The 288,115-nt window shown below is 44.3% G+C and overlaps 2 protein-coding genes across 6 annotated transcripts; both read left to right on the forward strand.

Annotated features, from left to right (window-relative positions):
- Positions 1 to 495: 495 nt before the first annotated feature.
- TAF3 (TATA-box binding protein associated factor 3) lies at positions 496 to 165,380 on the forward strand. 3 transcript variants are annotated; one of them, XM_060192132.1, is made up of 7 exons: positions 496 to 867; positions 7,644 to 7,886; positions 116,658 to 118,540; positions 126,386 to 126,468; positions 157,808 to 158,066; positions 160,997 to 161,103; positions 163,327 to 165,380. In XM_060192132.1, exons 1-7 carry the CDS (start codon positions 702 to 704, stop codon positions 163,439 to 163,441), a joined length of 2,856 nt encoding a protein of 951 aa, XP_060048115.1. In that variant the 5' UTR covers positions 496 to 701; the 3' UTR covers positions 163,442 to 165,380. The 3 variants fall into 3 exon arrangements, with proteins under 3 accessions (XP_060048115.1, XP_007534381.1, XP_060048116.1); XM_007534319.3 differs by having other exon boundaries at positions 510 to 867; positions 116,658 to 118,483; XM_060192133.1 differs by lacking the exons at positions 496 to 867; positions 7,644 to 7,886 and adding an exon at positions 61,317 to 61,336.
- Positions 165,381 to 197,249: 31,869 nt separating this feature from the next.
- GATA3 (GATA binding protein 3) lies at positions 197,250 to 225,397 on the forward strand. Of its 3 annotated transcripts, none has more exons than XM_060192136.1 (6): positions 197,250 to 197,385; positions 205,966 to 206,586; positions 208,683 to 209,222; positions 213,987 to 214,132; positions 219,225 to 219,350; positions 223,612 to 225,397. In XM_060192136.1, exons 2-6 carry the CDS (start codon positions 206,346 to 206,348, stop codon positions 223,894 to 223,896), a joined length of 1,338 nt encoding a protein of 445 aa, XP_060048119.1. In that variant the 5' UTR covers positions 197,250 to 197,385; positions 205,966 to 206,345; the 3' UTR covers positions 223,897 to 225,397. The 3 variants fall into 3 exon arrangements, with proteins under 3 accessions (XP_060048119.1, XP_007534362.1, XP_007534370.1); XM_007534300.3 differs by lacking the exon at positions 197,250 to 197,385 and adding an exon at positions 205,432 to 205,568; XM_007534308.3 differs by lacking the exon at positions 197,250 to 197,385 and adding an exon at positions 205,432 to 205,568 and having other exon boundaries at positions 213,990 to 214,132.
- Positions 225,398 to 288,115: the final 62,718 nt, after the last annotated feature.

The following is a 288,115-nucleotide window of genomic DNA, read 5'->3' on the forward strand; positions in this document are numbered from 1 at the left end:
ATCGCCTTGCTGTGAAGGGGATCTGATGATTTGCAGAACAACTTGGATTTACCTAATCCATACAATGTGGAATAGATTTGTTGCTCGGTTGGTGGATCGAGTCACTCAGCCCGGGAAGATCAGATTAGATCCGCAAATGGGGTAGCAAAGTAAATTCCCACGCTTCAAATCCCGCCCCTAAACTGACAGCCTCCCGGCTGGTCGGTTTCCTTCAGCAGCCCCATTCCAGAGTCCTCCAGTGGAGCCTGCTGTGACCCCAGGTCGCTGCAAAGCTTTGGCGTTCCAGCCCGACCACAAGCCAGCACGCGCGTACCCACACCTGCGCACCTACTAGCCCGCGCGCATCTGCCACCTGCGCTCCACGCGTAGCATCCGCTTCCCGCCTCCTTCCAGGCGTGGCAGTCGATCCCCACCTCCTCGTCCCGCTCCCACGGGGCGGAGCTTCTGCATCGACACTCGGCGCTCGGCTAAGGCTGCCTTGGCCCGGCGACAGTCCAGCCGGAGGCGGAGCGAGCCCAAAATGGCGGCTCTCAGGCTCGCGCGCTCCTTGCTGCTGAGGCTCTGAGGCGGTAGCGGGGTGTCGGGGGCGTCTTTTGCCGGCCCTGGGGACCCTGGACGATGAATCGGGGGCTCTGCTGAGGCCGGGCGGCGGGGGCCGAGCGACGTGGCGGCGAGGGCGGAGGCGGACCCCACGGAGCGGGATGTGTGAGAGTTACTCCAGGTCGTTGTTGAGGGTCTCGGTGGCGCAAATCTGCCAGGCGCTGGGCTGGGACTCGGTGCAACTCAGCGCCTGCCACCTCCTCACCGACGTGCTGCAGCGATACCTGCAGCAGCTGGGACGGGGCTGCCATCGCTACTCCGAGCTCTGTGAGTACCGGGCAGGGTGCGGGCAGGTGGGCATGGGGGCGCCCCCAGCCACCCGGAGAGCTCGCCCTCCACCCCCACCCGGAGATCGGGCTCCGCCTCAGCCCACCGCTGTCCCCAGGTCCTCAGCCCATCCCCTGACACTCTAGCCATCCTGCGGGGAGCCTCTTTCTCCTTCTGTGGATTCCCGCCTCCTGTGAGGAGCCGGGTTGGGGTGCCACCCCCGCGCCCCCTCCTTGATCAGCGGCAGCGTACGGGGTGCTTGGGGCAGCCGCCTCCTGGTCGCCCCCCAGCCTTCCCGACTCTGCTGCTGCACCTCCCCGGTGCAGGCAAACTCCTCCAACTAGTTATCTTAGGCGCTCCGTCTGTGCCGACTCCCAGCAGGCTGGCCGGCCATCACTCCTCCAGCTCCAAGCCGACCGACCACTCCTGGTTGACAGCTGTGCCCCGAAAAGGGCCTGGCCTCCGGGTTGGGATCTGACCCCAGAACACACTGCTGCATCTCCACTCACCTCTCTGCCGAGCCGAGCCGAGCCTTGTCCGTTTAACTCAGGTTCACTTTCCCAGACCCTAGTATTCTACTATCTGCCAGGGGTGATCAAAGCGTGGTAGAGGGGCCCCACGCAATGGGCAAGGCTCCCTCAGGCCATCTGGGCTGCAGAGCTGATGGCTTTTCAGAGAATGCCCACTAGTACCTAAAACTGGTTGACGTGGAGGAATTCAGAATACTGAATAGAAGCCACGCATCATCTAATTGAATGAACGAAGAAGACAGAGAGAAAAAGAGAGGAGGGGGCACTACCACTCATCTGAAACTTCAGGCCATGATTTCTAAGGTGGTAAGCTGGAGAATGGCACAAAGCGTGCCATGGGATATTCTGTTTTGTGAAACTGACTCCTTGGCTGAAAAGTGAAGACTCACAGGTTTGCTTTATTTCTGTAGATTCGTGCATCCACAGTACTGTCAAAATAATAAATTGCCCACAACACAGATGTGATTTTTGTCCTTCTTTCTTGTTGTCACCTCTCTAGGCCAACTTTTTCCACATAGACACACGCACACACACACGAAAGACACCAGAGCACTAATGCTTCCCTCAGTGGAGTGGGGTGGGCTCATGTCATTCTTAAAAATAATTCATTGTCCTTCATTGGTCACAGGCAGGGAAGCTCAACTCTTAAGTAGCACATAGTTCCCTTTCTGCGTTGGCATTTCACTTATCTTCTGCCATCCTAATCTGCAACCATGCTGAGCTACCTGCCTTCTCAGAAGCATTTCAGGTTAATCTGTTTCTACACGCATGCTGTCTCCTCAGAATGCCCTTGTCTCCTTGGTCCACCAGCAATTTGCATCTCATATCCATGTAACTTTTGCTTTAGGAAATTCATGTTAGCTATCTGGTGTTTTAATTCTGTGCATGTTTCTGCTGTGTTATTTAGTCATATGTGTATGTTTCTCATCTTCTCCTTTCTTCTCCCCAGGAAGCAGATGTTTTACTTGTTTATAATAGTGTATGCTTGTATTCTGTGTAGTGCTAGAAGATAATAGGCACCCCAAAATATTTGTTGAATAATAACTGGTAATACACTCCCATAACTTTAGTTGCTCCACTTTTTGAGTTCTAAGAATGTGTGCCTTCAGGGGCCAGGCAGTGGCACACCTGGCTAAGTGCACGCATTCCCATGTGTAAGGATACTGGTTCCAGCCCCTGCTCCCCACCTGCAGGAAGGAAGCTTAACAAGCAGTGGAACAAGTACTGCAGGTGTCTTTCTGTCTCTCTGCCTCTGTATCTCCCCCTATCAGCTTATCTCTATCTTATCAAAGAATAAGAAGAAAAGAAAAGGAAAAATTGACCGCTGGGAATGGTGGATTTATCATGCAGGCACTAAGCTCCAGTGATAACCCTGGTGGCAATTATAAAAAAAAAAAAAAAAAAAAGAAGTGCTTCCAAAGCTTTGAGTTCTTGATACTTCTCATCTAAATAACTCTCGTTTATTGTTGTTGTTTTTTATCTTTTTTAAATATTTATTTATTTATTCCCTTTTGTTGCCCTTGTTTTATTGTTGTAGTTATTGTTGTCATCATTGTTGGATAGGACAGAGAGAAATGGAAAGAGGAGGAGAAGAAAGAGAGGGGGAGAGAAAGATAGACACCTGCAGACCTGCTTTACCATTTGTGAAGCGACCCCTCCCCCTGCAACTGGCTCGAACTGGGATCCTTATGGTGGTCCTTGTGCTTTGCGCCACATGCGCTTAACCCACCACACTACTCGTTTATTGTTTTTAATAAAGATCTATTCATTATAGAGAGAGAGAACCAGAGCATCACTCTGACACTTGCATTGCTGGGGACTGAACTCAGGAACTCATATTTGAGAAACCAACGCCCAATCTATATTGCAGCACTGCCTGGACTGTATTTCATTATCTTGAGAATATACCACCAGCTTACTATATTCATTCTCTTGGCTTTTGCTTCTTTTCTTTCCCAGCTTCCTGGTCCTTGAATATATATTGTTAGGTTGTGCAAAGTCCAGATTACATTTTGCTACTAAATAAGTATTAGGTCACAGAAGTAGCTCCTGACTACATAGTTATCTTCCTTGCCTTATACTCAGACCCAGAATCTGTGCATCACTCCAAAGTCATCATCGGGTGATTATCACTGCATATCTATGTGAACCTCTTTCCTAATCACCCAACTTCTGTTTTCTTTCTTTTAGTGAGAATTCACTTATCATGTTCATTATTCTCCATCATGGTTTGGCAACATTACCAGAAGCTAATTCCTGGTATACTTACTAGTTACAGACTTTTTTTAGGTAATTTTTTCTTACAATATCCTTATTTTAGACTTGAATGAATAACCTCAGGCTCCCAAAATACAGTTTTATAGTCTCTTTCAAGTCCTTTTAGACTTTATGACAAATAGTGAGCACTGAACTAAGTTTTGGGGACATAAAACTACAAAGGCACAATCCCTGCCCATAGTATGTGCCAGCATGTCAGTCAGAACAATTTGATGGTTTTTGTTTTTAAAATTTTTCATATGTATTTTTTGATAAATCTTTTCTTAAAAATATTTTATTTATTTATTAATGAAAAAGATAGGAGGAGAGAGAGAAATAACCAGACATCATTCTGGTACATGTGCTACCAGGGATTGAACTCAGGAACTTGGTTTGAGAGTCCAGTGCTCTATCTGTTACTCCACCTCCCAGATCACAATAAATCTTTTTTTCTTTAAATGTTTTTAATAGTTCTTTCATTTACTTATTTGATAGAGACAAAGTGAAATTTGGTGGTGAGAATTAGATAGAGAACGAGAGAGACACCTGCAGCTCTGCTTTACCACTTGTGAAGCTCCCCTGAAGGTGGGGCCAGGGGGCTTGAACCTGGGTCTTTGTGCATAGTAACAGGTGCACCACCATCCAGCATATATATGGCCACCAGGCACAGAGTATCCCCCCCCCCCCTCTTTTTCACACTTTGCTTTGATAGGACAGAGAAATTGAGAGGGGAGTGGGAGTTAGGGAGAGAGACACCTGCAGCCCTGCTTCATTGTTTGTGAAGTGTCTGTCCACCCTACAGGTGAGGAGCTGGGGCTTGAACTCAGGTTCTTCCACATGGTGATGTGTGAGCCCAACCGGATATGCCAGTGCCATACCCCCAGAATGGCTTTCATAATTTTGTAAAAAAAAAAAAAAAAAAAAAAATTCTCTCAAGTTAAAGCCAGTATCATAAGTTTGTATCAATCTGGTGATTGGTCTAAGCATTTGGGGCAAAAGTTTGTGCATGCATTGCATTGCATGAGATGTTAATATGTGTGCATGCACAAAAAAGCAGGTGCTACATCTTCCAGAATGACCCCTCAAGATATACTTTAACTTAATAGTCAAGTAGTTTAGGCAATAAGTGCAGAAGTAATATGGTAGGAAGAGATGATTGAGACCCAAAACAAGGAAAAAAGAGAGAGACTTGAGCTATAAAAAGTGTGGTTGTATGAAGTTAGAGAACATTCCAAGCAAGAGAAAAGCATAACCTAAGGAAGCCACGTGGGATTAAGCTTGATGAAAGCGTTGAGAAGGTGACCAGCGTGGCAAAAGTAGCCAGTTCATTTGAAGAGTGTAAAGAGAATGTTAAACAGTGAAGTCAAGTGTGTGTGTAACTCATTTAATAGAGGAATTAAAATGCAGTAGAAGACACTGCTGATTCCTAAGAAGGGGATGAGTGCAATGACAATGACATTTAAAGAAAATCCTGCAGTTAGTGTAATGCCTGGGAGAGTCAGGAGAACTTGAAATGATATTGAACTAGTGATGGTAGGAACAAGGGGGGAGGGAACCTCCCCTAAGTCATGATCAGAAAAGGTGTGTGTGTGTGTGTGTGTGTGTGTGTGTGTGTGTGTGTGTGTGTGTGTGTGTGGAAAGTACCAGAAGGTTTTGGGTATAAGTTGCCAAACATGGAGGAACCCAAGATGATTACGTTTAGTGTCAAAGTGCACACCCAGGCCAATTAAGAGGGAAAATAAGCATTAGTTTTATTCATTCTTGAGTTTTTTGGTTTTTTTTTTTTTTCTTTTGCCTTTAAAGTAACGTATATTTGCAGAAAACTTCAGACAACAGAAGTGTTTGAATTTAGACACGGAGGTTTCCTGTTTCAGCTCTTTCCTTTCTGAACTGCACTGTAGCATGTGAGCCAGCACGCACCTAATGCTCACAAATTCTGGATTACTCCTGCTTTAGTGGGATTTAAATTTTAGACATAACTGAATTTGAAGTGACCACAGGAGATTTCAGTTAAAAATAAACAAATCCTCTAGGATATTTAGATGGAAATTGGGAACTGGAAAAAATTTTTTGTTCAAGATATGTTTATTTGTTTACGAGAGAAGGAAAGTGGGAGAGAGATCAAGAGAGTGCACCAGAGCGTCACTCTGACATAGGCTCTGATGAGGATCAAACTCAGGGCTTCACACATTCCCAACCCTGGACTCTACCCACTGTGCCACTTCCCAGGCCACAGGACCTAGAATTTTCATAGAAACCTTATGCAGAGACCTTAGGGTTCTGGTACAGGTAGGAAAAACTTCTGTTTGTAGAGAAAATCTCACTAGGGGCTGGGCAGTGGCGGGCCTGGTTAAGCACACATGTGACCATGCTCAAGGACCCAGATTCAAGCCCCTGGTTCCCTCGTGCTATGGGGAAGAAGGTTCATGAATGGTGAAGCAAGGCTGCAGGTGTCCCTCTCTACCTCTCTCCCTCTGCCTTTCCTCTTAATTTCTCTCTCTCTATCCAAAATAAAATAATTAAAAAAGAAAAAAAGGGAGTCTCACTGTTTTAACTTTTTTAAAAATTTGTTACTTGTGTGAGAGAATTTACATGAGATAAGCCTGAGTCACTCCAGCACATGCAGTGGCAGGAGTTGAATCTCAGTCATAGAAGCCAGTGCTCTACTAGGTGAGCTCTTTCTCTTGCTGCTACATTACTACTATATATAAAATAGTGGCCTCCAGGGTTATTTCTGGGGTTCGGTGTCCACACTACAAGTCCACTGCTCCTCATGGCTATTTTTTTTTTTTTTTCATTTTATTGGACAGGACAGAGAAAAAATGAAAGAGAAGGGAGATAGAGAGGGAGAGAGAAGGGTAAGACACCTGCAGGCCTGTTTCACTGCTCATGAGGCGGATCCTGTGCAGGTGGGGAGTCTGGGCTAGAACCCAAATCCTTATGTGGGTCCTTGAGCTTTGTACTATGTACCCTTAGCCAGGTGTGCCACTGCTTAGCTCCCACTTATTTTATATTTTACCAGAGCACTGCTCAGCTCTGGCTTATGGTGGTGTGGGGGGATTGAACCTGGGACCTGGGGAGCCTCAGGCATGAGAATCTGTTTGCATAACCATTAGGCTGTTTCCCCCACCAACCATTACTCATATGGTATCTTTTAGTTACATTTAAACATCTATGTGTAAATTACCTTTTTTGTATTTATTTACTTTTTATTTAGTACCACAGCACTGCTCAGCTCTGGCTTACAGTGGTGTAGGGATTGAATCTGGGACCTCGGAGTCTCAGGCATGAGGGCCTGTTTCCATGACCATTATGCTGTCTCCCTCGACAATACATTTATATTTTCATTAATGAGGGAGAGAGAGAATTGAACGGGACTCTAACAAGGCTGAACTCTGGACCTCATACTCACAGGCCATACCTTCTGTTGCTGCACGGCCTTCTGGGGTGTTGTAAATTACCTTTATGTTCCAACCTTTTTCTCTCAGTTGTCTGGAATTTAAAAAGTTGATTTGGTGGTATGATTAAGTCAACAAATATTTATCGTGTTCCAACTACGTACCAGCCATTGTTTTCAGTTCTAAAGACGTGTCATTGAGCAATAGAGACACTATAATAGACATTTACTCAGTAAAGCTTTCTAGTTCTAATAAAGATCTAATAAGAGTATTGTTTGCTGGGCATTTACTTTGTGTCAACTGCTTTTTCAGATGCTACTTTGATGTGTTTTCTGTTGGCTGATTGCTAGTATAACTTGTCTGTGTATCTTGCTTGATTGGCAGAAGTATTTAAAACTGACTTTAGGAATCAACTGTCTAATGTTTAGGTAATAGGATATTCTACTTAAAGCCTGAATTTTTTGTAATTCAGTCTTAAATATAGACTGGGTTTGATTCTGAGCTGTGTGTTTACTTAATATTTTTTTCTTTTTTTTAAATATTTGTGGTGTATTTTTCAAAATAATTTGCTGTGCTTTTGGCTTTGTTTCAGATGGCCGAACAGACCCAATTTTGGATGACGTTAGTGAAGCTTTCCAACTTATGGGAGTTAGCCTGCATGAACTAGAAGACTACATTCACAATATTGAACCTGTCACTTTCCCACATCAAATCCCTTCATTTCCTGTTAGCAAGAACAATGTACTTCAATTTCCTCAACCTGGAAGTAAAGATGCTGAGGAAAGAAAAGAATACATTCCTGATTACATGCCACCTATTGTGTCTTCTCAAGAAGGTTTGTGGTACTCCCATTTGCTTCTTACTTATCTGTTTGTAACTTTTTGAATGAGTTTTTAATATTCTTTTTTTTTATTTCTTTATTGGAGGATTAATGGTTTACACTTGATAGTAAAATACAATAGTTTGTACATGCATAACATTTTCACATAACAATATAACCCCTACTAGGTCCTCCTCTGCCATCATGTTCCAGGACTGCAGAGTCTTTTACTTTGGTGCAATATACCAACTCCAGTCCATGTTCTGCTCTGTGTTTTCCCTTCTGATTTTGTTTTCCAGCTTCTGCCTGTGAGTGAGATTATCCCATTGTCATCCTTCTGTTTCTGGCTGATCTCACTTCACATGATTCCTTCAAGCTCCACGCAAGTTAGAGTGAAGAAGGTGAAACCACCATTTTTAATAGCTGAGTAGTATTCCATTGTGTATATAGGCCACAACTTGCTCAGGCATTCTTCTGTTGTTGGACACCTGGGTTGCTTCCAGGTTTTGGATATTAAAGCCAGACTGAATTTTAGTTGAGATGTCTTTCAAATATATGTAGGTCTCTTCGACTTTTGCTGCAATGGCTCGGTGGTATGAATGTATAATTTATGGCCTTGTCCTGAGGTAATTAGCTTAATTAGGACTTTCATTCTTGGGAACAGGTTTAAATATGCCAGCTCTGGGCCAACAAGATAGCTCCCCTTGGTGAGTGTACTGTGTTTGCTCTGGAAGTTACCCAGGTTCAAGCCCTGCTTCCATACTGAGGGGAGCTTCGGTGCTGTGATGTCTTTCGATCCCTGCCTCCGTTTTTCTTTTATTTTTTTTTCAAAAAATTAATTAATTAATTTTAAATTTCTTTACTGGGGAATTAATGTTTTACATTCAACAGTAAATACACTAGTTTGTACATGCATAACATTTCCCAGTTTTCCATATAACAATACAACCCCCACTAGGTCCTCTGTCATCTTTCTTGGATCTGTATTCTCCCCATCCACCTACCCCAGAATCTTTTACTTTGGTGCAATACACCAATTCCAGTTCAGGTTCTACTTGTGTTTTCTTTTCTGATCTGTTTTTCAACTTCTGCCTGAGAGTGAGATCATCCCATATTCATCCTTCTGTTTCTGACTTATTTCACTTAACATGAATTTTTCAAGGTCCATCCAAGATCGGCTGAAAACGGTGAAGTCACCATTTTTTATAGCTGAGTAGTATTCCATTGTGTGTATATACCACAACTTGCTCAGCCACTCATCTGTTGTTGGACACCTGGGTTGCTTCCAGGTTTTGGCTATTACAAATTGTGCTGCCAAGAACATATGTGTACACAGATCTTTTTGGATGGGTGTGTTGGGTTCCTTAGGATATATCCCCAGGAGAGGAATTGCAGGGTCATAGGGTAGGTCCATTTCTAGCCTTCTGAGAGTTCTCCAGACTGTTCTCAACAGAGGTTGGACCAATTGACATTCCCACCAGCAGTGTAGGAGGGTTCCTTTGACCCCACACCCTCTCCAGCATTTGTTGCTGTTACCTTTTCTGATGTATGACATTCTCACAGGAGTGAAGTGGTATCTTGTTGTTGTCTTATTTGCATTTCTCTGACAATCAGAGACTTGGAGCATTTTTTCATGTGTTTCTTGGCCTTTTGGATCTCTTCTGTGGTGAATATTCTGTCCATGTCCTCCCCCCATTTTTGGATGGGGTTATTTGTTGTCTTGTTGTTGAGATTTGCAAGTTTTTTATATATTCTGGTTATTAGCCTCTTGTCTGATGTATGGCATGTAAAGATCTTCTCCCATTCTGTGAGGGGTCTCTTGGTTTGGGTAGTAGTTTCTTTAGCTGTGCAGAAGCTTTTTAATTTTATGTAGTCCCATAGGTTTATGCTTGTCTTAGTCTTCTTTGTAATTGGATTCGTTTCATTGAAGATGTCTTTAAAATTTATGCAGAAAAGAGTTCTGCCAATATTTTCCTCTAAGTATTTGATAGTTTGTGGTCTAACATCCAAGTCCTTGATCCACTTGGAATTTACTTTTGTATTTGGTGAAATATAGTGGTTCAGTTTCATTCTTCTGCATGTTTCAACCCATTGTTTCAACACCCTTTGTTGAAGAGACTCTGCTTTCCCCATTTAATAGTCTGAGCCCCTTTGTCAAAGATTAGGTGTCCATAGATGTGGGGGCTTACTTCTGGGCTCTCAATTCTATTCCACTGGTCAGTGTGTCTATTCATGTTCCAGTACCAAGCAGTTTTGATGACAATGGCCCTATAATACAATTTGAGATCTGGGAGTGTGATGCCTCCAGTTCTGTCCTTTTTTCTCAAGATTGTTTTGGCAATTCTAGGTCTTTTCTGGTTCCAGATAAACATTTGTAGCATTTGTTCTATTCTCCTAAAAAATGTGCTTGGGATCTTGATGGGGATAGCATTAAATTTGTAGATGGCTCTGGGTAGTCTATTCATTTTGATGATGTAAATTCTCCCAACCTATGAACATGGAATATCTTTCTACTTCTTTGTGTCTTTTTCAATTTCCTTGAGTAGTGACTCATAATTTTCAGTATAGAAGTCTTTCACTTCTTTGGTTAGGTTTATTCCTAGATATTTTATTGTTTTTGTTGCTATAGTAAAAGGAATTGATTTCTGGATTTCAATTTCTTCTAATTTAGTGTTTGCATAGAGGAATGCCACTGACTTTTGAATGTTAATTTTGTAGCCTGACACCTTACTGTATTGCCTGATGATATCCAAAAGCTTCTTGCTGGATTCCTTAGGTTTTTCTCTGTATACTATCATGTCATCTGCAAATAGGTAGAGTTTGACTTCTTCTCTTCCAATGTGTATCCCTTTCTTTCCTTGCTCCTGCCTGATTGCTATGGCAAGAACTTCCAACACTATGTTGAATAGTAATGGTGATAGTGGGCATCCCTGTCTAGTACCTGATCTGAGGGGAAATGCTTCCAGTTTTTTCACCATTGAGTATGATGTTGGCTGTAGGTTTGTTATATATAGACTCCACTATATTCAGGAATTTTCCATCTATTCCCATTTTTTGTAGTGTTTTGATCATAAAGGGCTGTTGTATTTTGCCAAAGGCTTTCTCTGTGGTTTTTGGTCTTGCTTTTGTTGATGTGGTGGATCACATTGATTGATTTACGTATATTAAACCAACCTTGCATGCCTGAGTAAACCACACTTGGTCATGATGAACAATCTTTTTAATATACTTCTGTATCAGGTTGGCTAGAATTTTGTTCAGTGTTTTAGCATCTATGTTCATCAGAGATATTGGTCTTTAGTTTTTTTTTTTTTTTTGGTTTTGTTCCCTGTCTGCTTTTGGTATCAGAGTGATGTTGGCTTCATAGAAGCTGGAAGGGAGTATTCCTGTGTTTTCAATCTTCTGGAAGACTTTTAAAAGTAGAGCTATTAGTTCTTCTTTGAAGGTTTTGTAAAATTCATTTGTAAAACCTTCTGGTCTGGGACTTTTATTTTTAGGAAGATTTTTGATAACTGTTTCAGTTTCATTAGCTGTGATGGGCCTGTTCATGTTATCTACTTCTTTTTAAATTAGTTTTGGAAGTTTGTAGGTATCTAGGAAATCGTCCATTTCTTCTAGGTTCTCTAGCTTGGTGGCATATAGTTGTTCATAGAAGCCTCGCATGATATGTTGAATTTCTGTGGTGTCTGTTGTGATATCTCCTCTTTCATGTAGTATCTGATTTATTTGGGTCTTCTCCCTTTTTTGTTTTGTCAGTCTGGCTAAAGGTTTGTCGATTTTGTTCACTGTTTTGAAGAACCAACATTTACTTGGCGTTGATCTTTTGTATGGTTTTCTTATTTTCAACGTTATTGATCTCTGCCCTAACTTTAATAATGATTTCTGTCCTTCTGGTTGCTTTAGGGTTCCTTTGTTCTTCTTCTAGGTCTTTAAGATGTGCAATCAGGCTGTTTATTTGTGCTTTTTCTTGTTTCCTAATGTGTGCTTGTATGGCTATGAACTTCCCTCTCAGTACTGCCTTAGTTGTGTCCCAAATATTTTGATAGCTTGTGTCTTCATTTTCATTGAACTCTTGAAACATTTTGATTTCTTCCTTTATTTCCTCTTTGACCCTGAAGTTGTTAAGGAATGTACTGTTTAGCTTCCACATTTTGGGACTATTACTAATCTTTATTTTTTTATTTTTTTTATTTTTATTTTTTTCCTCCAGGGTTATTGCTGGGCTTGGTGCCTGCACCATGAATCCACCGCTCCTGGAGGCCATTTTTCCCCCTTTTTGTTGCCCTAGTTGTTGCAGCCTCGTTGCGGTTATTATTGCCATTGTTGACGTTGCTTTGTTGTTGGATAGAACAGAGAGAAATGGAGAGAGGAGGGGAAGACAGAGAGAGAGGGGAGAGAAAGATAGACACCTGCAGACCTGCTTCACCGCCTGTGAAGCGACTCCCCTGCAGGTGGGGAGCCGGCGGCTCGAACCAGGATCCTTACGCAGGTCCCTGCGCTTTGCTCCACATGCGCTTAACCCACTGCGCCACCGCCCGACTCCCTATTACTAATCTTTTGTTGATTGTTAAGTGTTAGTTTAATTCCACTATTGTCTGAGAAGATGCTTGGGATGATTTCAATGCTCTTGAATTTGCTGATGCTGTCTTTTTGGCCTAACATATGGTCTATCCTTGAGAATGACCCATGTGGACTTGAGTAAAATGTGTATTCCAGCTTCTTGGGATGAATGACTCAAAATTTCCAATAGTTCTAGTTTATCTATCTCTTCATTTAGCTTCCTTATGTCTTTATTAATTTTCTGCCTGGATGATCTGTCAAGTTGAGAGATTGGGGTGTTGAAGCCCCCTACTATGACTGTGTTGTTGTTAATATATTGCTGTAGCTCTTTCAGTAGATGTTTGATGTGTTTAGATGGCTTCTCATAGATGTTAATAATTGTTTAGTCCTCTTGTTTGACTGATCCTCTGAGCATTAAGTAGTGTCCATTCTTATCTTTTTTAATTTTATCTATTTTAAAGTCTATTGTGTCTGATATGAGAATAGCTGTTCCTGCCCATTTTTGTGACTATTTCCGTAACAAGAATTTGGATGTTGACCTCACTATTTTGTTGTTCAACCTTTGGGGGGCTTTTAGCTGGACTCTTGTCCTGGTTCATTTCTCCAATACTTCTTGTTGGGTTAACCATTTTATATATTATGTTATGAGTTCCTTCTCTCAGTACTTTTCAAAATACTGATCACTGTTGCCTGGATTGACTTGTGTGTAAGTAAGGTAATTAAAGGGTTCACAGTGGTGGAAGTTAACAGTTGTTTCAATAGTATTTTAATCCCTGATTTGGAGCTCAGTGGTTTAAAAGCCTCTTTTGTGCTTTTTCTTCCCTGTAGGCTATGGAGCCTGAGGGCTTTTAAGCCTACTATAAGTAGGCTTCTTAGCTTAATCACTGACTCCTGACCAAGAGATAAAGCAGGGTGTGGCAGAGATAATCCAGTGGTTATGCAAAGACACTTTCACAGCCCCACCACTATGCCACCAGGTATAGGTCTTCTGAGTTTCCCGGTTAGATCTCTGTCCCCTGGTGTCCCTCCCTGCTGCTTCTCCAGATTCTGAGGGCAGTAGCCATGGAGACTCAGAGTTGCACTTAGTGAGTCTCCGGGGAGTCCTCTCCTCCCTTCAGCTGTCCCCTTGTTGGTAGAACAGACTGGAGGTGGTGTCTCAACTGATAAACTGCTGGACTGTTACCAGCTGCTTGATCTTTCCCTAGGCTCCTCTCTGTCCACCAACCACACGTGTTTGCACTTACCGGTGATTTACTGGGTTCCTGTGGTCATTCTAGTCCTGTCTTGTTTCGGTCCCAGGTGGTATCCTTTGGTATTCCTAGTTGATCTGGGAGAGGAGAGGAGAGGAAAGGAGTAGAAACAGATCTGCTGCTGCTCGTAGCCCCGCATCGGAAATTTCTTAATATTCTTTTTTAAATTAAAATTTATTGTTGGATAGAGACAGAGAAATTGAGAGGGGAGGAGGGAAATAGAGAGGGAGAGAGACAGAGAAACATCTCCAGCTCTACTTCACATCTCATGAAGCTTTTCCCCTGCAGATGGGGTCCAGGGGCTTGAACCCAGGTCCTTGTACACTGTTGTGTGTGCACTTAACCAGGTGCGCCATCATCTGGCTCTGAATTTTCAATAGTCTATGATTATCTTAAAATGCTCTGGCAACATATAGATTCAAAAAATAATGGAAAGAATATATATATATATATATATATATATATATATATATATATATATATATATCCAGTGCATTGCTCAGCTATGGCTTGTGGTGGTACAGAGGATTGAACCTGGGAGCCTCAGACATGAATCTGTTATGCTATCTTCCACGCCCCAAAAATATATTTTAAATATTTTATTTATTTGTTAATGAGAAGGATAGGAGGAGAGAGAGAGAAAGAACCAGATAACACTCTGGTATATGTTTTGCTGGGGATTGAACTCAGGACCTCATGCTTGAGAGTCCAATGCTTTTTTTAAAAAAATTTTTTTATTAGTGATTTACAGTTTTTTATTTATATTTATTTATTTGTTTTCCCTTTTGTTGCCCTTGTTGTTTGTCATTGTTATAGTTATTACTGTTGTTGTAACTGATGTTGTCATTGTTAGACTAGACAAAGAAATGGAGAGAGGAGGGGAAGACAGAGAATGGGAGAGAAAGATAGACACCTGCAGACCTGCTTCACTGTCTGTGAAGGGACCCCCCCTGCAGGTGGGGAGCTGGGGCTCGAACTGGGATCCTTATGCCAGTCCTTGCGCTTTGTGCCACGTGCACTGAACCCGCTGAGCTTTACCCATTGTGCTACCTCCTGGACCATGAAACATCTTAATGTTATTTATTTATTTATTTATTTTTGAAGTTTTTTAAAATCTTTTTTTTTTATTTAAGAAAGGATTAATTAACAAAACCATAGGGTAGGAGGGGGTACAACTCCACACAATTCCCACCACCCAGTCTCCATAACCCACCCCCTCCCCTGATAGCTTTCCCATTCTCTGTCTCTCTGGGAGCATGGACCCAGGGTCATTGAGGGTTGCAGAAGGTAGAAGGTCTGGCTTCTGTAATTGCTTCCCCACTGAACATGGGCGTTGACTGGTTGGTCCATACTCCCAGTCTGCCTCTCTCTTTCCCTAGTAGGGTGTGTCTCTGGGGAAGCTGAGCTCCAGGACACATTGGTGGGGTCTTCAATCCAGGGAAGCCTGGCCAGCATCCTGATGGCATCTGGAACCTGGTGATTGAAAAGAGAGTTAACATACGAAGCCAAACAAATTGTTGAGGAATCATGGACCCAAAGCTTGGAATAGTGGAGAGGAAGTGTTAGGGAGGTACTCACTGCAAACTCTAGTGGACTTCTGCTTTCAGGTATATATTTTGCAGTAGTTTATGGATACGTGTGAACATAAGCTCTCTCTCACAGAAACTGGTGTATATCTAGGTTATGGGACTTTGTTAGAAAGTGAACCACCTTAGATGAAATTAGAGTGTACTATAAAAGGAAAGGTCTTACCCGAGTAATGAAGCTGAAGGGTTGTCATTCCACACGTGAAGTCTCTGGACACAGTCTGAGGTGAAGCATGTTGAGGTGGCAATCGTTGCGTTGGTTAGGTTGTGATCAGCGGATGCAATATTATTTGGTATGGATTGGGAGAGGCATACGGGAAAGTGGGCCCTATCCAACAATGAACCCACCTTCTCTGACCCATCTTGGACAGAGCTAGAAGGAATTATGTTAAGTGAGCTAAGTCAGAAAGATAAAGATGAGTATGGGATGATCCCACTCATCAACAGAAGTTGAGAAAGAAGATCTGAAAGGGAAACTAAAAGCAGGACCTGACTAAATTGTAAGTAGGACACCAAAGTAAAAGCCCTGTGGTGAGGGGTAGATATGCAGCTTCCTGGGACAGTGGGGGGTGGGAGTGGGTGGGAGGGATGGGTCACAGTCTTTTGGTGGTGGGAATGGTGTTTATGTACACTCCTAGCAAAATGTAGACATATAAATCAGTAGTTAATTAATATGAGAGGGGGAAAATCAGTTGTATGTCTCAAAGTTTCTCAAAACACAAACTGAATCTTTTTAATATATAGGCTGTGTATTTGATATGCGGACTCTCTCAAAAGCCTAGACCAAGTAGATTAGAAGCATCCAATAGCACAGCTATATACAAGATACTGGATACTGTACAGCAAACCATAACAAAAAGACTTTTCAAAGTTAACCCAATTACCAAATAATGTAATGATAACATTAACTATCGATTGTCTTTTTGAACCCTAAGACAGCAGGAACCTCACATCTCCAGTATAGAGCCCCTACTTCCCCCAGTCCTGGAACCCTTAAAATCTTTTTTATTTATTGGATAGAGACAGCCAGAAATTGGGAGGGTAGGGGGTGACAGAGAGACACCTGCAATCCTGCTTCACCACTTGTGAAGCCACCCCCCTGCAGGTGGTGAGCTGGGGGCTCAAACTGGGATCTTTACAACAGTCTGTGTGCTTTGCGCCAAGTGCGCTTAACCTGCTGCGCTACCACCCGCCCCTTATTTATTTATTTTAAAGATTTTATTTATTCATGAAGAACATGGTTAGGGAGGGAGGGAGGGAGAGAGAGAGAGAGAGAGAGAGAGAGAACAGGATATTACTCTGGTGCATATGCTGCCAGGGATTGAATTTAGGACCTCATAATTGAGAGTCCATTGCTCTGTCCACTGCGCCACTTCTTGGACCACCATCTTAATGCTACTTGCAAGTTATTCTAACCTTTAAAGCACACAAACTTGCAGCTGGTATAACCAGGCAGAGCCGTTGCACAATCAGAGTTCTGTCTGGCGAGGCATTCATTGCCTTTGTAAATGTACATAGGGAGCACAGAGTATGATCACCTTTCATTGGACGTGATATATGCAAGTGGGATAAAGATTTAGAAAGCCTTTGAAACAAAGCAAACTGGAGTGACTCTTTTCCTCCCCTTTTATTGTTAGAGTGAATTGGATGAAAGTGGAAACAGTGAGTGAATATTTTTGAGCATGGATGCTATCCCATTGTGTGTAGCCCATTTTGTCTGTCCATTCATGTACTGATGAATATTTGGGGTGTCTCTGCCCTCTGACTCTTGTACTAATGTTGCTTTGAACACTGACAAACACATATCTGTTTGAGTAACTTTCTTAGTTTTTGGAGTATATATCCTGAAGTAAAATTGCTGCATCATGTGGAAATTCTGTTTGTTTATTTATTTATTTATTTAATATTCATTTATTTCCTTTTGTTGCCCTTGTTTTATTGTTGTAGTTATTATTGTTGTTATTGATGTTGCTGTTGTTGGATAGGACAGAGAGAAATGGAGGAGGGGAAGACAGAGAGGGGGAGAGAAAGATAGACATCTGCAGACCTGCTTCACCGCCTGTGAAGCGACTCCCCTACAGGTGGGGAGCCAGGGGCTCAAACTGGGACCCTCATGCTGGTCCTTGCGCTTAACTCACTGTGCTATCGCCTGACTCCCTATTTATTTTTTTAAGATTTACTTATTTCATGAAATGTAGATACCTTGTTTAGGGACATAGGCGGTACCAGGGATTGAACTCAGGACCTCGTGCTTGCAAGTCCAGCACCGCACCCATTGTACCACTTCCTGTGCCACTCTTTAAAGAACAGCCATACCATTTCCTGGAGTGGCTGCACCATTTTATCTTCTCATCAGCAATATCTCAGGGTTCTGATTTCTTTTATTTTCTTTTTTAATATTTATTTATTTCCTTTTGTTGCCCTTGTTTCTATTGTTGTAGTTATTATTGTTGTTGTTGATGTCATCATTGTTGGATAGAACAGAGAGAAATGGAGAGAGGAGTGGAAGACAGAGAAGGGGAGAGAAAGATAGACATCTGCAGACCCGCTTCACTGCTTGTGAAGTGACTCCTCTGCAGGTGGGAAGTTGGGGGCTCGAACAAGGATCCTTAAGCCAGTCCTTGCATTTTGTGCCACGTGCGCTTAACCTGCTATGCTACTGCCCTACTCCTGGGCTCTGATTTCTTAACAGTTCATTTTGTGGGAGTCGGGCTGTAGCACTACGGGTTAAGCGCAGGTGGCACAAAGCACAAAGACTGGCATAAGGATCCTGGTTCGAACCCCGGCTCCCCACCTGCAGGGGAGTCGCTTCACAGGCGGTGAAGCAGGTCTGCAGGTGTCTGTCTTTCTCTCCTCCTCTCTGTCTTCCCCTCCTCTCTCCATTTCTCTCTGTCCTATCCAACAACAACAACAATAATAACTACAACAATAAAACAACAAGGGCAACAAAAGGGAATAAATAAATAAAAAATAAATAAAAAAAAAAACAGTTCATTTCGTTTCCTTTCCTTTTCTTTCTTCATTTTTTTCCTCTAGGATTATCACTGGGGCTTGGTGCCTGCACTTCGAATCCATTGCTTCTGGCGGCCATTTTTCCCATTTTGTTGCCCTTGTTATTGTTGTTATTATTGTTGTTGTTGGATAGGACAGAGAAATGGAGAGAGGAGGGGAAGGCAGGCAGACGGGGGAGAGAAAGACAGACACCTGCAGACCTGCTTCACCACTTGTGAAGTGACCCCCCTGCAGGTGAGGAGCTGGGGGCTCTAACTGGGATCCTTATGCTTTGTGCCATGTGCACTTAACCTGCTGTGCTACTGCCTGGCTCCCTACAGTTCATTTCTTAGGATCTCCTGTGATAGTTTAATAACAATTTGGGTGTTAATCTGTTGTTTCAATGATAGGCTTTATTTAGAGTTGGGATAAGTTGTTTCACAGTCTGAGTTGTTTCACACCTTTAGGTCAGTGTTGCCTCAACTGAAAAACAGTGAAAAGTGGCCCTCTGTTATAGGGATTTCTTGTGTGTTGGTGCCTGACTGTCAGGTATCCTGAGTCTTTTAGGTGAGTGAGTTCCACTGGCTGGTTCCAGGGCTGTAATGAAACGTGCTCAGAGGGAACTACTGGACCCAGGCTTGCTCTTAGCCACCATTGGATGGAAGGAACTGACTGTAACCTTTTAGAAAGTCATCATCATGTTCTGGTTTGAGCTCCCCTGCACAACAGTTTATCATTTCTCTTCTTTAGGCTCTTCCAGGTGTAATACTTGAAGGCAGGAGGTAGTGTTACCAGTGTTTCATCATAGCATATGAACAGTAAATGGTCTTGAGTTCAGTTAAACATTACCTGTGGGGTCTCACCTATAGAAGCACCTTATTTTTCCTCCTTTCCTCAAAGGCCTTTATTGCCTTTCAGGAAACCATATCGCTTCTAATCCTGCCTGTAAAGTTGATCTCTTTAAGCCTTTCATCTCCTATCTCGAGTTTTTGATCTTAAACAGAGCATTGCTTAACCCTGATTTGTGGTGGTGGGGAGTAGGGATTGAACCTGGGACTTTGAAGCTTCAGGTATAAAAAATCTTTTTACATAGCCATTATGCTGTGCCTTGTTACAACTCATCTAAACATATATTTACTTACTTTAAAATATAATGCATTTCAGTGGTACATTATCAAAAGAATGTTTCTTGGTCAGAAATAGTAGCAGGATTGAAAATCTCCCTTTTCGGGAGTTGGGTGGTGGCACTGCGGGTTAAGTGCACCTGGCGCAAAGCGCAAGGACTGGCCTAAGGATCCCGGTTCAAGCCCCCGGCTCCCCACCTGCAGGGGAGTCCCTTCATAGGTGGTGAAGCAGGTCTGTAGGGTCTGCCTTTCTCTCCCCCTCTCTATCTTCCCCTCCTATCTCCATTTCTCTCTGTTCTATCCAACAATGACGACACCAGTAATCACAACAATTTTTTAAAATATTTATTTAATTTATTTATTCCCTTGTGTTGCCCTTGTTGTTTTATTGTTGTAGTTATTATTGTTGTTGTCGTTGTTGGATAGGACAGAGAGAAATGGAGAGAGGAGGGGAAGACAGAGAGGAGGAGAGAAAGATAGACACCTGCAGACCTGCTTCACCGCCTGTGAAGCGACTCCCCTGCAGGTGGGGAGCTGGGGTTCGAACCGGGATCCTTATGCCGGTCCTTGTGCTTTGCACCACCTGCGCTTAACCCGGTGTGCTGCAGCCCGACTCCCAATCACAACAATTTTAAACAACAAGGGCAACCAAAGGAAAAAATAAATATTTAAAAAAATAAATTAAAAAAAAAGAAAGAAAATCTCCCTTTTCCAGACAGACCATGAATGTCAAGTAGGTCTGGAATTTCCTTTACAAAGATTTATTTATTACCATGTGTGGGAGAGAGAACTAAAGCATCACTTTGGCATTGAACTCAGGACCTCATGCACACAAGTTTGGCACTCCACTTACTGTGCCATCTCCCAGGCTGTGATTTATATATTTATATACTTTATTGCCTCCAGGCATATCACTGGGGCTCGGTGCCTACTCTACAAATCCACAGCTCCTCTAGGCCATCTTTTCCCCATTGTTGTTGTTATTGCTGCTGCTGTTGTTGGATAGGACAGAGAGAAATTGAGAGAGGAGGGGAAAATAGAGAGTGGGAGAGAAAGATAGACACCTGCAGACCTGCTTTACCACTTGTGAAGTGACCCTCCTACAGGTGGGGAGCCAGGGGCTCAAAACTGCATGATAGTGGTCCAGGAGGTGGCACAGTGGATAAAGCATCGGACTCTCAAGCATGAGGTCCTGAGTTCAGTCCCCAGCAGCACATGTACCAGAGTGATGTCTGGTTCTTTCTCTCTCTCCTCTTATCTTTCTCATTAATAAATAAATAAAATCTTTTAAAAAATGCATGATAATATGTGCGTTTAACTGGGTGCACCACTACCTGGCCCCTAATTTATTTATTTTTAATGTGATACAAGGAGTGAGCCCAGGGCCTCAATGTGTGATACTGCTGAGTGACTTGCCTTGCTCAGTTTTTATTCTGTGCTTTAGAGAGATCGAAGTACTATGGTACTGTCCATAGAGTTCCTTTGGTGCTGTCCATGGTGCTTAGTATCAAACTAGGGGACTTATGGATGTAGGGCATAGATTTACCTGCTGAGCCACCATCTAGACTCCAAAAATCTTGGAATCTTCATGAAAGCAGTGCTAAATTATTAATCCAGGATATGTCCCCTTTAAGGGTTATCTTTGTATAGGTCTGAAATTTTTCTGAAAGACCACAAAATTTGGAATTGTGCTAAAGACACATCTATAGTAGTCAAGTACTGGAAGAAAACGTCAAGCATGATAAAGGAGACTAAAAGAAAGACACTGATAACTGTGATTCTCAGAATAGTAGCTGATTATGAACTTTTTTTTTTTGCCTCCAGGATTGTTGCTGGGGCTCGGTCCCTACACTATAAACCCACTGCTCCTGGAGGCTGTTTTTTCCCTTTTGTTGCCCTTGTTGTTTATCATTGTTGTGATTATTATTATTGCTTTTTATTGGATAGGACAGAGAGAAATGGAGAGAGGACAGGAAGACAGAGTGGGAGAGAAAGATAGACCCCTGCAGACCTGCTTCACCACTTGTGAATCGAGCCCCCTGCAGGTGGGGGGAGAGGGAGCCAGGGACTTGAACTGGGATCCTTACTCCAGTCCTTGCGCTTCACACAATGTGTGCTTAACCCACTGCGCTACCACCCAACCCCCTGATTATGAACATTTTAAAAAGATTTATTTGCTAACAAGAGAGAGAAAAACAAACAGCAAAGCATTACTCTGGCAAGAATCAAACATAGGATTCATGCTTGCTAGTCTGATACTGTAGCTACTTCACCATTTCCAGGGCTGCTGATAATGAGTTTTATATGTAAATTAGGTAGTGGTGACCTTTAGCAGCCAAGACTTAATGTGCATTCTGAAATGGCATGTGATTGAACCATGTCCTTTTTTTTTTTTTTTTACCGGAGTATTGTTCAGTTCTGCTTACATTGGTGCTGGGGATTGAACCTGCAACCATTGGTGCCTCAGTCTTTTTTTTTTAATTAAATAGATGATTTATTATTTATTTTATTTATTTATTTAGCCTCCAGAGTTATTGCTGGGGCTTGGTGCCTCCACTACGAATCTACTGCTCCTGGAGGCTGTTTTTTTTCCCATTTTGTTGCCCTTCTTGTTGTAATTATTGTTCTTGTTGTCATTGTTGTTGGATAGGACAGAGAGAAATCGAGAGAAGAGGGGAGGACAGAGAAGGGGAGGAAAAGACAGACACCTGCAGACCTGCTTCAACACTTGTGAAGGGACCCCCCTGTAGGTTAGGAGGAGCTGGGGGCTCAAACTGGGATCCTTGCGCCAGTCCTTGCGCTTCATGCCATGTGTACTTAACCTGCTGCACTTCTGCCTAGCCCCCCAATTTTTAATATTTTTATTTACTATTGGATAGAAATAGAAATTTAAAGGAGAGGGAGAGAGGGCGTAAAAGAGAGGGTGGGTGTAGAGAGCATAATGATTATGCAAAGGCACTCTCATGCCGGAGGCTCCAATGTCCCAGGTTCAATCCCCCCACACCACCATAAGCCAGAGCTGAGCAGTGCTCTGGTTAAAAAAAAAAAAGAGAGAGAGGGAAAGAGACAGACACCTGCAGTTATGCTTCACCACTTGTGAAGCTTTTCCCCTGCAGGTGGGGACCAGGGGCTTGAAGCAAGGTCCTTGTGTACTGTAGTGTAAAGCACTTAACTAGGTGTGCCAATGCCTGCCCCCTGTTCCTTAGTCTTTTTGCATAACCACTATGCTATCTCCCCAGCCCCTAATATCTTTTTTCAAATCTTTTTATTTATTTCTTATTGGATAGAGACAGAAATTGAGAGGGGAAAGGGAGATAGAGGAGAGAGACAGAGAGACACCTGCAGCATTGTTTTACCACTTGTGAAGCTTTTCCCCTGCAGGTGGGGATGCCCCTAAGATCTTTTCCATTTAAAAACTCTCGTCCGGGAGTCAGTGGTATTGCAACAGGTTAAGTGCAAGTGGTACAAAGCACAAGTACCAGCGTAAGGATCCTGGTTTGAGCCCCCAGCTCCCCACCTGTAGGGGTGTCGCTTTACAAGTGATGAAGCAGGTCTGCAGGTGTCTATCTTTCTCTCCCCCTCTCTGTCTGCTCCTCCTCTCTCCATTTCTCTCTGTCCTATCCAACAATAATGACATCAATGATAATAACAATAATAACTACAACAATAAAACAAGGCCAAAAAAAGGAAATAAATTTAAAAAAAAAAATTCTTGTCCAGGAACTGGGGAGAGTGAGTAGTGGTTATACAAAAGACTTTCATGCCTGGGTCTTTTATGCCAAGGTCCCAGGTTCAATGTTAGGCACCATCATAAATCAGAGCTGAGCAGTGCTTGGGTTAAATAAAAGGGGGGATGGACGGACAGGGGAATAAAAGAAACCCATTTTCAAAAAATGTAGTCCATTTCTCTGTGCTTGTTGGAGCTTTCTGAATTTATTTTTTGCCTTCGATATTTTTTTGTCTTCTATTGTGCCTCCCATTCCATAGTTAAATTGCTTTAATTTGGGGGCCAGCCATTGGCACACTTGGTTGAATGCACAGATTACCATGCACAAGGACACAGGTTCAAACCCCTGATCCAGACCTGCAGGGGGAAGACTTATTAGTGGTGAAGCAGGGCTGCAGGTGTCTCTCTCCCTCTCTATCTTCCCCATCCCTCTCAGTTTTTCTCTGTCTCTCTCCAGTAAATAAATAAATATTTAAAAATTGTTTTAATCTGTTGGGCTTTTTCAGTAAATAGAAATTATTTATTTTTATATGTGGTTAATAGTGCTTTGTAAGAGTACAGGATATAGTTCCATAACACCATAGCTCTGTGTCACCCGACCATCCCAGCATTTTTTTTTAAACTGAGATGAACAATATTTGATTACTATTAGCCCTTGATTCATGTGTAGACTTATCAGTCCATGTACAACGTGCATTTAGTTATTGAGAGAGCTATTTGGATATTTATTATTGTTATTTAAAAATATTTTATTTGCTTATTAATGAGAAAGATAAGATGATTGAGAGAAAGAACCAGACATTACTCTGATACATGTGCTGCTGGGGATTGAACTTAATATAGTGGTCCGGGCGATAGTGCACCGGGTTAAGTCTTCATAGTGCCAAGCACAAGGACCTGCTCAAGGATCCTGGATTGAGCCTCCGGTTCCCCACCTGCAGGGAGGTTACTTCACAAGTGGAGAAGCAGGTCTGCAGGTGTCTGTCTTTATTGTCCCCTCTCTATTTCTCCCTTCTCTCTCAGTTTATGTCCTATCCAATAAAATGGAAAAAATGGCCTTCAGGAGCAGTGAATTCGTAATGTAGGCATTGAGCCCTAGTGGTAACACTGGAGGGGGTGGAGAAAGGAAAGAAATATAAGTATGATAGCAGATTTGTATTGGTGAGTGAGGAAATGTATAGAAAACACTTTAGTGATTTTAGGTGCTGACTTCTGAATTGTTGTAATGCATTTTTGAGTACCTCTTCTAAATTATTCGAAGCCAAAGAAGGATGCTATTTCATTTGATATTTCATGCAATATAAGCAACAGACATTTCTAAAGGGAAATATGGTGAGCTCTGCACACTGCTTTTCTCAGCTCACGCTTACAGGTTTTCTAAGGCACAGAAATATTGCTGATCTGTGAGATATTCATATAGTCTAGAGAAATACAATAAGTGATAGTCAGTACAGTAAGATGCTTATCAAGACCTTTTTTCCCTGTTCAGGGGAAAGGATGTAAATGCAGTCCTGGGGTTGCCATTTTTACTGCAACCACCCAAGCCAGCTGAAGCAATCATCTACAATTTCAATCTCTTCACGGGCACCCCACAATTGTTAGGGCCTTGGATTGTGACTAGTGGTGTGGAGTGTGAACCACACACGGACAATGTTGATAATGACACTTGCTCACCACGTTCCTTGCCTTTTGTTTCCTTGAGAGCCAGGGACATCAAATATTGTTAGCAAAGTACTCTTGATGACATTGCCCTCTTATCAATCCTTCAAGTTGGTTCTTGTCAAAAAGCATTTGAATATCATCTCGACACACAAAGCTAAGAAAGGGAACCTGAAGGGACAGCTGGCTGACATCGAACTATTCATACAGACTAGTTTCTGAATTTATAGTCTGACTCAAGTGACTTCCTCTCCCTGAACCTTCTAGTCATCATCCATAAAACTGGCGTATAATACCTACCATACTGTTGAGGAGAAATTCTGAAAGACATTTCTGTGAAACAAGACAGTGCTTATACACAAACACAATACATGCTAGTTCTGATCCCATGTCTCCTTCTTCACCCTTATAAACTTAACTTCTGAGCTGAAAGGCAACGTACTCTACTTCATGAAGTAACAAGATAAGAGGAATAACTCTACAACTGATACTCATATGCTTAGAGGTTTAAGGGGGTGCAGACCGCATAGTGGGTGGGCTGAGGTGGACACTTGACTGAAGAGCTAGTTAATGTAAGAGATGACATGAGAATCTCTTTGCATAACTTTTATGTTAGCTCCTGGGCCCTAGACTAGTATTTCTCTACGATTTATAGTTGCACTAGGGATATTAACCTAGTATGCTCTTGAGACTGAAGGCACCAGTGAGTACTCTTCAAGTCATGGGAGTAAGATGATGAGATTAGTAAATTCTCGTGCTGGTGAAAAGGGTGGATTAGGAGAAAGAAGACCATTAGAAGAGTGTTTTGGAGCGGTGGATTGCAGCACATCCTGGGAAAGCTGTGGTTTGAATTCTTACTTTGGTCAGAGATGTGTGAAAAGACCAGATTCAAGGGATGTCGTTTGGTGATAGTGAAGTACAAATACATATATAAGAGAGGAGCTAATGTTTCAAGCTTGGAAGACTTTTTCTTTTCTTTAATTTATTTAATTTATTTATTCTGGATAGAGACACAGAGTATTTGAGAAGGGAGGGGGATAGAGAGGAAAGAGACAGACACCTGCAGACCTGCTTCACCACTTGTGAAGCAGCTCCCCTGCAGATGGGGTGCCGGGGGCTCGAACCGGGATCCGTACTCTGGTTCTTGCGATTTGCGCCATCTGTGCTTAATCCGCTGCGCTACCGCCCAAGACTTTATTTTTCATCCTATTGTACTTTCTTGTCGTCACTGAACCTTGACTGCTCTGGGCCAACTTTTTAGCTAGAAAGAGGGAGACACAGAACAAGGGAGAGAGAAACACAACAGCACCTAAGCTTCTCTCAAATGCAATGGGTGCCATATTGGCACCTGGGTCATGTTCATGACCAAGCAGGCACACTATTGAGGTGAGCTATGCTGCTGGCCTTGGGTGGGTAATCTGAAATATTTCAGTAGCCATGTTTGGCATGAGGAGATAGCTCATCCGGACGCGTGCACTCCTGCCATGCATGAGGGCCTAGGTTGGAGGCCTGACAGGACACGGCAGCACCTGGGGCAGCACCAGAAGGATATCCACAGATGGTGAAGACAATGCTGTGCTGTTTCTCCTCTGTCTCTCTCTCTAAGAGAATGAAAACGATGGCCCTGGGAGGGTACTCAGTAGTGTTGCTGCATATGCATGAGACCCTGCGTTTATCCCGGGCACGGCATATAGCTAGTTACTCCAAGTCCACATCCTAAAGAGGATCATCTGTGCTCATCCAGAGTTAAAAAATAGATGGTGGGGCCAGGTGGTGGCGCACCTGGTTGAGCTCACATGTCACAACGTGCAAAAAAAAAAAAAAAAAAGGGGGGACCCAGGTTCCAGCCCCTTGGCCCCCTGCATGAGGAAAGCTTCATAAATGGTGAAGCACTGCTGCAGGTATCTCCCTTTCTTCCTCTCTACGTCCCCCTTTCTCTCAATTCCTGGCTGTCTTTATCCAATAAGAAAATAAAGATAATTAAAAAAAAAAGAAGAAAGTAGATGACACCTTCTGTTTCTCAGCAGTGTTCCAGCATCACTTGGTTTTTCCAAAGTGGCATCAGATAGAGGTAGAAATGAGGTCACTGAGTCCGCCTGAAGACACACTCAGCTTCTCACAGCCTGAGCTGTAAGGCTTAGCTCAGGAAATGAGATGAAAATTTATGTGAATATGCAAGTTCTATTAGCCAGGTCTTCACAATTGTCATTTAAATTTCTATCTGTCCCATTGTTTTTTGCTGACACACTTTAGTTTCACTGCTTACTTTTAATAACTTTAATCAACGTCTTCTAATCCCTGCACACATATAAGAATTTTTATCTTAGGTGATGCTTAATTGTAGTTATTTGCCTGTAATTTTACAAGTAGGAAATAATACTCTCTCTTGTTCCTCTCGCTATGTGAGATTAATTGTTGATTTTTATGTTAATGCACTGCCACATTCCCAGGTAATACTCATTAATTATTTCCCCTGGTTTAAATGTATAATCCATTTATATTGAGTATCATATTGTAAACATGTATTTAAATATACTTTGATAAGTGTATTTAATTATCATCCATTTTATTCTTATTGGAGACTTCTAGTTCTGCGGTCTAAATTAAGAAAATTGATTTCTTTTTTAATGTGAAAGTGATTACAATTCAGTAGGTGGCACTCTTTCCTTTTCTGTGAGGGTTAATGACTATCTAATTAAATACCAAAAATGATTTCAAAGTCTTAAGGAAACCCATGTAACTGAAACCATTAATGATTTGTTTTATGAAGATAATTAACCTTATTTTATTTGTTAGGACAATTGCATATGGATATATTTACGATTTTCCTTAAGTAAACTTTTGTATCTAGAGAATTCGTACCATAAAGGCCTTATATTATTCTTTCTGAATCTGATTTTTTTCCCCAAAACATTTGAAATTATTATTCATCGTAGCTACTTTTTCGTCCATATTTTGATTTTTCAACATCTTTGAAATCTCATGAGAAGACATTTAAAGCACACATTTTCCTCATTCTAATGCAGCAGTTGATTTGCTTTCTTGATAAAGTTAATAACAGTTTTCCTCTTTTTAGTTTATACTACGTTCTTTTTAGCTTAACATTTTTGTGTGTGCTTTCTTTGTGTGTGTGTGTGTGTGTGTTTACTATGCATTTTACATTTTTCTTTTTTTAAAGAATGTACCATAACTTACTTAGCCATTCTTTTATTTTTAGACACATTTGCTGTATTTAAGTACTATAATGTTGCATCAAATACCTTTGAGCGTATTTTTCTTTTCAATTATTTCCTTATGATAAAGTCCCAGGGTAGAGTTTTTAAGTCAAAGGTATGAACACATTTATGGTTTTTGACATGTATTACACATTGCTTTCCCAAAGAATTGTATCATTTTACGATGTCAGAATGAAAGTATGATTATATAAATATCCTAGCAGTCTCACTGGAATTGAATTTCAAAGTATAGCCTTTTCTTTCACATTGACTGAACATATTTTGAGGGTGGCATTTTGTCTAACATTTTTTTTTTAGTTGAAATTTGGAAACAAAAATAAAAGCTCCCTCTGGAATATAACCATCACTAACATTGTGATACAGGCCTTTGAAGTCAGTGTTTGCCTATGTACATGTGATCATTTTAACATGGCTTAGTTTTAGTGTGTAACTACATGTAAAATACATATTGTATTTTCTACTTAATGCAATTACTATAACAGACACATAGTTGGAATCATAGAGTAGGAGCCAATAGGAATTGTATAAGAAGGACTTGAAGAATTGGTTCTGTTAGTCATGATAGGCTGTGCACATGCAAGAATGTGCTTGGAATAGGGTGGTTATATGAAAATAAATTTGTTAGATATTTTTTATTGAAATTTGAAGCAAGTATCTCTTAAAGTATAGGCTTTATAGCCCATAGCTATCCAGATGTAGAATGATGGTTGGAAAGTTCTTAACTGAAATAAAGATGAAATTAATTCCATGTTGCTGGATAGTCAGTCTTATAACCATCATTTTAGGTGATCATGTAGTAGGTCACATCAGCCCTTTGGCATTGAAGGTTTAGGCTGCTTCTGACTTTTAACTTGGACAAATAACTTAGCTATACACACACACATATATATTATTATATGTGTATACATATATACATAGCACACACTCTCATATGGTGTATGCGTTTTTTTTTTTTTTAAATGAAGATTTATTTATGAGAGAGAGGACACACACATCCTGAGGATCATACTTGGGACTTGATGCTTGAGAGTCCAATCCTTTATGTACTACGCCCCCTCCTGGGCTGCAGAATAAATACTTCAATATTTTATATCATTTGCTGTCATTTTATATCATTTTATAGTTTAGAGAGTTTGATCAGTGTATTGAAGAATATGAAGTTGAAACATGTTGTGTAAAATTCCTTTTAAAAGTATTAATATTCAGTACCATTAGTGAAAGCTTATTCCATATTTCATTTATAACAGTGTTTCTTTTTTTAAATAAATTTTAAGTATTTTATTTTAATGAGAGAGAGAGAAGGAACTCGTGCAAGCTCGAGTGAGAGAGTGTCCATTCAGAGCACTGCTCAGCTCTGGTTTACAGTGGTACTGGGCACTGAATTTGGGATCTCAGGACCTCAGGCATAGAAGTCTTCTGCAGAACCATTATACTGTCTCCCCAACCCTACAGCAATGTTTCTAACTGAATATTTCTTTTATTATTATTATTGTTTTATATTTTAACCAGAACACTGTTTAGTTCTGGTTTATGGTAGTTTGGGGGATTGAACCTGGGATATTGGAGCCTCAGACATGAGAGTCTGCTTGCATAACCATTTATGCTATCTACCCTCCACCTAAGTGAATATTTGTATTTTGAAATTTCTGGCACTGACATTTAATATGAATTGAGAAAGAAATGTTCTTACTCTTCTGTTTATTGTTAGAACCCATTTGCTCTAGTTTTAGTTTTGAGCTTTGTTTTTGAACTCTTATTATTTGAAAGGACTGGCTCTTTATGATTCTTAATTCTTGCTTAGACACCTTGAACAGAACAAGAATATTTACTTTAAAAAAACTGACTAAATCGCATTATCTTGCCATTACCCTCAGGCCATTATAAATCTCCTTTATAAATCTGCATTACATTGTAAGATCTAATGGGCCACATTTTCCCATATCTTGAAGCATTTGCTATTTCATCATGAACATAGAAATTAGGTTATGATTCATCATTACTCATCAAATATTCCCAACTATACTTGGGGGGGGGGAGAATAAAATGGAATAATGATGAATTTGACTGATAAGGATGATCCAACAGTGAAACAACTTGTCCTTTTTATTTTTTTTTTCTAATTATAGGATCAAAATGTTATATTCTATTTTAAGAATTATTGGGCGGTGGTGCACCTGGTTGACAGTATAGTTGCCATGCAGAAGGCTCTCAGTGTGAACCCTGGTCCCCACCTATAGGGAGGAAGCTTCTGAAATGGTGAAGTAGTGCTGCAGTTGTCCCTCTTTCTCTTTCCCTGTCTCCCCCTCTTCTCTCTAGATATCTCTTTGCTTCTAACCAGTAAGTTAATAAAAATTTAAAAAAGAATTATTGGACTAGCAAAATAGCTTATGTGGAAGGATGCCTGCTTTGCCCTGTGCATGACTCTGGGTTGAGTCTAGCCCCCACTACACTGCGAAAAGCCTTGGTACTTTGGTGTCTTCTTTCTCCCTCTAACTCTGTCTCTGTCTGTCTGAATAAGTCAGCCCAGAGTGGTGAAACTGTGGCAACAATAACAAAGAATATATTAGAGATCATTGGACAAAGCACTGTTTTAATCTGCTTCTAATTTCATCAAACACAGTTGAAATATGTAGAATTTTTATTTTCCACTGGTAATGGTCATCACATGACATCTTTTTTTTTTTTTTTTTAACCAGGGCACTGTTCAGCTCTGGCTTATGGTGGTGTGGGGGGATTGAACCTGGAACTTTGGAGCCTCAGGCATGAGAGTCTGTTTGCATAACCATTATGCTATCTATCCTCCGCCCCACATGACATCTTGGATGAATTTTTATTAATTAAAAATTGACTACTGATCAGTATCTCTTGGGACAGAAGAGATATTGTCTCATCAGGTTAGTCACTCACCATGCAGTTGTATTATTGTGACAAGAACCACCATCTTGCTTTGCTTTGTACAAGGATGTGTGACACTTTTATTCTCTATTTATGCTCTTATACAATAAAAGTGCGTAATACAAAGGGTATGACCATGACACATAACACATGCTATGTTCAAATTCTTACTACAATTTATTATTTGATATATGAAAGCATTTTCAGTATTCCTTTATTCCTACTTCTTTAAAATCTTTATGAAATGGCTAAAAATGCCAGCATTCCATTGGACCCAGATGTCAAATGTAATGGTTTGTTTTTCTTGATATACTGAGGGTTAAAGTAAAAAAAAAAAAAACAACAAAAACCCAGATATTTGTCAGATTGAATGGCATTATTACACTTTAACACTTCTCCATGGTGTGCAAACCTAATTGTGTCTGACAGACACAATTGGGAATAGTTAGAAGGAAACAGGAGTTGCAGACCAGTCAGCAGTGGAATGAAACCCTCAGGAAGTCTCAGTGCCTGGGTTGAGGAGAAAAACTCACTTCTCATTTCCTTTCATGTCCAGTGTGTTCAGATTAACTTTAAAGCAGGCTGAGATGTAGGTCAGTAGATTGTGTCTCCAATTGAGCATTACCTGTGTGTGGAGCCCATCTCAGCAGGCATCTCGTCATCGCGAGCAGCCCTTCCCAGGCCCCCTGAGGGCCGCTGGGTATCCTATTGCAAGTTAAATATGAAACAGGGATACACTTGGTTTTGCATTTAAAGGATTTCTGAAAGTTCGACTTCAAATGAAGTTGTTAGTGCATTCATTTCGATTAAAGCTGGCTTTGTTGGGAAGGAAAGAGTAGCTGAAACCATGTTCTGTGGTGTTAAGAGCTTTGGGAAAATAAAGTGAACAGTACAAAATCCAGTACCTTTACATACACCTAGATGGCATGTATCATTAATCTTCTAAGTGTTGTGTAAATGTTGGCCTGCCAAGGTGAGCTTTACCCTGCGGTGGCAGTAGAGCCCGCCAGCAGCTTAACCAATGTTCAGTGCTCCACGGATGTTCCTAGCAGGGCTTTCTGAAGGCTTTCCTCTTTCAGTTTTGCCTTTCTAAACTTTAGTAACAAAAAGAAATCATGCAGGATTGTGAAATGATAATGGGACTGGGTGGTGGGAGTAGTGTGCAAACACCATTATGAGGAGATAAGAAATTGCACCCATGTGCCAGTAAACTGCCAATATAATGATTTGGAAAAGTAAAGATAAGTAGCATAAGATAAGTTTATATCATGCCTTGAGGGACAGGAGGCTAAACTCTGGATTTGATGAAACTTAGTAACTAGCAACAGCTCTTGGGTTGCCTAAAGTAGCTGATCAGATTATGTCTTTTCATCCTCATAATGAACCTGCAAATTAGGGACTGTTATTTTATAGATGGATAAAGTGGACCATGGGGAGAGTAGATTACTTCTATGGTCATGCTAGTTCTGGGGAGTTCAAGATTGGAATCTAGGCAGTCTAGCTTCAGAGAACAAGTCTCTCCCCCCTCATTGCTTTTTGTACTTAAATTCTAAGTATAGTAAATTAAATTACTATAAATGACAATACTATTTATAAAGTCCAGAGAGCCTTACAGTCTTGGCTACACTGCCCCAGTGATTCCTTCCTGTAGGTCTTAGACATCTTAGGAGACTTGGGCATGTGTGAATTTATATCTCATAGTATACAGACTAGGTAAAAAAAACTTATGTCCTGGGCAGGGGAGATAGCATAAGGCTTATGCAAAAAGACTTTCACACTTGAGGCTCTGAAGTCCCAGGTTCAATTCTCTGCACCACCATAAGCCAGAGGCTTTTTTAGTGCTCTGGTTAAAAAAACAAAACAAAGGGAGTCAGGTGGTAGAGGGAGTCGGGTGGTAGCGCAGCGGGTTAAGTGCAAGGACCGGTGTAAGGATCCCGGTTTGAGCCCCTGGCACCCTCACCTGCAGGGGGGTCGCTTCACAAGCAGTGAAGCAGGTCTATAGGTATCCATCTTTCTCTCCCCCTCTCTGTTTTCCCCTCCTTTCTCCATTTCTCTCTGTCCTATCCAACAACAACGACATCAATAACAACAACAATAATAACTACAACAACAATAAAAAACAAGGACAACAAAAGGGAAAAAAAATATATATATAAAATAAATAAATAAGCTAAGAAAAAAAAACTTATGTCTCTGTACAATGTAACTCTCTAAGTGCATGCAGCAAATTCACTTAAATCACTTAGTTCATAGCGTCTTGTTACTACTTTCCTACTTAATGTATACTAAACTTAAGGTTATAATCATGAGGTTCATGAAATCCTTTGATGCTGAAAAGGGGGGCTATGTTAAATTGAGGGGTTCTGCTGAATGACAGATTACAGAATTTGCTTTCCAAATGGCCCTCCATCTCTCCTGCCAGTCCTCTCTGACAGGACCAGGACAAGTGGCTCCGCTGACACAACAGAGCTGTGTGCTTGTCTCCTCTCAGCCACGAGCCCGTAGGTTCCCTCTTCACTGTGTTTTAAGCTGTACCCCTGGTAGTTCCTCCTCCTTTCACCGGTGTTGATGTCATGGGTAAGAGCATTTCTTTTACTTGGTGGTTGACATAACAACTCACAATTTTAATTTGGGAAAGTCTTAAGTGGGAGTCAAAATCTGTACTTAGTGTAAATTTAAACTTGAAAAATTGACACCACTAGAGATACTAACCTTGCAGCACATATCCTAGTATTCAAAAGATGAAAGTTCACATTAGGGTAAGTCCATTGTGTTGTGTTGATTTACTGTAGGTGACACTTTTTCCACAGTTGTGTGATTCTATTAGGAGACATAACACTGTGTGTGTGTGTGATTTTTAGTAAACATTGAGGAAACATGGAAAGCCTATGTGAGAACTATCTAAACTAAACATATCAGAAGTTGCAAACTGGTGACAGCTTAATTCTTCTTTTTACTAACTGGATTACTTCTCTATGGAAGACTGGGTAGATATTTGATTTCCTCATCATGAGTTTTCTTTTTTTAAAAAAATATTTATTCCCTTTTGTTGCCCTTATTTTTTTATTGTTGTTGTAGTTATTATTGTTGTTGTTATTGATGTCATCATTGTTAGATAGGACAGAGAGAAATGGAGAGAGGAGGGGAAGACAGGGAGCGCGAAAGATAGACACCTGCAGACCTGCATCACTGCTTGTGAAGCGACTCCCCTTGCAGGTGGGGAGCCGGGGGCTCGAACCGGGATCCTTATGCCGGTACAAGTTTTCAAAGTAACAAGTTGGTGTCTTAGCTCCTTCCAGTAGTCCCCAATTACATGTGCATATATTCTTCCTAAGTATCATTTTGAACTCACAGATTTAGGTGTCAGTCACTGCAGTCCTTATTGTCCCAATGATCAGATTGTCCTGTCCTTGTCATGTGGAACAAGCTGTATCCCAGAACTGACCTATTTCCACTTGTGAGTCACTTGTTAAATATTCAGGTGGCTTGTGGGTTGGTAAACACTGCCTTTATTAAAAAGGAAATGATGTGAAGTTACAGTTATCTTAGCTGCACTAAAAGCAGAGCTGTTCAAACCTCACCACACTCTAGTTCTTTCATTCCTGAGATCAGGTTTATTAACTCTCCTTGGTGGGATCTGTGTACTGCTACCTGTTTCCTCCCACCCCACATTCAGAGACTCACATTGGTAGTTGGACAATGTTACAAAGAAATCAGAATTTGATGTTCTGTTACCTCAATATAAAGAGATAGTGAGATAGTGGAAACACAGATTCGGCTTCAAAATGCATAGTGCCAATAAGCAGTCCCATTGTGAATTCAGACCCCCAAATAAGGAACATTTTACTAGTCTTTGAAAATGGTTACATGTCATTGAAGTAACCAGCTGCTCACACAGTTAGCAAATGGGAAGTTCTCACAGAGGCTTTCCATGTTTCACCACAGTTTAAGCTAGTGGTTGGCAGACCCTGCCTGGCAGCAGCCCGATTTATAAGTGTCATTTCATTGGCTTGAAGGTGTGCCCATTGCTTCCCGTGCTGTGTCACTGCTCTGTGCCCCAAGGGTACACAAGGTGGGGCTGAGACTTTCTGCCCCACCGACTAGGTTTTTATTGCCTTGGCCTTTCTGTTAATGCTTGCAGTCCTCTGGTCCAAGTCAGTTTTCACGTCAGGACTACATTCACTGGTGGCAGTTGTGGGCTGACTGCTGACAAGCAGTCTCAGCAGAGGCAGCCTGGGAGAGCTACATGGACTTATAATAGTGTATGCTGTATATTTTATACTGGTTGTCAACTATGTGCTGTGCACTCTCTGAGTAATAAACATACCCCTGCACACATTCACAGAAGTCAACTTTCAGAAGTCAAGCAATTACCAGCACACCACCTAGTCCTCTTGAATTCCCATCTAGCAAATGGATCCAGGGAGTGATTCCATTACCAAAGTGGCTCTACCCTAAGAAGCAAGGACTGTCAGGCTTATAGGGGTGATATATTCAAGACTTCTCTAGAGTAGTTATTAGGCACAGACCTACTTGTTAATCAGTGCATATCTGGAGACTGCATAGGCTTTACCTGGAGTTTGCTGTTGATTTCTACTTTTTTTTTTTTTTTAACCAGAGGTGGTATGGGAAATTGAACTATGACTTTGGAGCCTCACGCATGAGGATCTCTTTGTATTGACAGTATTCTACCTCTCCTGCCCATGTTGTTGATTTCTAGAAATATGAGCCCCAGGGTACTTCCACAGATAGTTGGGAGGAAATTGTATTTGTCCCCAGACAATCACCGTGTGCCCCACCCTTCTGCTAGGCATCGTGAGGTGCACAGTTGAAGCTGTAGATTATTTGGCTCTATGGAGTGTGTGCTCTGAAGAGCTAACAGGTACTCACAGAAGTACCTCATATTCATACACACACACACACACACACACACACACACATTAGATAAATAGCACACACTCATATGGTGTATGTATACATGAGGTACTTCTGTGAGTGCAGGAAGTACAGTAGGAATTCAGAATGAAAAGGGCCAGCAGCTGCCCCCTCACTTTCTTAAGCCTCCCTCAGTTAAAAAAAAAGAGAGAGAGAGAGTCAGGTGGTAGTGCAGTGGGTTCAGCGCATGTGGCGCAAAGCGCAAGGACCATAAAGATCCCGGTTTGAGCCCTCGTCTCCCCACCTGTGGGAAGGGGGTCATTCATAGGCGGTGAAACAGGTCTGCAGGTGTCTATCTTTCTCCCCCCCCTCTGTCTTCCCCTCCTCTTTCCATTTCTCTCTGTCCTATCCAACAATGACGACATCAGTAACAACAATAAAATTACAACAATAAAAAACAAGGGCAACAAAAGGGAAAATAAATAAATAATATATGTATATATAGTCATGGGAACAACATATATATATAGTCTTCATATTATTATTATTTTTTTAATTTAGTTTATTTACTTATTATTGGATAGAGACAGAAATTGAGAGGGGGTATAGAGAGGAAGAGAGGTGAGAGAGACACCTGCAATTCTGCTTCACCACTTGTGAAGCTTTCCTCCTGCAGGTGGGAGCCAGGGACTCGAACCTGGGTCTTTGGGCATTATAATATGTGCACTTTGCCAGGTGCCCCACCACCCGACCCCAAGTCTATATATTATTAAAGGATGCTTTCCCTAAATCTTTGGGAAAGTGACAGATCTATGAAACCAGTAATGATTTCAATTTCTGATTAATTCTTTTTTTTTTTTTTTTTTTTACCTCCAGGGTTATCCTTGTGGCTTGGTGCCTACAGGACAATTCCACCCCTCCTGGCAGTTATTTATTTATTTGTTTGTTTATGACAGAAGCAGAAAGAAATAGAATTGGGAAGAGAGAAAGAGACAACTGCAGCCTCCTCCACCACTTGTGAAGCTTCTCCCCTGTAGGTGGGGGCCAGGGGCTTGAAGCAAGGATAAGGACCTCGCCCAGGGTGATGTCTGTACTTTACAGGGTGCGCCACAACCAGTCCCCGCATTTCGCTTCCTTAAAAAGCATCTCTGTATACACAGTTAAGACCATAAAGCCAAGAGAATTCCCTACAACTTTTTACTCAGTAGAAAGGATAGTGCTTTGCATGTTACAGTGTTCAAGGACCTGGGTTCGACCCCTTGGCCCCACCTGCAGGGGGAAAGCTTTGCAAGTGGTGAAGCAGGGCTACAGGTGTCTCTCTGTCTCCTTCTCTGTATTCCCTACCGTCTAAATTTCTGGCTACCTCTATCCAATAAATAAAGATAATTGGACCTAGTGGGGGTTATATTGTTATGTGGAAAACTGGGAAATGTTATTCATGTACAAACTATTGTATTTACTGTCGAATATAAAACATTAATTCCCCAATAAGGAAATTAAAAAAATAAAAATAGTTAAGTGCACACATTATAGCATGCAAGGACCCAGGTTCAAGCCCCTAGTCCTCACCTGCAGGGGGAAAGCTTCACGAGTGGTAAAGCAGGGCTGCACGTGTCTCTGTCTTTTTTCTCTCCCTGTCCCCTCCTCCCCTCTCAATTTCTCTCTGTCTCTATCCAATAATAAATAAATAAAGGCTTAAAAATTAAATAATAAATAAATCTTTAAAAAAAGGATAGTGCTTTGTATTTAGAATATTGTGATGTAGCATTATTAAAGTTTTTTTAAATACTTATTCCCTTTTGTTGCCCTTGTTTTATTGTTGTAGTTATTGTTATTGATGTTGTCATTGTTGGATAGGACAGAGAGAAATGGAGAGAGATGGGGAAGACAGAGGGGGAGAGAAAGCTAGACATCTTCACCACCTGTGAAGCAACTCCCCTGCAGGTAGGGAGCCGGGGGCTCGAACCAAGATCTTTACATTGGTCCTTGTGCTTTGCACCACTTGCACTTAACCCACTGCGCTACCGCCCGACTCCCAGTATTAAAGTTTTATCACTAAAGAGTATCTCCCCCCACACGCACACCAGAACACTGCTCAGTTCCGGCTTGTAGTGGTGGTGATGGGTGGCACTGAACCTGAAGACTTTTTTTTTCCTTTTTAAGCCTCCAGTGTTATCCCTGGGGTTCGGTGCCTGCACTGTGTCCACTACTCCTGGAGGCCATTTTCTCCATTTGTTGCCTTTTTTGTTGTTATTGTTGCCATTGCTGCTGTTGTTGGTTAGGACAGAGAGAAATCAAGAGAGGGGGAGAAAGATGGATACCCGCAGACCTGCTTCACTGCTTGTGAAGTGACCCCCCCTGCAGGTGGGGAACCAGGGACTCAAACTGGGATTCTTTCTCGTCCTTCCTCCCTCCCTCCCTTCCTTCCTTCCTTCCTTCCTTCCTCTTTTTCTTTCCTTCTCTCTTTATTTTTATTTTTGACACCAGAGCACTGCACAGCTCTGGCTTATTGTGTGGGGGATTGAACCTGGGACTTCGGAGCCTTAGGCATAAGAATCTCTTTGCATAACCATTATGCTATCTACCCCCACCCTCAAACTGGGATTCTTAAATCAGTCCTTGCACTTTGCACCATGTGCACTTAACCTCCTGTACTACTGCCCTGTCCCCTGAACCTGGGACTTCGGAGTCTTATGCAGCATAACCGTTGTGCTATCATCTCCCCCACCCACACAAGAGTGTCTCTGAAGGCTATGAATTCTCTACCTACCTAGGCTGGGTGGTGGCGCACCTGGTTGAGCTCATGTGTTACAAGGACCCAGGTTCGAGCCCCTGGTCCCCACCTGCAGGTGGAAGCTTTGCAAGTGGCGAAGCAGGGCTGCAGGTGTCTCTCTCCCTCTCTGTCCCCCCAAGCATCTCAATTTCTGGCTGTCTCTAGCCAATAAATAAATAAAGATAACAATTTAAAAAAAAATTCTCTACCTACCTAAAGTTCTCAAACTTCTTCTGAATTTACCTCGTAAATCCAAATCCACTCTTCTTTTTTATTCAGACAACAGTCAGTGCAAGTAGCACTTTATTCTGCAGGTCATGCTGATGCCTACAGTAAGTGAATGTGAAAGTAAGCAAGAGAAAAAGGCAAGAAAACAAAGATTCCATTGGATTAAAATGCAAGATTCTCAGCAAGTCATAGAAACTTTATTTTGAAACGTCTGTCACTAGCTCATCGTTTTATTCCATTAGTAACTTAGAATTCTGTCTCCCAACTGAGGAGAGAGTTGTTTGGAACTGGACGAATTGGCAGCATGCCTGTGGAATAGCAATAGGTACTCCCAGAGAGTCGGGCCTGGTGCCGGAAAGTCTTTGGAACATTTAAGTAGACACTGGATAGTGTATTATTTGGTGTACTGTCACAAGACTCTGCTCAGACTCATTCTAATGTTTTAAAAAGGCATTTCGATTTTATGTTGCTTGAATTCTTCATCCTATTTGTGAGTTATTTCATGAAAGGGTGATTGTATTTTGATTTGAGGGAAATAATGACTTTTTCTTTCACACGGGTATACGTTTCACCCAGGGAAGGCACTTGGCTTTCTCATGGCCTTCTTTTTTTTTTAAAAAAAATGATTATTTACCTCAGTATCTTAAGTGATGTTTTGTTAAGGATAAGAAAGAAGAAGGTAGGAGAAAGTGAGAGAAATTATGAAACTGTTACTAGCTTTCCCAGTTCACTGGTTGACAATTTTCAGCTGTATCACACCCTAGGGTTCTTCTCAACGTTTCTGAATTTTTTCTTTTCTGCTGACCTTAGTTAGGGATTCCTCAGAAACTTTATCTGTTTGTTAGTTGAATTATTGAGGGGAGGTAGAGGCAAGGAAGAGTGGAGTGTGAGGATTTCTCGGCTTGGCAGATTACAAATAGATTTGAATAGCATATTAGCACCTGAGCTCTGCTTTACTATAATAGAGACAAAAAATTCTGTTATCTCCCTTTATCCCACAGTGACAAAGCTGCTTTATCAAAATGGCCATTGGCTCAGCTATTTAAAAGGTTCTGTCCCCAGGAGTCGGTGGTACCGCAGCGGGTTAAGCGCACGTGGTGCAAAGCGCAAGGACCGGTTAGGATCCCAGTTCAAGCCAGCAGCTCCCCACCTGCAGGGGAGTCGCTTCACAGGGGTGAAGCAGGTCTGTGGGTGTTTCTGTCTCTCTTCCTCTCTATCTCCCCCATCTCTCTCAATTTCTGTCTCTATCCAATAACAAATAAATTAAAAAAAAAATTTTAAAGGGTCAATCCCAAGGAATTTTTAATTTTAAAGGAAAAAAAAAATTTGTTATGAAGCCACAGTGAACTAATCACCAGAGCAGTGATTGACCCTTCAGGCAGCTTTCGGTACTTTGTGTACTTTGGACTTAGTTCTGTTACTGGTCTTTCCTCTGGTACTGAGTGCTTTAGAGTCTCCTAGTGACAGCTGAGCCACTGGAGTTAGTTCACTGGCTGATTCCTTGCTGTTCCTGGCCAGTGAGGAGGACTCCCGGATTTCTTGTTTCCATGGGGGCATAAACCAGAACTGACCCAGGAAGCAGAAAACTGACCTTGGTTGCTAAATTCTCAGCAGTGATTTTTTTTTCTTCTTCTTCTTCTTTTAATCAGAGCACTGCTCGGCTCTGGCTTATGACTTATGGTACGGGGATTGAACTTGAGACCTCAGAGTCTTGGACATGAGTATCTGTTTGCATAATCATTATGCTATTTCCCTTGCCCCATCTTCCCTTTATTATTTTTATTATCATTAAAAAATTTTAAGGTTTTTTATCTTTATTTATTTATTTTCCCTTTTGTTGCCCGTCTTTTTATTGTTGTAGTTATTATTGTTGTTGTTGGCAAACGCTAGAAGAAGAATTGTTGTTATTGATGTCGTCGTTGTTGGATAGGACAGAGAAATGGAGAGAGGAGGGGAAGACAGGGGGAGAGAAAGATAGACACCTGCAGACCTGCTTTACCACTTGTGAAGCGACCCCTCCCCCTGCAGGTGGGGAGCCAGGGGCTCAAACCAGGATCCTTTACGCCAGACCTTGCGCTTCGCACCATGTGCACTTAACCCGCTGCACTACCGCCCGACTCTATCATTCTAACATTTTCCCGTCAGGCAGAGAGAGAAAGTGAAAGAGACCACAGCACTGGAGCTTTCTTTAACGCAGTGAGGGCCAGGCTTGAGTCTGGGTCATGCATATGGGAAAGCAGCACACTATCCAAGTGAGCTATTTTCCCGGCCCGCCTTACAGGTTTTTAGCTAATCCAAGACACAACCAGGACAGAAAAATGCCCAAGTGCTTCGGAAACAACCTGGCCTGTACTTTGAGTTAGAAATCCCTTCTCAAAAAAAAAAAAAAAAAAGAAATCCCTTCTCTTCCAAGCAGGCTGAGGCCACAAACTGGCTGCTCTGAAGTGAGAGAAGACTGAGAACTAAGCAGTCTCCCTCTACCGCCCTGAACAATGGGAAACCAACTGTCGATGGTGATTTTGTAGAGTTCTGCGTGTCCCCTTCCTGTGTCTTGTTTAAGGTGACCAAGCCCTTACTGCCCACTGGCTTCAACAAGCCTGATGTAGCTAGACGTCAAATCGAGCACACACTTAGATCAGCTCAGAAAGCTCAGACCTCAGGGGCCTTTCGTCGGTGCTGGGAAAAACCAAGTCCCTGAGAAGAGAAGTTACCCAGTTGCCCAAAGTCACACATTGCTCCTGAGGTGAAGCAGAGTTTGAGAGCCAGGTGTGTCGGCTTGGATCTGAAATAAATAGTAAATTCTCTCAGAATAAACCATTTATTCAACACACATTTAATGAGTGCTACTAAGGGCTACACATTATTGGATAGTAAAGAGTTACTATCTGCTTTATGAGAAAGAGAAAAGACAAAGCAGCCCCACCCCACCGTCCATGGCCCGTCCTTTGGTGCTGTCCATGGTGCTCTCAGGTGTTGTCCGGGCTAAAACCCTGGGCCTCGTGCAGGGTTTGGCTTGTTCTTACCCTTCTGAGCCACCTCCCCGGCCCAATAGCTCATTTCTTTTTTAGTATGAAACACTATTTCATGGTCTGGTGGAGCACAGATCACTTATCGTTTTGCCGCACTGCAGCATGCCTTGGTGGCTTCTGGGTTGTGGCAGTTGTAAAGGACGCTGCTGTTTATGTCTGAGTTCAGGGTTTTGTGTGGATGTCAGTTTCCAGCTCTGTTGGGTAACTGGTGTGCTGTTGTATCCTTGTCTGAGCTGCTCGTGCCATTTTTACTCCTGTATAGTGCAGAGGTCAGCAAGAGACGGGGGGGGGGGGGGGGGATACAGTGCTTATGTAGAAACTGGGACAGACACACACACCCATCTGAGACTCTCCTTTGCAGGATTCTGCCCTGATGTGATTCCAGACTCCCCTCTCTGAGTGCTCCTCATCTGGTGAGGCAGACCCACCTTCATGTGGAGACGGTTTGGGACTCCTCTCTCCCAGAGAGTGTGAGTCCCCTGTGGATGCCATAGGCTCTGTCTGAGGCCTGGAAACTGAATGCCAGTTTTCCTTCTGTGACACTGTCCTTCAAAACCACCATCTAGGTCTGGGGTGCATCCTGTGCTCTGTAGACCTTCTCACTTAGGATCTTTTCTTTCTTGTGTAAGCAGCTGTTCTCTCTGAGTGGCAGCACAGTGAGCTTCTTTCCTTTTTTTCTAAACATTCTGTCAACTTCACCCAAGTAGGCTTTGGAAGTTCTGAGTTTGATCTTCTCAGATACACTGTGTCTGCTTTCCACAGGAAAACTTTCCTGAAATACCTACCGCCTCAAGGTTTGTTCTCTTCCTTCCCAAAACTTTCCTTTTCCACGATTTCTTTCTGTTAACCATTTGCCGGAGGTTCATTTTCTCTTGTTTTTGTCTTTCAATTGTAATTTCTATTTAATTCCTTCAAGTCCTTTCATTTTGATTTTCAAATTTTTCCCCACCTGTTCATTCTCTTGAGATGTTGTGCGTTCATTTGCTTCTTTTCTATTGATCAGTCATTGTCACTAACAAATTTTTTTTTTCCTACAGAGTTATCACTGGGGCTGGGCGCCTACCTTATGAATCCCCTGCACCTGGCAACCATCCTTTTCCATTTTTCTTGTTGTTGGATAGGCTAGAGAGAAGTGGAGAGAGGAGGGGGGAAGATAGACACCTGCAGACGTGCTTCACTGCTGGCGAAGTGACCAACCCCTGTCCAGGTGGGGGGCTGGGGGGTCAGACTGGTATCCTTGTGCCTGTCCTTGAGCTTTGTACTATGTGTGCTTGGCTGTGTGCTACCAACTGGCCCCCCAGATCTTTTTTCTAGTTATTTGACTAATATTGCCTCATTTCTGAGTTTTTCTAACTTGCTGTATTTTAATAGCTTGCATAATTTTTAAGTGTCCCCTAGCTTGTCTTAAAATAGAATGCTTCAGTGTTGAGTATTTGCTTTTTTCAGTTTTGCTTTCCTTTTCCATGGTAGTCTCCTTTTGATTAGTCACTGTGTGGGTTCCTCCAACCTTTGGCAGAATCCTGCTGCTTCAGATCCCTCTTTGCACCCCACAGCGCCCTCTTTTGGTGTCTGCATGTAAGCACAGCAGGTGAGTTCCAGACCAGGAAGCAGTGCCCTGGCCCACTTTACTTGGCCTGTCCTTCCCTCTCTCTTGTTGTCCTTGTCTTGTCCCAAGACTCCCTTTCATGATGGGAGCCTGTTCTGGAAGGCTTCCCTCTTAGCTCTGACCTGAGACTTTATCCGCCCCATCTCTTTTCTCCAGGGCCCTGGAACTCAGGTGAGCAGGTGGCCAGGCCCCTGCATTGTAGCCCATCTCAGAGGGGTCCCTCCCCTCCACAGTAGGGGCCTGTGGGTAGGATGAATTCCAGTCCCAGGACAAGACAGAAGTTCTGCTGCTTTCTCCTACTTCTTCCCCAGCTGAAATGGTGACTCCAGCTTTACAGATAAATTGACTTCTAGATGAGGATACAGTGTAAATCCCAAACAAAGGGAAACAGTTTTTAATGACAATTTCATGTGTGTGCTGAAAAGCTATTTTTCCTTTTACAGTAAGGAGCTAGTACTTAGTGGCATCTGAAATTATTACACTGGTGAGGAGGCTTCAGGAAGTCCAGTGTTTAAATAGGAACTCAAAGACCAGTATTCCCTGACCTGTGTAAGAGTCACACCTGGGCTCAGAGTTAGCTGAGATGAGTGTGTTTCTCCACGTCCAGACCCATGGAGCATATCCAGTGTGTGCGGTCCAGGGAGGCGCAACCTCTAAGTGTGTTCACACGAGGTCAGCCAACAGATGTCTGAGGGCTTAGGAATCAGCCCTGCATAGCTCTGAAGGAGATGTACTTGCTACCCAAAATGAGTAGATTTCAGGGTGGAGGGTAGATAGCATAGTGGTTATACAAAGAGGCTGTCTTGCCTGAGGCTCCAAAGTCCCACATTCAATCCCCTGCACCACCATAAGCCAGAGTTGAGCAGTGTTATGGTTTTTTTTTTTTTTTTAAAAAAGTAGTTTTCAATCATCTTTTTTAAACTTTTATTTTTTTATAACTTTTAAAAATTGTTATTTATTCCCTTTTGTTGCTCTTGCTGTTTTATTGTTGTAGTTACTATTGTTGTTGTCGTTGGATAGGACAGAGAGAAATGGAGAGAGGAGGGGAAGACAGAGAGAAAGACAGACACCTGCAGACCTGCTTCACCGCTTGTGAAGCGACTCCCCTGCAGGTGGGGTGCCAGGGGCTGGAACCGGGATCCTTATGCCGGTCCTTGTGCTTTGCACCACCTGCGCTTAACCCACTGCACTACCGCCCAACTCCCTCAATCATCTTTCTTAACAGGTGGGTTGCTCTGAAGTAAGCTAGGAAATCACTAGGTGGCAGCAACTACAGGAACAGACGGCAGCAGCACTGCTCAGTGATGTCCAGGGGTCAGAGCCACACTCTGTGGGCATAGTTTGGGTGGCTGTCTTAATCAGGTTTTATTGGACGAGTGATTTCGTGTTCCAAGTCCTTGCTTCTTCCTGTGAAATCTTCGACAGAAAGGGCACCAGCCTCACAGTGTGGTGGTAGGGATGAACTGACAGCTGTAGTGAAGCTCTGCCCTCTCCTTCCGGCTCCCCAAAACACTGAACACTCAACAGTGATGCAATAACTACGATTATCTGTTTGACTCAGAGCCCACATGGCATGGCAAGTATTACTAGCCACATCCTTTCAGATGGAAAGCACACCAGGAGAACTTTTGAGAACTGCTCTAAGGCCACTCAGATGGGGAAAGAGCCAAGTAGCTTCAGATGATCTCACCTCAGAGTCTAAGGTCCTCATCATAATTCCATTTTGTCTTCTGGAAGGGCCTTCAGCCTTGGGACTGTTGGGCTGGGAGCTCAGTATGCAAAGCACACACCACCAAACACTTTCTCCTGTTTTGTACTGTGTTAATCTGAAGCTCTCACACTATCCTCATGCCCTGCTTTCCCCCCCCTTTTAAAAATATTTTATTTATTAATGAAGAAAGACAGGGAGAGAGAGAAAGAACCAGACATCACTCTGGTACATGTGCTGCCAGGGACTGAACTTGGGACCTCATGCCTGAGAGTCCAAGGTGTTAACCACTCAGCCATATCCCGGATCACTTTTTTTTATGTCACTTTATTCAGGAAATACTGATTTATGTGGTTCTGGTCATCACAGGGTACAACTTTACATCTCTCCAAGACATGTTGCTATTGTTTAAATAGAAACTCCACAGTATAAGAAAGATTTTGAAAAGATTTGAAAATACACGTGAGAGAACAGAAAGGTGGTGTCGCTGCCTCCTCTTTATGGTAGGTCTACCTTTCATGGTTTCCGCAGTGAGACGACAGACACTGCCCCTCCTCTGTTCTGTTGTGTTCCTCCTCCCCTTACTGTGAATTTCTGTCCCTGTCTGTTACCTCACCCAGTGACAGCGCAGTACTGCAGTACTGTACCCTGAGGGCCTCTCATAATTAATTCACCCACCTACTTCCTTCTAATCTTTTTGCTGTTTAGCATTTCTCTCTTTCTCTCTTTCCCTCCCTCTCCCTCTCCCACCCCCTTCTCGACTATACAATTCTACTACTCCCAGCCAGTTCTTTCATTGTCCACATACTTACACTTTTTTTTTCTTATTGTTGTCCCTGGGGCTTCACTGCTCCAGGCTGACTTTTACAAATACAGAGAAAGAGGGAGGGAAGATGAACCACTGCAGCCCTGAAGCTTCCTCCAGTGCATAGTACTCCCATGCGGGTGTACCAGGGACTGGGACCTGGGTGGTGCCTGAGTGCTTGTGACAAAACCGGCTTCTCCCAGGTGTGTGTGCTGTCTCTCAGACCCTACTTGTAGTTTCCAATACTTTTTTTTTTCTCGCCTTAGTTTTTTTTTTTTTATTAGTGATTTAATATTGATTTACAAGGTTGTAAGATAATAGGGGTATAATTCCATACAGTTCCTACCACTGGAGTTCTGTTTCCTACCCTTTCCACTGGAAACATCCCTATTGTTTATCCCCTCTGAAAGTCTGAATCAAAGTTCTTTTTTGGGGTGCGAAGGTGGGAGTTCTGGCTTCTGTAATTGCTTCTCTGCTGGACATGGGCATTGGCAGGCTGATCCATACCCCCAGCCTGCTCCTCCTGTTTTTTCCCTAGTAGGGTAGGGCTCAGGAGAAGTGAGACTTAAGGCCTCTACCCAGGGCAGTCAGGATGGAATCTTAGTAGGATCTGCGATGTGGAGTCTGAAATGCAGTAAGATGGAAAGCAGGACAAAATGTTTAATAAACAGGAACCATAAAGAAGGAATAGAGCAGGGTAAAGTAGGGACTTCAGGGTGGAAGGAAGCCAGGAAGTTCGTTTTAGGAATGTTCCTGTTTCTAGTAATTGTCTTAAAAGAAATTCCTGGTTGTAGAATTGCTAGACTGATGAAATGCTTGTAGCCATTTGTTTATTTATTTGTTTATTTGTTGCAGCACACTTGGCCCTCTTGTGAGGCTTCCCCTTGCAGGTGGGGCCTGGGGGTTTGAACCTGGGCCCTTGAGCATGGTAATGTGCACTTAACTAGGTATGCCACTGTCTGGCCCCTTTGCAGCCTTCTAAAAACTGTTGATACAGATTCCAGATTCCCTTGCAGAAAGACCAGACCAGGGTGTTCCTAAAACAGCCTGAGCCACCTCTCCCACTGCTGGGCTGGACGCATTTGGGTCTGCGTCATGCAGACTGCTGGGCATGTCTCTGTCTCGCATGCCTTAATTGCCAGTGACTGCTACTTAGGAACTATTTGTATTTTTCTAGTGTAAACTGCTTTAAAAAAAAATCCCATTTCCTATTTTATCATGCCTGACTCCTGAATACTGATGGGTCCAGAGAAGAGGCCATTTCTTGGGATTTAAAATCTTCACATACAGTGTTCGATCCCAGTTTCTTAAGATTTAAATTTAGAGATTTCAGGTGAGCACCTTTTATGTTTACATCACGAGGGAAAGTGAAAGATGTGGGTATCAGCAAGGTGGGGGCAACTCAGTCTAGGGAGGATTTGTTCCCTACTTCATATTGCTAAAACTAAGGGGCCAGGGAGCTAGCTTCATCTATTACTGCACCATTTTTACATACCTGAAGCCCCAGAGACCCCAGGTTCAATCCTTAGCTCTGTCTTACTCTAAAACTGTAGAGCTCTGGCATCTGAATCTCTTGCACACTCACTCTTTGGCACTCTCTTATTCTCTCTCTCCTTCTCCCTCTCATAATATTTTTTTAAAGGAAATAAGCTGATCACAAGAACCAGAGATTGAATGAATCCTTTTCTCTATGCAATCCATAACCCTTCCTTTTATTCTAAAAGTCTTATCAGCCATTATTGTACTTTGGAACTATGGTGTGTCAGAAACCAATTTTGTCTTTCAGAGTGAAGCCTTAGGGAGAAAAAAGTCCCTCCTCATAAGGTCATATTCTCTCCACTGTACCACTAATGGTGTTTCCATAATTATTTTTATTTCTTCTCCTTTCACTGGTCATTGTGAATCCTGTTTCTTCACTTTGGATATGGCTAATTGAGTTTCTAATAGTTCATTAACTATTTATTTATTTATTTATTTATTTATTTATTTATTTATTTATGCTCCCAGGGTTATTGCCGGGGCTCAGTGCCTGCACCACGAATCCACTGCTCCTGGAGGCCACTTTTTCCTTTTTTGTTACCCTGGTTGTTTTACCACTGTTGTGGTTATTATTATTGTTGTTATTGATGTTGTTGGATAGGATAGAGACAAATGGAGAGAGGAGGGGAAGGCAGAGAGGGGGAGAGAAAGACAGACACCTGCAGACCTGCTGCACCACCTGTGAAGCGACTCCCCTGCAGGTGGAGTTGGTAACTGGTTAAACCAGCCACAAGTCTCCTCTCCCTTCAGAGCTTTGGTTCGTCACTAACAGCAGGACCAGACAGACTTCTGTTTCCTTCTCTTTCTTCAGTTCTTTCCTTAAACCTCTCAATAGCACCTCACCACCACCGTTCACTCTTTCCCCTATAGTTTCCTGCTGGTGGCTGTATTGTTCATGGTCTCTTGGCTGCCCTACCCGCCCCATATTTAAGTTGCTAAAAGAATGTATTTAAAGAATCACCTCTCTAGAAGCTCAGAGTTGCATGTTTTGTAAAACAGAGTGGTTCTTTTTACAGCTGCAAGGCTCTTATACTGCTGCCTTTTTTTTTTTTTTTTGCCTCCAGGGTTACCGATGGGGCTGGGTGCCTACACTATGAATCCACTGCTCCTGGAAGCCATTTTCTCCATTTGTTGCCCTTGTTTTTATTGTTGCCATTGCAGTAACTGTTGTTGGATAGGACAGAGAGACATGGAAGACATGGAGAGACAGAGAGGAGGGGAAGACAGAGAGGGGGAGAGAGAGAGAGATAGACACCTGCAGACCTTCACTGCTTGTGAAGAGACCTCCACCCCCTGCAGGTGGGGAGCGGGGCTTGAACCGGGATCCTTGTGCCGGTCCTTGCGCTTTGCACCTTGTTTGCTTAACCCGTTGCACTATACCCTTTATACTGCTTTTTAAAGTATATCTATGGTGTAGATGTAGGTGTGTATTAGTGATAGAAATTGTGTATTTACATATAAGGAGAGATAGCAGGCACTTTTCTTCAGTTCTCGACATGAGGGAATTAAAAAAATTTTTTTTTGGCTAGAGAAATCACTAGAATGTGTCCTTCAATTTTATTCACTTTTTAAAATGTCTTCTATCTTGTAGTGTAGGATTTAAAATAGGGGTAGCTCTAAATCTCACATTGTGATTTATTTTTTGCCATTATTGAGATACACGTGCCGCGCATAGATTATTAATTGTTGCTGAAATATCCAGGGGTATTTTTTTTTTTGCCTCTAGGGTTATTGCTGGAGCTCAGTGCTTGCACCATGAATCCACTGCTCCTGGAGGCTATTTTTCCCTTTTGTTGCCCTTGTTGCAGCCTTGTGGTTATTTTTATTGTTGATGTTGTTCGTTGTTGGATAGGACAGAGAGAAATGGAGAGAGGAGGGGAAGACAGGGAGAGAGAAAGACAGACACCTGCAGACCTGCTTCACCACCTGTGAAGCGACTCTCCTGCAGGTGGGGAGCCGGAGGCTCAAACCGGGATCCTTAAGCGGGTCCTTGCGCTTGGTGCCAAGTGCGCTTAACCCGCTGTGCTACCACCCGACCCCCCAGGGGTATTCTTATAAGAATGACATTGACTAAATAAATACTTGCTACTTACAAAAAGTGGGAGAAATTTTCTCTGAACCTAAGTTGATTATAAGTAGCTGTTACAGCTTTTGACTTAAGATAAACATTGTATGTGTGTTGAGGCTGAAAATTTGGGATAACTATACATTGAATAAACTTAAATTTTATATATTTTTCTAAATATGCAAATTTTAAGTGAAGTCATGTTGATGGACTATCCAAATGTTTCTAATATTTATCACTTTAAAATATACAGTTCATTTTCTAGTCAGGAGATGCATAGTTAGGTGGCATAGATAAACCTTTCAGATGTCAAGTTAAATATTGATTTAGAATTAAGCTGACATAAATTGGATTCCATTATTAATATTAGAAGCAACATTCCCATAGTTACAAGTTCTTCCTGGCTTGCTTTTAAGTAAAATGCCTTTTCCCCGGCAATGCTTGGCCGTAACCAGTAGAGGGCACTGTTGTAACACACTAGAAGGATGTTATTGATTCACTAACTTCCCCCATCTGCTTTGGCAGTTTGGAAAGTGTTTTTAAAAGCAATGTTCTCTGTGTAATTAAAATCAGTTCCCTGTATAATTAGCAATGGAGCCTTATTCTTTGTGGCAGAGTTTGCATTTTTTTTAAGTTTGTCCTCTTTTCTGTAGCACCAGTGCCTACGAAAATGTAGAAAGTTGTACTGCAGTTTATCAGCACTGAGCAATATTGTAGATGGAAATATATAAAATTAGTGAGTTTCATTTAGGTGTTCGGTGCAAATTATTCGACAGGGAGCATTTAAAATGCCTGGTCCTATCTTAAGAAATAGCAGTCAGTGTGCCATGATCTTAATATCTCATGTTCAGGTGCTCTGAATAATAATGGGGCCAAGGAATTCTTGCAGGGTTAAAAAAAAAAAATCCTCAGCATTTGTTGAGACTTCTTAAAAAAACCACTGGTCTACCAGCAGATTCTCTGTTTAATTTCCACTATCTTTAATTTCCTCTTCATGGTTCCTTAAAATTAAGACAGTGATACAGATACCTGGCTACTTAATAGTGTGTACTAGAACACAATTAGAATTATACCTCTTTCTTCCAGAGATATAAATGTTACGTAAAGGGATAGTAAAAATGTAGACACTCCAGCCACTTCAGGAAATGTCTGGGGGCAGGGAAGTTCTCCAGGATCTCAGCCCACATTTAAGTTGTTAGAGGTGTAATTCTTTTTTTTTTTTTTTTATTTTTTATTTAAGAGGTGTAATTCTTAAAGTCATAATTTATCTGTAAATCTGCAAATCTCCGTAAGTAGCTTAAAAACAGAAATCAGATTTCAAACTACACTATAGATTATTAGATATATAATTTTCAGGACGTTACAATTTTTAAGTAATTTAATACATTTGAAATTCATGCTCTAGGATTTGGAAAAGAAAGTAGTCGAGAATTTGGAATCTTCATAATTTAGTTTTAATATTTGATTGGTGACCATCTAAAATTATAGAATTAACCAGCATTTCCTTGGAGGAGTTTTTTTGGTTTTGTTTTTTACTTTATGGAAAACCCCAGCAAAAGGACTGTTGAAATTATATTTGCTAACAAATCAGACCTTTACTTTTGGGGTGAATGCCACGAATTCTGAAAAGCAGGATAGATAACTTATTGTCACTTTAACAGTTTGCACTGATAATAAAAACAGAGGGAAAATCTATTCAAGGAAGCTACCATACGATTTTAAAGAACATTTAGAATTACCTTTTGTGTGTGAGTACAGTTTTAGAGGAATCAGAATAAAGCACAAGCTGAAAACTGAAATGTACCTTCAGAAAACTCTCATTTTTTGTTTCGTGAGTTCCTCTGATGTTACAGATGTCTCCAGCGCTAGCCGTCCTGGCACTCCCGTTTTCTCCCGTCCTCATATTATTAATAGTTTCACTCTCGGCGCTTTGGGGCAAGTCGTCTGGCAGATGGAACCAGGTGTTTTCAAGAACAGTCAAATGACAGAACCCCATAAAACAGTAGTGCTAGTTCTTTGGTGAAAGCACACTAGGTTTGTCTGCGAAAAATAACTTGGTGCGCTTTAGCCAATTGATAGAAGACTGTGGTTTTCTCATCGCTTTATGACCACGTGAGATCGAAGCAAGTTTCCCTGTAGTGGAAGCAGCTGTGCTGAGTGCTCTCAGTTCCCCGTGTCTTCTGGGTAATGATTGTCTGCTGTGTGTTCCCTGGGTTTCTGTCCAGGCGATTTGTACTCAGCAAGGTCAAGATAAGTTTTATCTCTGCAGATAAGTCAAGTGCATTAGGATCGATAGGTAATAGTAAAATGCACTGGAAATATTATTGCTCAGCTCCTAATGATTTTTCAAAGCTGTGAGCTTGTCACAGAAAACATACCTCTTACTGTTCTTATTTATTTGTGTGACACTCTGGAGAATAATTAATTTTGCAGATGCTTTGAAGGAACTTAGATTGAAGTCATGTTTTTTTTTTTTTTTTAAGAAATCCATAATTGCTCCAGATAAAAGCCTGTAATGCTAAAATTTAGAGACCGAATCTTTTAAAAGGAAAAGTGCAAAAGAACATTACCAGCCATTTGTAAATTACAAATAGAATCTGAACTTGTTATGAAAGTAATTTTTAGCATGAATCTTCCTGTGTAAGATTTCTGCTTCCTTAGTTGGGGAAAAGCATTGAAAATGAAGACCTCTTATACTTATGAAGATCTAATGGTGAGTAATTATTAGAATTTGTGTTCTGACAAAAAAAAGAAATAAACTATATGTTTAAAGACAAAAAAGGCTTGTCATTATTTTCTTCTTACTCAAAGAATTACTTTCCAGACTGTTAGAAAACAGAGGATATATTTTACTTTGCTATTTCTTGGTTGATTTTCTGTTTGAAGCCCCACTACCGGATTAGAATTTTTGATTATGCTAATTTTCCTTCACGTACAGGTCATACAGAGCTTTCCTACAAATATCACAACCTTTGCGAACACATGCACTAAAGGCCCTCCTGTATTGAATTCCAGTGCTTTTCCTCTAAAAAGAAAGCTTTCCTAAACTTTATGGACATATAGTTTAGATTTCTTTTGTGTCTGCTTATGTTCATGCTTTTGTTAATTGTCCAAAATTTGCCGGATTTTGTTCTTTGTTCAGTTAAAGATAAGTTTTAGTCTTTTCCTGAGGTTTCCTTGACTTGCATGTTAACCAAAGAAGACTTGGCACTGGTTTTCAGTCGTTATTTATAGGGTAGCGAATAATACACTCTATTGCTGTCATAAATTGCCCCTTATTTTTCCCCTCTCCCTCTTCCTCTCCTTTCCCTCTCCTTGTCTGTACGTTATGCACCAGTTATTTCTTTGACCATTTAAATTGAAGGTAATATAAACATCTGGCACTTTTCTAGACATTGTGACCGGTTCTTTTAAAGTCCCTCTAACTGATGGTCTTTGAGCCTGGCATTTATTCATCTTTCTAATATGGGACTGTGTTTCCACCCCCTTAGCCATTTCTCTTTCTGGCCGGAGAACAGTGACGCTTCCTGAGCATCAGCCCAATTAATTTTTCTTTCCCTTTTTATCCCCCCACCCCCATGACTTAAGCATGTGGCAGGAGAGAGAGAGAGAGAGAGAACCAGAAAGTATGGAGGCCAGTGTGGAGAACTCCTGAGAGGAGCCCGCAGACAGCAGTGAGCTGAGCTCAGTGGGCTCTCTCCTCCCAAGCTATTTCTGTCTTGTTGTCTTCTTGCAATTTTAAAAACATCAGAGCTTTAAAAATAGAACAATGGGCCTTTTAAAACCCAATCACTAGTGTCAGATTACTCAAAAAGAGAGAGAGAGAGAGAGATACTGATTCTCATCTGCTAAGGAATGGAATAGTACATTGCAGAAAGTGGCAGCTTTTTTCTTTTCGTGCTGAACATTTTAATTCTACTTTAATCAGGGTGATGATAAAAAACAAACTTGGTTTCAAAAGCCAACAAATTAAATGAAAAAAAAAAAAAACCCCTTGGGGGCTGTTTTTACTGACAGAAAATTATCAAACAACAACCAAGTGATAGAAATCTCATTACTACTAAACTTTAAGATTTCTATTTACAAAACGCGTTTTCCCTTCTTCAGCTTTCGTCTCTTCTGTGTAATAAAGGGGGATACATCAAAACCAAAAGAAAAATGACATGTGTACAAATTAGTTTGTCCAGTGCTTTCTATTTTCTTATCTCTCTTCCTGAATACTCACAGAATAATCAGAGAAAAATAAATGTTGTTAAAGTTAATCTGCTAAAGTAATATAAAGTGTTGTTGTTTCTATCCCTAATTTAAAACGATCTTTACATGAAAAGAATATTTTAACTTCAGGTGTAGGGCATCTCCGAATTTCCAACTATGGACTTTGTTGTCTCTGAACTTAAATAGAACTGTTGTACGGAGGCATTTAGGATGAAAAAGATCAAGAGCAGGAGTTTTAAAATACCTGTGACTCCCCAAGAGTCTTCCTGTTTTGCTTGGTCAGAGTTAAACTTGGACGGCCTCTGAAATTCTGTTCTTGGAAACAAGTCTACTGTCCACATAGGTAAGAGGAGAGAGTGACAGTCTTGACATGTTCCCGTCCTTAGGTGAGAATTCCCCAAACTATGGGAATTAATTACATTTTACTCTGTATTTTCCCTTAGCTTATTTGAAAGTATAAATGGACTGTCCTGAAAGCTCTCTGGCTGTTCTGTCTGTGAAGGAGTGCCAGATATCTCTTTATTTTCTTGAAACCTTCCCCTGGGCTTTACATATACTGCTTCCTCCCCGAATAGACCAGTGAGACTTTCTTTTACCGAAAATAGGACAGCACAATCTATTGCTTATACTTCCACTCACTTCCTTTATCTTTGACAAATCTAAATAAAACTGTCGCCTTGATTTTCAAATCTCTTGGAACTTCCTTTACCCAAGTCACTCACTTTCCTATCTGCTTGTCACTTTTTTTTTAATGGAGCTCTCACGTGCGATGCTATTTTTTTCCCCCTGTTACTGTCCTTTTTTTGAATTAAAATAAATGCCTTCCCACGACAATTTTTTTTAAAGATTTCAGTATGACAATGAGAGAGGGAGGGATAGAAGGAGAGAGAACGAGGAAACTAGTGCATCCTTTGGGTACATTTGATGTAGGGGAGCGATTTCAAGATGTCATGCTTGAGGATCCAATACTTCCCCCACTCACTGCTACCTCCTGGCCTCCTTCTCTGTGACCCCCAACTTCAGCTAAGAGTGTTAGAATAAGTGAGCTTGTTACCAGTCTTCAAGAGTCTTTAGAGAGTAACTAGCACAGCATCCTAATTTTTAAAGAGGGTACCTGAATTTGTGAATTTAGCTTTATTGCTAGCAACTGAGGTGCAGGGGCAGGGGGTCATGTGTACCCCAGGGGCTGGGTTTTTCTTTCACTTGTGAGTGGACTTAAGATACTTACCTTTGGGAGTCGGGTGTTAGCGCAGTGGGTTAAGTGCATGTGGCTCGAAGCCCAAGGACCGGCTAAGGATCCCGGTTTGAGCCTCCCCACCTGCAGGGGAGTCACTTCACAGGCAGTGAAGCAGGTCTGCAGGTGTCTTGTCTTTCTCCCCTCCTCTCTCCATTTCTCTCTGTCCTATCCAACAATGATGACATTAATAACAACAGCAATAATAACTACAAGAATAAAAAGGGAAAATAAATATTAAAGAAAAAGATACTTACCTTTACATTACTTCTGAAACTTTGAGTAGAAGAGCAGTCATATTTGTTGATCCAGAGTTTTCAGCAGAGGTTTATTTGGTTTTATTTTTTTTCCCCATAATCTTGGAATTTCTTTTTTTTTTTTTTTTGCCAGAGCACTAATCAGCTCTGGTTTATGGTGGTGTTGGGGGATTGAATCTGTGACTCCAGAGCCTCAGGCATGACAGTCTGTTTGCATAACCATTATGCTATCTACCCCCACCCAATCTTGGAATTTCCTGCTCAGTTCTTTAAGATGCATACCAAAAAGTAGTAGCCTGTTTATCCTTAAATACTTGAATATGAATGAGAACATGGCACAATCATAATGTAGTTAGAATTTCCATACTCTTTTTTTTAAAAATATTTTTGAGAGAAGGGAAAGTGAGAGAGAACCAGAGAAACACTGGCATGTGCAGTGCTGGGGCTTGAACTCAGGACCTCATGCTTGACCAATTCTTTCTCCATTGAACCACCTCCCAGACAACTCCACTTACTCTTAGTAAAGTACAAAGTAGAAATTGATATATATTTCCCCTTTTGTTGCCCTTGTTTTTTTTAATTGTTGTTGTAGTTATTGTTGTTTGGTGTTGTTGTTAGATAGGACATAGAGAAATGGAGAGAGGAGGGGAAGACAGAGAGGGGGAGAGAAAGACCTGCTTCACCTGCTTCACCGCCTGTGAAGCGACTCCTCTGCAGGTGGGGAGAATTGCTTTTTGTCATTCTTATTTAACAGTAAGGGACTCTAAGGATTGCAGGACAGAGGTGCCCTCTGATTTTGCAAGTATTCTACTTAAAAAGGTGTCTCAGGCTCATCCTGGAGGCACAGCACTGAGATCTGAAAGGCTACTTACCTACCGACAGGAGCACAGTGCGAGGCTTTTTAGTTCTTCCTAAACCGTGTGATGATTATCAGTGGCCCTGCCTCACCTCTGAGTGCCCCTAACACACAACGACAGTGTGTGTTCTTTTGAGAAGGGACTAGCCAGAGAAGTTCTTCCTACAGTGGAATGAGGATTCCAGGCCAGAGTCCATTTGAGCTACTGTTTCTGCCTCCTCACCTGCCCCAGTTTCTCTTTAGTGACTTTTACTCAGCTTTCCAGTTTGGCCTTTATTCAGTGGATACTCATGAGTGCATACTTTATGCCACCCCTCTGCAGAAGAAGCAGTCACAGAGAGTGTGCTTCTGATCTTCCTGTGTTCATTATTCTCCAGCATAACTTTTAAAAGAACACAGGGTACTTCATGCAAGGAGCAGATCCTGATTTTGTGAGGACTAAAGCTTAGGCAATTTGGTAAGCCTTCTTCAAGAAAATGAAAGAACAAGTACAAAAGAAGGTTCACAGGTCTGTGAGGGGCAGAGTGAGTAGACTTACTTGGGAATATTATATAGCAACGAAAAAGATCACAAATTGCTCACAATATTGAGGACTCTCTCAAATATGCAGTGCAATGAAAGAAGCCAGAGCTACAACTTTGATGCTCTTAGAGGGCCAAGTAGTGGAATCTGGAGGCGTGGGGTGGGTGGTAAGGACAAATGGCAGTGATGGGGGTCATGAGAGAATCATGGGGTGCTGGTAATGTTCTGTCCATCAGATTGTGTTCAGTTGTGGAAAATAATTAAACCACACATTTATATGTACTTTGTATGTGTTGTATTTTGATGAAACAAATAAACGTTTTAATGAAAAAGAATTCAAAGAACCAGATAGATAAACAGTCTTAGAAGAAACTTTTGTGTAAATGAAGAACCCAAAAAATTAGCTGCAAGGCAAACCCCCTCACGCCCACTAACTATAATGAATTCAGCTACTTTACTTTTACTAGACTTGTCCTGATCCTAGTGCAGATATCTCTGTGAAGCTGAAGGCTTAAGCAAATACGATTTTCTGAGATATTTGACATGTCTGTGCTAAGATTTTTTTTAAGTACTGTTTTCAAATAGAATACTGGTTTTTAATTTTTTTTCCTCAAAGAGATTTCGCCCTGAATATAAATTTGCCTTTCTTCATTTTGCATATTGAATTATATGGTCTGTAATGAATTGTAAACTTACTACGAAAGATTTTTTTAAATATTTTGAACACTATCAGTGAAATGCAGTTTTGCATTTCAGTTGTCACAAATACTTGTTACATATTTTATCTTACATGGTTTTGAATCAAACTTTTATATGCATAATGTATCTATTTTAAAATAACGATACCCTCTTCTCTGGCATGAGTTAAAATGGACAGCAGTAATAAGAAGTGATTTTATGTGGAAACAACAGTTATTTGAGGTGATAGTGAGGCCCAGAGGGTGATAATAAAATGGACTCTTGAAAGTCTTAGATGAGTCAGGCAGCATTTGAAATAACTGCATATATGGTGGGTTTACATTATTTTATTTCTCTAGTTATTGGACAGTTCACTTTGACCATCTAGTAGACTGTAGTTAATTATTTACCATTCTGACTTTGTGTTGGCTTTCAAAATATGTTTTGATTTTGGTTCTGCTTCTTGATTTGACTCTTACCAACCTGTATCACTAAGGACGGTCATATAAAGAAATCCACTTTTGAATTTCAGGAGTTTATTCTTCAGCGTTTGGGTGGGTGGGGAGGGGGATAAAACAGAAATGTACCTTCACTTGAAACTTTTTGCACATCCCAAAAGCACTTCTTTTCTTTTTTCTTTATGGGGGGGGGTTAATAGTTTACAGTCAGCAGTAAAATACAGTAGTTTATGTGTGCGTAACATTTCTGGTTTTCCACATAACTAGGTTCTCCCGTGTCATCATGTTTCCAGGACCTGCACCCTCATCCCCATCCCAGAGTCTTTTACTTTAGGGCAATACGTCAAACCCAGTCCAAGCTGCAAAAGCTTATTTTCTAATGCAACATCTGTCATGAAATTTAATATCAGGGTAGGTGATGCTTGGGAGGGGACTGGCGGTGAGAATGCAAGAAGGCAGGGTCATTCTTGTCCAGCCCCACAGCACTGAGCACTGTGTTTCAGAGCAGTTAAGTACACAGAATCCTTGTGAAAATTTCCTCAGATTGGATGATTGGCATCATCTTGCTGCACTGTCTCCTCTGACAATGCAGAGTTTCTTTTCTTCTTGGATTTTTTTTTTTTTAATTTTATTTATTTATTTATTTATTTTTTTATTTAAGAAAGGATTAATTAACAAAACCATAGGGTAGGAGGGGTACAACTCCACACAATTCCCACCGCCCAATCTCCATATCCCACCCCCTCCCCCGATAGCTTTCCCATTCTCTATCCCTCTGGGAGCATGGACCCAGGGTCATTGAGGGTTGCAGAAGGTAGAAGGTCTGGCTTCTGTAATTGCTTCCTCGCTGAACATGGGCGTTGACTGGTCGGTCCATACTCCCAGTCTGCCTCTCTCTTTCCCTAGTAGGATGGGTCTCTGGGGAAGCTGAGCTCCAGGACACATTGGTGTTGTCTTCAATCCAGGGAAGTCTGGCCGGCATCCTGATGACACCTGGAACCTGGTGACTGAAAAGAGAGTTAACATACAAAGCCAAACAAATTGTTGAGCAATCATGGACCCAAAGCTTGGAAAAGTGGAGAGGAAGTATTAGGGAGATACTCACTGCAAACTCTAGTATACTTCTGCTTTCTTACTTTGGTGCCATACTCCAAACTCAGTCAATTTCTGCTTTGCGTTTCTACTTCTTTTTTTTTTTTTTTTTTACATGCATAACATTCCCCAGATTCCCATTTAGCAATACAACCCCCACTATTTCATTCATCATTTTTCATGGACCTGTATTCTCCCCACCCACCCACCCACCCACCCCAGAGTCTTTTACTTTGGTGTAATACTCCAATTCCATTTCAGGTTCGACTTGTGTTTTCTTTTCTAATCTTGTTTTTCAACTTCGGCCTGAGAGTGAGATCATCCCATATTCATCCTTCTGTTTCTGACTTATTTCACTCAACATGATTTTTTCAAGGTCCATCCAAGATGGGCTGAAAACGGTGAAGTCACCATTTTTTACAGCTGAGTAGTATTCCATTGTGTATATATACCACAACTTGCTCAGCCACTCATCTGTTGTTGGGATTTTTTTTTTTGTCATTGTTAGTTTGTTGCTGTGAGACAAAGAGGCAGAGAGAGAATGTGTGAAAGAGTCTGTAGCACTGAATTACCTTCAGTGTGGTGGGGCCCGATTTGAACTTGGTCGTGCACATGGCGAAGCATCACACTATCTAAGTAAGCAATATTGCTGGCCTGGAGGACAGTTTCTTATAAACGCATCCATATTTTTTTTTCTTAATTTCTTTATTGGGGAATTAATGTCTTATATTCAACAGTAAATACAATAGTTTGTACATGCATAACATTTCTCAGTTTTCCATATAACAATACAACCCCCTCTAGGTCCTCCATCATCCTTTTAAAAAAATATTTTATTTATTTATTTATTTATTTATTTATTTATGTATTTATTTATTTGAAACATAGGAGGAGAGAGAAAGAACCAGGCATCACCCTGGTACATGTGCTGCCGGGAATTGAACTCAGGACCTCATGCTTGAGAGTCCGATGCTTTATCCACTGTGCCACCTCCCGGACCGCAATAGCCATATTTCTAAAATAAGGTCCTCTAAGTTGTACTTTGCCAGGCAGTGATCCCTCATCTGTGTGCATTTTCTGAATGGCGTCTGTCCTGACTCCTGAGATTATCAGAATCAATTTCTTATACTTCATGAAACGTCAGTGTAATCTGGCAAACATCATTTTTGATAGTGAGTGTTGTAGAACATATAACCTATTGACATATTAACTTACTTGATTTTTGCAAATCTAGCATATATGCAGAGAGACAAAGCAGATGAATTATATTATCGCCATCACAAAAGCTAGCTCTTTTGGGTAGAGATGGTGGGTTCAAGCCTTGGCACAAAAATACTCCAAAAGTTAGCTTTTTTCATAGACCATTTTCTACCTGGTGTCACAGTGTTTTGATATATCTGGAGAGTCTGTGGTTAGATTTTAATATTGTGTATTCCTAACTTTAAGGAGCTGTCTTTAACATTCCATGTCAGCAGTTTGTCATAATTTCAGAACTCTGTCTCTCTTAAGGACCATATATCATAAAGAGGGGGGAGCAAATTAGGAAGGAGATAAGAGACTTTTGTCTCTCAAACACAAAACAGACAGCAAGTATAGTACAAAGTTTAGCAGTAAAGCACGAGCTTTCCTTATAAGTAACGTGCTTTTATTATGTGTATGTTTTACAGATAAAGTAAGACACCCTAAGTTAGAGGGGAACTGTCAGACTATTGGGTGTTTAAGTGTATTGACAGACAATGTTATCCGGAGGAAGCATTTTAGTATCAAGTTGCAGAGTGATACAGTAGAAAGAGCTCAGACAAGGGAACCTTAAGCCTTGAGTTCTAGTTTCAACTGAAATCTAGTTCACTGTGAAACTCGGGACAAGTTCTTACCTTTTCTGCCCTCACTTAAAAAAAAAAAAAGAAAAATTACTGAACTTGGCATTTTGTGTTTGTAAGGTAGAAATACTATCACTAGAGATCATCTGTATTCAAAAGTTAATTGGCTTCTGCATGGACTGTTCTGTGAAGTCTCAACTGTTCCATAGAGTGAAAAATGAAAAGAAATAATAAGTTCAGTTAAACAGATACTGACTTAGTACCTGTAGTAGGTTCAAAATCAGGCAAGTTTAATGTACCCACCAACTGTTACCAAACACAGCTGCTTCCTAGAGTGACACACTGTGCGTTTCATTTGGAACATAGGGAAACACGGAGAAATTCAAAGGTGTTTTCTTACTCGAATTTTTGGAAGTTTTATATAACCCTTAGCACAGCACAGAGATTTGCTTACTGGATATATTCAAAGAAACATTAACTGTAGCATGTTAGCCTTGGAAGTTTGGCCACCCTCAGCACCCGTACCCCTCCATCCCAGCAAGCCAGCACTGCATATAAATATAGTCCTGGCCTCTAAGAAGCTCAGGCTTGTGGTAGGGTCTGAGAAGACACCCGGCCCAGCTACTTCTTTTCATGGAGAAGGATGATACTAAGAAAATGAGAACAGGAATCCTCAGGTGAAAGGCATGAAGGGTAGTTTATTTTGATTTGTTTGTTTTGTTTTTAAATAAAAGAACTTGTTACAGTTAAACGGAAAGATGACAGAGAGCTCTCTTGAATGGATTTCAGGGGGAAAACATTGTAACCACAGGAAAAGGCGCCTGAATGGATTAAAAGTCCTCGGGTACATTTTTCTCTCCATATAAGGAGTAGTTGCTGCAGTTACGGTTGTCTGAAGCTGCAGAGGCTCCTCTGAGAGGGTGTGAGAGTCACTGGTGCTGTAGGTCACTCGGGGGGCTTCTTGCAAAAACTGTTACTCAGCTGCTTTAAGAGACTGGATGTCTTCTCTCTACTTTGTGCTTTGAAATAATTTCAGATGTACAGAAAAGTTGCAAAAATAACACAAAGAATTCCCGCACATTCATCTAGATTTCCCAGATGCTTGCATCTTACCTTTTTTATCATTCTGATTCTCTCTATACACACCCTTTGGTTATTTGTAATGAATTGTTTAAATTAAGCTGTGTATGATAGATCCTCTTTACTTACAAAAGTAAATAAAGAAAGTGCATTTTTTTCTTTTTAGAATTTTTTTTATTTAATAGTGATTATAGATTATAGGATAAGAGGGGTACAATTCCACACAACTCCTACCACCAGAGTTCCATATCCCATCCCCTCCCTTGAAAGCTTTCCTATTCTTTATCCCTCTGGGATCATTATGGGGTGCAGGAGGTGGAAGCTCTGGCTTCTGTAATTGCTTCTCCACTGGATATGGATGTTGGTAGGTTGATCCACACCCCCAGCCTGTTTCTATCTTCCCCTAGTGGGGCAGGGCTCTGAAGAGGTGAGGTTCCAGGGTACATCGATGAGGTCATCTAATCCAGTGAAGACAGGTTGGCGTCATCTGCAGTTTGGTGGCTGAAATAGCAATAAGATATAAAGAAGAACAAATTGTTAAATAACCAGGAACCTAAAGATAAGAATATAGCAGATGAGATTTGGGGTCTCCATTTTGGAAAAGGAAGTCTATTTTGTATATTCCAAGGGGCCCATGACTTTACTAATTTTTGCCTGAGCCCAACAGCTAACATGCAGGTGGGCTAAAAGTATTGTCAGGGGAGATAATGTCAGAATAGGAAATAGGACTAGACAGTGGGATCAGGAAACAGAGTAGCTCCCAAATATGGGAAAAGGATATAAATACTGTTGACTGTAAACCCCGTCGGTTTGATCTGGGGCCCATAATTCAACACAGGAGCTTGTGTTGTAACCTCTGCATAGGTACATATTTTCTTTCTTTTTTAAAAAAAATTATTTATTTATTTATTCATTCATTCCCTTTTGTTGCCCTTGTTGTTTTATTGTCGTAGTTATTGATGTTGTCGTTGTTGGATAGGACAGAGAGAAATGAAGAGAGAAGGAGAGACACCTGCAGACCTGCTTCACCACCTGTGAAGGCGACTCCCTTGCAGGTGGGGAGCTGGGGGCTCAAACCGGGATCCTTACAGTGGTCCTTGCGCTTTGTGCCACTTTTGCTTAACGTACCGCCCAACTCCTACTTTCATATTTCTTTATACCAGATAACCACTCAGCTTTGGCTTATGGTGTTGCCAAGGATTGAACTTGGGGCTTCTGGTGCCTCAGGCATGAGAGTCAGTTGTATAAATTTTCTTTCTTCCCTAGAGCACTGATCAGCTCTGGTTATAGTAGTTTGGGGATTGAACCTTTTGGGATGTGGGATGTGGGACCTCAGGCATCCCATGGTGTGTTTTCCTTTTTAAAATTTTATTTTAAATATTTATTTATTTATTATTGAATAGAGACAGAGAGACACTGAGAAGGGAGGTGGAGACAGAAAGGGAGAGAGACAAAGAGACACCTGCAGCCCTGCTTTACCATTCATGAAGCTTTCCCCCTGCAGGTGGGGACCAGGGACTTGAACCTGAATCCTTGTGTAATAATGTAATAACGTGTGCGCTTAACCAGGTGTGCCACTGCTTGGCCCCCCGAATTGTGTTTTCTAAAGGCAAGTTTCTTATTCAGGAAAATAAACATCAATATGTTTCTTATTCAGGAAATAAGCATCAATATGGTTCTATCACCTAATCTACAGATTATACACACTATTCCATTTATTCCTCTCTAGTAAAAGGAAATGCCTTATGCACTAGGGAAACTTCAGTGCTATGGTTTCTTTCCCTCTCTGTCTTTCAGTGAAAGTCAGCCCAGAGCAGTGAAACCCCAGTGACAACCAAAGTTTGTTTTTTGGGGGGTGGTAGTGAGGGGGGGGACAACACAGAAATGTACCTGGCTTCCCACCCCATCAGAAGTCACCTGCTGCATGTAGTTGTCACTTCTCTTTATTTTCTTTAATCTGGAGCACTTTGCCTTTTAGGACCTAGCACTTTTGAAAACAAACAAAGAAAAGCTGGTTATTTTGTAGAACCTCTCCCAATTTTGGCTGTTCTGGGCATTGCCTCAGTAGATGCGGGTTGTGTGTTTGCATTCAAATTCTATAGAAACTGCGTTGTTTTCTTGCACCATGATGTTGATTTTTGTTGTATATTGATTTTACTTGCCATGGAGATCCTGCCAGCTTCCTCCACTATAAGATATTCTTTTCTTCTTTATCTGATGACTGCCTTCTGGAGAGATGCTTAGAATCCATGAAAAAAATTCTGCTTCCCATCAAATTTCACTTGCCAGCTTTGATCCATTGATGATTTGTAGGTGGGTCAGTTCTTGCTGTGATAGACACTTACTGGACAGGACACTCCTAATTCTCACCTGCCTTCTGCATTTATTTTTTATGTATTTATAGCAATTTATACATGCAGATGTTTGTTTTACTCAGCATGTTGTACTCCATTCCCGTCATTGATTTTTAAGTGTTTAAGTCAAACCTGATGTTGCCTCCAGGCCCCCTCTCCCAACGGCCCATCTCCACATGATTCCAGCTCTGTCTGGAATCAGCATTTCTCCAGAGTCTGCTCCTCCTCCTCTTCCTTCTCCTTCTTTATCTCTCTCTCTCTCTCTTTCTCTGCTTGTCTCTCTAGTAAAAGAAGCTTTTTGATTTTTAAGTTTACTCAAAAAAGCTTCAGCTGTTATTCCACTTTCTGGCTTTGTACTTTCACAACAATTTTCTGCTCTTCAAATACAGACAAACACACTTCACTTGCATGGAGCCACCACAGGTCCTGCTGATGTGTTCGCTGGGTGTGGGCAGCCTCTTAGAAACTTCTGGTTTTTAAGCCTCAGTCACAACATGAACTCAACCTTCTTGGCATAGTGGTAAACAGGTCTGTTGCCAGGCTTCAGGACTACCTCATCTTGGTGGAGGTGGGTTGAAGAAGAGTCTCTTATAATAAGTCAAGTACTGGGCCATCCTCAGCCTCTAGGCCATTCCTTGAAGACATCTCGCTCCTGGTTTTGGAAAATGGGATTTAGAATGCATTATTAGGTCACTTGAACTAGTCACTGGTGCTCTGCAGTTCTGGCTTTAGGACCCCTTAGCCAAAAGAGCCAGGAGACACATCAGGTAGCCAGCCACATGTCTGTTTCCATCATCATCTCCACAAATTGCAGAAGTTAGAAGCCTACAGTTTGTACTGAGTTTACACCAAAGACACCAACTCCCATTCAAAGCTGAGTCTGTGCTCTTATTTACTTAATTCTACGACATACAGAAAACAGCTTTGGGATTGCAAACTTGGAGTAATGTGAAAAATAAACCACTAAGGGAGGACTCAGGGTTGTCCTTTAATCTTCCATTTCAAGAATGCATTTAAAATTATGTATGCATGGAAGTTTATTTGGTTAGGCTGGAGGAGCAGGCCATTGCTGCCCAGTGACTATACACTTTTTGTTTGGGCTGGTAGAACAAATTTGGAAATAAGTGGCAGTGGTTGTTGGACATTTTGGAAGCATAGTTAACGTCACTGCTGCCACTGACCCCTGGGAACCGACTTCCTCACCAGTAAAATGAAGATGATGCTATCCGACAGGGGTGCTGTAAAAATTAGATGGGATGGCATAAGCACTGTAGGACATTGCAGACACCCAGTAAGTGTTTCTCCCTTTCTGATTTCCCCATCTTGCTACTACTGTTTATTTTACTTCCAACACTCTCTCTTTTTCTGGCTACTTCTTCCAATCTTACTTGGGAAGTGAAACTCATACTCATGACATTAATTGGGGGCGGGGGCATGGGCTGGAGTCATCTTAAGTTAGAACTATTCTAAATATTTTCTCTAAGACTTAAATTTTGTTCAGAAGGCTGTCTCTTGTATAATGAACACAAGCTGGCTAAGGAAATGATTAAGAGCACCAAGGATCTAGAGCAGTTTGTGAGCAGATAACCTCTGTTATGGCGATTGCTAAGCAAAATGAATTTTCACGCAGACACTCACCGTTTTACATCAAGTAGCCGAGATGTGTGTGAACCCGGCTCCGAACGTTATGAGAACTTTTTATGATGGCCAAGAGTCAAGAAAGGTTTTGTGCTTGCAATGAAAAGACTCCATATGTAGCTCTCCTCTCTTTCTCGCCTTCTTTCTCTCCTTGCGCTCTCCCCACTTCTGCAGCTCATGGGGGAAGGAGGCAGGGCATCAGAGAGCAGAGCAGTTGAAAATGCAACATAAGACTTTCCTGGTGATAACTATGAACTGTTTAGGCAAGATGAATTGACTGCCTGTGACTGAAACAGATAAGAACCCCAGGAGTGTTTTGATGCTGAATCATCTGAAGTCTGAGAACAAACCTCCAAAAAGGCTTTTCAGTCCAGGCTGAAACTGGGGGGTGATAAAAAGAAAAGTTAGGGACTAGAGAGGAAGATACCTGATTGTACCTTTCTGTTGTTAAACTGCTTTATAATTTTAATTGACCATTTAAGACAGAATGCCAAAGGAAATTAGAGAGTTGAAAGAGTGAAGCATTTAAAACCTGAGATAAAAGCCCTTTATTTGAGCTCTAGGTCAGTGGTTCCAGCTTGTTCCTAGAAGCAGCAAGAGCAGAATAACTTGGGGAGCTTTTTAAAAAATTTTTTTTTCATCTTTTAAAAAAACTATTTTATTTATTTTTCAGTGAGAAGGATAGGAAGAGAGACAGAAAGAACCAGACATCATTCTGGTACATGTGCTGGCCGGGGATTGAACTCAGGACCTCATGCTTGAGAGTCCAATGCTTTATCCATTGTGCCACCTCCCAGACCACTTTGGGGAGCTTTTTAAATAGGGAGTTTGCTTTGTGTGTATGTGGGGGAGGGAGGTCTCGAGGTCCTTGACATGGTGACCTCACCTACCTGTCCAGTTTAGGCCCCGGTGCTTGGCAGCCCCTCATCTCTCATTTCCAACTCTCCTCTCCACCTACACCTGCATACAGACAGGCTCACCTTCAGGAAAGAAAAAGAGAGAGAGAGAGAAAGAAAATGAGAAGGAGAAAGAGCACACTTAAGGCCTTTCTGTCTCTCCTCTTCTCTTCTCTTCTCTTCTCTTCTCTTCTCTTCTCTTCTCTTCTCTTCTCTTCTCTTCTCTTCTCTTCTCTTCTCTTCTCTTCTCTCCTCCAGGGTTATTGCTGGGGTTCAGTGCTTGCACTATGAATCCACTGCTTCTGGAGGCCATTTTCCCCATTTTGTTGCTCTTGTTGTTGCCCTAGTTGTTGTTGTTATTGTTGTCATTGCTGATGTTGTTATAGAATAGGACAGAGAGAAATGGAGAGAGGAGGGGAAGACATGGGGGGGAGAGAAAGATCAACACCTGCAGACCTATTTCACCACTTGTGAAGCGACCCCCCCTGCAGATGGGGAGCCAGGGGCTCAAACCAGGTTCCTCACGCCAGTCCCTGCACTTTGCACCATGTGCACTTAACCACTACACTACTGCTCGGCCCCCTTTCTTTAATTTATTTGTTTTTAAATATTTATTCCCTTTTGTTGCCCTTGTTGTATTGTTGCTGTTATTGATGTTGTTGTTGGATAGAACAGAGAGAAATTGAGAGAGGTGGGGAAGACAGAGGGGGAGAGAAAGGTAGACACCTGCAGACCTGCTTCACCGCCTATGAAGCAACTCCTCTGCAGGTGGGGAGCCAGAGGTTCAAACCGGGATCCTTACGCCGGTCCTTGCACTTTGTGCCACCTGCACTTAACCCACTGTGCTACCACCTGACTCCCCTTATTTATTTATTAATGAGAAAGATAGGAGGAGATAAAGGAAGAACCAGACATCTCTCTGGTACATGTGCTGCCAGGAACTGAATTCAGGACCTCACACTTGAGAGTCTAATGCTTTATCCCCAGCTTTCACAGCCAAGCTGTCCAGACTGTTCAGAAACCTCACCCCCCCCCCCAATCTTTTCTGTGGTGGTCTTTCCATGTGATTCCTAGGGCTTCAGGGAGAGCGTTTGAACTTCTTTTTTTTTTAATTTATTTCTTTATTGGGGAATTAATGTTTTACATTCAACAGTAAATACAATAGTTTGTTCATGCATAACATTCCCCAGTTTCCCATTTAACAGTACAACCCCCACTATGTCATCTATCATCCTTCATGGACCTGTATTCTCCCCACCCACCCACCCACCCCAGAGTCTTTTACTTTGGTGCGATATGCCAATTACATTTCAGGTTCTACTTGTGTTTTCGTTTCTGATCTTGTTTTTCAACTTCTGCCTGAGAGTGAGTATTTCATTTTCAGCTCCACTTACACAAGCTATGACTGCATCAGTATTTGAAACACTGAAGTACCTTCAATATGTTTGAATAAGGATATCCTTAACCCAGTTCTTCACGCCTGGGGCATGGTCTTTTGGGCCATTTCACTCCCAGGGCCAATTGCGGTGGTGTGTCCCGGCTCCCACATGCCCAGCAAGTCCACGTGGGGATTGTGTCAGCAGAACCAGAAGAAATGGCCCAACGGTGACCGTTTCTCACCTACAACCATGCAAATTTTGTGGCTCAGTGTAGAGCACATGCCTTGATGCAAAGGCCCTGGGTTTGATCCCTGACACTGCATAAAAACAGATGAAAACAAAACAAGTACAGCATCCAAAAGTACAGCAGAGTGGTGCTTTGGGTTCTCTCCCACAATGAGAGAAAGGTGTGTGTATGTGTAGATTTTATTTGATTCAGCCACTTACCTCTAATTTTAGCCAAGCCCGCTCTCAACAGGCAGAAAAGCTTCTCTAGAAGCCGTGAGCTGACAAGCCTGGGCTGCGTGCAGAGAGCCAGCCCATCAGCGTCTGCACAGATGCCCAGTCCACTCCTACTCCTGCCCTTGTTCAGTGGGCCATGCTGGGCTTTAAAAATAACCACCCATGTCATCAAGCAAGACATTGCCCCCCAAACTGGAACTCTCAGTCACACCATAGGTTTGAGCCTGTTATCATCTGTGCTGGTGGTGTGGAAAGTTTCCCCAGTGCCCGCTAAGTCGGGAGTCAGTGGTGGCTGGACACACAGAGTAAAGTAGGAAGGGTGTATAATCATCAGCCTTGGAGATCATCCTACTGAAACAGCTTTCATTTAAGCCTCCAGAAACTTCTTGGGAATCTAAATGGCCTATCTAGAACTTCCTTTACTTTTTGTTCTTTTCTAAAGGGGGGGGGGGATTCATGGTTTCCAGTAAATACAATTCTTAATACATGTAAAATTTCTAAATTTTCTGCAAGACACTTTCACTTCCAGCCTAGGTCCTTCTCCACCATCATGCACCAGGATCTGAAAGCTCCACACACACACCCCCACACCAGTCCTTTACTTTGGCACAATACACCAAACCCAGTGCAAGTGTTTCCCTTCCTTACGTTTTTGTCTGTGATCTCAGCCTTGCTAATGTCTCTGGAACTATAGGCTTCCTTGACTGCCCTCTTCTTCCTTCACCTCTGGAGTCTTAGTTTTTCTGCGATTTCCTCTTTGCTCTCTTGGGAGAGCTGGGGTAGCTTGGCTCATAAGGAGTGCACAGCAGCGGCGGGCTGGGCAGTAGCGCAGCGCCTGGTTAAGCACACATAGTAAAAAGTGCAAGGACCCACGCAAGCACCCCGGTTTGAGCTCCCAGCTCCTGACATGCAGGGAAGTAGCTTCACAAGTGGTGAAGCTGGTCTGCAGGTGTCTGTCTTTCTCTCCCCCTCTCTGTCTACCCCTCCTCTCTCAATTACTCTCTGTCCTGCCCAACAACAACAATGGGAAAAAATGGCCACCAGGAGCAGTGGATTTGTAGTGCAGGCACCCAGCCCCAGCAATAACTCTGGAGGCAAAATAAATAAATAAATATATTTTTTTTAAAAAAGGAGTGCACAGCAGCACTGCATGCCTCTGTGGGCCCAATGTGCACCTCACCTGATCTTCACACTGATCCCACAAAGCTCTGCTCTAGCCCCAGGGTGCACATGGTGCGCCGCAGCACAGAGAGGACAGGTCATTTTGCTCCGTCCCAGAACATGCACAGCAGATCCACACCTCCCTCCACCCCCACCCCCAGTGCCAGGCTTCCCAGCAGCCCAGGCACTGACTGCCGTGTCTTACAGCCCCCTCACTACTAGCACAGGATTGGTTGCTTCTGCCTCTGCCAAAGTCTTGCTATGTAACTATCTTGCTAGGTGGTCCTCAGTACCTACTTCACTCCCCAGGTAAAAGCCCCTTTAAGTGCTTCTCTAACTCTTCTCATCAATTCTGATTCTTATCAGTTCTCTCTCCCAAATATTAAACCCATGTTCTTTCCAATCTCCTGGACCTTGTTTACATTTGGTGCCATGCAGTCTTTCTGAAATAGAACCATGACTGCTTGTTCCTCTTGAAATTCCAGTTTCTAGGGGCCAAGTGGTGAGGCACCCAGCATTTTACTAAGTGCAAGCACCTGGGCTTCAAACAGCTGGTCCCCACCTGGAGGTGAGGAGCTTCACGAGAGGTGAAGCAGTGCTACAGGTATTTCTCTTCCATTGTGTCTCCCCTGCCCCTCTCAACTTCTTTCTGTTCTATCAAATGAGAGAGAGAGAGAGAGAGTCAGGCCACTGATAGTGGTGGATTCATTGTGCATGCACTGAGCTGTAACAGTAACCTTGGTGGCAGTTAAAATAGAAAGAAATTCCAGTTACTTTGCCTCCCTGATAGAAAGCAAGCTCTAAGCCATGGTAGGTAAGACATCATGAGCTAGTTTCTGCCTGCCTCTCCAGCACTGTTCTGCCACTGACTCCCCAGCTTGGAAAAGTTCAAGGAGGAAGCTTAAAAAAAAGACTCATATATGAAAACTTGGATCATTCTGTTTGCAGTTAAAATCATAAATGTACATTCACCAGTCTTTTAAGTGGAGTCAATGCTGTTTGACTGAATATTGCTTTTCTTATGCAAAATACATTCTATTATATAATCTGTGGTCCTCAGTTTTCATTTATTTAACTGGAACTTAAAAAGCTTGCAAAGTAGGAGCTAGGGAAATAGACAGTGGTTGTACAAAAAGTCTTTTATGGCTGAGGCACCAAATGTCCCAGATTGACACCCCCCCCCCCCCAGCATCAATATAAGCCAGAGCTGAGTAGTGCTCTGGTGAAAGGTAGGAAAAAAGGAAGAAGGAACAAAAAAAAAAAGGATGATTTTTCTCAGGTGCATTTGGTTAAGTGCATGTGTTACCAAGCGTAAGGACCTGGTCCACACTTGTAGGAAGCAATGCTGCAAGTGTTTCTTTCTCCCTCTCTCTCTCTTTCTCTCTCCTCTCTTCTATCCTCCTTCCCTCTCAATTTCTATCCTATCAAATAAAGTAAAAAAAAAAGACTTAAAAGAACTTTCAAAGTAATCAGTGCAGAATCCCTCTAGATTTTGATCTCTAACCGTTCTATTTTAGTCTATTGTTTAAATAAACGCTTGTCTGCACTTAACATCAACAGATGCTTTTCCCCCAGTTGTTAGCTTTGTTGAGTCTTTCCAAAGCTTCAACTTCATTTTCATTAGGAACTAATATTTTGTCCTCTTTAATTGATCATTCCTGTACTAACTGGCCTCATGGTACTCAACAATAAAAGGCTTGGTTGATTTCCATGGTATTTGACATCAATAGAAGAGTCATAAAATTTTTTCCCCAAAAACTTATCAATAAACTTCTTTTATGCCTTATTTCCCCTCTTGTTGCACTCATACTCCTTGGTTAATATTTCATTAGCTAACATAGCTAGCTAGAACTAGTACAACGGGCTGTGAGAGTTAGCACAGCTGACTTTGTGTGACAGACACCTCCAGTGGGCGAGCTGTCACTCTGGACCCAGCACAGGGGCACATTAGAGGAAAGGGGAGAGCCAGCAGGTGGACCAGCAAGCTGACTGGAGGAAGCTTGGGAGGATCTGATGCTGCCTACTTCCCTTTGATTGCTGTGTTTTGGTTTTTTTTTTTTTTTTTTTTTTGTCGTTGTTGTTAGTGTTTTTTTTTTTTTTTTTTTAAAGCCAATTTAATAGTTTCTCCTTTTGATACAAGGAATTAGTTTTTACCTTTCATCTTGCACTGATTTTCTTCCTTCCATCCTTCCATCCTTCCTCTCTCTTTCTGGGTCATTACTAAGGCTTCACTGCTTGGGACTAACTTTTTCAGCTAGAAAGAGAAAGGGAGATTGGAAGAGGGAGGATGGGGGAGAAAGAGAGACAGACAGACAGACAGACAGACACACTACAGCTCGAGTGCTGTTCTTGAACCCAGCTCACATACTCAGCAGAGCAGGTGCACACTACCCAAGTGAACTATTTTGACAGCCCTCATTTCTTGTTTGTACCACTGGTTACTTTCAATAAAATAATGAAAGACAGATAAATCGTGTACATGCAGCCATTTTCAAAAACTTCGCATATTATTTTAATTCTTAAAAAATAGTGTAGCTATTTTAAATAGATTGTGTGCTACCTGACCTCATGGTATAGCTAACCAGTAAAGGTATTATAAGGCACATTTGAGTCCTGTGGTTTATGGCTTAAAGAAAAGGAATCACAGAAAGTTTTTCTTTTCTATGAAACTACCAGTAAAATTTAAACATGCTTTCTAGCCCTCTCACCCTCCTTTTTCTCTCCACCTCTCTATTTTTGTTAGAAACTTTTTTTCTTAAGATATTTGATTATGGTATAAGGCAGTTAATTTAAGCATCTGTTTATCACTGCCTGGCTAGACTGAATGTAAAATTTCAATTGAATTACCTCCTGAGAGAGCTTTGAGCTCTTAGGGTAAAACACATCATTTTCTCTTCTCTCCCCTGGGATTGTCAGCAGAAAGAATTCATCTAAATAGTTTACATGCATTTTGAAAGTGTTGTATCTACTGGACTTAGCTTTGTTGTTCGTGGACCGTTGCCAGTATAAATGGGATATCTACTTTGCTTGTTAACTCGAGCACAATAGTGTATATTATGTCTATACGGCACTGCAGTAAGTGTATAAATTATAACAGTGAGCGACTTCTGCTGATAGTTAATTTATAATCAGTTTCCATACTAACAAATAAGGGATTTTACCCCTTTGAAAATTAAAAGCTATATATTTAATCATGTATTTCTTAAATATTTATTGTCAAGCAATTACCATGTAAACAACTTGTTATCTTATGAAATTCAGTTATGCTTTGTAAATGCTTATTTGACCACTCTTCTGGATGAGTTTTTGGGTCTCTGTATATTTTCATCTGTTCTGTAAGGGCTTGATTAAGAAATAATTGAGGATGGCGAGAGTTTACCTGGACATGTATGCTGTGTGTACAACCCAGGTTTGAGCCCTGGCCCCCACAGCACTGGGGTGGGGGTGGGGGCAGGAGTTTCCGTGCTGTGATGTCTTTTCCCCCCACCCCTTTTCTGTCTCTTTCTATCTGAAGATATTGACATAGAGCGGCGAACTCCTGTAATGATAACAAACCCAAGAAATAATGGGACTAAAATAAGTGTATCCAAAAGCAAACTCATTGTACCCCGTGTGTTAGGAACTGTAGCACAGACGTATGGTGTGTGAGTCCCCAAGGAGTTTTCAACATGGGGGACCAAAATTATTTTTTCTTCAAGAAAGAACCATGATTCTCCCCCCCCCCCTCCCCTCCCCTCCCTTCTCCCCTTCTTTCCTTTCCTTTCCTTTCCTTTCCTTCCCTTCCCTTCCCTTTCCCTTTCCCTTTCCCTTTCCCTTTCCCTTTCCCTTTCCCTTTCCCTTTCCCTTTCCCTTTCCCTTTCCCTTTCCCTTTCCCTTTCCCTTTCCCTTTCCCTTTCCCTTCCCCCCCAGGTTATTGCTGGGGCTCGGTGCCTGCACTATGAATCCGCTGCTCCTGGAGGCCATTTTCCTCATTTTGTTGCCCTTGTTGTTGTTATTGTTGCCATTGCTGTTGTTGTTGCTGGATAGGGGAGAGAGAAATTGAGAGAGGAGGGGAAGACAGAGAGGGAGAGAAAGACAGATACCTGCAGACCTGCTTCACCATCCATGATGCGAACCCCTGCAGGCAGGGAGCCAGGGTGGCTCAAACCAGGATCATGATGATAGTCCTTGTGCTTTACGCCATGTGCACTTAACCTGCTGCGCTACCACCGGCCCCCACATGATTTCCTTTTCTTTGTTTACTTGATTACAAACATTTTGCAAATATTAAAATAATACTACTAATAAAACAGAACATGAAGAAATGGGGCTGGGGAAATAACTCACCTGCCGGGGCTCACGTGTTGCCATGCTTACAGTGTAGATTTGAGTGCCAGAACCCTGTAGGAAAGTGCCACAGCATGGGAGGAAGCTCCAATACTGTGGCTTCTCTCCTTCTTTCTGAACAGCCCAGGAATAGCCTGAGGCCTTGACTCCTCAAAAATAATAATGACCATAATAAGAGTTTTAAAAGATGAAAAAATAAAGGAAAACTCCACTGATGTGGTTTTTTTTCTTTACAATAAATATTAGTTTAAAAAACAGCACACAGCATTTTGTACCTTTTTTCCACTGTGTTAAAATACCAGGTCATAACCTGGTAAGATAAAATATGTTATCTGGTTATTAAAATAAAAAGAGTTTGCAATCTTGATGAGTTTTGCTGTAAAATTCAGGTCAGTTTTTGAAACTTGATCAGTTTCCTGGTCATTTATCCCTATCTTTCAAATCTCAAAGAGTTTGAGATGAAAGCGATTTTTTTGTTTTGTTGTTATTCACCATGTTTTGTTGAAGTTGATTTCACAAATGGACTTAAATATATAGTCTTTGAGGTGTGTGTTGAGAAAATTGATGAATACTCTTGATTTAAAGGCGTAAGTTACTGGGAGAAAACATTAGAACTTAATGATGGCTTAGTGATAGGTGATGCTGGGGATCAAACTCCTGACTTCATGCTTGAGCATCCAGCATCCCGTCCACTACCCACTATGCAACCTCCTGGGCTGCAAACTTTCCTTTTCTTTTCTGTCTCTTCCTCCTGCCCCACCGCTCCTGTTCCACTTGCCACTCATGATCCACCCAAAGAAATTCTGGACTCCTTAACTAGTAGCATTCCTGGCCCAACTGAGGGGAAGCTTTGTGAGCAATGAAGCAGTTCTGCACTGTCTCCCCTCCTTCTCTGTTATCTCCACATCTATTCAATAAGCAAATAAATAAAATAAAAGAGACTTTAAAGAAATGTCTCCTATTACAAAACCGATTTCTTTTTTTTAAGTATTTATTTATTCCCGTTGTTTTATTATTGTAGTTATTATTGTTGTTTTTTTTGATGTCATCGTTGTTGGATAGGACAGAGAGAAATAGAGGAAGGGAATACAGAGAGAGGGAGAGAAAGACACCTGCAGACTTGTTTCACTGCCTGTGAAGTGACTCCCCTGCAGGTGGGGAGCCAGGGGTTTGAACTGGGATCTTTACGCTGGTCCTTGCGCTTCGCGCCACGTGTGCTTAACTCGCTGCGCTGCAGCCCGACTCCCTACAAAACCTATTTCTTAACCAGGCTTTACTTCACATACTATTAATGATTTTATTAAATCCATTTGTAATAAAGTTCGAACATTATCCTTTATTTATTTATTGAGAGAGATGCAGGAGAGAGATGCAGAAGGAGAGACAGAGAGATACACCAACATCTTTTTTTTTTTTTTTTTAAAGATTTTATTTATTTATTAATGAGAAACATAGGAGGAGAGAAAGAACCAGTCAACACTCTGGTACATGTGCTGCTAGGGATTGAACTCCGGACCTCATGTTTGGAGAGTCCAATGCTTTATTTACTGCGCCACCTCCCAGACCACCAACATTATCTTTTATATCCTTAAAATGAAGAAAAAGTACTAGAAGCGGGACTTGAAAACAAGTGCAGACATTCCAGAGTGTTTCCAAACATCAGCACAGTCCATGCACAAAGTAAGAAGTCTTTCTTGAATGTAGCCAATTACCCATGGGGTGCATGTTGGTCACTCTTTAAAATTCTTACAAAAACAAAGAAATTAATTATCCAGCATAAAAACGACTCATACTCTTTCTGGCAACCATTCAATTAACTTTTTAGTGCTTGCTTTTTAATGTTGTTTTTGACCAGCCAACCATTGAGAACTGCTTTCCTTTGAAATCGGGCTGGAGCACGAAGGAAGCTGTGCTGTGTAGCCCTGGGTATGGCCGCCTCCGTTTCACCTTCAGCTTTTCCTGTGGTCTTGGAGTTCAGAGGCTTCTCCAATCCGAGACTCACTGTGAGGGTTTATGTGTTCAGTATTTGACAGGTAGCTCTAAGATGGATTGGCACCACTCAGGAATATTCTCAAATTAGTATTCCGTATGAAGACCATTAAAAAATGTCAAGGTATTGAAAGTCTTTCCACCTGATCAACTGAAGGCAGTGATGGCTGCATTAAAATTTTCTCCCTAGAAGATAAATGCTTGCATTGCTTTTAGAGACTGATAAATACCCTTCACATTTTGGAAAGTATATTGGAAATTTGGTCATTTGAATGTTTTGACTTTATTTTTCCAAGTGCACATGCAAAACACACACACACACACACACACACACACTGAACCACTCAAAAGAAGTTACAGCTACTGTGGCACTTCGCCCAGCTGTTTGCACTTCCCAAGAATAAAGACTTTTCTCCCAAATCATCACAGGTGACACATGGAGGAAATCTAACATTGATAGAAGACCCTACTTTCTCCAATTTTCCCACTGCTGTTATTTGTGGCCTTTTTTTCTCCCAATAATCTTACTGACATGAGAATGTGCTTATATTAATTTTTAAAATCAAGCAATTTTTATTTGTGAAAAATAGTGGTTAACAAGATTGTACAACTGCAGGTATATTTCCAGCTTACACCTACTACCAAAGTTCGATGCTGTCACCCTCCCAGTGATAATCGTCAGTTACCATTTGTAGCCTTTTTTTCTTCCCTTAATTTTTTTATTAGTGGTTTACATAATTACAAAACAAAAGAGTACAATTCCACACTGTTCCCACCACCAGAATTCTGTATCCCCATTCCATCCATTGGAAACTGTAGTGATTCTCCGAAAGTCACAGATATGGGTAAACTATTATATCTATAACTATTTGTCTATCTTTTTTGCCTATTTTTTCTATGGCCCTGCCTTCTCTTCCTTTTTTTTTTTTTTAATGATTTTTTAAAAATTTTTTTATATTTATTTATTTATTTATTTTCCTTGTTGCCCTTGGTTTTTTATTATTACTGTTGTAGTTATTGTTGTTGTTGATGTAGTTGTAGGACAGCGAGATGGAGAGAGGAGGAGAAGACAGGGGGGAGAAAAAGACAGACACCTGCAGACCTGCTTCACCGTCTGTGAAGTAATGCCCCTGCAGGTGGGGAGCCAGGGGCTCGAACTGGGATCCTTAGTCATACCATGCGCTTAGCACCACTTGTGCTTAACCCACTGTGCTACCACCCGACTCCCTCTTCCTTTTTAAATCATACCTACACCTATTACTACTTCCAAATGTCTGTGCCCTCCCCTTCCCTGTCTCTATAACCACCATAAATTCTCACAAAGTTTTAGAGACAGGTTAGCAACTTGTTTTTCTTTTTCCTTTTTGGCCAAGTTTATGTTTCAGTTATCTGTATTCCACAAATGAAACACAAGTAAACACAAAGCATAGATATAGGAAGGGGGGCTGTCTGAGGAAGACTTTGTTGTCTCTGTTGCATTACTGTGAGTTACCTCTGAAGAACCAGTGTGGTGCCGATGGAACACTCTGGAGTGGAGCGTGGGCACTCTCTCAGCTCTAGCTGTTGCCCACAGCCTTACTGTGTTGGAAATAATCACCTTTATTCACTGACCAAGTTTCAGGAAAGAAGACCACAGGTCACTTAGTCTTGCCTATTCTGGTTTTCTGTTTGTTTGTTTGTTTTCCCCAGAGTGCTACTATTTTAGAGGGCCTGTGGGTTTCCCACTCCCTCCTTCCTAAGAGGAATGCAGATGTCTGCTCCCTGTGTTTCTCTGCTTGGCTCTGTTTTTTTAAATTAGGAAATTGACTACTCTCGATCTCTTAGCTCTTGTGAAGGAAAGTTCCTGGTAATGTCTGCTTTCCAGAATGTTCTGCATGCTAATTTGTTTGTTTGGGTGTATGGGTGGCCAGTTTAGTTTTCTGTTAATTTGGGCAAGCATAGACTTTCCTTAGATCTTCATTTTATCAGTTGGCCTCTAAAAAGGTTAAACATTTAAATTGGAAACAATAAGACAGGAAAGAAATTTATACTATGTTGTATAAATTAAGGATAAATTTAGACTGTGGTTAATTGCAAAAATAATGTAAGTCCACATAAATAGTAGCTTAATCTTCTGGCTTTGCAATGTGGACACTCTAGGCTTACAGACGTTCTTGTCCGTAAAGTCCTTTGGTGACCTGGTCTCTTGTCATCATCCTGCAAAGACACGTGTCCCAGCCTGCATGGTGGAAGCGAAGCCACTGCCCCCAAGCCCAGAGAGATTTGCTTTCACTTGGAGCCACATCCTGCCACTCCATCCACATGGAGGCCTGTGGCCATCCTGTGGATGGCCCTCTCCAGCTGGACAGGCACAGGTGCCCCGGAAAGAGGAAGGAGGTTGGCCTGCGCAGGACAGCCACAGCAGCTCGTATGCATTTTTCTTCCAGAGAAGCTCTTTTAGTTCAGAGAAGGTTCTGTGTCCTAGTATGAAAGCTGCTATTACAGCCACATAGAACCATGAAAAGTTTTTGGCAAGAAGGTGAAGTGATTTGATTTGCATTTAAAAAAAAACCCTCTTGAAAGTCATGTAAAAATGACATAAAACAAGTAGGAAAGGAACTGGTAAAGTGAGTTCTGTAATCAACTGCAAAGCTGGTGAAAACCAGCAGCAGAAGCGGAAAGTGTTAGAAATACAGCTTAGCAGTAGTCTCTAGAGTCTGCCCTGTTTTCTGTCAGTACAAGTTCCTGGGCTGCATTCTAGACCTATTGAACCAGAATCTCACAGGGACTCCTGGTCGTTGTTTGCAAAACCTCTCTGGTTGATCCTGACACTGAAGTCTGACAACTGCCAGCCTGGGCCAGGCTGAAGCTCATCAGGGATAGTAGTGTATTTCCTTTTTCCACGACTGGACTCTGCTTCTCCTTGCTATACCAGAAGCCTCCCCGGCCTTCGCTGTGCTGGCATCTTCAGACAAACGCTACAGCAACAAACAGCTTAGTTTAAAAAATTATTCTCAGGTTACAGAAAATTAGACGATTACATGAAAAGGAGAGTGAATCAAGTGTGAGGGAGTATAATTTGTGGTTTATAACCACAAAGCTAGTGTGAAAGGAAACACCTTGCTTGATAGGCTAATGTGTGCCATGTTCTCTGCCCATCTAACTCTCAGAGCAGAGGAAAAATGCAAAGCAGGTCACTACCATGTCTCTATTTGCAGCATAGAAATTGACAAGAGTCCAGATTTGAACCCAGGTCCACACAGCACAACAATATGTCCTTTTTTGTGAGATATTCACCACCTCTGGACTTTAACTCTTTAGAGAAACACATCCTCTCTGGCCCTTGGGGTGTCCTTTCTCTCCAAATGGCCCTTTCTGCCTCAAGACAAGCACAGCAGTCTCCCAGAGCTAGGAACACCCCTGCCGCCAGGCATCCTATTGATGAGTTGCAACGACACTGCCAGTGGAACAGCCAGGCAACTGGGCCGCCTCCTCCTCCTCCTCCTCCTCCTCCTCCTCCTTCTTCTAGCGTTTGCCATTCTTCCGTAGCCAGTCAACAGTGTCAGGTTGAGCCTGATGTAAAGTTTCGAGACCTCCTTTGAGACGACCCGAATTGCCCCTGTGGCTACATACAGACTATGACCCACATAGTCAACGACTGCCACCTCTCCAGATTCAAAGGAGGTCTCGAAACATTCTTTCTTTCTTCCTTCCTCTCTCTCTTTCTCTCTCTCTTTCTTTCTTTCTTTCTTTCTTTCTTTCTTTCTTTCTTTCTTTCTTTCTTTCTTTCTTTCTTTCTACCAGAGCACTGCTAAGCTCTGGTTTATGATGATGCAGAGAATTGAACCTGGAACTTTGGAGCCTCAGGCATGAGAGTCTCTTTGCATAATCATTATGTTATCTACCCTTGCCCAGAGCCTGTTTTTGAAACAGATTGAAAGATACCAACTATCAAGACATTTGAGTATGAGCAGGGTATTAAAATGCTCATCAACTTCACCAGTAATGACAGTGACCGTGTGTGTGTGTGTGTGTGTGTGTGTGTGTGTGTGTGTGTGTACACACGTACGTACATATTTTTATAAAATCTTATTTTTTCAAGTGGAGAAGCATAAAAGTATTCACTGCTGGAATGATGGGCTGTCTGAGGTGTGTGTTGGAGTGCACAACGAGTGAGAGGAGGTGCTTCTAAGGAAGCTTCTGTCATTTCTTTGGGAGGATGGTGGTCAAAATAGGTGTTTGGGGAGTCAGGTGGTAAGTGCAGGTGGCACAAAGCGCAAGGACCGAGGTAAGGATCCCGGTTCAAGCCCCCAGCTCCCTACCTGCAGGGGAGTTACTTCACAAATGGTGAAGCAGGTCTGCAGGTATATATCTTTCTCTCCCCCTCTTTCTCTTCCCCTCCTCTCTCCATTTCTCTCTGTCCTATCCAACAATGATAACATCAATAACAACAATAATAACTACAACAACAATAAAACAACAAGGGCAACAAAAGGAAATAAATAAATATTAAAAACCAAACAAACAGGTGTTTGCCCCGTTCTGTGGATTCAGGTCACTTTACTGTTGGTTTGTTCCACAGTATTTATCACAAGCTGTAGTTAAGAGTTTACTTATTGTTTCTCCTCCCCCCAGATAATAGTCTCCAGAAGAAGCACAGAGACTGGCTCTGGTCACCACTGTGGATTCTGAGCTTAGTAGTCTAGTTGGTGGTGGCAGGCAGTCAGAAAATAGATCCCAAGAGGAAAGATGGGATTTCACAGTGTGCTTGCATCTTGGTATTTCCAGGTTTGGACTTGCATGGTGAATTGTTAAAGCTACCTATAGACATCTGAAACATCTTTGCCTTTTCTTTTGTTTTCTTTCCTTTTCTTTTTTTTTCTCTTCTCTCTTTTCTTTTCTCTTATTTTCTTTTTAATTCTCAGGGGCTAGGTGCCTTTATGCCTGAGAACTCAAATACAAGGTAAAGGTGGTCAGCCAGCGGGAAATCAGAAGCATAGGAGACAAGGGCAGCCTACTTGTATATATGCGAGGGGAGCTGGAACCTTTAGACCTTGAAGTGTCCCATTTTACTGCCTGGGTTCATTGAGCAGAGGTGGAGAGAATGTAAGCCAGGGACTGGAATCTTCCGGAAGTGAAGAGGAATTGCCCCAGAGTGCTGAAGATGACTGCTGCGAGAGAGGATAAATGTTGCTTCCTAACTGTGCATCAAAGGCCCTGGGATGGAGGGCTGGCCTAGAGCAAGATGAGGAGCACCTGGGAGCAAGATGCCTCCAGTGCAGCGGCGGCCAGGGACTTAGCACAAAGAGGAAAGCATCTGTTAGAGAAGCCCCTGGAGTGAGAGGTTCTACTAAACGTGGGCTCTGAGTTGGAGGGAAGAGGAGACAGAATCTGACTTAGGGCTAAAAGACCATACAGGAGCTGGGCTGCAGATTAGCTTCCGGGATGACTAAGGTCACGCAGGGTTGGTCTGGTTTTTCTCCTCCAGGGAAGTGATGATCTGCTTTATGACAGGCAACTGGTGTGAGTGATCTTTTACCCTTTGTGGCAGCAGTGTGGTCACTCTGAACCTAGGGAGGACAGCTCAGCCCTCACTGCTCAGGACTCCTGGCTGCCATCTTGCCTGCCCAGTGCCACCAGAGCACCAGGTGGCCTTCCTAGCCCCAGTGTTTTCCCCCTGCAGGTAGACATCTGTCTGGGCCTGCAGAGAGAGATTAGACATTCAGAGATAATGTGTATGGAGAAGCCCAGCAGAAACAGAAGCTACAGTAGACAACTGATAGTATTTCCCCTTGTGTGTACATAGAAAGCCACATTTGACATATTGCTGAACTTAACGCATATTATATGGTGGCTTGGTCATTTGTTGGTGTTCTCACGTGCTTGTGCGTGTGGGTGTGTCTGTCTGCCTGCCTGCCTGTCTAATGGCTTGCTCATTTCTTGATTTTTCTCGAGTGTGTGTGTGTGTGTGTGTGTGTGTTGCTTAGTTCACTGGTTGGCTTTTCACCACACTAGAGAAGCTGTGGATGAGTTGTGTGATTCAGTCTCTTGGATACAATGTTGAGCTTTTCATGCTGTTTGTTTTGTTCTGAGATATAAATGATAACATGTATTTCTAGCTGTCTTATCCCCAAATGAAGTCATATTGATTTTTGTGTAAGCATATAATGAAATAGAAACTAATCTCCTAATGTCTTATTCTTTTTTAAATTTTTATATTTATTTTATTTATTTATTCCCTTTTGTTGCCCTTGTTTTATTGCTGTAGTTATTATTGTTGTTGTTATTGATGTCGTTGTTGTTAGGACAGAAAGAAATGGAGAGAGGAGGGGAAGACAGAGGGGTGGGAAGATAAACACCTGCAGACCTGCTTCACTGCTTGTGAAGCAACTCCCCAGCAGGTGGGGAGCTGGGGGCTTGAACTGGGATCCTTATGCTGGTCTTTGGGCTTCGCGCCAAGTGTGCTTAACCCCTGCGCTACCACCCGACTCCCCTAGTGTCTATTCTGTACTATTCACAGAAACAGTTTCTAGAGAACATCCTGCATTTGTACAATATAAATGCCATATCTTGTTTACTTGATACAAACTGGCTTTTTTTTTTTTTTGAAGTACAAATGAAGATAAAACTCAAAGTTAATTGTTGTCCTTCTTTAACATCATATGGTTAAACCTGAAAAGCCTTTTGATTTGCAGGTAAACCTTTTTTTTTTTTTTTTAATGAAGCTTGTCTTTTTACCAGACATTTAAGGAAAGGAAAGAACATTGAAATAGAGTGAAACTTTCTGTCAGTTTCGAAAGTTAATAATTTTGTTAACAGTGATTTATACTATCGCTTAAAAGCTGCTGCGGGTTTCTCAAATCTTAAAGCTAACTGACCTTCCATTTGAACCTTGCTTTAATGTAAACATTTTCTTGAGATGGCAAGGGGCTGGGCCAGCCAATCTGGAGGATATTAGTGGTGTTCTGTTGGAGGGAAGTTGAAATCCCCAGATAATTCTCTGGAGGTTGGTTTTTGTGTGTGGGTGGGTGGGTGGATGTTTTTTAAGTTCAGAAGCTGCCTTAGACATTGTATATTCCTTCATCCCTCTTTGGTTTTGTTACTAACGCATACTACTTCTCTTGGAAACCTAATTAGTAGAAGGGATAATTAACTTTACTTTGAAGTCCAAAGTCATTTTATTTGGTAGTTTTTATCCTTTCCACTCTATTTAGTTGCTAGAAAACATAGTGTAGTGTTCAAGCTACAGGGGCTGAGGTTATTGCCCCATGGTCCTTAAAGAATTGTACTCCTTAACATTCTATTACTTTTCTGAAACATGTTGTTCAAAGCAAAATTAAGGACTATTTCAAATCCCTTGGACACCTTCCTGTTTTAAAAAACTTTCTGAGATGTACTGCGCAGTGCTTTTCAAACTCCAGGTCATGACCCACTAATGGCTGCTAAGGCAGTTCAGTAAGTTGACTACAACATTAAAATCTGATTAGAATATATCACTCGTAGTAAAGGTGGATCCTGTTTCATATTTGGCTGTATCTGCAGACATATACATTACATAATATGTCACATAGTATATCTTATGAGGTATACATTGCATTTAATATATATATTTACACACACATGCAAATGTGAAACTTGTCAAAGCTTTACTGTAACTGTCAAAATTTGAAAACTATTACTCCAGAGAGTATTTCAGGTAAAGGTTTTATAGTCTTCTTTGCAAGTTTACATTTTAAAGCTTGAACTCTCTTATTATATGGCCAATATTCTTGCTCACTGAATGTTTTAGAAGTTTAGACTTTTCTCAGAGAGAGAAAGTATTTTTTATTTCCAGTTCTGACAGTATTATGTGATCAAAAGCTGAAATGCCTGAGCTAAGCAAAATGCAGTGCTTTCCTTAATACAAGAAACATTTGCTGAGGAGCCTGTGCACTATATAGAGTCTGCATTTTCATCTCTAAAATATCAGTCCAATTTAGTTGATGTATGTGTGTGTTCATGTTTGTTTTGTTTTTCTCAAAAATGTTGACCTGTTACCTTTTAATATTCAAAGTTAAAAAAGAAATATTTGATGGCAAGGGAGATGTAATGGTTATGCAAACAGACTCTCAAGCCTGAGGCTCCAAGGTCCCAGGTTCAGTCCCTGCACCACCATAAGCCATAGCTGAGCAGTGCTCTGGTTGAGGAAAGGAAAGGAGAGGAGAGGGGAGGGGAGGGGAGGGGAGGGGAGGGGAGGGGAGGGGAGGGGAGGGGAGGGGAGGAGAGGAGAGGAGAGGAGAGGAGAGGAGAGGAAAGGAAAGAAAAGGGAGTCGGGCGGTAGCGCAGTGGGTTAAGCGCACATGGCGCAAAGCACAATGACCCGTGTAAGGATCCTGGTTCGAGCCTCTGGCTCCCCACTTGCAGGGGAATTGCTTCACAGGCGGTGAAGCAGGTCTGCAGGTGTCTGTCTTTCTCTCCCCGTCTTCTCCTCCTCTCTCCATTTCTCTCTGTCCTATCCAACAATGATGATATCAACAACAACAATAATAACAATAAACAAGGGCAACAAAAGGGAAAATAAATAAATAAAAAATTAAAAAAGAAAGGACCCTGGAATCTTGTCATATTTTAAGATTGTAACTGAATGCTTCTTCCCACTTGAGTTTTTCTCTGCTCAGTAAGTAAACCACCAGCATTATTAAACCAACTTAATAATTTTAATTATTTTAAAGTTCTGGACTAGGTTTGCAATTGGGTCCTAACATGGTTTATGCCTTTATTGCTTTTTCTGGAATCAGTGGAGGAACAATGAGGTTTTTAATGTGTGGGACTTTTCCATTGTGATATCTGTATACTACTTCTAAATCCCACCCCATTATTTTTGCAAATATGTTCTCAAGGGTAGGGGCAGATAGCATAATGGTTATGCAAAAGAAACTCATGCCTGAGGCCCCAAAGTCCTAGGTTCAACCCCCTATACTATTGTAATTCAGAGCTGATCAGTGTTCTGGTGGGGGAAAAAAGTATCTCTCTCATGAAATAAATAATTAAAATATCTTTAAAAAAATAAATATTTTAAATATTAAAAAAAGATATGCTCTCAAAATCAGATGCCTTAGTGTCTGATTTGAAGCTGCCTAACTCAAATCCCAAGGCATCGCTGATGGCAAGATTCTGATGAATAGCATGAGAACATGATATTTCATGTTTAGTGCTCTTGGGATAAAAGGACTCCAGAACTGAGGTGGAGCCAGACGACTTAGACTTGATTGTTGACTCAAAATAATTCCTGTTTTCTGTCCTCCCATCACCACTCAGATTTTAATGCACAGGACCAACCAGCAGTGCGTTGGCTGCAGTTGATTACTTAGTTGTCAGTGTTTCTGTCTATAGCTTGACTATCACTTGCAAGCCTTGAACTCCAGGCATGTGAAGGCTGTTCTGATTTCCAGCAGGCTCACAGAATAAAAATGCCCCTCCTTACAACATTTAGAAGTCACGTAGACTTCATTCATCTCAGCCATATCTGACTTTCGAGATAACCAAAGCAGATGACAGTGTTCAGTGAAGTGATGTATTGGCTTGCTTTAAATGACATGCTTATTAGAAAACTTGTGTCTCCCAGCTTAGTATGCCTTTGAACCACTGAGTTCTTAGGAAGGACACAACTTCTGTGGAAGATTTCTGATCTTCCTGCGATCTGTATTCAACATTTTGTCTTTCTGTATGAATAAGCAAAAGTTGTTAAAATGAGCAACTGTGTTTAAATTCTATTATGATGGTGACAGACCGTGTCCAATCCTAAAAACATTTCAAGTTGAAGGCTAACATTGTAAACTTCTGGTGGGAAGAAATGCAAAAAGTCATAAGAACAAGGTAATCTGATGGAATTTAAAGTTATGCTTTGTGTTACATTTTAAATAATAGCATCAGGTGTGTATGTGTGTTAATGTTTACTATCCTAATGGTCACACACTGTGTCCTCTGTGGAATTTGGAGGGAGAGCTTTGTCTATTATCTGCATTTTGTAGTACTACTTGCATGAAAGTTAATGCAGACTTTTGTTACTCTTGGAATTAAAATTACTACGTTTCTAGTTTTGGTTTTCATTCTTAATTAAATGCAGAAGTTGATGATGATAATTTTATTTTTTTTTAAGAGCACCTTCCAGGGGTCAGGCGGTAGTACAGCAGGCTAAGCGCACGTGGTGCAAAGCGCAAGGACCGGTGTAAGGATCCTGGTTCGAGCCCCCGGCTCCCCACCTGCAGGGGAGTCGCTTCACAGGCGGTGAAGCAGGTCTGCAGGTGTCTATCTTTCTCTCCCTCTCTCTGTCTTCCTCTCCTCTCTCCATTTCTCTCTGTCCTATCCAACAATGAACAACAACAATAATAACCATGACAAGGTTACAACAACAAGGGCAACAAAAGGGGGTGGAAAATGGCCTCCAGGAGCAGTGGATTCATGGTGCAGGCACTGAGCCCCAGCAATAACCCTGGAGGCAAAAAAAGGGAAAAAAAAAAAAGAGTGCCTTCCTGCTCTAAATACAAACAAAACATGAGCTCCTTTTCCCCAATATTTTTTGATTCACTATACACATACTGCTGTGGTTGGTAGTCCATTGTATTGGAGTGAATAGGGAAAGAATTGCATTTCTGCACACATGATTGACTGTTTAAAAACCAGGGTTATAGATCTCGAATTGAAAATTTGTACAGAGCTAACATTTGATATGAAGTAATAATAAAATGTCATTTTCCTATTTTGAAAATAAACATCCCAAGGTATTAAGTATATTTCATACTTGAATTATATAAAATTTGACAGAAACAAAAACTAGGATAGCTGAACTATGCAATTGACAATATTTAGCCTATAATTTCATTTAAAAAAACTGAGTACTCTCAGGTCATTAAAAGAAAATCCAGCTTCTTAACTGTCAGCATGAATAACTTTGACTATATCATCCTCAGACTGTCTATTAGGTACTGTCCTGTGCTCAGGGTTTGCAGGGGGAGGAGAGAGAGAGAGAGAGACCAAAGCTGACTTTTTTGGGTGTTGTCTATAAAGTCTGTTTCACTCTATCTAACCTGGTAAGAAAACATTCTGGTCCAAAAACAATGAAGAAAGCCACAACCATTCTCTGCCTGCAGGTTTTGACTTGCTTGTGCATCTGAGTAGCCTGAACTATTTGTTCCAAAATGAAGCTAGTTTGACTTATTCTTTGTGCTACATGTATCGAACCTTCTTATGTCCCAGGACCTACCTGTCAAACATAGAAGTCAAGTATGAAGGTCATTTGCACATCTTTATGCGAACATTTTCTCCATAAGCTTTTTTTTTCCCCAAGAAACCCAATTCTTTTTAGGTAATGGGTAACTGTTTTCATAGTGATCCCATAATGATCAAGTGTTTGTGTGTTTATTTATTGACAGCACCAGAGCCTTGTGCACACTCAGTCCCACTGCTCCCAGATCGATTTTTTTCATTTGTTTTTCTTTTTTCCTTTTTAAAAAATATTATTAAGAGAGAGAGAGTGAGAGAAAGAACACCAAGGTATCACTCTGGCATATATGTTGCTGGGAATTGAACTTGGGACCTCATGCTTGAGAGTCTAGTGCTTTATCCACTGTGCTGCTTCCTGGACCACAATCAAGTGTTTTTTAAAGTGAAAATTTGTCCTTTAACATATACCTGACGAGAGATAACTCAATGGTAGTGCATGTGACTTGTATGTTTGAGGTCCCAGGTTCAATCCCTTACACTGCCATATGCCAAGACTGAACTCTGGTATCTTGCTCGTAAAAAAAATTAATCTTTTTTTTTTTTTTCCCTCCAGGGTTATTGCTGGGCTCGGTGCCTGCACCATGAATCCACCGCTCCTGGAGGCCATTTTTCCCCCTTTTTGTTGCCCTAGTTGTTGCAGCCTCATTGCGGTTATTATTGCCATTGTTGACGTTGCTTTGTTGTTGGATAGGACAGAGAGAAATGGAGAGAGGAGGGGAAGACAGAGAGAGAGGGGGAGAGAAAGATAGACACCTGCAGACCTGCTTCACCGCCTGTGAAGCGACTCCCCTGCAGGTGGGGAGCCGGGGGCTCGAACCGGGATCCTTACACCAGTCCCTGCGCTTTGCGCCACGTGCGCTTAACCCACTGCGCCACCGCCCGACCCCCCAAAAAATTAATCTTGCAAAGCACAAGGACTGGCGTAAGGATCCTGGTTCAAGCCCTTTGCTCCCCACCTGCAGGGGATTCGCTTCACAGGTGATGAAGCAGGTCTACAGGTGTGTCTATCTTACTCCCCGCACCCTTTTTTTAAGATTTTATTTATTTATTAATGAGAAACATAGAAGAGAGAAAGAGCCAGACGTCACTCTGGTACATGTGCTGCTGGGGATTGAACTCAGGACCTCATGCTTGAGAGTCTATGCTTTATCCACTGCACCACCTCCTGGACCACTCTCTCCCCCTCTTTGTCTTCCCCTCCTCTCTCCATTTCTCTCTGTCCTATCCAACAATGATGACATCAATAACAACAATAATAATAACTACAACAACAATAAGAAAACAACAGGGGCAACAAAAAAGGAAAATAAATATTAAAAAAATTAAAAATTAATCTTTAAGGTGGCTTAGTGGGTAGGCCACTGGCATGAGACTGAGCTCCATTCCTGACATCCTGTGGGAGTACCGTGGACAGCTACAAGAGAATTGTATAGCAGTTGGAGCAATGCTATGATCTCTCTTTTCCTCTGTCTCAAAAGGTATACAAAGAATTGGGCTGGGAGAGCGGGTTAAGTGCATGTGGCACAAAGCGCAAGGACCAGTGGAAGGATCCTGGTTCAAGCCCCCGCTCCCCACCTGCAGGGGAGTCGCTTCACAGGCGGTGAAGCAGGGCTGCAGGTGTCTATCTTTCTCTCCCCCTCTCTGTCTTCCCCTCCTCTCTCCATTTCTCTCTGTCCTATCCAACAACAACATCAGTAACAACAACAGTAAGAACTACAACAATAAAACAAGGGCAACAAAAGGGAGTAAATATTTTTTAAAAATTAAAAAAAAAAGAATTGGGCCAGGGATACACTTCAATGACATTGTACATGTGTGAGGCTATGGGTTCATTACTCAGTGCTGAATTTAAAAGATTAATAAAGGAATCTTTAAAACACACATACACACACATCCAGGGTCAGCAAGATTGCTCTCCTGGGGGAGGGGGGGGGCGCAGAGGAGTAAATAGCATAATGGTCATGCCTGAAGCTCCAAAGTCTCATATTCAACCCCCTGCACCACTGTAAACCAGAGCTGAGTAGTGCTCTGGTAATAATACTAATAATAAATTAAAAAGATAGCTCTTTTGAGAAGGTGCCTGCTTTGTCATACACAAGACCCAGGTTCAGGCTCAGCCTGGGGGAAGGCTTCAGGGCTGTGATTTCTCTCTCTCTCTCTCTCTCTCTTTCTCTCTTTCTCTCTCTCTTTTTCTCTTTCTCTCTCCCTAGAGAAGTGAAACCCTGGTAATGGAAGGTATAAAGCTTTAGAGAAGACCCCCTTGTTCTCTAATTGTCCACCAGTTTCATTCTATCATAGGTCACAAGTTTGTTCAAACCTCATTTAAGAGAAGAGCTATTCAGGGGCCATGCAGTAGTGCACCTGGTTAAGCACACACACTACGGTGTGCAAGGTCCTGGGTTCAAGCCCCTTGTCCCCACCTGCAGGGGGAAAGCTTCATGAGTGGTGAAGCAGGGCTGCAGGTGTCTCTCTGTCTCTCTCCACCTCCACCTCCCCTTCCCCTCAATTTCTCTCTGTCTCTATCCAATAATAAATAAATAAAGTTTTTTTTTTTTTTTTAAAAAAAGAAGAAGAAAAAAAGAGAGGAGCTATTCAGAAATTATAGGAGGTTAAGGATTTCTGTTTTGGATAATCATGTCAACTTAGTTTCCTGATATGTTATCATAATACTCCTTCATGTTATAAGGATGATAAGTACCCATCTTCTAACTATATAAATCCATTTCCTTCCTTTTTTCTATCTCTATCTCTCCTTCCTTCCTTCCTTCCTTCCTTCCTTCCTTCCTTCCTTCCTTCCTTCCTTCCTTTCTTTCTTTCTTTCTTTCTTTCTTTCTTTCTTTCTTTCTCTCTCTCTCCCTCCAGAGTTATTGCTGGGTCTTGGTGCCTGTACTTCAAATCCACTACTCCTGGAGGCTATTCCCCCCCTTTTTTGCTGCTTATCATTTGTTGTTGTTATTATTGTTATTGTTGGATAGGACAGAGAGAAATCGAGAGAGGGTGGGAAGATGGAGAGGGGAAGAGAAAGATACCTGCAGACCTGCTTCACCGCTTGTGAGGTGACCCCCCCCTGCGAATGGGAAGCTGGGGGATCGAACCGGGATTATGTCAGAACGTGCGCTTTTTGCCATGTGTGCTTAACCCATTGTGCTACCACCATCCCCCATAAATCCATTTTCTATGACCGTTGTAATTAGATATGTGAGCTACCAAATTTTAACCCCCCCAGACTTCCTTGATATTAGCTAATACTGGAAATATGACTCTTTTTTTGTGTGTGTGAATCTTGATATAAAGCTTGTTATTTATTTATTTTTACTTTTTAGGCATAATGAACATAAAGTTGCCCAGCTTTGTGGCTTTTTATTGATCTCCTGAAGAATTCTCCTAACATTAAACATAAAGTCCATGCCTGTGACACATACACATGTCTAGGGGGTGCTGGCTCCACCTCAGCTGGGCCGTTCTAGCCCACTGAGCTTATGCTCCTCTTGTTTTCATCAGGAAATAGCAAGTCCACATGTCTGCGGTTACTCTGTCATGATGACATTGGAGCACAAAGGTTCTAGTGTCTTTTATAAAGATGTAATGGCACGCAGATAGAACTGTTTATATTATGTCAGTATGGGTCACTATGATCATAAATATATAAACAGCTATCTTTGAAGACTGCACATTTTTACTATTCTGACTTCTTGACTGGTTTGGGACAATATAAAATCAAAATCTTTCAGGAGTCGACCAGTAATTACTGTGTGAGATGACAATGTTCCAAATTTCTAAACTTAAAAAGCAATATATTACAATAAACAATATATTTTTATGGTTAAATTGTGGTATACAATAAATGTTAATTATCTCAGTATTATATACCACCTAGCTAAATTTAAGAAAATTCTTTAGAAAGTATACTAATAAAATAACAGTCAATATTTTGCTAACAAAAATGGTATTGCTTGTTTTTCTTTAATCACAGTAGCAAGGACATTATAAAAATGATGGGATCATGGGGAAGGCAGATCTTTTAATCTTGCATGGTGTTTTCTTCTCCGGAATTTCTTCTCTAGAATTCTGCATGTATGATGAATTATTGATTTTACTGCATCTAGCTCCTTACTTTGGAGATTTACCATAACTTGCTTTTAAAGCAAAAGATTGAGAGCTCTTAAATTGCTTAAAAAAAAAATTAAAAAAAAATAAAGATTGAGAGCTCATCCATTTGTTCTTGTTTCCAGTATTGCAAGTGGGAGTGAGAGGACTGATTTTTAGACCTTTGACCATACCACAGCAAAATAAGGAGGAGAAAAAAAAAAAACAACACCTTGAGACAGAGAGTGCCCTTACAGTTTTGTCTGTCTCTACTGGCATTCTGTTCCAGTGTCCCTGCAACCCCATCCCACCACACCTCAGCACTCTTAGGAAGAATCACCTGCACCAGTCAGTGCAGCAGCACACCCTGTTTACACCAGGGTGAGGGATAGACCCCTGTCCTGAGAGGGAGGTTCACTTTCACTGGGGCTGGCAGTTCTCTCTGTTTCCATACTTCTTAGAAAACACAAACGCTCACTGAATATTGAGTGTTCTGGTCAAGGTTGCATTCCATGCACGGGAGAGAAGGGCCTCTCACCACATCAGAATTCCATGAGTTAGCACACACCCCAGAAGCACCGAGCAGATGTTCTCTACAGCAAATATCTGAAAGTTGGTTGGGGAGGAAGGAATAAGGGAGAGAGAGACTGGAGGGGTTGATTGGTCCTATGTGGAACCAGAATTTAAGTGTGCTTACTAGTTCCTCACTCTCCCCACTGAACCACCTCCTAGACCCCCAATACTTTGCTTTTTTAAAATATCAGGCCCCTGAGAATGCAAGTGGTTCCATGAAATCAATCCCAGACCAGATACAGAGATGCTGATCTCACTGTGTTTATATTATGTATGTTCTCAATGCCAGAACGTTCCAAAGCCAGGTACTACAACACAGGCTTCATGCGCCTCACATGTGCCAGTGAAGAGTGGATGTTACCACAAGTAACTTTTCCGGGCTTGGTAAAACTTCTGTGCTGGGCTCCTTTTCTCTCCTCCATCTTCTCTCCCCCCACCCCCCAGTCCAGCTAGAAAGAAAAGGAAGACACAGTGATCAAAGTGTCACACAATTCACAATGATCCAGCAATTGGAAGAACTTCCTTAGTACCCTTCATGCACAAATTAGGAGGGACATCCTAAGCTTATTTCTTCATTTGTATAGGTTGAGGAAGAGACATGATTTCTGGTCTCCAAGATGCAGAAATCCCCCAGCTTAGCATTTCTGGAATCCAGGTGCTTTTTGCATTCCTGCTTGGTAGCCATCCTCTCTGCACATGTGTCTTTACTGGTAGAATGAGTGTCAGTGGCTTGTGAGCAAGGCTTAGTGGGTATAGTCAAAGGTACTGGTTTTGATGACTCAGAGTTGAAAAGTAATTACAAGTTAATACTGAAAGACATTTAGAACTACCTGAGAAAGCATGTCTTTTTTTTTTTTTTTTATGAGAGAGATGCAGAGGGAAAGATAGATATCAGAACACTGCTCAACTTTGGCTTGTGGTGGTACTGGGAATTGAACTTGGGACCTTAGAACCTCGGGCATGAAAGTCTCTTTGCATAACCATTATACCATCTCCCCAGCCCACATTTCATTCTTTAATGAATAGTTGAGTGGTATAGTAACAGGTGCCATCTGAATAAGAGCAGCTTGTTCTACTAGCCTATGGTAAAAATGTCTTAGTGATAAAAATTCATTCTCGGAATTTAATTGCCAGGATTATTTCCTTTATGGTAAATAAAGTAAGCTTGGCTTTTGCAATTGAAGGCATCTTAGATTCAACAAAATACAGGAGCTAGTCTCTTTATGTATAATTGCCTGGATCTCCTTTTAATATCAATAAGCACTATGGTAGTATTTGAAAAGAGATAATTATCCTTAAACACCAAGTGCTAACAGTTTAAGTCATTCATTTATTTCAGAAATGGTCATTGAGCTCCTGGTGTGAGGCTCTCTTCCAGAATCTGTAATCAGCGGAGAAAGAGCTGTAGTGTCTGCTGCCAGGAAGCATGTGGTCCAGGGAGGACACTGCACCTTCAAGGGCGAAGGTGAATGGATGTCCTGTGGTAAAGGCCAAGACGAGAAGTAGAGAAGGTGAAGGGAGAGAGAGCCTCCCCTGCCAGACAGGACTTTTCAGGGCCAGGGATTGGCCTTCCCGCTTGATCCCATCAAGTCTGGAAAGGAGTAAGTTCTTAGGAATCACCTGTGAATCAAAGAAAGCCTTGACTTGAGGTGGGAGGCAGTATAGAGGAAAAGTGAGAGGCCACAACCGAGTTTGTGGAGTTCTGAGTGTTTCCTGGTAGAGAAGCTATGAGCATGCTGGTTGCCAGGAAGCCAGTGACTCAAGCTCACTAGGGTCCCGGATGTTCAGAAGCTAAATGAGATCTATCTTTGGCACATCTTTTGGAGTTAAAAAAAAAATTATATATATAATCTATAATTATTATATATAGTCATATATTATACATTAATAATAATGGAAATATATATATTTCCATTTATTAATTTTCCTTTTTGTTGCCCTTGTTGTCTTTTATTACTGTTGTAGTTACAATTGTTGTTGTAATTGATGTCGTCGTTGTTAGATAGGACAGAGAGAAATCGAGAGGAAGGGAAGACAGAGGGGGCGAGAAAGACACCTGCAGGCAGGGAGCCGGGGGCTCGAACTGGGATCCTTCAGCTGGTCCTTGCGCTTTGCACCATGTGCGCTTAACCTGCTGTGCTACCGCCCGACTCCCTTGGAGTTGTTTTTAACAGATCCTGATTTTCATTAACTTTTGGCCATCTCTTCCCCTGCCCACCACCAATTGTCAAACCCAGTACAGTTTCCAGAACCAGGGGTATTTGTCCAAAGGTTAATTGTTTACTTTACAAGTGGTGCTCTCTCATGACACCACTTCAGACAGGTTGACATTTTTATTAAGGTCCATAATGTTATGTTCTAGCTACTAATTCTGATTCAGGAGCAATCTCACTGGGAGCGTCACTCTACTGTTACCGTGACACATCCACAGCCTTTGTGGTTCTCAGAAGGCTCCCCACAAAGAGTGAGCCTAGTAGAGAACATTGCTTATCCGAAGGAAAAAAAAAGACTTCAGGTGAATATGTTGTCAAATACATGTTAACCTATCTGCTTTAATTAAGTTTTATTGGCATATCTATAGGATTTACCTCTGGTAGTTCTGGGAGATTTTTTGTTTGTTTGTTTCAATTAAAGATACTTTTTTTCTTTCAGCTATAAACACTTTTAAAAAAAATATTTAATTTATTTTTCCCCTTTTTTGTTGCCCTTGTTGTCGTTATTGTTATTGTTGCCATTGATGATGTTGTTGGATAGGACAAAGATAAATCAAGAGAGGAGGAGAGAAAGATAGGTACCTGCAGACCTACTTCACCATTTGTGAAACCACCTCCCTGCAGGTGGGGAGCTGGGGCCTTGAACCAGGGGCTCAAACCTGGAATCCTTACGTCGGTCCTTGCACTTCGCGCCATGTGTGCTTAATGTAAACACTTTTTAACAATAGCTTTTATTTGTTTTTGAGATGATTTTGGATGACAACCCTATAAATATTTTTGGGGAGTGAGGCGGTAGCACAGCAGGTTAAGTGCACGAGGCACAAGGACTGGTGTAGGGATCCCAGTTCAAGCCCCCGGCTCCTCACCTGCAGGGGAGTTGCTTCACAGGCGGTGAAGCAGGTCTGCAGGTGTCTGTCTTTCTCTCCCCCTCTGTCTTCTCCTCCACTCTCCATTTCTCTCTGTTCTATCAAACAACTATGACATCAATAACTACAACAATTAAAAAAAAGGGCAACAAAAGGGAAAATAAATAAATAAATACTTTAGAAGTACAATTTCTCACTTCAAAATAGTTTTTCCCCCAAAGCACCAATATCCTTCCACTAAAGTCCCCTGGACTTCCTCTCTCCCACAGCTCCCCACCCCCACCCCCTTTATTAACTTCAGTTCTCCACTCTTAAGTACACAGTCTTCATTGGCTTTTACTAGTTTTCCTTGCTTTGCTTTTTTTTTTTTTCCTTTCCCCAAATGGATGAGATCCTTTATTATTTTCATGTTACAGAAGTCCTTTAGAGTTTCTGTTGAGAAACCAGCTGATAGTCTTAGAGGATTTCTCCTACAAGTGGCTTTTTTCTCTGGCAGCCTTCAGAATCCTCTCCTTGTCTTTGGTCTTTGCCATTTTATTTGCCATGTGCCTTAGTGAACTCGGGTTTGGCTTTATATTTCTTGGAATTCCTTGAGCCTTCTGTATCTGGGGTCTGTCTCCTTTAACTTGAGGATATTCTCAGGTAATATTGATTCACATATGAATTCTGTCCATTTCTCTGTCCTCCCCCTACCCACTTGGACAGCAAAGTTTTTGCTAGGTCGCAGTGCCTGCACAACCCCACCAGTCCCGGAGGATTCCCTTTTTGATAGAGGATAATAGGCAGGCTGAGATAGAGAGGGAGAGGAAGAAAGAAACTGAGACACATCGCAGAACCACTTGCTCATGAAGCTTCTTGCCCCAGCCCCTGCTGGTATTCCCATGGGGTAGCAAGAGTTCAAACCCAAGTCTTCCACTGTGGTAAAGGGTGTGTGTGTGTGTGTGTGTGTGTGTGTGTGTGTGTGTGTGTGTGTGTGTGTGTGTTTTTAATATGTATTTATTTTTTAATTTATTTTCCCTTTTGTTACCCTTTTTATTATTGTAGTTATTGTTGTTGTCATTGATATTGTCATTGTTAGATAGGACAGAGAAAAATGGAGAGAGGAGAAGACAGAGAGAGGGAGAGAAAGTAAAGGGTGTGTTCTACTGAGTGAGCCACCATCTAATCCCCCACCTTCTCCCTCCTTCCCTCCCTCCCTTCCATCCATCTTCATATATATATATATATATGTATATATATATATATATACACATATATATATTTCTTTATCATTTATTGAGTAGAGGGTAAGAGAAATCAAGAGGGAATAGAGAGATAGAGATAGATAAAGACAGACTTGCAGCACTACTTCTCTCTTAACGCTAGCCCCCTGCAGGTGGGACCAGGGGCTCTAACCTGGGTCCTTGAGCATGGACCAGGTGCTCTACCCGGTGCACCACTGCCTGCCCCTTCACTTCCTTCTTATAGCCCTGTGATATAAATGTTGCTCTTCTTAATCTTGTCTCATAGCTCTCTTATATTTTCTTCATTTATCTAGTTTAGTTTTTGATTCTTTTTCCTTTCATTTGAAAGGTTGGAGCAATTGAGAGGGAAGGGGGAGATAGGGAGAGAGAGAGAGAGAGAGAGGGAGAGAGAGGGAGAGAGAGACCCCATGCAGCACTGCTTCACCACTTATGAAGCCTCCCCTCTGCAGGTGGGAACTGACAGCTTCAACCAGGGTCCTTCCACATGGTGACATGTGTGCACTTAACTGGACGTGCCACCATGCGGCCCTATCTCCATTTATTTTAGTGCTTTTTTCTTTTTGCGTGTGTGCATGTGTGTTCATTCTTCTTCCTTATGTCTCCCTGCTCTCCGCTTTGACTTTTGGCATCAGTCTTCCTCTATCAGCCTCCCCTCTGCTGTGTTTTTTAGCTCATGCACTGCACTTTTCATTCCTCTGAACACTGTTAGGAGTTTTCCTATCATTCTCTCATCATCTCTCTGAATCTGCTGCGCTCCTCCTCCATAAAGCTTTTCATGGTGACATGCTTAGGACTGCTGCTGTGTGTGTGGTCCTCATCAGTATGCTTATTCTGTTGAATTTGGGGTTTTCTTCAAGTTGATGTCTTGGCTCATCATTGCAGGTGGTTTCCTCAGAATCCCTTTGAATGAAGATTCCTGTGGAGTTTCTGTCCAGACGAAAATGAATCTAAAAATCATGAACATAAAATGCTAACTAGAGGCAAAAGTCAAAGATCTGATCATGAAGATAGAGAAAAAATGGGGATAGTTCAAATGTCCAAAAAGATGAGAAAGTCAGGAAGAGCAGAGACTAAGAAGCATGCCAGAGTGCAAAACTTTAAATAATGAAAATCACATTGTCACATATATTGGCCACTTAATGTCCCTTGTAAAGTACTGAAATTAACTGTGTTGGAAGTATCGCTTACTCAGAACATAAGGTCTCACTGCAAATTCACATGTAGTGGTGCCTAGAAATACTTAAGCCAGCCAGCATCCCTTCCTCTCTCCCTTCTTCCCTTCCCTTCCCTCCCCTCCCCTCCCCTCCCCTCCCCTCCCCTCCCCTCCCCTCCCCTCCCCTCCCCTCCCCTTCCTCTCTCCCTTCTTCCCTTCCCTCCCCTCCCCTCCCCTCCCTTTTCCTTCTCTTTTTCTCCCTTCCTTCCTTCCTTCCTTCCTTCCTTCCTTCCTTCCTTCCTTCCTTCCTTTCTTCCTTCCTGTCTTGCTTCCTTCCTGTCTTCCTTCTTTCTTTCGCTATTTCTTTATTTCTTTCATAGAAATGACATGGGCTTGCCATAGAAAGCAGGCAGATTGAAAGCGAAGAAAGTAATATATATCCAGAGAAGGCAAAAGCTTAAAAATTGATGTCTAGCTTTCTTCTCCCTGTCTGGGGCAGAGATTTTCACTCTCCTGCTTGGCTAGAAAGCAAGATTCAGCGTATTGAATCCATATAGTAAAGGTGTCTGACATAGGGCCCAAATGATTTATTGACACATTCTCAACAGTCCTGGTGAGTCACACTGTCAGGCTGTGCATGTTTGAGGAGACTACTGTTAGTGTGACATCTCTGGAGCTCCACTCTACCTCACGACGTCACCACCAGAGCACATACAAACACGTCTGTACATGCAGGTGCAGAGGCAGGCTCGTGGTCCACGCCACAATGGGCGGACTCATCCTTGATCCCCCATACTCCACACCCAGCAGCACAAGCTCTGCCTCATCTTCCGGCTTTCCCCACAGCAGACACACTCAGTGGTTTCACTCTGTCCCAGTGAGGGCAGGAACACACACACACACACACACACAACACACACACACACACACACACACACACACACACACACACACACACACACACACAATCAATCAATCAATCAATCCTCCCTCCCTCCTTCCCTCTCCATCTCCTTGAATTCAAGTTATGGAAAATTTCATGTAGCCATAGGACTAGAGAGACTGGTGTGTCCTCTATCCTCCCACTCCCAGCTGGATCTCTTTCTTCCCTTGTTTCATGTTGTGCACAGTGGCTGGAGGTATGCTGGGCTCACAGTTGCCGTTTGAGTGGTGTTGAGTGAGTGGCTTTGGCAATTTAAAGTCATTTACCATGTACTAAGTTGGACGGGAAGGCAGTGTAGTGGTTTTGCAAAAGACTTTCATGCCTGTGGATGTGAGATCCCAGGTTCAATCCCTGGCACCACCATAGACCAAAGAGGAGCAGTTCTCCCCTTCCTTCTTTCCTTCCTTCCTCCCTTCCTTCCTTCCTTCCTTCCTTCCTAGATTTTATTTATTTGTTTATTAATGAAAAAGATAGGAGGAGAAAAAGAAAGAAGCAGATAATACTCTGGTACATGTGCTGCTGGTGATTGAACTCGGAACTTCATGCTTGTATTGCTTTACCCACTGAGCCACCTCCCAGAGCACAGCTCCTGTCTCTTAACCACCCCCCCTTCTGCCAGCCCCCAGAAAATGCTCAGGTTTTTTTTTTTTAATTTTTTATTTAAGAAAGGATTAATTAACAAAAACATAAGGTAGGAGGGGTACAACTCCACACAATTCCCACCACCCAATCTCCAAACCGGGATCCTTACGTCGGTCCTTGTGCTTTGCGTCACGTGTGCTTAACCCGCTGTGCTACCGCCCGACTCCCTTGACTTCTTTTTCTTACTGGGTTATATTTCAATGTATAGAGGTGGACAGCATATGTCTGTCTGAGAGACTTTTCTAACAGCACCTCTACTGTACCAAGCGAAGAGCTCAAACCTAGTAAGTATTTTTTTGGCCAGTGCACTTTCACCCCTGTCTGCCACCTAGTGATGCCTTACCAAAGAAGGTGTAATTTTCACATTAGTTTATAATAAATGTGACTGGACAGTGCCCATCCTGGGAAAGTGATTTATTTTCAAGTCAGCAAAGACTTGTCTTGTCTAGGCCCTGCAGTATAGGATAGACAATGATCAACAAGCATCTCTTCTTTACAGATCAGGGAGTCCCTATGTAGAGAGCAAAGGGAGGGCTCATTTATCACGTCCTTCTGCTTGCTAAACTCTAAGTGCTTTGCCTAAATTTTCATGTCAGAATGAGAATTCTTTTTTTTTTTTTTTTTTTTACCAGAGCACTGCTCAGCTCTGGCTTATGGCGGTGTTGGGAAGTGATCCTGAAACTTTGAAGCCTCAGGTAGAGTCTGTTTGCATAACCATTATGCTGTGTCTCCAGCCCAGAATGAGAATTTTAACCCAGGTCATTCTGATTCCATGGATCTCATTCACTTTTTGCACTATGTGGAAGCAAACTGCAGGAGAATGTTCTACAAAGAGAGGGTTGGGTCAATGTTTTTCTGAACTCTTAAGAGGTATACTAAGTTTCTTCTTTAAAAAACAAAAAATTAATAAGGAGGGCATTGGACTGGGGAGATAGCATTGTGGTTCTGCAAAAGATTCTCACACCTGAGGCTCTGAGATCTCAGTTAACAATCCCCAGCATCATCATAAGCCAGAGCTGAGTAGTGCTCTGGTCTCTGTCTCTGTCTTTCTCTGTATCTCTCATTAAAATAAAGCAAATAAAATATCTTTTTAAAATGGAATTACTTTTTAAAAATAAGGAGGACATTGACTATCGTAAATTTCACACTATGACTGGTAGTGTGTGATCAAATGCAGAGTGGTGGAAGCCACTGAACACTTTTTTTAATATTTTATTTTAATGAGAAAGACCCCTGGGAGAAAGACAGGGGCCAAGATGAACTAACCAGAGCACTGCTCAGTCTGGTTTGCTGTATTGCTGGGGATTGAACCTAGGACCTCAGAGCTTCAGGTATGAAAGTCTTTTGCAGAACTGTTCGGCTGTCTCCCCTATGCCACTGAAGATTTTTATGGAGATAAAGTAGATGTGGAACATAACGACAACATTAACAACAGCATAGACTCAACCAGTGTCTGTGATGTTGAAAAATAAGTCAGATGGCCATGGACTTAGTGAATCGCAGATAGTGAGAAATCAAAACTGGAAAACCAACTAGCTTTCTGTTCTAGTAGTCCAGGCAGGAGCTGATAAAGATCTGGTTTTGTGTCGTAAATTGTAACACCACCATTTAGTGGACACATTGTATGAGATAAATAGCATTCTGATCACCCCATTTTTAAAATATATTTTTTATTTTAATTATTGGATAGAGCAGAAATTGATAGGGTAGTGGGAAATAGAGATAGAGGGTGGGTGGGTAAAAGAGATACCTACAGAAGTTGGAGTCAAACTGTCTGAGTCCTTTACCACAGAGCAGCCTTCCAGCTACTGGGCAGAGGACTGGAACCAGGTGAGCCAATTTGAAAAGTGGGCACATGAGTAGGGGACTGAAATCCACTCTCATCTGATCCAAATCCACTACTATTTCAGAGACCATAGACTTCCTAGAGGATCAAGTTTCGGTCTAATTCTGCCCCCAACACCCAGTGCCTGGACCACCTTAGGCCTTTAATAGATACTAGGTTTTTCTTCTCTTTTTGTAATGTGAATTGTTATGCACTTGTTTTTGACTTTGGTTTTCCCCATCACATATTGAACCTTTTTCTACCTGCTTCGCAGTTACCTGTTGGTATTCAACTTAAAAAGGGTTTTGTGTGGAGGCTGGTGCGGCATGTAAAAGGATTCACAGTGGGAGCTGGGAACTGGTTTAAACAATACAAGGTTTATTAGGGTGAAACAAGTAAAAGACAAAATAAGCACTTATCATCAAGGGATAAGAGTATGCTAGGTTCATAAAACCTGGATATAGTTATCAAAAGTTTAGTCCCATAAGATAAACAATTATAAGCTCTGGTAAAGGTTGCTCATGGCTGTAGAGGGGTCTAAAAGTTTACCAGCTAGCAGAGTCACACATGTTCAGTTCCCAGATGGATGCCTGGAGCACCTCCTTCGAGATGCTTCTGACCTGGAGAAGAAGCAGCAGCCAAAGAGAGCGCGTTCTGGCTGGCTATACTTTTCTTTGTACACCAGCACAGACTCGATCTGCCCACAGTCCACCATGCGCCTCTACAGACCACTGCATACCTTGTCGCCAAGGCTGACGTCAGCATTGTGTGGGGATTTCCACCCATGGTCGCCGGTATACTGCGTCACCAAGTTACCTCTTGATTCATCCCACAAAAGCTTCTCTTAGTCTCCAGCTAGAGATATCCTAATAGAATTCTAGAAGCCAGGATGGCAGATATCTAGTCTCAGGGGGCCTAGGGAACACTTGAAATGTCCCTCATTTAACTAAGGGAATGACTTATTTCACTTAGCCTTATGTCATTTGAATGTATACAAACACTGAATGGAAGCCCTTCTTTTGCCTACCTTTTCCATATGGCCCCCAAGCCTGACTGATGCCACCTTTCAGCATCACTGTAATGCCACTCCCCTATTGCCAGTGCATTGGATACTGCCAGGTCTGAGGTACACAGAGCCCTTCTCTGAACTCCAGGTTCTCGGATGATTGCAGGGTGGGGCTCAGTGAAGGTGGAATGCAATGTCTGTGCCACTTGGCTTTGTTGCTTCTCACCTATTAGTGTTCTAGGAAAACTCAAAGTAAGCAAGAATTCATTTTTCTATTAGGACGTGTTCCAAAGCACAGTTACTGATGAATTTGAAATTACCAGCACTATCATTTCCATCTGTCAGCACAGGGAGTCGAGAGTTAGTGTGGCCAGTTTGTTTTATTTGGATAAGTAATTAAAAAAAGAAAATGTTCCCCCTTTGAATCAGCTTCCTGTTATAAGGTTCTTTGTAATTTAAAAGTAGGGTGGATTTTCTTGGTCTATTTGCAATTGCTATTTATAAGGGAACAATATAAAACCAAGGATGAAATATATTTTTAGAATTAGCCACTCATTTTTCAAATGTTTGTATGTGTGAGAGAGTGAGAGGAGAGAGGTGGAGAGAGAAACTAACTTGTTTTGGCATGATTGTCAATTTTCTTTTATTTTCTTTATACTTATTGCTTTGGATAAACATGCTGGACTCCTGCCAACAATTCAGGTGGCTGAATACTAATTTTGCTGAAATTAGATGGAGCAGCCATTCCCTGCCAATTTTCTGTCGACATTATGCAGAAATTTGACTCTTGTAAGACATAAATCTGGTAAAAAATGGAGGCCTAATTTTCTAGTTAGGCAGTAAGAGCTTCAGCAGACTAATTATTTCTGTTCCAGCTCTTACTTTTTTTCTGTAGAAAAAGAAATGAAAGAAAAATGAAACACCATTTTTTTTCCCTCCTGTGACCCAAATGTAGATTTTTCCATGTTAAAGAACACAGCGTTCCCACCTTGTCTGATAGACAGAAGAGTGAGCCTCCAAAAAACAATTAGTGCATCTTGCAAGCGCACCATGGTTATTGAATAATTACTCAAATAGTGGTCAGTATTGGAATACAAAGGGTTATCTCCTCACTAATCCTCAAGTAATGGAATTGGTGTATCTCTGATTTTCCTCTTAGCCTTCCAGGGGTTGGAAGAATGAGACAAAAGTGATTATGGGGAGGAGAGGGAGCCACAGGAGGCCAGCAGCGAAAAGGAGACCTTATCTCAAGCAATTAATCAAGAAACTCATATTGTGGGACAATTATTCAGAGCTAATTCTAAAATAGCTTCAGAGCCCCAGGTCTTGAGATAGTTCCTCCAGAATTTTGTCAAGGTCATTTGGAGCATGGACAGTCGTGCGATGGAAGGAGGGCTTGGTGGAGAGTATGCATGACTCCATCCCTAAGGAGAATTCGCAGCGTGGAAAGGTAGCATCCCACAGAACAGAACTATCATTTCCCACGTACTTTCCATTTGGCTGGTGGTAAGCTGTGCAAAACAAAGTAAGGCATTACACCCAAGATGACAAGTTTTTCTCAAGTGCATTGACTTTTGGCGTGAATCTGTCCCTGTGTAGAAGTGATGCTGGCTAATGGCACAAGCTTTGTATTTGAATGTCACATCACCTCAGAATGGATTCCCTGAGAGGTGTGGGCTTTCAAACCTGCACTGCCATTTGAGACTCCACATTGCTATTGCTTACTTTTTCTACCTCATTTGCCTTTTCTGCCTGCACAGTGAGCATTTTTCCTTCATTACTCTGAATCTTTTCCTTTCTTCAGATTAGTTTCTCTGCTTAAACTCAGTGGTGTTTCCCACCACACTCAGGCATGCTCCCTCAGCCTCCAGCACACCTCACTGCCCAACATGCTCTGGGCCCTGCTTCTCTCACCGCACACAAAGACCTCTGCCCGCAGCACCCACATCCCTGCTTTCTCGCTTCCCTCAAGTGATTGCTCACATGCTCATCTCACAGCCACAGTTTTTTCACAAATCTGGTCTTGGCTGGCACGGCTCTTCCTCAGTGACTCTTGTATGTGAAGTGGCCCCTGTCTTCTCTACACACATAATCCTGTGTTATTGCTTTTCTGGCTCCATATTACTGTGCGCTGTCATTTGTATCTATGTGTGACGGGTAAAGTTCATGAGAAGGAGCCCTTGTGTTTTGCTTACTTAGACCTGTCTTGTCTGCTAATCACAGACTGTTGCAAATATCTGTTAGATGGATAGATGGGTAGTGGGTGGTGGTAGATGGATGGATGGATGGATGGATGGATGGATGGATGGGTGGGTGGGGCATGACTGAGACTGCCTTTGTTGTATGACATATACCTTACCCTTACTACCCTCCACTACCAAATCAAAACTGTTCACTTAGATCACCAATAACTTAATTATTATTCTTTTTAGAAATATTCATTTATTTTTAATGAGAGAGATACAGAGGGAAAGATATACACAAAGAGAGACCAGAGCACTGCTCAGTTCTGGCTTATAGTGGTGCTGGGGATTGAACCTGGTACCTCAGGCCTAAAAGTCTTTTGCAAAACCATTATGCTGTCTCCCCAGCCCCTTAATTATTATTCTTTACACAGCTGCTTGGGTAATCTTTCAAGTCAGATCAAACTATTTTAAAATGATCAGTGTCTGCTCATTAACCATTAAAATGAAATTCATTCTGGGAAGGCAGGCAGATGGCTTAGCAGTAGAGCAGTAGAGTGTCTCATAGCACAAGGCTCAAGGTTCGATCCCTGGCACTACACAGGAGCAGCTCCACAGGGAACAGAGTGATGCTTTTCTCTCTTTCTCCTCCTACTCCCTCTTCCTCTACCTTTTTCACTATCTCTCTCTAAAAAATGTTACATGGGGAGATGACTCCATAGTAATGTTCATGCGTGATGTCTTGGGTTTGATCTCAGGCTTTTTTTTTTCCCATGTGGAAAAAAAAAAAAGCCCACACGCTATACCTGTCTGCCCAGTAGCCTCTGATGCCCACATGCCCCTCACCCACTCTGCTGCCACCACACAGCCTACCTTTTAGCACCTCGAGCCTGAGCTTGTCCCACTGCAGGGCTGCTATGCCTGCTATTCCTTATGCCCAGCATGCTTTTCTCCAGGTTTGTATCTGACAGCTGTCATCATTATTCAGGTCTCTGCTTAACCAATCTCCTCACAGTTTTCTCCTTCTCTCTGCCAATCCCTAACTCCTTACTTGCCGCTTGATTATTGTGCCCATACCTTAGGCTTTGAAGGATCTAGTAGATAGTTTCCTAACTCTTGACCAGAAAATACTTCTTTGAGAAGACAGTACTGAAAGAATGAGAGGGAGAGACCAGAAATAATGAAGGAAGCATATTCTCAGTGGAGGAAAAAAAACAAATCGTCCAGGGATGATGACCCCAAGGCAGAAACAAACTTGGGCTGCTCCAGAGTTCAGAGAATGACCCCATCCATGACTTGACAGAATGTTCAGCATAAGAGCCAGTTCTTTCAGTTTGATAGCATGTCCAGGGATTTGGGAAAACATCTTAACAGATATGGTCACAGTTGTAGATCATGAAGTATATGGATATCTAATTTTTCTATTAGATGCCTTCTGAAGACGGATTACTTTCAGGCAGAGTTTTTTTTTTTTTTTTTCTTTTCCTATTTCCATACCTTTTTTTTTTTTTTTTTTGGTGACTGATGGTGGGTTACAGGATTATAAGATTACAGGATATAGCTCCACACTGCACCCACCACCAAAGTACTTTGTCCCCAGCCTCCCACCTCCCACAGATAACCACCATAATTCTCACAAAGTCTGTTTGTTTGTTTTGTGGGTTTTTTGTTTGTTTGTTTGCAAGTTCATGTGTATCAGGTCTCTAGATTCTATATCTGAGTAGAACCATAACATCGTTGTCATTCATCTCTTTACTTACTCTGCTAGGCACAATAGCCTCCATTTCTATCCAGTTCCATCCAAGGGACTCAAAATTGTCTGCTTTTTAACTGCAGAGTAGTAATATTGCACACAGTATATTTCCCATGATTTCTCTAGCCAATCATCTGTCGATGGACTTTGAGGCAGGCAGAGGCTTTTATTTCACATCACCACTCTATATTGGTATCCCAGGCTGGTGAGTTGGTGTTCACAGAATTACACATTGTTGATCCTCCGTATGTAAGGATTCTAATTTTATGGTTTCACTTGCTCACTGAAGTGTATTTCTCACTCCAGAAATAAAAGTGGCACTTTCACAGGCATTCGGGGACATACCCAGAGTGGTGAACAGTTGAAGTTGTATACTGCACACCTTTCCAGCTGAGTTTGGAGATGGAGACTTGCCCTGTCTCACCTCTCCTGTGGTCTCAGTGTTCATTTTCACCATCTGACTGGTGATGACCACTTTTGGTATTGGTGCTGCTTGAAATGGTCCTGAAGCAAAGTGCTGTAAACGCGTACAAGTGAACGTCCCTGAGTGCATTTGAGGTGAGCTGCACCCCACAGGTGGGATGAACCTGACCCTGGCATGTTAGTGCTCTGTTGGGCAGTGTGTTCATGAATTGACAACATGTTTACTCAGTTGGGAATCTTTAACAAGAAGTACACTTTTAATATTTATTCCCTTTTGTTGCCCTTGTTGTTTTATTGTTGTAGTTATTGTTGTTGTTGTTATTGCTGTCTTTGTTGGATAGGACAGAGAGAAATGGAGAGAGGAGGAGAGAAAGACACCTGCAGACCTGCTTCACCGCTTATGAGGCGACTCCCCTGTAGGTGGGGAGCTGGAGGCTCAAACCAGGATTCTTACGCCAGTCCTTACACTTTGCGCCACCTGCTCTTAACCTGCTGGGCTACCACCTGGCTCCCAAGAAGTACAAGGTTACATATTGGCCTGCTGGGTGCCTCCTAGGACCTGAACGAGCACTTCCGCTTTCCCTAGCTGAATATCCCTAGCACCTCTGCAAAGCTTAAGGACACAAATCAGCTGTGCGTGTGCGTGTGCGTGTGCAGACATAAAAATGAACTTGTGGCTGTGCAGCTACGCACCCCTAAATCACATGACTCACGGCAGTGGCAGTTATTAGCTCACTGCTGGGGTCTGCTGAGCTGTGCACTTCTGCTAGGTGTGACCAGGCTCTGTGATTCGTTCACCATAGTGGGTAGGCTGTGGCCTCATGGATAGTGATTTGTTGCAGGCCACAGGGTGTGCTGTCTTTACCATCCACCCTCAATCTACACAAGAATGGGTGTAAGTTTCCCAGGTGCAGTAAGAGGATAAGCCCCCACATGCAGATTGAGGCTTGAACCCCACGTGGTTCTCAAGCCCCTGGTAATGTCACATATGCAGCTCTGACTCATTGGCCAAAGCACGTTCATGGTCACACAGATTCATGAGGTCTCCACTTCCCATTGAGTAGCCATTGAGAGCTGGCACTGAGGGAGGGGAAGCTCCCCTTCTTTGTGCACATGCTAACTCTTACACGAAGCACTCCACCAGGTTCTTTATAGACTTGGCCTTACTGTTACTCCAGAGCCAGATGTAACGCTTTCTGTTAATTGAGTTGGCATAGAAGGAAATTGAAAATCAGAAAGATTAAGTAACCGCAGAGCTAGTAATTAGCAAAGACAGGTCACACATCTCTGTGATTGCGAAGTCTTTATCCTTTCTGTACAGTTTGGCCTTCTGGTAGATGAATGACTGGTTTGCCTTGTTTGTCTACTACCAGGGAGGAAAACAAACCAGCAGTCAAGTGTGTTTCATAAACACAGGCAAGAAACATGTAAAGTGGCATGCTTAGAAAGCAAACTATATCCTGTGTATCCACTTTACTTATGAGTAAGTTTAAGAAAATCCCAGTAGCGGTTATTTGTGGAGGTGTGGTGTGTGGCGGTGAATGTGATCCACCCTGGATTTGAGATTACCAATCATAATAGAATTTATTCCAAGCCACATAAAAAGGAATGATTAAAATATTAGCGATATTGACATTGTCTGAAGACATCTCCTTGTCTTTATTCCTTCTCCAAAAATTCACACTATTATCATAGCTGGGCCCTATTATGCTACCGTAATCATAGCAAAACCAAGAAGGTGATTAACGGTAGCAATTTACTGTATCTGAGGCGGAGAGAAAATAGGAGATGTTGTCGTTATCATAAATCATATCATAAATAACCAAAAAGGAGCCCTTAGAATGCGTGTGTGGTGTCAGCTTTCCCAGGCATGCTGGCCCAGGATGTAGCCATAGAAACCCCAAAGTCATATTGTTATCTTGGTCTTGCTGCAGTTATGTGATACAACACTATTAACATATAGATTAGGCCATTTATAATGTTCGTGTCATTTCAGGTTGGCTTGCTTATATAGCATTTTAGTTTTTTTATTGTGCAGAATGTTAGTGAAATAGTGCTTTTTTACAGGTCAGTGTGTATATGGGTATTTATAACACATCATCTTCACTCTGTTATTAATTTATTGTGTACTCAGGTGGTTTTACTATATGATTTGACATGGCCTAATTGTCTTGTCTTTGCTATTAATTTCTTTTTTTTTTTTTTAAGTAAATAGGTTCATTAAAAAATATGCATGGCCCATCTCACATGGTGAGGTGTGTATCCGGGACGTAATTTCAATTACATTATAGACAGGGCAATTAAAAAAAATTTACAAGGGGACTTTAAAAAATTGTTTGGCCTCATTTGGAACAAAAAGATAAGTGTTGAATGTCTCTCCCAGACATCAGGCATCTGTCTGTCTCTTGTCAGCTGCCCCAGGCCTGTCCTTCAGGCCTTGTTCATCCTTAGCATCTCATCAAATGACTTCACTTCCCTTCTGTCTCTTCAGAGTCTCCTTGCCTCTATAAGTAGGGTACTCATTCACCTGGTAGCTTTACAGTCAGAAAGGTGGCAGCAGCTTCTTAAAGATGTTGCCTGTCAGAGAGACATAAATCAGGTGGTCAGACCACCCAGCACTCTTGCATATTGACGGGTGAGACTCTTAGGGGCATAAATACTCCTTCCTGCCCTGTAGGATGCACTCCACCCAGTGCATGTGGAGATGGTGTTGGTGCCAGTGATCCTGCTCTCAGAAGCAGGGGCCAGGTGCTGTCCTGGTATTTTGCAGGTGAGATTTTTTTGGACTGGGAGCTGCCTTGTCTGTGCTGGGTTGCATCATTATGCTGAGCACTTTGCCCAGATGGACTTCATTCCAGCCTCTACCAAGTTGGCACTGTCATTTCTGTCCTTTGTCTTGATTCCTCAGATGTGACTGTGTAGGGACTGTGTGCTGGTCCCTGCCATAGTGCTCCATGACAGTAGCAAGTGTGGCTGAGTCTTAAAGACAGGACTCAGTTCTGGGATCTAACCTAGTGCTCCTGCAGTGGTGTTTAGAAGGCACCCAGTGGTGCATATACTGATGGATGGTTGAGCAGGGAAAGAATGTCAGTAGTAGGGTGGCACACCCAGCAGAGCCTCACAGTACTATGTGCGAGGACCTGGGTTCAAGCTTCTGGTCCCCACATGCAAGGGGAAGCTTCACGAGTGGTAAAGTAGTTCTTAAGGTGTCTCTCTTTATCTCTTCCTCTCTATCTCCCTCTTCCTTCTCAATTTCTCTGCGCCTCTATTAAAAAAAAAGAATATTGGGGTCAGGTGGGAGCGTAGCGGTTAAGCGCACTTGGCGCAAAGTGCAAGGACCAGCATAAGGATCCTGGTTTGAACCCCCTGGCTCCCCATCTGGGGACGGGGGTCGCTACACAAGTGGTGAAGCAGGTCACCACACAAGTGGTGAAGCAGGTCTGCAGGTGTCTATCTTTCTCTCCCCCTCTCTGTCTTCTCCTCCTCTCTCCATTTCTCTCTGTCCTATCCAACAACGACGACAGTAATAACAACAATAATAACCACAACAATGATAAAAGCAACAAGAGCAATGAGTCATTTAAGAAACTGGTTACAATAGATATACCCAAATTCACGCAAATAAATAGGCTTTGTAAAATATACATTTTAAATTAACCTTTTCATGCTGTTAATAAAAGAAAAATCTATTACAAAATGGTGGAACACAAACTAATACAATGAAAAAATTTTATCATCTCTGCTTGAAGTTAACTTCTGTTTGCATGTATCAAAAAATTCCAAGAAATCTTGTTTCAGCTACCTTTCGTTTTGGAGAAATATATGCAAGTAGCACTTTATTGTCTTTGCATTAAAGTTTAGAAACAGAGGCATATTTTCTGCTTGTTTTGAGACCATGCCACCAAATTTTAAAGTAACGTGCATCTGTGTTGTTAGTGAGATAAAATATTTTCATGCCATATGCAAACAATTCCCTTTTTTTCTCTCTCTTTCCTAGTGTCCATGAGCTTTTTATATTGTAGTGTTTCCTTAAAGACGTTTAGTAGTTTAGTTTAAAATATATTTTGTTCTTTGTTAGTATTTATAGTAGCTTAATATTATCCTCTAAAAAAGTCCTTTTGGATTGTTCAGAACTCACAGCCTTGTTTTGTTTTTGTTTGGGAAGTCTGGTAAAGAAGCATGTTTTTCTCAATACTCCTGTGGGGAATGCGACTGATACTGCCTCTCCCCTCACATCAACATTTATGAGATTGATATTAATGTAGATTCATTTTATTTCCTTTTTATTTTATTTATAGAGACAAAGAGGTGGAGAGAGAGAGAGAAAGAGAGAGAGAGAGAAGGAGACTGAGACCACAGTACCAGGCTTGAACCTGGGTTGCACACATGATAAAGCAGCACACTAAGAAGGGAGCTTGTTTGTTGACTCTCATTTTATTTCTTCTGTGTCAATAAGTAAGAATTTGGCAAAGTCATGTGAAAGGAATTAATACATACTTTGTAGTCATGTAATAGAATTTCTGTAAGTCTGAAGTTATTTTAAAGTAAAAAAATGCAGTTAACTCTTGAATTGCAGTCAGTGACAGCTGGGTTGGAAAGGGTGCTGGAGCAATCATCTCTCCTGTTACTGCATCGTCTCGTCTACTACTAGTTAGATATATGCATTTAGTTTCTGTGCTGACTAAGCTGTGCTGAGTAATTCCTGCGATTTTACCTTATTTTCTTTTTTTGGAAAATGAGGCACTTCCATATATTCAAAACGTTTGACAGTATGAAAAGATGTATGAGAGAGAGAGAGAGAGAGAGAGAGAGAGAGAGAGAGAGAGAGGATATACCTGGCCATTACTCTCAGTGCTGGAAACTGAACTCACAACTTCATGCTTGAAGATCCAGTGTTCTGACCACCATGAACCTCCTAGTCACTCAACTAACTTCTCTTAAGTGGCAGCTTTTTTTTTTTTTGGTTGAATTAATAAACATCTGTATTTTAATGGATTTGTTATATCTCCTTTCTTCTCTGAAGAAATGTAAAAGTTATATCCTAGTTTCCTAATTTTTGGAACTTTTGAATGAATGACAGTACTAATAATTATAACCAAATAGTAATTTTGAATAAATTCTCACACTTAAGGATAGTCAACTCAAAAATGGTATCACTGCCGAATTTTAACATCAGCAGAACAGGGGATACTCATTTTATAATGAATTCTTCTTTATGCTTTTATGGCTTGATCAGTAGTACTTAGGCAGAACTCAATTCCCTTACTGCGATACCTATTCATAAAGGGTCTCCACGACAACTCTAAACTGCTTTTGTTGCAGAAGAGAGTTAGGGCAGATGACCTGAGGTGATAGCCATTCTGCCTGCAGATGCCAACACTGGACAGGTTCTCTAAAATGACTGCAAGGTTAGCTTTACAACATTTATCTCTCTTATTCATCTTTATCATTATTTAATAGTTTTAACACTAACCGAACTCTAACTAGCAATTAATGTTCACTTATCCTAAGGACAAGTGGTACTACTGTCTTCATTTTCTGGATCCACGAACTAAAACACCAGGACATTGAGAAATGTGTTTAAAATCTCACAATTAACAGCTTGCCTTGGGCTGGGGAGCTAGTATATTGTTGATGCAAAAAGACTCATGCCAGAGGCACTGAGGGTCCCATATTCAAGCCCCCATACAACCATAAGCCAGATCTGAGCAGTACTCTGCTAAGGAAAACAAACAAATAAACAAACATACTCATGTATTATGTATCTACCAAATATATACACAAGACAGAAGCAAATGGCAAAGTCTTAGTTCTCTGTAATAGAAGTCTTCAGAATACTTTTTAGATTGTAGCATCACCTTTTTGATTTTGGAACAGGGGTTTTATTTTTGCGCTTATGTTAAATTAGAAAGAATTTATGATTTATTTATTTTTTTTACTGTTTTTGCACCTTTATGTTAATAGCATAGCAAGACTAAATATCTTCTACCACTAAGCTTCTCTTAACCAAACTAAATGCTGTTTTATATTAAAGACTTTTTGGTTTTGCATGGGAGCATCCTATTTCTGTCAAATGGAAAATGTCAAAACACTTTTTAGACATTTTACACATTCTGGGTAAATGGTGCTGATTATACATATCCATGCAAAGAGACTGCCACTTACTTGTTATCAGACTGAAATTAACCATCAGGTAGAGGACTGAGGGAGCAGAAAAGCATAAATTATTCAATAATGTCATACGGTTATCTTATTCCAAACTCTTAGACTATAGAATTAAAATTATTCATGTCATAAAAAGCCATAAATTCATTATACACGATCACCAAGGAAGTCTTGTGTTTGAGTAAGCATTAGCTAGAGCAACTGCATTCATTTGTTTGAATTTTGTAATATTTGTTAAATAAAATATATCCACTCGTGTGGAAAACTTCTATACCAGAAGATGAACTAATAAATATGGTACATTTTTTACAATAGTGAAAAATGAATGAGCCATAGTTAGCTGAACAGCAGAAGTGAATCTCAAAGACACATGGTGCATGAACGAAGTGGAAGAGCCTTATGGCACGATGCCTCTTACAAAAAGTTCAAACCAACACAGCTACATGCCCATGTGGTAAAACTGTAAAGGAAACAAAGGAACAAGAGATTTCCTGGGAAAATCAGGACAGGGTGGTGTTATAGAGAGTCCTAGAGGAACCTAGGAAATTTCATGATAACTGCTGATGTTCTCTGTCTGAAATGATATGGTAGTTTCATAGGTATTGAGATTAATTTTATGCTTTATCTGGGTGTGTGTGTGTGTGTGTGTGTGTGTGTGTGTGTGTGTGTGTGTGTGTGTGGTGGGAGAGAGACATAGAGAGAGAGATTGAGAAAGATATTCCAGGACCGTACATATTTCTAGGATTGACATTTTCATTTTTTTTAATTCTAGATAAAGAGAGGGGCAGGCAGAAGGGGAGAGTCATTGCAGCTTTACGTCAGCACTGTGGGGTTTTCCCTGGCGCGGTGTTGCTTCCCTGTGGTGCTGGAGTTCAGACTGTGCCAGGACACAGCAAGGTGCACTCTACCAAGTGAACTGTCTCCCAGCCTACATTTATTATGTCCCCTGGTATATGTCATATAATTTCTGATTCGAAAATGTTGTGAATATCTTCACTATTGCTGTTTTCAGTAAAGGCTTTCTCTTCCAACAAACTTCTTTTTTTTATTCTTATTAATTTTGCAGCTGCAATAGAAGATTTCTTAGCAAATCATTAAATGTAGAAAAGCAATTAATTATTAAACTTTTAAAAATGAACATTTGTATTTTTTATTTTTTTAAATCTTTATTTATTGGATAGAGACAGCCAGAAATCAAAAAGGATGGGGGAGATAGGGAGGGAGAGAGACAGAGAGACACCTGAAACACTGCTTTACCACTTGCAAAGCATTCCCCCATCAGGTGGGGGCCAGGGGTTCAAACCTGGGTCCTTAGGCATTTTAACATGTGCACTCAACCAGGTGTGCCACCACCCGGCCCCAACATTTGTATTTTTAAGTACTACAACAATCAATACTTGTAGTAGCTTTAGAATCAATTTTAGAATCAAACTACGTAAACCTTCTAAATGCCTACAGTCTGGCAGCTGTGACTGGGGATAAACAAAAATAAAACAATAACAGAACAATCCCTCCTAGCTAGTAGATACTCCATGTGAATCAAATATGATGTGAAATTTTCTTTGTGTTGGTTTTTTTTCTCAAACATAACAGCTATCATTATTACTTTTATACTCTTCTGAGATATGTGAGCTCCAAATTCAAAAAGTGAGCTGATGAGTGTTTTCTGAAGTACTGGCGGGAAAGCTAGACTAGTTTCCCCCAACCCAGTTGACACACTCCCTTCTGTTCAGATGCCTCACCCGTCGCCTTCTTGCCAGGCCCGATTTGATAGAACTACATGCTAGTCAAGCAATTCATCTTAAACGCACTGTAGAAAACCCTAGTTTTCAAGTTATTCTGGTGAGGAATAGACCTCCCATCTGGAAAGCCTAGCAGTGTACTGCCTGTTCCTAGGAGGTCGCGTTTTGGGGACTTATCACACACCCTCTACTCTTCTGTGCTCCCTCGTAAGGCACTTCTTTGAGAATCACACTCTCACAACTGAACTACATCCTCATGAGACTTGAAGGCAGAAGAAGATCCACATGAACATATTCTAAAGGCCACAGGCACGCTGTCCAGGCTAACTAATGGAGATTCACAGACTTTTGGGAAGAGAAATGTCTTTAGAATTTATAAGTATAGCAGTAATAAGGATTCTAAATAAGACGTCTCATCCATTCACTTAGAGTACCCCAAAAGTGTCTTCCTTCCCATTTTCTCGTGTATTCCCCCTTGTAGCAGTTGAGCAAGTTTAAGGTCTGTCTTGTTATTCTGATAAAGATCTGGAGTACAGAAGGGCGTGTTCAAAGGACCCTACAAGAACAGGTCTAGGGCACGAGACAACAATAATAAAATCCTAAGATTGTGAATCCATGTGTCAGATTGTGTTCACTCTAGCTTAACAGTATTGTTGCCTCTAATGTTCCCTGTTTGCTCACCACCACCATCCCACCTAAGGCACTTATTCTCAATGACCTCTATCATTTCAGTAACCCCTAACTAGTTACCTTTTACTAGTATCTATTAACCCATTTTATATATCCCTGAATTATTTTGCTAATACACACTCTAATTTTTCTTTCTTGTTGAAAATTGTCTCTTAAGTCCATACTCCCAGTAGGGTAAGGATCATGTTTATTGTTCTGGAATATTTTTAGAAGTTCTGGGATCTGGAGGGAATGTTACTATACTTATTTTCTCCTGTTCGCCATCTTGCCTCCAACTTTCCTGACAAATGAGCCCTCTTATCCACTCCCAGGGGTTCCATGGCCATCTCTTCCTCATCTGTTCCTTCATCCTAGACTTCAGCACTCTCAGCCTCCAAGGATCCCCAGTGCTGCAAAACTAGTATTCTGCATATTCTGGTCTTCTTAATTCTGCATACTTAAGGTCTTCCTAGTAAATATGGCCATAATTGTCTGTTTCCTTTTTTGTACTGCTATACCACTTTGTCTGATGGCACTAACTACTTTCCACGTGTTGTGTGCACCCATACATTGTGTCCCTTGATAAGCTTTGCTTTTCTGGATTATGGTTTATCTCTGATTTACTCCAGTAGCTTTCAGACTTTTATCACTGGGTAGTATGCAAGGTCCATGCTTGTGTGTATGCTTATATATGTAGAAAGAAATAATCTGATCGGGAGTTAGGCAGTAGTGCAGCGGGTTAAGCGCAGGTGGTGCAAAGCGCAAGGACCCACACAAGGACCAGTGTAAGGATACTGGTTCGAGCCCCTGGCTCCCCACCTGCAGGGGAGTCGCTTCACAAGTGGTGAAGCAGGTCTGCAGGTGTCTGTCTTTCTCGCCCCCTCTCTTCCCCTCCTCTCTCCATTTCTCTGTCATATCCAACAACAAAAACAGCAATAACAACAACAATAACTACTACAATAAAACAACAAGGGCAACAAAAGGGAATAAATAATTTTTTTTCATTTTCCCTTTTTGTTGCCCTAGTTGTTTTATTGTTGTTGTTATTATTGTTGTTGTTATTGATGTTGTCATTGTTGGATAGGACAGAGAGAAATGGAGAGAAGAGGAGAAAACAGAGAAAGACAGACACCTGCAGACCTGCTTCACCGCCTGTGAAGTGACTTCCCTGCAAGTGGGGAGCTGGGGGCTTGAACCAGGATCCTTACATGGGTCCTTCTGCTTTGCGCCACCTGCGCTTAACCGCTGCGCTACCGCCCAACTCCCAAAATAAATATTTTTAAAAAATAATCTGATCTCACAACAGCTCGGTTAACTAGACAGGTCAAGTAATATTCAACCTTTTGAAAGGTCAAGAAACAGACTCAGAGTGGTTAAGGGATTGCCTAAGGCCTGTTGTTCCTATTTCCAGAACTCCAGCTGAGACGTACCTTGACCAGTATGTATTCCATTCCATACCACTCCATCCAAAGTGGCCAACTTCAGAAGTATATGGCTTATGTCTGGGGCTTGGGGTTATCCATCTTCCGAAGTCCAAGAATTAAAATGTGTTATGGAGGTTCTAAAAATATATGCCTTTCTATCATATCTAAGGATATTATGTCATATGATGATGTAATATAATGATTTTTCAGAGGCGGGGGTGTGTGTTCATCATACATGTGATTGATAGAGGGAAAGAGAAAGACAGGAGAGGGGTTCACTGAGGAAGCAGGAAGTACTTAACAGGTTGCCAGTTCTGTAAGCAGAGAGCCAAACCACGAGAAAGGAGAAGACCCGGCTTGTTTATCTAACTGTCCCTGTTTGCTCATCTTAAGAGAATGATTGCATGCGAGTTTGGGAGATCCTCGAAAGCCTACCATTGTATACCTTAAACACTGTCAGTAATCTCATTTCATTTTTATAAGTCATGCCTGAAGTTTGCTTTTTAGTTTTTAGATCTTGCAGTATTCCAGTAACACTTCCTTTTCTCCTCCCTTTTTGCAGAGGAAGAAGAGGAGCAGGTGCCCACTGATGGGGGCACTTCTGCAGAGGCCATGCAGGTTCCCTTGGAAGAAGATGACGAATTGGAGGAGGAGGAGATTATTAACGATGAGAACTTCTTGGGCAAGAGACCATTGGATAGTCCTGAATCTGAGGAACTCCTCCCCCCCATGAAAAGGCCACGCATCTTAAGCATGAAAGGCGATGCCCTAGATGTAGTATTATTGGAAGCCAGAGAACCACTCAGCTCCATAAATACCCAAAAGATTCCTCCCATGCTGTCACCAGTGCATGTGCAGGACAGCACAGACCTAGTCCCTCCATCCCCCGAGCCGCCCATGTTAGCTCCAGTTGCAAAATCACAACTGCCCACTGCAAAACCATTAGATGCAAAATCATTTACACCCAAAACAAAGACGAAAAGTAGTTCTCCAGGGCAAAAAACTAAGTCGCCTAAAACTGCCCCGTCACCCGCCATGGTCGGAAGCCCTATCCACTCACCAAAAACCATATCCAAAGAAAAGAAATCTCCTGGACGTTCTAAGAGCCCCAAAAGCCCCAAGAGCCCTAAGGTTATGTCTCACATTCCCCCAGCACCTGTCAGACCTGAAACTCCAAACAGGACTCCTTCCATTACAGTAAGTGAAAAGGGGAGCAAAGAGATTATTCAGGTTAAACAAATACAAACCCCACCCGAGGCTGGGAAGCTGAACAATGAGAACCTGCCAAGAAAGGCAGTGGTGATGGATAAGACGATCGACGACTCCATTGACGCTGTGATTGCCCGGGCTTGTGCCGAGAGAGAGCCAGACCCCTTCGAGTTTTCCTCTGGATCAGAATCTGAAGGAGACATTTTCACCAGCCCTAAGCGAATTTCTGGTTCAGAGTGCATAACTCCAAAAGCTTCGACTTCCTCCAACAATTTCACCAAGTCAGGATCCACACCACTGCCTCTCTCTGGAGGCACCTCCAGCTCTGACAACTCGTGGACAATGGACGCCTCCATCGATGAGGTGGTGCGTAAGGCCAAGCTGGGCACCCCAGCCAATGTGCCCCCCAACTTTCCCTACCTCTCTTCTCCTTCAGTTTCTCCTCCCACTCCCGAACCCCTTCCCAAAGTGTATGAGGAGAAAAGCAAACAACCTTTGTCCATGGAAGTCAAAAAGAAGTTGAAAAAGGAACTGAAGACGAAGATGAAAAAGAAAGAGAAGCAGAGAGACAAGGAGAGGGAAAGAGAGAAGAGCAAAGAAAAGAGCAAAGATAAGGAAAGACTGAAAGAAAGGGAAAAAGAAAAGGAAGCCAGCAAGGAAAGCAAACACCCATGGAAGGACTTTTTGAAGGATGAAGAGACTGATCCGTACAAGTTTAAAATAAAAGAATTTGATGATGTGGACGCCAAAGTGAGGTTGAAAGATGGACTTGTGAGGAGGGAGAAAGAGAAGCATAAAGATAAGAAGAAAGACCGAGAAAAGGGCAAAAAGGATAAAGATAGGAGAGACAAAGAAAAAGTGAAAGACCGAGGCAGAGAGGAGAAGATGAGAGTCCCTCCAGCTCCCTTGGTGTTGCCTCCCAAGGAGATGGCCTTGCCCTTGTTCAGCCCTGCTGGGGCCATGAGGGTCCCTTCCATGCTGCCCTCTCTCTCGCCAATGCTTCCCGAAAAACTGTTTGAGGAAAAAGAGAAACCTAAGGAGAAAGAGAGAAAAAAGGACAGAAAGGAGAAAAAGAAAAAGAAAGAGAAGGAGAAGGAGAAGAAAGAGAAGGAGAGGGAGAAGGAGAAAAGAGAGAGGGAGAAGAGAGAGAAGGAAAAGGAGAAACACAAACACGAAAAAGTAAGCAGTTTGTCATTTTCGGCACTATCAGAGCACAGTCCTCTTGACAAAATACAGGTAAACAAAGCCAGCAAATGGTCTTTAATTTCAATGCCAATCCCCTGTAGCATCACTGGAAAAATGTTTGCAATGTGCTTGCAAAATCTAGTTTGGATTCTAAGACTCAAACATGTCAGCAGGCATCCTATATGCTGAGAACATCTTAAAAATTCCTAAACTAAAAGGGATCTAGTTACAGATGATAAATTGTTAGTCATACAAAGTTATGGAAGTTTAGTTCTTTTTTTTTTTTAGTCATCTTAAACTGGATATAATATTTTTGTTAGCAAATCTCCACATACTATTTTGAAACCAAAGATTAGATGCTCAGGAAAAAAAACAAAACTCCTTCCTTCCTCCCTCCCTCCCTTCCTCCTTCCTTCCTTCTTGCCTTCCTTCCTTCCTTCCTTCCTTCCTTCCTTCCTTCCTTCCTTCCTTCCTTCCTTCCATCCATCCATCATTTTTATTGAGGGGGATAATACTTTACAGTGTAGTCATTGACACATGGGTATAATTTCATTGCACCAGGAACCCAGAGTTCTCTTCTACACCTCCCACCTCCTGCTTCCCCAGGGTCCTTTGCTTTGATGCTAGCATCTATTTTTTTTTCCTCCAGGGTTATTGCTGGGCTCGGTGCCTGCACCATGAATCCACCGCTCCTGGAGGCCATTTTTTCCCCTTTTTGTTGCCCTAGTTGTTGCAGCCTCGTTGCGGTTATTAGTGCCATTGTTGACGTTGCTTTGTTGTTGGATAGAACAGAGAGAAATGGAGAGAGGAGGGGAAGACAGAGAGAGAGAGGGGAGAGAAAGATAGACACCTGCAGACCTGCTTCACCGCCCGTGAAGCGACTCCCCTGCAGGTGGGGAGCCGGGGGCTCTAACCGGGATCCTTACGCCGGTCCCTGTGCTTTGCGCCACATGCGCTTAACCCACTGCACCACCTCCCGACTCCCGCTAGCATCTATTTTTAAGAGCACGCAAAGCTATGGCAACATTTTAAGAATGTACCAAGACCCATGGAGTCTGTCCTGATGGGCTGGTTCTTCTTTGGGGTGAGCCAGTTGTGCAGATCTTGAAGGCTATGACTATCTGCTGCTCTGCAGCATCTCTTCCCTTGCTTTAATAAGATTAGGCCCATGTGCCTGAGTATCTAGGCTGATCTGGCAGCCTGGCTGGTGGGCAGAAAAATAATTCCAAATATTTCATGATGTCAGTAAATCTGGCTTGTGTAAAGTACAGCCAGAAACACTGATTGATATCCTGTAGTTTTGTAGAAGCTAAGGCTTCCCTCCTCTGGGCCAGAGTGTGACCTCTGCTTTCTTGGCTTTGCTCTTCCTGGTCCTTTTGGCTTATAGATTGACTGGTTTGAGAATTTCTTTTAAACTTTCTTTAAAAAAAAAAAACTTAAGTATTCATAGTGCCATACACAGAGACCCTTGGAGACCCTTTCTCCTGCCCTTTATAAGCAATTTCTTGCAGCTTTCTGAGTAACACCTGTTACTAGTTATGATGGGTGGTCTGGGAAATGGCACAGTGGATAAAGCATTGGACTCTCAAGCCTGAGTTCAATCCCTGGCAACACATGTATCACAGTGATGTCTGGCTCTCTCTCTCTCTCTCTCCCCCTCCCTCCCCCACCCCATTATTAATAAAATATTTTTAATTAAAAAAATAAAATATGATGTATGTGACTGCAGATCTGTTACCAGTATGCTTGTAATCATTATTTCAAACTTACCTAGAAAAGTTAGTTTGGCTGAGAAACAAAGGTAGAAACTCTTTTTTTCCTGCCTAACTTTATTCTTCTTCTGCCCCCCCCTCTTGACCCACAACCCCAGCTAGTCTAAGCCATGAAAAAGTAAACTAGAAATTCTAATAACAATAATCAAGCATCAGCAAGGTAATAAGACAGAGGCATACAAATCTTAATTCCATTTTTGCAGTCAATTTATCCATGTTATTTTATGTAGCGGCTGGCAAATTATAAAGCCTCCCCCTGTCCCCCCCACAAACACATACACACACACAAACACACACACACACACACACACACACTCACACACTCCTTTTTCTCTTCCTAACACACTTGTAGGGCGTGTCATTAGCATGTGTAGGCTGGGCACTGAGCCCAAGAGGATGACTCGCCCAGGGACTAGGTCACACAGCCAGCCAGCATCAGGTCATTCCCATGCAGATATATTTCACATTGCAGAATGTTTTCTGCTAGCAGTCTCTCCTGACAGCGGGTGCTCAGTTATCCATCCTGTACTCAGTAATTGGCAGCTGAGACAAAAGAAAATCAAACAGTGTTCTGTTGCTTTTTCACCATCTGAACCTTGGAAAGTTGACACTATATGAATGGCCACTGTGAGTTTACATGACGCCCAGCAGATGGGGCCCATAGGAACGGGCCACGCCTTTTCTCCTCATCTATCTGATTTCAGGAAAGAAAGGATCCTCAGACAACCTGGGTTGGAGCCAAAGGCTCAGTAACAAGTTGAACCTATCTCCCCTCACAAAAGAATTTAACTTCAAGCTGAGGAAGTTCCCATATCAGCTCTGATGGCTTATGAATCAGAGAGATGACAGAAGATTAAAACACCACATCAGCTATTTCATCAAATCTCTAAAAATAATATAAGCACTCTTGCCTATAGAGTTGAATCTGAGTCCCCTCCTAACTTTTCTAGCCCTGTGACATTGGGCAGGTTGATTTCATGAGGCATAAATGAGATAACGCCTGAGCTGTACTTCGTGTTGCATGTGGCGCTCAAGCCCACGCTCAGCAAAGCTGTGATGTGACAGTGGTACAAATTCTACTTGTCCATCCCAAGCCAGCCCATAAAACGCAGAGACTGCTTCGTCATTGGGCCACACTAGCTAACCTATATATGACAGTGAGCCAGTGGTGGCTCCCACATTGAAAAATGATTTCTGTCTCCTTGGCATTCTTTCAAATTTGGGAAGGTATAGTGGCAAGTGTTCCTGTTGGTCATGGCACTGACAAGGAGTGGAGACTAAGATTCTGCACTCAGTTCTCCTTTGTCAGCCCCACTGAATCCCCACAAAGCTCAAGCCCTGTAAGGGAGAGTTACACCTGAAATCTGGCCACAAATGGCTTATGAACTTTTCTCACATGTTCAGAGAAGCAAGACAACAAGGGTAAATCAGAAGGAGGTATATCTAAGATGTCCCCAAGAAATGTCTTCAGTGAAAAGTCTGAGGGCCACGATCTCATTCTTCCTTCCTGCCATCCTGACTGATTCACAGGAAACAACTCTCACAGACATTAGCCCAGACCAGGAAGCGCAAGAAACTTTTTTTTTTTTAATTTAAAAAAAATCTTGTATTTCTTTTACCTGCCTACAGAGTCTTTAGCAGCTCTGCCCACGTTTAGCAGTGGAAGAACCAATAAAGATTCCACCAATGAGGTGGAAATCTACATGGCAGGTTGAAGAAGCCTTAGGCTTTGGAAGTTAGAAGATCTGGGTAAAGACCCAGAAGGAGTTAGTTTCCTAGCTCTTAGGTACTTCCCCTGTCAAGGTAGGAATGAGAGAACCTCTTTAAAAACATAGTGGGCCAGAGAAATAGCTCTCACTTGGATAGTATGCTGCTTTGCCATGTGAACTACCCAGGTTTAAACGTAGCTGCACTGCATTTATTGAGTAATTATTACTCTATGCTTGTTAAATATTAGGTCTGATTTAGTTCCTTGCCACAACTCTGTACAGTAGATACAATAATCATTATCACTTTAAGATGAGAAAATGAGGCTTAGAGAGATGAGTAAACTCACCAAGATCTCACCTAGTAAATGGCTAAACAGAAGCCATAATTCCCACCTGGCACCTGAGGCTGTGACTAGTGTTCTTAACCACTGTGCCCCAAATTTAGTCAAAAAAGCTAAGTGAAATATGTCTTGGGTGTCAGGCAGTAGTGCAGTGGGTTAAATGCATGTGGTGCAAAGCCCAATGACCGGTGTAAGGATCCCAGTTCGGGCCCCGGCTCCCCACCTGCAGGGGAGTCACTTCACAAGTGGTGAAGCAGGTCTGCAGGTGTCTATCTTTCTCTCCCCCCTCTGTCTTCCCTTCCTCTCTCCATTTCTCTGTCCTACCCAACAACAACAGCAATAATAACAATAATAACTACAACAATAAAATAACAAGGGCAACAAAAGGGGATAAATAAATATTTTTTAAAAAACAAATATGTATGAAGGCACCTGCCTCACAAGTATTTTGAGCAAACAAGGCCTTTTCTGCCTTCCAGTGTGTACTCCCTTGGGTGAGCCGCAGCCTAGCCCTCTTCTCTTCTGCCTTGTAAAAGACACTAGGTAAAGACACTGAGGTGTGTGCATCTTCCGAGAGAAGTAGATGACTGTGGCAGTCCAGAGCTTTCTCACAAGTACCCAGTAACCACAGCAGTAAGCCACAGGTAATAGAGCTTGGCTTAGAGCAGACAGTCGGTCAGTCTCCAGCAGATCCCAGTGCAGTCCCATCCTGTGGGTTGACAAGCTTTTTTAATTTGTGCTAATGCTGTCTGCGGAGGGGAGGATGGCACCGCTGCCCTGGACTGAGAGCAGTGTCCCTCCAGTCACACACTCCTGGGGTTTAGAGCCACTACTCCCAGGTGACAGAAGAAGTAGCACAGAGAGGCTGGGGATATGGTGGGACAGTGGCCTGCCCGGGTCTGTCTGAGCAGATACTGTGTTCCTGCGCATCCCAAAGTGCTTCTCAGGCAGGTCCCCTGCTCAGGAGAGGTAGCAGTCACAATGTAGATAGAATAAGTCAATGGGGAGTTGGGCGGTAGCGCAGCGGGTTATGTGCACATGGCACAAAGTGCAAGGACTGCTGTAAATTTCCGGGTTCGAGCTCCTGGCTCCTCACCTGCAGGGGAGTTGCTTCACAGGCGGTGAAGCAAGTCTGCAGGTGTCTGTCTTTCTCTCCCCTCTCTGTCTTCCCCTCCTTTCTCCATTTCTCTCTGTCCTATCTAACAATGATGACATCAATAACAACAACAATAATAATTACAACAAGGGCAACAAAAGGAAAAAATAAATATAAAAAACTTATTAGAAAAAAAAAAGAGTAAGACAATGACGCCACAGGGGGTGAGGGGACTGTTAGTTCTTGAAGAGACCCCAGAACTTCTGGAATGACTTCAGATCACAGCAACCCAAGCGGTTAATATATATCTCATCTCTCCTCAGCCCCATAGCATTCACTCCTGAATAATCTTTTAAAAAATCTTTTTATTTATTAGTAGATACAGAAAAATTGAAAGAGGAGGGGGAGATAGGGAAAGAAACAGACACCTGCAGCCCTGCTTCACCACTCATGAAGCTTTCCCCATGCAGGTGGAGATCGGGGCTTGAACCTGGGTCCTAGCACAATACATTGTGTGCGCTTAACCAGATGTGTCACTGCCTGGCTCCCTGACCCCTAAATAATCTTTTGCTGAACTAAAAGTTTGTTCTTTAAAATAAATGAATAGCTTTACTATTGGCTTGTGCATTTAACAAAAGACCATCATCTTTTTTCTCTTCCATTTAAAGTAAGGTCTTGTTTCCAGTCTTCTCATCTGTTCTCATGATAAGTGAATTGAAGGCCTGGCAGGAAATAAAATGAGCCCAGTAAAGGGGGGCGGGCCAGGTGCTGTTCCCTCCTTGCTGTCTCTGTGTTCCGAGAGGAAACCAGCTCCTCTGTGTTTATGTGCAGATGTCTAAGCTACAGACCTTGAGGCTATTGCCCGCCTGAGCCCTAGACTCCACTTGTGAGACCACAACCACATCTGACTGTCTTACTGTTTTAGAGTATATCTGCATATCATTAGACTATTTCTCAGTGGAAATCATGGGAATCCCTTAATTGCTTGAAAAGACAGGTAGATAGTGATCGTGATTCAGGGTCCAAAGTGCTGGATATGCAATTGACTTCTCATCAATAACATTTCTGGGTGTTTTTCCCACATATCAGCATAGATGAGAATCTGAACTTACTGTTACCCTACCTAGCATTCACATAGGAGTCTCTCTCTCTCTCTCTCTTTAATGAAAGAAGTTTCACATTAAAAAATTAAAAAATCTATAAACTTGGCCAGATTATATTGACAAAGCTGCCCATTACCTTTGCAGAAAGTCCCTGTCAGAAGATAAACTTTAAAGCGGGAATGCATGAAAGAGTTCCAAGATAGAATTTAAATTTAAACTGATTCTTTACAGATAAGCTTTTTAAAAATCCACCTCTTTGCTTCAAGTCAGGATTTTAAAAATAAATTTCCCCCTTAAATCTCTTGAGCGATTTTCATTTTTTGCAAGGCCGCACTGCTGGTGTCCTGGAAAAATGGAGAGTTAGAGCTTTATCAGTTGGTGCCCTGAGGTATGTGGCAAAGAAACTAAATCCTTGAAGATTAACACAAAAAAAAAATGCAGCACATGGCAATAAGGGGCTTATATGACTACTAGTGTTAGTTCAGGTGAAAGAAGTATTGCTTATACATAAAACTGGACAAATCCACTGACAATGTATTTTTAGTTAGCTACAAAGGAGTCTTCTATTACTGGACTTTGCCTCTGTGGTGAATTGGGAGGCTTAGTAAGCCACTGTAAATACTCTTCTACGCGCCCCAATTCTCAGCAGCACTCTAAAGTGTGTTCTTTTATTTTAACCCTTGGGAGTTCACAGTGGTTCCACATGTTGGCTTCCTGCAACCAAAAGATGATACCCGCCATATTGTTTAAGCGATCAATGCAATTATCATTTCATCTCCTGAGGTTCCTCCAGGGACATATGAGATATTATGATTGTGGGAAGCATCTCTTTTGTTTTAGGAGACAAAGGTAAAGTTTAAAAAGTGAGCAAATGCTGGAAGAAATTTTGACTTAGAAATGATACTTTCTACAGCTGTATTATTCATCCCCTTGTTGATCATGCTAGCTTGAGTTGTTCTCTTTCAGTTAAATCTGTTTGAGTCTCTCAATCAGAATGAAATTAAGGTGTTCAAGTATTTGAGGTGAGGTTACCTTACCAAGGACTTGAACCTGGGTCTTGGCACATTGTGGCATATATGCTTTACCTTGTGCACCATCACCTGGCCCCTTTAAGATAGTATCTACAAAGTAAAAATTGTGGAAAAAAATCCTTTAACATCATACCTAGTTGTATATACTCTTTCCAAATAACTCAGTAGAATAGGTATCTGGGAAGTCTTTAGCTTGCCTGTCAGTCATTGCGTCACCCTTTTTTTTTCTTTTACAGTATTTCACAGCTTCTTTACTAGCCAAAAGATGGGGCAGGGTAATGTTATATTTGTACTGGATGTATAAGTTTTCTAATATGACAATATAAAGATGAGTTTAATGTTTTTCAAGCTTCTTGTGTACACCGGCTGTTTTGGCTTCCTTCTTTGATGATGCAAATCAGATGAATTTAGTGTTTTCCAAGCTTCATGATGCATTTCACCCTTGAATGGTGATACCATTACCATTTTCTTCTATTAATGTTACCGTTGGTAATTGCTCAAACATTCTACAAAGTAACCAAGCTAACAATTACTGCTGAAGATTTTAAAGAATAAGATCCAACAGATGAACCCAGACTAAGAAAATACAGACTTGACATCCATGCATACAGAAAGTGACTAAAAATTTTTAGAATTTCTCATGGTGCCAGGTAGCCTTCAGCCGTTGAGACACAACTCTCAGCAGCCCCAGACTGTCTTTACATCTTGTATTATTTCAGCCACATCTAAGACTTAAACTTGTTTATCAAGTCTGTGGACTGGCCTGGGGGAATGGGAGAAGAAGTAGGAGACACTTTTGTTTGGGAAGAAAAAAATATAACTCTTAACTTCTGAACTTCCACAGATCAAAGTGGAGCCAGTTGTTCCAGCCCCAAGTCCTGTTATCCCCAGACTGACCCTCAGAGTTGGTGCTGGCCAGGACAAGATGTGAGTACAAATGTTCTGAATGGGAGTGAAATAAACTTGATCTAACGTTCACTACTTTTTGCTGATGGGTCCCAGGTATGAACATGCAGGGTCAAGCTTCATTGTGAGCAGTCTCCGTTTTCCTTTCTCTGTTGGTTTTTTCTCAAAGTAAATGCTTATAGCGTTATATGATACATGGGGTCTTTTTTTTTTCTTACTCTTTTTCTCTTTTAAAAATTAGCACATAGCTTTGTTCCTGCATATTGCTTAAAGTGCTGTTTGAAAAACCAGACACTTTACTGAGGGATTCACTGCTTCCTCACACCCAGTGGATGTGGGCTCCCTCCTCTTCAAGTACATGTTCTCTGCCACCATAACAAAGGAGGGCTCTCTTCTCACTCAGATGCCACATGCTTTTATTCTGCACCTGCCAGATGCTGGCACAGCTTGGTGAAATACTGTACAATAGTAACAAAAGCAGCTAAGGATATAAGCCCCATATTTGCTGCTTATTTGTCTTATTTGAAAATAAATTAGTTGACGCTTCTTCTTTTATTCATTGGGGGTATGGACCAAAGTCTCAATATTCTTTCTTGATCTCAATAAGAGGATGAAACATTGATTTACTTTTCTGAGAATTGTCCTTCTTATCAAAAAAATCATACTGCATGCCATTTAAGTGAACATTGTAAGCTGAAAAATACAAGTTTACAACCTATTTGTTTTTACCAGTAAGACAGAAAATGAAGGTGTCTGTATTATAATCAAATAATTACATGAAAATGGGCTTACAAGGCCCATTTGGTTTTTATTCTGTTTTCAGGCATAAGAATAAAAGTTGGACCCATGAAATTTATTTAGTAGGTTAGAGAAAGCTTGCTATGTGGTCTCCATGCTTAAAAATCTGTGCATGTTTTATGCTGATGATTCTACTAGTTCAAAATGTATAGTGCAATGAAAAAATTCAGTGTCATTATGCTGAATGCTAGTATAGAGGCAAATGTACTAGACAAGTGTATGGTCTTCTGAAAATGAGAAGAAAATGCAGAGAGTTTATGCCATTCCTTCTAAGATTATCTGTATAACTTCCATACTCTCTTTGTGCATATACAAGATCAAACCTAGACCATGTGTAGTAATATTGCTAGCAAACTTAGATAATATAACAAAAGTACTGTCAATTCAACTTTTTTTGAATTGTAAGTAATTTGAAAGTAGATACTAGTGTTGCTGGTGTCATCAGTCTCACCTGTAAGAAGCTGAATGAATGATGTCCTTATCCCTCAACCTGTAAAGGGAATAGTGCTGAGGTAGCTTGACACAGGGTCTTGGAAATGCTGTATTTGAGTTCTTTTCTCTAAAGAGAAGGAACATGTTCTTACCTATCATTCAACAGACATTTCACTCCCACCAGCTCCTGGCCATTCCTCTTTTCTCAGTAGCTCACTGTTGCTGAGGCTTTAGTTCCAAAGTTTAGTGTGCTTACATGACCTTTAAAGAAATAAGGATTGTGAAAAAGGCATTGATGATAATGTTCTTGTCATTCACCCTCAAGCATCTTTCAATCATTCTGGTGACTTCACTGATAAAACAGCCATGCACATAAGATATTAGGAGATAGGAGATAGCGATCCTGTTACTCTGAAACAAAATGTTCAGTACTAAGGAGTTAGAATACATAGGCATTCTAGACAAACTGCCCTTGAAAATATAACACGATGGGCCATGTAAGCTTTCAGAGACTTAGGTAAATAGCCCCCTGTTGTGTACCTAATGAAACTCATCATTTGACCAAAGTCAGATGCAAGAAAATAATGTCTGATTGTCTAGAGTAAAAATGTGTGGCTTACTCCATGGTAGCCATAATGGAAAAGAGGTGATCAACTCACAGAAATGTGCCTTTACTTAGTCTGTGAACACTTGGGGGTGGAATAATATTCTTTTGAAGTGAAATTAATGAGTTGCCTGGGACTCAACATGGGTGATCCGAATGGACTGGAAGAAGAGGTTTATTGCTGGAGAACAGGCAGAGCAGAATCTTGAAATTATGGGGAAAAGAAAAGGTTTTACTGGGTTCAAATTATACCTTCTTGTAAGTCCTTTAAGACAATGTTTAGCTTCTAAATCTTCTTAAATAAAGTAGTATGTCTTCTGCCCTGGGCCCAGGAAAGTACTTTGAGGTTAGATTATTTCCTCTGTTCTCTGTTATTGTCCCTTGAAGCAAAGCAGAGGTACCTTGTTTTTGCCATGACTTAATGTGCCTGGAAATAGCATTATAAAAAGTCCATGGTGAGTCCAGTACCTCTTCCTGATTTTCAGGGGCCTCAAATTCGTTTAGCATGCTCCCCCATAATGAAAACCCAAGGCTTCCCTCAGTCTTGAGGATGAAACTGAAATGCTAACCCCTGAAATTACAATGTCAACACCTGTCAAGTTTTTTGAGAGCAGTGTTAATGGGAAGAAACACCACAGCCTTGATAAATATTGAATCGTAAGCAGAGTCTGGGCTAACAACCCACTCTTGCTTCAAGGCCATGACAGCAAGTAGGTTCAACTTAGTCAAGAGCAACTGCCTAGAGCTCTGTGAGCGGGGCTCTGAGGGCTCACCTGTCATCGGTGTCAGTGTGGTCAGCATAATGACCTATGGGCCAGGGCAGCACAGCCGCCATGTCAATTATTATAACAGCTGAACCAGTGACCCAGTTAGTTCAGTCATTCTTTTCTATGCCAGAACACAGAGCAAAGTAACGTGGAACATCTCAGGGGCAGGGACTGGGGACTGTTTAGATGGAATGGTCAAGAAAGGACAGAACAGGAGCCTCAAGTCTGCTGGGTTTAAATGCACGACTACATTCATAAGGCTCTAATTCTCTCTTCCCCCACTCCCAGTCACTAGGATTATCGCTGGAACTCATTGCACTGTTTCCAGTGGCTTCCCCCTCCCTTTTTCTTTCTTTTTTATAGAGTGAGAGACTGTAAGAGAGAAGCTATAATACTGCTTTACCACTCCTCAGGCTTCCCCTTGCAGATGGGGACTGGGGGCTTGAACTGGGTCCATATACATGGTAGCATGTGCACTCTACTAGGCCCAAAGTTCAGTTCTCTTAAAGGAGCTTCTTATGAAACAACTTGCCACGGACACTGAAACATCTCGTGGGTATTGTGCCTATATTGAAAGCTATATTGAAATAAGGGGCCAGGGAGTGGTGTACTTGGTTAAGCGCACACATTACACTGTACAAGGACTCGGGTTCAAGCCCCTGACCCCCACCTGCAGGGTTAAAGCTTCAGAAGTAGTGAAGCAAGACTATAGGTATCTGCCTCTCTGTCTCTTTCCCTTTTTATCTCCCCCTTCCTTCACAATTTCTCTCTGTCCAATAATAAATAATAAGTAAATTTTTAAAAAGAAAACTAAATTAGGATAATAACTGGGAGAAATCTCCAGAGTGACTTTAAAACTTATGGTCAGTGATTTATTTTCAATATAGTAAAGGTGGAATCTTTGCAATGAAATCCCTTCCAGCCAGGACACAGTTGTAAGTCACATGCATTATTCTGGCCATTTACACATTTTATTTACAATGTCAATAGCCCCAAGCCCTTCTTTTCTTTCTCAGGTACAACTTCAGAAGCAAGCAGTTAGAGTTTTCTCACTTGGGTCTTTAGCCCTTTTCTAATTTTTCCAGACAAGGAGTTCTTGACCTTCTTATGTTCTGCTCTCATTTTTACTGACCTACAATTGTGAAATTTCCAGCTTTAATCTCTTCCCCTCGTACACTGTTTATTAGCACCAAAGACACAGTGTATTTAAAAGGGGAAAAAAAATAGTGTGCTGTCAGAAGAAACTGGCTTTAGGTTTTGAGAACTCCTTTTACTACACAGTAAAGCAAGTGGAAAGATTATAATCAAAGCATTTCCATTTTACTTGTAAACAATTACAGCAGTTCTTGCACGAATGCCACATTAGAAGACTTGGGGAAATTTACTGGATTCCATTCTAATGCAATTAGAGCTAATTTTGTTCTTTAAATGAATAAAAGGTCAGCTAGTAAATCTAGCTTATCTTGAGTCCAGACTTCAATAAATTGTTTTATTTAATTTGTTGTAAAAGATCTTATCCTTAATGGGTCTAGGTCTTATTAGTTCACTTAGGTTTTAAAATATTTATGACCACTTTTTCAGATATGATTTGAATGATCATTGGAAAGTTTCTCTCTGCAGTCTTATCGAGTGCCCAGATCACTAATTGAGTGAATATAGGAAGGTACTTGAGATTTGTTATCTAGGAAAAGCTGACACAAACTTCCAGAATTAAGAATGTTTTTTAATCTGTGACACGAGATAATTTAGCTATCTCATGGTGGCCTTTGGGATACTATCTGATTATAATTCCCCCTAAAGACCAAAGGGCTCACACTTTCCAGGTCTCAAAAGAATACGTCCCTGCTGATGAAGACACTTTGGCACTCTTGCTATTGCAGACAACAGCCTAGAACATTGAAATACTTCTGGGCATTTTATGGGGCTATGGTGTTAAAATGCTCACAGGAAGACTTTGACGCAGGGAGTCCTGTTTCTCCTCTAGTCTCACTGCCACCTTGTCGTTTACAAGATGAATGCTTACATCAAGGCAGGGCTTGAGGGATTCAGAATATCACAACCTCTGAAAATGTGTTTGCCTGAGTCTCCACGCTTGGGCTGAGGGTCATGCCTCTCTGTCTATTTGCTTTGAGTCTCCTGGTCTCCCCAAACTGCATCTATCCCCCCACTGGTCATCTGGGCTCTGAGAAAGTCCTTATTTTAGGATAAGCATCTCCTCCAGAACCCTATTCACAGATCCTTCCCTCTTCTCCCCCTCTCCTTCCTCCTGCACCTCCAATCTCCCTCCAGTCTCTTGTCCTCCCGTCCCCAGCCTCCTCCCATTCTTTGGGTCTACACACACCTACACACACACAACACACACACTTCTTCCATAGAGGGAGCTTTCTGGTGAAGGAGGAGTTAGTGTGCTTCTCTGTCCCCACAGAGCTTGTGAAGGATGTAGGCCGTGGAGCTTGGCTATATATATATATATATATATATATATATATATATATATATATATATATATATATATATATTTGAATTTGCTGTGTTATCCACTGGAAACCAAAAATCCAACAGATAATATTACAAAAGGTGCTTGTACATTGAAAGTCATGTATCAGCTACTCTAGGAGAGGGTCTTGGTCAGTGTTATGAGTTTATTAACTATTTGTTTATTTATTTATTTATTGGACAGAGACAAAGAGAAGCTTTTCTACTGCAAGTGGGGACCAGGGGCTGGAACTTGGGTCCTTATGCACTGCAATATGTACACTTAACCATGTGTGCCATCTCATGGTCCTCATGGGTTTGTTGTTTTTCTTATCACTGTGAGGAATCGATGCTGAAGAAACCATATTATCCAAAGACCTGCTGTGCTCCTACACACACACACACACACACACACACACACCCTTCTGAGAGAGGACACCTTCCAGGGCAAGGTGAGAACTCAACTCCTCCCAATCTCCTGGGGGAGGGGCCAAGACCTCAACTGGCTGGCAAGACCTCTCTGGGAGCCGTGGGCTGGTGAACAAGTAGAACATGCACCTAGATTTATAAGAAGGCATCTTTGCTACCACTTGGGGAAAGGCTATGTTGGAGACAATCTAGGCTACAAAATGCCTGGAAGTGACTAAAAGGCAGGCAACAAGTACAGCACTGAAGCTTTTATACAGACAAGATATGTATCCTGGCTTCATCCAAAAACAAACTTTTAAGTATGGAGCACAAACAATGCACAGCTTGAGAACTTCTCAAGTGAACTGTAACAAACACTTGTTTCCAGAAAAGGTGGGGGGGGGGAGAGCACTACCCAAAGGACCAAAGGAAACTGTCTACTTGCTAACCTTGAATTAATAGCAATACCATGACAGCTAGCCTTCAAAATTGTTTTTTTTTTTTTATCTTTTCTATTTTATTTGCTAGAACAGACAAATTGAAAAGGGAGGGAGAGATAGAGAGGTAGCCACCTGCGGACACCATTCATGACATGTCCCCCGCAGGAAAAGAGTGGGAACTCCTTGTGCATGGTAACATGCTCTTAAGCAGATGTGTGACCACCAGCCCCCACATGATCTTGTTTTAAGTTTCAGTTTCTAAGTTTCTTTACTAATTTATAACTGACTTCATGAAAAACTTGTTTTATGGGCCAGGAGATAGCGCACCTGGCTGAGCACAAACATTACAGTGCACAAGGACCCAGGCTTAAGCACCTGATACCCACCTTCAGGATGGGAGCTTCACAAGCAGTGAGACAGTGTTGCAGATGTCTCTCACCTCTTTCTCTCTTTCTCCCCTTCCCTTTTCATTTCATGAGAAAGATAGGAGGAGAGAAAGAACCAGACATCACTATGGTATATATGCTGCTGGGGATCGAACTTGGGACCTTGTGGTTGAGAATCCAGTACCTTATCCACTGCACCACCTCCCAGACCACCCTTCTCCATTTCTCTCTGTCTTTATCCAAAATAATTGTTTTTAAGAAATTTTTAAAAAGAAAAACATGTTTTGTGTTACCTACTGTATGTATGAGCATGTTAGAAACTGGCATCCTAGTTTCTGGGAACTGGAGTATGTCAGTAATATATCCCTGCTCAATAATCTCCAGTTATTTGTTTTGTGTCATGTCAGCATTGGGTACAAAGTGCTCAGACTCCAGAGGCAGATAATATTAATTGGGTGGAAATGAGACAGTGGTAGGGATAGATAATATAATGGTTATGCAGAGACTCTGAGGCCCGAGGCTCTAAAGTCCCAGGTTCAGTTCCATCACCACCATAATCCAGAGCTAAGCATTACTCTGGTAAACAAACAAACAAACAAACATATAAATAAATTTGTTTTTTTTAATGAGACAATTATTGCACCAAAGCAAAGGACTCTGGGGAAGGATAGGTAGAAAACTTTGGGGGCCTAATACATAATGGAATTGTATGCATATGTCAATGAGTGATTGCACTGTAAAGCATTAACACCCCCCCCCCCCCCAATTAATGAGAAGGAGAAGGAGCGGAGCAAGAGAAGGAAGAAGAAGAAGAGATGAGATAGAAAGTTATTAGCCCATGGCCTAGAGTTTGGAAATTTTGCTTCAGATAGTAGACTATATCTGTATTACATTGTCCTTAGCTGACAACTATGTAATAACAATGTACTTAGCTGTTTTTCATAAATATGTGCTATAGATCTTAATTATAGTATTATGCTAAATTTTTGCTATAATGAAAAGATCTTTAAATTTTCCTTCAGAATTACATATATATATTTTCCTAACAGACCCAATTAACGGTACATATTTTACTTTTATTTATTGGGTCTGACTTATTTATTTATTTATTTATTTAAATTATTGCAGTATGAACACATAATTCTTTATTTTATTTTTTACCAGAGCACTGCTCAGCTCTGGTTTATGGTGGTGTGGGGGCTTGAACCTGGGACTTGAGCACCTCAGGCATGAAAGTCTCTTTGCATAACTATTATGCTATACCCCCACCCTTTTTATTTATTATTTACTGCTGATTTAATAATGGTTTGTAACACTATAAAGTTATTGATGAGGATTTCCGTGGGCAGGGTGGTAGTACATCAGGTTAAGTGCACATAGTAAAAAGCATAAGCACCTACACAAGGATCCTGGTTCGAGCCCCTGGCTCCCTACCTGCAGGGGAATCACTTCACAAGCAGTGAAGCAGGTCTGCAGGTGTCTGTCTGTCTCTATCTTCCCCTCCCCTCTCAATTTCTCTCTGTCCTATATATATTTTTAAATCCCCAAAAATGGCCTCAGGAGCAGTGGATTCGTAGTGCAGGCATCAAGCCTCAGCTATAACCCTGGAGGCAAAAAAAAAAAAGATGATGATGATGATGAAGTAGAGGAAGAAGAAGGAGGAGAAGGGGAAGGGGAAGGGGAAGGGGAAGGGGAAGGAGGAGGAGGAGGAGGAGGAGGAGGGGAAGAAGAAGAAGAAGAAGAAGAAGAAGAAGAAGAAGAAGAAGAAGAAGAAGAAGAAGAAGAAGAAGAAGAAGAAGAAGAAGAAGAAGAAGAAGAAGAAGAAGAATTTCCACACCATACTCATTACCAAAGAGGTTGTTTTTGGTTTTGTTTTAGATTATTAGAGCATTTCTGGCTGATGCTGGACATTCACCTGTTTCTGAACATAGCTTTAACGTATGTCATGACCTCATTGAGGGAGGACTGATTTATTTGTGATGAACATATGAGTTCTGCTAATGCACACAGGAGCATAGGACTTCCAGTACTATTAGGCTCAGTCACTATGAGTTAAGAGGAACAGAATGAATAATCACAGTCTGAAGTAGTAATTCATTTTTGTTCCTTCTTCTTCTTCTAGCGTTTGCCCTTCTTCCGTAGCCAGTCAACAGCATCAGGTTGAGCCTGATGTAAAGTTTCAAGACCTCCTTTTCCTGATTACACTCCTCAAAACCAAAAATGGAAGTTAGAATATTTTGCTGCCTTTTTCACTATTTTGCTTATTTGAGTTATAAATACAAGGAAATTCACCTGTGCTTAGCTAGTTAGGCTTATGTTAACAAGGTCAGTTTTGAATTGCCTTTAGTTTTGTCTGGCCATGTTTCTGATACGAATTGTTTTTTCTGTTAATATGTATCTGCTTCTAAGTCAGTACATTTGTTTGAAAGTATTGTCATTATTTTACTTTAAAGAGACAGTAAGAAGGAAATAGAGCTCTAAAGTAAGAAATGAGCTCTTAAATAAGCTTTTAGATAAGGTTTTCAGGTTGTCTGGCTCTTGGCTGTTCTGCTCATTTGTTCACTATCATATAGTCTAAATTTTAAGCAAACCAAGGGTTTGCCTGTGTTTAGCCCCTGCTGCTGCTCTGACAGGAATGGGAGGGGACCCAGAAAACATGAGCAGGTGCTTTAGACAGCAACCCATCCTGAGTTCACGCTCTCAGATTCAGACTCAAAGCACTACCACCCCCGTCCTTCCCCCACCCCAAGAAAGTAGTGTGAAGGATGACAGATATCCCCCTAGTCAAGGGTTTAGAGGATACTAGGAAGGACTCAGGAGAAGAGGGGAGGGGAGGGGAGGGGAGGAGAGGGAACCAGAAATAGCCTCTAAAACTCACAGTGGAGCCATTCATTTAGACCTTCCAGTGTGTGGGGGCTGCAGTGGCCTTATCTTTTCTTTCCTTTTCTCCCTTTATTGCTCTTTCTTTTAGAGAGATCTTCACTTTGTGTGTGTGTGTGTGTGTGTGTGTGTGTGTGTGTGTGTGTGTGTGTGTGCTTGATTTTTTTTTTTCATATTTTTTCCTTTATTGGGGGAACTAATGGTTTACAGTCAACAGTAAAATACAGTAATTGGTACATGTGAAACATTTCTCAGTTTTCCACATAACACTCGAACCCCCATCTAGATCATGTGCCACCATGATGTCCCAGGACCCGAACACTCCTCACCCTATAGTCCTTTACTTTTGGTGCAAGAGATCTTCACTTTCTAAAATCTGAAATAATTTCAAAAATCCTTTCCTGTCTCAGATAAAATTCCAGATAGATAGATAGATAGAATTGTAAAATATAGGGAGTTGGGTGGTAGCGTTGTGGGTTAAGCTCACGTGGCACAAAACTCAAGGACCGGCATAAGAATTATAAAATATATAAATAAACATAAAATATATGTAATTATATGTGCTTTTTATTTTATTTTAATTCCACTGAGCACCTTTTTAAAAAGTTAATTTGTCTTTTTGTTCATAAAAGTCTTTTATATGCCAAAGTAGCTGAAATGATTACTCTTTGAATTTTTTAAAGTTTTTATTTTATTTATTCCCTTTTTGTTGCCCTTGTTGTTTTATTGTTGTAGTTATTATTGTTGTTGTTATTGATGTGATCATTGTTGGATAGGCAGAGGGAAATGGAAAGAGGAGGGGAAGACAGAGATGGGGAGAGAAAGATAGACACCTGCAGACCTACTTCACCACCTGTGAAGCGACTCCCCTGCAGGTGGGGAGCCGGGGGCTCGAACCAGGATCCTTACGCCAGTCCTTGCACTTTGCACCATGTGAGCTTAACCTGCTGCGCTACCACCCAATTCCCACTCCTTAAATTTATTCATGCTTATTGTTGCTAATTTGTATCTTTAGCATGTAGAAAAACCTATTCTTTTTTTCATTTTTTATTTTAGTTTTACAGTTAGATATTTTTTTTTCCAAATTTTAAAATCCTGTTCACCCTGATTGTAGAAGACTATTTTTATTACCCAAGACAAAGCAGGCAACCAAAGAGGTGACTCTCACTCCAGCTGTAGGAGGAGGACATGTACATTTTTACTTTATCTCTTTATAATCACTTCCTTACTTTAGCCCGTGAAGATGACAATATTTATATATTTGTGTGTCCATATATACAATATATTTTCCATACTATTTAAGGGAAGATAAGAGTTCATGTAAAATGTGACTTGGGGTGAAAACACAGCTGTTTCCAGATTTTAATATATTTTTAAGTGGTGGTGGTGGACTTTTCAAGCATGACTTCAGTAATAACTGAATTTTATAACACTCCAGTGAGATACAAATCTTAATCATAATCTTGTTCACTTTTCAAGTTCACTGAATATCATCATCTTGCTTTTAATGTTCTCAAATAACTTGGGATGTTATTCAATCCTTTAAAAAAGTAATAATAATTGAAGTTTATATCCTTTATGGTTTACACACAACCCTAACATTTTCATGTGAAAGCATCTATTTTATTAATAAAATCTCATTGAGGTGGCATAGATGTGTAACACGTTGTAAGTTTCAGGTGTGCAGCCTTGTGATTCAGCCTGTGTTATGTGCTTACATCATGCTCGGCCCCAAAAAGCTGGTTTTATTTTATTTAGCAAAACATCTTTTGCTAAATAGTCATATCTCTCGCTAAGCAACCCCCCCCCCAACACACACGTATTTCCTGCTTCCCATAGACTTGGGGCTCAGGGAGAAGAGCAAGTCTCACCACTGGGGAATGTGCAGCCTCACTTGGTTTTGCTTTTCCTTAACTGAAACCATCGTCCTCCATGCTAGAGGTAAACAGAGGTCTTTCTGAAATTACAAAACCTTACAGGAAGTTCTGATTGCAGCAAATTTGGGTTTTGGAAAGAGTCTTGACAGTGCCTTAGACTATACCCTTGGAGTTTGGGTTTTGTTTGCTTGTTGTTGTATTTATTTATTTACTTTGCCTCCATGGTTATCATTGGTGCTCAGTGACTGCACTACAAACTCACTGCTCCTGGAGGCCATTTTTTCCATTTTGTTGCCCTTGTTGTTATTGTTGTTATTGCTGTTGTTGTTGTTGAATAGGACAGAGAAATCGAGAGAGGACGGGAAGACAGAGAGGGAGAGAGAAAGATAGACACCTGCAGACTTGCTTCACACTTACGAAGCTACCACTCTGCAGGTAGGGAGCCAGGGGTTTAAACCAGAATCCTTATGTTGGTCCTTGCACTTTGCACTGTGTGCTTAACCCAATGTGCTAACTCCCAGCCCTGTTTGTTTTTAAGTTGAACTGCATTTAACAAATATTATTTAGTATTGAAATTGCAGCACTACTGTATCAAAGGAGATACACTTATGCTGATGATGGATTTGAGTCAAATGTGTAAAGAATTATAAGAGGAAGTAGGAAATGTTGAGGGCTAGAAGGACACATGTAAAATAATATAGAAGTTCTGTGGGATTGCTTCTAGGTAGGAAAGGATAGAAAAGACATTCCAGCAACCTGGGAGGTGGCACAGTGGTTAAAAGCACTGGACTTATATGCATACAAGACATTCCCACACTCTCATTCTTTTTCATATTCAGATTGCCCCATATTTCTCCTGGGTCTTATCATGCCCTCATCTTTGATAGCTTCCGTACTTTGTGCTCCAAAATATGCCAGGTTTCTCTTGCTTATTTCCTGTCATGAACCTGAATGTTGCTTCATTTTTTTTTAAATCATTGTTATTGTTGCCATTGCTGTTGTTGGATAGGACAGAAAGAAATCCAGAGAGGGGAAGACAGAGACAAGGAGAGAAAGATAGACATCTGCAGACTTACTTCACTTCTTGGGAAGTGATGCCTCTGCAGGTGGGGAGCCAGGGGCTCACACTAGGATCCTTTCGCTAGTCTTTGCGTTTGCGCCACGTGCGCTTAACCTGCTGTACTACTGCCCAACCCCCATGCTGCTTCATTTTGTAGAGTTGTTGTTTAGGAATCACCATCAGCATCTGCGGGATGTTATGTTTCCAGGCCAGTGCACAGACCTAGGAAATAGAAAAGCGTATTTGAAAGGAAAAAACTCTGAGCAACTCAGATTTAACATTGCTACAGATGTTTGTTCTGCATCTTTATATTAGGAAGTTTAACAGTATTATCAGAATTCTTAACTCAACATCAATTATATAAAAATCTGAAAGACTGTGTATGACAAGATACAACTATTAGTAAGATTGCTGAATGAAGTTAAAAATGAACATTTTTCCCAGTCTTTTTGTCATTTCAGTCTTCAATGGCTATATGACCAAAATGATACCTTTGAAAATCAGCTGAAATGTTTTCTTTCCTAGGTGGCTGTGTTACAGCACAGTATGAAGTACTTTGAGGTTAATTTATTTTTAGCTGATAAGTGATATTTTTTATTTGACTCTCTGAAAATATAAAATATTTACATCCCTACCCAAAGTGAAAACTATAAGATGAATTCATAGAAATCTTTTCCCCATTTCATTAAGTCCATTTAAAGGAGTAAGTTGAGGCAGATTTGCCTGTGATTACACATAGGAACTAAATACTGTTGACTCTATAATCTGAGTGGTTAATACCACACTGGGGGGGGGGGGGGGAACTAACCAGCCTTCTAAACACACAGAATGAAATATGCAGAATACAAGAGATTTAAGTGATAGAAAATATGCCCTAAAATAAAATGTTAGAGAAAATTAATCTATTTATCTTGAAGAGTTCTGTCAAAACTAATGCTCTTAAGTATACAAAGACAGGTGAGGAAATGTCCCTGGAAACTATACTAAGATAAAAAGATATGCTTCAATTTAAATTATTAACAATACTAAATTCTTTTTTAATTAATTATTTATTTCATATTTTTATTTATTATTGGATAGACAGAAATTGAGAGGGGAGGGAAAGAGAGACAGAGAGTTACCTGCAGCATTGCTTCACCACTCATGAAGCTTTCCCCCTGCAGGTAGGGACCAGGGGTTGAACCCAGTTCCTTGCACACTGTAATGTGTGTGCTTAACCAGGTGTGCCACCACCTGGCCCCTAACAGTAATAAATTCCCTGATAATTGTCAACAGCAAGTCAAAAAATCATTGAGCGGGGGTCGGGCGGTGGCGCAGTGGGTTAAGCACATGTGGCGCAAAGTGCAGGGACTGGTGTAAGGATCCCGGTTCGAGCCCCCGGCTCCCCACCTGCAGGGGAGTCGCTTCACAGGCGGTGAAGCAGGTCTGCAGGTGTCTATCTTTCTCTCCCCTTCTCTGTCTTCCCCTCCTCTCTCCATTTCTCTCTGTCCTATCCAACAATGAACTGCATCAACAAGGGCAATAATAATAACCACAACGAAGCTACAACAAGGGCAACAAAAGGGGGGAAAAAATGGCCTCCAGGAGCGGTGGATTCATGGTGCAGGCACTGAGCCCAGCAATAACCCTGGAGGAGGAAAAAAAAAAATCATTGAGCTTAGTATTCAGTGTCCAACCTCATTGCCTTATTGCTCAATAGTTTCTTTGGGCCATTAGAAAAATCCAACATTGCTGAGTCCCAAACACACTCATATATTTTATCCCATCTTTATTATTAGGTCTTTCTTCTACAAAACCCTATTTAGAGATCACTCCTCTGTGACACCTCACCAACGTTACCTCTGTATATAGGGAAAAGTTTGTACTTTTTAAATAATATTTAAATTTTTGAAAAAATATTTATTCTCTTTTGTTGCTTTTGTTGTTTTGTTGTAGTTATTGTTGTTGTCATCGTTGTTGGGTAGGACAGAGAGAAATAGAGAGAGGAGGGGAAGACAGAGGGGGAGAGAAAGATAGACACTTGCAAATCTGCTTCACCGCTTGTGAGGCGACTCCTCTGTAGGTGGGGAGCCAGGACCCTTCGCCAGTCCTTGGGCTTTGCACTGCCTGCGCTTAACCCGCTGTGCTACAACCTGACTCCCAATTTTATTTTTATTTTGGAGGTTTTTTTTTTCCCTTTTGTTGCCTTTGTTGTTTTACTGTTGTAGTAGTTGTTGTTGATGTCATCATTATTGTATAGGACAGAGAGAAATGGAGAGAGGAGGTGAAAACAGAGAAGGGGATAGAAAAATAGACACCTGCAGACCTGCTTCACCACCTGTAAAGCAACACCCCTGCAGATAGGGAGCCAGGGACTTGAACTGGGATCCTTATGCCAGTCCTTGCGCTTTGCAACATGTGTGCTTAACCCACTGCACTACTGCCCAACCCCTCTAAAATAAAATTTAATTGAAACCACATGCTTGTCTCTTCCTCATTACTCTTACCCTGTGTTACTGTTTTCATTTATACTTATTTTTATTATCCTTTTGGAATACATCATTTTGTGAATATGAGGGGATGGTGCTTTACTTTTTATATATCTGAGTGTTTCTGCCCTTTAGGATATTCTACAGATCAACATTTGACAATAGTGTAATTATTAGGGTATCTCCCTTGGAAGTGACTATTCTATTATAGCTATATTTTCCTCTAATTACTTCATGCAATTTGTTTCATTTTTCACTTAGGTCATGCCTGAATTAAAAGATTAAATGTTTGCTACTTGATATGTACTCGGGCTATGACAAGATAAAATATCTATTTTATGAGGCGATCTAAATATTCAAGAGGCAAGCTATGAGCTTGAGGAAGTAAATCCATTTTCACGTGTTATAATTATATGAATGCTGAAAGTTGAGCTGTGAGGATTGAGAAGAATAAGCATTGGCGACTTACTTGAAGAATCAACATAAAATTGATTCTCATAATTGTCTTTGGATATTCCTTGTGATCAAATGTGAAATATGGAAATGACTGTGTTACAATTTGGCCTTTTAAGAACTGGGTATTTGGGAGTCGGGTGGTAGTGCAGCAGGCTAAACGCACATGGTGCAAAGTGCAAGGACCAGCGTAAGGAACCTGGTTCGAGCCCCCTCCCCCTCTCTGTTTTCCTCTCCTCTCTCCATTTCTCTCTGTTCTATCCAACAACGACATCAATAACTACAACAATAAAACAACAAGGGCAACAAAAGAGAATAAATAAATATTAAAAAAAAAGATCAACCAAACCATTAAAAAAAAAAGAACTGGGTACTCAGGGAGTTGGGTGGTAGTGTAGCGGGTTAAGCGCACTTGGCACAAAGTGCAAGGACTGGCATAAGGATCTTGGTTCAAGTCCCTGGCTCCCCACCTGCAGGGGAGTCGCTTCCCAGGCGGTGAAGCAGATGTGCAGATGTCTATCTTTCTCTCCCCATCTCTGTCTTCCCCTCCTCTCTCCATTTCTCTCTGTCCTGTCCAACAATGACAACACCATTAACAATAACAATAATAACTACAACAATAAAACAACAACAAAGGCAACAAAAGGGAAAATAAATAAAATAGTTTTAAAGTTAAAAAAAAAAAGAACTGGATACTCTAAAACACCATTTCTTCCTAAAGCCTGGCTTTTTATTTGCACCTAGCAAATGACCTCAAAACCCCACAGCTTAAGACAATAAGTATGTATGATTTCCTAGTTTCCCTGGGCCAGGAATTGAGGTGGTTCTGAGGTTGATGGCCCTGGCCTGCTGAAGTGGGTGTTGCTCTGGAGCTCATACCCCTGTTTCTATTAGGAAGCTTGGACTCCTGGGCTACTTCAGCCTACAGGTTTAGCAACCCCAGAGCAGGAGATCCAAAAGAGAACAGCAGAGACAGCAGTATCCCTACCTGGCCTGAAGTGGTGCCTCTCCACCCCACCTCCGTGCATCACTGGCCCTTGGCCCACATTGGGGGTTATATAAGTAAGTAAAACTGGGTGTCCATATTCAGGCCTCATATTGCTGGTGCCTTTAAAATAATAGGCCTGCGAGATGGCTCATTGGTAGAACTCAAGCCTTCCAGTTTGTCAATCCCTGGATTCAGTCTTCAGCACCATGGACAGCTCCAAGGACTCACTGCAGTGGGGCTCCATGGCTCTCACATTGGTGTAGCATTGGTGTTCATACTCTCTGTCAGTCTCTAAATGTAGAATGAAAATTTGTGTCCGGGAGGCAGTTTAGCAGTATATCACATGCATGAGGTCCTGAGTTTGTTCCTGGCATCAAATAAATAAATGTGAGAAAGCAGAACTCTGTGTTCTATATAACTACAGACCCCACTGCGAGTCACCTTATAGTGAGATCTCAGTGCACTTGTCTGCTGTAAGAAAGGGTTGGCTTAGGGGGTTGGGCGGTAGCACAGTGGGTTAAAGCACACATGGTTAGAGGCACAAGAACCAGCCTTCCCGGTTCCAGCCCCTGGTTCCAGGCCCCAGCTCCCCACCTAAAAGAGGGGTCACTTCACAGGCAGTGAAGCAGGTCTGCAGGTGTCTATCTTTCTCTCCCCTCTCTTGTCTTCCCCTCCTCTTTCCATTTCTTTCTGTCTTATCCAACAACAATGACAACAATAATAATAATAACCACAACAACAATAAAACAGCAAGGGCAGCAAAAGGGAAAAAATAGCCTCCAGGAGCAGTGTATTCATGGTGCAGACACCAAGCCCCAAGTGCTAACCTTGGAGGCAAAAAAAAGGGGGGGTTGGCTTCAAATTCAACATTGAAATCTGTTTCCTGTGGTATTTCAGAAAGTGGATGGGATTTCCATGACTGATTACAATTCTAAATCCAAAGAGAAAATTAAGGTGTGGTTTAGAAACTTTTCATCCTTCCTTCTTTCCCTCCCTTCTTCGTTCCTTACTTCTTTCCTTCCTCCCTTCCTTCATTCCTTCCTTTCTTCCCTCCTTTCTCCTTCCTTACTTCTTTCCTTCCTTTCTTCCCTCTTTCTTTCCTCCCTTTCTTCCCAAAGTGGCTTTCCAAGCAAGGCAGACAATGGTACACCCAGTTAAGCACACATAGTACCAAAGAGGCTTTCCTCCTATACATCAAGGAGCTTCACTATTCAGAGACGTTCATGTGAAAATCTTGGAATTGTTGATGGTCACTTGTGTATCCAAAGTGCACCGCCATTCCTTGGAGGGATGAGTAAGGAAGCAATTGGCAGGAAGTTCTCAGGCTGTGCACACAGGCTAGTAGCCAGTTCCTTGCTTTGAGAATTCAGACTATTGGTGTTGTCATATAGTAGCTGAATGATGAGTCCCCTAAAAACTCCCCAGGTTGCCACAGCCACACCGCCTCTACCCTGGGAGGTACAGAGGTGAGCGTGAGATCTGGATGGATCCATTAAGCCTTGAGTTTGCATTCTAAGACAAGCCAGTCATGACCCACTCTGGTTTTATTTCACTGTTCAGAGGCAGGGAAACAGGTACACAGAGCCTGCTGGAAACCCTTCCTCCAGCACATGGGCATGAATAATGCCAGTGTTTTAGCAGTCAGGCCTCTGGATCAAAAGCTCTCAAAAGATGTAACATTATCTGTGGGTGGGATGGTTGCTCTCCCAGCCTATGCTGGGTCAGTAGAACTGGAGAACTGGGGGTGCAGTGACCAAGGAAGGAGAGAGGGACTCTTCAGAGGGAAGAGGAGAGGGAAGCGAGACTTCTGCTAGCTAGAAGCATGAAACAGGAGAGAGTAACAGTGAAAGCCAACAGGAATCCAAAGTTATTTTTACCATGAACAAATTAGGTTAAGTGATGATAGTTTATCTCTCAAATGATAGGGAATTATATCATGTTACACTGTTTATATGTTTTCTTTGTGATGTTTAACATTGAGAAGATAATGAAAGGCTTGTTCTTCAGATTGCAGATTCAGTTAACACAAAGGTGACTTGGCAGCTAATGTCAAAAGTAACTTGCAAACACTAGATAGTATTCTCAAGAAATTTGAAGGAGCTAGGGAAGATCATGCTAGTGCCTGTAGAGTAATCTCTTGAAAATGCAGTTGGGTCTGTTTTCCTCTTAATGCTAACTACCTACTTTGAGTGAGAAACTTATGTCTATATACACAATTTTATTTAAAGTGAATAAGTGAATTGAATAAGTGAATTGAGAGGAGGGTTTTTTTTTTTTCCAAGAGAGGGAGAGACAGAGGAGAGATACCAGAGCCGTGTTCCACCACTCTGGAAGCTTGTGGGGTCAGTTCTGTTATTTTTGTTACTTTGGCCAAGCCTTCTTTATCTTTACTTACACTCTCAAAGAGAGGAAAAAAAAAAAAAAGGCTAAAATCTCCAGTTAGAATTGTGGGCTGGTCTGTCTCTTACAATTCTGTCAGCTCTGCTTTTCATCTTTTGAGGGTTTTTTTTTTTTTTTTTTTTTTTGGTGCCTCCAGAATTGTTAGATCTTCAGGCATCATTATGATGTAGCCTTCTAAAGTAGCTTGCATTGTCAATGTAATTCTTGACTTAATATGGGCTTTGTGTGCTATTATATTTCTTTGCAGGCTCTTCTTCTCACTCCATTTCTCTCCCTACTTGTTCTGAGGTTAAACTTAGGCTCCCATCTCTCCAGGGTTATGAAGTCAGTAACCACAGCTTCGGGGTGATACCTTTACAGTTCCTTCCAGGTGCTAGAAGGACATTTGGACATAGTGGGCACTCCATATCTGCAGGACCCGCATGGACAGACTCAACCAACAGAAATCAAAAGTCTGTGCTTTGTAGTGAGGCTTACCCCTTATAAAGGGATTCAAGTTCCCAGAATTAATTAATTAATTATCCATCCATTGAGGCATTTTATTTTCACCTATGTATCACATCCCTAGAGAAAGAATCCCAGGATGCCAACTAATGTTGTCAATATAATGAAATCAAACTGATGGGGTGAGGGCAGGTTATTCTGCCATTTTCTCAGGTCTTTGAGCTGCACATCAAATCTGGGGCTGATCACGCCACACTTGTTTAACCTGCTAGTGAGATTCACAATGATTTTTCCAGCTCTGTGGTCATCAGTGATTTCAGATTTGCCAGTGTAATCATGCTTCATCATCACAGTTAGAAACCAGTCAATGACTTTGGAGCATGGTCTAAAAAGAACCTGGCTTTTTTTTTTTTCTGGCATCTTGAGAGCATCAGCCAGAACATTCATGCGCACCATTATGGCGGCATGGAAAGATGGTGGAAAGAGGCTAGTCCCCAGAAATTAGGGGCCAGGAAGGTGGCTCAGTGGTCGAGGACACACAGTGTATTTGTGAGGTCTTAAGACTTGATCCCAGAGCCACTGATGAAGGAGTAGTGCTCACTCACTTACCCATAAAAATAAAAACATTTATGAATTTGAAAGGAAAATCTTAGCAACTCCTCCAGTTTCACTTATCTGAAATGTCTGCTTCTTCCTTATCCTTGAAAAATGTTTTCAAAGCTAGAATTTCTTTTTCTTCAATACAATATTGTATTGTATTGATCTACTGCTTCCCCGTTTTCAGAATTTCATCATTGTTGTTGAAGGCAGTTGTTATCTTTTCCTCTAAGAGGAATTGTTAATTGTCTGCCCCCCTTGCTTTTCAGATTTTTGTCTTAGTGATGTTTTACTCTGTTGTGTCTAGGAATATATTTCTTTTTCAGTGTTGCCTAGGACTTGTTAGACTCCTTTCATCTGTGGGTTAGTTGTCTTTCATCGCTGTGAAGTCTTAAGTATTCTTTCTTAACATTTTACCTCTGTTCCATCTCTCTAGGATTTCTGATTGTGTGCCCTGCTCAGTTTATTTACTCTCTTTGCCTCTCCTAGACTTCATTCTAGATCATCTCCTCTGTCCTACCATCCACTTTTATGGTTCACCCAGCTACTGAGGTTCAGATTCCAATTATTACGTTTTTTACTTTTAGGTCTGCTAGATTCTTTCCAAACCTGCCAGGTCTCTATAGATAATTCCAACTTTGCCTCTCATTTATTTCTCTAGATACTCAAGTCAGAGTTGTGTGGTAGTTCATGGATCCAGTAGCTCTGGTCTTCATGGTCTTTTATGTGCCTGTTACTTCTCCCAGCTCTCTCTACTACTGCATGTGTCCTTGTACGATGAGTTGTCTGTGATTATGTGCTGCTTTATTTCTTTCTGTTATTATTATTATTATTGTCAATGGCTTATAGTAAATATAGTTTTTCATGCATGTAAAATTTTTCTCAGTTTTCTGCAAAGCATTCTCACCATCATATCATGCACCACGACCTGAAAGCCTCACCTCCCACCAGAGTCCTTTATTTTGGTGCAGTACACCAGTCTGCTTTGTTTCTTAAATGATGGTTTGCGTTGATAGTCTTAGGCCTAGTACGGAAGCTGCTTTCTCTCAAGGTGATTAGTGTTAAGTACCAAAGCTCATATGACTATGATCCTGGGAGGACTCTGTATCCTTGGGGCTGTGACTGTAGGAATCACTGCCATGGACAAAAGTTGCAGTGGGATTCCACGCGGGCAAGATCAGACTTGCCCATCCACAGAAGCCCCAGCCAGAAACGTGTCCTTGTGTCCCTCTTCCTTCCCTGGGCCCCTGTCCTTCTTTTAGTTCTGGTACCAGCACCCATATTTTATTTTATTTTATTTTTATTAGTGAATTAATAGTGATTTACGGAACTACAAGGTGACAGGAGTACAGCTCCACACCATTCCTACCACTAGTGTTCTGGATCCCTAATCCCTCTATTGTAAGCTACTGTAGTTCTCCCAAGATTACAGATATGGGTCAACTATTATTTCTACAACCATCTGTCTATATTTGTATATATTTGGCCTTTTTTTGGGGGGTCCCCATCTTCTCTTCCTTTCCAAGGCACACATATACCTATATTACATCCAGATGTCCTTCCCTTTTTCCTCCTCTCTCTCCAGGTCTTGATGGAGTTGAAATTCAGAGCCCTTTGGTCATCCTCCCCCTACTATTCTCCCCCACTGGGAGTATGAGTCAAAATTGTTTTTGGGGTGCAGAAGGTGGTAGTTCTGGCTTCTGTAATTGCTCCTCTGCATGCTCAACATGGGTGTTGCCAGGTCAGTCTATACACCTAGCCTGTTTCTGTCCTTCGCCAGTGGGGCAGAACTCTGAAACGGTGAGGTTCCAAGACACGTTGGTGAAGTGTCTGTCCAGGGAAGTCAAGATCATGATAGTGTTGTAACTTGGTGGCTGATGGATGGCAAGATGCAAAGCCGGACAAAATGATTAATGAACAGGAAACAGATAGTAGGAGTAGAGCAGGTAAGAAAAGGGATCTTAGATGGTAAGAAGCTAGGGAGGCCATTTTAGGCACATTCTTAGTGGCCCACAACTATCGTAGTCTTTTGCTTGAGTTTGATAGCTAGCTAATAATTGGACAAAAATATTGTCTGAGGTGGGGTTAGACGGTGGAGCATGGGGTTAAGCATACATAGTACGAAGTGCAAGGACCTGTGCAAAGATCCCTGTTCGAGCCCCCAGCTCCCCACATGTAGGGGGAAGCAGTGCTGCAGGTGTCTCTCTGTGTGTCCTCCTCTCTGTCTTCCCCTCTCAGTTTCTCTCTATCCTATCCAAAAAAATGGCCTCAGGAGCAATAGATTTATATAGTGCAAGTCACCAAGCTCCAGTGATAACCCTGGAGTCAAAAATAAGTAAATAAATTTATAGTCTGAGAAGATGGTGTCAGGGTAGAGAAAAGGGCTAGTTTTTTGTTTGTTTGTTTGTTTGTTTGTTTGTTTTTTAATTCAGACTGATCCTGGAAACACAGGATATGAAGGACACAGCCTTCACTTGGAGCTCAGAGCTTGTAGGTGAGGCAGACTCCTGCAGAGAGCACAGGGAGACTGTGGTGTCTTTAAGATGCCAGGTTCTGAAAGCAGGGTTGAAGTCCTAACTGTGCCACACAGTCATCTGTGAGTCTCTGAAGGTGCTTAGCCTCTCTGCTGGTTTGTAGGGGTTTTGTTTGCTTGTTTGTTTTGTTTTGTTTTGTTTTCCTTTCCCCAAAAGCAGAATTATGGCAGTGCAAGCCTCATTTGTTGTTAATGGGGATGGTACCTTCTGGTATGCAGTTGGCTTTTCCCTGCTTAGTACAGCCCAGCCCAGCCGGTGACCTATTAAGTGTGCGATCAATAGTCACTATTAATTATGCTAAGCCTGTATTGAGTGTCTCCTGCACTATAACCTCTTGGCCTTTGACTGGATTCCAGTTAAGGAGGTGAACACACTTGGGTGGAACTCAGCTCATTGAGAGCATTTAAATAGCAAAATCACTCAATGCTGGAATTTTAAAAGTAATTTCATGTGTTCTCAATTTGGGTCAGAAAGCATAGCATCACTGCCTTTTATTAGAGGAGGCTTCTAAACCAGGTGTTTGGGAGAGTAGAACTGCAGGCAGGGAAGGAGGATGGCAGCCTCCATCTGGATGTAGTGTTTCTTCTGGGGGGTGATGTACTGGAAGAGTCCACATTACCATGCACCAGGACCCTGGTTCAAACCCTTAGCCCCCAACTGTGGGGGGGAGCTTCACAAGTAGCAAAGCAGTGCTGCACCTTCTCTTTCTCTTTCTCTCTTTACTTCCACCCAAATTCCTGCTTGTCTCTATCCAAAATAAAAATAATAAATTTTGGGAGTTGGTCGGTTGGTAGCACAGTGGGTTAAGCATAGGTGGCGCAAAGCACAAGGACCGGCATAAGCATCCTGGTTTGAGCCCCCGGCTCCCCACCTGCAGGGGAGTCGCTTCACAAGCGGTGAAGCAGGTCTGCAGGTGTCTTTCTCTCCCCCTCTCTGTCTTCCCCTCCTCTCTCAATTTCTCTCTGTCCTGTCTCCAACAACAATGACATCAGTCATAACTACAACAATAAAACAACAAGGACAACAAAATGGAATAAAAATAAATAAATAAATATTAAAATAATAATAATAAATTTTTAAAATTTCAACCAAAAAACCGTAACATGAGACATGAGCTAGCTAACAATACTGTAGTGTCCTGTTGCTACTAAATACATCAAACCAGCACCTTGCACTCCTAAACCTAGTGTCGACACTTACATCCCAGTTAGAAATAACTAAAGAAAACTAGTTGAAAAGGCTAAGACAGTGAATGTTGTTTATGTAGTGAAAATATAAGCCTGCCACCAACTTACCCAAAGTCCTGTTACTCACTTTCTGGTTCCTTATTTGTAAGCTGAACTTGCCATGATTACTGTTTATTTATGCATTGGATAGAGACAGAGAAATCAAGAGGTAAGGGGGGGTAACCTGTAGCACTGCTTTACCTCTCAAGAAGCTTCTTCCCCCATGCATGTGGGGACCGGGGGCTTGACCCAGGAACCTTGTGCATGGTAATGCACTCACACTCAACTGGGTGCACTACTCAGCTCCCCTCACCATGGCCTTTTTGAAGCTGTTGTGGGACTGGATGAGAGAGTCTCCATCAAATGCCTTTTTCTAATACCTAGCCTCTCCTCGGTCCTCCCTAACCAGTACTTTAGGCGGCTTACCAAGAGCTCACAACCCGCCAGGGACAGAGCCGGGCCTGAGTTCAGAGTCTGGTGCTGCTTCTCCTGGCCGACAGCTGTCTGAACAAGTCGTTGTCAGTGAAGACCCGGCCCTGCTCACACTGCTCTGATGATGCCTTATGATGTCATCAGGAAGGGAGCTTCTTTTTTTTTTCTTCCCACCGCCCAATCTCCATATCCCACCCCCTCCCCCGATAGCTTTCCCATTCTCTATCCCTCTGGGAGCATGGACCCAGGGTCATTGAGGGTTGCAGAAGGTAGAAGGTCTGGCTTCTGTAATTGCTTCCTCGCTGAACATGGGCGTTGACTGGTCGGTCCATACTTCCAGTCTGCCTCTCTCTTTCCCTAGTAGGATGGGTCTCTGGGGAAGCTGAGCTCCAGGACACATTGGTGGTGTCTTCAATCCAGGGAAGTCTGGCCGGCATCCTGATGACACCTGGAACCTGGTGACTGAAAAGAGAGTTAACATACAAAGCCAAACAAATTGTTGAGCAATCATGGACCCAAAGCTTGGAAAAGTAGAGAGGAAGTATTAGGGAGATACTCACTGCAAACTCTAGTATACTTCTGCTTTCTTACTTTGGTGCCATACTCCAAACTCAGTCATTTTCTGCTTTGCGTTTCTACTTCTTCTTTTTTTTTTTTTTTTTACATGCATAACGTTCCCCAGATTCCCATTTAGCAATACAACCCCCACTATTTCATTCATCATTTTTCATGGACCTGTATTCTCCCCACCCACCCACCCACCCCAGAGTCTTTTACTTTGGTGTAATACTCCAATTCCATTTCAGGTTCGACTTGTGTTTTCTTTTCTAATCTTGTTTTTCAACTTCGGCCTGAGAGTGAGATCATCCCATATTCATCCTTCTGTTTCTGACTTATTTCACTCAACATGATTTTTTCAAGGTCCATCCAAGATGGGCTGAAAACGGTGAAGTCACCATTTTTTACAGCTGAGTAGTATTCCATTGTGTGTATATACCACAACTTGCTCAGCCACTCATCTGTTGTTGGACACCTGGGTTGCTTCCAGGTTTTGGCTATTACAAATTGTGCTGCCAAGAACATATGTGTACACAGATCTTTTTGGATGGATGTGTTGGGTTCCTTAGGATATATCCCCAGGAGGGGAATTGCAGGGTCATAGGGTAGGTCCATTTCTAGCCTTCTGAGAGTTCTCCAGACTGTTCTCCACAGAGGTTGGACCAATTGACATTCCCACCAGCAGTGCAGGAGGGTTCCTTTGACCCCACATCCTCTCCATCATTTGCTGCTGTTACCTTTTCTGATGTGTGACATTCTCACAGGAGTGAAGTGATATCTCATTGTTGTCTTGATTTGCATTTCTCTGACAATCAGAGACTTGGAGCATTTTTTCATGTGTTTCTCAGCCTTTTGGATCTCTTCTCTGGTGAATATTCTGTCCAAGTCCTCCCCCCATTTTTGGATGGGGTTATTTGTTGTCTTGTTGTTGAGTCTGGTAAGCTCTTTATTTATGTTGGTTATTAAACTCTTATCTGATGTATGGCATGTAAAGATCTTCTCCCATTCTTTGAGGGGTCTCTTGATTTGGGTAGTGGTTTCATTTGCTGTGAAGAAGCTTTTTAATTTGATGTAGTCCCATAGGTTTATACTTGCCTTAGTCTTCCTTGTAATTGGATTCGTTTCATTGAAAATGTCTTTAAAATTTATGCGGAAAAAAGTTCTTCCAATATTTTCCTCTAAGTATCTGATAGTTTCTGGTCTAACATCCAAGTCCTTGATCCACTTGGAATTTACTTTTGTATTTGGTGAAATACAGTGATTCAGCTTCATTCTTCTGCATGTTTCAACCCATTGTTTCCAACACCATTTGTTGAAGAGACTCTGCTTTCCCCATGTAATAGTCTGGGCCCCTTTGACAAAGATTAGATGTCCATAGGTGTGGGGCCTCATTTCTGGGCTCTCAATTCTATTCCACTGGTCAGTGTGTCTGTTCATGTTCCAGTACCAAGCAGTTTTGATGACAATGGCCCTATAATATAGTTTGAGATCTGGCAGTGTGATGCCTCCAGTTCTGTTCTTTTTTCTCAAGATTGTTTTGGCAATTCTAGGTCTTTTCTGGTTCCAGATAAACATTTGTAGCATTTGTTCTATTCTCCTAAAAAATGTGCTTGGGATCTTGATGGGGATAGCATTAAATTTGTAGATGGCTCTGGGTAATATATTCATTTTGATGATGTTAATTCTTCCAACCCATGAGCATGGAATATCTTTCCACTTCTTTGTGTCTTTTTCAATTTCTTTGAGTAGTGACTCATAATTTTCAGTATACAAGTCTTTCACTTCTTTGGTTAGGTTTATTCCTAGATATTTTATTGTTTTTGTTGCTATAGAAAAAGGAACTGATTTCTGGATTTCAATTTCTTCTAACTTAGTGTTTGCATAGAGGAATGCCACTGACTTTTGAATGTTAATTTTATAGCCTGACACATTACTGTATTGCCTGATGATTTCCAAAAGCTTCTTGCTAGATTCCTTAGGTTTTTCCATGTATACTATCATGTCATCTGCAAATAAGGAGAGTTTGACTTCTTCTCTTCCGATCTGTATGCCTTTAATTCCTTGCTCCTGCCTGATTGCTATGGCAAGAACTTCCAACACTATGTTGAATAGTAATGGTGATAGTGGGCAGCCCTGTCTAGTACCTGATCTGAGGGGAAATGCTTCCAGTTTTTCACCATTGAGTATGATGTTGGCTGTAGGTTCGCTATATATAGACTCCACTATCTTCAGGAATTTTCCATCTATTCCTATTTTTTGTAGTGTTTTGATCATAAAGGGATGTTGTATTTTGTCAAAGGCTTTCTCTGCATCTATTGATATGACCATGTGGTTTTTGGTCTTGCTTTTGTTGATGTGGTGGATCACATTGATTGATTTACGTATATTAAACCAACCTTGCATGCCTGGGATAAACCCCACTTGGTCATGATGAACAATCTTTTTGATATACTGCTGTATCCGGTTGGCTAGAATTTTGTTCAATATTTTCGCATCTATGTTCATCAGAGATATTGGTCTGTAGTTTTCTTTTTTGGTTGTGTCCCTGTCTGCTTTTGGTATCAGGGTGATGTTGGCTTCATAGAAGCTGGCAGGGAGTATTCCAGTGTCTTCAATCTTCTGGAAGACTTTTAAAAGTAGAGGTATTAGTTCTTCTTTGAAAGTTTTGTAGAATTCATTTGTAAAACCATCTGGTCCAGGACTTTTATTTTTGGGGAGATTTTTGATAACTGTTTCAATTTCATTAGCTGTGATGGGCCTGTTCATATTATCCACTTCCTCTTTACTTAGTTTTGGAAGTTGGTAGGTATCTAGGAAATCATTCATTTCTTCCAGGTTCTCTAACTTGGTGGCATATAGTTGTTCATAGAAGCCTCGCATGATATGTTGAATTTCTGCAGTGTCTGTTGTGTTATCTCCTCTTTCATTTACTATCCGATTTATTTGGGTCTTCTCCCTTTTTTGTTTTGTGAGTCTGGCTAAAGGTTTGTCGATTTTGTTTACTCTTTCGAAGAACCAACATTTACTTTCATTGATCTTTTGTATGGTTTTCCTATTCTCAATGTTATTTATTTCTGCCCTAACTTTAGTAATTTCTGTCCTTCTGGTTGCTTTAGGGTTCCTTTGTTGTTCTTCTTCTAGGTCTTTAAGATGTGCAATCAGGCTGTTTATTTGTGCCTTTTCTTGTTTCCTAATGTGTGCGTGTATAGCTATGAATTTCCCTCTTAGGACTGCTTTAGCTGTGTCCCAAATATTTTGATAGCTTGTGTCTTCATTTTCATTGAACTCTCGAAACATTTTGATTTCTTCCTTGATTTCCTCTTTGACCCAGAAGTTGTTAAGAAGTGTACTGTTGAGCTTCCACATTTTGGTACTGTTACTAATCTTTTGTTGATTGTTAAGTGTTAGTTTAATTCCACTGTGATCTGAGAAGATGCTTGGGATGATTTCAGTGCTCTTGAATAGGCTGATGCTGTCTTTGTGGCCTAATATATGGTCTATCCTTGAGAATGATCCATGTGGATTTGAGTAAAATGTGTATTCCAGTTTCTTGGGATGAATGACTCTGAAAATGTCCAATAGTTCTAGTTTATCTATCTCTTCATTTAGCTCCCTTATGTCTTTACTGATTTTCTTCCTGGATGATCTGTCAAGTTGAGAGAGTGAGGTGTTGAAGTCCCCTACTATGATTGTGTTACTGTTAATATATTGCTGTAGCTCTTTCAGTAGAAGTTTGATGTATTTAGATGGCTTCTCATTGGGTGCATAGATATTAATAATTGTTAAGTCCTCTTGATTGACTGATCCTCTGAGCATTAAGTAGTGTCCATTCCTATCTTTTTTAATCTTATCTATTTTAAAGTCTATCATGTCAGATATGAGAATAGCTGTTCCTGCCCTTTTTTGTGGGCCATTGGCTTGAATGATAGTTTTCCATCCTTTCACTTTAAGTCTGTGTTTGTCTTGTTGCGTTAGGTGAGTTTCCTGTAGACAACATATTGTTGGGTTGTGTTTTCTGATCCATCTTCCTACTCTGTGTCTTTTAATAGGTGAATTCAGGCCATTCACATTTATTGATATCAAAGATTGAAGATATTTTAACGCCATTCGTAGAGTTTTAGAGTGTTTTGATATATGTTCTATTTGTGGTGGTCTGGTTGTTTATAGGAAACCTTTCAGAACTTCTTTCAAGGCAGGCTTGGTGATGGTTGCTTCCTTCAACTGTTGCTTGTCTGAGAAGGTTTTGATGCTTCCATCTAGTCTGAATGACAATCTAGCAGGATATAGTATTCTTGGCTGAAAGCCTTTCTCATTGAGCACTCGATAGATATCTTGCCATTCTCTTCTGGCCTGTAGTGTTTGTATGGAGAAGTCTGCTGCTAATCTTATGGGCTTTCCTTTGTAGGTGACTCTTTGTTTTTCTCTTGCAGCCTTGAAGATCCTTTTTTTATCCTTATTCCTTTCCAATCTAAGTATGACATGTCTTGGTGTCTTTAGGTCTGGGTTAATTCTGTTTGGGACCCTCTGGGCTTCTTGAATCTTTATGTCTTTGGTGTTGTCTAGACTAGAGAAATTTTCAGCTATTATGGCCTGGAGAACTCTTTCTTCCTCCCCTTCTCTTTCTTCCTCTGGTAAGCCAATAATGCGTATATTGTTTCTTTTGAAGTCATCCCATAGGACTCTGTTGTTGTTTTCAGCATCTCTTAATCTCTTTTTGAGATCTCTTACTTCTTTTTTAGTTGTCTCTAATTCATCCTCAATCTTGCTAATTCTGTCTTCAGCCTCATTGATTCTATTCTCTCTGCCCTCTACTGCTTTCTGGAGTTCATCTATTTTGTTGCCCTGCTCTGATACTGTTTTAACTTGTTCAGCTAGTTGCCTTCTTAGCTCAGCAATTTCAGCTTTCAGCTCTCTAATAACCATGAGATTATTAGAATTTTCTTCCATATTCTCATTTGTTGTTCCTGCAGTTCTGATTACAATTTTTTCAAATTCTTTACTCACTCCTGTTATTATTTCCTTAGCTAATGTTTGGATGTTGAACTCGTTGTTTTGTGCTTCGCCCTCTGGAGGACTTTTAGCTGGACTCTTGTCCTGGTTCGAGTCTCCATTATTTTTTCTTGTTGTTTTAACCATTTTATATAAGTTAACAGTTTTTTCAATCCCTGAGTTGGAGTTCAGTGGTGTAAAAGCCTTTTTTTTTTTTCCCCTGTAGGCTATGGTAGCCTGAGGGCTTTTAAACTATCAATAGGCTTCTTGGCTTAATCAATGACTCCTGACCAAGAGATAAAGCAGGGTGTGGCAGAGATAATCCAGTGGTTATGCAAAGAGACTTTCACAGCCCTTCAGCTATGCCACCGAGGTATAGGTCTTCTCCTGAGTTTCCCGGTTAGATCTCTGTGCCCTGGTGTCCCTCCCTCTTGCTGCTCCAGATTCTGAGGGTAGTAGCAATGGAGACTCAGAGTTGTACTTGGTGAGTCTCTGGGGAGTCCTTTCCTCCCTTCAGCTGTCCCCTTGTTGGTGGAGCAGACTGGAGGTGGTGTCTCCACTGACAAACTGTCGAACTGTTAGCAGTCACTTAATCTCTCCTTAGGCCCCTCTCTCCTCTCTGTCACCAGCCACGCGTGTTTGTACTCACGGGTGATTTACTGGGTTTCTGTGGTCATTCTAGTCCTGTCTTGTTTCGGTCCGGGTGGTCTCCTTTGGTATTCCTAGTTGATCCAGGAGAGGAGAGGAGAGGAGAGAAAGCGATCTGCTGCTCGTAGCTCCGCCTCCGGAAGTCGAATCAGGAAGGGAGCTTCTGTGTCCTCCCAGAAAACCACACTTGCCTCTATTACTTCCCACTAATCAAATCCAGAGGAGTCAAGTTTCTGAGTTTTCATTTTGCTGTGGTGTTCCAAGTAGTGGACTAAGGAACAGGGAATTGAACCAGGAAGAGAGCAGAGTGGCTTATGCAACAGAATTTCATGTCTGAGGTGCTCTGGTCTTAAATTCAGTCCCTGACACCAAAGCTGAACAGTACTCTGGTGAAAAAGAGCGGAAGGGTGACAAGAAGAGTAGGAAGGAAGGACTTGAGGAAAGAGATTAGTATTCACTTATTTATTTTTACCAGAACAGTCACTGCCCATCTGAGGCTTAGGGTGATGGTGGTAATTGAATGAGCTCAGAGCCAGGATTAAGTCATTTGCCTAACCTTTATGCTGTCTCTCCAGCTCAAATTGGCTTTTTAAAAAAATATTTATTTATTTACTTATTCCCTTTTGTTGCACTAGTTTTTTTTGTTGTTGTTGTAGTTATTATTGTTGTCATTGTTGTTGGATAGGACAGAAAGAAATGGAGAGGGGGAGAGAAAGATAGACACCTACAGGCCTGCTTCACCGCCTGTGAAGCAACTCCCCTGTAGGTGGGGAACCAGGGCTCAAACCAGGATCCATATGCCGGTCCTTATGCTTTGTGCCACGTGCGCTTAACCCACTGCGCTACCACCCGACTCCCCAAATTGGCTTTTTTAACACTGTTCTGAAATTGTACACCAGAAATAGCCTTACATGTCAATATCAGCATTGGAAGAGTAAGATAATGTTATGAGGTCTGGCTGGCTCAGACCAGGTTAGACCGTGAGCATTCATGACCCCAAATCTGTCTTCATTCCTCACTGTGTGACACAACTATCCCAGCTCCGTCAGAGAAACAGGAAGAGCTCCACTGGGTAACTGCTCTCAGAACTCGCTCAGAAGAACCACTGGGATTCTCATGGCCATTTCCAAGGCTATAGGAGTTAGGTCACCAAACCTGAAGTCAGTAGAAGGTGTTCTAGCCGTGTCTGGGGAAGGGGCAGGCAGCTCACACCCTTACTGCAAGGGCTGTTAGAGTTACAGTCCTGTGAGCAGTGCCTATGCATTGCTTGCTAAGAAAGTCTCAATACCTGGTCATGAAGGGGCAGCTTAAGCAGATACAAGTATGAGTCAGCTGAGAGGTGAACTGGTGAAGGGCCTAGAACCCTGGGTCTTTCCGCTGCCTCTGGCTATTCAGAAAAGTAGCTTGCTCTACTTACAGGTTTGTTTGCCATTGGGTGTTTAGAGACTTGACTTGATTCGCCTGCTCTGACTGCCTTTTCTGTCTTCTGTTGTCAGTGTCATCAGCAAGGTGGTCCCAGCACCGGAGGCTAAGCCCGCTCCTGCACTGAGCAGACCCAAGACCCCACCACCCGCCCCGTTGCCGCCCCCGGCTCCCATGCATGTCAACCCAGCCCCACTGCCTTTGCACAGCCCCCTCCTTGCACCACCCAGCGCTTCCCCTGCATTGCTGCCCTCTGTGTCCCCAGCCATCTCCGGAGCTGGTTCCAGAGCCCCAGTCCGCAGCGTGATCACAGAGACGGTTAGCACATATGTGGTACGTGACTTTTTCCTTCTTTACTCCAGAATGTGGCCTCTGCTCAGGGGCATGTGTCAGTCAAAAGACAATGTCATGGCTTCACTGTCAATGTCAGAGATGAGTCTACACAACTGGACAGGGCATCTTCTTGCTTTTGACTTAGAAGAATAATTAGTGTCTTCCTGTGTTCAGTCTCCATACATGATGTCACAGCTTAGTTTTCATTTTATGTCATTTTGCACTAGGACTGCAAACACAGACAGCAAGATCGATGAGTAAATATAGAGCTGAACAGTGACATTTATTTATTTATTTATTTATTTTTATTTAAGAAAGGATCAATTAACAAAACTATAGGGTAGGAGGGGTACAACTCCACACAATTCCCACCACCCAATCTCCATATCCCACCCCCTCCCCTGATAGCTTTCCCACTCTCTATCCCTCTGGGAGCATGGACCCAGGGTCATTGTGGGTTGTAGAAGGTGGAAGGTCCGGCTTCTGTAATTGCTTCCCCGCTGAACATGGGCGTTGACTGGTCGGTCCATACTTCCAGTCTGCCTCTCTCTTTCCCTAGTAGGGTGGGTCTCTGGGGAAGCGGAGCTCCAGGACACATTGGTGGGGTCTTCAGTCCAGGGAAGCCTGGCCGGCATCCTGATGATATCTGGAACCTGGTGACTGAAAAGAGAGTTAACATACAAAGACAAACAAATTGTTAAGCAATCATGGACCCAAAGCTTGGGAACAGTGACATTTAAATTTCATATTGAATTTCTTGATCCAGCAAATAGACTGTTGTCTCATAAGTGTAATGTAAATACTAAGACACAGAGATCCAGTAGACCAGCTGGTATTTCTAAGGAGCAGTACTCAACTCTTGAGCACTGGCTGAGGCCTAGCATCCACAGAGCTTACCTGCAAAGTGGGGGGTGCATTTCCAGACACCCCACTTCCCAAGTATTCCTGTGTCCTCAGCTTGCAGATCTCACCTTGTTAAGTGAGCTCACAGCAAGGTCCTGGGTTATTTCCCTCACACTCTCCCAGTCTTTTCCAAACCCCGAGTTCCGTCTGATGATAAAGCAGTTTTGTCCTTGTATGCACCACAAAAGACTAGGCACACAGGGGACCTGGGGGCTACTTCTACTGTGACCACCAGTGTGTGATCCTGGCCTTTCAGAACAGAACAGAAAAGGGTGTGTCATTATCACCTGGCACCTGTCATTATTATCACCCCTCCAAATGTCACATCTATAGATGAGTTCTGGAGGGAAGTTTCAACAAATCCTTGCATGCTTACATGGTACCTTACAGGTACCTTACAGCAGTGCGGGGGGGGGGGGGGGGAGAGTAAGAAATGCTCAGAAATAAATTTAAAAGGATGCAACAACAACAACAGAAACACAGGGTAACTATTAAATAGCCAATGTAAGACAAAAGTGGAAGATGTGCCCTAGAAGCCTGTGGTGATCACATTGGTGCAAAGGCCAGTTGCCACTGGTGTCTGATGGAGGCATAAGCATCTCAAGAATGGTCCATCAGAAAGGAGTTCATTTTTTCCCTCCTCAGCTCCTTGTCTTTGCATTGAGAGGTGTGTGTGTTGTGGACAAGTGTATGGTCCAGGGCAAGACAGAGGCCATGAAGCAAAGAGCATCAATTTGCCCTTAACACCACTGCCCACCTCAGCCTTCCCAGGGCTGCTTCCGTGACTACAAAAGGCAACAGGGCCTCGGAAGAACTAAGTGGACAGGCTGTGTTGGGTGCTAGTTCTTTGGAGAGCTCTGAGACACAGCTCAAAGAGCAGCAGAGTCTTCTGACATTCTGACATTCAAAAGTCAGCCCACAGCAGAACTGACCATGCGTGCTGGCCTTAGGGCCCAGGGCTCTGGAGATGCTTTCTCGCTAAGTGACTGGCATGTGGGAAGTGGTGGTTCTTGCCCCAGGATGCAGCTGCCCACAGGTCACTAATGAAAGCTTTCATGTCAGTTTCATTGTTGATCCTTTTGGGGACACTTTCAGAAGTGATGGGTCTTAGGAGAGCACACCAGTTGAATGAGATAGGCCACCAGTAGCACCTGCCCCACTCTGAGAAAGCCATTTCCTCTTTCCATGTCGAGGCAGTGCTGTTTGACAGTCTAGGAGAAGAGACTGCCTCGCAGTGGAGTTACATGCTTTGTGGTGACAACACATTTAAAAGTGACTTTTTACAACTGCCTGTAGAATGGCTGCTTCCACACTGGGCTACAGCTGGAGGAAGTGGCGAGGGGGTGCTTAGAACCTCCCAGGGAAGAAGTAAACTTCAAGGCACACCGGACTCAGAGCCAAAGACCGTCAAAACGTGGAGTTCTCTGGCCTCCTGAGCACCTTATTTCAGGTGCCCTTTACTTGATTGCACTTTGCTGAAAATGTCATCAAGGGAATGGAAAGTTACTTAGTAACAACTCTTTTATATCCTTGATCTTATCAGCTAGTTCAGGACAAGGGTTTGGCTAATCAGTAATCGGGTGATGGCTGCACATTTGAGGGTCTGGATTAATGCTTGCCTGTGGGCCTGGCCGAAGCGGTGACAGGGTGGAGCTTTCAATAGCCACCCAGCCCTTCATCTTGAAGAACTTACATATTCACATTATTGCGTTACATGTTGGGGGCTTTCGGTCAAACGGTTCACAGGAATGGTGGTAAAATGCTTTGTTTCTGTGCCTTAAAAAGGGGGAGTTCATAGTCGTCCTTAGTAATATCTAACCATTGAGCACCTAGCAGCCAATGTCTTTTCACAACCTCCCAGAAACTCAGGGTGCACGGTCACTGACTATTACTCTGAGATGTTTTCTCCTGGTCTAGAATGTTGCTTGATTAGGGTCATAGTGGAAAGTGATCACTCTCACCCTGTCCTCTCATTGGTTCTTTTTCCCTACTCCATTTGCTCCTCTCCTCCCCCACGGGGCCCTCAGATCCGAGACGAGTGGGGCAACCAGATCTGGATCTGCCCCGGGTGCAACAAACCTGACGACGGGAGTCCCATGATTGGCTGTGACGACTGTGACGACTGGTACCACTGGTGAGTCCACATCTGGAAACTGGCTGGGTCCACCCAGCCAGCAACCATCCCCGGGCTGTCAGGTGCCATCAGTGATAGTGCACAAAAGCCAAGCGGCTCTGGGCTGTTACCTTTAGCCGAAATTCTAAATATCTTGCTTAACTTCTTCTACTGGGTTGTCAGAAAGTTCATAACATTCCTGTCTGTGTTTTTCTACGCAAAAAAAAATGCATCGTGATTTTTTTCAACAACCCAATATATCCTGTTTACTTAAAAAAAAAAGTGGGGGAGTCAGGCTGTAGTGCAGTGGGCTAAGCGCAGGTGGCGCAAAGCACAAGGACCGGCATAAGGATCCCAGTTCGAACCCCAGCTCCCCACCTGCAGGGGAGTCGCTTCACAGGCGGTGAAGCAGGTCTGCAGGTGTCTATCTTTCTCTCCTCCTCTCTGTCTTCCCCTCCCTCTCTCCATTTCTCTCTGTCCTATCCAACAACAACAACAACAATAATAACTACAACAATAAAAAACAACAAGGGCAACAAAAGGGAATAAATAAATAAAATAAATATAAAAAAAAAGAAAAAAAGTGGGGGGTCATTTGTAGTAATTTTCTGTAATAACTACAGCACTTGTCAGTAAGATTATCTCTTTGTAAACAAACTGCAGAAAGAAACGACTTGTCTGGGATTCACACCACTCCCCCCCCAAAGTAAGGAAACTAGCTAAGTGTATGCAAACATTACTTTCATTTTATCTTTAAAATATTAGGTACAAAGCAGTAGAAAGCCATTCAGGTGTGTGAATCCGGGACCTCTCAGAGAACCACAGGCCACTGCTTGGAGAATTGAGGTTGTTCTGGCCGGCGGGTGAATGAGCCCATGCGTGTGGCCACTCAGCCTTTGCTTGGAGCTTTATGTGCTGTGATCACTCACACACACACACACACACACACACACACACACACACACACAGACAGCCTTGGCATTTCTGCTAAATATTTAGAATTTCTCCTAAACCATATACAGGAAAATATTGTTTTATTGGGGCCAGGAGATAGCTCAGTGCACAGAACACATGCCTCACTGTCTGTGTGTGAGGCCTGGGACTGGAGCCTAGCACCACATGAGCATTGCCTGAGGGAACTCTATGGACTGCTGTGACATCTCCTTTCTCTCTCTCTCTCTCTCTCTCTCTTCCTATTTCTTCCTCTTGCCCCTCTAAGGGTTGAGGAGCCTTTTTTTTCTGCCATGGGCTATTTGGATATGTATAACAACATTCTCAGTCCATACAAAATCATTTACTTAAAAATCAGCATTGAGGGAGCCAGGTGGTGGCACACCCAGGTGAACAAACACAGCACCATGCACAAGGACCCAGGTTCCAGGGCCCTGCTCCCCACCTGCAGGGAAGAAGTTTCACAAACAGTGAAACAGATTGCAGGTGTCTTTCTCCCTCTCTCCTACCCCTTCCCCTCTCAATTTCTCAAATAAAAAAAAAAAAAAGGAAAAAAAAAGAAGAAAGAAAAGAAATGATGGCTGCCAGGAGCGCTGGATTTGTAGTGCCAACACTGAGTCCCAGCAATAACCCTGGTGGTAATAAAGATAAATAAATAAAATCTAGGGAGTTGGGCGGTAGCGCAGCAGGTTAAACGCACGTGGTGCAAAGTGCAAGGACTAGCGTAAGGATCCCGGTTCGAGCCCCCGGCTCCCCACCTGCAGAGGAGTTGCTTCACAGGTGGTGAAGCAGGTCTGCTGGTGTCTATCTTTCTCTCCCCCTCTGTCTTCCCCTCCTCTCTCCATTTCTCTCTGTCCTATCTAACAACGATGACATCAATAACAATAATAATAACTACAATAATAAAAAGCAAGGGCAACAAAAGGGAAAATAGATATAAAAATTAAAAAACAAAAAAATAAATAAAATCTAAAAATTAGTATTTAATGTTGCTATTTTAAAAAAATCTCCTGGGCTGACTGAATTCTGAGTCTCACCTGCTGTTGCCTGGGCAGGGCCCGATCAAACAATCCAACCTACAGCTGCTCTGAAGAAACACAACTAAGATGGGACTGGGAGGCCTCCCACTAGCATCACACACACTTAAGGCCTTGAGTTCATTCCCTGGCCGCACATACAACCTTTTTTTAGGTCATTTTATCATTTTAAACTATTTGAGAACAGGGAAGAAGAGTGTGTGTGTGTGCATGTACATAAAGCCTGTTTATCTGGAGTCTTTCTTTCCCCCACTAGGCCATGTGTTGGAATAACAGCTGCACCACCAGAAGAAATGCAATGGTTCTGTCCCAAGTGCGCCAACAAGAAGAAGGACAAAAAACACAAAAAGAGAAAGCATCGGGCACACTGACAGCCTGACGCCTGCTGGGGGCCTCTTCCTGCAGCCAAGGAGAGGAGCGAGGTCGCCTCTGCCCACCCACTTCCCAACAGACTCTGGACAATGACTGGGGAAGACTGAGGACAGGGACACACCACCCACTCTGGCTTGTCCCATTCTGAGCCAGAGTGGCCCGGGACTGCCTGGTGGTGTGATGGAGGCAAAGGAGGTGGGGTGGGGGCTCCCGGACTGCCGAGCCTCCACGTTCTCCTACCACTGACAAGTATTATTAATAAAAGACCAGCACCTCCCCTTTTGATTTCCTTCATTCTCTCCAGAGTCTCTCCATGAAGGTATTAGGCGAGGAGATAATATGTAAACTGCCTTGACTGTAACTTAAGAATGGTACATTAGTCTGTATACAGTTCTCACCCCATCCCTCCAAAATAAGATAATCATAATAACATGAGAGGACGTTCCGGCTGAAACCTTGGTAAATATTTTTGTGATGAGAAGATATGAAGCTTCCCCCACCCCCAGCCCCAGTCCCAGCCCCGTTTTTAGTACTAACATGTAAAATGTTCTGGCTTTTGTGAAATACCTTCTATTTTTTAAGAAAAGAGGTTTCTATCATGTCCTGTTTGCTTTTGTGCAAATTATTTTTGTTGACATATTTTCTATCCCCATTGCGTTCCGACTCTGCCTTCCTCTAACTGCTGGAGTTCTTCTCACCGCTCAGACATTTCATCAACTTGTACAAAAAGACTCTCCAGACCAGGAGCTCTCCCCCGACAGTCCTATGTAAATAATAAATATTTATGAAGTAGCTATTTTTAAAATTTTTATCGGGTAGGACTCTGGCTTTCTCTGACATCCATGGTGGTTTCAGCCACGTCAGTGATGATTGCTGTACTGAAGCTGAGAAGGCTGGAAGATAAGAGTCAGAGTTTAGAGGCGCCCCGCTCCATCCCCCCACTCCCACCCTGAGCCTGGCCATGCAGTGCCCCAAAGCATGGTGGGGGGGACAGGACCCTAGCAGCTGGGAAGAGAACAAGGCAATTTAAACCCCTTGTTTACGATTTGAAATCGTTTTTGGTATCTACTACACTTCTGTACAGTTCTTTAACTGACTTTTATTCACAGGACATGTGGATTCCCTGAAAGGAAAAAAAAAATACTGTAGTATTTTGTGTTGATATTGTTTTATTTCTGCAAGTTGTTCATTGATATTGTGGTTTAAGGCTGGAATGGAGTATATTATGAATTTTTTAAATGACAACTCATCCAATTTCAGGGTCTCACGAAACTTTATTATATGACTACCCTGCCCACTATTTATTATATGTTATAGATGTCTGAGAGATAAACCAAATATTTTATTTTTAATGTAAAACATCAAATTTAATTTTATTAGCATATTTTAGCAACTTTGGAATAAATATGGACTTTTACTTGATTTTGAAATAGTCCTGGTTTGGGCCAATGTAATGGATATTTTGAATGCTAGACTATATGGGCTTTGAACTGAATACAAATTATTAATAGAAATTGTGACTTTTTAATGCCAAGTAAATCAATATTAGTGTATGAATTAGCCATATTTTAAAACGTATTATGTGGTCAAAGAAATGTGGTTTTCTGCCTTGAATGTGAAATTGCAAATCAGTGGAAATGGAGTCAACCTTTGAAAAGTGCAGTATTTCTTCATCGCCCTCTTTGTTCTAGAAGCCAAAATTTTTCTGTCCTTACAAAGAAACGAAGTATCTGTCTTGAAGACACATGGTGCATGAGAGTGTGTGTGAGTGTGTGTGTGTGTGTGTGTGTGTGTGTGTGTGTCCGCTTAATTAAATCGAGGTCATTCTAAATACCTTAAACGATATTTTCACATGCACAAATATATACCCGTTAGTGCTTTTTGCAGAGGAATGGAGGCTGGGGGAAATACAAAATAAAGATTATTGGCTGTTTCATATTTTGCTTTTCCATTTTCTTTATTTAGGATTCAGTTCCCTGAGGCATGGTCAGTGGGTCTGAAGTGGCCACATATAAGTATGTGTCACACTATGAAATCAGAATCGGGGTGCCTACTACATCTGACCTTCCCCCAGTCCTGTCTGGGAGGCTGCAGCCCACACAACATTGGAGGAATTTCAATCAGCTTGTTGTCCCCTGCTATTTCATGGTTGCTTTCCTAAATCCAGTTCATGATTTTATAAATGGCCTTTGCAATAATAAAACCAAAGAGTCATTTTCAGGGGGCCAGAGAGCTCAGAGGATTAGTAATGGAATAAGGAGCCTTTCACCTCTAGGTCAGTGAGTTGAATCCAAGGCAGGCTACTGCAGGCCCAAAGTTGTTGGCATCTTCTGACAGTTCAGTGGACTGTGTGACATCACCGTGGGTCTTGGTTTCTCCTTGAGGGCCATCTCTACACCCAGCTTGGGGAACTTCATGGTACTGCCCTGAAAATGGACTAGGAAACACCTGTGTTATAAAGAGGAGTTAATGATGGGGGCACAGTTCAGGGAGAGGGTGCCATGACAGCACACAAGTCCTACATGTGAGAAGTCCCAGGTTCCATCCCCTGCACCCGCCGGAGCTAAGCAGTGCTGTGGTGAAAAAGAATCAGAGTTAGTCATTCACAAAGGCAAAGTGAAGACAAGAAGGGCAACTTCTTAGAAACATCGCACAGGGAACGGAGCCAGAGATGGCTTAAGGTGGCAGAGCGCACACGTCACCATGCATAAGGACCCGGCGACATATGAAAGCAGGGGAAGCTTCACAAGTAAGGGACACTGTTGTGGGTCTCTCCTGTTTCTCTTTCCTATCTGGGTGGAAAAAAAGATGGGGAGAGGAGAAGGGGAAAGAAGACAATACATAAAATCCAGCAGAACTGGGAAAGATTGGACACAGACAGAGACAGACTGACACATGATTCAGGAGGAGACAGTCAGGGAGCCCAAGTGGTGGGAACACAGAAAGTCAGCAGCTGAAAAGCAAGGATTTCCATGGTGGAGAGAATCCCACGCAGAGGGACAGGAAGCCTCTCGCTCCTGTGTTAGCCTGAGCACACTGGGCGTGTTTGCTGTGATGGCTGCACTCCCCTCTGTTCAGGGCAGTGTCCTTTCTAGGTCCTTCTAACAGGAGGTCATAAAAGAGACAAGCATCCCAGGTGGCTGAGACGAGGAGATGGCATTTAAGAGATACAAACCTGCCTGGGAGGGGTGGGGAGATAGCATAATGGTATGTATGCAGCAAGGCTTTCATGCTTCAGATTCCAGAATCTGAGGTTCAGTCTCCAGCACCACCATAAGCCAGAACTGAGCAGTGATCTGGTTTCAGAAAAAAAGCAAATGGGCCAGATGGTGGCTCACCTGGTTAAGCATACAGATTACCATGCATAAGGACCTGGGTTCAAGCCTCCAGTCCCCACCTGCAGGGAGAAATGTCATGAGTGGTGAAGCAAGTACTGCAAGTATCTCTGTCTATATCTCTATATTTCCCCCTTCTCTATTTCTCTCTATCCTATTAAGTAAGAAAAAAAGGAAGGAAGAAAGAGGAAATAAATGGCCACCAGGAGCAGTGGATTCATCTTACAGGCACTGAGGCCCAGTGACAATCCTTGTGGCAATAAAAATAAAATAATAAGGGGAGTCAGGCGGTAGCGCAGCAGGTTGAGCGCAGGTGACAAAGCACAAGGACCGGCATAAGGATCCTGATTCATGCCCCCGGCTCCCCATCTGCAGGAGAGTCAATTCACTAGTAGTGAAGCAGGTCTGCAGGTGTCTGTCTTTCTCTCCCCCTCTCTGTCTTCCTTCTCCTCTCTCCATTTCTCTGTGTCCTATCCAACAACAATGACATCATTAACAACAACAATAATAACTACAACAATAAAACAAGGGCAACAAAAGGGAATAAATATTAGAAAAAAGATAAGTAAGGAGTGGGGGTGGGCAATGGTGCACCTGGTTAAGTGCATGTATTACCATGCACAATGATCCAAGTTCAAGTTCCTGCCGCACCTGCTTCATGAGTGATGGAACAGTGCTGCAGGTGTCTCTCAGTCTCTCCCTTTCTATCTCCTCTCCCTCTAAATTTCTCTCTGTTCTATCAAATAAAGTAAAAAAAAAAAAAAAAAACACCACCACCCTCCCTCCTGTGGAGATCATGAAGACTTCATTGTCATCTCCATGACAACCTGACATTTCTCCTCTAGAGGTGTCTGCAGGTGAGTCCATCCAGAAGCTGGAGCGACCTGTGATGGATTCAGCTTCCACATGTCCTGGAGGCAAGCACAGCAGGTCAGAGCATTCTGGCTTGGCCTGGCCTTCGTTTTCCCAGCCTTAAAGAGAGTGCAGTACTTTGCTGTGTTACCTCATGCACTTTTGTTCTAGCAGGACCGTTAAACAAAGTCCTCCTGACCAAATTGAAGTATAGCACAAGCACTGAGAGCTGCAGGCCCTTGCTGGCAAGAATGTGAGTCAAGGGCCTGTGGCTAGTTTTCAAGACAAATTGCTTTGAGGTCCTCTCTTTCTAGGGCAGCAGCTTTTTTGAGATATTGAAGTCCGAGCAGATGAGTTGCCTGCCTAGGCCGGAGTTAGATAATGAATGCTCCTTCCACAAAAGGAGCAATCATTCTGGGAGGCAGTGATTTTTCGAATCCTGCATCAGGTAGAGCCTCAACGATATAGTGACCACGAGCTTACTCCTGCAGCTCAGCAGATGGCACTGGAACCTGCAGAGCTAAGGAGTGGCCCGACACACCATTCCTAACCACTTAAACATCACACGCAACTTTGTGTGAACTGTCGCACCATTCCCAGCCTGGGCAACTCAGTGTTTCATTTCCTCTGTAGAGCACTTTCTAGCATTTTCTTTGTCCACTCAGCATTCGCTGGATCCATTGCTAGGGAAGGGATTCATTTCTCTCTATCTCTGTTTCTCTCTCTCTCTCTGTGTCTCTCTCCAGGGTTATCTCTGGGGCTCGGTGCCAGCACTACAAATCCACTGCTCCTGGGGCCATTTTTTGGATAGGAGAGAGAGAAATTGAGAGGGGAGGGAAAGAGAGAGGAGGAGAGAAAGATGACACCTGCAGACCTGCTTCACTGCTTTCAAGGTGACCTCCCTGCAGGTGGGGAGCCAGGGGCTCAAACCGGGATCCTTGCTTGAGTCCTTGTACTTAGAACTGTGTGGGCTTAATCTGGTGCACTACCCCCCCATGTCTCTCTCTCTCTAACTCCCCCCTCTCAGTTTCTGTCTCTGTCCAATAAATAAATAAATAAACTTTTAAAAAAGAATCTCCATGGTACCGGAGGTGGCACAATGGATAAAGCATTGGACTCTCAAGCGTGAGGTCCTGAGTTCAATCCCCGGCAGCACATGTACCAGAGTGATGTCTGGTTCTTTCTCTCCTCCTAGCTTTCTCATGAATAAATAAATTCTTTGAAAAATACATTATGAAAGAAAGAAAGGAAGAGAGAAAGAAAGAATTTCCTCAGGGCCAGGTGATTGATGTGTATGTTACCATGCTCAAGGATCCAGGTTCAAGACCCAGCCTCCACCTACAGGAGGGAAGCTTTATGAATGGTGAAGCAGGTCTGCAGGTTTCCGTCTCTCCCTCTCTCTCTCCCCCATCTCTAGTTCCCCCTTCCTTGTTGATTTCTCTCTCTCTCTCTCTCTCTAATCAATAAATAAAATACGTTTGTAAAGAAGAGATGTGGGGCCAGGTGGTGGCGCACCTGGTTGAGCACATGTATTACAATGTGCAAGGATCCGGGTTCGAGCCTCCCATCCCCACCTGCCGGGGGAAAGCTTTATGAGTGGTGAAGCAGGGCTGCAGGTGTCTCTTTGTCTCTCTCCCTCTCTATTACCCCCCTCCCTCTCGATTTCTGGCTGTCTCTACCCAATAAATAAAGATAATAATAAATAAAAAAAATTTTTTTTAAGTTTTTTTAAAAAAGAAGAAAAAGCAATGTTTGTGTTGCTACAACTTTACACACTGCAGTGTTTATGTTTACAACAAAATATTCAGAAGCTGAGCAGGTTGACATTGTATGAGAAAATACATGTGGGGGCTGGGCAGTGGTGCAGCTGGTTAAGGATCTGGGTTCGAGCCCCTGGTTCCCCACCTGCAGGGGAGGACACTTCCCAAGTAGTGAAGCAGCTCTGTATCTTTCTCTCACTATCTCTATCTCCCCCCTTCTTTCTCAACTTCTCTGTCCTATCCAGTAAAAAGGGGAAGAAAATGGCCTCTAGGAGCAGTGAATTCGTCGTGTTGGCACCAAGCCCCTGATATAACCTTGGAGGCAAAATAAAAAGAGAGAGAGAATACATGTGTACATGCATGCAGACATGCCGCAAGCTTCACATAGATTGGGCTTTGAGAAGGTACTTAGCCCTTGGGATACAGAGTTCTGGTGGTGGGAATTGTGAGAAGCTGTACCCCTCTTATCCTATGGTTTTGTCAATGTTTCCTTTTTATAAATAAATTTTAAAAAGAAGGTATTTAGCCCTAAGAACAATTGCTCAGTCCTTGCACCTGCTCATAATGTCAGTTACCTTTTACAGTTTTGAAAGGTATGTTGGGGTCTGGCTGTGTTTGTAACTGTTGGATCATATGGAGACAGCTGTCCCCTGGAAAATGCCATGGTGACTGTCCTTTATGAGTGAGTTCATGATTGTCCAGTTCAGTGGTTCAGAGAACTGATGTGTGTAGCTTCTGGTTCACTCTGAACTCTCGAAGCTCTGAGATGAGGAAGTGCAGATCACCCACAGCTAGGGTTGGCTTCTCTCTAGTCTGATTTATCTTCCTCATATACTGTTTTGTTTCTTTCTTTTGTGTTTCTTTTCTTTTCTTTTCTTTTCTTTTCTTTTCTTTCCTTTCCTTTCCTTTCCTCTCTTTTCCTTTTTTTTTTTCTCTTTCCTTTCCTTTCTCTTCTTTTCTTTTAGTTGCAGACAGAGAGGGCAGAGAGGCAGGGGAGAGGGCATGAAAATGACCACAGAACCAGAGCTTCCTTCATTGTAGTGGGGGCTGGGTTCAAACCTGAGGCATGCACGTGGCACGCAGTGCACTGTCCCAGTGAGCTATCTTGCTGGCCCTTTTTATACACTGTTGGGAAGAGTGATTTAAAACAATAAGAGAACAAAAAAAAATTTTTTTTTGGCCAGCCTTCAGAAAACGAATTTTGTCTAGGATTTCCAAACACCTGGTTCTCCCTCTCCATTCTGCTCAAGGGGCCAGAGGACATTCACAACAAGCGCGAGGCACAGAACTCCCCCCCACCTCCCCACCCCCCGCTTAGCCAGATACACACACTTCAACAACCCCTACGAGCCCTCTCATCAGGCAGATACACTGTGCCCCAGGGGAGGACACTCAGAGTGAGGCTTGTTCCAGTGCTGTGAAGAGTGACAGTGGGTCACTGCTCTCGAACCCTCACCTCAGAATGGCCCCAGGCCACAGGTCACAGGATGATGGTCTGTTCTCAGATGCAAGTGACTGCGACCAAAGCACCTCTTGCTGCAGGGTGCTATGACCCAACCCAGACTCTCCCTCTCCCACTTCAGTCCTCAGTGCAAACAGTGCAACCTATGCCAGGCGGAGCGGCTCTGTGGCTCAGAATGCAGACAGGCAGGGGAGCCAGGAAACCATTCAAAATGTGGGTGCTCCTCTGTGGGAGGGAAGCTTGGACAGGGTGCAGAATTTGGGGTACAGGCTGTGTCACACATACACACCCCTCCCCATACCTCTGCAGATGATAGTTTACAAGTGTCTGTTATTATAACTGATACTGGAAACCTTTGGGGGCCTAGCTACTTCAGTACAATACCACTAGATAGGTGCCTCTACTTTTTCTTTTTCTCTTTCTTTCTTTCTTTCTTTCTTTCTTTTCTTTTTGCTGCACCATGGACCATGTGTGCTCAACCTGCCTCTCCTTCTAAGCCGCCTCTAGTAATCATACACCAAAACTAGTGCTGCTTCAGATACAGGTGAGGACAGATTTCTTTCCTTTTTTTTTTTTTTTTTTTTGGCTTCCCTTATTTTCACCAACTTTTTAGGAATGAAGTAGAAACGGCCAGACCTCTGCTCCTGTTTCAGTGTCGAGTATCTTCTTTTCAAATTGAGCTCAGACTTTGCACTGGTTTATTTATTTATTTATTCCCTTTTGTTGTCCTTGTTTTTTAATTATTGTTATTGATATCGTCATTGTTGGATAGGACAGAAGGGAAGACAAAGAGGGGGAGAGAAAGATAGACACCTGCAGACCGGCTTTACCATTTGTGAAGTGACTCCCCTGCAGGTGGGGAGCCAGGGTCTCGAACCAGGATCCTTAAGCCAGTCCTTAGGCTTTGCACCACATGCGCTTAACCCACTGCGTTACCGCCTGACTCCCTGCACTGGTTTTAAGGAGAGTGGACTCGTCTTCAGCCATAACCTGGGCTGGAATGCTGGCTCTGTCGCTCACCTGTTAGGTGGATGGAAGACATCCTTTAATTTATCCTTTCTGCCAGAGAAGGAGGAGCAATCTGCCTTGCAGAGTTGTGACAGGAAATGACATCTTATGGAAGCATTGAACAAGTGCTCACTAAGTGGTGGCGATGACACCTTTCTGGATTCTTTTCGTGCTTATTTGTTTATCATTTATTTGCCACCAGGACTGTTGCTGAGGCCTGCATGATAAATTCTTCTCCACTCTGGCAGTCAGTCGCCCCCCCTTCCCTTCTTTCTTTCTCTCTTATTTGAAAGGACACAGAGAAATTGAGAGAGGAGAGGGAGATAGACAGGAAAAGAGAGAGAGAGAAACCTGCAGCACTGCTTTACCTCTGGTGAAGCTTTCTCCCTGCAAGTGGAGACCAGGGGTTTGAACCCAGGTCTTTGTATAATACGGTGACATGTTTTCTTCTGGGTGTACCATCACCCAGCCCCTTCTTTCTTTTCTTTTCTTTTTCTTACTTTCTTTTCTTTTCCTTTCATTTCATTCTCTCTCTCTTTTCTTCCTTCTTCCCTCTCTTTCTTTTAAAGTTTAATCTTGACTGTGTTATTTTGCTCTTTCATGAATTTTTCAGTGCTTCTTTGGATTTTGAATTCTCCATGAACCTCAGTTTCTGGGTCTCAAACCCCCCCCCCCCAAATGAATGATCTTGAATCTATAGTGAAAGCTTGTCAAGTGAGAGGTGAAATTCGCAGGCAATGTGATTCTCGTGTGCTCTGGGTGTTGAGCACCAAGGTAAGCAGGAGCGGTTTGCAGGGTCCTTCTCCAGAGCTGGCGGCTGGTTCAGTTCCATACACAGAGAAACTTCCCTGGGAGACAGCAGGCAGAGGGGAGGGAGGAACTGTCATGTTTAGCAGGACAATGCAGCCGCTGATACACATTAAGCTAGAATGCAATTGGTTTTGGCTTTCTCCAGTTATTATGCTAAATGATCTCGGATAACTAAACAGAAAATGCAATGTTAAGGATGGACGAGTCTGTGGCGCGCCCCCTAGTGGAGGAGCTAGCAGTGCACCTACTTCTGTTGGCTTGGGAATCTTCCAAACACAAATGTTTTTGCTTGTCAGTCACTGTTCTCCCACTTCCAACTGTCCAGTAGAATTTTCTGGATGGTGAGGAGGTTCTATAATGTTCGGACTGTAAGGTAGCTTCTGCCACATGTTTTCAGAGCAACAGAGACACCGAATTGTTACATGTTAGCATTTTACTTTCACTATTTTAAACTGACAAACAAGAACTAAGGTGGTGAAGGGGGTTCTGGAGGATCCAGAACTTTAGTGGGGGATGTGGCGACTTACCTGCATCATGTATGAGTATGAGATGCCCCTGGGTGTGGCTGGGTGGTGGCTCTCTTGGTAGAATGCTTGTCACCATGCACAAGAACTAGGGTTCAAGTTGCTTGTCCCTTCCAGGGGAGAAGGTGTCAATAGGTGTTTCTCCTCTCTGTCTGTGACCTTCTATCCATATGTCATCTCCATAAAAAATAATAAGAGAAGGAAGAAGGAAACACAGGTAAAGAAAGAAAGAAAGAGGATGTGAGGGCAATCTGGCTGCGACATCTGTCACCCCATTGATCGCCAGGGTTGCTCCAGCTGATCTGGCTGGCTAGGTGGGTGTCCCTTTCCTCCCTCACAGCTCCATGTGTGTCCCTCCCGAAGCTGCGCGCTCAGTTGAAGAGGATGGCCTTCCCCGAAGAGAGACGGACCGGTCTTCGGTCGAGGGTATATGAGTAGCTGCGCTCCCTTGCTAGCACCTCCAAACAAGCTCTCAAGAAAGAAAGAAAGAGACCAAACAAGAAAGAAAGAAAAAGGGGAAGAGGCAAAGGAAGAAAAAGAATATGGCCAGGATTGAAAGAGTCATTGGATAAGCACCAGGCGCAATGATAAGCCTGGGTGAGAAAAACCGATTTTCTTTTGTTTTTAGGAGAGAAAGTCCAGAGCACTACTCAGCTCTGGTATCTTGGATGTCAGGACTCAACCCCAAAGCGTCTCACACAATCAAATTCCACATTTCACCTACAGAGCCACCTCCGTTGGCTGTAAGAGCCAATTTGAAAAAGGAAGGATGGGGAAGAAATTCCCCCGGCAGCAGAATAAGCTAAAACTTCACTGAAGGGGAGTCAGGCGGTAGCGCAGTGGGTTAAGCGCACGTGGCACAAAGCACAAGGACCACTTAAAGAACCTGGTTCAAGCCCCCCAGCTCCCCACCTGCAGGGGAGTCGCTTCACAGGCAGTGAAGCAGGTCTGCTGGTGTCTATCTTTCTCTTCCCCTCTCTTTCTTCCCCTTCTTTCTTCATTTCTCTCTGTCCTATCCAACAGTGATGACATTAGTAATAACAACAATAATAACTACAACAATAAAACAATAAGGGCAAGAAAAGGAAATAAATAAATATTTTTAAAAATGACATTCTAAAAAAAAAATTCACTGAAGGGGGCTGGAATTCACTGGAATTCACTGAATGACCTCTGCACAGGCCTGAGAGGCTGGACCAGGCCTCACAGCCATCCTGTGTTTCCACAGGGAGATGGAACACTGGGCCTGCTCAACCTGCTGCTGGCCTCCCATCAAGCATCTGCTTTGGGCATCCAGGAGCCCCATGTGTAAAGTACCAGTGCCCTAGAGCACGCCCAGTGCAGGGTGCTTTCTTCTCTGACGTACACTAACCCTCTGGACATTGAAATTGTCCCCAGGGGTCCTAGTCAGGAAATCCTTGGATTCCCACTACAGAGACTATGGGCCTAGACCTCTAACAGATCTCTGTCATCACTGATCACTTCCATCAGGTATATCACCATAAGCCCTTTCGTGGGTCTCTTCAGGACCTTGTTCTCCCTATAAACTAGCAATGGTAGGGACTGCCCCATTTTCTGAAGGGTCATCCTCCTCTGCCACTTGAGAAAGACTGGTGCTGATATGAGTGCAGCCTAGAATGTTTCCAGATGTGACCATGGACTATGAGCCCAGTCTGACAGGAATTTGAAGGCCATACAGGCTCCTCTGCTAAATATGATTAGATATGGACCCTGGGTCAGATCGATGTAGTACACAGCTAATTGTATTGATATATTTCCTTTAAGTTTGGGAGCTCTCTGCCCTAGTCCTGATTTCTAGTTCTATTCTGAACCCAGACAATATTTCTAATCCACCTCCATGAGAGCTATCAAGCTTAAGTAACAATCACCAAACTCATGGGCCACTAGGCACATACCTAAAATAGACTTCCTAGTTTCTCTCCACCCTAAGGTCCCTATTTTCATCTGCTCTATTCCTTTTTTTTTTGTTTTGTTTTGTTACTGTTTATTAAACGTTTTGTCCTGCTTAATTTATTGCCTTTCAGACACCAACTTGCAGATGCTACTATGATTCCTTCCTGACCTCCCTGGGCAGATGACCTCACCAATGTGCCCTGGAACCTCACCTCCCCAGAGCCCTACCCCCCTAGGGAAAGAAAGAAACAGGCTGGGAGTATGAATTGACCTGCCAGTGTCCATATCCAGTGGAGAAGCAATTACAGAAGCCAGAGCTCCCACCTTCTGCACCCCCCAAACAGTTTTGGTCTATACCCCACAGGGATAAGTGATAGGGGAAGAAGACCAGAGGGCTCTAACCCCCCAATTCCCCCAGGACTCAAAGCATTTATCACCATGAATCTTGTTTTTTTTACCATCAAAGAAAGAGAAATAAATCTAGAAAACTCCAGAGGAAGTCAGACACTGTTCCTCTTAGCTGAGAGAGAAGAGGAAAAAAAGGAAGGACACTCATAGTAATAAGTGTAGATGTGACTTTAAAGGTAATAAAGGCAGGATCATGTAAAAATGGACAAAAAATAGATATAAAGTCAATCCGTATCTGTGACTTTGGGGAACTACTGCAATTTCCAGGTGCAGGAGATGAGGACACAGAACTTCAGTGGTGGGAGCGGTATAGAGTTATACCCCTATTATTGTAATTTTTTAAATCAATATTGAATCACTAATTTAAAAGAAAGGAAATAAAATAGTCTCCAGGAGGCCTGTAGGATCTCAGAAGCAATATAGCTTTTTCTTTTCATTTTAAAAACATTTTATTTATTCATTTATTGGGTAGAGACAGAGAGAAACTGAGGTGAAACTGGGAGACAGAGAAAGAGAGACACCTGCAGCATTGATTCAACACCCTTGAAGTTTTCCTCCTGTAGGTGGGGAACAGAGGCTTGAACCCAGGTCCTTGCATGTGGTAATGTGTGCGCTCAACCAGGTGTGCAAAGTGGTTGCTTTCAACAGCTTCCTCTCCTGGGTGGCACATGGCTTTTTCAGATGCCCTGATGCTGCAGTCATGGAGCTTTATTTCAGGTGGCTGAAAGCAGCAGGGAAGGCCTATTTGTCGATTACAGAACACCAAACCTATGTGAGGGCTTCAGATTCCCCAGTTCCCCCAGCCAGGCCCCAGGTCTCAGTTGGTGGTCACAGACAATGAGGCAATTTACTGTGATGCAGATCCTGGGTGAAGGTGGAAGATGGTATTTCAGCCACAAGAGGGTCTCAGCCACCTTCCCCAGCTTGCATGGGGAGGCCAGAGGAGGGGGGGGTGGGAGGTACACAGCACATGCTCTCTGCGGGGCTGTGTAAGCTCGTGGATGGATGGACGGTGGCACACCTGGTTAACCTCACATGTTACAATGTGTAAAGATCAGGGATCAAGCTCCCAGTCCCCACCTGCAGAAGGACAGCTTGATGAGCTGTGAAGCAGGGCTGCAGGTGTCTCTCTTCCTCTCTATTTCCCTTGTCTCTTGATTTCTCTCTGTCTCTATCAAATAAATAAAGAGTAAAATATGTAAAAAAAAAAAAGAAAAAAAAGAAAAAAGAAAAAGAAAAAGAAAGAAACAGGCATGGCTTTACACATAATTTTGGAAACTCCTGCCCTATTCATTTTATTTCACATATATATAATTTTTTGACCAAACAGAGAGAAACTGAGGAGAGGATGATAGAGAGGAAGAGAGAGTAGGGCCTGGTGGTGGCACACCTGGTTAAGTGCATGTATTGCCCTGCACAACAACCCAGGTTCAATCCCCCAGTCCCTACCTGCAAGGGGAAAGCTTCACAAGTGGTGAAACAGTGCTGTAGGCGTCTCCCTCTCTCTCTCTCTCTTTCTCCCTCTCACTGCCCTCTCAACTTCTCTCGGTTCTATCAAATAAATAAGCAAAGTTTATAAAAAAAAAAACTCTTAAAAAAGAGAGAGGGAGAAAAATAGACACCTATGCAGCCATGCTTTCCTGTGCATGAACGTTACATATAATTTTTGCAGTTCTGTCCTTTAATGACCCAGCATTAGCTGGCTATCATCTTTGGTCTGTGAATGGCGCTTGAAAGCAGGTATGGCTGATTTGAGTTTGCTGCCTCCTCTCTTTCGTAGTTGTTGGTCACCTTGCAGGGCTCAGTGACAGGAAGAGGAACTCAGCTTTGGAGCCACAGCCAGGAAAACACTGAAAGGTGCTGTGACATCCCTGCCTTCACGACAACTCTCCTGCACTTTCTGATGGGTGCTTCCTCACAAGAAAAGGTGGCCTGGGGACTGGAGAGAGAGCTTCACAGACTGGGCATTTGCCTTGTGGTGTGTGTACCCTGGGCTGCAGCTCCAGCACCACCAGGAAGGCTCCAGTGCTATGGTCTCTCTCTGTACTCCTCCCCCCGCTGAAAAAAAAAAAACAACAGTGAAAAATAGGCCCAGGAGTGATGAAATCACACATGTACAAAGACCCAGTGCTGCAAAATAAACAGTTTTAAAAAAGGAGGGTTGGACAGTAGCATACCCAATTGAGCACATACACTATCATGCACAAGGACACGAGTTCAAGCCCCTGGTACCCACATGCAGGGAATGCTTCATAAGTGCTAAAGCATTGCTACAGATGTCTCTTTCTCCTCCCCTTCCCTTTCAATTTTTTTTCTTTGCCTCCCGTGTTATTACTGGGGCTCAGTACCTGCACTACAAATCCACTGCTCCTGGAGCCCATTTCCCCCATTTTACTGCCCTTGTGGTTGTCATTATTGTTGCCATTGATGTTGTTGTTGGATAGGACAGAGAGAAATTGAGAGAGAAGGGGGAGAGAAAGATAGATGCCTGCAGACCTGCTTCACCGCTTGTGAAGTAACTCCCCTGCAGGTGGGGAGCGGGGGGCTCGAACCGCGATCCTTATGCTGGTCCTTGCATTTTGTGCCATGTGCACTTAACCCACTGCTCTGCCACCAGACCCCTCTTCCTTTCAATTTTTATCTTACCAAATAAAACATTAATTCAGAAGGGGGTAGGGAGGCGACCAGGAGTGGTGGAGTCATCTGGCAAGTACCAAGCCTCAATGATAACCCTGGTGGCAATAAATAACAGCAAACAAACAAATAAGTGAACAAACAAAGTAAAGTTGGCCTTGCTATTAACATAAAGTGATATTTTAAAATGAGATGGTGTTTCTAAAGGAGAGCAGTTTTGGAAAGTGCTGGGGTCGGGCCAGTGGCTGCTTGGTCTCTTGCTTGCAGAGGGCACGAGCTCTTGGAGGCAAACAGAAGAAAAAGAGACAGAGACTCAGCCAATCCACAAACCAGGAAGATATAGGAGGGTGCAAAGAAGACAGCCTTCCAGACACACCGGAACCCCAGCAGGAAAGTGAGCATCCCCATGTCCCTGCCCCTCATGCTCTTAATCTGATGGAGCCACCCAATGGCGCTGCAGCTAGTAAGGGGAGCCGGCTGCCCCCCCCAGCTCTGCCTGTCAATAGCCGGTCCATATCTGCTGGGATCTGCGAGGCATAGAGTTGCTCTGGCCCTGGTGGCTGCGGTAAGACCTTCTGTCATGGAAAACCCCACATGACACCAGGTCCTCCCCCGGATCTCTGTTCCCAAGGTCTTTCCTGAAAGTTGGCTACAGAGTTAGCCTGGTTTCCATGCTGCCTACCAGCCTGGGGGTGGGGGGGGGGAGGGTGGAGGCTGAGTTGAGGCCCAGCCCTGTGAGATCCTGAGAGCCTGGGGAGTCTGGGCTGAAGCTTTCTGGGTCCACCTGCTCTTGTGCTGTGAATCCAGCAGTCCCTGAAAGACCAGAGTCACAATAGTGAGATGGGTCACATTGAGAGAGGGGTGGGAGAAAAGTAGAGAGATGGGGGGGGGGAGGGAAGGAAAAGAAAGAAAAGAAAAGAAAGGAGAGAAAAGAAAAGAAGAGCAAAGCAAAGAAAAAGAGCCTACTCTGCTTTAGGACATTGAACCTGTGACAAGTTTTGTTTTTTTTCTGCTTAATGAATAAATGCCTTTTAAGACTCTGTGTAGGGTAACACAGAAGCAACTTTTATTCCCTGGTGGTCAGTCAGGTACACTTTGGAGACCCTGTATTGCTTCATGCATCAAAACTGCTCAGCTTGCAGGTAAGGGGGAGAGTGTAGGGTTAGGTCTGCCCTCCCTGCCCCTGCAAAGATAAAATTCAAATGATGTTTGCAATAAAAATAATGGACTTCTTTTAGCATATGGCATGGAAGATAATAGCATAATGATGAAAACCGCCTGCCCCCCCAAAAAAAAACATCAAAGTTTGGTTCATTGTCAGTGAATTCTGAGGCAGGGGCTACATTTTGGGGTTTGGTTCTGGAAAACTAGACTTGGAGCTCCACCTGGCTATGGGGTGTTGGTCCCTCTGTAGGCAAAGCACCCCTGAAAACCAGTGGCAAAACTGACACCCCATCCCTCAGCTTGTAAACATCAAACCTTACTTACTGATCAATTGCTTTTGATAAAATTTTGTACCATCTGATATGTTGCATGGACAATACAGAAATGCCACTGTCCACCTATTTCCAGTTTCTAGAAGAGCACTGGCATTGCTTTTTCCATCTCAGCCACTCTCCCAAAGAGCCCCGGGCAAACCCACTTCCTGGAACCTTCTCAGCCCACTTGCAGCTGGGATCTAACACACCCTGAGTAGGGGCCACAGGGCAGCCTGGCTCAGAGGCTTGCTCTGCTAGTGGCTAGAAATTCTTTTCTTTCTTTCTTTCTTTTTTTTTTTTTTCTGAGTACTTCTTTTTATGCTTTTTTTCCTTCTTTTTTTAAAAAAAAGTATTTATTTTCCTTTTTGTTGCCCTTGTTCTTTTATTGTTGTAGTTATTATTGTTGTTATTGACATCGTTTTGTTAGGACATAGAGAAATGGAGAGAGGAGGAGAAGACAGAGAGGGGAAGAGAAAGATAGACACCTGCAGACTTGCTTCATGGCCTATGAAGCGACTCCCCTGCAGGTGGGGAGCCGGGGGCTCAAACCGAGATCCTTATGCCGGTCTTTGCACTTTTTTTTTTTTTTACCACAGCACTAATCAGCTCTGGTTTACGGTGCAGGGAATTGAACCTGGGACTTGGAAGCCTCAGGCATGACAGCCTGTTTGCATAACCATTATGCTATCTACCCCTGCCCAAATGACTTTTTTCAGTCTTTGTACTTTGTGACACGTGCGCTTAGCCTGCTGTTCTACCGCCGAACTCCCCCTTTTCTTTCTTTCTTTCTTTCTTTCTTTCTTTCTTTCTTTCTTTCTTTCTTTCTTTCTTTCTCTCTCTCTCTCTTCCTTTCTTTCTTTCTTTCTCTCTCTCTCTCTCTCTCTCTCTCTCTTTCTTTCTTTCTTTCTTTCTTTCTTTGTCTCGCTCTCTCTCTTTCTTTCTTTTTCTTCCTCCCAAATTAGCAATCAGTAATTGCAACTATTTTCAAATAAAAAATCAATTACTATAGCATTTTAACAACTCTTTATGCTATTTAAAAGAATTATTTTAATTAGGATCCACCTGCATATCATATTTCAGGTTCAGGAAAAAAAAACACTAGTATAGCCACAGGCCCTTTGGAATATAACTAAAATATGCCTAGTAGCTATCTACAAAATGGAGACCCCCCCAACTCTTCATCTGCACTATTCCAGCCTTTAGGTCCATAGGTGCTCAACAATTTGTTTGGCTTTGTATGTTAACTCTCTTTTCAACCACCAGGTTCCGGATGCTAGCAGGATGCTGACCAGACTTCCCTGGACAGACAACCCCACCAATGCGTCCTGGAACTCAGCTTTCCGAGAGCCCTGCCCCAGTAGGCAAAGAGAGAGGCAGGAGTATGGATCTACCTGCCAATGCCCATGTTCAGCGGGGAAGCAATTACAGAAGCCAGACCTTCCACCTTCTGCATCCCACAATGACCTTGGGTCCATATTCCCAGAGGGTTAAAGAATAGAAAGCTATCAGGGGAGGGGAGGGGATATGGAGTTCTGGTGGTGGGAACTGTGTGAAGTTATACCCCTCTTATCCTATGGTTTAGTCAATGTTTCCTTTTTATAAATAAAAAATTAAATAAAAAAATTATTTGCTGGGAGTCGGGTAGTAGCCTCTCTCCATTTCTCTCTGTCTTATCCAATAACAATGACATCAATAACAACAACAACAATAACTAGAACAATAAAACAACAAGGGCAACAAAAGGGAATAAGTAAATAAATAAATATTTTAAAAAATATTTTCTGTTAATGACTTACAAGCTTATAAAGACAGTAGCTGCATCATTCTGCCCTGAACCCATCACCCTCACAACCATAACCACAGTTCCCCCAAGGTCTTAGAAACAGGTTATTTTTTTTTTCAACGTCTTGTGCTTCAATTCTCTGTATTCTATGTATGAATGAAGCCATCTGGTAGTTTTCTTTCACTTCCTTACTTCACTTAGCATAATCATCACTTTCAGTGTTGGAAATTATTTTGAGGCACTTATGTGCTGGTGTGTGTGTGTGTGTGTGTGTGTGTGTTTTCACATGTAGAAAATACTTCCACTCCATTGGGAAGAGCTAAAACTTTTGGCCCTGTGTCTGGCCCATTGAATCCAGATCCCTATTCTGGGCTATTTTATCACAGAGAGGTGCCATCAGTCATGGGAAGTCCACAAAGGCTTAGTAGGTTTATCTATAGGCAGCTAAACAAACATATCTTGCTCTCCCGTTATCTTCTTGTTAACAAAGGCCTATCAGGAGGTTCTAAACAGCGGCATTCACAGCCCAGCCCTTTATCTGAGATGAGGCACGAAAAGCCCATCAATTAGTGTGGGGGGAGGGGGAGGCTGGATCGCACCTGCCATATATGTGCGAGACCCCAGGATCTTGCCTCTCCGCCATCCTTAATGTCGTTAATGTTGTCGGGTGGTTCCTGGTCGTGTCACCTATGTTCTGACTCAGCTCAGTCTCAGTCACGAAACTGTCAGAGTGCCTTTGGTCCAGAGGCCAAGCTGTGACTTAGAGATTAACTAATTTAGGGGAGGCAGGTGGTGATGCACTTGGTTAAACACACACATTATATTGTGCAAGGACACAGGTTCAAGCCACTGGTCCCCACCTGCAGGGGGAAAGCTTCATGAGTGGTGAAGTAGAACTGCAGGTGTCTCTCTGTCTCTCTCCCTCTCCTTTCTCAATTTCTCTCTGTATCCAATATTAAATAAATAATAAACAAATAGACTTAAAATTTAAAAAGAGATTAACTAATTTATTTTTATGGGAGACAGTGGGAGACTAGAGCATGACTCAGTGTTGACATGGGATAATGCTGGGAACTGAACCTGGAGCCTCAGTCATGTAGCCTTGTGCACTGAGCTGTGACTTTGATTTTGTTTAGATAGATAGATAGAAGAAAGAGGGGGGGTGAGATATCACAGCACTGAAGCTTCCTTTAATGCAGTAAGGGGGCCGGGCTCAAACCTAGATCTCACACATGGCAAAGCAATGCATCAGCCAACTGAGCTATTTTTCCAGCTGTGACTTTGAAAGGAAGCCGCTGGACAGGGCTATCTCCCACTGTGCCGAGGACCAGGGTTCCTCCCAGTTGTGTAGAAAGAAGACATGGGAAGCTTGATGTAAATGCTGACTTCACCTATGCACAGGCTTTGGAAGGAGGTGCCACTGCACCTCCTCTACACAGTTGCTCAGTTCTGTGGTGGAATTTGGAATCTAATGTCATTCATTCTGGCCACCCTGTCCCTCTGGCCAAAGGCCATTCCCAGGGTGGAGACACAGGGTGGAGTCATTTCTCCTAGCATCAAAGCACCAGCCATTGTCCCCATCTTTCACCTTCCTTACCGGGGTCACCCCACATTTCTCACAGCTTAGTGAATGCCCCCTGCCCTGTCTTATGCTCTGAGAATTTCTCTGCCTTATTCTACTCCCAGATTCAAAGCACCCTCTGGGGGCCAGAAGCAGCCTGGCCTTCTGGGAAGATACATGGACAGTCCTTGACCTTCTCTTGGGACCTCTGTACTTTTGTGGACTTCTATTATATAGTGTCTGTCTGTCCTATCTCACCCCCCAACTTCACACATGAAGGATGGAAGACATATTCTCTTTGAGGTCTCAGTGGTTAGCAGGCATGTCCATGAATAGGCACAGGAAGAGAGGAATAATGGAGGGTCCGTGGAACAACTAACTTGGGTAGGTAGTATGTTCTTTGCCATGTGCACAACCTAGGTTCAAGCCTTGGCCTCCAGCACGTTGAAGGAAGCTTAAGTGTGATGATCTCTTTCTTCTCTTCCTTTTCTGTCTCTATCAAAATAATACTAATACCACTATACATTTTTTTTTTAAAAAAAAGGAATGATGGAGGAATGAATGCTCTAACTTGGTTGATGCAACTCATTGGATAACATCACCCAAGAGAGCAGGAGGGAGTCCCAGAAACAGCAAAGGTATCCAGGGTCATGGTGACACAGAGTCTCTTCTAGGAAAGGGGTACACCTGTCACCTGTCTTTTTCTTCTTTACTTTTCTTTTTTCCACAGGCACTAGGGGATGGATCTAGGGCCTCGCCCCTATGTAATACTGCTACTGATAACTGGGACAATGTTTAATACTTTTTAAAAGAATTGAACCCCAGATTAAATCGATGGGGTTTACAGTCAACAGTATTTATACACCTTTCCCATATTTGGGAGCTACTCTCTTCCCTGACCCAGTTTTCTAGCCCTTTTTCCAGCCATGACATCATCTCCCCAGACAATAACTTGGGTCCACCTGCATATCAGATTTCAGGCTCAGGCAAAAACTAATAAAGTCATGGGCCCTTTGGACTATACCTAAAATAGACCTACTAGCTATTTCCAAAATGGAGACCCCAAATCTTCATCTGCAGTATTCCAGCCTTTAGGTTCATGATTGGTCAACAATTTATATGGCTTTATATGTTAACTTTTTTTTCAGCCACCAGGTTCCAGGTGCTACCATGATGCCAACCAGACTTCCCTGGACAGACGACCCCACCAGTGTGTCCAGGAGCTTCACTTCCCCAGAGCCCTGCCCCACTATGGAAAGAGAGAGACAGACTGGGAGTATGGATCGACTTGTCAACTCCCACATTCATTGGGGAAGCAATTACAGAAGCCAGACTTTTCATAATCTACACCCCATAATGACCCTGGGTCCATACTCCCAAAGGGTTAAAGAATAGGAAAGCTGGGAGTCCAGCGGTAGCACAGCAGGTTAAGCGCACGTGGCATAAAGCGCAAGGACAGGCTTAAGGATTCCGGTTCCATCCCTTAGCTCCCCACCTTCAGGGGGGTTGCTTCACAGGCGGTGAAGCAGGTCTGAAGGTGTCTATCTTTCGATCCCCTTCTGTGTCTTCCCTCCTCTCTCCATTTCTCTCTGTCCTACCCAACAACAATGACAACAATAATAACTACAACAATAAAACAAAGGCAACAATAAATAAATAAATATTTTTTTAAAGAAATACATCTAAAAAAAGAATAGGAAAGCTATCAGGGGAGGGGATGGGATACGGAGTTCTTGTGGTGGGAATTGTACCCCTCTTATCCTATGGTTTTGTCAGTGTTTCCATTTTATAAATAAAGAAATTAATTTAAAAAAAGAATTACTCATTTTTTATTATGAGAGAGGAGAGGGAGAGAGGCTAGAGTATTGCTCAGCTCTGGCATGTGGTAGTGCTGGGAAATGGGGCTTTAGGCCTGCATTTGGTGCTCTCACAGACTGAGCTATCTCCCAGTCCCACTCTTTATTTCTTAGAAAGTGAGAGAGAAGAGAGAGAGAGAGAAATAGACACCATAGCAAGACTCCATCATCTATGAAGCTTCTCTTGCTGCTGTCCATAGTGCTCCCATGTGGTGCTGGGACTTGAACCCAGGTCCCCAGGCATGGCAAGGCATGCGCTCTGCCTGCTGCATCATTTCCTATCTGTAAACCACCCTGTGTATTTGATAAGCATCAGCTTGCAGCCCTGGATGGTCCATGTGATGCTGGCTGGCCCTTTGGTGCTGGTTGTCCACTTCCAGTCCTCAGGAGGGTGAGGCAGGACTTGTAGCTATTTGGTTCCCCTCCATGACAGCTGCAGCATGAGTCTGGACAGGTGGTGACTGTGTCCAACAATGGCAGGCTCGTTGGACCCAGACTGAGCCTGAGCAAAGACATGCACAATCTGCTGTGACCTCCACTCACTTGTCACCTGCTCCACCCATGCACACCTGAGCCTGCACCCCTCCTCAAGCCCTCTCCCAACACCCACTTACACCCTGCCTCCAGGCCCAGGCTGTCCAGTTGGGAGCTGACCTGGCTGAGTCAACCCAACACCATCCTCCAGCCTGAAAGGTCTGGACTGGAGCTCTTCCCCCACTCCCACTCCCAGCCTTCAACCTGCACCCCCAAGTGGGAATCTCCTTTGAGAAGGCCACCTTGCTGGACACCTCCCACATTACTTAAGGAGTCTCTGCTGGGTCCACATCCCTGTCCCCTTTCTGCACCAGCCCCACCCTCAAACCAGTGCATACACATCAAGGTGCTTTCTCTAAGTTAATTTACATGGAACTTTTTAGACTGGGAGGGGGTCCCAGGGAAGAACTTCCATACCTAGAGGTTTAATCCTACTTTTCCCCAAGAGCTTCTTTGGGGCAAGAATGCCCCCCCCCCCCAGGAGGGAGCCTGGTGTCCTCATATACTGGGGACAAAAAGAGCTCAGCTCAGCCTTGCAAACCCCAAGATCTTTTTTTTCCCCCTGTTGTTGCTCTTGTTGTTTATCATCATTGTTGTTATTATTGTTGTTGTTATTGTTATCATTGTTGTTGGATAGGACAGAGAGAAATCAAGAGAGGAGAGGAAGACAGAGGGGGAGAGAAAGATAGACACATACAGACCTGCTTTACTACCTGTGAAGTGACTCCCCTGCAGGTGGGGAGCTGGAGGCTTGAACTGGGATCCTTATGCTGGTCCATTCACTTCACACCATGTGTGCTTAACCCACTGAGCCACCGCCTGGCTCCCAACAAACCCCAAGATCTTGAGTGGTGCTTCTGGGCTGGCACGACCTGGGCTGGTGGGAACCTGTGGAGCCCCTGCGCCTGCTGCTCTAGAAGAGAGAACCCACCTTTGCCGGCTGCACCTGGCTTTGCCCAGCTGGGTGCCTCAGTGGAGCAACCAACTCCTCCCCATCCCTACTCCATCACCTCCACTTTCTCGGCCAAGACAGATATCCATGTGATTGTGTGTGTGTGTGTGTGTGTGTGTGTGTGTGTGTGTGTGTGTGTGTGAGTATGAGTGACAGAGGCCTTAGGGGCAGCACAGACCCCCCTCTAGGACCCCAGGGGTCCCTTGTCACTAAAGAGCACCCAGCAAGTGACGCAGCCCATAGACCCTGACTTGATCCCAGTAGTTCCCAAGTTCTTTTTTTAAAAATTATTTATTCCCTTTTGTTGCCCTTGTTTTATTGTTGTAGTTATTGTTGTTGTTGTTGCTATTGAATAGGAGAGAGAGAAATGGAGAGACGAGGGGAAGACAGAGAGGGGGAGAGAAAAACAGACACCTACAGACCTGCTTCACTGCTTGTGAAGCGACTTCCCTGCAAGTGGGGAGCCCAGGGCTGGAACCAGGATCCTTACACCGGTCCTTGCACTCTGTGCCATTTGCGCTTAACCCTCTGCGCTACCGCCCGACTCCCAGTTCCCAAGTTCTGTCCCAGTATGGCATGTGCCAAAGTGCTGCTCTGGTTCTTGTTCTCTCTCTGCTTAATAAAAGATGAATGACTTTTGTTTACGTGCCCACTTGGGGGGTTGCAGAGAAGAGCAGGAAGAAGGCATGCATGGAGGAGAAATGGAGGGGGGGGAAGAACATAGAAAAATGTTCTTCCCTGGAGTGGTGTCCTTCCTTCTGCAGAGAGAAGAGCCTATGGCTGCTGCACCCTCCAACCTGCTGGAAGCTGAGGGGAACCCAACCTTCACTCCCACACAACATTTCTCTGTCCAGCTGGGGAAAGAAACCCCAGTCACGACCTGGGGTGATGGGTAGAGGGAGGTGGGGTGGAGGCAATGACTTCCACCTTGGGCTCTGGCAGTACTGGAGGGGTCTGGGCAAAGCGCCCCGGAGGTGGGTGTGGGGGCTGGAAAGAGAAAAGAATGTAATTTGGAGGGGGGGGGGTGCACCAAGGAAGTGGGGCCACCCTTGGGTGCATTTGGAAGGTGCAGCAGAGCCAGATTTCTGGCCCTTGGGGACCCTGCTGGGCTGCGCCGAACTGTCCCAAAAAGGGGTATCATCCCAAAAGGCAGACACTTGAGTGAGGTGCAGCCTGGGGCTGAGGTACTCTGTGTGTGTGTGTGTGTGTGTGTGTGTGTGTGTGTGTCCCCTCGGGGTGGGGCGGGCCTGCTCCAAGAGGGATTGTGAACCCCCAAGTACAAGTGTAGACTTGCTCGGGGCTGGGGAAGGAGGAGAAAGTTTGTGGAGCGCGCTGGGAGGGTGGCGGTGACTTTGGGGCGACCTCTGGCGCAGATGGCCTGTGCACGCGGAATAATGGTCCGTGCAGACGGGGAAATAGCTTAGCGCTATCGCCGTTGCCTCGGCAACCATCAGAGTCCCCATCTAGCAAGAGAGAAATGAGTTATGAAAAGGCTTGAGTGAAGAAGGGATTAACACATGATCCAGGGACAGTGTGTCAATCAAAACCCACTGAGAAATTACACCGTGCTCTCCGAGACGCTCCCGGGCCGCGCGCTGGGCAGGGCGCGCTTTCACTCTTTCCTTTCTTTCTCCTTCTTTCCTTCTTTATTTCTTTCTTTCTTTACTTTTATTTTTTAAATTTATTTTGAGAAAGAATGATAGAAAAAAATCACATCACATCGTGATTATTCTTCGTGTCACTCCATGAAAAAGACAGAAGAGGCGGGGAAGACTCCCACAGACTTTAAGGTTTATTTGCGTTGAGTGGGAGGCAGGATCCCCCAGCACCCCATCCCTGCGGACACCACCGATACCCCCCACTCCCACCTGCGGAGGGCCCCCAGGAACTCGGCCTCTGCCTAGGACCCGCCCTGTCTTGCAAGGGAGGGGCGGGTGGTGGGTCACGCTTTCGGGAGACTCTGACTGGAGCCTTGGAGTTACCGCCCTGCTGCTGCCACACGGGGTTCCCCCGAGAAAACTCTAGGACTAGTCGTTCAGCCACCCCACCCCCGGCAGTGATCTCCCCCTCCACTGTCCCCACCCCTGGAGGGGAAAGACAGCTTCCCCCATTCCCAGCAAGTGGACCCCAGGTGAAGAACTGGAACATAGAGGAAGGAAACAAAACTGCCTAAAAGCAGGCTAGGTCCATCAGCCTCCAAGTGGGGATGTCCCTGCTGAACCCCACTCTCATGCAGGCCTCTGTTCTGTGGGGGGATTAGGAAATGTACCTAGACCTCAACCCACACCCCTAGCCCTCCCAGCCCACTGCTCCCCAAGAGGAGGCACAGCGGAGGAGTTGGGGCAGGCTGGACTTCTGGGGACAGTGACCCCAGAATAGTGGCAGTACTTCCCCAGGTCGCTAGGGACCCACCCTGCGCCAGGGAAGGAAGGAGTCACTGGCAGTCACCTTCAGTCCAGAAGTCTGTCAGTCTGGCTGGCGCCTATGGGCGCCCTGGAGGCTGGGGGCAGGGGTGGGGAGGGCTGGGGTGGGATGGTGACTTCTGGGCACCTGGGCTTCCCTCCAAGTGGCAATCCTCCACACCCAGGCCCAGCCTGGAAGGCACCTTATCACGATTTCACCCCCCCCACTCCCCCCCCCCCCCCCCCCCGTGAGCAGATGGGGAAACTGAGGCCTGGAGCTAGTGGTGGGGTGATGGTGCCAAAGCCCCATGTCTTCACTTCACTTTACAAAACTGGCCTCCTTAAAATATTTTTTAAAGATTTAATTATGAAAAAAGATCAAGGTGAAAGAGAGGAGAGAGAGAAAATGAGAGAGACCAGAGCACTGCTCAGCTCTGGCCCAAGGTGGTGCCAGAGATTGAACCTGAGGCCTCTAGGACTTCAGACACGTTAGGTCTGTGACCTGACACCCTGTGACCCTAAATCAAAATCAAACAAGCAAAACCCAACTTTTCAGAGATTTTATTTACCTTATTATTTATTTATTTATTTTTAATGACAGAGGAGGGAGGGAGGGAAGAGAAAGAGAGAGAGAGACCAGAGCACACACTGTTGAGCTCTTATGGTGGTGCTGGGGACTGAACCCAGAGGCTCAGGCATGAAAGTCTTTTCCAGAACCATTATGCTGTCTCCCTAGTCTCCCAAAAGTTTTAAGGGAACTTTTTTCTAACTGAGGAATTTGTTTTATCCTGCCAGGCTTGGGAGACCTTGGGGGAGCGTCCTGGGTTGCGTCCTGGTTGTTCATTTGGGTGAACAACGTTCAGCGCTGTCAATCATCCATCCATCCATCCATCCATCCATCCATCCATCCATCCATCCATCCATCCATCCATCCATCCATCCATCCATCCATCCATCCATCCATCCATCCATCCATCCATCCATCCATCCATCCATTCATTCATGCAGTCTGCCAACCAGCCCGCCAGCCATTCATTTCCAGGTCTCCCGCCAGCCCCGCCTGCCCCGCCCGCCCCTGCTCCGCTAACTAGCTTGCCTGACCCCGGCGCCATCCGATATTCGCCTCGCTGACACCCACTTAGGAGCGCGCAGCCGGGGCGCCGACACCGGCCTAGCCCGGCCTGAAACCGAAGATCCGCGCAAGGGGCGGCGGCGAGAACTTGATCGCTGCGGGCTCGCCCTCTGCAAAGGCCTGCGGGACACTCTAGCCTGGCTCCCGGCAGCGCAGCGCCAGGGCGCCGCCAGCGCGGGTGTAAACGCTAAATGTTAGCTATTTGTTCCAATGATTGGCATGAAAATCGACTCTTTCTTGTCTTCTTTCTTTCCCCCCTCTTTCTCCTCGCGGCCCCTCGGATTCCCACAAATACTGATTCAACTGGGGCACCTCTAATCCGCCTTCCCTCCGCCCTGGCGGCACCCAAGTCAGAGACACCCCACACCCCAATTTGGAGAAAATGAACCATAGCTGTCCAGAACCAGTCAGGGGGACCTTTTTCTGGGTGTTGCTGACTTCTGAGAGCCCCACTTGTCCTAGGCAGTCTCGGTTTCTTTTTTCCTGGTCCCCCAGTCTCTTTTTTTTTGTTTGTTTCCTCCTTTCTTTGGGCCTTTTATTTTCTCCTTTATTTCCTGTGGGTGGGAGGCAGCTGAGTTGGTAGCACAGGAGACGGTTCTGAGGACTGTGCTCTCTATTAACCACAGATGGGCGGATAAGGGAGTCACCTGGTTTCCAAAGTTCCAGTGTCTTCTGTAGGGAAGCAACTAGGACAGTATAAGCACACACACCCCCCAAAAGGGAGCAATGCACATTTGGGCAGAGGGGGAACAAGGGTCAGAAGTGTGTGTAGGGGGGTAGCTGTAGACCTCACCTGCATTTCAGATCTTGACCTAGTCTTCCCTAACCCCACCCGTGAAGTCTCCAAGTGAGAGCAGATTTATTCCAGAATCTTCTATCCCAAGAGGTTGGTCTAACTGATCCCTCTAGCCCGCACCCCCACCCTCCCCATTTATCTTACCGCTTGTCACTACCTATACCTTTCTCTAGCATAACCTTTTCAAACTCTGATGAGCAAAGCTACATTCTCCTCCCACTCATGCTTCCCCCTCCCTCCCTCACCCTCCCTCTTTCAAAGATTTTGGAGCCAGGGAGATAAGATAAGCAATCGTCTATCGGGAATCCTGTAATATTAAAGATCAAACGGGGCTTCGATGGAAGACCAAATGCAGAAGGAAACAAAAGGGGGAGGCTGGGAGATGCACATCAGCTAATTACAGCTGCAAATATTATGCAAATTTATCTTGGCACAGAGACGGAGAAAGCCAGTTTAAGTGTGGAGATAATGGCGGAAAATTGAATGTTCATCTGGGCATGGGAATCGGCCCAGTGGGCTCTGGTGGCCCGTTTCATCTAGGGAAGCACCGTTTTTTTATATTCCTATCAGATCATCTGCACTTCCCTGGCAGACGGCTGGGAGGAGGGGGCCGAGACATTAATATTACTTATAATTGATACTTGAAATTCTTGGAGTGATGTGTTAAGGGAGGAGGAGGGAGAAGGGGTAATGGAGAGAAAAAGGGAAAGAGGACACAGAATTGGAATTAGACTTCTGAAGTCCGTGGAGTCAAGGCCAATGGGAGCCGAAATATCAAGGGGGTTTCCAGGCTTAAATAAATAAATATCAGATCTCTCCACTTACCACCACCTGAAACCTGAAATATCTTTAGGGTCAAGATGCACCCTTTTTAAAAAAAATCTGTTTTTAAAACACGTGTTTATTTGCTTGGCTGGAGAGGGTAGGCTTAGGAATTGAGACTTGAACTTCTCTTTGCGGGAAACCTAGGGATCACTGGGGTGGGGTGGGGGTAGGGGGACTTAGACCCCAACACAATCTGAGAAGTCAGGCTGGAGGACTGGAAGCCACCCCTGCTGCTGTCACTTGCCAGGGTCCCCTGTTTTCGATGGGTCCCACTGTCCTCAGTCTGCTCAAGAAGTGTCTGGGAAGTGATTTTCCAAGGAAACCAACACTACACCCTCACCTTGAGAAGTAAGTGTTCTCCAGTGCAGACGGTGGGGAGAATGCAAACAGAAATAATACTATCAATAATGATAATAATAATTTTGAAAGAAGAGAAAAAAAAACACAAGCCCCCCCCCATAGTCTATTGCAAACTAAAGAAAATAGTGCTGAGTTTTGGCTAAGTGTGTGTGTGGGTTTTTTTTTTTTTTTTTTTTGGTGCAAACCATCCAATTACTAAGAAATTGGGGTCTGACGTCAGGAGGACCCCCTGGAGAATGAATGTGGATGAATTTTCTCTCCCTGGCTGAACCTGAGCAGAGCAGACCATCCTCAACTGGCACTAAAAGCCTCAGAGTGAACACCCAGCCCAGTTGGCCCCTCCAGCTTCCCTCCAGCTTAGTTGGGGGAGGGGGTTGCTGAGCCAGCCAGGGGAGGGGGCTCCACTAGGGGAGAGCTGTGGATTCATAAATCCTTCCAAAAAGACAGGCAGAGGGGAAAGCCTGTTGCGTTTAGATGGCTTTTGTTCCTTTGCTATTAGGGAAAAAGACAAAAGAAACAAAAAATAAAATGCCTATTATTGTGACTAACTAACCATTAAATGAGATGTGTGTCCTCTTCCCTCTAACTCTAAATGGAGGGAAGAGAATGAGGGGTGAGGGAGAGGGAGGGGACCTTGGGAAGGGGGGGCATCTGCTACTGGACTTGGGTACAGGAGCTCCTGTGACATCAGAAGCACTGGGAAAAAATGTATATATACATATGTTTAAAAGGGGGCAATGAACCTGGAATTGATCCCCCCCTTACTTGAAGGGGGGGCTGGAGTGGATTGTGGTCACAGAGGGAGGTGCAGGGACAGGAAGATGGTGGGGAGCAAAGACATCTCAGGGGAAAAAAATAACATTCTTGGTATCTTTCTATATAAAGATGCAAATGGCATTTTATCTTAACTTAGCTCTGGGCTTTAGTCAGTGTTTATGATTAATTATCTCCTTTTTCATAAAAATAAATCATGTTAAAATTAGGATCTGGGAGCCCTGGAGAAACTAAACCGGGTTTCAGGTCGATCTTGTTAATTTCAGCCAGAAATTGACACACTAATTAAAGAGCTTCGTGGCCAGGCGCGAGTAGGCAAGATTATACCCAGCTCTTTTTTTAAAATTATTATCAGATCTACCTTATATTTTCCCAATTAAAAACTGCAAAAAGCAGTTTCATTGCCCCAGGATAAAAAATAAGGGCCCCCTTTTCACAACGTTGGCCATCACTTTCTACCATCAGATTCATTGTGATGTATTAGATGCAATAAATTATCCCATGTAACAAAACATTGGGAGCTGAAAGGCAGATAATCTGGAAAGCAGAGATAAGGATTCATTATTCCAAATCATTATGAATCCAACGTTGCCTCTGACTTCTTTCTTAATCAGCTCCTCTGATCCTGGATATGTGAGCAGTACAGATAAGGAAAGAGTCGTTTATAATTCTCCACCTCGTCTAATATTTTAAAATAAAGTCAGAGGCAAGAAAACGCCATAAAACACTGGTAAGCAGGCAAGCACCGAATGAAAAATCACTTCCATGTTATTATATCCACAGTAAGATTTAATTAAAATCCCCCCCCCCGTCCACGTGCTTTATTTTCAGATAGGATTTTTTTCCCCATCGAGTAATAATTGATAGGAATTTGCAAACGGGGCTATTTATTTAGGGTGTCTGGGTGGAATAAGTCTGATTTCTCTTTCTTTCTCTCTCTCTTTCTCCTTTCCTTCCTTTCTCTCTGTCTCTCTCTCTCTCTCCCTCTTTCTTTTTTTTTTTTTTTCCCAGTCATTGCTTAGTGAAACTTAAACTTGAGAAGTCCTTAGTTCCACGCCACCCAGGGGTCCTCCACATCCAGCCCTGTGTCACTCACTTAGCTTCTTCCAGACCAAACCAAACCAAACCAAACCAAGCCAAGCCAAACCAAACAGGCTGCAGCTTCTGGTAAGGGAAATACAGTAAAAGTTACAGACCTGAAAACTGGGTTTTAGTAACAAAAAAAAAAAAAAGTTCTGGGGAGGGGGAAGAAGGAGGGAGACAGGGAGGGAAGAAGAGAAGACAAATTTAAGAACTGGGTGGCTTCCACCCAAATTCCGTTCCTACCCTTCCAGCACCCCAGTCCCCTACTTCCATAGTAAGCCACCTTGCAATGAGTGGAGTTGAAAGTTCTAACTTTAAAGCCAAGGCTAAAATATTGAGTGTATGTTTTCATTTGGCTCAGAATATACTGGAAAGAATCCCACCAATCAGGATATATATACAGGAAGAAAGAAAAATCAGCAAGGGGAGTGTGTGTGTGTGTGTGTGTGTGTGTGTGTGTGTGTAATATTGAAGACTGATAGGCAAAAAGAAGATTACCTGTGCTTTAGAGAGAGAAAGTAGATGTTGGAGACCCAAAAGAATAAATAGATCCCTCCTGCCCCCAGCTCTGCCTAGAACTCTGAGTGGCCTCACTATCTTAGAGATTGGAGATTCTGCCTGTCATTATTTCTTCCTGCGGGGGGGGGGGGGTCCCTTTTCTTCACCCAACAGGTGAATGTGTTATCTGGTGGCCATCGATGATCTGATTGGGACAGCATTTCTATTATCCATGAATCATTTGCTGATTTGTCTTCTCTCTCCACATGCCCTGCAATGTGCATTTATATTTAAAACTCAATCAAATGCCTGATCTGTGGCCTGGGGAAACCAGGATTTACTGCATTTATAGTTGTGAATGTCCATGGGTATCGCCAGGGAGAGTCCTTGTTCCTTACCACTGTCCCCCAGGTGTGTCCTCAGGCCCAGGAACCTGACTCAGTCCAGAATTCAAGTCCTTGACCTGGGCTCAGGGGTTCAAAGGTTCAGGGGTTGGGGTGGGTGCTGCAGGGTGTATAGATGAGGGGTCGAGAGTGTAGAGCTGGGCTGTGTCTTCTGTGGGTGGTTTGGGGGCTCCAGGCTGCCGCCAGGGAAATGTTCATTCAAATGAACCATCTTTTGTCAGAAGAGTGAGGTTCCAAGTCACTGAGGGGCTCTCGTGCCCTCTCTCTCTTCCTCCCTCCCTCCCTCCACCCCACTCCCCACCTGAACTATGCATCAGGGAGAGGAGGGGAGCTTTTAGCATTCAGAGAGCGACTTGTGGCTTCACTGAAGCCGAGTCTTTGCAGTGGCAGGAACCCAACCACCCCTGGCAAATGCATCTTCCTGGGGTGACCAGCCGCCAGCTCTGGGTGCCCTGGCTGCTTACTTCCAGCTCAGAGTCCAGTCTCCCCTCCCTCATTCCACCCCCACCAAATCTCCCCCAGTCGGCCCTCTCACCCCCATCATTCTTCCTGGTTTTCCTCATTGGTGGCAGTTTGCAGCCCCAAAGCCACCCAGGTGGATTCTTGCTCTGGTCTCATCCGCCAGTTGAAACACTGCTATTTTAATTAAATCCTACGGATTTTTTTTTTTTTAAGCCTGAATGTCTTCGGCAGCCAAGGAAGTCTGCCTTTGATGAAGGTGGAGTTGGAGTGAAGAGGGAGCCATGTAAGTGATCAGATTTCCCGGGTCACCTTTACCAAAAGACTCGCATTAGTCCTGGAGCCGAGCAGGGGCCCCGCATCCGCAGAAAAGGCCAGAGTAAAGCCGCCGCCAGCTGAATGGAACTGGGGAGGGTCGCTTGGGCGCCGGGGTACTCGGTGGCCAATGGGTGGGTGGAAGGAGGTGGGCACGAGGGGATCCAGAGAGGAGGGAGAGCAGGCCTGGGTGCAGATCCCCCCTCACGCCAAGCTCCCTGTGCTGTGCGGACTTCCAGGAGGGAGGTGACACATGGGCCCTAAGAGCCACTGTGGGCCCTCTGGTCTGGGGCTGGGGTCTAGTGGTGTTGGGTGTTGACACCAGGGTGAACCTCTCCAGAGTCCCACAGGCAGAGAGTCAGGAGACGAGAGGTGATCTGGGGACCCTCTGGAGTTAAGACCGCCACCAGTAGTCTCCTCTCCATCCTTCCCCACCCCAGACTGGGGCCAGTAGCCCCCTGAGAAGCTCCAGGGGCAACAGGTTGCGGGAAAGTTGTGGAGAAAGTGAATGACCTCCTCGGAGCTCTGGGCTTGGCCGCCTGGTTGCGGAAGGCAAGAGGAAAGGGAGGGGGCGTCCAGTGTTTGATACTAGGTGGCTTTTGGGACTCCCTCAGGGTCAGCCTCCACTCTCTCCTTCTACCCCGCTCCACAAGGACTTACAAATCCCTAGTCTGTGTCCCAGTTAGGGAAGCAGGAGGGTGCTGGAGGCCACAGCCCTGCCCCTCAACCCCGGGGGATGCCTTTGTTCTCCAAGGTCCCGCCCACTGCTAGGCTCTCCCCTTTCACCCCTGGGGCGTCCAGGATCCCCCCCTTCTGCTTTGACATTCAGCTCTTGTAGACCCTGCACCCACATCCTCAGATCCTCCACACAACCACAGTTCCTTCCACTCAGTAGGCTTCAGAGCCAGAACCCAGCCCCGCCACCCCAGCTTCCTGGCCCAGCCATGAACAGAGCTTGTTTGATTTCTCCCCAAAGATGTAGTTATTATTATTATTATTATTATCATTATTTAAAGCCAGCCTCCATATTTTCAGTGTCTAGACACTGCTAAGTGGGGCGGGGAAGAGGCCCTGTCTCTTCTTTGTCTCTGATGGATGTTCTGGGGCTGATTTGAGCTCCCTCTCCCAGCAGCAACAGAAGGCCAGTGGGGTGAGGGGAGGCTGCAGCAGGGTCCTGGGGTGGGCTGGGAAGCTTTCCTGCAGACATTGTTTCTTCAGAGTGTTCCCCCATCTTGCTCCCCTAGAAGGCGGGTCTCCCCTGGAAGTCTTCTTGAAAAGACCTGGAGCCCTAGACAGTCTCCTCCCCAAGTCTCTGTTGCTTGCCTGGGTCCCCTCATCCCACCCCCAAGTTCCTTCCCACTAGGACAGCTGGAGCATGGTACCTGGGACTGCGTGTCTGCTGTTCCCTCTAACTTTTTCTGGTAAGGTGAGAAGCTGGCATTCTCACAGAGACAGGAGCTATGGTTTGGGGGAAACCTGTGGTGCAGAGGCCCCAAGGCTGGACCCCCTGACTCTCCCACTGGATCCTTATAGTCTCCCCTAATAGGATGCCTCTCTACCTCTCTGTGGATGGAAGGGCTCAGTGGCCTCCATGCCAAGGGGGACAGCACAGTGTTGACCCCAGCTCTGCCCAGGCCAGGGCTGGGGACATTTCAGGCTAAGTCTCCCCAGTTCTGCCAGTGTCATCCCTGTCCTCCCCCCTCCCTGTGCAGCATGTTTGCAAAAGGGGGTGAAATTCCTTCCCTGGCTCTCCTTCCTCTCCCTCCCTCCCTCCCTTTCCCCCTTTGCAACCCGGAAGAGCTCGGCTCTCGGCAGCAAGAGGGAGGCGGAGGGAGGGCTTCCGAGGAAGGATGCACTTCGCCCAGGTTTTACTTCTCACTGGCCGCCGGCGGGGGATGCCGTGAGCCGCCGGGGCAGAGCCCAGGCGCCAGGGCCCCAGGTCTATCTGTCCTTCCTGCCTTCACACCTCTCCCCTTCCACACCCTGAGTTGGGGACAAATAACAGCTAGGAACAAACTACCCAGGTCAGTACCCCACCACTCTCTGTCTGTCTGTCTGCCTGCCTGCCCCACATGGAGAGGGTGTACAGAACGGGTCTGCCCTCCCAACGGACAGCTGACCCTGGGAGAAACTGAGCTTGAGCCTGGTCCTTATTGTTAGACAGCTGTGCTGGCCCCAGCTCCCTTCAGTGACCTTGGCTGAGCAGGCGTGGTGTGTGCCGGCATGCATGCCCTTGTTTGGAGGGAAGTGCAACCACAACTAGGCAAGCAGAAAAGAACCTGGGCAGGAAAACCCAGAGCTGGTGGGAAGGCTGGGGCTGGCTGGACACCCTCCTTTCCACTGCAGAGGGGGTCAGGGGGCTGGGGGAGGAGGAGAACCCACCCACCCAAATTTCTTCCAGGCAGCCCAGCTGCTGCTTTGGGAACAGAGTGTCAATGGTGTGTTTCTGTCCCTCTGCTTACAAGTGCATGTTTGGGCTCATTGTCTCTGTGTATAATTAAAGTGGCAGCTGTAGGCTGTGAGATAAAAGTTGGAGTCCAGATGTGTGGGCATCTGGCATCCCCCAGGAATGAGTATTCTGGTGAGGTGGAGGTGCCTGTGCTTTGAGAGGTGCCCCCGAGCCGAGTGAGGAAACTGAAGCCTCCCTGAGAGGGTTCCTCAGGAGTGGGCAGGGGCAGAGAGGGCAAGGGTCTGACTTTCTCCTGGGACCTCTGACCAGCAGACCTCCCAAGAAGTTTCTCCATAAGAAGCAGGTCCTGAGAAGAGAGACGTGTTCAAAATGCAAGGGAAACAGTGGAGTGGCTTGGATGGGAGAATTGCATTTGTGGCTGGCTGTTCTTCCTGAGAACGTGTGTGTGTGTGTGTGTGTGTGTGTGTGTGTGTGTGTGTGTGTGTGTACTGGCTTTCCAAAAGCCTGGAGCCAGAACCCAGGAAGCTGCATTTCCCTTTATTAGCTACTTCCACCCAGCCTTGTGGCAGAAGATATATGATATACAAGGGGGTAAGTCGGGGTGCAGTGAAGGGAAGGGATAGCCCCTTGGCCACTCTTTGGCAGATTCTCTTCTGTTGGGGCAGGTGCCATAGGAACTGGGGTGTTTAAGGACCCTTCTTGTGGAGGTTAAGGTAATTGGTACCAGAACCCTGGGAGGTGGCAGGAAATGGGGAGTCCTGAGAAGGTGTGGAGGGTCCCTTGGATAGCTTGCTGTTCTCTAGTACAGGCTGGGCTGCACTGGGGTGTGGATGTTTGGAGCCTGGGCCTGCTTATAGGGACACCTGCATCCCCTTTGTGGAGTGTCTGTTTATGTGGATCAAACACTCCCTTGATTGCTTCCTTTTCTTAACGGTTTGGTGTAATGGAGAGAGAAAGAGGCTTAGCTACCACTTTGAATTGGGCCCAGAGAGCCCCCCACTGGACTCCAATCCCCCGTTTTGCAGTGCTAGGAGGGGTAGGAGAGCAGCACGTTGACCCCCAGTGCTGGGAGACCATCTCCTCGGTTGGTGTCTGCGGGTCTGCAGGCACACGTGTGCAGCTGCTGTTTTGTTTTATGTAACAAATTGCTCGGGGTCCACGAGGTGGCAGGCGGCAGACAGCATTCTGGATCCTGCCCAGGGCCTGGCAGGGAGAGGCAGCAGGCAGACCCCCATGTGGAAGGGCTATGGAGGGGGGTTGAGGAGTCCCCTTCACACCTCAGAGTCCTGAGGTCACTGGGGGGCTCCAGCCTGTGTTTTTAGAAACGAAGCACTGGTATTCCCTGGACAAACGAAATTGGAAATTGCCCTTCACTGCTTTTGGCCTGTGAATTGCCTTTCCTCTGGGTCCAGGGTCCATGGCACACAGAGGGTGTTCAGTTTTCCTGGCTGATATGGGGACCAGAAAACATCAGTGCCCAGATAAAACCTGCTCCAGCCCAAATGCCAAGTGACCCAAATGCAGGGTCAGCTGGAGACGGGCCGGGCCAAGTCCAAGGTGACAAGCTGGACCTGTAGTGGGTTCCTGTGTGGACCCCAACTGTCCAGAAAATTCCTGGGGCCTTGGTTTCTTGCAAGTGAGCTGGCTTTTCCTGGCTGTGGGTGGCCTCCCATACCTGGGAGTCCCTCAGGCTTTCAAGGTGGGTCTGCAGACCCTAAGATGAGAAAGGGGATGTAGACGCAGTGAGCCACTTGCAAGACCACTGATACCTCTGGGAAATCTAAGAGCCCCCTGTCCAGGAGGGCACCCCACCATCCACTGAACTAAGTCCATCACTTCTCTGGTGCACCCCACTGCTGAGGGCAGGAGGAAGGGAGAGTGGGGGCCTTGCCCCTTCTCCTTGGTGACCCCCTTTCTTCTCATGCACCCTGACGGGGTGCAATTTCTTTCCTAGCCAACCCCCTCCTAAGGAACTTTTCAACCCAAAAGCAGAAATCTCCAGTCGTCCCCCACCCCCAGCGCTGCACCCCTACCTGCCCAGCCCAACTTTTATCTCCTGCAATCAGGGTTTTTCTCAAGCGGGGCACGCGGACCAGGATCCCCCGCAGCTGGAGGGCCCGGCGGGCGGCGGGCGGCGGGGGCGGAGCGGGTAATCTCCCTGCGCATCTCCTCTCGCTCTGACTTTCTGTTTCTAGCTGCCCCTCTTGGTCCGCGCCAGTTTCCTTCCGAATTTTAAACTGTAATAGATGAATAAGCATAAAGGAGAGAGAGAGAGGTAAATCAAACCGCACGCCACCCCCAGCGCCAGGGCTGTTTTCCCAGGCTGGTGGGCGCGGTGGGCGTGGGAGCCGGGAGCTACGCACAAAGCTCTCCCACCCGGCCCGCGGTTTTCCAGCGCTACGCGGCCACCGCCAGGCCGTCACCTCGGACATGGAGTTTCGGGGTCTCCCTTTCTCTGTCTCTCCCCTGCCTGCTGAGTCTAGCGCGCTTCCTTCTCCATCACGGTTCAGTTTCCCAACCTCTGCATTTCAGCTCTTGCGGGAAAGAGCGCGGGGCTTGGGTGGAATTATAGGGACGGATGTCACAGTATGGAGACCCGGGTTCTGGGGGTTTCGGGCCCCAGCGGTTTCTCCTGGAGCCTTGTCGGGGGCTCATCCCCTTCGCTTTGCAGCCCGCGAGATGTTCGTACCCGGGCTATTCCCGGACCCAGTAAAATCACCGCCCAGCCGCGGAAATACAACCCGGGGTCCAGGGTGGAGCAGGGGTCAGGAGTGAGGCTCCTCCGAGCGGGGGTGTGGACGCGCCAGAAAGGGGTTCTCTCTCTCTCTCTCTCTCTCACTCCTCTTCCCGCGTGGGGAAAGAAATCGGGACGCAAATCGGCCGAGCGAGGTGGGAGACTCCGGCGTTAAGGAGACCGCTTTCCATCACCCCACTTTTCTCCCTCGACAGGCCTTGGGGAACCTCAACTTAGAAACTTGCGCAGGCGTGCCATTTTGGGGGTTCCCGCTGTGGGCGGTGGGTGAGGCCCAAAATCAGCTTCTTCGAGTCCAGGCACCTTGTCTGGTAGCTGTCACCCCGTTTTCAACGTATCCCATCAGAACTACCAAACCCAAAGAGAAGTGGGTCAGACCTGCCAGAGCCTCAGTGAGCACCCTGGCCCCGGCCGCACCGAATCGAATTAAACGCCTCTGGGCGGTCATTGTTTGGCTAATTGCCCCAGCAATGGGTGCGATTAAAAATGGGGACACCCAATGACAGGCCCCAATAGGCCGCGGTCCGCGAGCAGACCGCCCGCCAGCGCACCAAGCTGGTGCGGGCACCGGCGCCGGCCTTGCCACCTCTGGCCTCCGCTTCCTCCCCAGACGCACAGGCTGCGTGGCCCGTTCACACCATTTTTTATTGACCGGTAGCAGACCGGGAAGATTGATCGCACCGGCGAAGGCGAGGTCTTATTCTCTCCCAGCCCAGCTGCGGGGCCTTGTTCCAGTTTTTGGCCTTTGCTGTGGCTCCGCGCCTTCCCTGCCCCCCAGCCCCGCAGGTCCCGGGTTTCTGCTCTGTCTCCGCTGGCGCAGCCGGGTCCGCCCAGGCCGGCGCCGAGGCTCCGGGGGGAGGGAGCGGCCGGCTTGGCGGCTTCTCTTCCCGCCTGCAGAGATTTGCTGCCTCGCTGGAAATCCGCGCTGCCTGCCTGCAAAGTCCTTAAGTAAACACGCTCAAATGACCGCCCCGGGCGCCTGCTCCCCCGCGCGGGATTAGCAGATCCGCACTCCGGACGCCGGACCCCGTCCGGCCGGTCCAGTCCACTCGGCGGGCGGTCTCTCCCGCACCTCGGCCCCGCGGAGCTCGCCTGGAGGGAAGCGCCGGCCGCTAGGCTCGGGCGGGTGACTCGGGGCGCGGGTGTCTGCGTCCTCCGAGTCCTGCGACCTCAGGGGTGGGCCAGGTGGCGCTCTCCTCCCCGGGCACCGCGGGGTCCCGTGCCTCGGAGGGTCCAGGCGTCCCGTTCACAGCGGGACAGCCTCCGCGGTGCCCGGAGCCGGTGGGAGGGACCTTCCAACGGGCATGAGGCTGGGGCTGCGTGTGGGTCGGTTCATCCTAGGGCGGGCGGGAGGACAGGCTCCATTTCTTACCCTCTCCCCAAGAGGGCACACACTCCCCGCTCAACTTGACTCCTAGAGCGTTCGCCTGGGGCCTGGCGGGGCGGGTCGGCCACACCGGTTCCCGCCGCCGCGGGCCCGGCTCTTCCGGGGGGGTGGGAAGGGCAGTGGTGGTGCGTTAGGCCGCCTGCACGGCTCGGGAATGCGTGCCTCGGGGTCCCGGGCCTCCGGGCCCTGCTCCTGCCCCTTACCCTGCTGAGCGAGGCCTTGTGCCCTCGGGAGCCGCGGGCCAGCGGTGGCGGCATCCTCCTTGGCCTCCTGGTTTCCACCCCCGGGCTCCACCGGCTGACGGGGAGACAGGGTCGGGGAGGGGCGCGGGGCGGGAGGTTCCCTAGATCAGTCCGGGGTACCTGGGGAGGGAGGGGGCGTGGGGTTTTGCAGCTGGGCGCGCCCAGGCATCTCAGCTGGAGGGTGGGCTTGGCGCGCACCGGGACCACCTTCCTTCCCCCCCAACCCCCTCCCCTCTTTTCCCCTGGCCGCCCGGGGAGCCGGGGAGGAGGAGGACTTGGAGGAGGAGGAAGAGGAGGAAGGCGGCCTGCCTGTGTCGGCGAGGCGGGTCAGGCCGGCGCCGGGTCGGGCCCAGACCCCAGCAGCTCGGCTGTGCGCCCCAGGCCACACGCCGCCGCTGCGCTCCGGCCGCGCTCCCTTCCCCCCTCCCCCCTCCTTCCCGCGGGTCCGGAGCCCGACCTCAGCCCTCTCCCTCCTCCTCCCCTGCTCGGCGCCCCCCCCCCCCCCCATGCTCCTGGCTCTGGGGCTGGGCCCGTGACGTCAAACCCTGTGTGGCGTCGGCGAGACTGGCCGGCGCGGGCCATCAAAAGAGCAACGTCCTCTTTCCCAATTACCCACTGTCAGCCGGGGAACAGGGGCGGACCGGCTGGGAATTAAATGCTAAATACCCCCTACAGGCTGGCTCCGCGACACCGGGAGACCAGCCACAGGCCCCCCAGCCCTCGCGGCAGGCTCCCCGCCACCCAGAGCCACAAGGGCCTTCTAGATCTTGTCTTTTTCCAAGGCTTCTGCGCGCACGGTCTACCAGTCTCCGCTCAGTCCGGCTCCGTGCTGGTGATTTCAGGCCATCGAACCAGCCCCCCTAAGTTTAGGGGGCTATCTCAGAAGCGCCTCTCCAGCGGAAGGCCTTGCTTACTATATTTTCTCTCTTTCCTAAATTGTCAGCCCTCCCGAAGCGCATATTTCCAGGGACTGGCGTCTGCAGTCTGCCAGCGCGCGGGGATGGCTCGCTCTCTCCATTCCCGGCTTCTAGGTCTGGGTGCGGGGGAACTAGCTAGGGGTTAACCAGCTAAGGCCCGAGCACGCCCAGAATCACTGCTGCTCTTTTTTGAGGTTTGTCTTTTTCCCTTTCTTGCTCCTTTTAGTCATCCTTCATCTTCATCTCGGGTATATTATTATCATTATGTTATTAATTATTTTTTAAGATTTTAAAAATTTACTTATTAATGAGAAAGATAGGAAAGAGAGAAAGAACCAGACATCTTTCTGGTACATGTGCTGCCAGGAATTGAACTAAGGACCTCATGCTTGAGAGTCCAACACTTTATCCACTGCGCTACCTCCTGGACCACTATTACTCATTATTTTAAGCAAATACGTGTGCACATTGGCTTCTCCTTGTTTACAGAGCGGCTTCCGGCGCACTTGAGGCAGAAACTAAATAATTGAAAGGTTTGCAGAGCGCTGTAGGCTGCAGAGCCGGCCCTGGAGAGCCGTGGTCGGAGTAAAAGGGAAAATCGATGATGCTTTACTGGGCCGCTCTAATAAACCCGGCTAAGTGGGCTCAGGAGGAACACGGGCCGGGGAGTCACTTCCTGCTGCGGGTCTGGAAACCCGCCCTGAAGATAACAAACCTCTGACTGAACTAGATGTACAGGCAAGGAAAGCCTCTGACGTGTGGCCGTTTCTTTCAAATAAAATTTTTCTAGTGTCTACAAGGGTTGCGTTTTTAAAAAGACACACCCCACCCACCCCAGGCAGACATACCAGGTTAAGAAAAAAATAAAGGTGGAGGGAATTTTCCTTAAGTGGTAAAGTTTGGTGCTTGCTGGGAATGGAGGGGGGTACAGGAGAAAGTGAGCAAAGCCTTGAGTTCAGATGTATCCATTTTCAGGGCCCTCGTGGGGGACCCTCCACTGGCTCCTGGCACACACCGTCCAGGTGGGGGAGCGTAGGGTGCAGCGAGGTTGCCCAGCCCGCCTGAACCGCCAGAGCCCAGGCACCGCTAGGGGATGCAGTGGCTCAAAGGACCGCGGGAGGCCGGGAGGTTGGAGCCGGGGTCCGCCCACAGCCGCCCCGCCGCGGCCTCGCCCGCCGATTGGCCCGTTACAGGCCCCGCCCATATCCCCGCCCATCGCGGGGCGTCCTGCAGCCGAGCTTTTCGAGCCCTGAGCGCGCCGGGCAACCAGAGCCGCTCGCGGGACTCGTGCGCTGTGGGAGGCCCCGCAGGGGTGGCTTCCTCCGCTGGGGAGGAGCGGCCCGGGCCGGATTAAGTAGGCCCTCCCTGGAGGGAGAGAAGCGAGTAACAGGAGAGCAGAGTTCTTTCTCTGCAACCACTCGCTGCACTTGGGGGACTTGTTGGAGTCCCCTCAATCCATCATCGTTGTCAGTGCATCCCCCAAGCACGCATCGATCACAAATAGAATAGAATAGAATAGAATAGAATAGAATAGAATAGAATAGAACAGAATAGAATGACATCTGCGACAGCTGAACCGCTCAGCGGAGAGGGGCTTGTGGGTGCAAACGAGCGGGTACAGTGACACTCGAGTTCAAGTCACAGTTCCTCCGAGGATAGCAGCTCCAGAGGCCAATCCGAAGTACTTGCACATAAACTTTACTTTTCTGATCTGTATCCACATAAGCACAGAAGCCAGCAACAGCTCGAGATCCCGTGTGTGTGTCTCTGTGTGAGTGTGTGTGTGTTGTAGAATTTTTTTTTTAAGTTGGTTCGCTTAAAGAATGACTTTATGAATGGGACGGTGAGGCCAGCTCCCTGGGCCAGGGTAGTCTACGCAGCCCAGTGAATCGCCCCAGCAGACGCCCCAGTTAAAGGGCTAGAGCGCGCTCGCCGACCCCCTAGCTCCGGGCTCCCCCAGCTCGCTGGTCCCGCGCCCCCCGGCCTGCCGGCTGGCCGCCACCCTCCCCGGCGCCCCTTTCCGGTCAGTGCAGGGGCGGGCGCAGGGGCGGGGGTGTGGGGTGAGGGTGCAGCCCTGAGCCGGGTTGGGTTGCAGTTTCCTCGTGCGGGCGATCCAGTCCCCTCCTCGCTGCCCCAGGCTCCTCCCCTCCGCGCGGATGACACTGGAACCTCCTTAAGTTGCGTCGCGCCACAGCTGTCTGCGAACACTGAGCTGCCTGGCGCCGTCTTGATACTTTGAGAAAGAATGCATTCCCTGTAAAAAATACCCAGTGAGGGAGAGAGAGGGAGAGGGAGAGGGAGAGGGAGAGGGAGAGGAAGGGAGAGGAAAAGAGAGAGCGAGAGCGAGAGAGTGAGAGAGCGAGAGCGAGAGAGAGAGAGAGAGAGCGAGCGAGCGAGAGAGAACGAGAGCCGGAGCAGCCAAGCCACCCGCCGGGCAGTTCAGCTCTGCCAACCGCGGGCGCGCTCCTTTGCCCCCCCACCCCGCTCCCTGAGCTCCAGGTGGGTACCTGCATCCTGCCTTTTGCCCGCCCGGGGCTTTGTGCACTTGGGATTGCTCTCCCCTTCCTCTCGGCTCGGGAAGTTTTGGGGTTCAGTCTTCCTCTTCTGAAGTTTCTGGAGTCTGGGAGCCCGTTCCGGGACCTGTGTTCCCGGAGGGAGGGAGCTGTCTCCGCAGTTGGAGGCGCGCAGACGGGGCTGGACTCCAAGGGGTCCGGGGGCTGGGGCTGCCCTAGAGATCGACCCCTCCGGGGCCGGGCCCCCAGGCTCTCGGGGCTCCGAGGAGGCGTGAGCGCGCGAGTACGTGTGTGTGGGGGAGGCGGGAGGTGGTGCCACTTCCTAAGCTCAGCTGCTCGGGTGCCCGGGTGCTCACCCAGGTCTCCCCTTCTCCCCTGTGCAGGTGACGGAGGAGAGAGACGCTGCGACCCAGGAAACAGGGGCGCGGAGCCTTCCAGCCACCCTCGCGCCCCGAAATCCCTCCCCCTTTTTTCTTCAACCGAGTCCCCCTTTTATCTTTCAGTATTTATTTTTTGGGAAAAAAAATCCTGCTTCTTTGGGCGAAGTCACCTTTTAAAAAGTTTATTTTTTAAAACTTATTTGATCACCTGTCCCAGCCAGCATTCCCATAGCTCTCCCCGCCAACTGGAGACAAATCGTTAGACACCTTCCGCCCCATACTCCTCCTGCGAGCACCTGCGAAGCTTCGGAGCCCCCACTTTCCCGCCCGCCCTCCGTCTCCGTGCGGTTTCGGCCGGGCCACAGGGCGCGACGCTCGGGGCCATGGAGGTGACGGCCGACCAGCCGCGCTGGGTGAGCCACCACCACCCCGCGGTGCTCAACGGGCAGCACCCGGACACGCACCACCCGGGGCTCGGCCATTCCTACATGGACGCGGCGCAGTACCCGCTGCCGGAGGAGGTGGACGTGCTCTTCAACATCGACGGTCAAGGCAACCACGTCCCGTCCTACTACGGCAACTCGGTGAGGGCCACTGTGCAGAGGTACCCGCCGACCCACCACGGTGAGTGAGGCGCCCGCAGCCACCCCGCGCTCGGGGCCGAGTCCGAGGGAGCGGGGGCCGGGTGTGGAGAGCTGCCGCCGCCTCCCCACCCCACCCCACCCCGGGACCGTTACCGGTTGGGTCTCTCTCTCTTTTTTTTCTTTTTTAAACTGGGGCCCGGAAATAGGCGAGGAGGCCGCCTCCACGGTGGTGCGAGTGTGTTTGGAGAGACTGTCTCAGCAGGCAGGCGCTTGGCGGCGGCTGGGGTCACCAAGGCCTGGCGCTCGCTCACCTGGCGCCCCCCGCCTCCGTGGGGCCCGGGGGCCTCGCCCCCCCCCCCCCCCCCCGCCCCGGCCTGGGAGCCGAACCCTGCCCTGCCGCACGCGCTCCTCCACGGCCTTTGGGGCCGCCAGACCAGGCTGAGACCAGGTTCCTTGAATGGGTCTCGTTCCTCACCCTGAATCCCCCGGATTCTTTCTGGGGGGTTCTGACCCACGCCTCAGTTTCTTTCTCCTGCACGCTTCCAGAAAGGTCCCGGAAACGTATTTATTCTTTCGGCTCACTCTCCTGTGACCTCGGCACAGAACCGGGCAGGCCTGGCCCCTCTGGTCTTGGAGGAAAGGAATTGTGGAGCTTTGAAGCAGTTTGAGGGAGAGACAGTATCAGGTCGGAGACTGGTGTGTGTGTGTGTGTGTGTGTGTGTGTGTGTGTGTGTCCGTCCTTAGGTTTCCCGGCTGCACAGAATTTTCCTGCGGCTTGTTTTTTTGGGAACCCCATGGCTACTACGGCTACTACCTGACTCTCCCTTCAGGCCTACACCAGTCCTGGGAGACTCCCCAGGGGATCCTTGGGGGTGTTTTTTTTTTTTTTTTTTTAAGTAAGCCAGAGCAAATTCCACTCGGCCACTTTTCTCTCCCTCTCACCTTGATCGGTTGGTCCCCAAGTATTGAAAAGAGCCCCAGCCCGCAGTGGTGAGAAGTGGGAGAAGCTGTGACACCTTTCAGCAGGGAGAAGGGGAGACAGGCAGTGGGCTTCCAGGGATGCAGGTCGGTGGGGGACCCCTGCTCCAAGCCCCAGAAGGCCCCAGGACAGCCCCCTCGGGCTCTGGCACGCTGCTGTCACCCACTAGGTGCACAGCCACCCAGGCCCAGCCTCTGCGTACTCAGCAGGCTGCGTGGTATTTACTACACGACTTCCTGCATCAGGCGAATCTTGACCCTTGGGCGCCGGGAGCATTCGCCATCTGCATCTCCCCTCCCCTTCCTCTCTCTTCAGATTTTTAGTTTCAGTATTGCTCTCAATGGGTAGGTTCTGCCGGGGAGACCCGAGGCTCGGGGCACTGGCCTTGACACACACCCCGAGTAAGCGGGTGTGAGCACAGCACGTGGAGGCCAAGCTGTTCTGCAATGTGTGTGTGTGAGTGGAGTTGACGCAGCAGCGGCGGGGGGGGGGGGGGGGGGGGGGGGAGTCACTTTTGGCTCAGGCAGTTGCAGGCACCTTTGTTTTCTTCCTCTGTGGTTTTGGGGAAGGGTCAGAAAGGTCCCCATAACTGCCACCTCAGGATCCAACCTCACGGACTGTCTCCAGCTTCAGGGGTTGCCTTGCAAATCCCACTGCAGGCCTGGCCCGGCTCAGGCGTTGGGGTGCCTAGACTGGCTCTGAAGGCCTCTGATTGGGGCCTAGGCAGCTGGGCCTTTCTGCAGGCCTGGGTGTCTTTTCTGGGGTGTTTTTGCCATAGTGGGGCCCAGCTCTGCACTTCAGGCCTCATTTCTATGGCCAGCTTTCTTATCAGGCAGGAGGGGATTAAGCCTGGGGAAGGGCGCTCCTGGGGTTATTGGAGGAGACCCATAAATCAAGTCAGGGTTTAGCCTGGAGAGAGACCTGGGGGTATGTGATTTGGAAGGCTCATCTAGGGAGGCCTCAGAAGCAGCCCCTCTGGGGTGCTAGACACAAGGCCTTTAGCTCCAAGAGGGGGAGTGTATGCACTGTGAATCCCGGACTGGGGATCCTGTGGTCTGTCTGCAGAGGATTTGCTAATAGAGTGAAGAGGGACCTCCAGTAGGGCAGCTCTCACCTGTCTGTCTTTCTGTCTCCCCATCCTGTCTGTCCTCACGCAGGGAGCCAGGTGTGTCGCCCACCTCTGCTGCATGGATCCCTGCCCTGGCTGGATGGAGGCAAGGCGCTGGGCAGCCACCACACCGCCTCACCCTGGAATGCCCTCAGCCCTTTCTCCAAAACGTCCATCCACCACAGCTCCCCGGGGCCCCTGTCCGTCTATCCACCGGCCTCCTCGTCCTCACTGTCTGCTGGTCACTCTAGCCCGCACCTCTTCACTTTCCCGCCCACCCCACCCAAGGATGTGTCCCCGGACCCATCACTGTCCACACCGGGCTCAGGTGGCTCTGGCCGCCAGGATGAGAAGGAGTGTGTCAAGTACCAGGTGCCGTTGCCTGACGGCATGAAGCTGGAGTCCCCACACGCGCGTGGGGGAATGGCTGCCCTGGGCAGCGCTGCATCTTCAGCCCACCACCCCATCACCACCTACCCACCCTATGTCCCTGAGTACAGCTCCGGACTCTTCCCCCCCAGCAGCCTGCTGGGGGGCTCCCCAACGGGCTTTGGTTGCAAGTCCAGGCCCAAGGCCAGATCCAGCACAGGTAGGAGCGGCTCCCTGCTGGGGGTCCCTTCCCTGTCCCCCTTGGGCACCCTCTAGCCCTTCAATTCCAGGGCAGAAAGCTGTGTGCCTGTGTGTGTGTGTTGGGGGCACATTCCAGACCCTTCCATCTCCCAGCTGCCAATAATGAGGTGTCCCATCTCACTCTGGCCTTCGGAACAGAGGGGATAAGGGGATAGAGGGGGTGTGTGGGGTCTGGTGGTCTGATTTAAATCTTCTGATGGACTGAGAAAGGAAAAAAGACAAACAAAAACATTGGTGCTGCCTGCCTCCAGGCTTAACCCGCCTGGCTGACTTGTCAGTTTCCTAGACCAAATGGGAGGCCAGGGAGGGAATAAATCCTTGGTGTTTAATGCTAAAACGAAACCACAAACCTAAACAAACATAGGTCCTTCCTCTGACCCCTCGGCTGTGTCCCTTCTCGATGCGGCTCCCAGGGTCATGCAATCATAGGGGACGCTTCTGTTGCAGACATCTCTGGGCAAAGGTGGGGTGGGGTGTATTTGGGTGCAGAAGTGGCACCCCGATGAAAGAGGGACTCATGGTCTGTGTCTGCAAAGGGGGCTCTCATCCTGACTTGGAGGTGCATTAGGAGCTGTGTGGGGGAGCAGAATGAAAGTCACTATCCTCTTAGTGGCTGTGATGCCAGAGGAAGGCTATCAAGGTCGGGAAGAGCAGGTGTGCCTACTACTCCCCTTTGCTCACGCTCTTCAGAAAAGACATGCCCTTCCCCCTACCTCCTGGAGCTGCCTTAGTCTTCTTCACTTGGCTGCAAAAAATCCCCCAAGCCCACTCCAAATCATGCCGCTTGAGCAAGGAAAGCATCCTTTGCTGCTTTCGGCCCTTTCCACAAGCAGGCTCAATTTTAGGTGGGATGTTAGTGAACAGGCTTGTGGGAGTGCCCTGAGTCAGAGCTCATTCCCTGACCCCTTGCCTCTGCCCTCTGCTTGCAGAGATCCCCTCCTCCTCCCAGTCCTCCCAGCCTCATTGGGTATCTCCTGGTCTGGCAGGGACCCTCTGGGTGCTTTGGAAACGGAACTTGCACAACCCGGAAAAAAAGTGGCAAGGAGGGCCTGGGACCCCATGAGATCTGTTTTCAGAGTTTTTAATTTTTTTTTCCCCAGGGTGACATTCACTCTGCCTGCCTGAGCAGGGCTGTCTCTATTTAGTTGATAAGTTTGAGCTAATCCAATTATTTTCAGACTGCTGCACGCGACAGTTGCATTGTTTATCCCGAGCCAGGAACTTTAATAGAGTCCGGATGCGGTTAGGCTGACAGCTAACGCAGACCTGCGTGTTGACTACATGAAAGTAGGCAGGAGGAGAGGGCGGTGGGCCGGCTAGCGGAGTCAAACAGAAAGCAAGACAGAGGGAGGGTGAGGGAGGGAGGAGAGAGAGAGAGAGAGAGAGAGAGAGAGAGAGAGAGAACGAGAATAGGCAGGCCATTAGCCCCTGGGTCCGATGTGTGGAGGTGATGAGGGATACCAGAGAAATGGGGTACATCTTACCCAGAAAACCCTAGATAAGGTCAAGATTTTTTTTTTTTGGGAGATTGGTGGTCAACTGTGTTCTTTTTTTGCGGGGGGGGGGGGACAGTCATATATATATAACCTTTAAAGCTTTCTTTCTGGGAGGGCTCCAAGTTGTGTGTGGGGGGTGCAGACTGTGGTCTCTGAGGCTCAGTAGAGTGATGGGGGGATTGTTTACAGAGGGATTTTCCCTTCAGAGATGCTGGTTCTTGGTCCCTGTTTTTGTGTTTGTTGGCTCCCCCTTTGTCGGACACGCCTTGGGGTTCAGTCTTTTCCTTTCTCTCTTCTCTCTCCTGCAGACTAAGTGTAGGGTGGGGTGTGCTGATGTGGGCTCTGTGGTTTACCTACACCAACACGATACACCTATTTTATCTATTTATTTTTTGGGAAGGAGTGAGAGGAGACCATTTAAATTTGCCTCTGATTTCTTTCTGATTCCCTTTCTTATAATCCCACTTTCCCCACCGCCATTTTTTTTTTTTTTTAAAGACAATACACCTGCGTAGCTGGGACTTTGGAAGCATGGGAGTAAGGAAGGAACCTTCTAGAAACCTTGGTGTAAAAAGGGGCCACAGTGAGGATTATCCAGGAGGGGATTCTTTCAGTTTTAGTGTGTTTTCTTCCCCCTCTTCTTTGCGAAGACTTTCAGTGAAGGAGGAGGGAGAGCAGAGGGTTGCGGCGTTTTGGAGAAAACGGTTGAACCTGTGGTTAGGGCACCCATTGGCTGTCTAAGCCGAGCAGGCTATGGGGATGGCTTTTTGCAAACAAAAGACAAAAAGCCTTTTTGCTAAAAGGCCTGTTCTTAAATCTCCCCCTCCTTGGCCTGGCCACCCCCCACACCCTTCCTCCCTGCTATGCCAGGGCCAGGATTGCTCTGGAAGAAAAGGGGAGGGGGGGTTGTAGACATTAGGAGGCCTTGAAGCCCTGTGGTTCTTGTCACCTAGAAGAGGTGTTGTCCCCATGAAGCTCAGCCCAGCGGGGCCCCAGGAATGAGGAGGGCCAGGAGCTAGGCCTGGCCAGTCTGCCTTAGGAGAAATGGTGGTTGGCTGAGGCCGAGGAGGAGCACAGAAAAGAATGAGAAGAGATTTGGGTTTGTGTAGGGAAGTAGTTGGCATGGAAAATGACCCTGGTGTGCAGGCTTGTAGGGAGAAGTAACACTGGTGACTGGCATTTAAAGTCTCTGAAAAGGAAGCTGTTACTCTCACCACCGCCAGCCAGAGGAAAAGAAATCAGACTGATGGAGTCAGCCTGGGAGATCCCCGGGCTGGTCTGTCTGTCTGTGCCAGCCAGCTTGTATGTAGGGGACTGGGAAACCTGATTGTAGGGGCCCCTGGCCTGGGAGGGTGGGGAGTGAACCCCCAGGCCTCTTGCACAGCCCCCTGGTCTCTGCCCCCCCAGCTGAAAGATGTCCAGGTAGAATTCAGTGCATAGCTTCCCCCACCCTTTTTTGAGTATGGAGGAGAACTCTTGGGGGTTCCAGGACACACATCCCATCCCGGGAGACAAGGGACAAGGCTTGGTGCCTAATGACAGAGTGTCTTGAAAAATTCTGCAATCCATTCCATAATAAAAAAAATTAAATTTGAGCAAAAAATAGAACATCTCTTTTAATGCTCACCTGCATACCTATATGCAATTTTTTTTGAAGTTTAAAGTGGATAGAAACCTGGGACTGTCATGTCCTCATGTAAACAAATATAAATCTCTTCCCACTGCTCTCAAATCCCTATCTTCCCCCAGAACCTGGAAGAGCAGGACCTTCTTCCTTAGCATGAAGGCTTGCAAAGGCCCATGGGTCCTGGTGGTTTGTTCTCACTGCAGGGAGTCAAACTTCCTGGAGCCCACTCTGGGGTGAGGGGCTACACCCCACCAATGTCTCTCAGGAGGTCTGGGGTCAGCAGATTCATTTCTGAAAATATTAATTACCTGAAACAAAATGGCCTCCTGGGGTTTACTTTGTTCTTTCACCCCAACTTTCCAAATCCCCCCTCCCCACCCAAAGACAGCCAAGCCTTAACATTTCTCCTTGGGGTGGGATCCACTTTAGTGGTGTGATTGCAAGGGTAAGGGGTTTGCAGGAGCTTGCCAGAGCCCTATGGAGAATAAGCCCCCCAAAAGCATAAGGGTTCCCTTAGCCCCTACCATCCTCCTTTTCCTCCTGGCAAAGGAGTTGAATGGACCCGGAGGCAAACCCCCATCCCCCCACCCCCCCCATCCCCCCCAGCCCCAAATTGGTATTTTGAGGCATTCTCTCCAGGATCTTTCTGGGTCAGTCTCCAGCCTGGAGTGAGGCACCAACCTGGCCTGGCCGGTTTTTTTGTTTATTTTGTTTGTTTGTTTTTGGGAAAAAGAGCCTCTATAGGCGGGCCATGGAGGAAGCACTCTTCCCTCCCCCCCCCCCATCCCTTAGGCTCCACTGGCCTTCCCAGCCCTCTAAGCCCTTCCTTCCTCTCCTCTCCTGCCCTTCTTCTCACCTCTGGGCTCCTGACCCGAGGATCATACTGTTTTTCCCCTTTTCTCAGACCCTAGAAGAGGAGTCTAGAACACTCTTTAAAAAAAAGGTTATTTATTTACTTTTTCCCTAGAGACCACAGATGATTCCCCAGAGACATGGTGGACTCCAGCAGCTAGGCCTTCCTCTCTCACTTTGATGGTGGGGACAGTGATAATTCTATGGGGAGTGAAATTAAAAAAAAACCCCGACCCCTCACACCCCCAGTCTGCCCATGAATCACTTCTAGGGCTTGGTATCTGTGTGTCTCCAGGCGTCCTTGTTTCCACCAGCACCTGAGACAGACCCGGTCATCATAATGGCCACCTTTGTTTTGCATTGAGGGCAAACTGAATGGAATGTGTTTGCTCCAGCCCCGCACCCAACTTTTCTCAGGGAACTAGTTCAAGTTTAAATTTGCCTTCCTCCTTGGCTGCCTCTAGCTCCCCCACCAGCCAGCCAGGATTCTGGGGGAGGGGAATGTTGGGGTGTATGTGTGTGCATAGCTGGGGCAGGATATTTCAAAAATTGCTCTGCTCAGTTATTGGGGGGGCTTCCAGGAGAAGTGGAGATATTCTCCCCACCCCCCTCCTGTGCCTCTAAAGATGGAAGACAGACTGGAGAGGAGAGTTCTGGTCTCAGACACCTCAGCCCAGCTGCCAGCTCCCCTGCTCCCCTGCTCCCCTGCCCCCTGCCCTGAGTGACTCAGGTGTGCTCTTGCTTCCAGAAGGCAGGGAGTGTGTTAACTGTGGGGCTACCTCCACCCCGCTGTGGCGGAGAGATGGGACTGGCCACTACCTGTGCAACGCCTGTGGCCTCTACCACAAGATGAATGGGCAAAACCGACCTCTCATCAAGCCCAAGAGGAGACTGGTGAGTGTCTGATCCCAGGGATGCCGGTGGGCACAGGGCTCTGGGTTTTCAATTTCCTCCCACCAGGAAGGAGTGCTTCTGCAGGAAATTGGCAAGGGGCCCCCAGGCCCCCTTGTCTGATGGGGGATCTAGTTATTGTTTCCAAATTGGGTAGACTGAAAAGCATGTGTGTTCTCTCTCTCCTCCCTCTCCCTCTCTTTCTCATTTTTTCTTTTCCCCTCTGCTTTGCACCTTTCCTAAAGGATGCTGAGGCATTGGGGCTCAGATCTGACCCACACAACTAAGATGTAGAGTAATTGCTGAGGGAATGTTCTGGGTCCATCCAGAGCAGCTTCCTGGAGGAATCCCAGACTGGGTCTCACATGCTGGGAGGCTGACATGTCTAGTGACTACCCTTTCTTGCTCTCGGGAATTGAAAAGTTTCTGCAGGTCCTTCCTGTGGGGAAAGTGAAGTGATTCCAGTCTTCTCTCCATATTTAGCTTGGCTCTCCTTTTTCAATTGCTGAGTTACCTACTCGCTACTCTTCTTTCCATCTTAAAGTTCATGAGCAGAGCCAGTGAAATAGCTCACTTGGATAGTGCCCTGCTTCACCACTTATGTGGCCCAAGTTTGAGCCTGATTTCCACCTCACTGAAGGAAGCTTTGGTGTGGTGGTCTCTTTCATTTTCCCTCAGGCAAACACAAATAAAAAAGCAAACTTGACTATAAGGAATAATTGGGGTTTCCTGGGACTGTAAAGGGAAAACCAGTAGTAGAGATGGTCAGGCTAGATAAATGACAGGTATGTGCATCAGAGACAAACAGAGGCAGCCAGTGGCCTGAGAGATGGCACAGAAGATAAAGCACTGCACTCACAAGCAGGAGGTCCTGAGTTCGATCCCCAGCATTGCTTATGCCAGAGTGGTACTCTAGTTCTCTCTCCTGTCAAAAAAAAAAAGTGGACAGGACTGATGACCGAGACCCTTGACCAGAGTGTGACCCCCACTGAACAGGAGACCAGAATGTTTTTGTTGGTAATGATCCATTCCTAAATGAGGAACATGGGGGTTCCCCAGGCAGGAGGAAGCAGGGAGGTACAGCCATCCACTTAAGAGGAGAGAAGAGTGGTCCAGGAGGTGGCACAGTGGATAAGGCTTTGGACTCTCAAGCATGAGGTCCCAAGTTTAATCCCCAGCAGCACATGTACCAGAGTGATGTCTGGTTCTTTCTCTCTCTCCTATCATTTCTCATGAATAAATAGATCAGATCTTAAAAAAAAAAAAAAAGAGGAGAGAAGAGCTCAACCAGATCTTAAATAGGATTTGTCTCCTAAGACTTGCCATAGCTCAGTGCCTCTCATCTCCTTGTCACAAGGAGGAGAAAGGTCTTTCTAGGTTTGAAGACCACTGTGAATAGTGCTTGACATCCTCAGCTTTGCTCTTTCTGCTCTTTGCCCCCTGCCTCAGCTTTCTCAGTGGACTACTCTCTCTTTGAGCTTAGAGCTGGGTTTTCTTCTCTCCTATGCAAAGCTGACTTCCTAGGAAAAGGCTGACAGGTTTCTGATGCTGGAGATGTCTGCAGCAAAACTCAGCTTCCCCAGGATGCTCAGCGAGATGCTGGAACACATCAGAACAAGATGTGTTTGAGAAAGGGGGAAAAAATGGCTGGAGGTATTAGCATAGAACGAATGTGATCATAACACAAAAGAATGTCTGAATCATTCAGAACCTGGCGAGAGAGAGAGAGAGAGAGAGAGAGAGAGAGAGAGAGAGGGAGAGGTAAGAAAAGGGGGAAAGACAGAAACTTCGAGGAAAACTCTGGTTATTAAAATAAGATGTGGTGCTAATAGACTTAGCTCTTCCCCACCCCCCTCATCAGGTTTATTTGTTTTTAGTTGTTTAGGAGAAAGAGAAAGGGAGAAAAAGAGAGAGAGACAGAGAGAGAGACATTCCAGAGCACTGCTGAACTCTTTCATGTGGCAGTGCAGGAATTTGAACCTGGGACCTCAGGCATAGAAGTTTATGTGCTCCCACTAAGCTATCTCTTTTATTTTGGATTTACTTTTTTTTTTTCTTCCTAGTGAAGAAGAGAAAGAGGGAGCTAGAACATGATTCTGTCATCTGTGGTGTGAGGGGTTGGGACTTGGGGCCTCGCACATGCAAAGTGTCCTATTATCTCCCCATATGATTGCTTTTATTTATTTACTTATTTACTTTTAAGGCAGACAAATAAGGAGTGGAAAAGAGAGGAGGTGAAAGTTTCTTAGACTACGGACTGATTGACATTTCTTTGGTGTCCTTCTTTCTGGATGGATCACATATAAGGGCCCCACTTGCATTTTACATGATGCCTTCAGTCACCTTTCATAGTATGGTTCTAGAATTCTGAGTAAGAATCTCCTTTAATTCTGAGTTCTTTTGAAGCTACCTTTTCTTTCTTATTCATCTGTTCTAGGTGGTTTTCTATTTTTAGTTCCATAGAACTCAGAGCTGTGGAGTTATGTCAGGATTATGGTCTTTGATGCGTTTGGTTCCTGAACTCCTAGAACTTTTCTTCTTCTTTCCACTATTTCCTTTCTCTTTTGCCCAGCTCCATTGCCCCTATTGATCATATATATATATATTTTTTTTGCTTTGCATATGTCAGATTCCTTTATACTTGCCCAGCTCAGGTGGGGCTGGCTCTCCCATGATGTGGATCTGACACTGGATAGACTCAGGCAGGAGAGATAAGAAAGCTTTGGAGGGGAGGAAGAACCGTGGTATCCCCCACCACAATCTGGGATTGTCATATGTCTCATAAGTGGCTGAGGATCTTGTTTTATTAATGCATTGTGTCTCCTGCTAGTGAACCAGACACTCGCAGACTTTTAGGGCTTTGGTATAAATTCACACTGGCCTGCAGACAGATTCTGAGTCTGTGTTTATGTGGTCATCACATGAGCCAGGGCTTCCTGCCTACAAGATTTCACTGCTCCTGTGAACTCATTTTTTCCAGCTAGAGGATGAAAGAGAGAGAGGAGAGATAGCACAGCACTAGTCCACTACCCATGAAGCCTCCCTTTTGTTTGGTGCTTCTATGGGGTGACAGGGGCTGGAACCCAAGTCATCGCACATGCTAGTGTGCTCTACAGAGTGAGCTGTCTTTTGTGCTTTGTTCCCTAGTATTCTTTTTAAAGGAAAAAAAAAATACAGGGAGATGATATGGCAACTGGTCTAAGTTCAGTGCTGGAGTTTCTTCTGTTTGGATACATTGCATATAAGGGCCCTGATTTAGATAATGCTTGCTTTATAGAAAATCTTTAACAGTGCTAGTTTGATACCTCATTTTCTTTCTAAGAAAGAAATTGGCAAAACCCACAGAGACATCCCAAATGATCACGTCTCCTGTGGCGGGGGGGGGGGGTCTGGGCATGGAAAGGGGGGGGGTCCACAGACTGTCCTGAATGGACAGCCAGAGAGAGAGCCTTTTCAGCTATGATAGAGAAAGACTGTTCTCCAGTGCTAGAATCTTACAATGCAGAACAGGAGAAAGGACTAGAGCAGACATAGTAGCCCAATGTCATAGCTCTGCTCTTTGAACCAGAGGCAGGATGAACATATCTGGGGAGCAATTTTGTGGCTTTGAAAGGAGTCAGCCTGATTAATCTGAAATGGCCACTGGGTTTCTGTATGTGTCAGCTTTGAGCACTGGGTCCAACTTTGCCTGTCTGAAAACATTTGCAGGAAAAATGCACTGGGATTCCTGAAGTTCCATTTCAGGTCTTTCAGGGCCATGTTAGAATTTTCTGGATTGCAGATCAAGAGCAGTCAAGTCCTTTTTTATTCTTCTGTCTTTTCTTCTATAGTTTTGAGTCTAGGGACAGAAACCTTTGGCAGTGACATTTTAACTTTTATTGGTTTGGAGGCAAGACATGGAGACAAGTGTCCACTTAAAGTGACTCCCCAACCCACACAAACCCCATCTCTCTCAGAAGCTTTCTAGAATTTCTTTTTCAGTTTGGATGGAATAAATTGCCAGTCATCTTCTCCATTTATATGACCTGTCACAAAGGAAAGGAGAGGCTCCTTTGAGGGAAGAGGGAGTGGCATGATGCTTTGGTGACACTGTGGGGAGGCCCTGTGTGCTGGCCTCGTCCTGCTCTGGATATTGAGAGGGAGGTGGAAGGAGGTGTCAGCTGGGGGGGGGAGAGTGGTACATGCCTCAATCCTTGTAAGCTTGACTCATGAACTGAAAGCTACTTCAACATGTGTGGGTGGCTGTCACCTCAAGGGATACAGGCTCCAACTGACCGAGCCTGAAGGCGTGGGCTGTGTGTGTCTGGGGCTGAGGCCCCAAGCACCCCACTTCTCTGATTCAGCCAGCCATCCTTCACCTGGGACCACACTTGTGGTTGCTGCTGGGGGCCTGTTCCTGTGTTGCTGGAGCAACAGCAGGGCTCAGTGCTGAGGTTCTGGGCTATTGTATTGAAAATGCCCAGTGAATAAGGCTGTTTGAAAAAGTGGCTCAGTTATTCTGGTTCATTCAAGATTGCCACCTGAAAAGAAAACATCTTGGGAGAACTTTCTAGAACAGAGGTCATTTGCAGGGGTTTGGCTTTTTCTCCTTGTCCTGGAGGGCAGCAGGCTGAGCTCTGACCATTTGACCCAGTCACAGTCTGGAGGCTTCTGGGCTGGGCTGGCTCTGATGTTCTAGAGGCTGCTTTGGGGGATTTTGAGGGCTTTCATGCTGACCACTTGCTAGCTTTGATTTCAGTGATCCTTTTAAAAAAATATTTGTTTATTTTCCCTTTTGTTGCTTTTGTTGTTTTTTATTGTTGTTGTAGTTGTTGGATAGGACAGAGAGAAATGGAGAGAGGAGGGGAAGATAGAGAGGGGGAGAGAAAGATAGACACCAGCAGACCTGCTTCACGGGAGCCGGGGGCTTGAACTGGGATCCTTATGCTGGTCCTTGCTCTTTGCTCCACCTGTACTTAACCCGCTGCACTACTGCCCGACTCGTGATCCTTTTTTTTTTTTTCCCTGAACCTGTCTGTGGAGTTTTAGAAATAACACCTTATGTTTGTTTGAGTCTGACCCTCTCCTCTCTTCCTCTCTGTCACTCAACCCTCAGTCGGCAGCCAGAAGGGCCGGCACGTCCTGTGCAAACTGTCAAACCACCACCACCACTCTCTGGAGAAGAAACGCCAATGGAGACCCTGTGTGCAATGCCTGTGGACTGTACTACAAGCTCCACAATGTAAGTGTCAGGGGTGTGTGTGTGGGGGTCTGAAATTCCATGTAGACAGCTTCCCTGCTTCCAAGGCTGACTCAGGCTGGAGGGCCTGAGCCAAAGCTCCTACCCCTTCCAAGATAACTTCAGGATGGCAGGAGTCACATATGTCTGGGCTCTTCCTCTGATAATCTCCCCAGCGTCACCAGTTACATTTGGATGCTTTCTGGTTATTTAAATCTTGCAAAAAAGGGCAGGGTAGGGGAGATGGTGCAGTGAGTAGAGCACAGGACTTACGTGTCAGGGGTCCCAAGTTCCATCTCTGGTATCCCAGATGCCAGAGTGATGCTTTGGTATCTCTTTTCTCCACCTCCATCATTAATAAACAAGGCTTTGGATTGTTAAATTTTTATTTAACATAATTTAAAAATGATTGTACAAATTATTTGTGATCACACAGTGTTTTACAGTATTGGAAGCTTCACACCTGTAGGTGGTGAGTGTGAGTCACCAGACCTCTCAAAGACCCAAGGGTCTCTTCTCCATAGTCACCACCCGCCATAGTCTTCACAAAGCTAGAGGGACAGCTTGATAGCTGTTTAGTAAATAAATGAAATCTTCAGAAAAAAGAGCCAGAGAGTGGGAGTGAGACAGAGAAAGAGAAAGGGACTACATATTATAATGGGGAGCTCTGCCCCCCTCCCCCCACATCCCCTCTGTGCTATAGGATTAGGAGTTCTTGGCTTCACTACTGCTGTGGATTTTATATGGCTCTGGGTATCAGAGGCCTGAAATGAGGGTGTCAGGTAGAGTCTAGCTGACATATGTGTCCCAGAGACTCCTGACAGGCCTGTCCCCAAAGGGACACAGTGCCCCACCCCCCATGTTCCCTCCTCTCTGTCATCAAAGCTGGATAGTGATTCCCAGCCAGTTCCCCAGTTTAGCTATGTCATGTCTCATCTTGAAATTTGGGGGTCCTCCCATCTGGCAAGATCTTTGCCCTGACAATAAGTTTTGCTTCCCCCTCATTTTTTTGAACCAGCTCTGGCTGCTGGGCTCTCACCTGGAGTTGCTAAGACCCAAAATTGACGTGAACTCCCACTCCCAGGAAGGGTTGTTACTCCATTTATCCCCTACCCCTTCCCCACCCCAGCACGTTGGCTCTCTGGAAGTCCCTGTGCCAGCCTGACCCTGGCAGTGTTTGGGGTTAACCAGGAACAGGCAGTGATGTTTGCTGAGGTCTTTCTGGCCATGAACTTGCCTCACCCAGGAAGAACTGGGGATTGGGGAGTAAGCTCCTTCTTGGAATTTTTCCAGTCACTGGAGATCTCCTTGGGGTCCACTCCCCCCACTACCTCCACTTCTGAACACTTCCTCCCCTGTTCCTTTTTCTCTTCTGAGAATGAAGGCCCTGACTCTGGTGTTTCCTCTGTGGCTCAGTTTCCCTGTAGTGGCTGACTCTTCATGTTGAGGTGTCCTCCTTGGCTGGTCCCCACGACTGTGCCTTTCCTACTCACCGGTAGTGTACTCCGAGTCCTGTTTTCAGTTGGGGGAAATTTACTTGCTTGATGCATACAGATAAGCCATTTTGTGATTAAAATCTGGAAGACTGGGGCCATTCAAGTTGACAAGCTGCCTACCTAGTTGTTGGCACAGCCTGTCAAATTATTTGGGGGGTTTCATTCATGGTTTTCAAGGAACTGTCATATTATTTGATTCCATCTCAACCTCCGATAGTCCCATGACGTAGGTAGGAAAGATGTTATCGTTAATTCTGTTTGACGTGGAGCCGTGATGACTCAGAGGCACAGGTGGTCGGTGTGGGGTGGGGGCTGTAGCTAAGAAAGGGGGTTTGTATACAGTCAAGGACCTCAGGTTTGAGGAGGACAGTGATCAGCAAAGGTTTTCTTGTTTGAGACCTGGCCAGTGTTGAGTTCTGAGCCATGTTTCAGTGAATATAATTCAGTCCATAGAAACACAAATTCAAACATTTTTTTTTAGCTTAAATGTTTCTTTTTAAATTTTTTAATGGGATTAATGTTTCACATTTGACAGTAAATACAATAGTTTGTATATGCATAACATGATGCCATGATATCATCTGATTACGATTGCATCCTATCCACTCCCACCTCCTCCCCACTGGCCCATGTGTCTGAAGAAAAGCCAAGCCCTTCCCTGTCCCCTCACAACATACTCTACTCTTCCTAAGCTCATGTCTGGGGTCCAGGGGGCTGTTTTCTGTCCTCTTTGGTTTAGTGAGAATTCCCCAAAGGAGGCAATAGAGATAATCATCTATTAGCACTTTTGGTGCAGCTGAGCTCTGCCCATACCTGTGCATGGCATAGTTTCTTCCTTCTTATCTAGGTGTTTAGATAGCTACCTATCTTGGTATCTGTGTGTCTAGGTGGTGTTGGGACTAGTTATCTGTGTAAGTAGATATTAATATGTAGATATGGGCCTAAAGAGTGTGTGTCTCAAACACTATCTTGGGGGAAGATTCTCTGTGACGGTGGCTTCCTATCGCCTGCTTCTGTTGTCTTTATCTGGACTCTACCTTTGAAGAAGAGATCCCCAGATGTTCTGCTGACAGTGGGACTTTCTGGCTCCTCTGCCATTGCTCACCTGACCTTTCTGGCATGAAGCTGGGGCTGGGGGTGGGTCAGTCTTGGCCTTGGAGTAGAGTTCATTTGCTTCCGTGAGGCACTGCTGCTGGCAGGACACGGCTCAGCTGTTCCTCTTGGCCACTTGGGCCTTTGCGTCCTTCACTGTCACTTTCTAGTTTTTGGAGCAGAGAAATGGACCCTGGAGACATAGGAGCCCCTCTCTTTCCTTATCCTGGAACCCTGGCGGGAGAGAATACTTTTCCTTGAAGGAGTTGGAGATAGGGTGACTGAAAACCTCAAGTTTCCATTTTTTGAGTGGCTCTGGCTTTGAGATGTATTTGTTTTTGACTCTTTCTGGGCAGTGGACTTGGTTTGATTAGTACAGTTCATGATCTTGATTCTAATATCCCCTGAAAATTTACTAAACAAAGAAACAAACAAGCAGGCTTTTGGAGAAGAGGGAGCTGGTGTAGTGTGGACCCCTGAGACTGAAAATGAGCCATCTCTAGGAACCCAGAGATTAGGTTTTTGCTTTATTATTTATTTATTTTTAAATTTTTATCTTTATTTATTTGCTGGATAGAGACAGTTAAAAATTGAAAGGGAAGGGGGTGATAGAGAGGGAGAGAGACAGGGAGACACCTGTACCACTGCTTCACCACTTGTGAAGCTTTCCCCTTGCAGATGGGGACAGGGGGCTTGAACCTGGGCCCTTGCGCACTGTAACATGTGCACTCAACCAGGTGTGCCACCACCTGCCCCCCCTTTTTTTATTAATGAGAAAGATTAGGAGGATAGAGAGAAGGAACCAGATATCACTCTGGTACACGTGCTGCCGGGGATTGAACTTGGAACCTCCTGCCTGAGAGTCCAGTGCTTTATCCACTGAGCCATCTTCTAGACCACTTGCTCTTTACTTTTTAGCACAAGTACCCGCTCCTTCACTGGACTCCAGACTCCTTAAGTTGTTCTGAAATACATGCTTGTGAGTCGGTTGCTGAACCTGGTTAGCAGTGAACAGTCAGGACTAGGTAGAAGTTGCAACTTTCAGTCATGTGTACTTGCCATGACAGTGGGCCAGAGATGACCTTCTGGAAGATACTAAAATGTGACCCCAGAACTTATAAACTCTGGAGGACTTCTCATTGCAAAAGGGTCAAGAGACAAGCAGGCATTATTTGAGAAGGGGTGCAGTCGTTTCTCAAGGAAGACAGATGTATCCCCTCAACGCTGATGACTGGGCAGGGTTGTAAAATCCTCGTACAAATTTGGCAGACGAGTATAGCAAATGTTATTTCCTTCTGGAAGATTCCTCCTTGGCTTCTGTTCTCATGTAATACTCTAAGGAAATCACAGTGAAGTAAGACATAGTGTTATGTTGTTGTGAGCAGAGAAATAAGGCTTAGGCTGGAGTTTCTAGAACGTGGTCCTTGAGAAGGCAGAGTTCTTCCACATGACACCAGGGCCTCCATGTGTCCTCAGGATAATGGACAGGAATGAGTAGCGAGTAGCTTTGCTGATGAACTTGATTGAGACTGACAGTCAGACCCTAGACCCAACCCAAGGGACTGGAGGAGAGAGGTCCCAGAAAAGGTGGGAAGTGGTGGTGGTGGTAGGGTGCTATGGGAAGCAGGCCCCCAAGAAGACAAAAAAAGTAAAAAAAAAAATTGATTTCTGTTTAGATTAACAGACCCCTGACTATGAAGAAGGAGGGCATCCAGACCCGAAACCGGAAGATGTCTAGCAAATCCAAAAAGTGCAAAAAGGTGCATGACTCACTGGAGGACTTCCCCAAGAGCACCTCCTTCAACCCGGCTGCCCTGTCCAGACACATGTCCTCCCTCAGCCACATTTCCCCCTTCAGCCACTCCAGCCACATGCTGACCACGCCTACGCCCATGCACCCACCATCCAGCCTGTCCTTTGGACCCCACCACCCCTCCAGCATGGTGACAGCCATGGGGTAGCGCCCCCGCCTGTTCCCTCGCTCGCTCGCTGCTGCAAGGCCTCCAGGCCAAGGCCCCTCCAGTCCCTCCCACATGCATTTTTGCAGGAGCAGAATCATGAAGCCGACCCCCGATGATGGAGACAGTGGCCACCCTCGTACCCACGCCCCCCCCCACGACTGCCACCAGCCCCTGGACGGATGGCATTTGGCACCTTGGCCACTTGTGTAGAGGAGCACCTTCTGGTGTCTGTGTGCTCCTTTGAATCACCGAATCCGGATCCCATTTGTGAATAAGCCATGCAGACTCATCCTCCTGACCGAACAGGGTCTCTCTTTCTCTTTCTCCCTTTATTTCTTGCTCTTTCTTGTGCTGTGAACAAGAAAAACACCCCAACCCGACATGCTGAACACTGCATCTAACTTAAACCATTGAAAGAAAGACTGTGCATCTTGAAAGACTTTCTTGTGTCTGGGGGGGGGGGGGGAAGCCGTGTCCACAAAGGCACAAAGGACGCCAAAGCTTTTTTCCCCCCTTTCTTGAGATCTGGGGGTTGAGACAAAGGGGGTTGGGGGCATTGATTTCTGAAGAAACGAGGTCTGATCATCCAAATGGACATACACTGCCAGTTCCCTGGTTTTCTTGCTGCTGGCTGCAGTGATTGGATGCATTAAAAACAAAAAACAAAAAAACAAAAAGACAAAAAAAAGAAAAAAGCGAGCAAAACAAAACAAAAAAAGTAAAAAAAATGTAAAAAAAACCTCACAAAAAACAAAACAGATAAAAAAAACAACCACAAGCAAACCCCAAACAAACAAGCCAAAAGTCCAGTGAGCAAATCATTTGTCCCTAGTGTGGGCCTCTGCTTAGGGGATTCTATTCGTTTCAGAGCCTCATGCTCAGATAGTTCCATTCTGGGCCTGCTGGCTTTGGGAACCAAGTCCCTGTAATTGTTGTTTGTATGTATAATTCAAAACACCCAAAACAAGAGGAGATGTAGATTTATTTCATCCTATTATACAGATGGAATGGCTGTACAAATTTATTTACTGCTAGTGTTAAGAACTGCTTCTCTGGTTTTCATTTTGTTTTAATATTTCTTTCTTCTCTCACTTTTTTTTTTTGTTGTTGAATAAAACTAGCTGACATTCATTTGACCTAAGGTGGTTGTGCTGTGGAGGGCTTCTTCTTTTTTTTTTTTTTCCTTCCCATTTTGTTTCTATTATATTTTTATTATTATTTTTTGTGGGGGGGATGATATTTATTATTACATAGCTTCTAAGGGAGCAGCAGCATCTGTGTTTTCACTCCCCAGCAGCCTGTGCTACAAGGTAGCAGAGGATGGGGCTCCCCCACCCCTGCATGTCAGCCTGGGGCCAGCCAGATGGGGTGGGGCCCCCTCAGAGCAGCTTGGCTGCTGGATCCTGTTGTGTTGTATATTCATGATCACTGCCTTGAATACAGTCTGTTGGATTGATAAGATAAAAATAACAATAAAGTGAAACCTTTGAAAACAACCAAAGTACATGGTATCAAAGTGGTGGCTAAGCTCTTAGAGAATTTGGCAGCTGTAGTAGATTTAAAAAAAAATCATCCCACATGCAAGCATGTGCTTCCCTTGATGGGCAACCACCAGGTGGGCCGTATAGCAGAGGGACCTCTTTGCAGAGTTCTCTGAGGCTCTGAGAAGTTTTCCCTAGGCTGGAGAAACTTTGGGGTTGGGGGGCTCCTCAGGAGCTTTAGAGCCTTGCCTCCTGGTCCAACTTCTCACAGGAGGGCTGAGAAGGGATTCCTCCCTGAAATTCACAGAACTGTGGCCAGTCGAAGTCCTCTGGGTTGGCTCTAGTGCTTTACTTTTTTTTGCTGTGGAAGTAACACCCAGCCAAGTGATTATGGGATGCTTACAAATTCTGGAATAACCACCCTTCCTTTCCTTTCCTTTCCTTTCCTTTCCCTTCCCTTCCCTTCCCTTCCCTTCCCTTCCCTTCCCTTCCCTTCCCTTCCCTTCCCTTCCCTTCCCTTCCCTTCCCTTCCCTTCCCTTCCCTTCCCTTCCCTTCCCTTCCCTTCCCTTCCCTTCCCTTTCCCTTCCCTTTCCCTTCCCTTCCCTTCCCTTCCCTTCCCTTCCCTTCCCTTCCCTTCCCTTCCCTTCCCTTCCCTTCCCTTCCCTTCCCTTCCCTTCCCTTCCCTTCCCTTCCCTTCCCTTCCCTTCCCTTCCCTCCCCTCCCCTCCCCTCCCCTCCCCTCCCCTCCCCTCCCCTCCCCTCCCCTCTTTCCCCCCCTTTCTTCCTTCTACCTGTTGTATAGTATCTTTCTTTCCTTTTAATCATTTTATGGGGTGGGGTTTAGTGGTTTACAGTACAGTTGTTGACACATGGGTACAATTTCTCTCTCTCCATGACAGGTGTGTGCCGAGCACTCTCATCCCCAATGTAGATGCTTTTTCACCATCAGGCACTAGGACCATCAAACCCTCCTACCTCCCAGCATCTGCCCTGCCCTCCTTCCATAGAATCTTTTGCTTTGGTGCAATACACCACATTTAGTACACATTTTACTTTATGTTTTCTGTCCTTGTCTCTTAAGTTCCATCTATGAGTGAGATTATTCAGTATTTAACCTTCTCTTTTTGGCTCATTTCACTTAATGTGATCCCTTCAAGCTTCATACAAGATGGAGGAATCCTTCTACACTGCTGGTGGGAATGCTGTAGAGAAAAAAAGAAAGAGGGAGTCAGGCAGTAGCGCAGTGGGTTAAACGCACATGGCACAGAAGCACAAGGACCCACTTAAGGATCCCGGTTCGAGCCCCCAGCTCCCCACCTGCAGGGGTGTCGCTTCACAGGTGGTGAAGCAGGTCTGCAGGTGTCTGTCTTTCTCTCCCCCTCTCTGTCTTTCCCTCCTCTCTCCATTTCTCTCTGTCCTATCCAACAACGACAACACCAATAACAACAATAATGACTACAACAACAATAAAAAACAACAAGGGCCACAAAAGGGAAAATAAATATAAAAAAATTAAAAAAGAAAGAAAGGAAAACGAAAAGCCCTGAATTGCCTCTCCTTTCTTAGCAACCATTTCAATCCTGAAACCTGTTGAACTGAAGGCGTGGAGAATGACTTGCCTTGCGGGTGGAGGTTCTCCTGGCTCCTAATGCCTGATCTGATCTGCCATCCCAGTGTGGAAGCTCCACAGTGACCCTGGACACTCCAATGGCAACTGCTCTTTTGCCAGACCACCTGAGGGAGAGGTGCTGGTATACTTTGTGTTTCTAGGGATTTGCGTTTTTCTCCCCTCATGAACAGATTTGAGTTAGTGCCCTTTCACCTTGAAGAACAGGGAGTTCAAATTCTTGACATTCTTAGGGTGGGGGGGTGGGGGGCACTGGGAGAAAAATCCCAAACTCAGTTCTCCAGCTACATTTCCTTTAAGGTACTGTGGCCATGCTGACTTAGTTGGCCCAATTCCTTCAGAGAAATGGCCTCCCTGCTACGGACTTAGCATCCGAAGCTTTTTCTAGAAGGTTATGCCGAAGGTTTAAAAAAATCCGATAACAGCAGTTCAGTTTCTTCTTTAGACCCTCCCCCTCATTAGTAGTTCTTTTCTCTATTTTAACTTAATTTGAAATATATATATTATATAACATGTTATATATATTATAATATCTATATCTATATATATACACACACACAGAACTGGAAGAGGAATACCAGAGAGGATCTAATCTCAAAAAATAGAACAGGATTGTAGGTCTAAAATACAGCTCAGATATTTCTGAGTAAATTGTGCCCTTGTTTAGTTTTTGATTCATTTGCCGCACTTTTGAAATAGTTAAATTAGTTCATCCATATAAGATGACTTTGGAAAATACATGTGCAGACTGGGATCCTCTCTTTCTCTTTCTCTAGCATGAAAAATGCCAGTGGTAAAGGAAAGAATACACCACATAGTTATTGAGTACTTTTTTTCTAGTTACGAATTCTTTTGTAGCTGACAGTGGAAGTTCTCAAATAAAAATCCTAACAAATTCCAGAGTTTCTTTCTTTTTAAATTTTTAATATTTATTTATTTTCCTTTTGTTGCCCTTGCTTTTTATTATTGTTGTAGTTGTTATTGATGTCATCGTTGTTAGATAGGACAGGGAGAAATGGAGAAAGGAGGGAAAGACAGGGAGGGGAAGAGAAAGATAGACACCTGCAGACCTGCTTCACCTGTAGGTGGGGAGCCGGGGGCTCGAATTGAGATCCTTATGCCAGTCCTTGCACTTTGTGCCACATGCGCTTAACCTGCTGTGCTACTGCCCGACTCCCCTTTTTCTTTTTCTCTTTCTTTTTTCTTTTTTTCATTTACTCAGCAAACCCTTACTGAGAGTCTGGGTTGAAATCCACTTCAAGTGACTTTAAAAATAAAGGAAGAATAGAAATAGAGAAGCAAGACTCTAGAGTCTCATCCTTACAGAGGTGATATTTACCTGTTATTCCCCTTCATAAGAACTACAGAAACTGGGTAATTTCCCTGGGGTTGATAGTGTGGGGCGGGGGTGGTGTTGTAGGGCTGATGAGAAGAGATGGGGACATCCTCAAAGAAGTGGGGGACAGGGAGTCGGTTGGCAGATCAACGGATTAATCACACATGGCATGAAACACAAGGACTGGCCTGAGGATCCCAGTTCGAGCCCCCGGCTACCCACCTGCAGGGGAGTTACTTCACAGATGGTGAAGCAGGTCTGCAGGTGTCTATCTTTCTCTCCCCCTCCGTCTTCCCCCTCCTCTCTCCATTTCTCTCTGTCCTATCCAGCAATGACAACATCAATAACACCAACAATAATAACTACAACACCAATAAAAAAAACAAGGAAAACAAAGGGGAAAATAAATAAATAAATAAATAAACTAAAAAATTAAAAAAAAAGAAGTGGGGGGCAGTTGATGCCTCCCTCCTATTGGAGCAGTGTCCAAAATGTCCTCTGTCATAGGCACCCCTCCCAGCATTTCCTGTCCCCAGAGTACCTGCTTCCCAGGCATTGCATTTGGTCAACTGACTTCATTCAAAATACCTGTTCCCCAAACTCAAATGACCTCTCTATCCTCAGAAACTTAGAAGCATGGTTCCTGTACCTCTCCTTTGTTCCATCCCTCTGTCCACAATCCCAAACTGTGCCACCCCCCCAAAATAAAAGAAAACTGTAGAGCCATTTATAATCAATACTGGCTCCTCTGTAGGTGTATTCCCATCAGTCTCCAAGCTCAAGACAGGGTGAGAAACCACGTCATGGTTATGCAAACAGACTCTCATGTTCAATCCTCTGTGTCATCATAAAATAGAGCTGAATCCCACGGGGTTAAAGAATAGGACAGCTGTTGGGATGGGATGGGATACAGAACTCTGGTGGTGTGAATTGTACCCCTCTTATCCTATGGTCTTGTCAGTGTTGCCATAGTAAATAAATACATTAAAATAAAAAAAATAGAGTTGAGTGGTACTCTATTAAAAAAAATGACTTCACCACTCACTCCCCAAGCTCAGACGTGATCAAAATGTTTTTTAATTGAAAACAGAAAAAAAAAAAACCACTTCAAAGGAAACAAAGATAACATTTGAAGTGAGTGCATTTTATGCTCTATTTTAATCCACAGTTCAGATATTTCAACCATTGGGGACCAGCAGGTGAATCACCCAGGGGAGTGCACATGCTACCACATGCAGGGACCTGGGCCCCAAGTTCAGAGTCACTGAATAAGAGTGGCTGGAGCAGTGGGGCAGTGCTGCTATGTCTCCCCTTCTCTTTCTCTCTCTCTGGGTCTTGTTATCTCTCACCATCTATCAAAGAAGGAAAAAAAATGATGGCAGGGAGCGGTAAAGTTGTGCAGGCAAAATGCCCCATCAGTAAACCTGGTGGGGAAAATAATTCTTTTTTAAAAAAAATTTTTTTATTTATTTTGAATAGAGACAGAGAGAAATTCAGAGGGAAGGGGGATATAGAGAGGGAGAGAGACAGAGAAACACCTGTAGCACTGCTTCACCATATACGAAGCTTCATCCCCCATCTCCCTCCCCACAGGTGGAGAATAGGGGACTGAACCTGGGTCCTTGCACACTGTAATGTGTGTGCTTAACCAGTTGTGCCACCACCCACTCACCCCATTTTCCCTCATTTATTTATAATAAGAAACAGGGGGCAGGGAATAGGGGTGGGGGAGAGAGAAGCAGATCATCACTTTGTTACATGCACTACTGGAGATCAAACTTGGGACCTCATACTTGAGAGTCCAACACTTTACCCACTATGTCACCACCTCAGGTCATGAAAAAAAAATTCAGCCGTAGGGAGTTGGGCGGTTGGGCAGCGGGTTAAGCGCAGGTGGCGCAAAGCACAAGGACAGGTGTAAGAATCCTGGCTCGAGTTCCCGGCTCCCCACCTGCAGGGGCATTGCTTCACAAGCGGTGAAGCAGGTCTGCAGGTGTCTATCTTTCTCTCCCCCTCTCTGTCTTCCTCTTGTCTCTCCATTTCTCTCTGTCCTATCCAACAACAATGACAGCAATAACAACAATAATAACGATAACAGTAAAACAAGGGCAACAAAAAGGGAATAGATAAATAAATATTAAAAAAAACAAAATAAAATTCAGCCGTTATCCAAAACTAGCTCAATAAAATACTAGAACCCGGGAGTCAGGCGATAGCGCAGAGGGTAAGAGCAAGTGGCGCAAAGCCCAAGGACCAGTGTAAGGATCCCGGTTCAAGCCCCTGGCTCTCCACCTGCGGGGTGGTTGCTTCACAAGCGGTGAAGCAGGTCTGCAGGTGTCTTTCTCTCCCGCTCTCTGTCTTCCCCTCCTCTCTCCATTTCTCTCTGTCCTATCCAACAACACAACATCAATAACAACAACAATAAAACAAGGGCAACAAAAGGAAATCAATAAGTATTAAAAAAAACTAGAACCCCATTGCCCCCACCCCTACCCCCAACCCCTGCTTCCACTTGTGCTTTCAAATGAATGAACTTCTGGAGGACATTTTGGTTTTATTTATTCCAGCTTCCTCAAGGCAAGTGAATACACCCAACTTGATCTCATCTGAACCCCACACACTAGCCTCAAGGATCATCTTAATATGTGACAATGACTATCTGCAGGGTCTGGAGACCTGGATTCCATCCTTGGTTCTGCCTTTTTAAGTTTTTAAAATTTCTTTTTTAATATTTATTTATTACCTTTTGTTGATCTTGTTGTTTTATTGTTGTAGTTATTATTGTTGTTATTGATGTCATCGTTGTTGGATAGGACAGAGAGACCTGAACTCCCAACCCCACCCTTAGAGTCTTTTACTTTGGTGCAATACATCATGCCTTTTTAAAAAAATTTTTTAGTTGTGATTTAATAATGATTAACAAGATTGTAAGATAACAAGGGAACAATTCCACACAGTTCCCAACATCTCTCTGTTGGAAGCTTCCCTATTCTTTATCCCTCTGGGAGTATGGACCAGAATTCCTTATGGGGTGTAGAAGGTGGGAAGTCTGGCTTCTGTAATTGCTTCTCTGCTGGACATGGATGTTGGCAGGTTGATCCATACCCCAAGCCTGTCTCTACCTTTTCCTAGTGGGGCAGGGCTCTGGAGAGGTGGGGTTCCAGGACACGTTGGTGAGGTCATCTGTCCAGGGAGCATTTTAGAAGCATCTGCAAGTTGGTGGTTAAAAGGCGGTTTGATATAAAGCAAATTGTTCTATAAACATGCACCCAAAGGTGGGATTAGGGCAAATGAAACTAGGGGTCTTTATGTGGGAGGAAGCTGGGAAGTCTTTTCTAAAGGTATGTTCCATGTGGCCCATGATTTTAATAATTGTTGCTTGAGCCTGGCTCTACCTTTTAGAGACAGTTAGTTTCCCGAGGTGACTGTCTAATTTTTCTAGGAGTGGGCTTTTGGTGTGTACAATTAGAGAGCATCTTTAAAACACTTGGAGAAGAAGAGCATCATGATTCCAGTGTATAGTTTTCAAAAGTCATTATTTTTTAAAATTTCAGAGCCTGGCTAGCTCAGTCAGTAGAGCATGAGACTCTTCAAATTTCAGATAGAGACAGGGAGTGAGAGGGAGAGACAACACAACAGAGGAGCTTTCTCTAGTATTGTGGCTTTTTAACAGTTATTTATTTATTTATTATTGGATAAAGACAAAGAGAAATTGAGAGAGGAGAAGAGACAGAGAGACACCTGCAGGCCTGCTTCACCACTTGTGAAGCTTTCCCACCTGCATGGGGACCAGGGGTTTGAATCTAGGTCCTTGCGCACTGTAATGTGTATGCTCAACCAGGTATGCCACCGCTTGACTAAGTGTTGTGGCTTTCTTATATGGTCAGGGTCTGAACCGAGTCTGCACTCATGGTAACACACACACCCTACCAGGTGAGCTATGTTCTGGACATTCTTTTTTTATTTCTTAATTAATTAATTAATTTATAAAATGGAAACACTGACAAGACCATAGGGTTAGAGGGGTACAATTGCCACCACCAGAGCTCCGTATCCCATCCCCCTCCCCTGGTAGCTTTCCTATTCTTTTATTTTCTTTTATATATTTTTATTTAAGAAAGTATTAATTAACAAAACCATAGGGTAGGAGGGGTACAATTCCACACAATTCCCACCAGCTTTCCTATTCTTTAACCCTCTGGGAGCATGGACCCAGGGTCATTATGGGGTGCAGAAGGTGGAAGGTCTGGTTTCTGTAATTGCTTCCCTGTTGAACATGGCTATTGACAGGTTGATCCATACTCTCTGGACATTCCTTTTTTTTTTTAAAAAAACATTAATTAAAAAAAATTATCTATTAGTTATTTATTGGATAGAGACAGCCAAAAATTGAGAGGAAAGGGGCAGATAAAGAGTGAAAGAGACAGAGAGACACTTGCAACATTGCTTCACCACCTGCAAAGCTTTTTCTCTGCATGTGGGGACTTGAGTTTGAAGCTGGGTCCTTGTGCATTATAACATGTACGCTCAATCAGGTGTACCACCACCTGGCCCCTGAACATCCCTTTTTTAAAAAAATTATTTATTTATTTTTGGATAAAAACAGAGAAAAATTTAGAGGGAAGGGAGAAACAGTAAGGGGGAGAGAAAGACCTGCAGCACTGCTTCACCGCTCCTGAAGCTTCCTCCCTATAGGTGGACACCTTGGACTTGAATGCAAGTCCTTACACATTGTGACATGTGCATTCTGCCAGGTGTGCTACTACCTGGCTTCTATTCTTAGTTATTGATTTACTTCTGGGAGGAGGGGGAGAGGCACAAGAACGGTGCTTAGCTCTGGCATATGTGGTGCCCACGATAGAACATAGGACCTCATGCAAGTTTTGTGCTCCAATGCTGAGCTATCTTCTTGGCCCTGGAGGTTTAGATATGAATGCATTCTTCTTAAATTAATTAATTAACTTATTTTTATTTTATTTTCCTTTCTGTTGCCCTTGTGGTTTTTTATATTTAATTATTTATTCCCTTTTGTTGCCCTTGTTTTTTTTTTATTGTTGTAGTTATTATTGTTGCTGTTATTGATGTCGTTGTTGGGTAGGATAGAGAGAAAAGGAGAGAGGAGGGGAAGACAGAGAGGGGAGAGAAAGACAGACACCTGCAGACCTGCTTCACCACCTGTGAAGCAATTCCCCTGCAGGTGGGGAGCCGGGGGCTTGAACCAGGATCCGTAAGCCGGACCTCATGCTTCTCACCACGTGCGCTTAACCTGCTGTGTTATTGCCCAATTCTCTATAAATGCATTCTTAAATTAAGTTAAAATAGGGCGTCAGTTAGTATTGCAGCGGGTTAAGTGCACATGGCACAAAGTGCAAGGACTGGATTAAAGATCCAGGTTTGAGCCCCTGGCTCCCCACCTGCAGGGGGAAGGTCTCTTCACAAGCAGTGAAACAAGTCTGCAGGTGTCTATCTTTCTCTCCCTGTTCTGTCTTCCCTTCCTCTCTCAATTTCTCTCTGTCCTATCCAACAACAATGACAACAATAATAATCACAACAACGATAAAACAACAAAGGCAACAAAAAAGAAAAAATAGCCTCCAGGAGCAGTGGATTCGTGGTGCAGGCACTGAGCCCCAGTGATAACCCTAGAGGCAAAAAAAAAAAAGTTAAAATAATATTTGAGAATAGCTTTCAGGAAGTCAGCGTTCCACCTTCGGTGTGGTCTCTCAAAAGTCAGGAGTGACAGCATTTCATGAGATTCTACAAGGGCCAGGAGTGCTTCACTTCCAGGTGTCCTTACAACTCTCTGGCAAGAATATCAAGGAAGGAGCATTTGGTGACTATCAACTGAAGGCAGGAGTCAGTGTCCCAGTCCTTATGTTCCCTGCTCTTTCCACACGGGTTCCTCTGCTGACCCTCACAGTCAGGTTCATGTTCATGCATCTGCTCTGCAGGGAACTTAAGCCTGAACTGTGCTGTGTCTAGGGGCTGAGCCCCAGGCCCCTCTATTGGGGCGTGCTCTCCAGGCCCTGTGCCTGGCTGGTGCTCCTGTGCAGGGGAGCCTGGTACATTAGCCACATTGTTCGCAGGGTGTTTGCTCAATCTCTTGTCATGTCTGTGTGCAGGTCCTGGCAGACTGCCACCACAAGGGCACCCACTGGCCCTTCCCCCTTCTCACGACACAAAAGGCCAACATGATGGGCCATGCTCTGCATCTTATAGCAGTCCCCCTAGATGTGCAGACACTGGAAGAGGGGGACTGTGGCTCAGGAAGCAGCTTTGGAGGCTTTGTGTGACTAAGAGATGGAGGGTGGGAACTGTGTAGGGTGCTGCAGGGGACCCAGCACAGAAAGATGTGAGTGGGCCTGCATGATCTCCAGGGCCAGGCAGTGGACTAGGGAACCAGGCAACCGGGTATTAGCATAAGACACTTCCAGGAGGGACCAGGTGGTGGTGCACCTGGCTGAGCACACATATTACAGGTGTGTTCGAGCCCCTGGTTTCCACCTGCATGGGAGAAGCTTCACAAGTGGTGAAACAGTACTGCAGGTGACTCTCTCCCTCTCTATCCCCCACTCACTCCCCTCTTAGTTTCTCTCTTTCTTATTAAAAAATAGAGGGGAGTTGGGCGGTAGCACAGCGGGTTAAGCGCAGGTGGCGCTAAGTGCAAGGACCTGCATAAGGATTGCGGTTCAAGCCTCCAGCTCCCCACCTGCAGGGGAGTCACTTCACAAGCGGTGAAGCAGGTCTGCAGGTGTCTGTCTTTCTCTCCCCCTCTGTCTTCCTTCCTCTCTCTATTTCTCTCTGTCCTATCCAACAACAAGAACAACATCAATAATAACTACAACAACAAAACAAGGGCAACAAAAGGAAATAAAGAAAAAAAAATCCTAAAAAAAAAAAAAGAAAAAGAAAAAAATGGCTGCCAGGAGTGTAGGCACTGAACCCAGCGATAACCGTGGTGGTGGCAAAAAAGAAAAGGAAAGGAGAGGAAAAACACCCCAGAGAAACAGAGGTTGGTTTTTTTTTCCTTCTTATTAAATTAGTGGGTACTCCTTGACCAAGCCTGTAACATGCTACACACACACACACACACACACACACACACACACACACACACGACACACACACGTACACTTTAAAATATATATATATATTTATTTATTCCCTTTTGTTGCCCTTGTTGTTTTATTGTTGTAGTTATTGTTGTTATTGATGTCGTTGTTGTTGCATAGAATAGAGAGAAATGGAGAGAGGAGGGGAAGACAGAGAGGGAGAGAGACAGACACTTGCAGGCCTACTTCACCGCCTGTGAAACAACTCCCCTGCAGTTGGGAAGCTGGGGGCTCTAACCGGGATCCTTATGCCAGTCCTTGTGCTTTGCGCCATCTGCGCTTAACCCGCAGCGCTACCGCCTGGCTCCTGCACTTTCTAATAGTAGAAATTGAGAGGACTATCAAAATAACTCACCTGGATAGTGCACTGCTTTTTACATATATGACTGGCCCCCAATACATTGAAGGAAGCTTCTGCATTGTGGTCTCTTTTACTCTCTCTCTGCCTTTCTGTTATTATCTAAAAGTTAAATAAAAATTAGAAAAAAACAGAAATTGAGTTTTTTTGGCTACTGTTGAAAGTGCTGTCTTTTGAAAAGCTGAACTTGAATGCCTTAGTGAATCCAAGAGCCTTGGTAAAAAGGCAGCTGGGGAGGAATCCTGGTTAGAACATTTGCAGCTTGTTTGTTTGTTTGTTTATTTTAAATGCAGTACATGGAATGAACTCCCATTTGGAGCTGAGCCTTACCCTGGGCCTCATGCATGGAAAGGCAGATGCCCTCCCAGGTGAGCGATCTCTTGGCCTTTTCTGCAGCTTTTCTTTCCAGACTTTTCCTGGTAGACTCATGCTCAGTCTAGCCCTCAGCCCTCTGCCTTGTACTTATCCCTGGCAGGGCTGAGTAGGTGGGGTTCAGAGAGACAGTTGGGCCTGAGATGAAGCCTGGGGATTGGTGTCCCCTTTCCAGGCAGAGTCGCTGGCTGGATGTCTGGCCTCCTGACCAGCTGGTTGGAAGGATGAAGGTGGAGCAGAGAAGGGAGGCAGAAATATCATCTATCCATCTGCTGTTTCCATTTCCAGGACCCTGGAAGGCCAGTGCTCTACCCCACCCCCACCCCACCGAAACCCCCTTTGTCACCACACAGGAAACTGGAGCTCTGGGGACATGTCTATGTGACTGAAGGTACAGAAAGACCTATCCTCAAGGGGTTGTCCTGGGCGCTGGGGGAGTGGAATCTCTGTTTGTAAAAGATGCCAGTAAGAGACAGAGGTCTTAAACCAAAGGGGGATGGTAGTTACCTCTGAGGAAGGGGTGTCTGACAGCTTCGTAAAGCTATTCCTGCTGGGGTGGGGAGACAGTCCCCTTGGTGGAGTGTATGCCCAACTATGCTTGGGGCTCTGGGTTAGAGATATTTTTACTGGAAGATGTTATCTTGACTTCACATTTTTTTTTTTTAAGATTTTATTATATACTTATATTTGCGAGAGGCCAGAGCATTCTGAGCTCTGGTGTATGCAGTGCCGTGGATTGAACGTGGGGCTTTAGGCATGCAAGTCCTGTGCTCTACTGCTTAGCCACCTCCCCGACCCTTGGCTTCACCTTTTTTGGGGGTGTGTGTATTATTTATTGGGGTTGGCAAAATAGTTCATTTCGATAGTGCACTGCTTTGCTATGTGAGTGACCCAAGTTTGAGCCTGGCCCCCACCATACTAAAGGAAGCTTTTGTGCTGTGATCTCTTTCACTCTCTCTGTAGCTAAAAAACAAGACAAACAAAACAAAGCAAAACAAAATAACAACAACCAAATTTTTATTTATTATGAGAGAGGAGGATGAGAGAGGCCCGGGCAGGGATGGGACTTGGGCCTCTGGGTTTTGGCAGGCAAGCTGGTGCTCTCATAGTTTGAGTTCTCACTGCATCCCTTGAAAGTCTCATTGCCTTGAGCAGAGTCCTATGCCTTGTCTGAGAGCTGTGCTTTGCACATGTCCTTTGAATTCCATGTCTGTGGTGATGTCACAAGAGGCCTAGCTGGCTCCTAGGCCCTCAGTGACTTTTCACCCAAGGTAGACAGTCAGGCTTAGGTGAGAAAGGACCTTCTTCTTGGGCTGAAGTCTGCAAATCAGTGCAACTTGTAGCTGGCTCAGAACTTCCTGTTCGGTCCGGGGCTGCATTCCTACATGGTTTGCAGACTAGATGCTAATCAGTGGCTGCTGGCCAGAGAGGATCGGGCTGCTGGCCGGCATAGAAATGCATTTAAGATGTCAGCCAGTGACCGGGAGGTGGCTATGGGCAGAAACCTTGAGAATATGAAACCGGTTAAGGACTCAAAGGTCATTCTGTTCAGGGCAAAATTCTTGTGCCTAGTGCTGACAGTTTGCCCTCTGGGTGTTTTCAGAGCATAAGGGATCAAACTCGCCTGCATGAAATATGGAATGTCTGATACAGAAGCCCTGTGTGTTCCTCCCGCTCCACCTTTTGGCCCTGTAATTAACAGGGCTCCAGCTTCCTTTTGGGGTACCACCCTTCCCTGCCTGTACCAGCACAGGCAGCACCACCGGGGAGGTGATGAGAGGTGATAGCATGGAATCCAGCATTTGGGATGGGGAAGGCTCCCACTGAGTTTGAGATCAGCTTCCCCACATGTTGGGGGTGCTTGACCGCTGTGCACCAACCCCCAGACAGTTGAGACAGGCTGACCAAGGCCTTCTGGCGATGTAGAGGCCTGCCTGGCCTGGAGGCCAGTGGGAGGCGAGGTGCTTGCTGATTTGGGGAATGTTGACTCCAGGCCTGGGAGTTCTGCTGAGAAGGACTTAGAGTTGGAGGGGGCCTTGGGTCAGCTCTCAACTCTCCCTCAATGAGTCCCCACTGACTCCCTCTCAGGGACTGTCTCCCAGAGGCTCAGTTGTGGTGCTGTCCCCCTTGCAGGGGCGAATGCCAATGCAGCGACACCCCTGTACTCTGGGGCCTGTGCTCCACCCAAGTGCACAGTCGACTAGAACACTCTTTAAAAAGTGGGTTTAGAGTCAGGGAAATAGCACAAAGTTTATACAATAGAGCTTCATGCCTGAGACTTTGAGGTCTCAGGTTCAACTGTTCACCATGAGCTAGAGCTGAGTAGGACACTGGTAAAAAAAAAAAAAGGAAGAAAGGAAGAAAGAAAAGAAAGCAGAAAAATATAGTATATGAAGTAAAAAAAAAAAAAGAATTAACGCTGGTTTATAATATGATATTTTAGGAGTATACACCTATACACGTGTATGTACATGACTCACCAGGGCCAGGAAGCTTGCCCGGTGGTAATAAAGTGGACTTGTATGTGAGAACTCCCAGGTTTAAGCCTTTGTACCACCAATAGCCAGATTTGAGTGGTGCTGTGTTCAAAAGCAACAACAGAACCCCCTTACCCCCAAACACAGATTAATCATATCCACCACCAAAATTCTAGTGCCCTCCCACCAGAGACCCCTCTAACTCTCGTGTCCCCTCCCTTCTACTGATAATCACCATATTCACAGGTCTAAGAGGCACTGTGGCTACTTCATGCATTTATTTAAACATATTTATTTATTGATACTTTCAAAAGACAGATCAGAGCACCACTCAGCTCTGATAGAAGATGGTCCCAGGGATTGAACCTGTGGCTTCTGAGGCCTCAGGCATTCAGGTCCTGTTCTTTAATGCTGAGCTATCTGCCCTTCCCAGTTTGGTTATAATCATTGCTTTTCTTTTGCTAGTTTGTTTTAGTTATTTATATACTACATAGGAATGAAACACCCTGTGTTTGTCTTTCACTTCCTAACTTATTTCACTTAGTACCATCACCTCTAGTTCTATCCATTTGGCCCCAGAAGGCACAATGTCATCTTTTTTTAAGGCCAAGTACTGTTCCACTGAACTTTTATCAAGTTGCTCTGATAAACTCAAGGAAAGTTGCCGATAGTTCTTGGTGGCTTAGAGTTACCCTTTTCTGTTGAGCTATGTATGTATTATAAAAAGAAAGCCTCAACACGTAACCTAGGGCCAAGTCTGGTAGGCATTCCAGGCACCAGGGTCAGTGCAATGTTTTTTGTTTTTTTTGCCTCCAGGGTTATCACTGGGGCTGCATGCCTGATCTACGAATCCACTGCTCCTGGAGGCTTTTTTTTTTTCCCATTTTTGTTGCTCTTGTTGCCCTTATTGTTATTGCTGTTGTTGCTAGATAGGACAGAGAGAAATCAAGAGAGGAGGGGAAGACACAAAGGCGGAGAGAAAAATAGACACCTGCAGACCTGCTTCACTGCTTGTGAAGTGACCTCCTAGCAGGAGGGGAGCTGGGTGCTTGAACTGGGATCCTTATTCCTCCGGTCCTTGTGTTTCACACCATGTGCGCTTAATTCACTGCTACTGCCTGGCCATCAGTGCAATGTTTTTTTTTTTTTTTTCCTCCTCCAGGGTTATTGCTGGGCTGGGTGCCTCCACCATGAATCCACCGCTCCTGGAGGCCATTTTTTTCCCCCTTTTGTTGCCCTTGTTGTAGCTTCGTTGTGGCTATTATTATTGCCCTTGTTGACGCAATTCATTGTTGGATAGAACAGAGAGAAATGGAGAGAGGAGGGGAAGACAGAGAAGGGGAGAGAAAGATAGACACCTGCAGACCTGCTTCACCGCCTGTGAAGCGACTCCCCTGCAGGTGGGGAGCCGGGGGCTCGAACCGGGATCCTTACGCCGGTCCCTGTGCTTTGTGCCACATGCGCTTAACCCACTGCGCCACCGCCCGACCCCCCAGTGCAATGTTTTTTAGGCACAAGATTCTCTTGGTGTTTTTTAGCATCTAGCACAGAGCAATTGGCCAGCTAAGGACATCTGGGCAACCACCAGGTCTGCAAATGTAGCAGTTACTGTGGCATGCTAGGAAATTCACACCTATCAACTGTCCCTGATCTTTCTCACTCAGGAGACTCCCCTCCCCCTCCTCAGACCAAGGAACTCTCACTATATGCTTTGTGTATGTTTTCTGGCTGAATCACTCTAGCACCCTATATTGGAGGTATTCTTATTTTTTAATTTTCCCCTTTTGTTGGAGACAGAGAGAAACTGAGAGGGAAAGGGGTGATAGGGGAAAGAAAAAGAAACACCTGCAGACCTGCTTTGCCACTCATGAAACTTTTCCCCTGCAGGTAGGACTGGGGACTTGAAACCAGGTCCTTGTGCATAGTGATGCATACACTCTACCTGGTGCACCACTGTTGGGGCCCTGGAGGTATTCTTCCTTAGGGTCTGAATGGGAAGGCAGTGAAGTTAGGGGAGATAAAGTGAGTGACACTCACAGGGTGTCAGGCCCAGAGCTGTCTCTGATGGTCATCCCTCTACACCAGAGCCTCAGATGGTTTCTCCGGAATCGGAGTGCTTTTCTGGATGCACTTCCCATTGCTCCTTAATGTTGACTCACTTCGTGGGTTCTCTCTGGGAAGGCAGCAAGGTGAGTGACCTGGCCAGCATCTCTGAACAGGCAAAGTTGAAGGCCCTCTGGCTTTGACTTGATGTTGGGGTCTACTGGCATGATCTTGGGAGAGGCAGGCTGTGTTTAGACTATGTTGCTTTCGGAGCCGGGAGTAATCTCCACTGTGTGAGCACTAACTGTAGAGTCCTCTTCTAGAACCCCAGGAGGTGCTTTCTTACTGGCACACAGTGGGGCTTCACTCTCCTACCATTCTTTGACCAGCCCACACTGACAGTGGCTAACAGGTCTCTGGGCACCTCCAGGAGACCTGCTACCTTAATTATGTCTCAGCTGAACTCAATTGAATTAATCACAAAACACCCAGTCCCCTAAAAAAAAGCCCACTTTTTATAGCAGAGAAATTATCCAGGGTTGAGGAGGAGAGAGGTTGGTGCAACCGCTGTAAAATATAACAACAATGACAACAACAATAATAATGATAATACTGGTAGATTTTCTACTTGGCCTTTCATCCCTGGGCTGAGAGTGACTGGCTGAGGCTAATTAGCAGGACTTGTCCTGTCAGAAGTCAGTGTGGGATTAGGTGAGGAAGCAGAGAGCTCTGTCTTCTGTTGTGCTTGTTTCATTTCTTTTCTTTTCTTTTCTTTTCTTTTCTTTTCTTTTCTTTTCTTTCTTTCTTTCTTTCTTTCTTTCTTTCTTTCTTTCTTTCTTTCTTTCTTTCTTCTTCTTCTTCTTTTTTTTTAATTAATGGTGCCCCTCAGAGGATGGAAATCCAAAAGCTGGAACCTTCCATCCAATATCCTGAAAAAGCATTTTAAGGTTGCACATTGGCGAGAAGTGGTGGAGGGCTAAGGCTACAATTCCAGACTCCCTCAAACTGTCAGGTTTCCTGCCACTGACTCTCTGTGACACTTGGGGTCTTTGCCTATTGGGGATGTGGCTGTGAGGTTAGAGGTGGTAGGCTTACTTACCCAGGCTACTCCCCTTTTACGGCTTGACAGCATTGCTCTAAAGATGTAATTCTAGATACCAAAGTCATTTTAAAAAGTTTAAGTCATTATTATTATTAGTAGTAGTGCTTTGGCTAATAATCATAGCAGTAATAATTAATAGGTAGTGGTTGTTGGAGAGGAGTAATCCTGAGACAACACTGTTTTGTGAAACCACTTTTCCCAGATAAAAAATTGCATTAAAATAAATGAAAGATAGGGAGTTGGGCGGTAGCACAGCAGGTTAAGCGCAGGTGGCACAAAGCACAAGGACTGGCGTAAGGATCCCAGTTCGAGCCCCCGGCTCCCCACCTGCAGGGGAGTCACTTCACAGGTGGTGAAGCAGGTCTGCAGGTGCTTATCTTTCGCTCTCCCTCTCTGTCTTCCCCTCCTCTCTCCATTTCTCTCTGTCCTATCCAACAACAATGACATCAATAACAACAACAACAATAACTACAACAATAAAACAACAAGGGTAACAAAAGGGAATAAATATTTAAAAATAAATAAATAAATAAATGAGAGATAGTGAAAAAAAATTTTAAAAAGTTGGACATTGAAAGAACCTGCTGTGTGAAGACAATAGACAGGAACAGGGAGGCTGCTACCCATAGGGATCTGACCAGGGAGATTTAAAATTTTTTTAAAAAATATTTATTTTATTTATTTATTCCCTTTTGTTGCCCTTGTTGTTTTATTGTTGTAGTTATTATTGTTGTTGTCATTTTTAGATAGGACAGAGAGAAATGGAGAGAGGAGAGGAAGACAGAGAGGAGGAGAGAAAGATAGACACCTGCAGACCTGGTTCACCGCCTCTAACTGTCTCCCCTGCAGGTGGGGAGCCGGGGATCGAACCGGGATCCTTATGCCGGTCTTGTGCTTTGCGCCACCTGCGCTTAACCCGCTGTGCTACAGCCCGACTCCCTAAAAAAATTTTTTAAAAAATTTATTCCCATGGTCTGGGAGGTGGCACAGTGGATAAAACATCGGACTCTCAAACATGAGGTCCTGAGTTCAATCCCCAGCAGCACATGTACCAGAGTGATGTCTGGCTCTTTCTCCTATCTTTCTCAAAAATAAATAAATAAAATCTTAAAAAAAATTGATTCCCTTTTGTTGCCCTCGTTTTATTGCTGTAGTTATTATTGATGTTGTTGTTGTTGGATAGGACAGAGAGAAATGGAGAGAGGAGGGAAGACAGAGAGGGGGAAGAGAAAGACAGACACCTGCAGACCTGCTTCACCGCCTGTGAAGTGACTCCCCTGTAGGTGGGGATCCGGGGCTTGAACCGGGATCCTTACGCTGGTCCTTGCCCTGGTTCTTGTGCTTAACCCACTGCACTACCGCCCGACTCCCCTGACCAGTTAGATTTTAAGGTATGCCTTAAAATCTTCTCCCTTTTTTTTCATTTTCTTTTCTTTTTTTTTATTTAAGAAAGGAGACATTAACAAAACCATAGGATAAGAGGGGTACAGTTCCACACAATTCCTACCACCTCATCTCCATATCCCATCCCCTCCCCTGATAGCTTTCCCATTCTCTATCCCTCTGGGAGCATGGACCCAGGGTGGTTGTGGGTTGCAGAAGGTGGAAGGTCTGGCTTCTGTAATTGCTTCCCTGCTGAACATGGACGTTGACTGATCAATCCATATTCCCAGTCTGCCTCTCTCTTTCCCTAGTAAGGTGGGTCTTTGGGGAAGTGGAGCTCCAGTACACATTGGTGGGGTCGTCTGTCCAGGGAAGTCTGGTCGGCATCGTGCTGGCATCTGGAACCTGGTGGCTGAAAAGAGAGTTAACATACAAAGCGAAACAAATTGTTGAACAACCATGGACCTAAAGACTGGAATAGTGCAAATGAAGTGTTGGGGGGTATTCCCTACAGGCTCTTGTGTACTTCTGCTTTCAGATATATATGTTTCCCTAGTTTATGGGCACATGTGAACATATGCTCTATCTCAGGGGACTTGGACTATATCTAGGTTTGGAGACTTTATTGGGGAGTGGAACACCTGGAATGGGATTAGAGAATACTATGAAAGGAAATGTCCCACCTAAGTGATGAAGCTGAAGGGTTGTAATTCCACACCTGAAGTCTCTGGACATGGTGTGAAGTGAAGCATGTTAGGGTGGCACTCGTTGCGTTGATTCCCTTCTTTTTAAATTATTGTGTTTTTTAGAGCTGAGGCCTCGTAATGCATGATTTCATTGCTTCTGGACCACTTTTGCATTGAGAGAGAGAGAGAGAGAGAGAGAGCGCACTGCATTGAAGCTTCCTTCATTGCTGTGGGGGCTGGGCTTGAACCTGGTTTCTGTACATGGCAAAGCTATGTTCACTATCCAAGTGAACTATTTATCCTGCCACCCAAAATCCCTAGCGTTCTAAGGACCAGTATGTCCAGGACCAGCTTATTTCAGGTTTCAACTTGTGTTCTGCTCTTGTCTGTTATTAAAAGGCGAGAATGAAAACCATCCCTATGACCAGGAAGGGGACCCCTGCCAAGAACTTGGAGTTGGACCTTCCACTGCTCCTGCCTGCCTCTTGGAATCACTTGGTTTTTGACGGAAAGTGATGAAAGTCACCCACAATGTCTGAGGCTTTGCCCCGGCTTGTGCCTGTTACGTGATACCTGGAGAGGGGCCTGCCTTCCTGGCATCAGTTTCCCCGTTTCCAGACCTCAGAATGGTGGGTGACTGCAGCTCTGGGTCTCCTGGTGGAGGGTGTGTGGAGAGGCTGGGCCAGGAGCAACGTGGGGGCTGATCTGGTTCCCCTCAAGGGGTGTCAGTCCAGCCAAGTGTGAGGTCACACTGTTGGATGCTGGTGAGAAATGCTTTAGCGTGGTTTGTGTTGAGCCCAGGTCTGGGCAGTCCAAAGGTCTGGAGCACATGGCCATGGCTGGGTTTGTGTCAGCCTGGGCCTTGGCCTCCACATGCATCAGGGGAATCAATCCTTAGCATCACTGAACAGTGGCGTTGTGCTCCAAGGAAGGCAGCTCCTGCTCCATTCAGTCCTTGCATGAGTGTCCCCGAGTGTGATGGCACCTGACATGGTGCGGCCTGCTGCCCAGCCAGGCTCCAGGGTGGGGCTAGTATAGGCCAGTGTTCTCAGAATACCAGTGACGACAGGTGACTGTGACGGGTTCCGAACTGACATGCTGAGGGTAGTTCCCATAGTGGGGGTTCATGCTTGCCAGCATGTATACTCCACATGTGAGGGCTCCCCTTGACAGACCCACTACGTATTACAGGTGGGGTTGTGGAGGTGGTCTAGGGAAGGGCACATGCCTTCCACACACAAGAGGTCTGGGTTTGATCCATACTTGGGAGCTTTGGGGATGAAAGCAGATAGAGTTCTGTGGATGGTGGAGCCGTGCTTTGGTCTCTCTCTTTCTATCTGAAAATCTAGAGCATAAAGTTGGGCTGTGTAGGGCTGGGTGGTGGCTCACCTGATTGAGTGCACATGTTACAATGTGCAAGGACCCCGGTTCGAACCCTTGCTCCCCACTTGCAAAGGGAACGCTTCGCAAGTGGCGAATCAGTGCTACTGCTGCAAGTGTCTCTCTTTCTCTCTATTTCCCTCTACACTCTTGATTTCTGGCTGTCTCTATCCAATAAATAAAGATTTTATTTTAAAAAAATGTCTGTGAGGCAGCTCAATGGTATCATACCTGCTCCAGGCCCTGGGCTTGTTGCTCAGTGCAGCACTGACTGAAGGTCATTAGTTATGAATTTGGATGGTTCAGACATTTTACCCTCCCACTATAGGAAATAGCAGAAGTTCAAGTTTGGGGAGGAAAGAGAATCTCTTTCTCTCTCTGGGTGTGTGTGTGTGTGTGTGTGAGAGAGAGAGAGAGAGAGAGAGCGCAAGAGAGAGAGAGAAAGGAGGGAGACTTGCCTTTTTCTTATTTATTTTGGTCAGGCAGTAGCATACCTGTTAGAGCACAGAAGTTACAACGTGCTAGTGACTTCCAGATTTAAGACTGATTCAAGCCTCTGGTCCCCACCTGCAGGGGAAGCTTCACGAGCAGTGGAGAAGTGCTGCAGGTATCTCTTTTGTTCTCCATCTCTCTACCTCTCTGTTGCTCCATGTTTCTATCAGAATAAAAGGAAAGAAATAACAAACAAACAAAATGCTGCTGGGAGTTGTAGGGTCATCAGGCAGTAACTAAGCCCCAAGGACAACCTTGGTGGGAAAAAAAAAATTATGAGCAAGAGGAAAGAGAGAACCAGAATAGCACTCCGGCACATGTGGTGCTGGGGCTCAAACTCAAGACCTCATGCTTGAGAGCCTTACTCTTCCTCCACTGCACCACCTCCTGGGTTGCAAGTCTTATCTTTTTTATTGAAGGCAGTATTTTAAAAAAATATTTATGTATTTCCTTTTTGTTGCCCTTGTTTTTATTGTTGTAGTTATTATTGTTGATGTTGTCATTGTTGGACAGGACAGAGAGAAATGGAGAGAGGAGGGGAAGACAGAGAGGGGGAGAGAAAGATAGAAATCTGCAGACCTGCTTCACCGCCTGTGAAGTGACTCCCCTGCAGGTGGGGAGAGGGGGCTCGAACTGGGATCCTTACGCTAGTCCTTGAGCTTTGTGCCACGTGCGCTTAACCCATTGTGCTACCGCCTGTCTCCCTGAAGGCAGTAATAACCAGATGAAGGAGGCTGGGAGGTGCACTCTGGTTTCCTGTTATTTGGGTCAGGGGATGTGTAGGGATGACAGCATAAAGGTTATGCAAAATGACTTTCATGCCTGAGGCTCCAAAGTCCCAAGTTCAGTACTTTGCACCACCATAAGCCAAAGCTGAGCAAAGCTCTGTTCTCTCTGTATTTTTTTCAAAATAAAATAAAATAAAATAAAATATATTTGGATTGGGGACTGATCATGGCAAGAAGACAGAGGGTGACCCAGGAGGTAGTACAGTGACTAGAGCCTTGGACTTAGAAGCATGAGGTCCTGAGCTCGATTCTTGATAGTGCATGTGCCAGAGTGATGCTCTGACTCTCCTTTAGTTTCTCTCTCTTATGAATGAATAAATAAGTCTTTTTTTTAAAAGTCAGGATGGGGGGGAGCACTTGGTTAAGTGCATGTGTTGCCATGCGCAAGGGTCTGGGTTCAAACCCCCAGCAACCCAGTCCCCACTTGTAGGTGAAAAGCTTCACAAGTGGTTCTCTCTCTCTCTCTCTCCCTCCTCCCCTCAATTTCTTTCTGTCCTATAAAAAAAAAGTCAGAGGTTTGGCTCTTTCTGGGTTAAGGCAGGTTTGGGGGGGGGTTGCTGGCTTCCCTGTTGGGGGCTTCAGCTCTACATGGAGCTTCTGTCCATGTTGGGGGAGCTCGGAGAGTCTGGGGAGACTTGTGGGGCCTTTGCTTATGGGTACACTATAGATCTGAACTCCTACTTAAATTGGGTGCCTTCTTGCAACCCCCAGATGAAGACTGTGGTAGAAGACTCAGCTCTCTGCCTACCAGACACAGAAAAGTCTTGGGACCCTAGACCAGGGAGGAAGCACAGTTGCTGTCCTTTACACTTTTGGAAGGTATGAGCCCAGGTGAGCATGGCAAGCCTATCTGGTTTAGTACCACACTCCAATGCTGTCCTGCAGAAGTGATGCAGTAAGTGGCCACTGCCTTCCAGATATGGGCAGATGCGGGGCTGTGCCCTCAGCTCGAGCCTGTGGCAGAAAGAAGCACAGAACTTTGAAACCGAAACATGTGTGATTCAGATACACAACGACAAACAGGTCTGACTGCTCCTCCTGCCTCTGCTGGAGCTGATAGCAGCAAAATCCACAGAAAGGCACTTCCTGAAGAGAATTATTGGCTACGTAGAGTCAGATCGTCTTGAAATTCATTACGAAGGCTCATTCTTACTTTGCTCCCAGGTTCTGAGAGCTGAAGTAGAGACAGAGTCACTGGATCATTTATTTTCAGACTGGAGAAAGGTTCTTTGCTTTTAAAAATATTTTATTTATTTAATTTGAATAGAGACAGGAAGAAATTGAGGTGGGGAGGGGGAGAGAGGAAGCCAGGGAAAGAGAGCCATTTGCAGCACTGTTTCATCACTTGAAAAGCTTTCCCTTTGCCGGTAGGGACCAGGGTCTTAAACTTGGGACCTTGTGCATTGTAGTGTGTGTGTTCAACCAAGTACACCACTGGCCAGCCCCAGATTATTTTCTTTAAAATATTTATTATTATTTTAAATGTTTTTGTTTCTGTTTTAAGTCTTTTAAATCTTTATTTATTAGATAGAGACAGAAACTGAGAGGGTAAGGGAGATAGAGAAGGAGAAAGAGGGACAACTCTGAGCACTGCTTCACCACTAGCAAAGCTTTTCCCTGTAGGTGGGGACTAGAGGCTCAAACCTGTGTCCTTCCACATTGTAACATGTGTGATCAACCAGGTATGCTATCACCTGGCCCCTTAAAATATTTATTTATTTATTTATTTATTTATTTATTTATTTATTAGTGAAAGAGGAGGAGGAGAGAGAGAGAACTGGAGCATCACTTTGGCACATGTAATGCCAGGGATTGAACTTGGGACCTCATGCTTGAAAGCCCAATGCTTTATCCCTGGTGTCACCTCCTAGGCTCCTGAAAATTAATTTTTCTTTTAGAAAGCATATTTATTCTCTGAGATTGGGGGAGTTTTACGAGTGGTGAAGCAGCACTGAAGGTGCCCCTTTCTCTCCCTATGTATCTATCCCCCTTCCCTCTTAATTTCTCTCTTTCCCATCAAATTAATACAAATACTTAAAAACATATAAAGAAATAGAAGTACTTTTGATCCTGTAATACCCTGTGGTCTCCTTCTACATATTTAGCCAAAAGAATCAGGATCCCTTTACTCGATGGAATACTACTCTGCAATAAAAAAAGATGATTTGCTGTCCTCTGGGACAACATGGATGGAACAGAACATGGTTATGTTATCAAACAAGTAGAGATGAAAGACAGCTATAGAATGGTTTTAATCTTATATAAAATCTAGAGAACTGATAACACTTGAATATGCAAAAAAAAAAAAAAAAACAGAAGCAAACAAACTTTTTCCAAGCTTGTAAGAACTATGGTGGTTATGTTTGGAGGTAGAAGGGTGGGGACATACAACTTTAATGGTGAGTACGGTGTGTGGAACTCTACACTGTAATCTTAGTCTTGTAACCCACTATCAATCACAAATAAAAAGTGGAAACACACACACACACACACACACACACACACACACACACACCCCTAAGAGAGATACCCATAGGCCCACGCTGGCTGTAGCATCTTTCACAACAGCCACCTTGTGGCAGTGTCCCAAGTGTCTACCGACAGGAGTTGGCGGACACACATGGGAGCAGCCTGCAGCTGCTGGAGAGGAGAAGATGCTATAAAATGCAGGCTTCTTGGGCAGGCCTGGCGATCATTATTTGTGTGAAATGAGCCACCGGAGAAACTCAGCATCTACAGGACTTCATGTACAAGAGGGTCTGAGATAGTAGATTTCACAGACTCATATGCAGAATGGTGGCTGCTGGGGGCAGTGGTGGGAGTGGGTGGGTGGACTTTCTCTCAACCTCGTGAAGTGTCAGCAGAAGGGGAGGAGTCAGCTTCGGAGCACCCACAGCCAGGCATCCTGTGAGCCCCACTCAGGCATTCTTCCTGGGGGTAGTTCTCCTTCTTCTCTTCCTCCTTCTCCTTCTCCTTCTCTTCCTCCTTCTCCTCTTCCTTCTCCTCCTTCTTTAAAAAACATGTTATTTATTTATTATTTTGGTTAGAGACAGAGAGAAGTTGAAAGAGGAGGGAGCAGTGAATTTCAGGGTTGCAATTCTATGGTGACCGAGGATAGCTGTGCAACGACACGGACCACCACTAATTGCCATGAACCACCACCAACTGCCATGAACTACCTCCACCACCATGAATCATCACTAACCACTATGAACCACCAATCACCATGAACCACCATCACCATCACCATGAACCACTACCAACCACCATGAGCCACTACCACCAATGTGAATCCTCACCAACCACCATGAACTACCACCAGTGAAAATCTGCTGACCATTGTGTATCCGACTGCATCATAGAGGAAGGAAGGCACTCAAGTTCAGAACCTGAACTTGAGAAAGCAATGTTCTGCATGAGTTGGGCTTCTGAATCTTCCTCAGAGAGTTGACCATGTGATTTTCATGGAAGAGAGAGAGGGAGAAAAAGGGATCAGCTAAGGTAGGTCAAGAACACTAGGACTGGACTCAGCAGACCCGGGTTCACGTTCATCATAGTTCACTTACTAACCAGGTGGCACCTGGACCTCAGCCTCACCATCTGGAAAATGGGCACTGTAATAACTACCCTGGAGCGTGACAGGGGAGGTAAATGAGATATCCTGAGAAGGGGAGGTTATCTGTGATGCTATAGCTGTTTGTTTTTTATTTCTGATTCTCCCCCCAAATCATGACTCCCAGAAGGCAGAGACTACCTGTCCTCAGGAATACCCAGTGATCAATGAGGGACTTACAATGAATGGTCAAGTGGACATTAATGCCCACCACTCACTGAACCTTTCGGTCTCATGTTCTGAACATGCGTTTTAAAGTATTTATTTATTTATTTATTTATTTATGTATTTATTTTTCCTTTTGTTGCCCTTGTTGTTTTTTTATTATTGTTGTAGTTATTGTTGTTGTTATTGGTGTTATTGCTGTTAGATAGGATAGAGAGAAATGGAGAGAGGAAGGGAAGACAGAAAGGTGGGGGAAGAAAGACAGACACCTGCAGACCTGCTTCACTGCCTGTGAAGCAACTCCCCTCTTGATGGGGAGCCGGGGGCTCAAACCGGGATCCTTACGCTGGTCCTTGCGCTTTGTGAACGTGCATTTTGACATTGAATCTTCTCAACCGCTTTCCCCAGGAGATGATGGGGACAAAAAGAGGGGGCAGAAGCACAAGGAAGCCAAAGTGCCTACCCAAGTTCACACAGTGAGTTAGTGGGGGCCTGACCTCTGTCCTGAGCTGTGTCGGGAGAGAAATAGGGGCAGGAAAGTGGGTTAGATCTTGGCGTGGATGGCCACTGTGAACATAAGATGGGTAGGTGCTTTTTGCTAAGAGTCTTCTCCACTTCTGCCTTTTTTTTTTTTTTCCTCCAGGGTTATCACTGGGGCTCGGTGTCTGCACTGCAAATCCACTACTCCTGGAGGCTATTATTTTCCTTTTTGTTGCCCTTGTTGTTTATTATCTTCATTGTTGTTGTCATTGTTGTTGTTGCTGCCATTGTTGTTGGATAGGACAGAGAAATGGAGAGAGGAGGGGAAGACAGAGAGGGGGAGAGAAAGATAGACACCTGCAGACCTGCTTCACTGCTTGTGAAGCGACCCCCTTACAGGTGGGGAGCCGGGGTGGGGGGCTTGAACTGGGATCCTTGCATCAGTCCTTGTGCTTAGCGTCTTGTTCTTAACCTGCTGTACTACCGCCCAGCCCCCTCCCAGGGTACTTTTCAGGGATAAACTGAGGTAGTGTACACTCATGAGAGGGGTGTTTATTTTCTCCCCAAAGTGTGCAATCAGGGTGAATGTGGAGGAAGGTCCCACAGTGCTTCCTTTGATTATTAAAGCCACATGTATTCAGGCCACATCTTCAAAGTTAAACACAGAGAAGCAGAGGCTCCCACAAGCCCACTGGGCTGGTGTCCCTGGTGAACTCAGAAGAGGGTCTCTGGACCTCACCAAGAAAGCATCAACTTTAACTTCCCTTTTTGGGAGTTGGGCTGTAGTGCAGTAGGTTAAGCGCCTGTGACACAAAGTCTGGCACCGGTGTAATGATCCTGGTTCGAGCTCCCGGCTCCCCATCTGCAGGGGAGTTGCTTCACAAGTGTTGAAGCAGGTCTGCAGGTGTCTATCTTTCTCTCCTCTCTCTGTCTTCCCCTCCTCTCTATATTTCTCTCTGTCTTATCCAACAATGACTACAACAATAAAAAAACAAGGGCAACAAAAGGGGATAAATAAAATTAAAAGAAAAAATATGTTAACCTCCCTTTTTATTTTATTTTTTATTAATGGTTTAATAGTGATTTACAAGATTGGGAGATAATAGGGGTACAGTTCCAGACCACTCCCACCACGTTCTGTGACACCCCCTTCCCATAAGGATGATCACCATAGTTCTTCCAAGGTCTTAAAAATGGGTTGGCTACTTTTATCTTATCTTATTTATATTGTTTTTGTTCTGCCACCAGAGTTATCACTGGGGCTTGGTGCTGTCACTACAAATCCACTGCTCCCAGAGGTAATTTTTTTCCTGCTTTGTTTTTGTTTTCTTTCCAATTTTTATTAGATAGGACAAAGAGAATCTGAGAGAGGAGGGGAAAACAGAGAGGGGGGGAAGAAAGCTAGATACCTGAGACCTGCGTCACCATTTGTGTAGTGTCTCGCAGGTGAGAATCAGGGGCTTGTACCCAGATCCTTGCCTTTGGTAATAAGTGAGCTTAACTGAGTGCACTACCTCCTACCCCACCCCTCCCCTCCTTTTTTTTGCAAGTTCGTGGTTTCAAGTCTCTATATTCCATATGAGTGAAACTAGCCAGTAGTTATTTTTCACTTCTTTTTAATTTTTTTAAATATTTACTTATTTATTCCCTTCTGTTGCCCTTGTTGTTTTATTGTTGTAGTTATTATTGTTGTTATTGATGTCGTCGTTGTTGGATAAGACAGAGAGAAATGGAGAGAGGAGGGGAAGACAGAGAGGGGGAGAGAAAGATAAACACCTGCAGACCTGCTTCACCGTCTGTGAAGTGACTCCCCTGCAGGTGGGGATCTGGGGGTTCGAACTGGGATCCTTAAGCTGGTCCTTGCACTTTGCGCCACATGCGCTTAACCCACTGCGCTACTGCCGGACTCCCTGTTTTTCAATTCTTTAGTAACTTCACTAGCCATAATCACCTCCAAATTCTATCCATTTGATCCCATCTTTTTTAGTTGCTGAATAGTACTCCATTTGGTTCATGCCCTATAACTTCTTTTTTTTTTTTTAAGTCTTTCTTTAAAATTCATTTTCCCTTTTGTTGCCCTTGTTGTTTTTTCTTTGTTGTTGTAATTATAATTGTTGTTGTTATTGAAATCATCATTGTTAGATAGGACAGAAATGGAGAGAGGAGGGGAAAACAGAGAGGGGGAGAGAAAGATAGACACCTGCAGACCTGCCTCACTGCCTGTGAAGCAATTCCCCTGCAGGTGGGGAGCCGGGGGCTCGAACTGTGATACTTATGCCGGTCCTTGCGCTTTGCTCCATGAGTGCTTAACCCACTGTGCTACCACCCGACTCCCACCTTATAACTTCTTTATCCAGTCATCTGTTGTTGGACATTTAGGCTGCTTCCATATTTTGGCTATTGTGAATAATGCAGCTATGAATATGGAGTATATACATCCCTTGAATTAGTATTTTCATGTCTTTTGGATAAGTGCCGAGGAGTGGTATTGTGGGTCATAAGGTATTTCCATTCTTATTCATTTAGCTTCCTTTAAAAAGAAGGACTCATTATGTCTATTTTATTTACTGTCATAAGGTGTCACATGAGAGGAGAGTGAGGCCAGTGTACCACTCTGTTACATGCGCTGCCAGTGATGGAACCAGGCGCCTCTGCCAAGCAACTTCTGTGCTCTACCAGTCGAACTACTGCCCCGCCAGCCATGTTTGCTTTTTGCAGTGATTCCAGCATAAGGCTATTTCCTTGCTCACCTTGGAAGCCCTGGTGCTCAGCTCTGGCTCTGGCCTCAGAAGACTGCACTCATTCCATGGGGCAAGATGACAAAAGCTTGGGGGCTTGGAAAATAACTTTGCTTTCTCAGTCCCTCCACCCCTCCCCAACACACACACCCAGAGCAGATGAGTCTGGGGAGCTGCCCAACCCCCTCCCCAACCCAGCCACCTGTCCTCACCCTCCTGCCTGCTAGGAGATAGCCTCCAGGTGAGGGTGGAGCCACTATGCCTGACAAATGGAAAAGCATCACCCTGGGGCACTGGCTGCTCCTAAATCGAGTTTTAGTTCTGGGGAAAAAATAAACCAAGAGTGGAATTTTCCACTGCCCCATTAATCACCGCACAGAAGCCCAGGAGCAGGGAGCTAGGGCAGCAGGCATTCCAGGTCCCAGATTGGGGACCCACCCAACCCCAGCCCCAACCCCAGCCCTAGCCCCATTCCCAGAGAAGTGCTGGGACCCAGGGCCATGTTTGTCACCTCACTGGAGAGGGGAAAGCAGGTCAATGGGGGCTTAGCTCTTTCCACATCTCATGTGAAGACACAACCTGTAAACTCTTAGAGCAGGGAAACTGCTCAGCTGGGGGGTGCGAGACTTTCACGCCTGGGGTTCCCAGGTCATTCTCCCCAAAGACAGGAGTGGGACTCTGGCTTCTCTCTCTCTTTCTGCTCTCCTACCTCATGTGTACCACTCAATCTCATAACAAGGGACATAAATCTTGACAAAGATAATTGTTTCAAAAAAGAAGACTTGGGACTGGGCAGTGGATGCAGCTACATCCAAGTAGAGTAACACATCACCAAGCACATGGACCCTGGGCTTATTCTTCCCAGCGTTCATGAAAAAGAACAGCAGGGACTGGGAGAGATTTTCCTTGGTAGAGCATTCATTCACTGTACCAGGCATCAGGTCTTGAGTTTCAGTCCTATCACCACGTGAGAGTACCATAGACAGCACTGGGAAAGCTCCACGGATAGTGGGACTGTGCTGTGGTGTCTTGCCTCTCTCTCTCTGTCTTTTCCTCTCTTCTCTTTCTCAGTAAAATAAAGAACAGAAAAGTAAACAGGGGAGGACACTCGGAACTATCACACACATGCATCTGTGACCCTGGATTCCTTCCTAGATGGCACAATCAGCAAACAAACAAAGCCAACAGCAGCCCTGGAGGGAGTGCAGTGGGTAAGACATTGGACTTTCAGGTGTAAGGTCCCAACTTGGATCCCTGGAATTGCATATATGCTCCCACCTCTAGTTAACAGATAAACAAAGCTTAACAGCAAAGCAAACAGACAGTGATCTGGGAGGTGGCAATGAGGGTAGAGTATAGGACACTCACAAGCATGAGTTTCTGAGTTCAATCCCTGGCATCACATGTTCAGACTCATGCTCTGTTTCCCTTCTCTCTCCCTCTCTCTCTCTCTCTCTCTCACTAATAAATCTTAACAAACAATAAACAACCAATTGAAAAATGTTTATTGGGACCCAATAGTGGGGTTTAATCTCTTATATTTTATAGTTTTATTTATTATTATTATTATTTTTACCAGAACACTGTTCAGCTCGGGCTTATGTTTTTTTATTTATTATTTTTAAAAAAATATTTTATTTATTTATTAATGAGAAAGATAGGAAAAGGGAGAAAGAACCAGGCATCACTCTGGTACATGTGCTGCTGGGGATTGAACTTGGGACCTCATGCTTGAGAGTCTAATGCTTTATTCATTGTGCTACCTCCCAGACCACCAGCTCTGGCTTATGTAGTGGTACAAGGGATTGAACCTGGGACACTGGAGCCTCAGACATACTTTGATCTTTCATGTGTCTTTCCAGGAACCCCTGCCCGCCGCCCCCCACACCCCACTACCTTTTTCCTATCTTCCCATTGGGATGATGTCACTGAGAATTAGTGATATCACTGATGCTTTGATATCATTGACTCTTCACCACTAGACAGGCCTGTTCACAATGACTCTCTTAACAAACTTGCTCAAAAAACCCCACTTGGGGTTTTGCTGGGGAAGAAGTTGGAGCCACTCTCTTTCCTCCCCACCCACACCCTTTCCAAAGCATTCTTCCCATGAGCCTCCTCTGCCAGTGTCTTTTTAGTCTGAGAGCTGTTCTTGGTCTAATCTGGGATTAATGTTCTATGCCGACACATGCCAGTTTCAGTTGCACCAATTTATAAATATCAAGACAAATTATTTGCTTTGCAAAAAGATGCTTTGCTAATAAGATGGATTCTTGTGCATTGCTGACTGCAGAGCACACCAAGGAGTTCTTGACACAAAGTCAAGAAAAAAAGCCTACTGGGTCTGTTGTGGGAGGACTGGTCCTGGGTACAAGAGAGGGCACCTAAGGGCCAGTTCCTCCAGGGGTTGTGGGTTTTTTCACAGATGTTTCTAGAGAATCACAAAAGACTCCATGAATCAGATGTACAAACTTAATTTCATAAAGAAGTGAGGTAGTGTGCCAGAACAGATTTTAAGGTACAGATAGCTCCCACCTACCACAAGAGGGCTATGGAGAGAATGGACTCTCCCTGAGTTCTCTTTCCTGTTTTATTCCCAGTTAACTTGTTATTGGTCTGTTGAAATTATCTGTCTTTTGGGAGTCGGGTGGTAGTGCAGCAGATTAAGTGCATGTGGTGCAAAGCGCAATGACTGGAGTAAGGATCCCTGTTTGAGCCCCTGGCTCCCCACCTGCAGGGGAGTTGCTTCACAAGCGGTGAAGCAGGTCTGCAGGTGTCTATCTTTCTCTCCCTCTCTGTCTTTCCCTCCTCTCTCCATTTCTCTCTGTCCTATACAACAATGATGACATCAATAACAACAGTAGTAACTACAATAAAACAAGGTCAACAAAAAGGGAATAAATAAATAAATATTAAAAAAAGAAAAAAATAGAAGCAATTACAGAAGCCAGACCTTCTACCTTCTGCAACCCTCAACGACCCTAGGTCCATGCTCCCAGAGGGCTAGAGAATGGGAAAGCTATCATGGGAGGAGGTGGGTTATGGAGATTGGGTGGTGGGAATTGTGTGGAGTTGTACCCCTCCTACCTTATGTTTTTGTTCATTAATTCTTTCTTAAATAAAAAATTAAAAAAAAAGAAAAAATTATCTCTTTTCTATTGGACTTCTGTTTTCTTGGTGTAGCTATCATTTTAAAGCCCCTTCCATAGTGAATGGTTCTTCCTGGTGCTCTGTTAAAACTTTCCCCCTCTCATATGGGAAACAGTTGGCAAAAACCAAACAAACAGACCCCCTCCAACAGTCATAATCTCAGACAGTCCTTGTTAACTGGGGTTCAGGGCCCCCTAGCCCTCAGCTTCCCCTAATAGGTCCACCCAAAGATGTTGCTTTTATCAGTATCACCACAAACTACAATGTCACATTTCCCTTCCCTTCCCTTCCCTTCCCTTCCCTTCCCTTCCCTTCCCTTCCCTTCCCTTCCCTTCCCTTCCCTTCCCTTCCCTTCCCTTCCCTTCCCTTCCCTTCCCTTCCCTTTCCTTTTTTCTTCCCTTTCCTTTTTTCTTCCCTACCCCTTCCTCCTTCCCTTCCTTCCTTCTTTCCTTCCTTCCTCCCTTCCGCCCTTCCTTTTTTTGCTCTAGGATCTCTATTTTTGCCCTTGGGTGGTTGCTGAGTGGCATGGAACTCAAATCATGTCATGTTCTGTGTATGGGTCAGGGTCAAGTGTCTGTTTGATTCTGACAGTGTCAAATCTCCTCTTCTCTAACTGTAGTCACTAGTCTGGGCTTGTCTCAGTCCATTCCTGACTAAGTGCATTCTTAGGCAAATCGCGAAGCCCACTGATATTCATTCATTCATTCATTCATTCATTCATTCATTCATTCATTCATTCATTCATTCATTTTCTGTTTCCGTGGATCTGGTTAACCAGAGCCTCGCTCTGTCAAGTCTCTGTAGACCCATTTCAATGGGACCTATATCTTCTTTGATCACAGTCAGCTGTGTGAATGGGCCATGAGGGATTATTTTGGGGATTCCATAGGCTGTCTGGGAAATCTAGTTTATCTGGGCCAGTTCAGTTGTCTGAAAGGAGTTCATCTGGAAGTGTACAGGGATTCTGGAAGATGGTGGCATGGAACAATTGAGTAGCTCAGTCTAGACTGATTCAACTTGGTTTTCTTTTTTCCTTTTCTTTTTTTTTTTGTTGCCACCAGAGTTATTGTTGGGGCTCAACACCTACTTGAGGAATCCCCTGCTCCTGGAAGTCTTTTTTTTTCTTTTTCTTTTTTATTTTAATAGAGACAGAGAGAGATTGAGAGAGAACAGAGAGACAGATAGAGAGATGTGAAGCACTATTCCAATCACCTCTGAAGCTTTCTTCCTGAAGGTGGGAACTAGGGGCTTGAACCTGGATCCTTGCATGTGGTAATATGGGTGCTCTACTGGATATGCTGCTGCCCTGCCCTGGACTGATCCAAGTCTGTAAACATTCTCTTTCTTCATGAAAGGTTGATGGGAAATAGGCTATTGCTCCCTGGATTTGGGCTTTGAAATCTCCAGGTCACATAGTCTGCTTTGGTGAGGGGGTTGTTATGGCATCTGCCCACCACTTCATAGTGCCTCAGTTTCCCTGTCTGTAACATGTTGTAAAGTGCTCAGCTTGACTCCTGGAGCATGTGCAAGAAGTGGAAGGACTGATCACCAAGCATGCTGGGCTGAAAGAAGTATCAGAGAAGGAGAGATCCTGGGCTGGAGAGATAGCAAAGCTGTAGTGCAACCGATTTGTGTGCTTGAGATCCCGGGTTCAATCCCCAGCACGAGCAAATGCCAACCCTGAGCAGTGCTCTGGTCTCTCTGCCTCATGAAAATGAAAAACTAAGTTGGTTTAAACAGTTTCTGGGTGTGAGAACACAGCACAGTTGTTATGCAAAAAGACTCTCATGCCTGAGGCTTTGAGATCTTAGGTTCAGTTCTTTGCCTCACCAAAAACTGAAGCTGATTAAATGCACATGGCACAAAGTGCAAGGATCGACATAAGGATCCCGTTTCGAGCCCCCAGCTCCCCACCTGCAGGGGAGTTGCTTCACAGGCGGTGAAGCAGGTCTGCAGGTGTCTGTCTTTCTCTTCCCCCTCTCTGTCTTCCCCTCCTCTCTCCATTTCTCTCTGTCCTATCCAATGAGGACGACATCAATAACAACAGTAATAACTACTATAATAAAACAACAAGGGCAACAAAAGGGAATAAATAAATAAATACTTAAAAAAAAACCCTGAAGCTGAGTAGTGAATGCTCTGGTAAAAAGAGCATCCCGAGCATTTATTTATTTATTTATTTATTTATTTATACATTTTATTTATTGGATAGAAACAGAGAATTAAGAGGGGAGGGAGATATAGAGAGGGAGCGAGATAGACACCTATAGTACTGTTTCACTGCTTGAGAAGCTTCCTCCCTGCAGGTGGGGGCTGGGGGTTTAAACCTGGGTCCTTGATCATTTTAACATGTGTGCTCAACCAGGTGCACCACTGCCTGGCCACAAAAAATGAAATCATAAAACACACACCTACCACACTCATATTTATTTATTTGAGAGAACCAGAACATCATTCTGGCACATGTGATGCCAGGGATTGAACTTGGGAGCTCATGCTCGAGAATCCAGCACTTTATCCACCAATCCACTTTCCAGGCACCCACTCACAGTTAATTGGTAGGATTTCTCACTTCTTCAAAGTTGCATCTTGGAAGAAGGGGCACAGGTGAGGGCTTAATAATGAGATTCATCTGGAATCACCCCCAAACCTGGTTTATACTAGTGGGGACCCTGTCCTCCCAACTATTTAGTAAATACATGATCCCCAGAAAGCAGCTGGGGGCCTCTGGAGTCTCAGATCAAGTTCAGACTGGCTGAGATCTGTGCTAGTTCACATCCACATTCTGTTCCTCCTTGCTCCTTACTTTCTTTCTCTGTCATACTGCTGCTCACTGCCACCCCCTTCCAGCTGGTTTGCTTCCTCTCCTCCTCGCTGCCCTTCTTCCTCCTGCTCCCTGCCTCAACTTTTTGTATGTGCTTAGCTGCAAGCTTTAGCCTGGCCCTTGTATTCAAGGGGGGAGCTGGTCACCAGGCCCCGGGAGTAGGGGCAGCAGTGAGCTTTCTTAGTCAGACATTATATTGCTTTTAAGCCTGGGGTGGTTTGGGGTCAGCTTGTCTGGACTGAGCCACCTTCGTCATCACCACCTAGCACTGCCACTTCTCACCTGTCTGTCCCCCTCCTACAGTCCCTGACAGCCTCTAGGGTGTCCTTTCAGGGAACTTCCAGTTCCTCTGTAGAACACAACCTCATTGAACATCTCCTGGGGTGTCATGGGGCAGGACTCTTTGGGGGAGGGCGTTATTCACTGTGGGGAAGGGATGTGCTCCTCTTGGACGATGGATCTTGGGTGCTGGATGGGCCTGTGCTGAGTGAACTTGGGGTTCCCATCTGTAGGCTTGAATGCACTTAGAGGTGAGGTCAGGCTCCACACAGGACCTCGGAGATCAGGCTGGCCCTGGGGTTCTCTGTGGAGATCCCATAGAAAAGATCTGACAGCCTTCTTCCCCCTCCACCTTCATTACCTGAAAGAACTTTGTGCTCCATCTTTTCCAATGTGAGATCCAGGGGGAAGCAGGGAAAGGACATCCCATTCTCCAGCTCCCCCACCCCCCACCCTGTACTGTCTCTGAAGGAGAAAGGGTCTGATAAGGTCCCAAAGCTGGGACTCAGAGATGTGATCAAGCCTCCAGTATTCTTTCTGTTTTTATTACTTTTCTTTTCTTATGTAAGGGGTTCATTGTTGATTATTGCTATTATTATTGTTATTATTTCTTTACCAGAGCACTGCTCAGCTCTGGCTTATGATCGTGCGGGAGACTGAACCTGGGACCATGGCACCTCAGGGATGAGAGTCTTTTTTTTTTTCCCTTTTGTTGCCCTTGTTGTTTATTGTTGTTGTTGTTGGACAGGACAGAGAGAAATCGAGAGAGGAGAGGAAGACAGGGAGGGGGAGAGAAAGATAGACACCTGCAGACCTGCTTCACCACCTGTGAAGCAACCCTCCTGCAGGTGGGAAGCTGGGGGCTTAAACTGGGATCTTATGCCAGGCCTTGCACTTGGCACCATGTGTGCTTAACCCACCACCACCCAGCTCCTGAGAGTCCTTTTGCAGAACTGTCATGCTGTCTCTCCCACCCAGGCCCCAGTATTCTCTGACTAACCAGTCACCAGTCCCTTGGTGCAAGTGTCACCTCCCTGAGGCCAAGACTATCCCCTGCATTTCTTGCCAGCGACTCAGCCCAGGCAAGGTTGAGGACTGGGACTGAGGCAATGGATGGAAGGGTGGATGAATGAGAGCCAGTGAATGGCAGTTGAAAGTCTGCAGACAGCATAGTTCCCATGAGGCTGTGGGGCTGCTGGGGGTTGGGGGGTGGTGGTAAGGTTGGTGGGAAAAGAGTGAGAGAGGGTGCGGTTAGGATGGGGCTCCCTCCCTCCTTCTGCCCTGAAAAATGAGCTGGCTCCTCCCTGAGTCGGCAGCCCTGGGGGGCCATGGGGAGTGGCTGGGACACCTCCCCACCACCCACTCCTGGGAGGAGGCTGGGAGTGGCAGGCACCTGCATTTGCCTTTGGCCCTAGGAGAAAAGGTGGGGTACAGACACCTGCTGGGTCTGCCCCCCCAGGAGGGAGGGAATAACTACTTCCAGCTGATGGCTCAAGCTGGCAGGGTTTGAAGGAGTGGGGAGCTGGCCCCTGGAGGTGGGCTTTCTTTGGAGAGAGCGTTCTCCAGCATCTTCCAGACTGTGGCAGTTGCCTCTAGTTGAGAAGGTTCAGAATCTTCTGGAAGGGGAGGTGGACACCATGGTGGCAGAATGCCAGCACCCCCAGTGTCAGGTTAAGATCTGTTGACTTGGCTCTGGGGTCTAGCTGCTTGTCCCAAGCCCTGGGTCTTAGTGGGTCAGGGATGGCCAGAGCCAGAGGACCTGTCCAGGACTCAGTGTGTCCTGGCTGACCTTCTGGACCTCCTCAAAGGCAGTAGCTATGTGGGGACAAGACAGGTTACTGAATTGTTGGAAGCCCTCCCAAATTCTGTGGAGAGAGGACAACCAGCACTGTAAGTGGTCTCTGTTGGGGTGTAAGGACCCCCCCCCACAGCCCCACCAGACCCAAGACCCACGTATGCAAACCCTCCATGGCTCCCAGATATTTGTCTGTGCATCTGAGCACCATGGTGATGCTTCTCTGGTCCATAACTAGTGGGGGCAAAAGGGGGCTCAGCACATGTCTTTTTAAAAACATTTTTATTTGTAAAATGGAAATATTGACAAGACTATAGGATAAGAGTGGTACATTTCCACACAATGCTCATTCCTAGAGTTCCATATCCAATCCCTTCCCTTGGTAGCTTCCCTATTCTTTATTCCTCTGGGAGTATGGACCGAGGATCATTGTGGGGTACAGAATGTGGAAGGTCTGGCTTCTGTAATTGCTTCTCTGCTGAACATGGACATTGGCAGGTCAATCCATACTTCCAACGTGTGTCACTCCCTAATGGGACAGGGATCTGGGGAGGTGGAACTCCAAGACTCATGGTCCAGGGGGTCAGGTGGCAGTACAGTGGGTTAAGCACACATGGTAAGATACAGGGTCCTCTGTGGGGTCTTCTGCCCAAGGAAGTTGGGTTGGCATCATATTATCATTTGGAACCTGGTGGCTGAAAAAGACTTAAGATACAATGCAGAACAAACTGTTGACTAATCATGAACCTAAAGGCAAAAATATTGCAGATGAAGATTTGGGTCTCCATTTTGGAAAAAGCTAGTAGGTCTATTTTCTATTTTAAGTATATTCCAGAGGGCCTATGACTTTACTAGTTTTTGCCTGAGCCTGACATCTAATATGCAGGTGGACCTAAGTTATTGTCTGGGGAGATGGTGTCATAGTTGGAAAAAGGACTAGAAAGCTGGATCAGGGAAGAGAATAGCTCCCAAATATGGGAAAGTATGTAAATATTGTTAACTGTAAACCCCATTGACTTGATCTGAGGCACATAGTCAACACAGGAGCCTATGTAACCTCTGCATGCATGTAGGTCTGAGCTCTCATTCTGTGGTTACGGCTAGGAACATTCCAGGCTGCATTAATGTCGGGATCCATCTTTCTCCAGTAGGTAGAGTATGTTGTCCAACCTCCCTTCAGAGAACAGAATAGAAATAAAACACATGCCTTACTATGCATGAGGCCCTGGTGCCATATGTGGGTACCATGAATGGCTCAGGATTGATCCATGGATGTTGGAGCAGTGCTGTGATGTCTTTCTCTCCCCTCTCTGTTTCTATTTCTCCCTCTAAAAACAAACAAATATACAAAGGAAAGAAAAAAAAAAGGAGTATTTCATGCATGTGTGAAGCATTAGGATCTTTCCCTGGCACTGGAACCAATAAAAAAAATAAGTGAAACCAACAAGTTATCTGCAAATCCTAAATATTAATGGAAAAACCGAAGAGCAGTGAGAACTTAGACCCCCTCTTCACTCTACAGACAGTAAGTAGAAAGAACTCTTGAAAGACTGTGTCCTCTGTGTGGCTCCCAACTCACCAGCGGTGTGGGGATTTTTCAGTCACTCAGCCAGCAGAACAGGCCAGAGGCCAGCTGGCTGGGCCACCATCCCACTACCCCCCCCCCCCAGCTCTCCTCTTCTATGCTGGGTAGGCCAACTCTATCACTAGGAAAGGGCCAGGGGCTCAGGAGGGGCCTCATTTAGTCACTGTCCAGGCCTGCAATCAGAACTGTGACCCTTAATTCCCCCCTTCCCCCAGCCACCAGGGGAGACATTTGTAAACAAGGAATTGAGGTGAAGTGAGTGAGGTCAGCTGGCTTCCTTTCTTTTTACAGAGAAAGAGCGAGATAGTGAGCGAGAGAAAGAGAGAGCTGCAGCACTGTCCACTCCATTGCTCATGAAGCTTCCCTCCTACCGGTGGAGAGAAGGGGCTTGAACCCTGGTTGTTATGCATGGCAATGTGTACTCTATGGACTAAGCTACAACATGCACCCCCCCCCTCTTTCTTAACAATAAGCTCCTCCTATTGGAGATACACGTCCTAGGCACATAAAAAGAGAAAGGCTCCTATTGATGTTTGCTTTTCAAAATGACGCTGGGATGGAGGAGCCCTTCAGGATGGGAGTGATCCTCAAAAGAGGGCGAGAGAGTCTCCGCTGAGCTGGCCTTGGAGTGAGCTTACAGTCACCTCCTTATCCTCTGGAGAATCTCAGACATCAAAGAGCATTGGCCTTGGGAGGAACTCAGGCTTGACCTGGGATCAAATGCTGGAACCCTGGAACCCTATCATTTTTCCCATTATCTGATGCTGGGGAGGACCAGGGCCATGTGTGGGCATTTGCAACCCTGCTGAGCTTGCACTTGGACTTCCTGCAGACAAGAAGTACAAGGAGTGGGCAGACAACCTTACCAATGTGTCCTGGAACCTCATTTCTACTCTACAGGGAAAGATAGAAACAGGCTGAGGGTGTGGATCCACCCACCTATGCCCATGTCCAGCAGAGAAGCAATTACAGAAGCCAGAACGCCTACCTTCTGCACCCCAAAATTAATTTAGGTCCATACTTCCAGAGGAGGAGAAATGATAGGATGATAGTGGAAGATGACTTAGAGGGCTCTGAACTCAAACTCCATCAAGACTTGGAGAAAGAAGAGGAAAAAAGGAAGGACATTTGGAAGTAGTACTAGGTGCAGGTATGACTTAGAAAGGAAGATAAGGCAGGATTATAGAAAAATGGGCAAATACATATAAATATAGATTGTTATACAAATAATAGTCAACTCATATCTGTGGCTTTGGAAGAACTACTGCAATTTCCAATGGAGGGAATGGGGACACAGAACTCTGGTGGTGGGAATGATGTAGAATTTTACCCTTGTTAGCTAATAATTTTGTAAATCACTATTCAATAACTAATGGTAATAATAAAGAAGCTCAGGAAGAGCCAGATGGGCTCCCTGGATCTCTACAGAGGAGGGAGCTAACCTCTGAGCAGCCTCCGAGGCACAGCTGGCGAGATAAGGGTTGGGCTCACCTTGCTCAAGTGTGGCTCACCAGGCATCAAAGCAGAGACCAAGGTGCCAATTTGTGTGACAGCGTGGAGGTGTCCACCTGGTTTCTGTGGATTTGACTATCCTGGGCTTGCTCATTCTGGAAGTATCAGCTGGAAAGCACAATGGCACAGAACTGCTCTTGGATGGGCATAACAGCCTGGATGCCGAGGCCAAGGGGCATCTGGGTTAAGGTCTAATCCTCTCACCAGCCCCCTCTGCCCTCTAGTGCAAAGGGGGTTGGACCTTCTTGACCATATTTTCCCAAGTCCCTCACCAAAGGACGCTGGTTCCTTTTCCTGCCACAGGAGGCAGAAAACCTTGCCTTGGGGTTAGCACGCAAACCTTGTCTCGGGGTAAAGCCTTATGGAAAAGTTACAAGGTGTGTGTTCTCTCATATGTATATACACATATTTTTTTATTTACTTTATTTATTGATAGAGACATAAGTTGAGAGGGGAAGGGCAGATAGAAAGAAAGAGAGACACCTGAAGCACGACTTCACTGATGGGAAGCTTTTTCCCTGCAGGCTTGAACCCAGAACTTTGCTCACTGAAACATGTGCACTTAACCAGATGCACCACTGCCTGGCCCAGGTGTGTGTTCTCTGCCTGTGAAAATGAAACCTTATAGAGTCCACTCCAGTCCAACTGTGACCTTGGGAGATGGGGAAGTCATATAAGGTTGCAAAGACACAGCAAGTTCTTTCTGGGTAACTCCTCACTTCAGCCACGATAGGAAACTTAGAGTGCCTGAGTTAGGCTCAGTGAGGTGCCCTGTGTCCAGAATCTCATGTCCAGCCCCACATCTGGGATCTAATGTCCCATTTCGGTGGCCTGTGGGGGCTTGGGGACAGTAAAATCTGGCTCCTGATTCCAGTTTCAGTCATTTGTCTGCTGGTGGTCTCTGGCAAGCTAGCTGACCTTACTCACTCCACCTCAATTCCTTGTTTACAAATGTCTCCCCTGGTGGCTGGGGGAAGGGGGGAATTAAGGGTCACAGTTCTGATTGCAGGGCTGGACAGCGACTCAATGCTCAGTCACTTGTGGCTAAATTTTGAGGCTTCATGCTATTTCTGCACAAGCCACCTGTCTCCTACTCCTTGACCTGCAAACCTTCTAACTATGTGTGGGGACCCTTTGCTGGGAGATGAGCTTCCACCTGACCCTGACTGGGAAGGAAACAGTGGAATCAACCACAGAGGGAGGTGCAGGGGCCAGATCACTTGCTTTCTCTCTCTCTCTCTCTCTCTCTATTTACTTATGGTTTCTCTTCACATCATGAAACTTGGCAACTTGGCATGCCAATTAACTTTTGGAAGGGGAAATAAAAAGAGTTGAAAATCAAATCACTAACGGTCATTTCCTCTTCCAAATGAAGTTAAATCTTTGGCAAAGTGATGTGACTACATAGAAGGAGAACTGAGACATTATTGCTAAGGTTAAAGGAAAAAAAAAAGGGAGCCGGGTGGTGGTGCATCGGGTTAAGTGCACATGGCAGAAAGTGCACTCACTCACTGGCATCAGGATCCCGGTTTGAGCCCCCGGCTCCTCAACTGCAGAAAGAGTCACTTCACAGGCAGTGAAGCAGGTCTGCAGGTGTCTGCCTTTCTTTCCCCGTCTCTGTCTTCCTTTCCTCTCTTGATTTCTCTCTGTCCTATCGAACAACAACAATGACAGCAACAACAACAACAAACAAAGGCAACAAAAGGAAAAAAAAAAAGCACTAACAAAAACTACAGGTTCCTTAGCTGGAACCTCCTCCTTTCCTGTTTACTAGAGGTTGCCACTTAGACTGCTCCTTGCTTCTTGAGATGTGATTTTTGCATCTCTGAACCACAAGCTTATTCCTTTTTCCCCGAACTTCTCATTTTTATACACTGGACTTTTTGCTTTGATTAGAGAGGCCAGGTATAATGCACAGAAGTACAGAGTCCCCAGTTAAATATGAAAACCAGATAAATTATGGGAAATTATTTTTAGTCTAAGTATAGCCGAGGTAAGAGTTGGGGTATACTTATCCTAAATGACTATTTGCTACCTCTCTGAAACTCAAGTCTAACCGGGTGTTCTCTTATTTTACCCAGCAACTCCAGCAATGATGGAGACCATGTCAACTTAATGGAAGCCAGCCTACCCCTAGGCTGTACTTCCCAGACACTTTCCTTAGGGAACAACCTTAAGGGATGTGTCCTTATACCTTTCTCTTCTATTATATCTTCTCAAACTCCTGAGCTTATCTTCTTTTATCGCTATTCAGGGGCCAAGCATGAGAAAGGTCAGGTGTGAATGGTGCAGGCACACCTGTCAGTCCAACTGCCCTTTCAGTTGGGAAGGGGCTCTGCCTTTCTTTCACACCACCCATGTTTATTTCTGAGTTTCTTTCACCTCTGCAAGAAACCAAACAGAGCTCAAGGCCAAATATATGTGGGATCCAAAATCCAGTTGAGTTTACCTGGTTCAAGCACAGGCTATTATAATAATCAAGAACTGTTAAACTAATAGCATTTAATTACTTTAATTCCAATAGTTAATTCCAGAAAAACAAAACACCCCCCCCCCCCAACGCTTTATTCTGCGTGAACACCCTCTCATTTATGCCCAGGGATATTTGTGACTTAGAGTTTGGATTCATTTTTTTTTCTCCTGGCATTTGTTCTGGGAACCAAATTCTCCTATCCCCTAATTTAATTTTGTCCTAGAAGGCGATGTTTCTTTTGAATTGTTAACTAGGTTATAATTGAGCCTGGGTTGCATTTGACTTACCGTCTCAGGAGTTTTTAAGAAATCTTTATGTGGGCTGGTGATGGTGCACCTGACTGAGCGCACACATTATAGTGTACAGGACCTGGGTTCAAGACCCTGGTCCCCACTTGCAGAGGGAAGTTTCACAAGCAGTGCAACAGTGCTACCAACCTCAGACATTAGAATCTCTTTGCATAACCATTATACTATCTACCACCAGCCTCCTCTCTCCCTCTCTATCTTCCCCTTCCCTTTCAATTTCTCTCTGTCTCTATCCCAAATAAACACATAAATTAAAAAAAATAGAAAAGAAATATTTAGTATCCATAAATGTTTAAAGCTCAGGATTCATGCTGAACAGTTTCTTGCCAGACAGAATGGATGTTCTCTCTTTGGAAACACACAGAAATACATAATTCATGGGTCTTAGGTTGGAGTTGCTTGCTGCTCTCTTAGATTATCCCTCCTCTTCAGAAACTTGAGATGAAGGTGACCATGCTTTGGAACAACACAAAACTGTCTTATGTAGCAGTCAGCACACTCTTTCTCTTGACCTCTTTCTTGGGTCATGCATCCTGATTCTTTCTCCCTCTCTCTCTTAACCTGCAGGTACTAAGTGTGGAATGTCCTTGTTACATCTGCCCAGCGCTCTTGTTCTGCCCTTGGCTTTGGCATCTAGCCTAGCAATGAGACCAGAGGACTCTATGTTTATTATTGTAGGAGTCTTAGATATTTGCTTCCAGGACAAGTATTAAACTTATTAATTTATTGGGACCGGCTGGTGGTGCACCAAGTAGAGCGCACATGTTACCATGCACCAGGATCTGGGGTTCAAACCCCTCATCTTCACCTGTGAAAGGGAAGTATCACAAGCAGTGGAAACAATGCTGCAGATATCTCTCCTTTGTGTCTCTCTCATGCCCTCTCTCTTCAGCTCCTGTCTCTCAGCTCTTATCAAAAACAGAAAGAAGGGAGTCCAGCAGTAGTGCAGATGGTTAAGCGCAGGTCGCGCAAAGCGCAAGGACCAGCGTAAGGATCCCGGTTCGAGCCCCCGGCTTCCCACCTGTGAGTCGCTTCACAGGCAGTGAAGCAGGTCTGTAGATGTCTATCTTTCTCTCCCCGTCTCTGCCTTCCCCTCCTCTCTCCATTTCTCTCTGTCCTATCCAACAATGACAGCATCAATAACAACAACAATAATAACAAAAACAATAAAACAACAAGGGCAACAAAAGGGAATAAATAAATAAATATTTAAAAAAACAAAAAGAAAAAGAAAATGGTTGCTGGGAGTGGTGGAACTGAACAGGTACTGAGTCCTCGCAATAACCCCGGTGACAGAAATATATATATATCTTAATTTATGAGAGAGAAAGAGAGAGGAGAAGCCACAACATCCCTCAGCTCTGGCATATGGTATTTCTGGGGATCAAATCTGGAACTTCAGGCATGCAAGCCCTGTGTTTTACCACTGAACATTCTCTTCACCCCCAACTCAGCAAACAAACCAACCCAGAATACTTACTATCTTGGATGAGGCGTGTGGTTTCATTCTGTGCCAATAGTTGGCTTCAGTAGCTAAAAGGGTTGGCTTTACTTTGGTTTTGTTTGAATCATTTTGCTTCCTGCCAAGCAAATCAATAAAAATGTTCAGCTGAGCACCTTCTCATCTTAGACTGGAAGTGTTGGTCCTCCCAATATATTGTCACTCCACTGTGCCGGCTTGTTGTTGTGATTTCTGCTCCCACAAGGATTCCCAGGGTTTCAAGGGTCCTTAAATCTCTGTCTTTCATATGTTTTCTCCCTTAAATCTCTGTGAAGGATGCTTGTGCTCTGTGATATGTGGGTGACAGCATTCCGCTAGTTTGGCACTGCCAGTGCATTTACACTAGTAGTGGAAATTGGTCTTGAAGAGTAGGAGAGTAGCTTGGATGCTGCGGGTGGGGGCCATCAGGGAGGAGGGTGACCAGTGGCTGAAGTATCGGACTTGGATGTTCAATCCCAGGCATCACATGTGGCAGAGTGATGTTCTAGTTCTCTCTCCCTCTCTTTCCCCTTCTCACATTAATAAACAGTTGAATCTAAAGTAAGAAAGACTATGGACATTATTACAAAAAATAAAAATTACTCTGGTTTCCACCTGCAGGGGGGAGGCTTCACCAGTGGTGAAACAGGGCTACAGGTGTTTCTCTATCTCTCTCCCTTCTCAATTTCTCTCTGCCCTATCAAAATTATTATTATTATTATCATCATCATCATCATCATTAATATGACAGGAGAACTTAGGGCAAGCCTCTTTCTCTTTCCTTGTTCTTGGCTGGCCATCCCAGCAGGAAGCTGAACTTGAGCTTGGAAAATTACAAAAGCCTTGAATACATGAGCTCACTCATCCCTCAGACATGCCAAAGTGGTTCCAGTAGAGAGAGAACGGCTGCCCACCCTCTTCCTCAGACCCATTTATGTAGAAGCTGAGGGGCACTGGGTGCTGTGGCTTTGCCCACAGTGTTGGGGAGCTGCCACATTGCCTGCTGGCTCAGGAACTGACTCTAGCAGCCCATGGCAATCTGGGCTCAGTTTCTCCATCTGCAGAGGGGGGAATTATAACTGTAGTCACCAGGGCAGGGCTCTGCCTTAATTAGCTAATGACTAGGGAGGCTTTGAAGAGGCTGGTGGAAGCGGCAGTTTGTGCATTCAGTGTTATTATAGCAGCAGTGCCGCAACAACCACCAGCCTCGGGGACTCTTGGGAGGCTATGCTTCCCGACAGCAGCCCTGGGTCAGTGACACAAGGTGGCCCCTGGTCAGGCAGAGAAGCAGAGGGCAGTTTCTCTCTCTGAATGCCAAAGGACTTGGGTAGTGACCTAGGAGCCAGTACTAGATTAAAACTGGGAATATAACCCAAAATAGACCTACTAGCTTTTTCCAAGATGGAGACCCCAAGTTTCATCTATTATATTCTTGCCTTTAGGTGCCTGGTTATTAAACAATTTGTTCTTCTTTATATCTTAATGCTTTTTCAGATACCAAGTTGCAGATGCTACCATGATGCCAACCTGACTTCCCCAGGCAGACAACCTCACCAGTACACCCTGGAACCCCACCTCACCTCTCCAGACCCCTGCTCCACTAGGGAAAGATAGAAACAGAATGGGAGTATGGACCAACCTGCCAATGCCCATGTCCAGTGGAGAAGCAATTACAGAAGCCAGACCTTCCACCTTCTGCACCCCTTAATGATCCTGGGTCAATGTTCCCAGAGGGATAAAGAATAGGAAAGCTATCAGGAGAGGAGATGGGATACAGAACTCTGGTAGTGGGAACTGTGTGGAGTTGTGGAGTTGTGGAGTTGTACCCCTTTTATCCTAAGGTCTTGTCGATATTTTTTATTTTATAAATTAAAAAAAAAAGCTAGCTACTTGAAGACAGGAACTTTTCTCCTCTCCTCTCCTCTTCCTTTCTTTCACGAGAGATTTATCTATTAACATGAGAAAGAGAGAACACCAGAACATTACTTTCATTATATTTATTTATTTATTTATTTATTTATTTATTTATTTATTTATTTTTCAGAGCATTACTCTTATGTGCAATGCTTGGGATCAAACTCAGCACCTTCTGCTTGTGAATACAGCATTCTAACTGCTGTGCCACCTCCCAGGTCTCAGGATACCCTCTTTTCTTTCTGTCACCTTGGTGTTCCCACACAATATTTTGTGCATTACCTAAATTGATTTCCCCCTAACCATATGAAGCAGATAATATTGTTATCCTGTTTTAGAGAAATCTGCCAAGGTCACACACATCGATGAAGGAATGGAGTCAAGACTTAACTGGCAGTCTGTGAGTTTGACCACTGTTAGCTTTGGGAGCTAAAGAATCATTCCAGTAAGCCTGTGATGGTTCCAAGAAATGAATATGTTTTTCAAGTTTCTCAGAAAATGTTCAATCTACCTGGGGGCCCAGGTCTCTGAATTACTACTTTAGAGCATCTGATGCAAGTTTTGGTTTGCTTCCTCTTGGGAACTGACCTCTGGCCACCATGCTGCCACGTAGCTTAGAGGCACCAGGGATGGCTGTGCTGTGATTGAACCCTCAGCTTAATTCTTTTTAGTCACTGTGATTTGTTCCAAGTGTTCTTTTTAACATGAGATGGTGCTACAAGTAATGACCTCTCTTTTCAACTTAATGATAGGATTTTTCAGTTCATTATCTGTAGTGACAGACAGTCACACAGTGACTCAAGGTGACACCATGATGTAGAAGATACTTGCTCTTGGCTTATCTTTCTTGGAGTATTACTCCCCCCCCCCCCCCAAATGTGGTTTCTGAAAACTTAGAGGGAGGAATCTTCAGCAGGATGCTGCTTGTAAGACTGGGAGACTCAATCTGACGTTGACACTGAACATCCTGTCCCCTTCTTTCACCTTTTTGGTGTTACTTGAACTCGAGAAGGAATATACTGTGGATGAAGGTCAACACTATTGATGGAAAGAACTTCACAGGTATTTCTCATTTAGAAAACACTAGAAGTTCTGGATGACATTCAAGAAGTTGGTGCCTGAAGGGTAATAGGATGGTTGACTTGGGATCTGAAGAAAAATCCAATTAGGTTGGAAAAATAATTTAATTTAATGTTTCTTATAAGAGTAGTACAGGTTAATCTCAGGCATTACAAATATTGAGAGAATACAGATGGAAAAAAGAGCACACTAAACTATATTCTGATGTAATAATTACCAAGATTATGATATATTGATTGCCCTTTCATTTTTTTTTCCTCATTAGATTCTAAGAGAGCATTGGTTTCTAGTCCCTTCAACAACCATGGAGACTGTCTGTCCCAAGATCTCCAGAGTCTGCTTGTCCCCAACCTTCTGCTGCCAGCACATAGCTAGCTGCCTTGACATTTCATGAGCTAATTCCGTTCATTCCTAAAGTTATTCTCAGTCCTTCTCTGCATTCCAGTCAGGAGGAATGAGTCAGTTCAGGTCCTGGAGAAACTTGCCCCCTTATTTTCCTCAATCTTCCCTGAGGAGTAGAAATTTCTTCCCCAAGTCATTTAGACCCAAGTTCTTGGCCAATCCAATATGGCTTCCACCAACATTTTCCAGCGATTTTCACCAAGCACTCCCAACAGCTCCAGTCCCTTCCCTGAAATCCTGGTGCCTATACCTTGTTGAGTATGCAGAAGACATTTTCCTTTGTGCTTTACACATTGCTTCATTAGATCTTCATCATCACTTCAAAAGGTAGTTACGATCTACAGAAGGAAGCTCAGATATAGAGATTAAGTTAGTCATTCAAAGTCACACAATAAGTCAAACCCCAGGCCTCCAAAGTAACACTGTGACTTCATGACCTCAGCTACTACTTCAGACCTTGTCTGCTACTCCCCCTGACTGTTGTGACTGATGTGTGATTGAACCAATTTAAATTCCCACATGACTTTTGGGGTAATACTGATTTTTTTGTATAAGCATGGACTGCATACTGGGTTTTCAGGGGGTGGTATAAAGAGCTGGTGTATTGAAAATTTCAGCTTCCCTTTTTCCACATCTTATTTTCAAGCCATGACTCTGGTCTTCCCAGCCATACTCATGAGGTTGGAAGTACCAATTCCAGGGTCAGGGTTGGTGAAAGAATGTTCACTCTACTGACCTGAAACCAACTTTATTTCTCAGAGGGTTTATTTCTGCAGTGTGAACTTATTTAGAATCTGGATTGGCATGACAACAGGTGTTCAGAGGCCCTGGAGGAGGGGTATGCATATGCCATTTTCCCTTTTTTTTTTTTTTTTTTTTTTTTTTACTCATTGCTGGGACTTCACAGCACCAGGATGACTTTTTCAGATAGACAAAGACAGATAGATGATAGATAGGTATATAGGTAGAAGACAGAGAATGACAGCACAGCACTGGAACTTCCTCCAGTGTAGTAAGGGTCAGGCTCAAACCTGGCCATACACTTGTGGCCGCTCATGGTCAAGCAGACACACTGTCCAGGACTTCATGCACATAAGACACATGCTTTACTGCTGATTCACTATCTCAGCCTCTTCCTTAAACCTCTGAAAGGACCTTCTTGAAGAGATAAAGTCAAACCAACTATCTTATGTAACATCCAAGTGTTTTATCACCTATTTATTTCCATTGTACAAGAAAAAGCAACACTATTTCAACATGGTGGAAAAGTAGGTTGGAGAGGGCCAGGTAGTGGCATACCCAGTCGATAGCACACATCAACATGTGCAAAGACCCAGGCTCGAACCCTTACTCTCCATCTGCAGGGGGGATGTTTCATGAATGCTGGAGCAGGTCTGCAGCGATCTGTTTCTCTCTATCTCTCTTTCTATCGCCCCCTCCCTTCACAATTTCTTTCTGTTATATAAGACAAATAATAAAGAAGATGAAATAAAAGAAAAAAGTAAAAAAAAAAAGTCCTAACAGTAACCCTAGTGGCAATAAAAAAAAGAAATTTCTTTTTTTTTTTCCTATTTAAGAAAGGATTAATTAACAAAACCATAGGGTAGGAGGGGTACAATTCCACACAATTCCCACCACCCAATCTCCATTTCCCACCCCCTCCCCTGATAGCTTTCCCATTCTCTATCCCTCTGGGAGCATGGACCCAGGGTCATTGTGGGTTGCAGAAGGTAGAAGGTCTGGCTTCTGTAATTGCTTCCCTGCTGAACATGGGCGTTGACTGGTCGGTCCATACTCCCAGTCTGTCTCTCTCTTTCCCTAGTAGGGTGGGTCTCTGGGGAAGCGGAGCTCCAGGACACATTGGTGGGGTCCTCAGTCTAGGGAAGCCTGGCCGGCATCCTGATGACATCTGGAACCTGGTGACTGAAAAGAGAGTTAACATACGAAGCCAAACAAATTGTTGAGCATTCATGGACCCAAAGGTTGGAATAGTGGAGAGGAAGTATTAGGGGGGTACTCACTGCAAACTCTAGTGTACTTCTGCTTTCAGGTATATATTTTGTAGTAGTTTACGGATACGTGTGAACATAAGCTCTCTCTCACAGAAACTGGTGAAAAAAGAAATTTCTAAGGGAAAGAATGGCATGGTGGTTTTTGGCTTAAAAGACGCACAAAGGAGGAAGCAGGGGCCGGGTAGTGGCTCACCTGCTAGTACATGTCAGCATGCATGAGGAAACCTGGTTCAAGCCCTCACTCCCCACCTGCAGGGGGGAAGCTTCAGAAGCGGTGGAACAGTGCTGCGGGTCTCTCTCTGTATCTATCAGAAATAAATAAATCTTAACAAAAACAACAAGAGAAAGAAAGAAAGGAAGAGAAAGGGGAGGAGGAGGAGGGGGCATAAAAGCCAGCATTTTTCTTGGGCAGGGAGAAGCATGGGAAATCGTCAGGCTTGAAATTACACCTGGAAAAAAGTAGTAGAAAAGAGTGGTAGAAGACCATACTGGAGACACTTCAGTTCTAAGCCCTTCTCACAGCTTCTAGCTGAGAGTTCATTTATGCTGAGAGAAGTCCTTCTGTGAAACCTTCAGAATAACAAACATCAATTAGAGGCAGCTCCTCATAGGATGTCTTTCGTCTTTGAAGCCGACAGTATCCTACAAACACCCATTAAACCTTCCCAATGGCCTTGCCAGCTAGGCTTTAGTGTCATGCTTGCTGGTCATCCAGAAGGAAGTGAAGGTGTTAGGAAGCATATTTCCTTTTTTTTCCAGACTTCCCCAAATCTTTGTGTGGGGTGTCATCATTATTGCCAGCATATAATCCCCCCAACCAGAGGACAGTTGCATCAGGCTTTTCTGTAAAGTGAATGCAGAATGAGCCAGAAGCTGAGTGCAGATAGATGAGTGTGAAGTGTGAAAATATTCTTCTTTTAACTGACTTCAACCTTTTTAAGGGTGACACAGCATGTGTTCTTTTCCTTTCCTTTCCTTTCCTTTCCTTTCCTTTCCTTTCCTTTCCTTTCCTTTCCTTTCCTTTCCTTTCCTTTCCTTTCCTTTCCTTTCCTTTCCTTCCCTTCCCTTCCCTTCCCTTCCCTTCCCTTCCCTTCCCTTCCCTTCCCTTCCCTTCCCTTCCCTTTCCTTTCCTTTCCTTTCCTTTCCTTTCCTTTCCTTTCCTTTCCTTTCCTTTCCTTTCTCTCTTCCCTTCCTTCCTTCCTCTCTTCTTTCTTTCTTGCAAAGAATACACACGCGCACACACACACACACACACACACACACACACACACACACACACACACACACACACAGAGAATGAAAGAGACCATAGCACCAGTTTCTTTCAATTTAGTGGGGGCCGGGCTTGAATCTGGGTGGCACATGCAAAACAGTGTACTATCCAAGTGATTTATTTTTCCAGCCCCATGCCATTTACTCTAAGGTATCATTGGGCACTTTTATTTTATGGTCTCTCAATTGGAAATACCCTCCTGCATACAGTCTAATGGAAAGACAATGATTTCACTCAACTATTGCAAAGACATCATTAGTGGAGTTGGAAATCAACCTCTAGAAACACGTTTGTCCTTAGCACAAGGCCAAACTTGGTCAGAGAGTTTCCTAACTGCTTCAGGTTAGAAACTCCTGCTGATGTATCTCGACCAGGTTGATTTATGACTGACCCAATGAGTATGTCTTTCAGCTCCCTACATTTTTGGAAAAATAGGGTGGAGATCTCAATTACCTGAAAGGAATAGATGGAGCAGAACTTCCCGGAGGCTCCTGGAGGCTATGAGAAACTTGGCCATGTAGAGTTTAGAAAGAGTCAGAGGTAGACAAGGGGACAATATTTATTTACTTATTTTGGGGAGTGAGAACATGAATGCCCTTACACCTAGGCTAGAAGCCTGGAAGCTTTCCATGATGTCTCCTCATTGTCTCAAGTGGGTCATGAGATTCTGTTGATGGGGCTAAAGAATTTGCCTTGTGGGTTGGGTGGTGGTGCACCTGGTTAAGTGCACACATTACCATGCTCAAGAACCAGGTTCAAACCCCTGCTCCCCACCTGCAGGAAGGAAGCTTCATAAGAGGCGAAGCAAGTACTCAGATGTCTCTTTGCCTCTCTTCCTCCCCACTCTATTTCTTTCCATCCTATCAAATATAGAAGAAAATTAAGAAAAAGAAAAAGAAGAAAAAAGACTGCCGGCAGCTGTCTTTGTGCAGAAATAGAGACCCTACAATAACCCTGGTAGTAATAAAATAATAATAATAATAACAACAACAACAACAATAATAATTTACCTGTGCTAGTGATGCAAACCCCAGTTATTTTTCCATACCTGCATTTTCCCAGCAATTTCCTGTTCTCTCAGATCTCCCCTGTCTTCTCCATGTCAGTGGTCTCTGATTACTTTCAGAATAAGCTATCTACAGAGCAAACAGGATGATGTCCCTCTGATGTTATGCTGATCTCCCTGCTTATTCCTTTTTAAATTATTTTTATATTTATTTATTTTCCCTTTTGTTGTCCTTGTTTTTCATTGTCTTTGTAGTTATTATTGTTGTTGTCATTGTTGTTGGATAGGACAGAGAGAAGTGGAGAGAGGAGGGGAAGACAGAAAGGGGGAGAGAAAGATAGACACCTGAGGTTCCAGAAAGATGGCGGACTGAGAAGCTACTAGCAGCGTGTGCTCTGATCACATCTTCTGGAAATGGTAGGATTTTCTGCCTTTAGCAGGCCAGTCAATAAGGGGTCCTAGTGGTGACACCAAAGAGGTGACTATAATTTAATTTGGGTTAAGAATTACAGTAAAGGTGGCACAGACTAGTGGGCGGGCTGCTCCAGACTTCCCAGGCGGCAGCGGGCAAGGCGGGTGCGCCGGGCATTGTCCTCCGCCCGGGAAGGCGGCTCCTCCGCCGGTTGCAGAGCGCTGCTGGGCGGCCAGCAGAGGACCCGGAGGGAGCACTATAGCTCGGGGGCTTTCTCTTGGGAGTCTCCAGGGACCACTGCGACCCTGAGGGTGGATCCAAAGATTTCTTAAGTATAGCTCTCATTGGATCAAAGGACTTGGAGATAGTTTTCATTTTCGAGAAATCTTTTAAAAAGTCTGGAGGGGGGGGTTTCCCGGAAGATGGCGGACTGAGAAGCTGCTAGCCACTGAGCTCCGAATACATCTCCTGGAAACAGTAGGATTTTCTGCCTTTAGCAGGCCAACCAATAAGGGGTCATAGCGGTGACACCAAGGAGGTGACTATAACTTAATTTGGGTTAAGAATTAGAGTAGGGGAAAAAATTCTTTTTTCTTCCTTTTAATTTTCAAGCATACCTCCTTCACCCCCCCCCCATAAGCAATCCCTGGGGACCAGCTCTTAGCAGGATACCCCACACCACCAAACAGGGTGCTTTTTTGAATTCACTGATACACATTTGGGAAGTTCCTTGCACTGCTCTTTAATTACACTCTTTTTCTTATCTTCTCCCTTTTCTCTCTCTTGTCTCTCTCTCTCTCTCTCTTTTTAATCTTGTCATACACTTCTTCCTTCTTCTTTGCCTTTCGAATTTGTGATTTACTTTGGGGAAGAAATCTGACTCAGAGTGGACTCTCTATGTGTGTATCTCTGCTCTAGTTCCCTTTCCCCTCTTGTTACTCCTAGAATATACAGTGGATAGTAGATTTGCATAACTGTCTATTCTTGCTATCCTCTCTTTCTTTTCTCTTTCTTCACTGGGATTTGGTTACTATTTTTTCACGGACTGGAGAAATTGTTTGGCTAACTGGTAACGATTAAACTACTTCAATCCTTACTTCAGTTGCTACTGTAATTCCGGAGGTTGGTGAGTGCGATTGTCATAAAGGTATTTAGTACAGTGTTACTTGTACTCAAGACACAACAACTGAGGAACAACAGAGCATAAAAAAAAAAGAAACACATAAATAAAAAAAATGGGTAGATCAAAAACAAATAAAACTGCTACTCCAATGAATGAAGACAAGAGCCCAGAAGAAACTACAAATCAGCCAGAAGTAACCATAGATAAGAAAAGTATGCAAGCAATAATAAACTTATTAATCACAGAAATGAAAACAACATTGGAGGAAAGGAATGGCAGTATTAGGGAAACAACAGTTGAGACCCCCAAGAAAATACTGATTATCTTGAGGTAATTAGAGAACTGAAAGCTGAAATAGTTGTAATGAAGAAAGAAGCTGAGGCAAGGGAAAGCAGACTAACAGAAACAGAAAACAGAATTAGTCAGACAGAGGATGAGTTAGAGAAAACAAAGAAAGAGGTGAAAGAGCTTAAAAAGAGATTGAGAGACACTGAAAACAACAACAGAGACATATGGGATGATCTCAAAAGAAGTAACATTCGTATAATTGGCCTGCCAGAGGAAGAAAGAGAGGAAGGGGAAGCAAACATTCTAGAGGAAATAATACAAGAAAACTTCCCAGACCTGAATAACAGAAAGGATATCAAGATTCAAGAGGCCCAGAGAGTACCAAACAGAATCAACCCAGACCTGAAGACACCAAGACACATCATAGTCACAATGAGAAGAAGTAAGGATAAAGAAAGGATCCTAAAGGCTGCAAAAGAGAAACAAAAAGTCACATACAAGGGAAAACCCATAAGATTATCTGCAGACTTCTCCACTCAAACTCTAAAAGCCAGAAGGGAGTGGCAAGATATCTATCAAGCCCTAAATGAAAAAGGGTTTCAACCAAGGATAATATATCCTGCTAGACTTTCATTCAAACTAGATGGAGGGATCAAAACCTTCTTAGATAAACAACAGTTAAAGGAGACAACCATCACCAAGCCGGCCCTGAAAGAGGTACTAAAAGACCTCTTATAAACAAGAACATCACTATAATACTTGCAATATATCAGAGCAAACAAAATTTTTTTTTAGAACAATGGCACTACAATACATTAAATCCATAATATCAATAAATGTCAATGGCTTAAACTCACCCATCAAAAGGCACAGGGTGGGGGAATGGATCAGAAAACATAACCCAACCATATGCTGCTTACAAGAATCCCATCTGTCACAACAAGATAAATACAGACTTAAAGTGAAAGGATGGAAAACTATCATACAGGCTAACAGACCACAAAAAAGGGCAGGAACAGCCATTCTCATCTCAGACACGATAGCTTTTAAATTAAATAAAGTAATAAAAGATAGGCAAGGACATTACATAATGATTAGAGGATCAATCAGCCAAGAAGACTTAACAATTATAAACATCTATGCACCCAACGAGGGACCATCTAAATACATTAAGCATCTACTGAAAGAATTTCAAAAATACATCAACAGTAATACAATAATAGTGGGAGACTTCAATACCCCACTCTCACACTTAGACAGATCAACAAAGCAGAGAACCAATAAAGATACAAGAGAATTGAATGAAGAGATCGACAGACTAGACCTCTTGGACATTTTCAGACTCCTCCACCCCAAAAAACTGGAATACACCTTCTTTTCAAATCCACATAACACATACTCAAGGATAGACCACATGTTAGGCCACAAAGACAGCATCAATAAATTCAAGAGCATTGAAATCATCCCAAATATCTTCTCAGACCACAGTGGAGTAAAACTAACATTTAACAACAAACGGAAAATCATTAAAAGACACAGAATTTGGAAACTAAACAACATGCTCCTTAAGAACCACTGGGTCAGAGACTCACTCAAACAGGAAATTCAAATGTTCCTGGAAACCAATGAAAATGAAGACACAACCTATCAAAATATTTGGGACACAGCTAAAGCAGTACTGAGAGGGAAACTTATAGCCATACAATCACATATTAAACACCAAGAAGAAGCTCAAATGAACGACCTTACTGCACACCTCAAGGACTTAGAGGAAGAGGAACAAAGGAACCCTAAAGCAACCAGAAGGACAGGAATCACTAAAGTTAGAGCAGAAATAAACAACATCAAAAATAAAAGAACCATACAAAAGATCAATGAAGCCAAATGTTGGTTCTTTGAAAGATTAAACAAAATTGACAACCCCCTCGCCAGATTCACCAAACAAAAAAGAGAGAAGACTCAAATTAATAGAATTGTAAACGATGCAGGAGATATCACAACTGACACAACAGAAATCCAGAGAATCCTGCGAAACTTCTATAAAGAACTATATGCCACCAAGCTAGAGAATCTGGAAGAAATGGAACAATTCCTAGAAACCTATGCACTTCCAAAACCGAACCAAGAAGAACTACAAAATCTAAATGCACCAATCACAGACAAAGAAATTGAAACCGTTATTATGAATCTTCCCAACAACAAAAGTCCTGGACCAGATGGCTTCACAAACGAATTCTACAAAACTTTCAGGAAACAGTTAATACCCATACTTCTTAAGCTATTCCATAAGATTGAAGAAACAGGAATACTCCCTTCCACCTTTTATGAAGCCACCATCACCCTGATACCAAAAGCTGATAGGGACAGAACAAAAAAGGAAAACTACAGACCAATATCTCTGATGAACATAGATGCCAAAATATTAAACAAGATCTTGGCCAACCGGATACAGCAACACATCAAAAAGATTGTTCATCATGACCAAGTGGGATTCATCCCAGGAGTGCAAGGCTGGTTCAACATCCGTAAGTCAATCAATGTCATTCACCACATCAATAAAAGCAAAGCCAAACACCACATGATTATCTCAATAGAAGCAGAGAAAGCCTTTGACAAAATCCAACACCCGTTCATGCTCAAAACTCTACAAAAAATGGGAATAGATGGGAAATTCCTCAAGATAGTGGAGTCTATATATAGCAAACCTACAGACAACATCATACTCAATGGACAGAAGCTGAAAGCATTCCCCCTCGGATCGGGGACTAGACAGGGCTGTCCACTGTCACCGTTACTCTTCAACATAGTATTGGAAGTTCTTGCCATAGCAATCAGGCAAGAGAAAGAAATCAAAGGAATACAGATTGGAAGGGAAGAATTCAAGCTCTCACTATTTGCAGATGATATGATAGTATACATAGAAAGACCTAAAGAATCCAGTAGAAAATTACTGGAAGTTATTAGGCAATATAGCAAGGTATCAGGCTACAAAATCAATGTACAAAAATCAGTGGCATTTCTTTATGCAAACACTAAATCTGAAGAAGAAGACATCCAGAAATCACTCCAATTTACTGTTTCAGCAAAATCAATCAAATACCTAGGAATAAAGTTGACCAAAGAAGTGAAAGACTTGTATGCTGAAAACTATGAGTCTCTACTCAAGGAAATAGAAACTGATACCAAGAAATGGAAAGATATCCCATGCTCATGGATTGGAAGAATAAATATCATCAAAATGAATATTCTCCCCAGAGCCATATACAAATTTAATGCAATACCCATCAAAGTTCCACCAAGCTTCTTCAAGAGAATAGAACAAACACTACAATCATTTATCTGGAACCTGAAAACACCTAGAATTGCCAAAACCATCTTAAGGAAAAGAAACAGAAATGGAGGCATCACACTCCCAGACCTTAAACTATATTATAAAGCCATCATAATCAAAACAGCATGGTACTGGAACAAAAATAGGCACACAGACCAGTGGAACAGAATTGAAAGCCCAGAAGTAAATCCCAACACCTATGGGCATATAATCTTTGATAAGGGGGCCCAAAGGATTAAATGGAAGAAGGAGGCTCTCTTCAATAAATGGTGCTGGGAAAACTGGGTTGAAACATGCAGAAGAATGAAATTGAACCACTTTATTTCACCAGAAACAAAAATCAACTCCAAATGGATCAAAGACCTAGATGTCAGACCAGAAACAATCAAATACTTAGAGGAAAACATTGGTAAAACAGTTTCCCACCTACACCTCAAGGACATCTTTGATGAATCAAACCCAACTGCAAGGAAGACTAAAGCAGAAACAAACCAATGGGACTACATCAAATTGAAAAGCTTCTGCACATCCAAAGAAACTATTAAACAAACAGAGAGACCCCTCATAGAATGGGAGAAGATCTTCACATGCCAGACATCAGACAAGAAACTAATCACCAAAATATATAAAGAGCTCAGCAAACTTAGCACCAAAAAAGCAAATGACCCCATCCAAAAATGGGCAGAGGATATGAACAAAACATTCACCACAGAGGAGATCCAAAAAGCTAACAAACATATGAAAAACTGCTCTAGGTCACTGATTGTCAGAGAAATGCAAATTAAGACAACACTAAGATACCACCTCACTCCTGTAAGAATGGCATACATCAAAAAGGACAGCAGCAACAAATGCTGGAGAGGATGTGGGGACAGAGGAACCCTTTTACATTGCTGGTGGGAATGTAAATTGGTCCAGCCTCTGTGGATAGCAGTCTGGAAAACTCTCATAAGGCTAGACATGAACATTCCATATGATCCAGTAATTCCTCTCCTGGGGTTATACCCCAAGGACTCCATAACACCCAACCAAAAAGAGGTGTGTACTCCTATGTTCATAGCAGCACAATTCATAATAGCTAAAACCTGGAAGCAACCCAGGTGCCCAACAACAGATGAGTGGCTGAGAAAGCTGTGGTATATATATATACAATGGAATACTATGCAGCTATCAAAAACAAGGAACCCACCTTCTCTGACCCATCTTGGACAGAGCTAGAAGGAATTATGTTAAGTGAACTAAGTCAGAAAGATAAAGATGAGTATGGGATGATCCTACTCATCAACAGAAGTTGACTAAGAAGATCTGAGAGGGAAACTAAAATTAGGACCTGATCAAATTGTAAGTAGGGCACCAAAGTAAAAACCCAGTGGTGAGGGGTAGACATGCAGCTTCCTGGGCCAGTGGGGGGTGGGAGTGGGCGGGAGGGATGGGCCACAGTCCTTTGGTGGTGGGAATGGTGTTTATGTACACTCCTAGCAAAATGTAGACATATAAATCAGTAGTTAATTAATATGAGAGGGGGAAAATCAATTGTATGTCTCAAAGTTTCTCAAAACACAAACTGAATCTTTTTAATATATAGGCTATGTATTTGATATGCGGACTCTCTCAAAAGCCTAGACCAAGTAGATTAGAATCATCCAATAGCACAGCTATATACAAGATACTGGATACTGTACAGCAAACCATAACAAAAGGACTTTTCAAAGTTAACCCAGTTACCAAATAATGTGATGATAACATTAACTATCAATTGTCTTTTTGAACCCTAAGACAGCAGGAACCTCACATCTCCACTATAGAGCCCCTACTTTCCCCAGTCCTGGAAAAAAAAAAGAAAGATAGATACCTGCAGACCTGCTTCACCGCCTGTGAAGCGACTCCCCTGCAGGTGGGGAGCTGGGGCCTCGAACCGGGATCCTTACTCTGGTCCTTGTGATTTGCACCACGTGTGCCTAACCTGTTGCACTACCACCCGACTCCCCTTGCTTATTCCTAATAACCCTAACTTGTCAGGATTTTGCCAAGCCTGGGTCAATGTCTTTGGCCTCAGTTGTTCTCACTCACCCTGTAGTCTGTGGACTAATGGGCCAAGTTCTCTCTCCTCTTCTCTGACTCCTCTGTCCGGTTCAGGTTTCAGTCCCTCCAGAAACCAGCCCTCCAACCACCTCTACCATCAGGTCTTTGTGAGACTCCTTTGATTTGTTCCAGAAGCATCCTATGCTGACCCATGTTAAAGCATTAGTTTCATCCAATGTCTGTTTCTTTGCCTCCTCCGATAGATTAAGAGTATCCTTCACCTCTAAAGCAAATAAAAGTTTGCAAAATTAATACAAGGAGCATTCACAATCACTTTTTAGTATTTTCAGTGGGAGCTTGGGAAATTGGTGCTATATCCTACTTTAGAAAATGATGAAGTGATGCCTTACGTGTTCCCAGACGCATTTCCACTGTTGTGTTGGGTTGTATGACTCTGGTTTGTGCGTCTCTGAAAGAGCAGAGATTCATTCCCACCAAGTTAGTAGTCACAGAAGCTGTAGAAGAAAAAATGACTTGAGCAAGGATCTATGGTACTTTCTTTGAAAACCACCCAAGAAAAGACAAAACCCTGCTTTGTCCATAGTTTGCACTGATGAAGTTATGGAGATATTGAGAAAAGATATGATAATAACTTCATTATTTTTTTCCCACAGTGTGCTGGAACCTAGCCTCCTGGGCTTCCAGTTTGAGTGGAAATATTTATTCCCTTTTCATTTATTATTATTATTATTATTATCACTGGGGCTTGGTGCTGGCACTACAAATCCACTGCTCCTGGAGGCCATTTTCTCCATTTTATTGGGTAGTTCAGAGAGAATTTGAGAGAGGAGGAGAGATACAGAGGGATAGAGAAAGATAGACACCTGCAGACCTGCTTCACCACTTGTGAAGTGTCTCCCTTACCCCCACAGGTGGGGAACTGGGGGGTTTGAACTTGGATCTTTGCACTTAGTACTATGTGAGCATAACCAGGTGCACCACTGCCAGCTCCCTTATTTTTATTTTTACTTTGTTATTGCCACTAGGGTTATCACTGGGGCTCAGGGCCTACACAGGAATCCAATACTTCCAGCAGCCATTTCTTTCTTTCTTTTTTTTTTTTTAATTTAATAGGACAGATAGAAATTGAGAAGGTAGAGAAACATAGGAGGGAGAGAGGAGACATCTGCAGCCCTAGCAGGGGACCAGGGGTTTGAACCCAACTCCTTATGCATAGTAGTATGTGCACTCAGCTGGGTGCTATAACCCCTAGAGACCTGGACCCTATCATCCCTGTGCCTACTGCTGAAGTTCTGCGGTTGACATGCCACCTGGGGTTCAGGGTTGTGGATAAGCTGCCTGGAACAGCAACTTAGAAACTCTAGGTCTCTTGTGCATAATGGGAGGGGGCCACTGGAATGGGGCCTGTTGCATTCACTGTGGCATTTGGGGCCCTGCTAGGAATTTTCCGGGAGTCTCTGGCACTGAGTTGGTTTCATAATACTCTCTGGGTTCAAGGCCATCTACCTTGCTGTAGGAGGCATTCTTGGAACGGTGGTGTGGACGCTGGGCCAAGCTGTCCTGTATGGCAGTCAGGTCCACATGTGGCCACTTGCCAAGGGCTGTTTTGGATCCAGCTGTGCCTGAATGAAACGCACGGCGGCCTTCGCAGCAACAACTACACAAAGAGTCTACAGTAACTCACTGATTACTTTCATTTTTAATTTTTTGCTACCAGTGTTATTGTTGGGGCTTGGTGCCAGAACTACATATGAATCCATTGCTACCAGCAGCCATTTTTTCTTTTTTTCTTTTTTTATTAGTGATTTAAAATTGCTTTACAAAATTACTAGATAACAGGGGTACAGCTCTGCATTGTTCTCAGCACCAGAGTTCTGGATCCCTAATCCTTCCAAATATCCCTTCCATTTTCCTCCTCTCTATCCAGATCCTGATGGAGTTGGAGGCCTCTGGTCATCTTCCTGCTATCATTCCTCCCCTACTGGGAGTATGGACCAAAATTTTTTATAGAGTGCAGAATGTGGGAGTCCTGGCTTGTGTAATTGATTATCTACTGGACATGGGCATTGGAAGGTCAATCCATACTCCCAGCCTGTTTCTATCTTTCCATTGTGGGGAAGGCTGGTAGTCATTTATTTATTTATTTATTTATTTATTTCATAGGACAAACAGAGAGAAATTGAAGGGGAGGAGGAGATAGAGAGGTAAAGAAAGACTGATACTTGCAGACCTGCTTTACCACTTATGAATCTTCTTCTGTAGGTAGGGAGTGGGGGCTTGAACCTATTTTACCTCACATAGTAACATGTACATTCAACAGCTTGTGCCACCACCTGGCCTCCCATTGATCACTAATATTGATCACCTGTGGAAGCAACAATATTCGACTTAAATACAATACATTATATTCCTTCTTAAAGCATGTTTCACATACTGGGAGAAGCAGATTTTAATGTAAAAGTACATTATGATCATTATTCAACGTGACTGCTGATTGTATAGAACTTTTTCTATTTCTTTCTTTCTTTTTTTAGTTTATTTGTTATTGGATAGAAACAGAGAGAAATTGAGAGAGAAGGGAGAGATAGAGAGGAAGAGAGACAGAGAGACACCTGCAGACCTGCTTCATCGCCTGTGAAACGACTCCCCTGCAGGTGGGGAACTGGGGGCTTGAACCGGGATCGTAACTGGTCCTTGTGCTCACCATGTGCGCTTAACCCACTGCGCTACTGCCCGACTCCCTGTATAAAACTTTTTATGAAGTGCTGTAGGAGAAGAAATTCACTTCATTCTACTGACAGTAACTGGAAAACAATAAAACATGTTCTTAAAAATAATCTTACCAGAAGACTTGTGAGAACTCTGGTGGTTATTTTTGCGAGGTGGGGATACAGAACTTTGCAGGTGGGTGTAGTGTGGAACTATACATTGTAATCCTACAGTCTTGTAGCAAACTAGTAATTACAGATAAAACATTAAAAAACAGTAATAATCTTACTAGGGCCAGGTGATGGTGCACCTGGCTTAGTACAGGCATTACCGTGCCCGAGGACTGGGATTCCAGCCCTCACTCCTCACCTGCAGGAGGGATGTTGTTCAACAAGTGTTGAAGCAGGTCTGCAGGTGTCTATCTTTCTCTCTTTCTCTCTATCTTCCCCTCTTCTCTCAATTTCTCTCTATCCTGTCAATTAAAAAAAAAGAAGAAAAGAAAGAGACAAAGAAAGAAAAAGAAAAAAAAACCAAAAACGTCACCGGAAGCTATGGATTTGTAGTGCTGGCACCAAGACCCAGCAATAACCCTGGTGGCAAATAAAATAAACTACTATTACCATCTCTTTTTCTTTTAAAAGTGACTCTTATAAAAAATTAAATGGGGAGTCGGGCAGTAGCACAGCGGGTTAAGTGCACATGGCGCAAAGCTCAAGGACCAGCCTAAGGATGCCGGTTCAAGTCCCCGGCTCTCCACCTGCAGGGGAGTCACTTCACAGGTGGTGAAGCAGGTCTGCAGGTGTCTATCTTTCTCTCCCTCTCTCTGTCTTCCCCTCCTCTCTCTATTTCTCTCTGCCCTATCCAACAATGATGACATCAATAACAATAATAACTACAACAATAAAAAACAACAAGGGCAACAAAAGGGAATAAAATAAATAAATTAATTAATTAAAAAAAGAGAAAAAATTAAATGATGGACACAGCTTGTACCCACCGCACAACACTATTCTAGGAGTGCACTGCCTGGGTTTGAATTTCATACCTGCTACATTTTTTTTTTCTTCAGGGTTATCACTGCTACTGGGAAGCACAGCCATCTGACCTTGGGCAAATCAGCTATTTAAAAAAATATTTATTTATGTATATATTTTTTAAATTTTCTTTATTGGGGAATTAATGTTTTAATTCAACAGTAAATACAATAGTTTGTACATGCATAATATTTCTCAGTTTTCTATATAACAATACAACCCCCACTAGGTCCTCTGTAATCCTTCTTGGACCTGTATCCCCACCCCCCAGAGTCTTTTACTTTGGTGCAATACACCAATTCCAGTTCAGGTTCTACTTGTGTTTTCTCTTCTGATCTTGTTTTTCAACTTCTGCCTGAGAGTGAGATCATCCCATATTCATCCTTCTGTTTCTGACTTATCTCACTTAACATGAATTTTTCAAGGTCCATCCAAGATCAGCTGAAAACAGTGAAGTCATCATTTTTGATAGCTGAGTAGTATTCCATTGTGAATATATACCACAACTTGCTCAGCCACTCATCTGTTGTTGGACACCTGGGTTGCTCCAAGG

The sequence above is a fragment of the Erinaceus europaeus genome, chromosome 6 (assembly GCF_950295315.1).
Source record: "Erinaceus europaeus chromosome 6, mEriEur2.1, whole genome shotgun sequence".
Taxonomy (NCBI): Eukaryota; Metazoa; Chordata; class Mammalia; order Eulipotyphla; family Erinaceidae; genus Erinaceus; species Erinaceus europaeus.

Bases quoted from the DNA above. Each gene is read 5' to 3' on its own strand.
- TAF3 (XM_060192132.1), top strand. From the start codon at position 702: ATGTGTGAGAGTTACTCCAGGTCGTTGTTGAGGGTCTCGGTGGCGCAA. The intron at 7,887-116,657 runs GTTTGTGGTACT...CCCTTTTTGCAG, and splicing joins TATTGTGTCTTCTCAAGAAG to AGGAAGAAGAGGAGCAGGTG. The intron at 126,469-157,807 runs GTGAGTACAAAT...TTCTGTTGTCAG, and splicing joins GGTGCTGGCCAGGACAAGAT to TGTCATCAGCAAGGTGGTCC.
- GATA3 (XM_060192136.1), top strand. From the start codon at position 206,346: ATGGAGGTGACGGCCGACCAGCCGCGCTGGGTGAGCCACCACCACCCC. The intron at 209,223-213,986 runs GTAGGAGCGGCT...TCTTGCTTCCAG, and splicing joins CAAGGCCAGATCCAGCACAG to AAGGCAGGGAGTGTGTTAAC. The intron at 214,133-219,224 runs GTGAGTGTCTGA...CTCAACCCTCAG, and splicing joins TCAAGCCCAAGAGGAGACTG to TCGGCAGCCAGAAGGGCCGG.